The following is a 217,237-nucleotide window of genomic DNA, read 5'->3' as shown; positions in this document are numbered from 1 at the left end:
GGCCAGGTCGCAGTTGCAAATGAGAGCTTGTTCTCAACTAGCCCACCTGGTTAAATAAAGGTGAAATAAAAAATATATATAAAAAAATACCATTAGTATTTTACCATAGTATTTATATATTCCTGTTACCAGTCACTTTTCAGCCCTGTTTACACTGCTATATATTAATATTATTATTAATCCTACTACCAGTCACTTTCTCCTTATCCCTTCCTACATGTTTTTTTAAATTTGATTTATTTAACGTTTATTTAACTAGGCAAGGTAGTTAAGAACAAATTGTTATTTGCAATGAAGGCGGCCTTCAGACTGCCTACCCTGGACAAACCCGGACGACGCTGGGCCAATTATGAGCTGTCCTATGAGACTCCCAATCAAGGCCGGATGTGACACAGCCTGGATTCGAACCAGGGACTGTAGTACAGTGCCTTAGACCGCTGTGCCGCTCCAGAGCCCATACATACATATATATATATAGATTTGAACCTTTTACATTATAATATTGAAGTATCTTACCAGACGGTTTGTCCTCTCCGTATCAAAATAAATGTCAGATGAGTGGCCCTATCACCACCTACGTTGAAAACGCTCTATGACGTCATCGTGGGAGTGTTCCATCGGGAGAAATGAACGTTCATCAACACAATCCTCTCAGCGCCCATGTAAGTTGTAATATATAAATACACAATATAGTTTGATTGGAGAACTGTAATATCAATGTCGAGTATAGAATTGCTCATTTTGTAGTTGTATATTCTCGAAAGAGGTGTATTGTTTATCAACTTCTGTTCAACCTGGTGTTAGCAAAGCTAGCTGTGTAGTAGCAGGCTGGCTAGCTAGCTCGATTTAGCTGGCTATCGCTAAACCTATCTAGCTACCTTTAGAACAGGTTGGTTGGGAGTAACGTTAGCTATCTTACTAGATAAGCGTTAGCTAGTTGTGTGGGTGCAAGTGATTTACTTTAATGTGTCGTTACTGTTTGGGCATGATCTGACTACGGTTTGTGTTGGGGTGTGTCAGCATTCATATATGATCAACCATGCCCTATCATACATTTCCAATAAACATATGCGCGCTAGCTACATTGTCATTGAATTAAATTAGCTAACGTTTGCTATTAATATTGGCTAAGTTAGTAAATAGGTGTAACTTGTTATTCAGTGTGGTGTCTGTCAGGGAGGGAGTAGCATGGACGCCACTCAGCCTGTGTAACGTCTGTGCTGCGGTGGAAATCCACGGTCACAAACCTGCTAGCTAACGTTAGCTAGCTATGTCGTTACATCCTACAAAACACCGGGTGGGTGGATGTTTTCAGGCTGTCTGTGAGATCATTAGCCATACGCAACAACAAAAGTGTGTCTGAAAACAAACCATCTTTTTCATGTTTTGTCTATTGCCGGGTTAGCATTTTAATTAGGCCTGTCCACGATAGTGGATGTAACATTAGCTAGCCTCGATTAAAAAAAAAATCCACACCTATGCTAATAGCTAGCTAAATGCTCATAGCATGCTCATATTGATGATGCTGGCGGTAGTGTTTGGCCACTGACGGTGACGTTTGCGCGGCTGTCATTTTCTATTCTGAAATGGGATGGGATAATTGTTATTTTCCACTTTATAATCTCGGTAGTTAAGGTATGTAGTCATTTGCTTAGCAATACCTTGCGGTTAGATTGAAGGGTGACTGTAATTAGCTAGGTGTTTTATCGCTAGCTAATTACGCACAGGCCGGTTTTGGGCGTGAACACCTCCACATATCTTGCAGCAAACACATTTATCAACGGCTATCTGTCTGATTACGTTTATCGGATTAATTCCGCTAACAGCTCTGCGTTTAGCTCGATAGTCAACTAGCTAATGTCTCCTATTGTAAAAACAACCCCCACACAACTATTATTTCATTGATTGGAAAATCGATCTCAGTCAGTTAGCTAAGAAATATCAAACTCACAGAAATAGGCTACTCAGTGGAGGCAAAGTTAGCTATCTAGGTAGCCGACTGGTTGTGGCAGTTGAACTAATCTCACACGATTTAGCCAGGATTGTATTAGGCCTAGCTATTCTAGTGCTTTGCGTTGACAGGTATGTCCATCACATCCCTTGAATATGTTGGCATTGGTTTGCCTATCCCAGGCCAGTGTCTGTGCACCTGTTTTGTCTTAGTGTTTATGACAGCCCACTGGACTAGACAGAAGGATATGCAGTGCAATAGCAAATTGATTCTGGAGAATGTACTGTATTACGTCCAGTGGTGTAAAGTACTTAAGTCGTTTTTTGGGGGTCATCGGCACTTTACTTTACTATTTATATTTTTGACTACTTTTACTTCACTACATTCCTTAAGAAAATATTATACTTTTCACATACACATACATATTATACTTTTCACATACATTTTCCTTGACACCCATAAGTAGTCGTTACATTTTGAATGCTTAGCAGGACAGGAAAACAGTCAAATTCACGCACTTGTCAACCGAACATCCCTGGTCATCCCTACTGCCTCTGCTCTGGCGGACTCACTAAACACACATGCTTCGTTTGTAAATGATGTCTGAATGTTGGAGTGTGCCCATGGCTTTCTGTAAATTAACAATACAAGAAAATGGTGCCATCTGGTTTGCTTTAATATAAGGAACTTTAAATCATTTATACTTTTACTTTTGATACTTAACCACAGTTATGAAATGTGTAATTGAACTCCAGGGAGTTTCTCAAAATCATTATGATCATATTTAAGTAAATTTGTAGACCATGGATGGACCATGATCTTAACCCTATCAGTCCTGAGATCCCAGCAAAAATCATATATCTGACTTTCATTTGTCTGCATGTTCAGCCCTTACATTAGCTTCACAAATACAATTTTGTTTACAACTATTTTCTTTATAGGACAACCAGGATTACAAGTAGAACACAACAATTTGTCATAAAACCGGTGCGTTCATGAGTTTTATCGACAAATGTCAATAAAATAAGGTCCACCAAAGCAAAAACATGATGAATACTGTAAGTACAGAATTAATTGTGTGGAGTTTGACAGAAACTGAGCTTATTATAGACTCTATGTCCTGGGAGTTCCAATTATCTTCTATGTAGAAGAGCTCTTTGGACTCTACGCCCTTGTCTCACAAACACCGCTCTAGCTCAGCCCCCACTAAGCACACAGACTAATGGAATCTATGGATGCAGAAGAAATATACCAATTCAATTGTACAAACCAGAAGCTCAAACACAATGTTTAAATTGGTTTAGAAGTCCAAAACGCACCAGCGATATAGTGGGACTCATTGGGTTAATGATAAAGATGTTTGAAAACCTGCCCTGACATATTTCTACCCTCTTTCATTTTCAGCATGTGACATCCCGAAACATCAGTGGAAACTGTTGACCGAAGAGGAAAGAACATCCCAGCTCTTGTACTTTGAAAGAGTGTTCAAAGGAAGTGGGTTTTGGAAATTTCCTTGGAATACTTAGGCTTTTTCTATGCAGTGAAATCCCAATAGGCCTGCTGATGACCGGAACTCCAGGTATGCTTCCCAGTAAAGCCAAACTAAAGTAGCTAGCCAAACTAAAGGGATCCTAGACTAATTGCCAATTGCACCTTTCCGAGAGCTATTTTTGTGAAAAAGAAGGCCGCTTTTGAGCTTTAAAAAATGGAGCCTGAAATAGTTGTGGCATTAATGTTACAGCCATGTTGGCTTTCATCAGAATGAAGAATAGCTTTTGGTAGATGAACAGTGGTAAAAATAGATGAAAAGATGGATGCAGGCAGACACAGCTCATTAAGACATTGTCCTCTTCCTGGACAAAGGGCCCTGCTGTAGATGCCATGTGAAAGTAGACAGTTACAGTGAATGGACACCAGTACAGATATGGTTGCAAATATCTTCTCCATGTAGGCACATGCAGTATAGACTATAGAGAGAGACACACACACATTACACACATGCTGGTGTGACCTTGGAAGGCTGCAGTGCATGAGGCGGCCGAGGGAAAGAGGGGGGTGATCTCAATTGCATACTCCTCGCGTCCTCTCCTCATCTCCTTCTCAAAACCCATTGGAGGAGAAGGTCAGAGGGAAGTGACCTCTGGCTTTATCATCCAATGGGTTTTGAGAAGGAGGGAGGATGCAATTGAGATCTTCCCAGTGATAGGAGAGTGCTGGCTGACTCACTTCAGACAGAGATAATGTAGCACCCTAACAGAGGAAAAAAGACTGGGGGTGTCATGGTGTGCTTCACTGTGTGAATGTCTGTTAGTACACTTGTCCATGTACTTGTAGATCGGGGCAGCAGGTAGCCTAGTGGTTAGAGCGTTGGGCCAGTAACCGAAAGGTTTCCAGATCGAATCCCCGAGCCGACAAGGTCAAAATCTGTCGTTCTGCCCATGAACAAGGCAATTAAACCACTGTTCCTAGGCCATCATTGTAAATAAGAATTTGTCCTTAACTGACTTGAGTAAAATGGATGTTTGAAACTGCAGCAGTGGATGTGCATTTTGGACTAAATCTGTGGCAGATTTACAGCACAGATATTACAGCATTAGGTATTGTGTTCCATACTTCTATGAAGGCTCATATTGTGGCAGAGGGTGTTTTATCCATAAGATGGTTTGGGGTGCCTGCTTGTTGACAGTGACGTACAATAGCTGTGCCGAGTCTTGGAGTCACTCCTGTCTATTTAATAATGCATTCATAATGCCATTAGACTCCCTAATCACTCTGTGGAACATGCATGTCACTGTGTGTGCTTTTGTTTCGTTTGTGTGTAGCCTACCTGCTCACTTGTTAACCACTGCGTCCCCTCAGTGAATTCAGGCCTGCAAATGGGCCTATATATAGCCAGACCTTTCAGTCTCGCTCGCAATAAGTTAAACATGGGGTGAAATGAGGAGGGGAACGGGTAAGAGCGTTAGGGGATTTCCACTGATAGATGAGGAGTATGCAGATATGCCTGTTGTTGACATCTACTTTAGCTCATTTGGTGAGGTCAAGTGTTAGTTACGGCTAAGTGTGCAGCGCTTCTGGGCGAGATTAGCCATAGTGTTACCTCAGTGTTACCTCAGTGTTGGGTTAGTGTTACAGGCTTAGTGTTCCAGCTATGAGGAAGGGACTTACTCAAATGAAACAATCTCCCAATCCTATCCATTTGGGATACTTTCACTCTGTCATTAGTAGTGTGTTTTTCTATGCTGTATTTAGGCGTTGCGCTTTGCAGGCAGTTTCTTTCTGCGTCCTCCAATCTTCTGATGTGAGATGGAAATTCTGGTGATGTATCATAATTTGCGAGTGGGTAGGGAGTTGTGTGGGAGGCATCGTGTCCTGCTGGTGCCAGTAAACTGGTGGTGACTGAATTCTTTCCCTTTTCCTCTTCCTTTAGTTATGTGCGTATTGGGCGACTGGTGTGGTTGGTGGGTTCCACTGACAGGCACTTACTCTGTCCGAAGCGGCACCCTGTCCCATGTATAGTGCACTACTTTTTGACCAGAGCCCATCAAAAGTAGTGTACTATGTAGGGGGATTTGGTTCCATTTGGGATGAAGGCTTTGACTCAAAAGCAGGTTCTTTGCTCACTGCACAAAAGGAGCTCTGCTTGTCAGTGTCTCTCAAGCTTAAAGTCAAAGCTTTGAACACTTATTTTAACTTAATATAATACATCAATAAAATCAATTTAGCCTCAAGTAAATAATGAAACATGTTCAATTTGGTTTAAATAATGCAAAAACAAAGTGTTGGAGAAGAAAGTAAAAGTGCAATATGTGCAATGTAAGAAAGCTAACGTTTCAGTTCCTTGCTCAGAATATATGAAAGCTGGTGGTTCCTTTTAACATGAGTCTTCAATATTACCAGGTAAGATGTTTTAGGTTGTAGTTATTATAGGAATTATAGGACTATTTCCCTCTATACCATTTGTATTTAATTAACCTTCGACTATTGGATGTTCTTATAGGCACTTTAGTATTTCCAGTGTAACAGTATAGTTTCGGTCCCTCTCCTCACTCCTCCCTGGGCTCGAACCAGGGACACAACGACAACAGCCACCATCGAAGCAGCGTTACCCATGCAGAGCAAGGGGAACAACTACTAAAAGGCTCAGAGCGAGTGACGTTTGAAATGCTATTAGCGCGCGCTAACTAGCTATTTCACTTCTGTTACATTTCACTTCTGTTACACCAGCCTCATCTCGGGAGTTGATAGGCTTGAAGTCATAAACAGCGCAATGCTTGACGCACAACGAAGAGCTGCTGGCAAAACGCACGAAAGTGCTGTTTGAATGAATGTTTACGCGCCTGCTTCTGCCTACCACCGCTCAGTCAGATACTTAGATACTTGTATGCTTGTATGCTCAGTCAGATTATATGCAACGCAGGACACGCTAGATAATATCTAGTAATATCATCAACCATGTGTAGTTAACTAGTGATTATGATTGTTTTTTATAAGATATGTTTAATGCTAGCTAACAACTTACCTTGGCTTACTGCATTCGCGTAACAGGCAGTCTCCTTGTGGAGTGCAACGAGAGAGAGGCAGGTCGTTATTGCGTTGGACTAGTTAACTGTAAGGTTGCAAGATTGGATCCCCCGGGCTGACAATGTGAACATTTTTCTTTCTGCCCCTGAACAAGGCAGTTAACCCACCGTTCCTAGGCCGTGAAAATAAGAATGTGTTCTTAACTGACTTGCCTAGTTACATTAAAAAATAATTAAAAAAATCGGCAAATCGGTGCTCAAAAATACAGATTTCCGATTGTGATAACTTGTAATCGGCCCTAATTAATCGGTCGACCTCTACTCCTGAGTAATCTGTATGGAGTCATCACTGTGAGGTGTTCCACACACCTTCATGTCATGGTCTCATATTTTGTGTGCACAGGGCAGTGGAGATATTTGCTGTTAAGATGAGGACTTCTCAAAATGTATTCTAGGAGGAGTCCCTGAAGCCCCTCAACGTGTGAGTGTGTACAGGTCTGGTTGATTCTGTGCAGTTTGTACACGGCTGATTTGAGCACGGGTCCGTGTGCCGCCGTTGCCAGCGTCATTTATTTGTATCTCGTCATTGGTTCCATTTTGATAGTGATTTCCCTCTGATGTTGACTTCTTCCTCCGCAGCCAACCCTGAGCTGTAAGCCGGAAGAGGAGAAGCTGGACGGAGGGTAAGATCTATCTCCCTGGCTCTTTCTTTTTTTTCCCCCTCTTTCTTGCTCTCTCCTTTTCCCTCGCGCTCTCTTCCTCCATATCTCTTCCCCCTTTCTATGCTGTGCTAAGTAAAATACAGTCTTTATATAAAGTGCTTTCCTGGAGCTCAACTCTCAGACGATGTGGATTTAGCCTTAGCCATCTCCGCTCACTGCTCCATGCTTGATCTGGTCTCTGAGGTCCAGGCTCTCTACAGGGATATCATGGCGCAACTCTGGGTGCCTCAGCCAGATAAGAAACCACCAGAAGATTCCATTATATTCATTTATATTTTGTTTCATTATTACTCATCTTTTTCATACTATTTACTTTAAACTCATTCAAAATCCTCAAAGGATGTTTTTTTGGCACCCATTTTAGTAAAGAAATAGTTTCTGAAATGCTGTGTCTTATATTAGACTACAAATGACTGTCTAAGTAAATAACATATTAAGGCAGTGTTTGTGGTTTCCTCGTCAGGCAGAGGTTAACAGTCAGATTAGGCTAGTTAACCCAGGTCCTGTGACATGCTTTCTTCCTCTAAAAGTGCGTTTGCAATATGACACACTGAAGTGCCACTATCTATGGAAACTGTACAATAAAACCCCAGCATTTCAGAAATTGTTTTTGGAAAGTATTTTGTTTAGCACGACATCCGTCATTGCTGTAGAAGACTGCTTTCTTTAGTAGAGTTGTTTTATAAGTGGGTTTGGACATCACAGACGTTGTGGTTTGGCTCATATGGATTTACCATACTGAACAAAAATATAAATGCAACAATTTCAAAGATTTTAGTTACAGTTCGTGTAAGGAAATCAGTCAATTTAAATAAATTCATTAGACCCGACTCTATGGATTTCACATGACTGGGAATACAGATGCTGGGCACCTCAGGATCTCGTCATGGTGTCTTTGTGCGTTCAAATTGTCATCGATTTAAAATGCAATTGTGTTCGTTGTCCATAGCTTATTCCTGCCCATACCATAACCCCACAGCCACCATGGGGTAGTCTTTTCACAACGTTGACATCAGCAAACCGCTCGTCCACACGAGGCCATACACGTGGTCTGTGGTTGTGAGGCTGGTTGGACCTACAACGTCATTTGAGAGAATTTGGCAGGAGGCGGATTATGGTTGAGAAATTATCATTGCATGCCAATTGCACGCTGCCTCAACTTGAGACATCTGTGGCATTGTATTGTGACAACTGCACGGTTTTGAGTGGGCTTTTATTGTCCCAGCACAAGGTGCACCGGTGTAATGATCATCCTGTTTAATCAGCTTCTTGATATGCCAAATCTGTCAGGTGGCTGGATTGTCTTGTCAAAGGAGAAATGCTCACTAACAGGGACGTAAACTAATTTGTGCACACAATTTGAGAGAAGCTTTTTTGTGCGTCTGGAACATTTCTGGGATCTTATATTTCAGCTCATGAAACATGGAACCAAAACTTTACATGCTGCGTTTTTATATTTTTGTTCAGTGTAATATTGTAATAAAAAATAATATTTGAACATACAAATATATATTGAGTCAACTAAACTCAAGCCTCAATGTCTCAAAGCTGACACGAGTTCAAACTCTGCTGCTTTTTGTAATCATTGTTTTAATTCTGGTGCTTTCTTTTGTCCCATCCACCCACTGTTGCATGTCATAATCCATTTTTATTTTCCTTTTTGTGTTAGACAAGCATGTCTTTGAGCCAATCCGCATGCACGCGCACAGGGCCCGAGTGAGTGAGCGCCATACTCCTTGCTTCCCGACTTTTGAAGCTGTCTCTCAAAGGGGGTGTGGTGTTGGGGCGTAGCTAGACCCCCGCACCCCCAGAGTTAACCCTGTGGCTGAGCATCAGCCTGGCGCCCCCTGATGGATCAGGCTAGTAGTGAGCAGAGTCCTGAGGAGCCGGATGCGGGAGGTCGGGCGGAGCAGGAGGTGGGCCGAAGGGCATCTGAGTCGGAGCACGGCCTGTCCAAAATCACCCACAATGCACTGGAGAACATGGGCGCGCTTGGCCACGGCCTGAAGCAGCTTTTCCAGCCGCAGCGCCGCCGCTCGTCCGTCTCCCCGCACGACGCCGCCGCCTCCTCAGGTGGCCCCGCCCTTGAGCCCCCTGACGGTGGGGGGCCAGAGGTTGGGGACGCCCACTCGGCACCCGGTCCGGACTCTGACCCCCACACTACTTCCTCCGCTCCCCCTGCAGCTCTGAGCCGCGTTCTGCAGCAAATCCGTGGCGCGCCCCCCATAATGAAGCGAGGGACCAGTCTGCAGAGCCGCCGCACTAAGGCGGGGGGGACCGGGGACCCCCCCCAGAAAGGCAGCCCCCAGATCCACCGGAGGAGTACCCAGGAGGTTATGCTGCTGCAGGCTGGCCGCCCGCGCTCCTCCTCCACCACGGACACGCCCACCAGCCCCGCCCTGGCCGACATGCTGCTCACTTCCGGGTACCACTCCACTGAGGAGCCTGACAGGGTGAGTTGAAACTAGGGCCCTGCAGGGGTTGGTCCCCTGTAAAACCTACCCACTGGTGCAGACTGGCCACTGCAAGCTTTTCACCTATATTTAAAACAACATGTAATTAACAAGCAGCTGCTGCTAGAGAAAACGCATATCTAAATGGAGGTGCAGTATTGGAAGGTCAGAAATTCATGATGATTTACTGTGAAATGAAATGTATCATATTGGGCTAACTGGCTCGCCTTCCTCTGGATGTTCTTGGATGAAGGAGTGAAAGGAACTGTCATTACTGGCAGGTCAGTGTGTGTGTGTCTGTGTGTGTGTGTTGGTCACTATGTGCTCTAAGCCTTTCTATATTTAGCTGTGGCTGTCTCCAAGAGTACTTCAGGTCAGCCAGCGAAGGCTTGACTTGCAGGCCAAAACAAGCTGAAAAGCGGATGGTTCCCTGACATCTCTGACACTGTCCTCCAACATTTTAGATGTAGACTGGTCCTCACTGGAATTGCTCAAATCCATAGAAATTGAGTACACTGTATTAACAATATTTTGCCAATGAATGAATACTGACTGACTTAGTAGCAGGACAGTGCATTTCTGAATCCTTTACACTGTTGGGATTGTTGAACTCCTAGACAACTAGTACAACTAGCCCATCATTGTGTCTGAGGTATACCCATCATGCACAGTGCATAACCCTAGCAGTCACCTCACAATGCTTGATGACACCACCAAGCCTTTTGAGCAGGAAGGGTATGAATCGGGCAGTAGGATAACCAACCTGAGCAGTCTGTTCCACCAACAGCAGACCTACTGTGTGAACTGTAATTGACTCGTGTTACATGAGCAGCTAACACGCTCGTGGCTAGCTACAGTAGCATCTGGATGTGTCTGTAGTTGAGCGACACAGTCTGTCGGTCTTTGAGAAAGCAAAAGTCCTGTCCACCCCCACTGGCTGTCTGTTACATAAGCTGTCTGAACTGACAGTGATGGAAGGTGGGATGGGAGTGCAACTCCACTGTAGTTAGTGGCCTTCGCCTGGCCCAACCCCCCAGAACAGGCCAGAATGAATGATTTATGGTCCGATCTCCAGCACCGACATTCTAGAATCCCACCTCTCTGTGTAGAAAATAGATTTGAGAACATAACATTTATTTTTTTCTGTTTGAGAATAAAGCTTTAGCTTTTCAGTTAAGCCACCTCATTTACTGTGAGTAGGGAAGTTACACACACACGCACACACACACACTGTGTATGGTGGCATCCCTGTCTGATGGATTACTGCTCTATATAGACATGGATTCCTCTGGAGATTATTTATGCAAGGTACGACTTGGCTGTTTTTACAAATTATTAACATGCTCCTTTGTGGTAAGTCAGTCTGAGGTAACATTATGTAGGGTGTCCAGCCACTGCCCAGAGGGGGGGGAAATGTCACTTCTGTATGTTATAATAGGCAGAATCTACCACAAACCCAAAGCTTCCTTATGTTATAAAACACATTTTGCCAAGACATCTGATTATTTGTGTTCTGAATCGTTCAGTGGGGTCTTTCTCTAATGTGTCATTAACGTTATGTCCAAAAAGGTCATGTTTTGTATCTTAATATATCCGATAATAAGCACAGAGCTCTGTTGATATAGCAGTGCAGGCATCTCATAACTTTTGAGGGTTTACAATTTTGTCGTTGTCGTCAGTTGTTTCCGCGGGTCACCAAAGGAGTATTTCACAAATGTCATTAAATGTAAAAGGCTTTGACAATAAAAAGCTTGGAACATGCTCAGTAATCCATTGCCATTTCACCGAGCAACGCTTGTTTTTATGAGAAATCTTCGAAAGAGGAATTTCGACTTAATATGAAAAGCGTATATTTCATGTCTCAATCGATATCCATCTTACCTCTATTTTATGTCCTGCGGATTCGAGAATGACGACTAGTTCAATGGGAAAGTGAGCCTGTCAGAATTAAGGCTACGGGCTTCCTTTCACTGAATCCAGCCTAGCTGACGCGATAGAGATATACCCTACAGTTTAAAAGTTCGGGGTCACGCAGAAATGTCCTTGTTATTTTAAAATGGACAAAATAAAAACATCAAATTGATCAGAAATGCAGTGTAGACATTGTTAATGTTGTAAATGACTATTGCTGGAAACTGATTTATTTAAATTTTATGGAATATCTACAGAGGTCCATTACCAGCAACCATCACTCCTGTGTTCCAATGTGTTGTGTTAGCTAATCCAAGTTTATCATTTTAAAAGGCTAATTGATCATTAGAAAACCATTTTGCCTAGAAGGTCAGCATCCCGGAGTCGCCTCTTCACTGTTGAAGTTGAGACTGGTGTTTTTGCCGGTACTATTAAATGATGCTCCCAGTTGAGGACTTGGGAGGCGGCTGTTTCTCGAACTAGGCACACTAATGTACTTGTCCTCTTGCTCAGTTGTGCACCAGGTTCTCCAACTCTTTATATTCTGGTTAGAGCCAGTTTTCGCTGTTCTGTGAAGGGAGTAGTACACAGCGTTGTATGAGATCTTCAGTTTCTTGGCAATTTCTTGCATGGAATAGCTTTCATTTCTCAGAACAAGAATAGACTGATGAGTTTCGGAAGAAAGTTCTTTGTTTCTGGCAATTTTGAGCTTGTAATCAAACTCACAAATGCTTACGCTCCAGATACTCATCTAGTCTGAAGAAGGCCAGTTGTATTGCTTATTTAAGCAGAACAACAGTTTTCAGCTGTGCTAACATAATTGAATAAGGGTTTTCTAATGATTAAATAGCCTTTTAAAATTATAAACTTGGATTAGCTAACACAACGTGCTATTGGAACACAGGAATGATGGTTGCAGATAATGGGCCTCTGTACACCTATTGAGATATTCCATTAAAAATCCGCTGTTTCCAGCTACAATTGTCATTCACAACATTAACAATGTCTACACTGTATTTCTGATCAATTTGATGTTATTTAGATTTTGAATTTTTTCTTTCGAAAACGAGGACATTTCTAAGTGACCCCAAACCTTTTGAACGGTTGTGTGTGTGATATAAAAAATGGGTTGTCATTTAGTCACCCTAAGTCTGACCATCCTACAAGGGTAAAAACTTAACTTTTGAAGGGATTATGATAGAGACATGAGGTTTGGACCACTGGGTTTTCTTGGGTGATTATCTACACAATTAACATTATTTTACACATTGGTCAAAATGTGTTTTTGATTGGAGACCCTGTATTATGATGATATGGTGTTGGCTGATTTGATCATGTTTGCCTTATAGTTACTTTCCACTCCATTTAGGCTACTTTTAATGCTCTTCCTCAATCTTACACGACAGTCTCTGATCTATCCTTCTCTCCTCCTATCTTCTCTTCCTCCTCGTTACTCTGTCTTACCTGAGTCAGCTGGATTGTCTGGACGGTTCCGGCCCAGCCGTATCGCCCAACGCCCTCTCCTGCGGAGCTGACGGTTACGGGCTGGACTCGGTCGACACCACACCCGACCCCCAGCGCACAAAACAGGCCATTGCCCAGCTACAGCAGAAGATCCTCAAGCTCACAGAGCAGATCAAGATTGAGCAGACGGCCAGAGACGACAACGTGGCCGAGTACCTGAAGCTGGCCAACAACGCGGACAAGCAGCAGAGTGCCCGCATCAAACAGGTGTTTGAGAAGAAGAACCAGAAGTCGGCCCAGACCATCCAGCAGCTGCAGAGGAAGCTGGAGCACTACCACCGCAAACTGAGAGAGGTGGAGCACAACGGTATCCCCCGTCAGCCCAAAGACGTGCTCCGAGACATGCACCAAGGCCTCAAGGGCGTGGGCGCTAAGGTTAGCGTTATGAACATTTTAACATCACATGTACTTTCCTTATGAGGTCATCATTATTTTTCACCAGTGTTATTTCTACCACTAGTGTGCCACTGCAACTGTTAATGTGAGTACTACCACCGCCACCATTAAAATCTAGTTTGTCTGGTTTTAGCCACCTGTCCTTTTCAGAGTAATTAGCAGCACACAGTTTCGAACAGAATTCAATAGATTGTGTGTAGAATATGTATGTCTCAGACCTGGGTTCCTAAATACTATTAGAAATAATTTCATACTTTAGCTGGGCTTGACTGGTGCATTAACTTATAGAAGAGTCGCAAACCGTACCCATCAGTCACTCCAGGCAGACTAAATCAAACGCTAAAAGTATTTGAAAGATTAAGTGGTATTTGAACTAGGGTTGTGAAACGTTTTAAACTAAATCGGGATCCTAACGTTAAGAATAATCCCAAATGGAAAAAGTATTTCCTCCCCCACACACAATATGAAAATCAAAGTGCAGGGGGCTCGCCTGCTCTTTCTCTTCGCTAATGATGCATGTGTGTGTTCAGTCTTTGGTCTGTTGCATGTAGAATTTCCTAGCCTGTTCATTGGTTTACTGAAGTTGAGAGACATTATAAGTTAAGAAATTGCGAAGTACATTGCGTGGTACAGCTTCTGATTGCCGACAGATAGGCCTAGTGCACAGTTCTGCCTGGTGGCCGACCTGCCTATACTCTGCCCCTCCCCTCTCTCGCTGTCGCTCGCTAAGAAAGATGCAAGTGTTTGCGAAGCACGGCAACTAATCGGTCTCCTCCGTTTTTTTACTTAAAAAAATAATAATCTTACCAGTCGATTCCTATCGAATAAATTTTCTTTCTACTAAATGTTTTGTTAAGGTATTTAACCAATTTTAGACCTAAAGTTGCACGCAGTCAGTTCTTGATTATTTGAGTGACACTTCTGGTAGTTAGTACCGCTTCAGGGGTATTCCTTTCCAGACAAGTAAAATGCCTGTTCAGTCGCGCTTCGAAACTATCTCCAAGGTTTTTGTGTCGACATTTTCAAAAGCTTAAACGTACCCTTACAGACAAACATGCCGTGGCTGAGGCGCCTTTAAGGGTATATGACTGCAGAAGTATTAATTTCATTGCCCGGCCCAGCGGTCATGCATTAGGACCATTATTATGCATTGTGAATTGATGTGGAATTTTCTGATTTATTCTGAAAAATTGTCCATTTGTCACATCCCTAAGTTGAACCCAGGTCTGGTATCTCTGTCCCATGTGTTTTCACTACCACCGTAGTCCCCCCTCCCTCCCTAGTTAGTAACTGACCCATCTCCCCCAACAGGTCACCGGTGGCCTCTCTAGCTTCTCCCACGCCACTCACTCGGCGGCCGGGGCCGTGGTGTCCAAGCCTCGAGAGATCGCCTCCCTCATCCGCAACAAGTTTGGCAGCGCAGACAACATCTCTGCCCTGAAGGACTCCCTGGACGAGCCCCAGGAAGATGGTCACGTTCTGGGGACTGGTGGGTCCAGGACCCTGGGGGGGGCTTCTAGCCCCAAGTACGGCAGCGAGGACGACTGCTCCAGTGCCACCTCCGGCTCGGCTGGGGCCAACAGCATCACAGGGGCCCCCGGGGGCCCGCCCAGCTCTAAGGGCCTGAACACACTGGAGCACGGCCAGAGCTTGGGCTTGGACACGCTGCTCCACGAGGTCCAGGAGCTCCGGGACAGCCAAGGTCGGCTGGATGAGTCGTTTGACAGCCTGAAAAGCCATTACCAGAGAGACTACACCATGATCATGCAGGCCTTGCAGGAGGAGAGATACAGGTAGCCACTGCATGCCACACACAAACGACAACGCAACCGGTATTAAATAGACTAGACCAGTGGTTACCAACAGGTCGATCGACTGGGCGACCTTCAAGGCATTTTTAGTTGATCAAACATTTCTGTAGAAAAGGCTACCTGGGTGGCAGGTAGCCTAGCGGTTAAAAGGGTAAGGCCAGTAACTGAAAGGTCACGGGTTCGCATCCCAGAGCCGACTTGTTGAAACATCTGTCGATGTGCCCTTGAGCAAGACATTTAATCCTAATTGCTGCTTTTAGTCGCTCTGTAAAATAATGTCTGCTAAATGACTCAAATGTAAAAATGATAAAGCCTTGTGCTTATATATATATATATATATATATCTGCTCAAAAAAATAAAGGGAACACTTAAGCAACACAATGTAACTGCAAGTCAATCACACTTCTGTGAAATCAAACTGTCCACATAGGAAGCAACACTGATTGACAATAAGTTTAACATGCTGTTGTGCAAATGGAATAGACAACAGGTGGAAATTATAGGCAATTAGCAAGAAACCCTCAATAAAGGAGTGGTTCTGCAGGTGGTGACCACAGACCACTTCTCAGGAGACAGGCCAGTACATCAGGAGATGTGGAGGAGGCCGTAGGAGGGCAACAACCCAGCAGCAGGACCGCTACTTCCGCCTTTGTTCAAGGAGGAGCACTGCCAGAGCCCTGCAAAATGACCTCCAGCAGGCCACAAATGTGCATGTATCTGCTCAAACGGTCAGAAACAGACTCCATGAGGGTGGTATGAGGGCCCGACGTCCACAGGTGGGGGTTGTGCTTACAGCCCAACACCGTGCAGGACGTTTGGCATTTGCCAGAGAACACAAGATTGGCAAATTTGCCACTGGCTCCCTGTGCTCTTCACAGATGAAAGCAGGTTCACATTGAGCACGTGACAGACGTGACAGAGTCTGGAGACGCCGTGGAGAACGTTCTGTTGCCTGCAACATCCTCCAGCATGATCGGTTTGGCGGTGGGTCAGTCATGGTGTGGGGTGGCATTTCTTTGGGGGGCCGCACAGCCCTCCATGTGCTCGCCAGAGGTTAGTTCAAATCACCATGCCTACAGCTTCCACGACCCCCACAGCAAAGTTTGATACTAGACTACTTGAGACTTCAACTTTGAAAACTATGACTAAAGAGAGACTGTCAAAGAATACAGCAAAGAGCTGCTTTTTTTTATAACGGAGTTCATGTTTAAGTTTTTATTAAGCATTGTCAACACAAAACAAAAACACATCTCCCTACTTCCACCAGTGCTACAACCAGCACTGCAGCTGCAATGAATGAATGTATGAATTGAGTAGCCAAATGTATCGATAGGCCTGCGTTTTTATTATTAGCAGCTCGTCGTATCTATTTTAATATAGAGGAATATTTAACCTTCTCTAGTTATAGGAACAACATGAATTTGTGCATGAGGCAGAAATAATGTGGTGCGACTCGAGGTTCGCCATCAGGTTTAAGACTGTGTCCTCTCTTTCTGGTCAGTCTCACCGGAGAAAAGGAGCGAGCAGGGACCGTGGGAGGTGGACTCTCTGCTTCTCTCTCCCTCTGCTGAGACTGACCGTCAGATGCAGGGAGCATCAGTTTCCCCAGTGGGAGAAACTCCCCAAATACAGGTGTGCCAAGCTTGTAGTGTACCCAAGAAGAGTCAATGCTGTAATTGCTGCCAAAGGGGCTTCAACAAAGTACTGAGTAAAGGGTCTGAATACTTATGGAAATCTATTTCAGTTTTATTTATTTTGTATAAATTAGCAAAAATGTCTAATCCTGTTTTCGCTTTGTCATTATGGGGTATTGTGTGTAGTTTGGGGGGGGGGGGGGGGGGGTGTGACTATTTAATTAATTTTAGAATAAGGCTCTAACAAAGTCAAGGAGTCTGAATACTTTCCGTAGCCACTGTGCCTTCAAAGTATTCCCACCTCTTGACTTTTTCCACATTTTGTTACATTACAGCCTTATTCTAAAATACTAACCTAGTCTAATTGACAGTGAAAATAAACCCTTAACAGAATTAAAATATTCTAAATACCCCATAATGTCAAAGTGGAATTGTGTGTTTTGACATTTTTTACAAATTAATTAAAAATGCTGAAATGTTGTGTCTAAGTATTCAACCGCTTTTGTTATGGCAAGCCTAAATTAGTTGAGTAAAAATTTGCTTTAAGAAGTCAGAAGTTGCATGGCCAATACAAAGACACAGGCGTCCTTCTCCACTCAGTTGCCAGAGAGGAAGGAAACCGCTCAGGGATTTCACAATGTGGCCAATGGTGACTTTTAAAACAGAGTTTAATAGTTGTGATAGGAAAAACATTGTAGTTACTCAAAAAGTACTAACCTAGCTTAATTGACGGAGTGAAAAGGAAGCCTGTACAGAATTAAAATATTCCAAAACATTTTACAACTTGTTGTCCTGAAATTTGAACTGTTATGTTTGGTGCAAATCCAATACAACACATTAGATTAGACTTCTTATCTCCATATTTTAATGCAGTTGGTGGCTGAATTGTTATGGGTGTTCATGTAATCATTAAGGACTGGGGAGTTTTTCAGGATAAAAAATAAACCGAATGGAGCTAAGCACATGTAAAATCCTAGCGGAAAACCTGGTTCAGTCCGCTTTCCACCAGACACTGGGAGATGAATTCACCTTTCAGCAGGATAATAACCTAAAACATAAGGCCACATATACACTGGAGTTGCTTACCAAGAAGACAGTGAATGGTCTTTACAGTTTGGATTTAAATCTGCTTGAAAATCTATGGCAAAACCTGAAAATGGTTGTCTAGCAATGATCAACAACCAATTTGACAGAGCTTGAAGAATGTTGAAAAGAATAATGGGGAAAAATGGTACAATCCAAGTGTGCAAAGCTCTTAGACTTCTCCAGAAAGACTCGCAGCTGTAATTGCGGGCAAAGGTGCTTCTAACATGTATTGACTTCTGGGTGTGAATACGTATGTAAATTGAGATATTTAATTTTCAATATATTTGCAAAAAACTAAACATGTTTTCACTTTGCCATTATGGGTTATTGTGTATAGATAGATGCATGAGAACGATCTATTTAATACATTTTGAATTTAGGCTCTAACACAAAATGTGGAACAAGTCAAGGGGTATGAATACTTTCTGAAGGCAGAGTACATACTCACTGAACTCGGCAGTTACTCAAGTTGCTAAGAGATGCAAAATCCCCTTGTTACTAAATTTAGAATACCGGTATACTTTCTCAGTTCAAAAGAACTCTTATCACTCAGCACCAGCAAACATTTCCACTAACACTTCCTTTCATGACACATTTTATAATAAATTAAAATAATACATGTATATGTAGCAAAATCTGTAAAAAAATATTCAAATATATTTTTTGTCCTCAGAGGGTGGGGAGGGGTTAATGAAAGGAAATGTTTGATTGGTACCGTGTGTGTGTGTTCAGGTGTGAGCGTTTGGAGGAGCAGCTGAATGACTTAACAGAGCTGCACCAGAATGAGATCCTGAACCTGAAGCAGGAGCTGGCCAGCATGGAGGAGAAGATTGCCTATCAGTCTTACGAGAGAGCTAGAGACATTCAGGTGGGTTTTTGTCAACAATTTAAATATGGATTATTTTTTACCTCATAATTTTTAGCTCCTGTGAACTCCATTTGTTCTTCCTCCCCCCTTGATATGTTTTACGATAGGGTCTCGCTGTGTTTGTGGTGAAGCGAGTTGGTGACATTCCAACCTGTTTAACCATGCCCCCCCCCCCCCCCCATATGTAGGAGGCTCTGGAGGTGTGCCAGACGCGTATCTCCAAGATGGAGCTGCAGCAACAACAGCAGCAGGTGGTCCAGCTAGAGGGCCTAGAGAACGCCACGGCCCGGACCTTGCTGGGCAAGCTCATCAACGTACTGCTAGCCGTCATGGCCGTGCTCCTGGTATTCGTCTCCACCGTGGCCAACTGCGTGGTGCCCCTGATGAAGACGCGCAGCCGCACCTTCTCCACGCTGCTCTTTGTCGTCCTCCTCGCCTTCCTGTGGAGGAACTGGGAGGTCATCTCGCAGTACCTGGATCGCTTCCTGCTGTCCCCTAGTTGACCTACAGGGGTGGGGCTCTCTTAATGAGTGACGAAGGGAGGCGACGGTGGGGCGGGGCTCCCTGAACAATGAGGGACAGGCCTGGTGGGGGGTGACTAACTAACAAACCCGTACTCTGCCTCTGATGCATGTGGTGGAACCAGGCCAGCACAAAGGGCAGGTTTAGCGGAAAGGAGGATGAGGAGCCAGGAGATCTGCACACTTACTTCTCTCGCTCTCTCCAAGCAGTGAAATTGTTTACACGTGGAAGATGTTTTCTTGCTTTTAGAATTGATTCAAGTGGTATTGAATTTTTCTTCTTGTTATTGCAGTCATTCATGCAGATGCTTGAGGGCTTTCTCTTGTGGCAGGATTGGGAAGGTAAACAGCTGGCATGTTGATGATCCACATGGCTAGTGACTTTACCCTTTTTCCGTTCTCCTTTTCTCTACATCCAAAATCTCTCTTCCTTTTCTCTCTTTAACCCTAAAATCTCTCCTTTCTCCATTTTCTTACTCCCAATATGTTCTCTTCCGTGTTTGTCTTCCTCTGCCCGTCTTCTCAATCACCCCAGTCTTTGCCCATTTCACCAAATCGCTCTTCTTTTTGGGAGGTTTGATGTGACTAGCTACAGTGCACTGCTGTGGACAATATCAAATTTATCACTGGATCAAGCAAGTGATGGGTTCTTGACTTGTTTCTATTGGACGAGCTAAACGCGACGTTGGGCCTGATTGGATCAGGACTGAGTCAGAATATGCTCAGCTTGAAGCCCCGCACTCTTGGCCTGGCCTGTTGGATCTGCCCCTGCTGAGACTATAAACAAATCTATAAACTGAATGAACATACTTGAAGAGCTGTGAAGCTTCTCAGTCTTTCAGTGCTTCCGTACTGTTTCTATTAGTGACAATGAAATGTAAACTTTTTATTTTTTAAAACAAATAAACATGCGGTTTTAAAAATAAAGGTTTGAGTCAACACATCCCTTTCAACCTCAAGTTTTTGACGTGTTGCAAATGTTGCCTATATTGACAAGCTAGTCGAGCTCTAACAATGTCCTCAAAGATGGAAGGCAGGCTAGACCTTTCAAGCCAATGAGGGCAGATAAGTGTGACTGAGCCATAGGCCACATCTGTGACAGCTTCAATGGCGTTGTTTATACACTCCATTTTAAAGTATTCAATTTCCTTCAATGGCAGATGTCTCCTGACTCTTAAGAATTCCCACCCAGTTGACTATGTTAAAATAGTGTAAGCCCTCCATGGCCATGTCTATGCTAAAATGGGTTATCCTTAAGTATCACAACAGGCACAATTCCAATATAAAGTAGTTTTTTCAGTTGCAGAAATGCCACATGCGTCCACAACCTAAAAATTATGAAACTTGGATTCGATCAAATGACCCCCACGTGGATAATTGGCAAATATTTGTCGACCAAATTCAACTCCTTGAACTCCATACGAATTGCTCAAGTCGTGGACAGATTCTGGGCAGAGTAAAAACTTGCTTTGCTTCTTCCCGTGTATCCTTTTTCAAATCCAGGCCTTGAGGTCCACAGCATTAATGATTTATTCTTCTCCTTAGGGGTGGTTGAGTAAAAGCTGGTTAAACTTCCAGGGAATAAAGAACCAGGAGCACCAGCGGACAGCAATGCTTCGGGTACCTTTTGAATATCAAACTGAAGACCCAATTAGTTCTGGCTCCCCCTTGTGGACAAACTGAAGTGGTACAACATGTTGCATTGCACCATTGTGGGCACGGACCCATAACAGACTGGTTTTTAATAATTTCCCATAGCTTCATAGTTATGGGAAATGTTTGTTTTGAGATGGTTAGTTCTAACTGTATAGAAAGACTGCTACCACAAACCAGCAGCATCAAAATTCCATGGTGGAGAGAACAGTGAAAGACCAGTATCAGGGTCGTCCCTCAGGAGACTGGTACCAAGATATCATGTCCAGTGTGCCGAAGTGTTCCAGGCTCAGATTGGTCTCAACCATCTTCACACTCACTGCCATGGTCATCAACCTATGATGGACTAACAAAGTCCTGACTGTATAGAAAACACCTTAGCCATCAATATTTTCCAGGAACCGGGACGTCACTGTACTAGTGATACAATTAATCTGGCAGAAGAGGGTACTGATTTAAGCAGGTGTAAGAAACACAACTTAACAGCTTTTTATTTATATATTTAAAAATATATATATATATTTATAAACTTGCATCAGTGAATCATTAAACATCTTTACAAACCCTAGCTACCACCAACACTTATCTACAGGAAAAGTGGAGATTACATTTTACAGCAGCTAGGTCTACACTTAAATGCCACAAACAAGAACTACAAAAAAACTGCTTTATTTAAAAACATACAAAGTGGATAAAAGGAGTGCAGTCACTCTGCTGCTGCCCTCTTGCCTCGTTTCCCTGTGGTTTTAACTTCAGGAGCAGCAGTGTCCCCTTCATCACCCTCTGCAGGCTTCTGGAAAGCGTTGGCCTTTGCACCCTTCTTGGCTGCCCCTTACCCCTTGGTAGTCTTCTGTGCTTTGGGTTGATCCTCAGCTGTCCCCTCTGCCCCTTTGTCCTCTTTGATTTGGGCTTCTTAGCAGTGGCCACCTTGGAAGCAGATGCTTTTGCGGCCTTCCTGAGTTTTCATCCTGAAAGATGAAAATTACAGGTTTACAATACAATCACCATTTAAAATGAGAGATTCAATTTAACAATGACCAAATCAAATGTATTTCTATAGCCCTTCGTACATCAGCTGATATCTCAAAGTGCTGTACAGAAACTCAGCCTAAAACCCCAAACAGCAAGCAATGCAGGTGTAGAAGCACGGTGGCTAGGAAAAACTCCCTAGAAAGGCCAAAACCAAGGAAGAAACCTAGAGGAACCAGGCTATGAGGGGTGGCCAGTCCTCTTCTGGCTGTGTCAGGTGGAGATTATAACAGAGCATGGCCAAGATGTTCAAATGTTCATAAATGACCAGCATGGTCAAATAATAATAATCACAGGCAGAACAGTTGAAACTGGAGCAGCAGCAGCACGGCCAGGTGGACTGGGGACAGCAAGGAGTCATCATGCCAGGTAGTATCGAGGCATGGTCCTAGGGCTCAGGTCCTCCGAGAGAGAGAAAGAGAGAATTAGAGAGAGCATACTTAAATTCACACAGGACACCGGATAGGACAGGAGAAGTACTCCAGATATAACAAACTGACCCTAGCCACAAACTACTGCAGCATAAATACTGGAGGCTGAGACAGGAGGGGTCAGGAGACACTGTGGCCCCATCCGATGATACCCCCGGACAGGGCCACACAGGAAGGATATAACCCCACCCACTTTGCCAAAGCACAGTCCCCACACCACTAGAGGGATATCTTCAACCACCAACTTACCATCCTGAGACAAGGCCGAGTATAGCCCACAAAGATCTCCGCCACGGCACAACCCAAGGGGGGGTGCCAACCTAGACAGGAAGATCACATCAGTGACTCAACCCACTCAAGTGACGCACCCCTCCTAGGGACGGCATGAAAGACCTCCAGTAAGCCAGTGACTCAGCCCCCGTAATAGGGTTAGAGGCAGAGAATCCCAGTGGAAAGAGGGGAACCGGCCGGGCAGAGACAGCAAGGGCAGTTCGTTGCTCCAGTGCCTTTCCTTTCACCTTCACACTCCTGGGCCAGACTACACTCAATCATATGACCCACTGAAGAGATGAGTCTTCAGTAAAGACTTAAAGGTTGAGACCGAGTTTGCGTCTCTCACATGGGTAGGCAGACCATTCCAGCTTTGCGCCAGTATCAAAAAGGAATTTCGGATCATTCTTACTTTCCTCAATTAAGTTGGAAAAATAGGATGATCGAGCAGCAGTAAGGGCTCTTCGATACTGCACGGTACTGTCTTTCCAAGCTAGTCGGAAGACTTCCAGTTTGGTGTGGCGCCATTTCCGTTCCAATTTTCTGGAAGCTTTCTTCAAAGCTCGGGTATTTTCTGTGTACCAGGGAGCTAGTTTCTTATGAGAAATGGTTTTAGTTTTTAGGGGTGCAACTGCATCTAGGGTATTGCGCAAGGTTAAATTGAGTTCCTCCGTTAGGTGGTTAACTGATTTTTGTCCTCTAACGTCCTTGGGTAGACAGAGGGAGTCTGGAAGGACATCAAGGAATCTTTGTGTTGTTTATGAATTTATAGCACGACTTTTGATGTTCCTTGGTTGGGGTCTGAGCAGATTATTTGTTGCAATTGCAAACGTAATAAAATGGTGGTCCGATAGTCCAGGATAAGATCCACAACATTTATTCCATGGGACAAAACTAGGTCCAGAGTATGACTGTGAGAGTGAGTAGGTCCAGAGACATGTTGGACAAAACCCACTGAGTCGATGATGGCTCCGAAAGCCTTTTGGAGTGGGTCTGTGGACTTTTCCATGTGAATATTAAAGTCACCAAAGATTAGAATATTATCTGCTATGACTGCAAGGTCCGATAGGAATTCAGGGAACTCAATGAGGAACGCTGTATATGGCCCAGGAGGCCTGTAAACAGTAGCTATAATATATATTTTTTTGTAAATTGAAATTTGCTATCGTAAATGTTAGCAACACCTCCGCCTTTGCGGGATGCAAAGGTCACTAGTGTAGCCAGGAGGTGAGGCCTCATTTAACACAGTAAATTGCCTTTGAAGTAAGGGATTTAACATTAAGTAGCCCTATTTTGAGATGTGAGGTATCATGATCTCTTTCAATAATGACAGGAATGGAGGAGGTCTTTATCCTAGTGAAATTGCTAAGGCAAACACCGCCATGTTTAGTTTTGCCCAACCTAGGTCGAGGCACAGACACGGTCTCAATGGGGATAGCTGAGCTGACTACACTGACTGTGCTAGTGGCAGACTCCACTAAGGTGGCAGGCTGGCTAACAGCCTGCTGCCTGGCCTGCAACCAGTTTCTGGTTGCCTACACTCAGGAAGGCTGCAATTTGGGCAGCATGCATGCCAAATGTACAGCTTGTTGTGTTGTGGCCATAGACATAATACATTGATTTTTTTGGAACCTCTTACCCTGGCATTTTGAGTGGAAACTCATGGGTACACTAGCAATGGCTGCCAGTTCTGATCTGAACTGGAACTGCCATCCATGGATGATATGTTGTTGGTTGCAGCTGTCTGTTTGCACATTTCAAAATACAAATCGTGAGAAAAACATAGTTTGGAAAGCAAATGTCTACTGCTGAAAATAGAAGACAGTCTGTAGAACCAATATCATTCTCAACTCCCATTTTTTTGTGACTAGCAGCACTATTTTTTTCAAAGTAGCTCATCCTGAGATGGGCTATTGCCAAGAGGAGCGCATTGGCCATCACCGTGAGTAGTAGCATATGGTGGCCTCATCATTACGTGAGTCAGTGTGCCACTGGAAATTGTATTTAATTGCCCAATGTAGTAATATATGAATAAAAAACACTATTCAAACAGGAAAGCTGTTTTAACCTCTTGAATCTAGGGGTCACTATTTTCATTTTTGTAAAAATAACGTACCCAAAGTAAATGGGCTATTTTGTCAGGACAAGATGCTAGAATATTCATATAATTGACAGCTGTGAGTATAACAGAACTGATATTGCAGGCGAAAGCCTGAGAAAAATCCAATCAGGAAGTGACTCTTATTTAGAAACCTCTGCGTTCCTATGCGTCCTTATTGAGCAGTGAATGAGATATCAACCAGATTCCTTTTTCTATGGCTTCCCAAATGTGTCTAGTGTCACAATACATAGGTTCAGGCTTTTATTTTGAAAAATTAGCCTGAACCATTGCGTCAGTGGTCAGCTGGAGTCTCTCAGAGTGTTTTGTGCGTGAGGGACAAATGCGGCCATTGTTTCTCTCTTTCCTACTAAGAAGCCATCTGTCCCAGTTGCTATATTATCGAATAGATATTTGAAAAACACCTTCGATATTATGGAGCTAATTTGGAATATTTTTCAGCTTTGTCGTGACCGCGATTTCCGGTCGAATTCTCAGCCAAAGTGAAAAACTAACAGAGTTATTTCGGCTACAAAAATAATATTTTTGGAAAAAAGGAACATTTGATATCTAACTGGGAGTCTTGTGAGTGAAAACATCCGAAGCTCATCAAAGGTAAACGATTGAATTTGATTGCTTTCCTGATTTTCGTGACCAGGTTGCTTGCTGCTAGCTAGGCATAATGTTGTTAGGCTATCGATAAACTTACACAAATGCTTGTCTTGCTTTGGCTGTAAAGCATATTTTCAAAATCTGAGATGACAGGGTGATTAACAAAAGGCTAAGCTGGGTTTCAATATATTTCACTTGTGATTTCATGAATATGAATATTTTCTAGTAATATTTATGTCCGTTGCGTTATGCTAATTAGTGTCAGTTGATGATTACGCTCCCAGATCCGGGATGGGTATTTACAACATTAACATACTCAATTACAATTTTTGGGAAGGAAAACCATTTCACTCATATTGTAAATTATAGGTCATATTTCATAGAAATCTGGAAACATTGGGCATTTACTTTAAGAAGATTTAGTCGTTTGCTATCGAGTTGATGTCCTCACCAACACCCCGCCCTCGATTCCTTTTTTCAGGGTCTTGCGTGTCATGTACTTCAACCTCACCAGGTCCACGGATTATTATTTCTCTGTTATGTAGCCGCGAATGGCCTGTGATGAGACGATTCGAGAGTCCAACTCCTTCAGCGCTTCATTAACCAACACCATCGTGGGTGGATGAAGAGGAGTTTTTCGTGCCACAGCAGGTGCTCTGCTGGTTTCTAACAATGAAATTGACAAATGTATCAACCGTAATCTAACCAAATAGCCTAAAATTAGGCTACTCAAATTGGCCTAAACCGCACATGGTTTTACAAACCCAATTTTAGCTTTTCCTGACACTTTTTCATATTTTTTGGGCACGTCAGAAAGTGAAGTTACTTCTTCGGAGGCTGCTGCTTTTTCTTTAGGTGGCATGATCAAACGGTTCATCTCAAAGTTAGGCTACATAAAAAAGTTAGTTTAAAAACAGCAACTGCATTCTCAGCCTACACACGTTCAATGTTATGCACCGCAGCAAAGCACACGGTTTACCTGAACAGGCGCTGACATTTAGGTACCAGTCAGAGCATTAAAGGTCAACTGATCAGTCCGAGTAGTGTGAACTCGCTTCTCTCCTCCGTTCCTTCCTTCCATCCTTTCCTTTCATATACTGCGCTTATCAGTTTACCTTCACTGCTCTGGCATGTTATTAAACGTGACTCACCAAACATAAATGAAATATGAAAACCCTTCTACATTTTAGAGATCATCAAACTCTCAACCACAAATGCAGGGTTTTTGTAGTTAAACATTGTGCAGCTGTTAAAAACTTAAAACAAAAGGTTGAAGATAAATATTTTAGTTTGTTGGTTTAAAAAATCAAATTATCGGCAATAATGATACAAAATAACATCTGTTAAAGACAGGTAGCTTTAGAACCTAAAAATAATTACAGATAAATTATTCTGAATGTTCAGCCTCCTTGTCCTCTGCAACATGACATTAGCCCATAGTTGTCATATGAGACATCTGTGGTTTTCCTGTGAACAAGCTCCACATCTGCATTTCTATTGAGACAACAGTTAATCTTTGTCCCAGTCACTACCACCATCTTCTGTGAAGTCAGACTAACAGTATGTATGTAGCTGTCTAGAAAATGACATTGTTCATCCCTGATATGGCTGGTCGGCTGTTTTTGCTCATCCTCCTTTTCGGTGAGTTATTTTTCCTTCCATCTGTTTGTGCTTCAGGATATTCCATTCTTCTTTCCCCTCTTTTAGTCTTTTACTTTAGGAACTCTTAATATTTCAACATGTTATGGTTATAATAAATGTGTCTTATTCCATTGATCATCCTATTGATTTATTATTTAATTTCTCTGTCATTATTTTACATGTCGTACAGATAAGAATGACCACTGCTTGATAACATGGTTGTGAATGCATTACAGACTGTTCTGCTTCGCCTGTTCTGCTTCGCCAGCTTGTGTAAAGTGATCCCATCTCATGTTTTCTTATTTTTCATAATGGCAAAAAGAGCATGATAATGACCCATTTTGTTATGTCTAGATACCTTCCAGTTCCTCAAAGCCAAAGGTCAGTATCATTATTATGGATTTAAAGCTGCAATATGTAACTTTTTTGGGCTACCAGACAAAACAACGGGTTACCAAAATATTCAAATAATGATTGACATATTTTCAATAATAACGTTATTTTGATTAATTTATTCATACGATTTCATCCTTCCACGAGATGCTGTATACACTGGCTATACAAAACATTAACATGACATAGACTGACCAGGAGAATCCAGGTGAAAGTAATGATCCTTATTAATGTCACTTGTTAAAGCCACTTAAATCAGTAAATAGATTAAGGGGAGGAGACAGGTTAAAGACATGGATTGTGTATGTGTCCTATTCAGAGGGGGAAAGGACAAGACACAATATTTAAGTGCCTTTGAACGAGGTATGGTAGAAGGTGCCAGAACTGCATCAGTGCTGGGTTTTTCACGCTCAACAGTTTTCTGTGTGTATCAAGAATGGTCCACCACCCTAAGGACATCCTGCCAACTCGACACATTGTTAAATCCATGGTCCGACTGTTTGGTATATTCAGTGTAATCCTGACACAAATCTAGGGTTGGTACCCAAGCCAGCTGGTCGATCCATGATGGCTGTCAACGTTCTTATTCCTTGCTTGCTAGCTAGGCAACTTCGTTTAAAACTGTCACGTCAAACAGTGCAGCCAGAATAACAGCAAAGAAGCTGTATTTGCATTTGTTTAAGCTGTTTTCTATATATTTTGGGGGATACATCCATAACAATGAGCTAATGACTCGATGTGAGATTTCGCCTGGCATAGAACATGTGCTCTCTCTCCAGGACATTATTCAGTGGAGCTATCCCGCTACAGTACACAGTTTACATAATCACTTCAAACTGAAGCTGGAATGACAGTAAACTAGCTGAATTTTGTGTTTTTCTATTGGCATTTATTTGAATATATCCATAGAAATGATACTGATTCATGACTTTGACTGGCTAAGAAAAGCTGCCAGACTCTCTCATCTTGACACATTCGTTCATTACTATGTGACAGCTGGAGATGATCAAAATTCAAGATTGAAAGAATGTTGCAAATGTCGGAGACAGACAGCAAGGTGAATAGAAATCTACACTGTTGAAAAACAAATGTCAGTCTAAAATAAATGGGATAAAATATCTAAATGCTTTTTACAGTAGAGATCAAGTTTATAAATTGCCTGGCTGGGCTGATGAGATAGTAGATTGAGCAGTCAAATGGAATAGTGAATAGACTATTTTTTTTTTGTGTTCGCAAAGACAAAAAATTGTCTATTCACTATTCCATTTGACTGCTCAATCCACTATGGTGACAGAACATGGGGGAGTTTTTCTAGAATTCCTACAAAAAAAGCCTCTATTTACATGTTGCATAAGAGTGCATCTCACACTACTTTTGGATTAAAATTGGAGTTTAAGGCTCGTATGAATGACCTGCTTAATATAATGTTTGTGTCATCATCGCAAATCAACTGCATTATACTTAAAAATAACATACTTCAACCAGTAAAATGTCTCTTTGGCTACGTCCTATGGCCATGTCAGTGAGTGTTTAGCATTCTAGCTAACAACTTGCTGCATCCAAAATAGTTATTTTACAAAGATCACAACAGAATATAATCTTAGTGACTGTTCAAGCAAGAATCAAAACATCATTGTCAGCGTAGGAAAGCCCCCCAAAAGTTATTTTGTTTAGAAGTAATAAAAACTAAATCTAGGCTATGTTGAATGGGCGCAGATGGAGTGGCTTTCTTACTGCAGCCAAGAGTCACGCGCATCTGTACGTGACATCAGTGTGTCGTTCACTGGAAAGTATGGAACACCATCTGGGTCTTTGCATTTCAAAAAAGATACACGTGAAATAACACTGTTTGATGCATCAAATAACAATATTTGAAGGGTCAAATCAGCTTGTTGACCAATCAGGACCTGGATATGACTGTACGTCACATAATCATTTAACACGTTTGTTACTTCTTTACGTAGTTATTACAGATTGATTACACTATCACTTGTATTTCATATGTCACAGTGATTCACCGATATGTGTGATGCTGGTAATGTTTTGTCTTGTGCACCTGCCGCTGCAGCACAAGCGCAGACACACCTCCCCAAGCTCTGGGACAGTTCTGGTCAGATAGAAATCCATCACTTCTGTTGTTTGGCTGTGCCCATTTAGCAACGTTCCAAAATGAGCATATGTCCTGGTGGAAGGATGAAAATAAAACACATTTACTCAGAACAATAATACGTCTTGAATGAAAGACAGGTCCTTAATCTTTTGTTTAAATGTTGGCAACCGTTTTACAAAAGCCAAATGGCCATCAAGGCCGAGGATTATTGTGTGATAACTCCCTCCTAAGGACTGTTCCTGGCACAGGCTCTCATTGTTTATTTATTACAATGTCTGAATTGTTTTTCTCTTTCAAACTCATGTAATATTATGTGGTACATTATCTGTATGAGTCGTTAAACATTGAAAATGAATTTATAATTCAATTTAAAAAGACACCCCATCATCTCTCTGATCTCACAGATCTTCCTCAGCCCAGTCTAACAGTGATTCCTGCAGTCATCAAAGAGAGAGACTCAGTTCAGCTGAACTGTCAGACTCCTCCATTTGTCTCTGAGTGTTACTTCAAAATGGCTGGGCAAGTGGAATTCACCCTTCCATCACCCTGTCAACAGACACTCACAGGAACACTACTGGTGAGGTGGACAGGTCAGAGTTCACCAGCTGAGGTCAAAATACAATGTCAGTACAGTGCTACAGGTTCACAGTTTAGATCCATATACAGTGAGCCTTCAACAGTCACAATTACGGGTAAGAAGATTATTTGAATGATTGTAAACAATGTACTGTTGTGCCATCATTACCATGTTCCTCTTGTGATATGTTATCATATTGTGTGTTGTCATAAACTGTTACATGAAGCAATCAGGCAATATATTATATCTCCTTAATTTCCCATACTGTCGCTGCATAAAGTAATTGACTCAAGATCATTAAGTCTGAAATAACAAGGAGGGATTAGACTCAGTAAATTTCTCAAAACCACTAAATGCTAAATGCTTAATTCCCCAATTCTCACAGACATTCCTCAGCTGACAGTGAGTTCTACAGTCATCAGAGAAACAGAATCAGTTCAGCTGAGTTGTGAGACTCCTCCATCTCTCCCTGTGTCTCACTGTTACTTCAACATAGAGGGGAAGAATCTTCCAGACTCATTGTGTACGCAGACAATAACAGGAACTGAGCTGCTCAAGAGGTCTGGTCCAACATTTCCAGCTGTGGTCAAAGTGACGTGTTACTATGCTGTAGGGAGGTCTCACACATCTCCTTTTAGTGACCCTGTCTCAGTCACTGTTCAGGGTAAGTAGGTGGTTTAAACAATGAGACACTTCACTGTTATACCGTATTAATTATGCTCTTTGTGAAAATGAGATCTTCTGTCGTATTTCCTAAACGTCTTCATTTCACATAATGATAGGATTTACTGTACTTTGTTTAAACATAAATGCTGACATAGTTGAACATTTTATTAATGGATTTTCCATACTGTTAGTATGTATGGATTATCTGTAATGTTTTTTTAAAAGCAACGTTCAAAGAGACCCACCTCCTCCCAGGCTGACAGTCAGTTCTACAGTCATCAGAGAGAGACTCAGTTCGGCTGAGCTGTCAGACTCCTCCATCTGGTTCTGTGTCTCAGTGTTACCTAAACCCTCACCCTGTACGAGGTCACTCACGGGGACTGAGTAGCTCTTGTGGGCAGGTCAAAGTTTATCTGTTGAGATCAATCTGAGATGTTTTTACACAGTAGAAACTCACTATACATCGACGCACAGTAGTTCTATCTCTCTTACTATTCTTGGTAAGAAATTATTATTCAGATTGTCTTAAATGATTCTGTTTAAATCACAATCTCATCCAATGTCATTTCAAAATGTTTGTTGTGAAGACAATAAATCCATAGAATATTTGAAATGTATGTGTCAAAAGTAGAGTTCTTAGATCCCACGCAAACAACCACAGAGAGGCCAAAGTACAATCTAAGGTTCTTTATAAACTCTGTTTACACCGTAATACACAGTATCACTACAGTCCTATTAGAAAAGTATAAATAGGCTGGGATTTAGGGCTGTAGGCTAACTAGAAGCAACGGGACAAACTAACACAGCGGTTGACTCCCGATTGGTGGCCAATGTTCATTCTGGTCCATCCGAGCAGGGTTTGTTCCTTCGGTTTTCCCCGAGCAGAATTAGTTCGGCTCTACCCGAACAGGGTTCGGCTCTTCCTCCTGAGCAGGGATCGTTAGTCGATGGCTGGTCTGGTAGTCAATTGCTGGTTTGGTGTTCAGTGGTAGGTCGCCTTCTGTCCCTCACTCTGCACCGGCCTGGCTGTGTATTAGAGTTGGGTGTAGCCTCTCAGCGGCGTCAAGCGTGTCCCCCGTGTCTGTAGTTGTGGGGGACAGAAAACATACAATTAGAGCATCACACTCACGTTCGAAACAAGCGCTTTCCTTTAGTAGTGTTTATAAAGAGCTTTGTGATTTGTGTCTTTCCCACTTCAGGCGACCAGCGGAAACGAGAAGCAAGTCGGTCGAGATGTCCCTGGTTCAGTTCCTTTTTAACTCTAGTTCTGGGGCGTGTTTAGCTATTTGTTTAGGGAGGGAGAAGGGGATAGAGAATCATCTCAATGTCAGTTTAGTCTGTGTTAATTTTTGGAATCACAGCACACCATACAAGCAAGCAAAATAGTCCATGCGATTCAATTTGATTCACACGTGAGAATGTAAGAAATTAAGTGAAAGGCAATTGTTGTAAATACACAGCACACACGATTGAATGGCACTCATAAATAGGCATGATATCAAATAAGACATGATGTTAGTTAATATAAAGAGAATGGCAGGGTCTAGTTTAGTAAGAGTGTCACTTGTGACATATACATTACATTCAAATAGAGTGATGCAAAACGGAATCTCTGTCCTTTCCTAACAGATCCAAAACCAGACATTACAATCAAATTTGATGAGGACTTCAAGATCATCTGTTTGATTCCTGGATCCGTCAGTCCTGACACCACCTGTAACCTGTATGTTGGAGAGGAGAGTCAGCCATCCTTCACAGCACCGATCAAGAAGAGAAAAGCCACCTCAGCATCCGGACAGCAGTTCTGTCAATTCACTCCAAAACATAGTGATCTGATCAGTCGTCTACAGTCAGTGAGGCGTAAGGAGGTGAGCTGTGACTACAGATTGAGCTCAGGACCAAACTCTCTCTCTCCACGCAGTGATGGGTACAGCTTTACAGGTGAGTCATAATCTAAACAAATCTATCAGTGCTGCAGGTCTTCATGATCTGACTGACTTTTATTTCAGCATCTTCTTAGTATGACTATGTTAATTCTGACCAACAAACTAAATACCACATTTCATTCCCAAATGATTTTAGATCTGGTGGGAGTTCACATCAGTGATCCAACAACTATACAGACACCTTCTATAGCAGGTAGACTACACATTTGTGCTTTTATAGTGGCACTGCTTTTATTTTTATAGCAAAGCAAGTTTCAGCAATAAGAATAGTTGTGTTAATGTGTAAATGAAGCTGTTCTGTTCGATAATGAAGCTGTTCTATAGATATGACACCAGCCTCAACACCAACGCCTGGGATCATCAGCACAAGTATAATGTCTGTGTTCATCTAGTCGAGTGTTTAGATCGTATCTATACTCTGTTAGGCTTCTGCTGTTAGATAACATGGTGACCTTATTCTAGGAAGCTGTCAACAACAATCAACACCTTATCTGTCCTGAAAGACTTGATCACCTTATGAATTGGTCTTATCATCTCTATAATGAGGAGAAATCTAATCTACCAGGGCAGGAAGCAATCTGTCCGTAGTGATTTTATAGTCCTACTTTTCCCACTTTGAAAAGATGGTATTTCAAAAGGCCAACAACACCATGATGATCATTAATACGATCATTCATAAAATGCTAATTTCATTAAATGTGTTTTCTCAGTGAGTTTGACTCCAGGTCCTAGATCTACTTTGCCGCCCAGCACGACAGTGAGTCCTACAGAAGGTGTGTTGGGCCTCTAAATGACCATCTCTGCAAATAGTAATTATACAGTCAAGAGTTTAGATTACGGGCCTGTAAAATTAAGTGACCCAAATGTGAATGTAAAACCTTATTCTTGTGTAATCATATTGCTTCCCACTATTTTCAACTGTTACTTGTACTTTTACCCCAGACACCACAGTGACAACAACCAGTAAGTAGATCCACCAATTTTAACTTAGTTTGCAAATACAATATCTTTGTTTACATTCATTCACTAAAGCTCTGACTGGTTAACTAATAGATGTATTCATAGCTGCTTGTAATTTCAGTCCAGATTTTGAACCACTTTTAGTCCATCTGATTTGTAGGTAATGTGTAGTGTACTTCTCTTCATGCATTTGAAAGACCTTAGATATTACATTCACTTTCATTTGTTCTTGTGTAATATGAGTAATATCTTCTCACCAGGTTTGACCTCCCCTTTGACCCCTAGCAGGGCAGTGAATCCTTCATCAGTTCTCCTAATCATCTTTATCTAGTTAGCAAACATAAGTAAAACAAATAGAGTAGCTTTATCTTCTCCATGTTTTGTTTTTCCACATCACAAATTTGCCTCATTACAAAAAGAGGTTGATATTTGATTGATTAAAATCAACCCATTTAGATGTATTTTTTATAATCAGATCCAATGATTTGCTTTGCATCAGGGTCGACTGTTTGCTGTACTTTGACCACTGACACCCCAGCGAGTCCAACTGAAAGTAAGTTTAGCCAATAGGTTTAATTTAGTTTGCTAAATATTTTTGTAAATTTAAGCATAAACCAATTTTTCAAATATAGCCAAATGTAAATTCAGTCAATGTAGTAGGATTAATCAAACAATTTGTCTCTTCTTAGAAATATTTACATAGCTTTGTTATTAAGTTGTCCTTCTCTCTTGCATGTGACCAGGAGGTCAAAGCTCCACAGAAAGTGAAGTGGAATCAAACAGTCAAGAAAGCATTCTGTGTAAGTATCCTTTTCTAGCTGTCTTTTCTCACATGAAAACAGAGCTGTGCACATTTTCTTAGAAGAACAAGAGCTAATGACCTCTCCTTATGTCATCATGTCACCAAATAGTGGGGCAATTATGGCAGGCAGTATTGGGTGTGGCTTCTGGAGTGGGCGTGTTCCTGGTAGGATTGACAGCTGTCTGTCTCTGCAGGAGGACCAGTGAGTACATTTGATTCTGCAAAACAAATCATTTGAAAATTTACCGTGCTAACATTAATGTAAGTGCCTTTGGCATGGGTTCATTTATCAACTCATTTTATCATATTGTATAGGTTAGACTATATTCAATGTAATTAATTTAGCCTCATTTGTTTTTCAGAGAAAACATGTTTTATGTTGTACAGACCTACAGCCAGACAGGATGATCACAGACAATGTATGTTCCAAACAAAATACATCAAACATACACACACATACGACATACAGAACTATATACACGCATGTACAAACACTGTAATCCCATTGTCATTGTGTTTCTGTTGTAGATGATTTGGTGTCTATGGGAGCGGTGAGCAGCGGAGTCATGGTGATTATTCTACATTACAGTGGAATCTGTACACATGTACCCTCTGACAGAGGAGGCTGGTGGGCTGAGTTATAGGAGGACAGGCTCATTGTAATGGCTGGAATGGAATTAATGGGACAGAGTCAAACACATTGAAACTACATGTTTGACTCCATTCCATTAATTCCATTTCAACAATTACAATGAGCCTGTCCTCCTATAACTCCTCTCACCAGCATCCTCTGCCCTCTGACTGTCGGATCTGAGGATCAAGACCTTAATGTTACATTAGTAGTGCTTCAACATATGAATGTTCAAAGTATCAAACTAACAGCTGTATTTATATGGTAATATTTATAATTACCATATTAAGATGGATTTATTATTTATATTTGTATTTTTATTTATTACCAAATAAGATGTTCTTCACCAGAAATAATTTCTTGATACATTAATTCATGTTAAACCTTGTAAATGTGTTTCTCTCATCTTCTCCCTCTTTCTCCACTACAGGTGGATTCAGGAGATGCTGGAATCGATTCTCAGATCACATCTGTACTGTCCACGTTCATGCCCTCAGGTTTGTCCCTCAGAACTCAGAACCATCTGCACGTGCACAGCTGCTGTACATGCTTAAACTTTGGGCCTAACCATATCAACCTTATCAAAACGCATATATAACATTTAAAACAGAAATGAATGTGTCAGAGCATCAGCAGTGTGAGAATAGAGCTGTAGATCTGCAGGGGGGTTTGAGACATGAGGAGAAGTGTGAAATGACATCAAGCCTTGTTACTTGCACTTCTTCTGTTTGGCTGTTAGTAACGCAAGAGGGCAAACTCGACTAAATAACACACATGCAATGTAGACATATAATATACACATGATCCCCCTCACACATACATACACAACCTCTTACTCATGGAATTGTCTCTCTGTGATGTGCAGGTCCCGTTGATGTGGATACACAGGCATTTGCAAATGAACATGTAAGTACAGCACAAATGTCCTATTCATTGTATTATATTATATTGTTATATTATTATAATTGTATATAGCATTGTTTTCACAGACAGGCTCACTCGAGGATAAAAGTATCTCTCTTTCTCTCACTGTGTTTTGACTTTCAGTTTAAGATTGGTCTTACATCCCCATAAAATACCCCTTATGAATTACAATTACTGTACTGTAGATTCAAAGCCCTAAACTGAATCTGTTTCTTTTCTCTAGTCTGATACGTACCATGTATACAGCTCAATCCCCGACAGACCAGCATCCTCAGCCCAGCCTGATGGGTTGTACAGCCTTCTGCAGACACACTGAAACTTCACCTCTGGCTTTCTGTATCTATGTCTCACACATTCTTTCTCTTTCTCACACGACATCTTTTATTATCACTCATCCAGTTACTGTAAATAAGTTGATTAACAGGTTATATTTCTACTGTATTACACATGGACAACTGATTTCTGTTACATGTCTATCCATAATACCTCTTACTGTGTTAATATTTATATTTTGAAGGGGTACGGGGCATACTCCCCTTTGAGCATTTTTCTTATTTCTTCTCCCTAGTAAATGCTAAATCTACTGTATTTAAGTATATTATGTTGACTGTTTGATACCTTCTTCCATAACAGTTGGATACAATTAATTTCCTATTGGGCAAAACATAATCCAAAACACAACCAAAACAAACTGCAAATGCATACAAACTCAAGTTTGTTGAGTCACAAGCTTAATGCATTTATTGGGTGCGAAAAATTTAGGACCAAAATACATAATGCTTGACTACTTTAATACACTATAAATGAATTTGTCCAAATACTTATGACTTCTTGAATTGGGGGGACTATTTACATAAAGTGCTTTTATATCTAAATGGTAAAACATACAATACCTTCAGAAAGTATTCACACCGCTTGACTTTTTCCAAATTTTGTTATGTTACAGCCTGAATTTAAAATGTATGAAATTGAGATTTTTTTTTATGTCCCTGGCCTACACACAATACAATGTAAAAAAAATGTCAATAAGTATTCAATTACTTTGTTATGGAAATCCCAAATAAATTGAATAATACATTGCATGGACTCACTCTGTGTGCAATAATAGTGTTTAACATGATTTTTATTGACTACCTCATCTCTGTGCCCCACACATACAATTATCTGTAAAGTCGGTCAGTCGCGTAGTGAATTTCAAGAGATTTAACCAAAAACAACAGGGTGGTTGTCTAATGCCTCACAAAGATGGAAACTATTGGTTAAAAAAACAGACATTGAATATCCCTTTGAGCAAGGTGAAGTTATTAATTACACATTGGATGGTGTATCAATATACCCACTCACAACAATAATACTGCCATCATTCATAACTTAGTTGCCGGAGAGGAAAAAACCCACTCAGAGATTTCACCATGATGCCCATGGTGACTTTAAAACAGTTACAGAGTTTAATGACTGTGATAGGAGAAAAGTGAGGATGGATCAACAACATTGTAGTTACTCTACCAAACTAACCTAAATGACGGAGTGAAAAGAAGGAAGCTTGTACCTGTTTGCAGCAAGGCACTAAAGTAATACTGCAAAAACTGTGGCAAAGCAATTAACTTTTTGTCCTGAATACAAAAAGTTATGTTTGGGGCAAATAGGATACAACACATTACTGAGTACCATTCTCCATATTTTCATGCACAGTGGTGGCTGCGTCTTGTTATGGGTATATTGTAATCATTAAGGGACTGGGGAGATTTTCAGGATAGAAAATAAATGTAATGGAGCTAAACACAGGCAAAGTGCTAAAAGAAAACCTGGTCGAGTCTGCTTTCCACCAGACACTAGGAGATGAATTCACCTTTCAGCAGGATAATAACCTAAAACACAAGGCTAAATATACACTGGAGTTGCTTACCAAGCATACAGTGAATGTTCCTGAGTGGCAGAGTTACAGTTTTGACTTGAATCTACTTCAAAATCTATGGCAAGACCTGAAAATGGTTGTCTAGCAATGATCAACAACCAATTGGACAGAGCTTTTTTCAGAAATTTTAAAAGAATAATGGGCAAATGTTGCACAATCCAGGTGTGGAAAGCTCTTAGAGACTTAGAGACGCAGAAAGACTCACAGCTGTAATCGCTGCCAAAGGTGCTAATACAAAGTATTGACTCAGTGATGTAAAGACTTATCTAAATGAAATATTTCTGTATTTCATTTTCAAAAATGTAGCAAAAAATTACAAAAAACATGTTTTCACTTTGTCATAATGGGGTATTGTGTGTAGATTGGTGAGATTGTTAATTTATTTAGTACATTTTGAATTCAGGCTGTAACACAACATAATGTGTGATAAGTCAAGGGGTTTGAGTACTTTATGAAAATACCCTCAAATAAAGGGGAAATTCTGTACTGTCGCCTTATATAAAACAATCTTAAATGTAAAATACTGGAGTATAGAGCCATATATAATTTTTGGGCTTCACTGTCCAAAGGCATATGGAGGGGAGTGTATGACCGATAAATGATTCTGGTTGTTCAGATACCCTTACTTCTGCAACATTAGCTCACACTTGTTGTATGAGACTGTTGTTTAGGTTTCTGCTCTCTGTGGTTTTGCTGTGCACAAGCTCCACATGTACGTCTCTATTCAAACAATCCTCTGACACAGTCATACCTTACTGTGAAGTCAGACTAACAGTATGTAGCTGTCTGACAAATGGCATTGTTCATCCCTGATATGGCTGGTCATCTGTTCTTGGTCATCCTCCTTTTTGGTGAGTTATTTCTACATTTCTACAGTTTCATCATCTGTTTGTTCTACAGGATATTCCTCTTCTTCTCTCCCCTCTTTTAGTCTTTTACTTTTTACTCTTTTACTTTAGGAACTCTTGATATTTATGAATCTCATGGCTATGATGAGTATCTTATTCCATTAATCATCTTATTTATTTCTCTCTATCATTATTTTACAATTTGTTCAGATAAGAATGACCACTGCTTGATCCCCATTAATGCATTACAGTAGATTACGCTACTTTACCAACTTGTGTGAAGTGTTCAGGTGTCTCCTGTTAAAATATACTTTTTGAATGGCAGACGATGATAATCTACTTTATAATTTCTAGATACGTTCCAATCCATCAAAGCCCAAGGTCAGTATCATTATTATGAGTTTTTAGTTACCCAGTAAAAATATTATAATAATCATGGTATGAGATGTTTTTTCACAGTAGAGACTCACTATCCATCGATGCACAGTCATCCTGCGCCTATCACTATTCTTGGTAAAATAGTATTATTATTATGAATACACGGATCTGATTGGCTCACTGTAATCAGATTGGAATATGTAATGTCATGCTAACATATACATACTATTTAGTTCTTACTCTTTTCGTTATCTGGTACAGAAAGAGGTGTGTATTCTCATTAACCTACAGTATGGACAGTTATTGATGTGTTCTCCTCACAGGTAAACTGCAGAAACCAGACATTAGTGTCAATGACGAATCTTCTCATGACATCACTATTGCCTGTGTACTTCCTGAGTCTGCCAGTGATGGTCATAGCTGTAACCTGTACACTGGAGACCAGCCTCAGGCCTACAAAGAGGCTTGGGTGAGGAGATTTAACGCAGCATCATCCAAACTATTCTGTACCTTCAGTGTTACTAAGAATGATCTGTTCAGGCATCTGCAGTTGGAGAGAGATGTGAGCTGTGACTATAGAGTGAACACAGGATCACACTCTCTGTCTCCCCGCAGTGATAAATACATAATTACAGGTAAGATACTTACATAAACAAATACAGAAATATGTATTATATGTACATTTTTTAAGTGTAGAATGGTATGGGCAAAAACAGGTTGAATAAACGTTGTAGTAGTAAATAGTTTTCCCTTCTGATGACACTAAATCAACGTGAAAAATGTATTGGATTTGCCAAAATCATTTTGGGAATGTTGGTCTTTTTTTCACCCAACTCGAACCTAAATCCATTGACATGGGTGAAATGTTGTTGATTTCACTTTGAATTCACATTAGTTGACAACTCAATCAAATGTAAATCAAAACTAGGTGTGGAACTGATGACTGTGCTCATTGGGCAAATGCTTAATTTATTGCTAACTTATTTTGAACAAATCAATTCATTTTAATTCATGTTTTTAAATCATAGTCCAAGGTAATTCAAAGTAGTTATACAAATCATAAGTCCATGTCATGTTTATCACCATCATGATTTGACTTTGCATAGTGAAAGACTGCAGGCTCTACAGTATATTGTTATGTGCAGAATAGTGTGCCTTGTACTTCATGAAGTCGTTGTTCTCTCCCAACAGGTCAGAAACCAAATATTACAATGAGAACTTCATCATCACCTGTTTAATTCCTGGCTCTGTCAGTAATGACACCACCTGTAACCTGTATGATGGAGAGAAGAGTAAGTGTCTCATAAGAGCACACATCAGGAAGAAGAAACACAGATTCCAAATGCTGGTTCTGTCAATTCTCTGTGGATGAGAAGGATCTGATCAGAAGTCTACAGTCAGTGAGGCATAAGGAGGTGAGCTGTGACTACAGACTGAGCTCAGGACCAAACTCTCTCTCACCACGTAGTAATGGGTACAGCTTTACATGTGAGTCATTATCTATACAATAATAATCTATCAGTGCTGCAGGTCTTCATGATCTGACTACGCTTTGATTAGTTTAATATGACTATATTAATTCTGACCCTCCCTCCCCCCTAACTCAGTCACTTGCTAATTTTTGCTCGCTCCTTGGAGCATAGCACTTTGACATATGGATCTCCACACTGTCTTAATCTGGGCCAGATCCCAGGCTGATCTGGTGTTGAGTCCCAGGATGAGAAGTTTAATTTCTTTGTTGAACTGGTTCAGCGTTTAGATTGTATCTATGCGCTGTTGTGCTTCTCCTGTTAGATTCATGGTGACCTTATTCTAGGAAGCTGATAACAACAACCAACACCTTATCTGTCCTGAAAGACTTGATCACCTTATGAACTGGTCTTATCATCTCTATAATGAGGAGAAATATAATCTACCAGGGCAGGAAGCAATCTGTCCATAGTGAATTTATAGTCCTACTTTTCCCACTTTGAAAAGACAAGTCATGAAGGTATTTCAAAAGGACAACAACACCTTGGTGATCATTAATAAGATCATGAATAAAATACTAATTTAATTAATATGTGTTTTCTCAATGGGTTTGACTCCAGGTCCTAGATCTACTTTGCCTCCCAGCACGACAGTGAGTCCTACAGAAGGTGTGTTGGGCCTCTAAATGACCATCTCTGCAAATAGTAATTATACAGTCAATGGTTTAGATTACAGGCCTGTAAAATGAAGTGAACAACATTTTAATGTAACACCTTATTCTTGTGTAATCATATTGCTTCCCTCTAGTTTCGACTGTTACTTCTACTTCGACCCGAGACACCACAGTGAGACCAACTACCAGTAAGTAGATCCACTCATTTGAACTTACATGTATATTTTTGATTACAATAATTCATTAAAGCTCCATCCGATTTATGAATTGACCCATGCTTGTAATTTTAGTCCAGATTTGTGTACTTTTAGTCCATCTGATTTGTAGAAAATGACCTTAGATACTAAAATAATTTACATTTGTTTTTGTGTAATCTCCTCTCACCAGGTTTGACCTCTCCTTTGACCCCCAGCACGGCAGTGAATCCTACATCAGGTGTGTTGGTCATCTTTATCATGAAGAAGGCATGACAATGCCTATCCCCTCTCAGGAGACCGAAAAGATTTGGCATGGGTCCTCAGATCCTCAAAAAGTTATACAGCTGCACCATAGAGAGCAAGGCTTAGTTTGGCAACTTCTCGGCATCCGACCGCAGAGGTTAGTGTGTACGGCCCAGTACATCTCTTGGGACAAGATTCCTGACATCCAGGACATCTATATCAGGCGGGGTCAGAGGAAGGCCCTTTAAAATTGTCAAAGACTCCAGCCACCCAAGTCATGAACTGTTCTCTCTGCTACTGCATGGCAAGTGGTATTGGATTGCCAAGTCCAGGTCCAAAAGGCTCCTTAACAGCTTCTACCCCCAAGCTATAAGACTGCTGAAGAGTTAATGAAATGGCTAACCAGACTATTTGCATTGACCCCCTTTTTTATTCTGCTGCTACTCTTTGTTTATTACCTATAAATAGTCACTTTACACCTTCCTACATATACATATTACCTGAATTTCCTCCTTTATATTGCCTCGCTATTGTTATTTTATTTTATTGTGTTGTTTTTATTTTTAATTATTTCAGTATTTAAAAAATTAAACAAAGGTAGCAAATATTTTCTTACATAAAAAAATGCATTGTTGATAGTAAGTGTTTCATGGTAAGGTTGTATTGTAACACCTGTTGTATTCGGCGCATGTGCATAACGATGGTCATTATGGCCAAACAGTTCAATTTTTCATTTATCAGACCAGGGGATATTTCTCCAAAAAGTACGATCTTTGTCCCCATGTGCAGTTGCAAACCATAGTCTGGCTTTTTTATGGTGTTATTGGCGCAATGGCTTCTTCCTTGCTGAGCGGCCTTTCAGGTTATGTTGATATAGAACTCATTTTACTGTGGATAAATATACTTTTGTACCTGTTTTCTCCAGCATCTTCACAAGGTCCTTTGCTGTTGTTCTGGGATTGATTTGCACTTTTCTCACCAAAGTACATTCATCTCCAGGAGACCGAATGTGTCTCCTTCCTGAGCGGTATGACGGCTGTGTGGTCACATGGTGTTTATACTTGCGTACTATTATTTGTACAGATGAACGTGGTACCTTCAGGGGTTTGGAAATTGCTCCCAAGGATGAACCAGACTTGTGAAGGTCTACACATTCTTGGGGGGTCTTGGCTGATTTCGTTTGATTTTCCCATGATGTCAAGCAAATAGGCACTGAGTTCGAAGGTAGGCCTTGTAATACATCCACAGGTACACCTCCAATTGACCCAGATGATGTCAATTAGCTTATCAGAAGCTTCTAAAGACATTGGCATCATTTTCTGGAATTGTCCAAGCTGTTTAAAGGCACAGTCAACTTAGTGTATGTAAACTTCTGACCCACTTGAAATGTGATACAGTTAATTATAAGTGAAATAATCTGTCTGTGAACAATTGTTGGAAAAATTACTTGTGTCATGCACAAAGTAGATGCCCTTACCGACTTGCCAAAACTATAGTTTGTTAACAAGACATTTGTGGAGTGGTTGAAAAACGAGTTTTAATGACTCCAACATACAGTTGAAGTCAGAAGTATGTAAACAGAAGTATGTAAACTTCTGACTCCAACTGTATGCATAGTCACATTACACCTTCCTACATACACATTTTACCTGAGTTACCTCCAGTATATAGCCTCGCTATTGTTATTTTATTGTTACTTATTTAAATGTTTTTTTATGTGATTTATTTAGAGTTTTTTAGCAAATATTTTCTTACTTTCAGCAATGCAGTGTTTTGAAGGTAAGTGTTTCATGGTAAGGTTGTATTGTAACACCTGTTGTATTTGGAGCATGTGACAAAAAACATTTCATTTTATTTGATATGAAACAAATGTACATTTCTCTTCTCATCTCTTCTCAACAGGTTTGACCTCTCCTTTGGCCCCCAGCACAGCAGTGAATCCTACATCAGGTGTGTTGGTCATCTTTAGTTAGTAAAACTGAAAATAATTTAATGATTTTATCTTACCCAGGTCTTTGTATACATTTTTTGAATCACAAATGTGCCTAATTACTAGAAATGAGGTTGATATTGAATTGATTAAATCATCCCATTAAGATACCTTATTGTATAACCAGATCCAATGATTTTGCTTTGCACCAGATTTGACTGTTAGTCCTACTTTGACAACTGACACACCAAAGAGTCCAACTGAAAGTGAATATGGCCACACGATTTTTGTTTATTGGTGTTGACTAAGTTGTGATGTGTGTTAACTGTTAACAAACTGTCTCTATCTTGCATGCGCACAGGAGGTCAAAGCTCCACAGACAGCATTGTGAATTCAAACAGTCAAAAAAGAGTTTGGGGTAAGTGTCCTTATTTAGTAATTCCACAGCAAAAATGCACTTGTCTTTTTCTGCTAGCTCTGACTTTGCTGATAACTACTTTGTTGAGGGAAAATGTACTTGTTGTGATTGTGATATGTTGTTGCCTCACCAAGCTATCTTAAAATGAATGCACGTAAGTCGCTCTGGATAAGAGCCTCTGCTAAATTACTTGTCACAGAAATTATCATCAGGGACACCTGAACTCAATATTAAATTAATAATTATTTATTATCAACAAGCTGGAGAGGTTCCAACAAACTTAATGTACCATAGTACATGTTGGTCAGGAGCTCCACCGGGGAAGTCCCATTAGTTGTCTTATATACTGCTGAAACAGACAAGTTATATTTGCAAGATTTAGTTTATTCACAATTCATAATTAATTCATCATTAACGTTTGGTTCATGCCTGTGACCAACCAATACCTCACGAGGCTTCTTCTCTTCAAGCCGAGACCGTGAAACTGAGACACCCCTTTCGGTTTTCAAAACAATGTTCTTGGCGCACTGCCAAATTGCTTATACTGATAGTGAGGATTCCTCCCAGTCACGATCAATCAGTCAGTTGCATGGACCCAGTCCAATTGGTTATTAGAAAAGCACAAACATAACATTTTCCTTCACAGACTCAAATGTAAAACGCTTAGCTGACTAGCTGTCTTTTCTCACATGTATGAAAACGGAAACGTTTACCAAGACTAATAATAAAGTGGTATTCTAACACCTGTCTACCATTGAAGTATTTACATTTGGATTAAGAGCTAATGACGTCTCCTGATGTCGTCATGTCACCAAACAGCGATGCAACTATGGCAGACAGCAGTTTGTATGGCTTCTGGAGTGGGCGTGTTCTTGATGGGATTGACAGCTGTCTATCTCTGCAGGAGGACCAGTGAGTACTTCTGATTCTGCATAACAAATAATTTGCAAACATTTTCCTTCTCATATTAATGTAAGTGCCTTTGACATGGGTTAATCTTTCAACTCCTTTTGGTGATATTGTGTAGTGTAGGCTATATTCAATATCATTCATTTAGCCTCATTTGTTTTTCAGAGAAAACCAATTCTCAGAGGTAAGAATTCTCTTGTGAATATGATGCAGATTGTATCAACCTTTAGTTCTGTATTGTCCATGATGAGATTTTCTTACCACAACCTTCTTATACTTTTATGTTGTACAGACCTACAGCCAGACAGGATGATCACAGCCAATGTATGTTCCAAACAAAATACATCAAACACTGCACATACTACTAACACAACTACACACATGCATGTCCAAACACGTATCCTAATTTCAGTTTCATTTTGTTTCCGTTATAGGTGATTTGGTGATGGGAGCTATGAGCAGTGCAGGCATATTGGATTCAAGGGATGCTGGGATCTATTCTCTCATCACCTTTGTACCGTCCACGTTTTTGCACTCAGGTGAGTTTGTAACAGAATGTCTTCTGTCCCTGTCTTCCTGACCTGGGACGTGAATTTGGGACCCTCAGCACAATAACACTTAATCACTCAATGCCTACCATACAAACATACATTTTTAGAGCATCTTGAAAGCGTGAGAATAGAGCTGTAAGTCTCCAGGGTGGTTTGAGTCAGGAGGAGAAGTGTGAAGTGACATCAAGCCCTGTTATTTTCTCTTCTTCTGACCCCCCCCCCCCCCCCCCCCCCACAACCTCTTACTTGTGGCTTTGTCTCTCTCTGTGAGATGCAGGTCCTGTGCAGCAATCTGCAAATTAAGATGTAAGTACAGCAAAAATAATAGCCTTGGATATAGATACAAACTTGTATCAGACAGTCTGACAGACAGTCTGAGGGATAATAAGGATCTTTCTCTCTTCTCTCTCTTTCGTCCAGGCTGATTCAGAGAATGCAGGGGTCTACAGCCTGATCACTTCTGTACCATCCACATCTGTACCATTAGGTTTGTCTGTTTAACTCTGTCCCAATGTTTCATAACATGTAGGGCTTTTATAGGACTCAAAGTTGTTTAGGCTTGTTTGTTGGTCTGAGGTCGTCATATCAGTAAGCATGTATGTGTATAAGTTATACATAAGATAATGTGTTAGAGCATGAGAATAGAGCTGTACGTCTACAGGATGGTTTGAGTCAGGAGGAGAAGTGTGAAAGGACATTAAGTATAGCAAAGTGACATGCAACCACACATTCACTCATTCAGGCTCCCTCTGTGTTGTACAGGTCCTTTTGAAGAAAATGGAAAGTCATCTGAAAACGACAATGTAAGTTCAGAATCACCCACTGTGTTTGGTGATTGTGATCGACTCTCAGTTTCAGATTGATTTGACATCCTTTTAAATTACATTACATTTACAGTACTGTATAATTAAAGGACTGATGCTAAACTGTCTGTTTCTTTTCTCTAGTCTGATACGTACCACGTATACAGCTCAATCCCCGACAGACCAGCAACCTCAGCCCAGCCTGATGGGTTTTACAGTCTTCTACAGACACACTGAAACTACACCACTGGCTCTCTGTATGTCTCACAGAAATATTGTTTCTTTCAGGATGTCCTTTATTTATCACACATCATGTTACTGTAAATAAGTATCTAAAACATCTACTGCAGTGCCGTTTCTATTTATAAGTAACATTCAGTAAGCAGCCGCTAGAGGCCCCTCCCCCCCCCAAAAACAACCGTAGGATAGTAGAATACACAACGTGCAGTTTCGAAATGTGTTTCTACATCAGAAGTTTTTCTCTTGTTATTTCAGTCACTGACAGTCACTCAATTATCCCATGTCAGCTAAGATTTTATAGATTGCTAGGCAAGTAATCTAGCCAGCTATCTAAGTAATTGTAGTAATGGTCCAATTACTGCCCAGGAGCCCTGACTTCCACGGGGCCCCCAATAATTTTGTTAGTCACTCTCACTCAGATATCAAATGAACATGGCATAAGTCATGGCAAAATGTTTAGAATTGCAGGAAATTAGCTTTAAACTGAATTTTATTATTTCAACGACAATGGCACAACGTGTTGAATTTCAGGAAATGTGCTTAATAACTGCAAAGTTCTCTCCGCCCCGTGGCAAAACGAGTAGAATTGCAGGACAAAAACTTTAAAGCTCCAAATGTTTCTCTCCGCCACTAAAATGTTTTGTCGGTGAGGTGGGCAAATCTCGCTTAGGGCCCTCAAAATGCTTGGAACTGCCGTAATTTCCTGTATCACACATTGACACCAGGCCTAGATTTTGGAGGGGTCCGGGACATACTCCCCTTTAAATATTTTTAAGTAAATGCCCAAGTAAATATATACTGTATTTATATATATTCTGTCATCTGTGTGATGTCTCCTTCCATAACGGTTTGATACAGTTTACTAAATAAAATATATTTGTGATCAAAATCGATAGATACAGACAATTTAAAATAAATAAATAAATATATAACATATTCACACAATGCAAAAAAACAGGTAAATAGGAAATTATTTTTTTTTAAGTCATTATGATCCAAAGTGGTATTGCTAAGACATTTTTCTTGGTGAAGTTCATCTTGTGTTGAAATATGCTTATAATATAAACCAGATGCACCCAAAAAATCTGGGGGAAAAGTCTCATGTTATTTGAACAATTTTTGCGGCAAAGGTTATCAAACCCCAAAAGCCTGATCTTATAGCATAAGTATTGATATTGATATTGCCCACATATGTTGTTACAAGCTACAAAATATAACATTTCGGTTTTAAAAATGTTTACATTGTTGGCAACATCAGATCATCAAAACTGAACAATATAGATTTCCAAATGCTATTCAAATCTCCAAATTTCTCCATGTTCACATGTTAACTTGTTGTTTTCCAAATTCCCAGTTGAATTTCAACTTACTCAGCACCTCAGTCCCTCCTTCAATGTGCAGTATTGTCGACACAATCTAGACTTGAAGTCCAATGACTGCGGAGTGGTTTAGATGTAAATGGTGTGAGAACACAACTTCATTACATTTTTTTTCAGTTAATATGAGCTTACATTCTGTTTCGATGCACACTTGAGCCCAGCGGTCAGGGTGGTCGATTATGCTATGGGGGATGGCTTTGTTTGTTGAAAAGGGGTGGCTCCCCGCTCACCTCCCATATACACTGTACACACTGTACATAGATCTTTCTATTCTGTTATTGACTGTACGTTTGTTGATATGTAACTCTGTGTTGTAGTTTTTGTCGCACTGCTTTGCTTTATCTTGGCCAGGTCGCAGTTGTAAATGAGAACTTGTTCTGAACTGGCCTACCTGGTTAAATGAATGTGAAATAAAATAAAATAAAAAATAAATCCCTCTTCTATACAGTTGGGAGAACAAGTATTTGACAAACTGCCGATTTTGCAGGTTTTCCTACTTACAAAGCATGTAGAAGTCTGTAATTTTTTATCATAGGTACACTTCAACTGTGAGAGACGGAATCTAAAACAAAAATCCAGAAAATCACATTGTATGATATTTACAGTGCCTTGCGAAAGTATTCGACCCCCTTGAACTTTGCGACCTTTTGCCACATTTCAGGCTTCAAACATAAAGATATAAAACTGTATTTTTTTGTGAAGAATCAACAACAAGTGGGACACAATCATTAAGTGGAACGACATTTATTGGATATTTCAAACTTTTTTAACAAATCAAAAACTGAAAAATTGGGCGTGCAAAATTATTCAGCCCCCTTAAGTTAATACTTTGTAGCGCCACCTTTTGCTGCGATTACAGCTGTAAGTCGCTTGGGGTATGTCTCTATCAGTTTTGCACATCGAGAGACTGAATTTTTTTCCCATTCCTCCTTGCAAAACAGCTCGAGCTCAGTGAGGTTGGATGGAGAGCATTTGTGAACAGCAGTTTTCAGTTCTTTCCACAGATTCTCGATTGGATTCAGGTCTGGACTTTGACTTGGCCATTCTAACACCTGGATATGTTTATTTTTGAACCATTCCATTGTAGATTTTGCTTTATGTTTTGGATCATTGTCTTGTTGGAAGACAAATCTCCGTCCCAGTCTCAGGTCTTTTGCAGACTCCATCAGGTTTTCTTCCAGAATGGTCCTGTATTTGGCTCCATCCATCTTCCAATCAATTTTAACCATCTTCCCTGTCCCTGCTGAAGAAAAGCAAGCCCAAACCATGATGCTGCCACCACCATGTTTGACAGTGGGGATGGTGTGTTCAGGGTGATGCGCTGTGTTGCTTTTACGCCAAACATAACGTTTTGTATTGTTGCCAAAAAGTTAAATTTTGGTTTCATCTGACCAGAGCACCTTCTTCCACATGTGTGTCTCCCAGGTGGCTTGTGGCAAACTTTAAACGACACTTTTTAGGGATATCTTTAAGAAATGGCTTTCTTCTTGCCACTCTTCCATAAAGGCCAGATTTGTGCAATATACGACTGATTGTTGTCCTATGGACAGAGTCTCCCACCTCAGCTGTAGATCTCTGCAGTTCATCCAGAGTGATCATGGGCCTCTTGGCTGCATCTCTGATCAGTCTTCTCCTTGTATGAGCTGAAAGTTTAGGGGGACGGCCAGGTCTTGGTAGATTTGCAGTGGTCTGATACTCCTTCCATTTCAATATTATCGCTTGCACAGTGCTCCTTGGGATGTTTAAAGCTTGGGAAATCTTTTTGTATCCAAATCCGGCTTTAAACTTCTTCACAACAGTATCTCGGACCTGCCTGGTGTGTTCCTTGTTCTTCATGATGCTCTCTGCGCTTTTAACGGACCTCTGAGACTATCACAGTGCAGGTGCATTTATACGGAGACTTGATTACACACAGGTGGATTGTATTTATCATTATTAGTCATTTAGGTCAACATTGGATCATTCAGAGATCCTCACTGAACTTCTGGAGAGAGTTTACTGCACTGAAAGTAAAGGGGCTGAATAATTTTGCACGCCCAATTTTTCAGTTTTTGATTTGTTAAAAAAGTTTGAAATATCCAATAAATGTTGTTCCACTTCATGATTGTGTCCCACTTGTTGTTGATTCTTCACAAAAAATACAGTTTTATATCTTTATGTTTGAAGCCTGAAATGTGGCAAAAGGTCGCAAAGTTCAAGGGGGCTGAATACTTTCGCAAAGCACTGTATATATATATATATATATATATATATATATTATATATAAACTTGCATCTGTGAATCATTAAACATCTTTACAAAGCCTTAGCTACCACCAACACTTCTCTACAGGAAAAGTGGAGATTACATTTTACAGCAGCTAGGTCTACACTTAAATGCCACAAACAAGTAGTACAAAAAAACTGCTTTATTTAAAAACATACAAAGTGGATAAAAGGAGTGCAGTCACTCTGCTGCTGCCCTCTTGCCTCTTGCCTCTTGCCTGCGCTCTTGCCTCATTTCCCTGTGGTTTTAACTTCATCACCCTCTGCAGGCTTCTGGAAAGCTTTTGCATTTTTCACCCTTCTTGGCTGCCCCTTCACCCTTGCTAGTCTTCTGTGCTTTGGGTTGATCCTCAGCTGTCCCCTATGCCCCTTTGTCCTCTTTGACTTGAGCTTCTTAGCAGGGGCCACCTTGGAAGCAGATGCTTTTGCGGACTTCCTGAGTTTTCATCCTGAACGATGAAAATGACAGGTTTGCAATGCTTCTGGTTTGTGGTAGCATTTAAAATTGAGATTCAATTTGAGATTCAATTCAACCATGGTAAAGCCCAAATAGGGAACAGTACCCATGACAAAAGTGTAAAAAAAGTCCCTATAACCCAAAACCACTTGAACAATGCCAATAGTCATAACATAACTGAAACCACACTTGCCTCTGAAGGTTTCTCCTTCTGCTTTTTGGCTGTAACCTTTTTCTTCTCAGCCTCTAGAGACAAGTTAGTGATGTGTGTGTATGCATGTGTAACGGATGTGAAACGCTAGCTTAGTTAGCGGTGGTGCGCGCTAAATAGTGTTTCAATCGGTGACGTCACTTGCTCTGAGACCTTGAAGTAGTAGTTCCCCCGCTGCTTTTGTGGAGCGATGGGTAACGATGCTTCGTGGGTGACTGTTGATGATGTGTGCAGAGGTTCCCTGGATCGCGCCCGGGTATGGGCGAGGGGACGGTCTAAAGTTATACTGTTACACATGCAATCATAGACCCAATGAGGAGATGTTAAATGTCCTCCATTGCAATGGGTGTAGCTCAATAACAATGATCCCATACAATTGGGAAGATTATAGGGTGATGTCTAAATCCTAGGAGTGATGAGCACAATCAATTCAGTGGATTCAGTTTACCGGCTTCCTTGTCCTTAGTCTTCTTGGCTCCAACCTTGGCAGCCTTTGGAGACTTCTCCACATTGGGATCAGTGTCGTCAGTGGCCTTTGGCTTGGGCTACTTGACCCTACCCCTGACTGCCAGCTGGCAAGGGAGAGTGATCACACGTTGAGCTACATTATATTAAACAGCAAGCCCATGTTCAATATGTTTGTCATATAATGTTGACTTATCTAATAAACACACCACTTTATATTCAAAACTGGTACCATGAAGTTTGGCTCATTTGGCAGGTAAGCTACTATCACATTCAGAAAATAAAGTCCATTCACCTTGGATCACATTATTCTTGATTTAATTACTTGGGTTAACAAAGCCTAGTTGCCACAAGGAGCCTATTGAAGTAACTGTCCAGTGGAGATCTCACTTTAAAAAAAATGTATATTCTGTTAATTTGTACCCAAATAATGTTGTGGACTCATCCGGTATAGTGATGTTATGTTTGATGCCTGAGCTCTGAGGTATGCGTTGAAATCGCAGTGTGCCGATGCCCATATCACCTTATCACAAGCATGTGATCAATGACGTCAAAAGCTTTGTTTCGTCGAACAACCACCTGATTGGTAAAAGACAAAAAGGCTACACTGCACACACACTATGGGGTGTGGGACATAATCTATAATAATTTGGCTGCTCTAAATTCGATGACCAACAGGTGGCACTAGTGTGCACTCGATCAAAGCCTTGAGTAATTAACCTATTTCAGACAATTAGCTGGAAAATCTCAACGCTCCAGGAAGCTTTGTTTCCCCATCAGGATTAATGAAGCCCCTGGGCCCAGAAGGCAGAAAAAACGTCACCAATTTATACATACATTTTACAGTACATATTAGATATGTAGTATATATTTTTTTTACTGCAACCGCAAACCACAGAAGGATTCAGGAGCCTGCTCTCAATCAGTGTAGACAGCTTCCTACTGCCAATCAGATGGGGGAGGAGAGGTTTGGGTAAATGGGAGGCCCTGCCTTGATTGGGTAACTGAAAAAATAAACTGCATAATAACTAAATGTGACTGGTCAACTATGTGAGTCAGGGGCTGGGCCCAAGAGGCAAAAAAACAAATGAATTATTTTTTAACCAACCATGTTCTCAATGTTCAAAATACACCAGAGAACATATTTAGCCACAGAGGATCAATAGCTTCTCAAAAATAACTGGATTAAATTTTATCACAAGAGCATGCAGGTAACTGCCAAAATAAAGAAAACGCCAACAAAGTGTGTTAAAAAGGGTGTTTGGCCTCCATCAGCTGCAAGAACAGCTTCAATACGCCTTGGCATAAATTCTAGAAATTGATCTAAACCATGGCAGGAAAACGCATCCCACACACTATAAACTTTGTCCATCAGTTATTCAAATGTTTCCTTTATTTTGGTAGTTACTGGTTGCCTACAGTCTGGAAGACTGCAATTTGGGCAGCATGCATGCCAAATGTACAGCTTGTTGTGTTGTGGCCATAGACATAATACATCGATTTTTGGATCCTCTTATCCTGGCATTTTGAGTGGAAACTCATGGGTACACTAGCAATGGCTGCCAGTTCTGATTTGAACTGGAACTGGCATCCATGGATGATATGTAGTTGGTTGCAGCTGTCTGTTTGCTGTCTGTGCGCCGTTTGCTATCGAGTTGATGTCCTCACCAATACTCCGCCCTCGATTCCTATTTTCAGGGTCTTGCGTGTCATGTACTTCAACCTCATCAGGTCCACAGATGGATATTTCTCTGTTATGAAGCCGAAAATGGCCTGCGATGAGACGATTCGAGAGTCCAACTCCTTCAGCGCTTCATTAACCAACACCATCGTGGGTGGATGAAGAGGGGGTTTTCGTGCAAGAGCACCAGCTTTGCTGGTTTCTAACAATGAAATTGACAAATCTATCAACCGTAATCTGACCAAATAGCCGTTACTTCTTCCGCGGTTGCTGCTTTTTTTTAGGTGGCATGATCAAACGGTTAATATCAAAGTTAGGCTATATGAAAACGTTAGTTTAAAAATAGCAACTGCATTCTCAGCCTACACAGGTTCAATGTTATGCACTTCAAGCAAAGCACGCGGTTTATCTGAACGGGCGTGGAAATGTAGGTACCAGTCAGAGCATTAAAGGTAAACTGATCAGTCCGAGTAGTGTGAACTCGTTTTTTCTTCTCTCCTCCGTTCCTTCCTTCCTTCCATCCTTTCCTTTACTGCGCTTATCAGTTTACTTTTACTGCTCTGGCATGTTATTAAACGTGACTCACCAAACATAAATTAAATATGAAAACCCTTCTACATTTTAGAGATTCTAAAACTTTCAACCACAAATGCAGGGTTTTTGTAGTTAAACATTGTGCAGCTGTTAAAAACTTAAAACAAAAGGTCTAAGATAAATATTTTTCTCAGAAAGACAAGTTAGCTTGTTGGTTTTAGAAATTGAATTGCCTGCAATAATGATACAAAATACAATTTGTTGAAGACAGGTAGCTTTAGAACCTAAAAATAATTACAGATGAATGATTCTGAATGTTCAGCCTCCTCCTCTGCAACATGACATTAGCCCACAGTTGCCATATGAGACATCTGTGGTTTTCCTGTGAACAAGCTCCACATCTGCTTTTCTATTGAAACATTTAATCTTTGTCCCAGTCACTGCCACCATCTTCTGTGAAGTCAGACTAACAGTATGTATGTAGCTGTCTAAAAAATGACATTGTTCATCCCTGATATGGCTGGTCGTCTGTTTTTGCTCATCCTCCTTTTCGGTGAGTTATTTTTCCTTCCATCTGTTTGTGCTTCAGGATATTCCTTTCTTCTTTCCCCTCTTTTAGTCTTTTACTTTAGGAACTCTTAATATTTCAACATGTTATGGTTATAATAAATGTGTCTTATTCCATTGATCATCCTATTGATTTATATTTCTCTGTCATTATTTTGCATTTTGTACAGATAAGAATGACCACTGCTTGATAACATGGCTGTGAATGCATTACAGACTGTTCTGCTTCGCCAGCTTGTGTAAAGTGTTCCCATCTCATGTTTTCTTATTTTTCATAATGTCAAAAAGACCATGATAATGACCCATTTTGTTATGTCTAGATACCTTCCAGTTCCTCAAAGCCAAAGGTCAGTATCATTATTATGAATTTAAAGCTGCAATATGTAACTTTTTGGGCTACCAGACTAAACAACGGGTTACCAAAATATTCAAATGATTGACATATTTTCAATAATAACGTTATTTTGATTAATTTATTCACATGATTTCATCCTTCCACGAGATGCTGTATACACTGGCTATACAAAACATTAACATGACATAGACTGATCAGGAGAATCCAGGTGAAAGTAATGATCCTTATTAATGTCACTTGTTAAAGCCACTTAAATCAGTAAATAGATGAAGGGGAAGAGACAGGTTAAAGACATGGATTGTGTATGTGTGCCATTCAGAGGGGGAAAGGGCAAGACACAATATTTAAGTGCCTTTGACCGGGTATGGTAGAAGGTGCCAGAACTGCATCAGTGCTGGGTTTTTCACGCTCAACAGTTTCCTGTGTGTATCAAGAATGGTCCACCACCCTAAGGACATCCTGCCAACTTGACACAACTGTGGGAAGGTTTGAAGTCACAATTGGTCATCACCCCTGTGGAATGCTTTCTACACATTGTTAAATCCATGCCCCGACTGTTTGGTATATTCAGTGTATTCCTGACACAAATCTAGGGTTGGTACCCAAGCCAGCTGGTCGATCCATGATGCCTGTCAACGTTCTTATTCCTTGCTTGCTAGCTAACACTGTTAACACTGTCACGTCAAACAGTGCAACCAGAATAACAGCAAAGAAGCTCTATTTGCATTTCTTTAAGCTGTTTTCTATATATTTTGGGGGGGGGGGGATACATCCATAACAATGAGCTAATGACTCGATGTGAGATTTCGCCTGGCATAGAAAATGTGCTCTCTCTCCAGGACATTATTCAGTGGAGCTAGCCCACTACAGTACACAGTTAACATAATCACTTCAAACTGAAGCTGGAATGACAGTAAACTAGCTGCATTTCGTATTTTTCTATTGGCATTTCTTTGAATATATCCATAGAAATGATACTGATTCATGATTTTGACTGGCATTATACTTCAAAATAACAAACTTCAACCAGTAAAATGTCTCTTTTGCTACATCCTATTGCCATGTCAGTGAGTGTTTAGCATTCTAGCTAACAACTTGCTGCATCCAAAATAGTTATTTTACAAAGATCACAACCAAAATATAATCTTAGTGACTGTTCAAGCAAGAATCAAAACATCATTGTCAGGGTAGGAGAGCCCCCCAAAAGTTATTTTGTTTAGAAGTAATAAAAACTAAATCTAGGCTATGTTGAATGGGCGCAGATGGAGTGGCTTTCTTACTGCAGCCAAGAGTCACGCGCATCTGTACGTGACATCAGTGTGTCGTTCACTGGAAAGTATGGAACACCATCTGGGTCTTTGCATTTCAAAAAAGATACACGTGAAATAACACTGTTCGATGCATCAAATAACAATATTTGAAGGGTCAAATCAGCTTGTTGACCAATCAGGACCTGGATATGACTGTACGTCACATAATCATTTAACACGTTTGTTACTATTTTACGTAGTTATTACAGATTGATTACACTATCACTTGTATTTCATATGTCACAGGGATTCACCGATATGTGTGATGCTGGTAAAGTTTTGTCTTGTGCACCTGCCGCTGCAGCACAAGCGCAGACACACCTCCCCAAGCTCTGGGACAGTTCTGGTCAGATAGAAATCCATCACTTCCGTTGTTTGGCTGTGCCCATTTAGCAACGTTCCAAAATGAGCATATGTCCTGGTGGAAGGATGTAAATAAAACACATTTACTCAGAACAATAATACGTCTTGAATGAAAGACATTTCGTTAATCTTTAGTTTAAATGTTGGCAACCGTTTTACAAAAGCCAAATGGCCATCAAAGCCGAGGATTATTGTGTGATAACTCCCTCCTAAGGGCTGTTCCTGGCACAGGCTCTCATTGTTTATTTATTACAATGTCTGAATTGTTTTTCTCTTTCAAACTCATATAATATTACGTGGTACATTATCTGTATGAGTCATTAAACATTGAAAATGAATTTATAATTCAATTTAAAAAGACACTCCATCATCCCTCTGATCTCACAGATCCTCCTCAGCCCAGTCTAACAGTGATTCCTGCAGTCATCAAAGAGAGAGACTCAGTTCAGCTGAACTGTCTGACTCCTCCATCTGTCTCTGAGTGTTACTTCAAAATAGAGGGGAAAGTAGAATTCACCCTTCCATCACCCTGTCAACACACACTCACAGGAACACTACTGGTGAGGTGGACAGGTCAGAGTTCACCAGCTGAGGTCAAAATACAATGTCAGTACAATGCTAAAAGTTCACAGTTTAGATCCATATACAGTGAGTCTTCAACAGTCACAATTCAGGGTAAGAAGACTATTTGAATGGTTGTAAACAATGTACTGTTGTGCCATCATTACCATGTTCCTCTTGTGATATGTTATCATACTGTGTGTTGTCATAATCTATTACATGAAGCAATCAAGCAATATATTATATCTCCTTAATTTCCCATACTGTCGCTGCATAAAGTAATTGACTCAAGATCCTTAAGTCTGAAATAACAAGGAGGGATTAGACTATCAATACATTTCTCAAAACCACTAAATGCTAAATGCTTAATTCCCCAATTCTCACAGACCTTCCCCAGCTGACAGTGAGTTCTACAGTCATGAGAGAGACAGAATCAGTTCAGCTGAGTTGTGAGACTCCTCCATCTCTCCCTGTGTCTCACTGTTACTTCAACATAGAGGGGAAGAATCTTCCAGACTCATTGTGTACGCAGACAATAACAGGAACTGAGCTGCTCAAGAGGTCTGGTCCAACATTTCCAGCTGTGGTCAAAGTGACGTGTTACTATGCTGTAGGGAGGTCTCACACATCTCCTTTTAGTGACCCTGTCTCAGTCACTGTTCAGGGTAAGTAGGTGGTTTAAACAATGATACACTTCACTGTTATACCGTATTAATTATGCTCGTTCTGAAAATGAGATCTTCTGTCGTATTTCTTAAACGTCTTCATTTCACATAATGATAGGAATTACTGTACTTTGTACAAGCATAAATTCTGACATAGTTGAACATTTTATTCATGGATTTCCATACTGTTAGTATGTATGGATTACCTGTAATGTTTTTTAATATTAACTTTCAAAGAGACCCACCTGCTGAAATCAAACTGAGATGTTTTTACACAGTAGAAACTCACTATCCATCGATGCAAAGTGGTTCTGTCTCTCTTACTATACTTGGTAAGAAATGCTAAATTCAGATTGTCTTAAATGATTCTGTTTAAATCACAATCTCATCCAATGTCATTTCAAAATAGTTGTTTTGACAAATCTTTGAAAGGTATATATCAAAAGTAGAGTTCTAAGATGACATGGCAAACAACCACCGAGAGGCCAAAGTACAATCAAAGGTTCTTTATAAACTCAGTTTACACAGTAGTACACAGTATCACTACGACCCTATTAGAAACTTATAAATAGGCTGGGATTGAGGGCAATATGTTAACTAGAAGCAATGAGCCAAAATAACACTGCAGTTGATTCCCGATCGGTGGCCAATGTTCATTCTGGTCTCTCCGAGCCGGGTTTGTTCGTATGGTTCTACCCGAACAGGGTTCTTCCTCCAGAGCAGGGATCGTTCGTCTATGGCTGGTCTGGTAGTCGATTGCTGGTTTGGTGTTCAATGGTAGGTCGCCTTCTTTCCCTCTCTCCTCACCGGCATGGTTGAGTGGTAAAGTTCGGTGTAGCCTTTCAGATGCGTCAGGCGTGTCCCCCGTGTCTGTAGTCGTGGGAGACAGAAAACATACAATTAGAGCATGTACTGGCCAACATTTGGGGTCACACTCACACATTCGAAACAAGCACTTTCCTTAAGTAGTGCTGTAGAGAGCTTTGTGATTTGTGTCTTTCCTACAGCAGGGATCCAGGGAGAGGAGCAGCGAGTCGGTTGAAAGGTCCCTGGCTCAGCTCCTTTTAACTCTAGTTCTGGGGCGTGTTTAGCAATGAGTTTGGGGAGGGAGGCGCTGATAGAGAATTGGCAACAGCTGTCTCAATGTCACTTTAGTCCATGATAATCTGTGGAATCACAGCACACCATACAAGCAAGCAAAATAGTCCATGCGATTCAATTTGATTTCACACGTGAGAATGTAAGGAATTAAGTGAAAGGTAATCGTTGTAAACACACAGCACACATTATTAAATGGCACTCATAAATAGGAATGATATCAAATAAGACATGCTGATACGTAATATAAAGAGAATGGCAGGCTCTCGTGAGTAAGAGTCAGTGTCAATTGTGACATATAAACTCAGCAAAAAAAAAATGTCCCTTATTCAGGACCATGTCTTTCAAAGATAATTCGTAAAATTCCAAATAACTTGCAGATCTTCATTGTAAAGGGTTTAAACACTGTTTCCCATGCTTGTTCAATGAACCATACACAATTAATGAACATGCACCTGTGGAACGGTCGTTAAGACACTAACAGCTTACAGACGTTAGGCAATTAAGGTCACAGTTATGAAAACTTAGGACACTAAAGAGGCCTTTCTACTGACTCGGAAAAACACCAAAAGAAACATGCCCAATGTCCCTGCTCATCTGCGTGAACGTGCCTTAGTCATGCTGCAAGGAGGCATGAGGACTGCAGATGTGGCCAGTGCAAAAAATTGCAATGTCCGTTCTGTTAGACGCCTAAGTCAGCGCTACAGGGAGACAGGACGGACAGCTGATCATCCTTGCAGTGGTTGTTACACGTGGTCAGAACATCCAAACATCACACCTGCGGGACAGGTACAGGATGGCAACAACAACTACCTGAGTAACACCAGGAACGCGCAATCCCTCCACCAGTGCTCAGACTGTCCGTAATGGGCTGAGAGAGGCCAGACTGAGGGCTTGTAGGCCTGTTGTAAGGTAGGTCCTCACCAGACATCACTGGCAACAATGTTACCTATGGACACAAACCCACCGTCGCTGGACCAGACAGGACTGGCAAAAAGTGCTCTTCACTGACGAGTCGCTGTTTTGTCTTTATCGTGAAGGAACGAGCGTAACACAGAGGCCTGTACTCTGGAGCAGGAACATTTTGGTGGTGGGGGGTCCGTCATGGTCTGGGGCGGTGTGTCACAGCATCATCGGACTGAGCTTGTTGTCATTGCAGGCAATTGCAACGCTGTGCCTTACAGGGAAGTTACAGGGAGTCTTCCTCAACACAATCTGGAATATTTTTATGTATGTTGTAATAATTCATTACTTAAAACAATATATACTTCACATACTATCATTAAATGAAGGAATGGACCTTATTATCAAAATCCTTTAGTGTAAATAACATGAAGATAAATGTTTTTAGGCATTAAATGTTGATAGATTTACTTGATTTTATAATAGACATATTTAAATCCAATTGAATGGTTGTTAGTACATTTCTCAAAACAAACAAACATTTGAAATACTCCTCTCTTCTGATCTTACAGGCCCTCCTCTTCCCAGGTTGACGGTGAGCCCTGCAGTCATCAGAGAGAGAGACTCAGTTCAGCTGAGCTGTGAGACTCCTCCATCCGTCTCCGTGTCTCAGTGTTATCTCTTCACTGAGAAGGGACACCATAAACCATCCTGTCGTCAGACACTCACAGGGACTGAGCTCCTCTCGTGGTCAGATCAACGTTCACCTGCTGTGGTCAACGTGAGATGTTACTACTACGCTATTGGTAGTTCTTCCCCATCCTCTCACAGTGACCCTGGCTCAGTAACTGTCCAAGGTAAGCAGGTTATTTACATCATTGTGAACGTGACCCTCCTATTACATATTACCATATTCTGAGATTCAATCAGCAACAATACACTAACCTGCAACAATATCATTCTGATTTCAAAGACAATGTTTCACAAAATGATTTACTGTCTTTTTACAATCTAGAAGTCATTTGTGTGATGAGTCATGTTCTTGAAATGCTCACGTCTGTTACACATGAAGATTTTATGTACATAGTAATCTGTTGAATATGAGATTGACATACTATTTCCCTCTGAACTCACAGTCCCTCCTCAGCTGACAGTGAGTCCTGAAGTCATCAGGGATACGGACACAGTTCAGCTGAGATGTCACACTTCTCAATCTACCTCTGAGTCTCAGTGTTACTTCTACATAGAGGAAAGACAACATCTCCAACATACCACATCCTGTCAGCAGTCACTCACAGGGACCAAGCTGCTTGAATGGGCAGGTCATGGTCCAAACACCAAGGTCAACATGATATGTATCTACTATGCTGTAGAGATGTCTATCTACTCTCCTTACAGTGACCCTGTCTCAGTCACTCTCCTGGGTAAGCAGGGTAGTTTATGTATTATTATACCCCAGTGTTTTTCTATTCTGGTCCAAGATTAACACACCAGATTATTTTATATTATTTATATAATATACATTTTAAATCCTGGCTGAAGTAATAAGAGATGATTTTTAGATTTTAGGGTTTATTATAATTTATTTTTATTTTTGAATTTTACCCCTTTTTCTCCCCAATTTCGTGGTATCCAATTGTTGTAGTAGCTACTATCTTGTCTCATCGCTACAACTCCCGTACGGGCTCGGGAGAGACGAAGGTTGAAAGTCATGCGTCCTCCGATACACAACCCAACCAAGCCGCACTGCTTCTTAACACAGCGCACATCCAACCCGGAAGCCAGCCGCACCAATGTGTCGGAGGAAACACAGTGCACCTGGCCACCTTGGTTAGCGCACACTGCGCCCAGCCCGCCACAGGAGTCGCTGGTGCGCGACCCCTACCGACCAAGCCCTCCCTAACCCGGGCGACGCTAGGCCAGGGACTCTGATGGCACAGCTGGCGCTGCAGTACAGCGCCCTTAACCACTGCGCCACCCGGGGACTCTGATGGCACAGCTGGCGCTGCAGTACAGCGCCCTTAACCACTGCGCCACCCGGGAGGCCCCTAGGGTTTATTATTTCATCCGATGTATTTTAGCAAACTGTTGAGTGGTTTACTTCCTGATTCTGATACAGACCTCCCTCAGCCCAGGCTGACAGTGAGTTCTACAGTCAACAGAGAGAGAGACTCAGTTCAGCTGAGCTGTGACTCTCCTCCATCTGGCACAGCTGGCGCTGCAGTACAGCGCCCTTAACCACTGCGCCACCCAGGGACTCTGATGGCACAGCTGGCGCTGCAGTACAGCGCCCTTAACCACTGCGCCACATGGGAGGCCCCTAGGGTTTATTATTTCATCCGATGTATTTTAGCAAACTGTTGAGTGGTTTACTTCCTGATTCTGATACAGACCTCCCTCAGCCCAGGCTGACAGTGAGTTCTACAGTCAACAGAGAGAGAGACTCAGTTCAGCTGAGCTGTGACTCTCCTCCATCTGGCTCTGTGTCTCAGTGTTTCTTCTACACAGAGGTGAAAAATCCTAAACCCTCACCCTGTATGAGGTCACTCACGGGGGCTGAGCTGCTCTCGTGGGCAGGTGAACGTTTACCTGCTGAGGTCAAACTGAGATGTTTTTACACAGTAGAGACTCACTATCCATCGATGCACAGTCATCCTGTGCCTATCACTATTCTTGGTAAAAATAGTATTATTATTATGAATACACTGATCTGATTGGCTCACTGTAATCAGATTGGAATATGTCATGTCATGCTAACATATACAGACTTTTAGTTCTTACTATTTTCGTTATCTGGTAAAGAAAGAGGTGTGTATTCTCATTAACCTACAGTATGGACAGTTATTGATGTGTTCTCCTCACAGGTAAACTGCAGAAACCAGACATTAGTGTCAATGACGAATCTTCTCATGACATCACTATTGCCTGTGTACTTCCTGAGTCTGTCAGTGATGGTCATAGCTGTAACCTGTACACTGGAGACCAGCCTCAGGCCTACAAAGAGGCTTGGGTGAGGAGATTTAACGCAGCATCATCCAAACTATTCTGTACCTTCAGTGTTACTAAGAATGATCTGTTCAGGCATCTGCAGTTGGAGAGAGATGTGAGCTGTGACTATAGAGTGAACACAGGATCACACTCTCTGTCTCCCCGCAGTGATAAATACATAATTACAGGTAAGATACTTACATAAACAAATGCAGAAATATGTATTATATGTACATTTTTTAAGTTTAGAATGGTATGGGCAAAAACTGGTTGAATCAATGTTGTTTACATGCCATTTCAACAAAAAAATACTATGTTTTTCCTTCTGACGACATTAAATCAACGTGGAAAATGTATTGGATTTGCTGAAATAATTTGGGGGAAATTTGTCTTTTTTTCACCCAACTTAAAAAATAAAGTAAAAATTGTATTATTTTTACCCCCCTTTTTCTCCCCAATTTCGTGGTATCCAATTGTTAATCGTGACTGTCTTGTCTCATCGCTACAACTCCCGCACGGACTAGGGAGAGGCGAAGGTCGAGAGCCATGCGTCCTCCACACACAACCCAACCAAGCCGCACTGCCTCTTAACACAGCTCGCATCCAACCCGGAAGCCAGCCGCACCAATGTGTCGGAGGAACCACCGTGCACCTACCAACCTGGTCAGCGTGCTCTGCGCTCGGCCCACCACAGGATTCACTAGTGCGTGATGAGACAAGGATATCCCTTCCGGTCAAACCCTCCCTAACCCGAACGACGCTAGGCCAATTGTGCGCCGCCCCATGGGCCTCCCGGTCGCGGCCGGCTGCGACAGAGCCTGGGCTCAATTTTTCACCCAACTTGAACCTAAATCCCATGACATGGCTGAAATGTTGACAACTCAATTAAATGTAAATCAAAACTAGGTGTGGAACTGACGTCTGTGCACGTTGGGCAAATGCTATTTTTATCTTATTTTGAACAAATCAATTCTTTTTAATTCATGTTTTTAAATCACAGTCCAAGGAAATTCAAAATAGTTACCCAAATCATAAGTCCATGTCATGTTTATCACCATCATGATTTGACTTTGCATAGTGAAAGACTGCGGGCTCTACAGTATATTGTTATGTGCAGAATAGTGTGCCTTGTACTTCATTAAGTCGTTGTCCTCTCCCAACAGGTCAGAAACCAAATATTACAGTCAGTCTGAAAGGGAACCTCATCATCACCTGTTTAATTCCTGGCTCTGTCAGTAATGACACCACCTGTAACCTGTATGTTGGAGAGAAGAGTAAGTGTCTTTTTAGAGCACAAATCAGGAAGAAGAAACACAAAGATTCCGAATGCTGGTTCTGTCAATTCTCTGCGGCTGAGAGTGATCTGATCAGTTGTCTACAGTCAGTGAGGCGTAAGGAGGTGAGCTGTGACTACAGAGTGAGCTCAGGACCAAACTCTCTCTCTCCACGCAGTGATTGGAACAGCTTTACATGTGAGTCATTATCTATCCAATAATAATCTATCAGTGCAGCAGGTCTTCATGATCTGACTCCCCTTACATTTTTTAGTATGACTATATTCATTCTGACCCTCCGTCCCTCCATCCTCACTCACTCACTCACTCACTCACTCACTCACTCACTCACTCACTCTTCGCTAGCTCCTTGGAGCACAGCACCTTGACATATGGATCTCCACACTGTCTTATTCTGGGCCAGGTCCCAGGCTGATCTGGTGTTGAGTCCCAGATTGTGTAGGTTGTCCCCCAACTGGCCGGACCACCTGGCTCTCGGTCTTCCTCTTGGGTGTGACCAGTTGGGGGAATGCTCCTTGAGGATGAGGGCAGGCAGGGAGCTACTGCCACCAAATAACATTCTGACCCACAAACTAAAGACCCCATTCCAACCCCAAAGTGGTTGTAATTCTAGTGGGAGTTCACATCAGTTATCCAACAACTACACAGACAACCTCTACAGCAGGGAGACAAAAGGGGGTTAGCTTTGGTAATGTGTAAGTGTAGCTGTTGGAATGTCTTTCTCTGTAGTTCATTGTGTTGAAGATGGAGGATGTTGTTAAGAACACTTTACAGTATAAACTTTATGTAATTTGTTCATAGATATGAAACCAGTCTCATCACCAACCCCTGGAATCATTTCCACAAGAATTACAAATTCATTTTTGAACTGGTTCAGTGTTTAGATCATGTCTGTACACTGTTAAGCTTCAGCTGTTAGATACATGGGGACCTTATTCTAGGAAGCTGATAACAACAATCACATGTCATGTATTGTCATATTATGTCTTGTTCCTTGTTCCTGTTCTTTCTCTTCACTCCGTCTCCCTCTGATGGTCGTATTAGGTTACCTTCTCTTCCCCTCCTTCCCCCAGCTGTTCCTCATCTTCTCTAACTACCTCGTTCACCCTTTTCCCACCTGTTCCCTTTTTTCCCTCTGATTAGGTCTCTATTTTTCTCTCTGTTCCTGCTTCTGTCTTTGTCAGATTCTCGTTTGAGTTTCTCATGCCAGAACCAGACTATCGTCTCGTTTGCTTCAACCTTGTCCTGTCCTGTCGGAATCTGCCTGTTCATCTGAGGCTACGTGTGATCAGGTACCTCTGTCCTCTACAACCCAGCTAATCTCCTCTGCTGCTAGAAGGGGACTCTAACCCAGCTATTCTCCTCTGCTGCTAGAAGGGGAACTCTTCTGTGATATTCAGAAGGACTTTATGTTTCATTTGTCGCCCTCTCTGCGGGTTGTTTATTTTGCCATCATATACATTTGAAGAGGATCTATGTCTTACCTGTGTTTTGACATTAAAGGACTCTGTTTTTGTTAAACCGCTTTTAGGTCCTCACTCACGTGCATAACATCACAACCTTATCTGTCCTGAAAGACTTGATCACCTTATGAATTGGTCTCATCATCTCTATAATGAGGATAAATATAATCTACCAGGGCAGGAAGCAATCTGTCCGTAGTGATTTTATAGTCCTTCTTTTCCCACTTTGAAAAGACAAGTCATGAAGGTATTTCAAAGGCCAACAACACCATGATGATCATTAATACAATCATCAATAAAATGCTAATTTCATTAATGTGTTTTCTCAGTTAGTTTGACTCCAGGTCCTAGATCTACTTTGCCTCCCAGCACGACAGCGAGTCCTACAGAAGGTGTGTTGGGCCTCTAAATGATCATCTCTGCAAATACCAATTGTAGTCAAGGGTTTAGATTAATGCTTTATCTTATTCTTGTGTCATCATATTGCTTCCCACTAGTTTTGACCTTCTCTCTTTCTGCTTATTGAATGACCTAATAATTAAATTAATTTACATTTGTTCTTGTGTAATCTCCTTTCACCAGGTTTGACCTCTCATTTGACCCCCAGCATAGCAGTGAATCCTTCATCAGGTGAGTTGGTCATCTTTCTATAGTTAGCAGATAGGACCTAAACAAATAGACTAGCTAATTTCCCCTGATTAAAAAAAGATGTTGATATTTCATTAATTAAACCCTTTTGTGACTAGGGGGCAGTATTTTCATTTTTGGAAAAATAACGTTCCCGTAGTAAACGGGATATTTTGTCAGGACAAGATGCTAGACTATGCATATAATTGACAACTTAGGATAGAAAACACTAACGTTTCCAAAACTGTACAAATATTGTCTGTGAGTATAACAGAACTGATGTTGCAGGCGAAAGCCTGAGAAAAATCCAATCCGGAAGTGCCTCATGTTTTGAAAGCGCTGCGTTCCAATGCGTCCCTATTGAGCAGTGAATTGGCTATCAACCAGATTACTTTTTCTCTGTATTCCCCAAGGTGTCTACAGCATTGTTACGTAGTTTTACGCATTTATGTTGAAGAATACCCGTAAGCGGCTACATTGCGCAACTGGTCACCTGATGCCCCAGAGAGATTCTCGCGTAAAATACAGAGGTAGCCATTATTCCAATCGGTCCTACTGAAAAACTAATTGTCCCGGTGGATATATTATCGAATAGATATTTGAAAAACACCTTGAGGATTGATTGTAAACAACGTTTGCCATGTTTCTGTCGATATTATGGAGCAAATTTTGAATATTTTTCGCCGTTTTCGTGACTGCAATTTCCGGGCGATTTCTCAGCCAAACGTGAAGAACAAACGGATCTATTTTGCCTACAAAAATAATATTTTTGAAAAAAAGGAACATTGGCTATCTAACTGGGAGTCTCGTGAGTGAAAACATCCGAAGCTCATCAAAGGTAAACAATTTAATTTGATTGCTTTTCTGATTTCCGTGACCAAGTTACCTGCTGCTAGCTGGACAAAATGCTATGCTAGGCTATCGATAAACTTACACAAATGCTTGTCTAGCTTTGGCTGTAAAGCATATTTTGAAAATCTGAGATGACAGGGTTATTAACAAAAGGCTAAGCTGTGTCTCAATATATCCCTTATGATTTTCATGAATAGGAATTTTCTAGGAATATTTATGTCCGTTGCGTTATGCTAATTAGTGTCAGTCGATGATTACGTTCTCTCATGCGGGATGGGGAGTCACTAGAGGTTAAAATCAACCCATTTAGATACATTTATTTTTGTATAATCAGATCCAATGACTTTGCTTTGCACCAGGTTCGACTAGTAGTTCTACTCTGACAACTGACACCCCTAAGGGTCCACACGATTTTAGTTTATTGGCTTATCAAGTTGTGTTGTGTGTTAACTGTTATTAAACAGTCTCTCTCTTGCATGTGCCCAGGAGGTCATAGCTCCACAGAAAGCATTCTGGGTAAGCATCCAGTTCTAGCTGACTATCTGTCTTTTCTCAGACAAATTAGACATTTACAGGAAGGAAGTGGAGTTTACAATAAAAAAATATTCTATATTATTCTCAGAAAATAAAATGTTGTCCCCCAACTCCCTTACCATGTAGGTTCATTGCTTATTCAAGAGGTGCTGATATCTGATAGTTTTGGTTAATACATCCCATACCTCAATTGTATTTACCCGAGCTTTGTTTATCATGGCCGCTGATCGCTCTATACGAACAATATCTTGAAAATATGATAACCATGTTTGAGGAAAGAGGATTGTAGGGGTAATCCACTAAGGATAACCTTTTTTTGTTGCTGTTAACGCCACATAAAGGTTGTGCCTTTTTGCGGCGTTAACGCCCAGTTCAGGTTCAAATCAAATTTGATTTGTCACATACACATGGTTAGCAGATGTTAATGCGAGTGTAGCTAAATGCTTGTGCTTCTAGTTCAGACAATGCAGTAATAACCAACAAGTTTCTAGCTAACAATTCCAAAACTACTACCTTATAGACACAAGTGTAAGGGGATAAAGAATATGTACATAAAGATATATGAATGAGTGATGGTACAGAGCGGCATAGGCAAGACATAGTAGATGGTATTGAGTACAGTATATACATGTGAGATGAGTATGTAAACAAAGTGGCATAGTTAAAGTGGCTAGTGATACATGTATTATATAAAGATGCAGTAGATGATATAGAGTACAGTATATACGTATACATATGAGATGAATAATGTAGAGTATGTAAACATTATATTAGGTAGCATTGTTTAAAGTGGCTAGTGATATATTTTACATCATTTCCCACCAATTCCCATTATTAAAGTGGCTGGAGTTGAGTCAGTGTGTTGGCAGCAGCCACTCAATGTTAGTGGTGGCTGTTTAACAGTCTGATGGCCTTGAGATAGAAGCTGTTTTTCAGTCTCTCGGTCCCAGCTTTGATGCACTGTACTGACCTCGCCTTCTGGATGATAGCGGGGTGAACAGGCAGTGGCTCGGGTGGTTGTTGGCCTTGATGATCTTTATGGCCTTCCTGTGACATCGGGTGGTGTAGGTGTCCTGGAGGGCAGGTAGTTTGCCCCCGGTGATGCGTTGTGCAGACCTCACTACCCTCTGGAGAGCCTTACGGTTGTGGGCGGAGCAGTTGCCGTACCAGGCGGTGACACAGCCCGAAAGGATGCTCTCGATTGTGCATCTGTAGTTTGTGAGTGCTTTTGATGACAAGCCGAATTTCTTCAGCCTCCTGAGGTTGAAGAGGCACTGCTACGCCTTCTTCACGATGCTGTCTGTGTGGGTGGACCAATTCAGTTTGTCCGTGATGTGTACGCAGAGGAACTTAACTTACTACCCTCTTCACTACTGTTCCATCGATGTGGATAGGGGGGTGTTCCCTCTGCTGTTTCCTGAAGTCCACAAACCTTAGTTTTGTTGACGTTGAGTGTGAGGTTATTTTCCTGACACCACACTCCGACGGCCCTCACCTCGTCCCTGTAGGCCGTCTCGTCGTTGTTGGTAATCAAGCCTACCACTGTGTCGTCCGCAAACTTGATGATTGAGTTGGAGGCGTGCGTGGCTGAACAGGGAGTACAGGAGAGGGCTCAGAACGCACCCTTGTGGGGCCCCAGTGTTGAGGATCAGCGTGGTGGAGATGTTGTTGCCAACCCTCACCACCTGAGGGCGGCCCGTCAGGAAGTCCAGTACCCAGTTGCACAGGGCGGGGTCGAGACCCAGGGTCTCGAGCTTGATGACGAGCTTGGAGGGCACTATGGTGTTAAATGCCAAGCTGTAGTCGATGAACAGCATTCTCACATAGGTATTCCTCTTGTCCAGATGGGTTAGGGCAGTGTGCAGTGTGGTTGAGATTGCATCGTCTGTGGACCTATTTGGGCGGTAAGCAAATTGTAGTGGGTCTAGGGTGTCAGGTAGGGTGGAGGTGATATGGTCCTTGACTAGTCTCTCAAAGCACTTCATGATGACGGAAGTAAGTGCTACGGGGCGGTAGTCATTTAGTTCAGTTAACTTAGCTTTCTTGGGAACAGGAACAATGGTGGCCCTCTTGAAGCATGTGAGAACAACAGACTGGGATAGGGATTGATTGAATATGTCCGTAAACACACCAGCCAGCTGGTCTGCGCATGCTCTGAGGGCGCGGCTGGGGATGCCGTCTGGGCCTGCAGCCTTGCGAGGGTTAACACGTTTAAATGTTTTCCTCACGTCGGCTGCAGTGAAGGAGAGTCCGCATGTTTTGGTTGCGGGCCGTGTCAGTGGCACTGTATTGTCCTCAAAGCGGGCAAAAAAGTGATTTAGTCTGCCTGGGAGCAAGACATCCTGGTCCGTGACGGGGCTGGTTTTCTTTTTGTAATCCGTGATTGACTGTAGACCCTGCCACATACCTCTTGTGTCTGAGCCGTTGAATTGAGATTCTACTTTGTCTCTATACTGACGCTTAGCTTGTTTGATTGCCTTGCGGAGGGAATAGCTACACTGTTTGTATTCGGTCATGTTTCCGGTCACCTTGCCCTGATTAAAAGCAGTGGTTCGCGCTTTCAGTTTCACACGAATGCTGCCATCAATCCACGGTTTCTGGTTTGGGAATGTTTTAATTGTTGCTATGGGAACGACATATTCAACACATGTTCTAATGAACTCGCTCACCGAATCAGCGTATTCGTCAAGGTTGTTGTTTGATGCAATACGAAACATATCCCAGTTCACGTGATGGAAGCAGTCTTGGAGCGTGGAATCAGATTGGTCGGACCAGCGTTGAACAGACCTCAGCGCGGGAGCTTCTTGTTTTAGTTTCTGTCTGTAGGCAGGGATCAACAAAATGGAGTCGTGGTCAGCTTTTCTGAAAGGAGAGCGGGGCAGGGCCTTATATGCGTCACGGAAGTTAGAATAGCAATGATCCAAGGTTTTTCCAGCCCTGGTTGCGCAATCGATATGCTGATACAATTTAGGGAGTCTTGTTTTCAGATTAGCCTTGTTAAAATCCCCAGCTACAATGAATGCAGCCTCATGATATATGGATTCCAGTTTGCAAAGAGTCAAATAAAGTTTGTTCAGAGCCATCGATGTGTCTGCTTGGGGGGGAATATATATGGCTGTGATTATAATTGAAGAGAATTCCCTTGGTAGATAATGCGGTCGACATTTGATTATGAGGAATTCTAAATCAGGTGAACAGAAGGACTTGAGTTCCTGTATGTTGTTGTGACCACACCACGTCTCGTTAACCATGAAGCATACGCCCGCCCCTCTTCTTACCAGAAAGATGTTTGTTTCTGTCGGCGCAATGCGTGGGGAAACCAGCTGGCTGCACCGACTCCGATAGCGTCTCTCCAGTGAGCCATGTTTCCGTGAAGCAAAGAACTTTACAGTCTCTGATGTCCCTCTGGAATGCTACCCTTGCTTGGATTTCATCAACCTTGTTGTCAAGAGACTGGACATTGGCGAGAAGTATGCTAGGGAGTGGTGCACGATGTGCCCGTCTCCGGAGTCTGACCAGAAGACCGCTTCGTTTCCCCCTTTAACAAAGTCATTTTTTTGGGTCGCCGGCTGGGATCCATTCCGTTGTCCTGGGTGAAAGGCAGAACACAGGATCCGCTTCGCGAAAGTCATATTCTTGGTCGTACTGATGGTGAGTTGACGCTGCTCTTATATTCTGTAGTTCTTCTTGACTGTATGTAATGAAACCTAAGATGACCTGGGGTACCAATGTAAGAAATAACACGTAAAAAAACAAAAAACTGCATAGTTTCCTAGGAACGCGAAGCGAGGCGGCCATCTCTGTCGGCGCCGGAAGTTGTGCCCCAATCTCTGCATTTCACAGTTCCATACTAGAGTGACACCCAATGTAGAGCATTTAACAGACAGCAGGCAATCAGAAGTGGCAGAGACCATTCTAGATGTTAATGAAGGGAATATCATGTAAGCATTATTTGGGATGTTAACGGGGCATCCCATGGTACACCATAAACTTTTAAGGTTCTGGGTTTTAACAATAATATGCCAGGTTATGAAATTGTGAATCTTTCTACTGACTGAGTTGTGTTGTTCTCTAACAGAAATAACGAATACCTTTCTATTTGTGTAATCAGATACAGAATTCACTTGTATTATTCTCCAGCAGTTTCGACTGTTACTTCTACTTTGACCCCTGACATCACAGTGAGACCAACTAGTAAGTATCCCTTACTTTGCAATTACATTTTTAGTTCACTCTAATTCACTAAAGCTCCAACAGGTTTACTCATAGACTTATTCATAGCTGCTTGTACGTGTAACAGTATAACTTTAGACCGTCCCCTCACCCATACCTGGGCGCGAACCAGGGACCCTCTGCACACATCAACAACAGTCACCCACGAAGCATCGTTACCCATTGCTCCACAAAAGTCGCGGACCTTGCAGAGCAACGGGAACCACTACTTCAAGGTCTCAGAGCAAGTGATTTCACCGATTGAAACGCTATTTAGCGTGCACCACTGCATTTAGCGTGCACCACTAGCTAACCGTTTCACATCCGTAACATACGTTCACTCTAATTTGTTGTACTTTTCTTAGATATGAATGGCGCCGGAGGGGATGGCTGCCGTTTTACGGGTTCCTAACCAATTGTGCTATTCTGGGTGTTTTTTTTTGTGTTTGTTGTGACTTGTTTTGTACATAATGTTTCTGCCACTGTCTCTTATGACCGAAAAGAGCTTTTGAACATCAGAACAGCGATTACTCGCAGGTCGAAGATTTTTTCTTAATGAATTGAAGGAGAAAGATTTACGTCATGTCACAGACCAGGCCCAAAGCCCTGTCATTCGCATGAAGAGTAGACGACCGATACAGGGGCCGCAGATCCTGATGCTTGGTGAGAATTAGTCTGCAAGTGGATAATCCTGCTTTTCCATCTGTATCTTATGTTTCACCGAGTCATGGCTGAACGAGGACATGGATCATATACAGTTGGCAGGGTTTCCCGTGTATCGGCAAGACCGAACAATAAACCTCCAGTAAGATGAGGGGTGGTGGTCCGTGTCTATTTGTCAATAACTGTTGCGCAATCTCTAATATTAAGGAAGTCTAGAGGTTTTGCTCGCCTGAGGTAGATTATCTCATGACAAGCTGTAGACCACACTATTTACCAAGAGAGTTCATCTATATTTTTCGTAGCTGTCTATTTACCACCACAAACCGATGCAGGCATTAAGACAGCACTCAACGAGCTGTATAAGGCCATAAGCAAACAAGAGAATGCTCATCCAGAAGCGGTGTTCCTAGTGGCTGGGGACTTTAATGCAGGAAAGCTTAAATCCATTTTACCTAATTTCTACCAGCATGTCAAATGTGCAACCAGAGGAAAAAAATCTCTAGACCACCTTTACTCCACACACAGAGATGTGTACAAATCACTCCCTCGCCCTCCATTTGGCAAATCTTACAAATATTCTATCCTCCTGATTCCTGCTAACAAGCAAAACAAAAACTAAATCAGGACTTACCAGTGACTCGCTCAATACTGAAGTGGTCAGATGACACGCATGCTAAGCTACAGGACTGTTTTTCTAGCACAGACTGGAATATGTTTTGGGATTCATCCAATGGCAATGTGGAGTATACCACATCAATCACCGACTTCATCTGAACGTACATATGCCACCCAGAAGCCATGGATTACAGGCAACATCCGCACTGAGCAAAAAGCTAGAGCTGCCTCTTTCAAGGAGCAGGACACTAATCCGGATGCTTATAAAAAATCCTGCTATGCCCTCCGACGAACCACCAAACAGGCAAAGCATTAATACAGGGCTAAGATTGAATCCAACTACACTGGCTCTGATGCTCGTCGGATAAAGCAGGCTTGCAAACAATTCTTCTACGGATTACAAAGGGAAATCCAACTGTGACCTGCCCAGTGACGAAAGCCTACCAAATGAGCTAAATCCCTTCTATGCTTGCTTCAAGGCAAGCAACACTGAACCATGCATGAGATTGCCAGCTGTTTCGGACGACTGTGAGATCACGCTCTCCGTAGCTGATGTGAGTAAGACCTTTAAACAGGTCAACATTCACAAGGCTGCAGGGCCACACGGATTTCCAGGACGCATATTGAGAACATGCACTGACCAACTGGCAAGTGTCTTCACTAACATTTTCAACCTCTCATTGACCGAGTCTGTAATAACGACATGTTCAAGCAGACCACCATAGTCCCTGTGCCCAAGAATGCCAAGGTAATCTGCTTAATCAAATCAAATCAAATGTATTTATATAGCCCTTTGTACATCAGCTGATATCTCAAAGTGCTGTACAGAAATAACTACTGGCCAGTAGCACTCACATCGGTAGCCATGACGCGCTTCCTTATACTTGCGTACTATTATTTGTACAGATGAACGTGGTACCTTCAGGGGTTTGGAAATTGCTCCCAAGGATGAACCAGACTTGTGAAGGTCTCCAATTTTATTTGAGTTCTTGGCTGATTTCTTTTGATTTTCCCATGATGTCAAGCAAAGAGGCACTGAGTTCGAAGGTAGCCCATGTAATACATCCACAGGTACACCTCCAATTGACCCAGATGATGTCAATTAGCTTATCAGAAGCTTCTAAAGCCATGGCATCATTTTCTGGAATTTTCCAAGCTGTTTAAAGGCACAGTCAACTTAGTCTATGTAAACTTCTGACCCACTTGAAATGTGATACAGTTAATTATAAGTGAAATAATCTGTCTGTGAACAATTGTTGGAAAAATTACTTGTGTCATGCACAAAGTAGATGCCCTTACCGACTTGCCAAAACTATAGTTTGTTAACAAGAAATTTGTGGAGTGGTTGAAAACGAGTTTTAATGACTCCAACATACAGTTGAAGTCAGAAGTATGTAAACAGAAGTATGTAAACTTCTGACTCCAACTGTATGCATAGTCACATTACACCTTCCTACATACACATTTTACCTGAGTTACCTCCAGTATATAGCCTCGCTATTGTTATTTTATTGTTACTTATTTAAATGTTTTTTTATGTGATTTATTTAGAGTTTTTTTAGCAAATATTTTCTTACTTTCAGCAATGCAGTGTTTTGAAGGTAAGTGTTTCATGGTAAGGTTGTATTGTAACACCTGTTGTATTCAGCGCATGTGACAAAAAAACTTTTTATTTTATTTGATATGAAACAAATGTACATTTCTCATCTCTTCTCACCAGGTTTGACCTCTCCTTTGGCCCCCAGCACAGCAGTGAATCCTACATCAGGTGTGTTGGTCATCTTTAGTTAGTAAAACTGAAAATAATTTAATGATTTTATCTTTGTATACATTTTTTGAATCACAAAATGTGCCTAATTACTAGAAATTAGGTTGATATTGGATTCATTAAATCATCCCATTAAGATACCTTATTGTATAACCAGATCCAATGACTTTGCTTTGCACCAGATTTGACTGTTAGTCCTACTTTGACAACTGACACACCAAAGAGTCCAACTGAAAGTGAGTATGGCCACACGATTTTTGTTTATTGGTGTTGACTAAGTTGTGATGTGTGTTAACTGTTAACAAACTGTCTCTATCTTTTATGCGCACAGGAGGTCAAAGCTCCACAGACAGCATTGTGAATTCAAACAGTCAAAAAAGAGTTTGGGGTAAGTGTCCTTATTTAGTAATTCCACAGCAAAAATGCACTTGTCTTTTTCTGCTAGCTCTGACTTTGCTGATAACTACTTTGTTGAGGGAAAATGTACTTGTTGTGATTGTGATATGTTGTTGCCTCACCAAGCTATCTTCAAATGAATGCACGTAAGTCGCTCTGGATAAGAGCCTCTGCTAAATTACTTGTCGCGGAAATTACCATCAGGGACACCTGAAGTCAATATTAAATTAATAATTATTTATTATCAACAAGCTGGAGAGGTTCCAACAAACTTAATGTACCATAGTACACGTTGGTCAGGAGCTCCACCGGGGAAGTCCCATTAGTTGTCTTATATACTGCTGAAACAGACAAGTTGTATTTGCAGACAAGATTTAGCTTATTCATAATTCATAATTAATTCATCATTAACATTTCGTTCATGCATGTGACCAACCAATACCTCACGAGGCTTCTTCTCTTCAAGCTGAGACCTTGAAACTGAGACACCCCTTTTGGTTTTCAAAACAATGTTCTTGGCGCACTGATAGTGAGGATTCCTCCCAGTCACGATCAATCAGTCAGTTGCATGGACCCAGTCCAATTGATTATTAGAAAAGCACAAACATAACATTTTCCTTCACAGACTCAAATGTAAAACGCTTAGCTGACTAGCTGTCTTTTCTCACATATATGAAAACGGAAACGTTTACCAAGACTAATAATAAAGTGGTATTCTAACACCTGTCTACCATTGAAGTATTTACATTTGGATTAAGAGCTAATGACGTCTCCTGATGTCATCATGTCACCAAACAGCGGTGCTATTATGGCAGACAGCAGTGTGTATGGCTTCTGGAGTGGGCGTGTTCTTGATGGGATTGACAGCTGTCTATCTCTGCAGGAGGACCAGTGAGTACTTCTGATTCTGCATAACAAATAACTTGCAAACATTTTCCTTCTCATATTAATGTAAGTGCCTTTGACATGGTTTCATCTTTCAACTCCTTTTGGTGATATTGTGTAGTGTAGGCTATATTCAATATCATTCATTTAGCCTCATTTGTTTTTCAGAGAGAACCAATTCTCTGAGGTAAGAATTCCCTTGTGAATATGATGCAGATTGTATCAACCTTTAGTTCTGTATTGTCCATGATGAGATGTTCTTACCACAACCTTCTTATATACTTTTATGTTGTACAGACCTACAGCCAGACAGGATGATCACAGCCAATGTATGTTCCAAACAAAATACATCAAACACTGCACACACTACAAACACAACTACACACATGCATTTCCAAACACGTATCCTAATTTAATTTTTCATTTTGTTTCCGTTGTAGGTGATTTGGTGATGGGAGCTATGAGTAGTGCAGGCATGTTGGATTCAAGGGATGCTGGGATCTATTCTCTCATCACCTCTGTACCGTCCACGTTTTTGCACTCAGGTGAGTTTGTAACAGAATGTCTTCTGTCCCTGTCTTCCACACCTGGGACTTGAATTTGGGACCCTCAGCACAATAACACTTAATCACTCAATGCCAACCTTACAAACTTACATTTTTAGAGCATCTTGAAAGCGTGAGAACAGAGCTGTAAATCTCCAGGGTGGTTTGAGTCAGGAGGAGAAGTGTGAAGTGACATCAAGCCCTGTTATTTTCTCTTCTTCTGACCCCCCCCCCCCACCCACAACCTCTACTTGTGGCTTTGTCTCTCTCTGTGAGATGCAGGTCCTGTGCAGCAATCTGCAAATGAAGATGTAAGTACAGCAAAAATAATAGCCTTGGATATAGATACAAACTTGTATCAAACAGTCTGACAGACAGTCTGAGGGATAATAAGGATCTTTCTCTCTCTCTTTCGTCCAGGCTGATTCAGAGAATGCAGGGGTCTACAGCCTGATCACTTCTGTACCATCCACATCTGTACCATTAGGATTGTCTATTTAACTCTGTCCCAATGTTTCATAACATGTAGGGCTTTTATAGGACTCAAAGTTGTTTAGGCTTGTTTGTTGGTCTGAGGTCGTCATATCAGTAAGCATGTATGTGTATAAGTTATACATAAGATAATGTGTTAGAGCATGAGAGTAGAGCTGTACGTCTACAGGATGGTTTGAGTCAGGAGGAGAAGTGTGAAAGGACATTAAGTATAGCAAAGTGACATGCAACCACACACTCACTCACACAGGCTCCCTCTGTGTTGTACAGGTCCTTTTGAAGAAAATGGAAAGTCATCTGAAAACGACAATGTAAGTTCAGAATCACCCACTGTTTTTGGTGATTGTGATCGACTCTCAGTTTCAGATTGATTTGACATCCTTTTAAATTACATTACATTTACAGTACTGTAGAATTAAAGGACTGATGCTAAACTGTCTGTTTCTTTTCTCTAGTCTGATACGTACCACGTATACAGCTCAATCCCCGACAGACCAGCAACCTCAGCCCAGCCTGATGGGTTTTACAGTCTTCTACAGTGAAACTACACCACTGGCTCTCTGTATGTCTCACAGAAATATTGTTTCTTTCAGGATGTCCTTTATTTATCACACATCATGTTACTGTAAATAAGTATCTAAAACATCTACTGCAGTGCCGTTTCTATTTATAAGTAACATTCAGTAAGCAGCCGCTAGAGCCCCCCCCCCCCCCCTCCAAAAACAACCGTAGGATAGTAGAATACACAACGTGCAGTTTTGAAATATGGTTCTACATCAGACGTTTTTCTCTTGTTATTTCAGTCACTGACAGTCACTCAATTATCCCATGTCAGCTAAGATTTTATAGATTGCTAGGCAAGTAATCTAGCCAGCTATCTAAGTCTTGTAGTAATGGTCCAATTACTGCCCAGGGGCCCTGACTTCCACGGGGCCCCCAATAATTTTGTTAGTCACTCTCACTCAGATGTCAAATGAACATGGCATAAGTCATGGCAAAATGTGGAGAATTGCAGGAAATGAGCTTTAAACTGAATTTTATTATTTCAACGACAATGGCACAACGTGTTGAATTTCAGGAAATGTGCTTAATAACTGCAAAGTTCTCTCCGCCCCATGGCAAAATGAGTATAATTGCAGGACAAATACTTTAAAGCTCCAAATGTTTCTCTCCGCCGCCATGAGCGGGGCCACTAAAATGTTTTATCGGTGAGGTGGGCAAATCTCGCTTAGGGTCCCCAAAATGCTTGGAACTGCCGTAATTTCCTGTATCACACATTGACACCTGGCCTGGATTTTGGAGGGGTCCGGGACATACTCCCCTTTAAATATTTTTAAGTAAATGCCCAAGTAAATATATACTGTATTTATACATATTCTGTCATCTGTGTGATGTCTCCTTCCATAACGGTTTGATACAGTTTACTAAATAAAATATATTTGTGATCAAAATCGATAGATACAGACAATTTAAAATAAATAAATACATAACATATTCACACAATGCAAAAAAACAGGTAAATAGGAAATACAAATAATATAAGTCATTAAGATCCAAAGTGGTATTGCTAAGACATTTTTCTTGGTGAAATTCATCTTGTGTTGAAATATGCTTATAATATAAACCAGATGCACCCAAAAAATCTGGGGGAAAAGTCTAATGTTATTTGAACAATTTTTGCGGCAAAGTTTAGCAAACCCCAAAAGCCTGATCTTATATTATAAGTATTGATATTGATATTGCCTACATACGTTGTTACAAGCTACAAAATATAACATTTCGGTTTTAAAAATGTTTACATTGTTGGCAACATCAGATCATCAAAACTGAAAAAAATAGATTTCCAAATGCTTTTCAAATTTCCAAATTTCTCCATGTTCACATGTTAACTTGTTGTTTTCCAAATTCCCAGTTGAATTTCAACTTACTCAGCACCTCAGTCGCTCCTTCAATGTGCAGTGTTGTAGACACATTCTAGCCAATGACTGCGGAGTGGTTTAGATGTAAATGGTGTGAGAACACAACTTCATTACATTTTTTTTCAGTTAATATGAGCTTACATTCTGTTTCGATGCACACTTGAGCCCAGCGGTCAGGATGGTCGATTATGCTATGGGGGATGGCTTTGTTTGTTGAAAAGGGGTGGCTCCCCGCTCACCTCCCATATACACTGTACACACTGTACATAGATCTTTCTATTGTGTTATTGACTGTACGTTTGTTGATGTGTAACTCTGTGTTGTAGTTTTTGTCGCACTGCTTTGCTTTATCTTGGCCAGGTCGCAGGTGTAAATGAGAACTTGTTCTCAACTGGCCTACCTGGTTAAATAAATGTGAAATAAAATTTAAAAAAATAATAAATCCCTCTTCTATACAGTTGGGAGAACAAGTATTTGACACACTGCCGATTTTGCAGGTTTTCCTACTTACAAAGCATGTAGAGGTCTGTAATTTCTATCATAGATACACTTCAACTGTGAGAGACGGAATCTAAAACAAAAATCCAGAAAATCACATTGTATGATAGTTAAGTAATTAATTTGCATTTTATTGCATGACATAAGTATTTGATACATCAAAGCAGAACTTAATATTTGGTACAGAAACCTTTGTTTGCAATTACAGAGATCATATGTTTCCTGTAGTTCTTGACCAGGTTTGGACACACTGCAGCAGCGATTTTGGCCCACTCCTCCATACAGACCTTCTCCAGATCCTTCAGGTTTCGGGGCTGTCGCTGGGCAATACGGACTTTCAGCTCCCTCCAAAGATTTTCTATTGGGTTCAAGTTTGGAGACTGGCTAGGCTACTCCAGGACCTTGAGATGCTTCTTACGGAGCCACTCCTTAGTTGCCTTGGCTGTGTGTTTCGGGTCGTTGTCATGCTGGAAGACCCAGCCACGACCCATCTTCAATGTTCTTACTGAGGGAAGGAGGTTGTTGGCCAAGATCTCGAGATACATGGCCCCATCCATCCTCCCCTCAATACGGTGCAGTCGTCCTGTCCCCTTTGCATAAAAGCATCCCCAAAGAATGATGTTTCCACCGCCATGCTTCACGGTTGGGATGGTGTTTTGGGGTTGTACTCATCCTTCTTCCTCCAAACACGGCGAGTGGAGTTTAGACCAAAAAGCTCTATTTTTGTCTCATCAGACCACATGACCTTCTCCCATTCCTCCTCTGGATCATCCAGATGGTCATTGGAAAACTTCAGACGGGCCTGGACATGCGCTGGCTTGAGCAGGGGGACCTTGCGTGCGCTGCAGGATTTTAATCCATGACGGCGTAGTGTGTTACTAATGGTTTTCTTTGAGACTGTGGTCCCAGCTCTCTTCAGGTCATTGACCAGGTCCTGCCGTGTAGTTCTGGGCTGATCCCTCACCTTTCTCATGATCATTGATGCCCCACGAGGTGAGATCTTGCATGGAGCCCCAGACCGAGGGTGATTGACCGTCATCTTGAACCTCTTCCATTTTCTAATAATTGCACCAATAGTTGTTGCCTTCTCACCAAGCTGCTTGCCTATTGTCCTGTAGCCCTTCCCAGCCTTGTGCAGGTCTACAATTTTATCCCTGATGTCCTTACACAGCTCTCTGGTCTTGGCCATTGTGGAGAGGTTGGAGTCTTTTTGATTGAGTGTGTGGACAGGTGTCTTTTATACAGGTAACGAGTTCAAACAGGTGCAGTTAATACAGGTAATGAGTGGAGAACAGGAGGACTTCTTAAAGAAAAACTGGTCTGTGAGAGCCGGAATTCTTACTTGTTGGTAGGTGATCAAATACTTATGTCATGCAATAAAATGCTAATGAATTACTTACAAATCATACAATGTGATTTTCTGGATTTTTGTTTTAGATTCTGTCTCTCATAGTTGAAGTGTACCTATGATAACATTTACAGACCTCTACATGCTTTGTAAGTAGGAAAACCTGCAAAATCAGCAGTGTATCAAATACTTGTTCTCCCCACTGTAAGACCTTTAAGATACAGCAAATACAAATCCTATGTTTTTTTTCTCCGTTTGAAATGCTCTCTTCTGTAAAACAAAAAATTATGCAGAATAAATTGACCATTCCCTCATCTTTGTTAGTATTTTACATTATTTGATCTTGATTATTCAAGATAATGCAAATAATATGTACAGTTGTCTCCGTCACCTTTTTCTGGCCATTGGTGAAGATCAAGGTGCTATTTTCCTTAAATGTTTCTTTCAGTCCATATACAGCGCATTCAGAAAGTATTCAGACACCTTGACTTTTTCCACATTTTGTTACGTTAAAGCCTCTCTAAAATGGATGAAATAGTCCCCCCCCCATTAATCTACACACAATGCCCCATAATGACAAAGCAAAAACAGATTTTTAGACAGGTTTTTAGACATCAACACTGAAAATGATATTTAAATACGTATTCAGACTCAATACTCGGTACTTTGCTGAAGCACCTTTGGCAGCAATTACAGCCTCAAGTCTTCTTGGGTATGATGCTACAAGCTTGGCGCAACTGTATTTGGGGAGTTTCTCCCATTCTTCTCTGCAAAACCTCTCAAGCTCTGTCAGGTTGGAGGTGGAACGTTGCTGCACAGCTATTTTCAGGTCTCTCCAGAGATGTTTGATCGGGTTCAAGTCCGGGTTCTGGAAGGGCCACATAAAGAACTTTCCAAGAGTTGTCTGAAAGCCACTCTTGCGTTGTCTTCGCTGTGTGCTTAGGGTCATTATTCTATTGGAAGGTAAACCTTTGCCCCAGTCTGAGGTCCTGAGTGCTCTGAAGCTGGTTTTCATCAAGGATCTCTGTACTTAGCTCTGTTCATCATTCACTCAATCCTGACATGTCTCTCAGTCCCTGCTGCTGAAAACATCCCCACAGCATGATGTTGCCACCACCATGCTTCACCATAGGGATTGTGCAAGGTTTCCTCCAGACGTGATGCTTGGCATTCAGGCCAAAGACTTCAATCTTGGTTTCATCAGACCAGAGAATATTGTTTCTCATGGTCTGAGAGTCGTTAAGGTGCCGTTTGTCAAACTCTAAGCGGGCTGTCATGTGCCTTTCACTGAGGTGGGGCTTCCATCTGGCCACTCTACCATAAAAGCCTGATTGGTGGAGTACTGCAGAGATGGTTGTCCTTCTGGACGGTTCTCTCATTTCCACAGAGGAACTCTGGTGCTCTGTCAGAGTGACCATCGGGTTCTTAGTCACCTCCCGGGACCAAGGCCCTTTTCCCCTGATTTTCCCAGAGACAGATAATGCTTAGTCCTGGACTAAAAATATTATTCAAAGGACAATTTATAGATTATCTGCATTGTGGTTAGTTTTACTGTGAGGGAAGCAAAGATGCCTACATTCTCCTTCAGCAGTCACACAGTCTACAGATCACATACCAACCAGTACATGTATGCTGCCACGTATCCACACCTGCAAACAGGTGCACGAGTGCACACATGCACACGCACCCACACACACATACACCACAGTCGGGTGGAAAGTTAGACGAGACTCTTGCCGCATCCTGTCTTTCTGAAACTTCAGCTTATCATATTTCAGAGACTAGTTGTGTTGAGGAGATTGACAGAAGTACTGTTGAACCAAACCTCAGATACATCTAACTGAAACTATTCAACCACTTTACCTGACAATTTTAGCAAGATATAAAAAAAACTCAACTAAATTCATACTCCAAAATCACCATTATGAGAAATGTATTCATGCTTCTGAACATTACAACAAGCACCGCTTGTCATGTTATATTTCCATGGAAATATTCAGTGTTGTTGTTTACTGCTTATGTATCTGCACCTCTATCTTATTAAGCTAATAACTACAGTAGATAGGAAAAATATTGCCTCTAATGCATAATGTGGAGAGTCATATAGACACGGCAAGACTGTTTCTTGTTTCTTACTTTTGGATGTTGGCAATATATACTGCTGTTGTACATGAAACCTGATTTTTATTGTGCAGTGTAGTTAAAAAGAAAGCCTGAATAAAATATAGTTATTTACTCTGACAGATAAGCAAATGGTTTTGGCTCATGTTAGGAGCAGGAGACATTTACCTCTAATCACACCAGTTGGACTTTCTTTGTGGTTTCCTGTGAGTAGGCTCCTCGTCTTCCTCTCAATTACAATCATTCTCTCAGTCACAGACACAGTACTTATTATGTAGTTTGTGATAGTCTGTTTCTCTGAAACATTGCATCATTCACCCCTGATCTGGCTCGTTATCTGTTTTTGATCATCCTCCTTTGCTGTGAGTTATTCCTCTGATCCAACTTTTGCACTAGTATATATACACTGTGTACAGATATATCATTGGTATTGAGTGTCTAATTTGATCAATTTGATCATATTTCATGTTAATATTGTACACTGAGTATACAAAACATTAAGAACACATGGTCTTTCACCAATTTCATTGGATTTAGGTGAAAAGTTGGGAGAAAAAATATCAAATATTTTTCCACATTGATTCAATGTAGTCACATAGAATTTTTTGGTTGAAAGGATGTGGAAACAAACTTGATTCAACCAGTTTTTACACAGTGGGTAGTTACTAACATGATGTTACTTGTGCACTTTGACTGATGGCAATCGATACAAATGTTAAACGTTTGTTCTCAAGAATAATATCCCCACCGTGTTTTTCATTTCCTTTTCTTAGTCTCGAGTTCGGTATTGAGTGTCTCGGTCTCAGATCGATTCTCACTTGGTCTTTACTTGGTCTTGGACAATGATGACTGAATTTCTTCCTTAAACCAGCCGAGTCTTTGGAGGTGGCAATTTTTTTTCTTTTGCAGTGACATTTGCTGTTTTGGACCTGTAAACAGATTGTTTGCATTCAATAATGTTTGCATTTACTTTTTGCCTAAATATGCTGGACTGCCTTTTGAAACATTGCCTACTCAGACAAAAATAATGGAAACTACAGTAGGCCTACTTGCAGTGGCAGTCTACACACTTCAATGCAAAATATCAACTGTCTGTTCAATTGACAAACTCCACTGTAGATCTGTGTTATCAACCACGCTCCTTTTCGGATGCATAGAGCAAAAACAAATGTAATATCCTGTAATAGTTCTAATAGGCCCAGTGAAATGAGACGTGCATGGTAATTTGTCATATGGTTACTTCGTGAATATGAACTCTTCATGGCCAGAAAAGGTGAGAAATTGATTATGCAATGGTTATGATATATTTATATATTATGCTTATAAATTAACATTCGGCCCTACCAAAGGCAACAAAAAGGCAGAAACTATTCACAGCGTGGAACTGAGAAAAATGGCTTCCAACTTTAAATGTCCAGCCAATTGAACTATGAGAGAGTAATTTGAGATGTGGTGATCTGTTGCCTTACTATTAGTTCATATTTTATTCATGTTGACCCTGACCTCTGACATGACCTTTGACCCTTAAACAGCGTTACTGCCTTCTTCCTTGGCATGATATGTTGCAAATGGCAGGGTAATACCAAAGCAAAGAGCAGTGTCTGCCATTTTCATTTGTCATTTTACTATTCTTCTCATGTATGTTATTAATAAAAGAGCAGTGTAATTCCTGACAGTGAAGCAGAGTTCAAACTGCATTCTTCGTGTGTCTTCCACTAAGATACCAGTTGCATTTATATGGAGATGTAGGTTCTGCGTCAGTCACGCGACATAATGTGTTTTACAACTAGCCCATGTCTTGTTATAAGAATACATGTGAAAAGCAGCACTGCAATTGTTGGAATTACATTAAATGATTACCTATCTTGTAATATATAATGATGCAATGGAACATGGTGGAAGAATGCCATAGGGTAATACTAATTATAACAAATTACTATGAGATTGCAAAGTAAATGATTTGTATACACTACCGGTGTAGTGTAACACCTACTCATTTAAGGATTTCATTTAAGGACATCAAAACTATGAAATAGCACATATGGAATCATGTAGTAACCAAGAAAGTGTTAAACAAATCAAAATATATTTTATATTTGAGATTCTTCAAATAGCCACCCTTTGCCTTGATGACAGCTTTGCACACTCTTGGCATTATTTCAACCAGCTTCACCTGGAATGCTTTTCTAACAGTCTTGAAGGAGTTCCCACATTGAAGGAGTTCGCCCCACCGGGGCGGCAGGGTAGCCTAGTGGTTAGTGCGTTGGACTAGTAACCGAAAGGTTGCAAGTTCATATCCCCAAGCTGACAAGGTACAAATCTGTCGTTCTGCCCCTGAACAGGCAGTTAACCCACTGTTCCTAGGCCGTCATTGAAAATAAGAATTTGTTCTTAACTGACTTGCCTAGTTAAATAAAGGTAAAATAAAATGTAAAAAAATATGCTGAGCACTTGTTGGCTGCTTTTCCTTCACTCTGTGGTCCGACTCATCATTGGTTAGAGCGTTGGGCCAGTAATTGAAAGGTTGCTAGATCAAATCCCCGAGCTGACAAGGTAAAAATCTGTCGTTCTGCCCCTGAACAAGGCAGTTAACCCACTGTTCCTAGGCTGTCATTGTAAATAAGAAATTGTTATTAACTGACTTGTCTAGTTAAATAAAGGTAAAATAAAACATTAAAATAAATAATGTCAAAGTGGAATAATGTCAACAACAAAAAAAGTGTGAATGAGTATTCAACACCTTTGTTATGGAAATCCAAAATAAGTTCAGAAGTAAAATTTTGCTAAACAAGTCGCATAATACTTTGCATGGACTCATTCTGTGTGCAATAATAGTGTTTAGCATGATTTTTAATGACTATCTGATCTCTGTACCCCACACATGCAATTATCTGTAAAGTCGGTCAGTCGCGTTGTGAATTTCAAACACATATTCAAACAACAATACCAGGGAGGTTGTCTAATGCCTCACAAAGAAGGACACTTATTGGTAAAATTACACAATTACACTTTGGATGGGGTATCAATATAAACAGTCACAACAAATATACTGGAATCATTCCTAACTTAGTTGCTGGAGAGAAAGAAACCCGCTCAGAGATTTTACCATGAGGCCAATGGTGACTTTAAAACAGAGTTTAATGACGCGCAGCCACACCTTCTCCATGCTGCTCTTCGTCGTCCTCCTCGCCTTCCTGTGGAGGAACTGGGAGGTCATCTCGCAGTAACTGGATCGCTTCCTGATTTCCCCGAGTTGACCTACAGGGGTGGGGCTCTCTCAATGAGTGACGAAGGGAGGCGACAGCGGGGCGGGGCTCCCTGAACAATGAGGGACAGAGGCGGGGCCTGGTGTGAGGGGCGGGGGACGACTGACTAACAAACCCGTACTCTGCCTCTGATGCATGTGGTGGAGCCAGACCAACACAGGGCGGGCTTAGCGGAAAGGAGGAGGATGATGAGGAGCCAGTGAAATTGTTTACACATGGAAGACATTTCCTTGCAAAAACATCCTGTGGCGGACTGCAATAGCATCGAATAGTCCCCGCGATATGCAACTGTTCAGGGAAGTCAGGAACCAATGCACACAGTCAGTCAGGAAAGCAAAGGCTAGCTTTTTCAAACAGAATTTTGCATCCTGTATCTCTAACTCCCAAAAGTTTTGAGACACTGTGAAGTCCATGGAGAACAAGAGCACCTCTTCCCAGCTGTCCACTGCACTGAGGCTAGGCGACAAGGTCACCACTGATAAATCCATGATAATCTAATTAATCAATAAAATGTCAATAAGCATTTCTCTACGGCTGGCCATGCTATCCTCCTGGCTACCCCAACCCCGGCCAACAGCTCCACACCCCTCGCAACTACTTGCCCGATCCTCCCCAGCTTCTCCTTCACCCAAATCTAGATCGCAGATGTTCTGAAAGAGCTGCAAAACCTGGACCCGTACAAATCAGCTGGGCTAGACAATCAGGACCCTCTTTTTCTAAAACTATCCACCGCCATTGTTGCAACCCCTATTACCAGACTGTTCAACCTCTCTTTCGTTTCGTCCGAGATCCCTAAAGATTGGTAAGCTGTCGCAGTCATCCCCCTCTTCAAAGGCGATGACACTCTAGACCCAAACTGTTACAGACCTATATCCATCCGGCCCTGCCTTTCTAACGTCTTTGAAATCCAAGTTAATAAACAGATTACTGACCATTTCGAATTCCACCGTACCTTCTCCGCTATGCAATCCGGTTTCCGAGCTGGTCACGGGTGCACCTCAGCCACGCTCAAGGTACTAAACAATATCATAACCGCCATCGATAAAAGACAGTACCGTGCAGCCGTCTTCATCGACCTGGCCAAGGCTTTCGACTCTGTCAATCACTGTATTCTTATTGGTAGACTCAATAGCCTTGGTTTCTCAAATGACTGCCTCGCCTGGTTCACCAACTACTTTGCAGATAGAGTTCAGTGTGTAAAATGTTGTCCGGACCTCTGGCAGTGTCCATGGGGGTACCAAAGGGTTCAATTCTCGGGCCGACTCTTTTCTCTGTATATATCAACGATGTCTCTTGCTGCGGGTGATTCCCTGATCCACCTCTACGCAGACGACACCATTCTGTATACATCTGGCCCTTCTTTGGACACTGTGTTAACTAACCTCCAAATGAGCTTCAATGTCATACAACACCCCTTACGGGGCCTACAACTGCTCTTAAACGCTAGCAAAACCAAATGCATGCTTTTCAACCATTCGCTGCCTGCACTCGCCCGCCCGACTAGCATCACTACTCTGGACGGTTTTGACCTAGAATACGTGGACAACTACAAACACCTAGGTGTCTGGCTAGACTGTAAACTCTCCTTCCAGGCTCTTATCAAACATCTCCCAATCCAAAATCAAATCTAGAATTGCCTTTCTATTTCGCAAAAAAAGCCTCCTTCACTCACGCCGCCAAACCTACCCTAGTAAAACTGACTATCCTACCAATCCTCGACTTATGCTGTATGCTCTAGTTGGCTGGCCCTCACTACATATTCGTCGCCAGACCCACTGGCTCCAGGTCATCTACAAGTCTATGCTAGGTAAAGCTCTGCCTTATCTCAGCTCACTGGTCACGATAACAACACCCACGTGCCCACGTGCTCCAGCAGGTACATCTCATTGGTAATCCCCAAAGCCAACACCTCCTTTGGCCGCCTTTCCTTCCAGTTCTCTGCTGCCAGTGACTGGAACGAATTGCAAAAATGGCTGAATCTGGAGACTTACATTTCCCTCACTAACTTTAAACATCAGCTATCTGAGCAGCTAACTGTTCGCTGCAGCTGTAAATAGCCCACCCAATCTACCTACCTTATCCCCATATTGTTTTTATTTTACTTTATGCTCTTTTGCACACCAATATCATTACTTACACACCATCATCTGCTCATCTATCACTCCAGTGTTAATCTGCTAAATTGTTATTACACTGCTACTATGGCCTATTTATTGCCATACCTCCTCATGCCATTTGCACACACTGTAAATATACTTTATTTTTTTATATTGTGTTATTGACTGTACACTTGTTTATTCCATGTGTAACTCTGTGTTGTTGTTTCTGTTGCACTGCTTTGCTTTATCTTGGCCAGGTCGCAGTTGTAAATGAGAACTTGTTCTCAACTACCGTACCTGGTTAAATAAAGGTGAAATAAAAAAATAAAAGATAAAAGATAGGCCCCATGTGACAGCTTCAATGGCGTTGCCTATGCTCTCTTCCCGTGTATCCTTTTTCAAATCCAGGCCTTGAGGTCCACAGCATTAATGATTTATTCTTCTCCTTAGGGGTGGTTGAGTAAAAGCTGGTTAGACTTCCAGGGAATAAAGAACAAGGAGCACCAGCGGACAGCAATGCTCTGGGTTGGGTACCTTTGAATACCAAACTGAAGACCCAATTAGTTATTGCACCCCCTTGTGGACAAACTGAAGTGGTACAACATGTTGCATTGCACAATTGTGGGCACTGACCCATAACAGAAAAGTTTTGAATAACTTCCCATAGCTTCATAGTTATGGGAAATGTTTGTTTTGAGATGGTTAGTTCTAACTGTATAGAAAGACTGCTACCACAAACCAGCAGCATCAAAAATTCCATGGTGGAGAGAACAGTGAAAGACCATTATCAGGGTCGTCCCTCAGGAGACTGGTACCACGATATCATGTCCAGTGTGTTCCAGGCTCAGATGGATCTCAACCATCGGCACACTCACTGTATCAGATTTCCCCAACGAATCGTGCCATGGTCATCAACCTATGATGGATGAACAACAAAGTCCTGACTGTGTAGAAAACAACCATCAACCATCAATATTTTCCAGGAACCGTGAAGTCACTGTACTAGTGATACAATTAATCTGGCAGAAGAGGGTACTGATTAAGCAGGTGCAAGAAACAAGAACTTAACAGCTTTATATATATATATATATATATATATATATATATATACATACATACATACTGTGTATATATATATATATTTTTTGTATATATAAACTTGCATCAGTGAATCATTAAACATCTTTACAAACCCCTAGCAACCACCAACACTTATCTACAGGAAAAGTGGAGATTACATTTTACAGCAGCTAGGTCTACACTTAAATGCCACAAACAAGTAGTACAAAAAACTGCTTTATTTAAAAACATACAAAGTGGATAAAAGGAGTGCAGTCACTCCGCTGCTGCCCTCTTGCCTCGTTTCCCTGTGGTTTTAGCTTCAGGAGCAGCAGTGTCCCCTTCATCACCCTCTACAGGCTTCTGGAAAGCTTGGGCCTTTGCACCCTTCTTGGCTGCCCCTTCACCCTTGGTAGTCTTCTGTGCTTTGGGTTGATCCTCAGCTGTCCTCTCTGCCCCTTTGTCCTCTTTGACTTGAGCTTCTTAGCAGGGGCCACCTTGGAAGCAGATGCTTTTGCGGGCTTCCTGAGTTTTCATCCTGAAAGATGAAAATGACAGGTTTGCAATGCTGCTAGTTTGTGGCAGCATTTAAAACATGAGATTCAATATGAGATTCAATTCAACCATGGTAAAGCCCAAATAGGGAACAGTACCCATGACAAAAGTGTAAAAAAAAGTCTCTATAACCCAAAACCACTTGAACAATGCCAATAGTCAGAACATAACTGAAACCACACTTGCCTCTGAAGGTTTCTCCTGCTGCTTTTTGGCTGTAACCTTTTTCTTCTCAGCTTCTAGAGACAAGAGTTAGTGATGTGTGTGTATGCATGTGTAACGGATGTGAAACGCTAGCTTAGTTAGCGGTGGTGCGCGCTAAATAGTGCATACAATCATGGACACAATAAGGAGAAGAGAGATTGGCAAGGGAGAGTGATCACACGTTGAGCTACATTATATTAAACAGCAAGCCCATGATCAATATGTTTGTCATATAATGTTGACTTATCTAATAAACACACCACTTTTTATTCAAAACTGGTACCATGAAGTTTGGCTCATTTGGCAGGTAAGCTACTATCACATTCAGAAAATAAAGTCCATTCACCTTGGATCACATTATTCTTGATTTAATTACTTGGGTTAACAAAGCCTAGTTGCCACAAGGAGCCTATTGAAGTAACTGTCCAGTGGAGATCTCACTTTAAAAAAAATGTATATTCTGTTAATTTGTACCCAAATAATGTTGTGGACTCATCCGGTATAGTGATGTTATGTTTGATGCCTGAGCTCTGAGGTAAGCGTTGAAATCGTAGTGTGTCGATGCCCATATCACCTTATCACAAGCACGTGATAAATGACATCAAAAGCTTTGTTTCGTCGAACAACCACCTGATTGGTAGAAGACAAAAAGGCTACACTGCACACACACTCTTTGGGGTGTGGGACATAATCTATAATAATTTGGCTGCTCTAAATTCGATGACCAGCAGGTGGCACTAGTGTGCACTCAATCAAAGCCTTGAGTAATTAACCTATTTCAGACAATTAGCTGGAAAATCTCAACGCGTTTCCCCATCAGGATTAACAAAGGTGCTTCTCTTGGCTGAAGCCCCTGGGCACAGAAAGCAGAAAAAAGGTCACAAATGTATACATACATTTTACAGTACATATTAGATATGTAGTATTATTTTTTACTGCAACCGCAAACCACAGAAGGATTCAGGAGCCTGCTCTCAATGAGTGTAGACAGCTTCCTACTGCCACTCTGCTAATCATCAGATGGAGGGAGGAGAGGTTTGGGTAACTGAAAAAATAAACTGCATAATAACTAAATGTGACTGGTCAATGATGTGAGTCAGGTGCTGGGTCCAAGAGGCAAACAAACAAATGAATTATTTTTTAACCAACCAAGGGAACCTGTTCTCAATGTTCAAAATACACCAGAGAACATATTTAGCCACAGAGGATCAATAGCTTCTCAAAAATAACTGGATTCAATTTTATCACAAGAGCATGCAGGTAACTGCCAAAATAAAGAAAACACCAACAAAGTGTCTTAAAAAGGGTGTTTGGCCTCCACCAGCTGCAAGAACAGCTTCAATGCGCCTTGGCATAAATTCTACAAATTGATCTTAAACCATGACAGGAAAACGCACCATAACACCATAAACATTGTCCATCATTTATTCAAATGTTTCCTTTATTTTGGTAGTTACTGGTTGCCTACAGTCTGGAAGGCTGCAATTTGGGCAGCATGCATGCCAAAATGTACAGCTTGTTGTGTTGTGGCCATAGACATAATACATCGATTTTTGGATCCTCTTACCCTGCCATTTTGAGTGGAAACTCATGGGTACACTAGCAATGGCTGCCAGTTCTGATTTGAACTGAACTGCCATCCATGGATGATATGTAGTTGGTAGCAGCTGTCTGTTTGCACATTTCAATATAAAAATTACATAGTTTGAAAAACATAGTTTGGAAATCAAATGTCTACTGCTAAAAATAGAAGACTGTCTCTAGAACCAATATAATTCTCAACTTCCAATTTTTAGTGACCAGCAGCACTGTTTTTCAAAGTAGCTCATCTTGAGATAGGCTATTGCCAAGAGGAGCGCATTGGCCATCACCGTGAGTAGTAGCCTATGGTGGCTTCATCATTACGTGAGTCAGTGTGCCACTGGAAATTGTATTTAATTGCCCAATGTAGTAATATATGAATAAAAAACACTATTCAAACAGGAATGCTGCTTTAACATACTCAATTACAATTTTTGGGAAGGAAAACCATTTCACTCATGTTGTAAATTATAGGTCATATTTCATAGAAATCTGGAAACACTGGGCATTTACTTTGAATACGATTTAGACATGAATGGGTCACTTACCCGAAACCTCCCCTGTGCGCCGTTTGCTATCGAGTTGATGTCCTCACCAACACCCCGCCCTTGATTCCTATTTTCAGGGTCTTGCGTGTCATGTACTTCAACCTCATCAGGTCCACAGATGGATATTTCTCTGTTATGTAGCCGCGAATGGTCTGTGATGAGACGATTTGAGAGTCCAACTCCTTCAGCGCTTCATTAACCAACACCATCGTGGGTGGATGAAGAGGAGTTTTTCGTGCCACATCAGGCGCTTTGCTGGATTCTAACAATGAAATTGACAAACAAATCTAACCAAATATCCGTTACTTCTTCAGCGGCTGCTGCTTTTTTTTTTTAGGTAGCATGATCAAACGGTTAATATCAAAGTTAGGCTATATAAAAACGTTAGTTTAAAAACAGCAACTGCATTCTCAGCCTACACAGGTTCAATGTTATGCACTTCAAGCAAAGCACGCGGTTTATCTGAACGAGCGCTGAAATGTAGGTACCAGACAGCAGAGCATTAAAGGTTCACTGATTAGTCCGAGTAGTGTGAACTCGCTTTTTCTTCTCTCCTCCGTTCCTTCCTTCCATCCATCCTTTCCTTTACTGCGTTTATCAGTTTACCTTCACTGCTCTGGCATATTATTAAACGTGACTCACCAAACATAAATTAAATATGAAAACCCTTCTACATTTTAAAGATTCTAAAACTCTCAACCACAAATGCAGGGTTTTTGTAGCTAAACATTGTGCAGCTGTTAAAAACTTAAAACAAGTCGAATATAAATATTTTTCTCCGAAAGACAAGTTAGTTTGTTGGTTTTAAAAATGGAATTGCCTGCAATAATGATACAAAATGCAATTTGTTAAAGACAGGGAGCTGTAGAAACTAAAAATAATTAACGATAAATGATTCTCAATGTTCAGCCTCCTTGTCTTCTGTAACATGACATTAGCCCACAGTTGTCATATGAGACATCTGTGGTTTTCCTGTGAACAAGCTCCACATCTGCTTTTCTATTGAAACAACAGTTAATCTTTGTCCCAGTCACTACCACCATCTTCTGTGAAGTCAGACTAACAGTATGTATGTAGCTGTCTAAAGAATGACATTGTTCATCCCTGATATGGCTGGTCATCTGTTTTTGCTCATCCTCCTTTTCGGTGAGTTATTTTTCCTTCCATCTGTTTGTGCTTCAGGATATTTCATTCTTCTTTCCCCTCTTTTAGTCTTTTACTTTAGGAACTCTTAATATTTCAACATGTTATGGTTATAATAAGTGTGTCTTATTCCATTGATCATCCTATTGATTTATATTTCTCTGTCATTATTTTACATTTTGTACAGATAAGAATGACCACTGCTTGATAACATGGCTGTGAATACATTACAGACTGTTCTGCTTCGCCAGCTTGTGTAAAGTGTTCCCATCTCATGTTTTCTTATTTTTCATAGTGGTAAAAAGAGCATGATAATGACCCATGTTGTTATGTCTAGATACCTTCCAGTTCCTCAAAGCCAAAGGTCAGTATCATTATTATGAATTTTAAGCTGCAATATGTAACTTTTTGGCTACCAGACAAAACAACGGATTACCAAAATATTCAAATAATGATTGACATATTTTCAATAATAACGTTATTTTGATGAATTCATCCATACGATTTCATCCTTCCATGAGATGCTGTATATACTGGGTATACAAAACATTAACATGACATAGACTGATCAGGCAAATCCAGGTGAAAGTAATGATCCCTTATTAATGTCACTTATTAAAGCCACTTAAATCAGTAAATAGATTAAGGGGAGGAGACAGGTTAAAGACATGGATTGTGTATGTGTGCCATTCAGAGGGGGAAAGGGCAAGACACAATATTTAAGTGCCTCTGACCGGGGTATGCTACTAGGTGCCAGAACTGTAACAGTGCTGGGTTTTTCACGCTCAACAGTTTCCTGTGTGTATCAAGAATGGTCCACCACCCTAAGGACATCCTGCCAACTTGACACAACTGTGGGAAGGATTGGAGTCAACATGGGTCAGCATCCCCGTGGAATGAGACAGACAGCAAGATTAATACAAATCTCTGCGGTTGAAAACCAAATGCTAGTCTAAAATAAATGGGATATAATATCTAAATGCTTTTTACAGTGGCGATCAAGATAATAAATTGCCTGGCTGGGCTGATGAGATAGTAGATTGAGCAGTCAAATGGTATAGTGAATAGACCCTTTTTTGTGTTTGCAAACGTTGCGCGCATTGCCCTCGTGCGGCAACGTATACAAACACAAAAAAATGGTCTATTCACCATTCCATTTGACTGCTCAATCCACTATGGTGACAGAATGCCAACAAAACAAGTCTCTATTTACATGTTGCATATGAGTGCATTTCACACTACTTTTGGATTATAATTGGAGTTTAAGGCTCAATGAATGACCTGCTTAATATAATGTTTGTGTCATCATCGCAAATCAACTGCATTATACTTCAAAATAACAAACTTCAACCAGTAAAATGTCTCTTTGGCTACATCCTATGGCCATGTCAGTGAGTGTTTAGCATTCTAGCTAACAACTTGATGCATCCAAAATAGTTATTTTACAAAGATCAACACCAAATTATATTCTTAGTGACTGTTCAAGCAAGAATCAACACATCATTGTAAGTGTAGGAGAGCCCCCCAAATGTTTAAAAAAAATGTAAATCTAGGCTATGTTGAATGGAAGCAGATGGCGTGGCTTTCTTACTGCAGCCAAGAGTCACACACATCTGTATGTGATGTCAGTGTGTCGTGCACTGGAAAGTATCAAATCAAATCAAATTGTATTTGTCACATACACATGGTTAGCAGATGTTAATGCGAGTCTAGCGAAATGCTTGTGCTTCTAGTTCCGACACTGCAGTAATAACCAACGAGTAATCTAACCTAACAATTCCACAACAACTTCCTTATACACACAAGTGTAAAGGGATAAAGAATATGTACATAAAGATATATGAATGAGTGATGGTACAGAACGGCATAGGCAAGATGCAGTAGATGGTATAGAGTACAGTATAGACATATGAGATGAGTAATGTAGGGTATGTAAACATTATATAAAGTGGCATTGTTTAAAGTGGCTAGTGATACATTTTTTACATACATTTTCCATTATTAAATTGTCTGGAGTTGAGTCAGTATGTTGGCAGCAGCCACTCAATGTTAGTGGTGGCTGTTTAACAGTCTGATGGCCTTGAGATAGAAGCTGTTTTCAGTCTCTCGGTCCCTGCTTTGATGCCCCTGTACTGACCTCGCCTTCTGGATGATAGCGGGGTGAACAGGCAGTGGCTCGGGTGGTTGTTGTCCTTGATGATCTTTATGGCCTTCCTGTGACATCGGGTGGTGTAGGTGTCCTGGAAGGCAGGTAGTTTGCCCCCAGTGATGCGTTGTGCAGACCTCACTACGCTCTAGAGAACCTTACGGTTGGGGGCAGAGCAGTTGCCGTACAGCCCGACAGGATGCTCTCGATTGTGCATCTGTAAAAGTATGGAACGCCATTTGGGTCTTTGCTTTTCAAAAAAGATACACGTGAAATAACACTGTTTGATGCGTCAAATAAGCTTGTCGACCAATCAGGACCTAGATATGACTGTACGTCACATAATAAATTAACACGTTTGTTACTTTTTTACGTAGTTATTACAGATTGATTACACTATCACTTGTATTTCATATGTCACAGTGATTCACTGATATGTGTGATGCTGGTAAAGTTTGGTCTTGTATACCTGCCGCTGCAGCAGAAGCGCAGACACACCTCCCCAAGCTCTGGAACAGTTCTGGTCAGAAAGAAATCCATCACTTCCATTGTTTGGCTGTGCCCATTTAGCAACGTTCCAAAATGAGCATATGTCTTGGTGGAAGGATGAAAATAAAACACATTTATTCAGAACAATAATACGTCTTGAATGAAAGACATGTCCTTCATCTTTTGTTTAAATGTTGGCAACCGTTTTACAAAAGCAAAATGTCCATATAAGCCGAGGATTATTGTGTGATAACTCCCTCCTAAGGGCTGTTCCTGGCATGGGTTCTCATTGTTTATTGCTTAAATAGACAACAGTGTCTGAATTGTTTTCTCTGTCAAACTCATATAATATTAAGTTGTACATTATCTGTATGAGTAGTTAAACATTGAAAATGAATTCATAATTCAATTAAAAAAGACACTCCATCATCCCACTGATCTCACAGATCTTCCTCAGCCCAGTCTAACAGTGATTCATGCAGTCATCAAAGAGCAGTTCAGCTGAACTGTCAGACTCCTACATCTGTCTCTGAGTGTTACTTCAAAATGGAAGGGCAAGTGGAATTCACCCTTCCATCACCCTGTCAACAGACACTCACAGGAACACTACTGGTGAGGTGGACAGGTCAGAGTTCACCAGCTGAGGTCAAAATACAATGTCAGTACAATGCTACAGGTTCACAGTTTAGATCCATATACAGTGAGCCTTCAACAGTCACAATTCAGGGTAAGAAGACTATTTGAATGATTGTAAACAATGTACTGTTGTGCCATCATTACCATGTTCCTCTTGTGATATGTTATCATACTGTGTGTTGTCATAATCTATTACATGAAACAATCAAGCAATATATTATATCTCCTTAATTTCCCATACTGTCGCTGCATAAAGATATTGACTCAAGATCCTTAATTCTGAAATAACAAGGAGGGATTAGGCTATCAGTACATTTCTCAAAACCACTAAATGCTAAATGCTTAATTCCCCAATTCTCACAGACCTTCCCCAGCTGACAGTGAGTTCTACAGTCATCAGAGAGACAGAATCAGTTCAGCTGAGTTGTGAGACTCCTCCATCTCTCCGTGTGTCTCACTGTTACTTCTACATAGAGGGGAGGAAGAATCTTCCAGACTCATCCTGTACTCAGACACTCAAGCTGCTCAAGAGGGCAGATCAAACGTTTCCAGATGTGGTCAAAGTGAAGTGTTACTATGCTTTAGGGAGGTCTCACATATCTCCTTTAGGTAACCCTGTCTCCGTCACTGTTCAGGGTAAGTAGGTGGTTCATAAAATTATACACGTCACTGTTATACCGTATTAATTATGCTCGTTCTGAAAATGAGATCTTGTGTAGTATTTCCTAAATGTCTTCATTGCACATAATGATAGGAATTACTGTACTTTGTACAAACATAAATGCTGACATAGTTGAACATTTGATTAATGGATTTTCCATACTGTTAGTATGGATTACCTGTGATGTTTTTGAAATACAACTTTCAAGGTGACACTATTCCCCTGATCTCACAGACCCACCTCCTCCCAGGCTGACAGTCAGTTCTACAGTCATCAGAGAGAGAGACTCAGTTCGGCTGAGCTGTCAGACTCCCCCATCTGTTTCTGTGTCTCAGTGTTACTTCTACACAGAGGGGAGAGATCCTAAACCCTCAACCTGTACGCGATCACTCACGGGGACTGAGCTGCTCTCGTGGGCAGGTCAAAGTTCATCAGCTGAGATCAAACTGAGATGTTTTTACACTGTAGAATCTCACTATCCATCGATGCACAGTGGTTCAGTCTCTGTTACTATTCTTGGTAAGAAATGATATATTCAGATTGTCTTGGATGATTCTGTTTAAATCACAATCTCATCCAATGTCATTTCAAAATAGTTGTTGTGAAGACATTAAATATTTGAAATGTAAATGTCAAAAGTAGAGTTCTAAGATCCCACGGCAAACAACCACAGAGAGGCCAAAGTACAATCAAAGGTTCTTTATAAACTCAGCGTTACACAGTAATACACAGTATCACTACGGTCCTATTAGAAAAGTATAAATAGGCTGGGATTTAGGGCTGTAGGCTAACTAGAAGCAACGGGCCAAACTAACACAGCAGGTGATTCCCGGGTCCTTCCGAGCAGGATTTGTTCATTCATTTCTACCCGAGCAGGATTAGTTCGGCTCTACCCGAACTGGGTTCGGCTCTTCCTCCCGAGCAGGGAGAGGAGGATCTGTGGAATCACTACACACCATACAAGCAAGCAAAATTGTCTGTGCGATTCAATTTCATTCAATTTAATTTCACACGTGAGAATGTAAGGAATTAAGTGAAAGGCAATCGTTGTAAACACACAGCACACATGATTATTTGGCACTCATAGATATGCATGATATCAAATAAGACATGCTGATACGTCATATAAAGAGAATGGCAGGGTCTAGTTTAGTAAGCGTCAGTGTCACTTGTGACATATACATTACGTTCAAATACAGTGATGCAAAAAGGAGTCTCTGTCCTTTCCTAACAGATCCAAAACCAGACATTACAGTCAATATTTATGAGGACTTCAACATCATCTGTTTGATTCCTGGATCCGTCAGTCCTGACACCACCTGTAACCTGTATGTTGGAGAGGAGAGTCAGCCATCCTTCACAGCAAAGATCATGAAGAGAAAAGCCATCTCAGCATACGGACAGCAGTTCTGTCAATTCACTCCAAAACATAGTGATCTGATCAGTCGTCTACAGTCAGTGAGGCGTAAGGAGGTGAGCTGTGACTACAGAGTGAGCTCAGGACCAAACTCTCTCTCTCCACGCAGTGATGGGCACAGCTTTACAGGTGAGTCATAATCTAAACAAATCTATCAGTGCTGCAGGTCTTCATGATCTGACTCACTTTTATTTCAGCATCTTCTTAGTATGACTATGTTAATTCTGACCAACAAACTAAATACCACATTTCATTCCCAAATGATTTTAGATCTGGTGGGAGTTCACATCAGTGATCCAACAACTATACAGACACCTTCTATAGCAGGTAGACTACACATTTGTGCTTTTATAGTGACACTGCTGTTATTTTAAAGCAAAGCAAGTTTTAGCAATAAGAACAGTTGTGTTAATGTGTAAATGAAGCTGTTCTGTTAGATAATGAAGCTGTTCTATATATATGACACCAGCCTCAACACCAACGGCTGGGATCATCAGCACAAGTATTATAATGTCTGTGTTCATCTAGTAGAGTGTTTAAATCGTATCTATGCTCTGTTAGGTTTCTGCTGTTAGATAACATGGTGACTTTATTCTAGGAAGCTGTCAACAACAATCAACACCTTATCTGTCCTGAAAGACTTGATCACCTTATGAATTGGTCTTATCATCTCTATAATGAGGAGAAATATAATCTACCAGGGAAGGAAGCAATCTGTCCGTAGTGATTTTATAGTCCTACTTTTCCCACTTTGAATAGACAAGTCATGAAGGTATTTCAAAAGGACAACAACACCATGATGATCATTAATAAGATAATGAATAAAAATACTAATTTCATTAATATGTGTTTTCTCAGTGGGTTTGACTCCAGGTCCTGGGTCTTCTTTGCCTCCCAGCACAACAATGAGTCCTACAGAAGGTGTGTTGGGCCTCTAAATGACCATCTCAGCAAATACCAATTGTACAGTCAATGGTTTAGATTACAGGCCTGTAAAATTAGGTGAACAAAATGTTAATGTAAAACCTAATTCTTGTGTAATCATATTGCTTCCAACTAGTTTTGACTGTTACTTCTACTTCGACCCGAGACACCACAGTGACACCAACTACCAGTAAGTAGATCCACTAATTTTAACTTACATGTATATTTTTGTTCACATTAATTCACTAAAGCTCCTTCCGATTTATGAATTGACCCATGCTTGTAATTTCTGTCCAGATTTGTATACTTTTAGTCCATCTGATTTGTAGGTAATGTGTAGTGTACTTCTCTCTTTCTGCTTATTGAATGACCTTAGATATTAAATGAATTTACATTTGTTCTTGTGTAATCTCTTTTCACTAGGTTTGTCCTCTCCTTTGACCCCCAGCACGGCAGTGAATCCTACATCAGGTGTGTTGGTCATCTTTCTCTAGTTAGCAGATAGGACCTAAACAAATAGACTAGCTTTATTTTAGCCAGGTTTTTACTCACAAATATCCCCTGATAAAAAAAAGGTTGGGATAAAAAAAGAGGTTGATATTCCATTAATTAAATCAACCCATTTAGATACCTTTTATTGTTGTATAATCAGATCCAATGACTTTGCTTTGCACCGGGTTCAACTACTAGTTCTACTTTGACAACTGACACCCCCAAGAGTCCACATGATTTTAGTTTAGTAGCGTAATAAGTTGTGTTGTGTGTTAACTGTTATTAAACAGTCTCTCTCTTGCATGTGCCCAGGAGGTCAAAGCTCCACAGAAAGCGTTCTGGGTAAGCATCCATCTCTAGCTGACTATTCGTCTTTTCAGACAAATGAGAAATTTACAGGAAGGAAGTGGAGTTTACAATAAAAAATATTCTATATTATTCTCAGAAAATAAAATGTTGTCCCCCAACTCCGTTACCATGTAGGTCCATTGCTTATTCAAGAGGTGCTGATATCTGATAGAGTTTTGGTTAATACATCCCATGCCTCAATTGTATTTGCCCGAGCTTTGTTTATCATGCCCGCTGATCGCTCTAAACGAACAATATCTTGATTATATGATAACCATGTTTGAGGCAAGGGGATTGTAGGGGTAATCCACTAAGGATAACCTTTTTTGCTGCTGTTAATGCCGCATAAATTATTATTTTCTGAACCAGTTGCAGTACAAATGAAGAGTTATCATTCAACGAAAATAAAGGTGGATCTTCACAGGGAAACACATGTTTGTAAGGAAATCCGAAACATGTGACCAGAACTGGGACACCACAGGACATTCCCAAAACATTTGTGTTACAACAGCATTCATACGCCGTCTCTCACATTTTGGAGTAGGAATCAGCTTAATCTAAAAATGTCTAAATGTGGTTGCATAACTTCTATGTATGAGCTTATTATGTATAAACTGGTGTGCTGGGTTTTTAGAGGTAACAAATACATTTTCCTAAATGGTATCCCAGTTCAGGTCAGGCCCCAATCCCTGCATTTCACGGTTCCATACTAGAGTGACACCCAATGTAGAGCATTTAACAGACAGCAGGCAATCATAAGTAGCAGAGACCATTCTAGAAGTTAATGAAGGGAATATCCATGTAAGCATTATGTGGGATGTTATGGCTGAGATCCGACTAACGGGATCGATATTACAACAGCCAGTGAAAGTGCAGGGCGCCAAATTCAAACAGAAATCTCATAATTAAAATTCCTCAAACATACAAGTATGTCACACCATTTTAAAGATATACTTCTTGTTAATCCCACCACAGTGTTCGATTTCAAATAGGCTTTTCGTGCAAAAGCACCACAAAGGATTATGTTAGGTCAGAGCCAAGTCACAGAAAAACAAAACCATTTTTCCAGCCAGAGAGGAGTCACAAAAATCAGAAATAGAGAGAGAATGAATCACTAACCTTTGATCTTCATCTGATTACACTCAATTTTGTTCGATAAAGTTCATATTTATATAAAGAAATCTCAGCATAAATTGGCGCGTTATGTTCAGTAACGTAAACTCACTCACTTTTGTACATCGCCTTGATCCGTACAATTGACCTTATTTTTGAGCCCAAAAAACGTAATACTTCCAGATCAACTGTAATATCAATACCAATGTAAAGCACAATTTCTCCCCTTTCTAACTAAATTAATGACGAGACCTTCATGATGCCCATCTCTGCATAATTCATCAAGGCAATGAGCTCCGTCTGGTCTTTTTAAAAATGGCGGGTGGGGAGCGAAGGCTACGAAGTGATCTTGAAAGGGGGTAATATGTTGTGTGAAGAAAACAGTTTTTTTCACCCGATTTGTCCAACTAATTAACCTTAAAATGTAAATAAAACATAAAGAGTTTATGTAATGTCTCATCACATACCTGTTTGAAGGTTTGTGTCGAATTTGAAGAGGGGTTTAGGGCTGCGCTAACGTTAGCCTCACAAGTGAACTGCAGCTGTTCCGGCTTTTGAGTGTCATGATGGCTCGCAGAAATGACCTGCAAAAAAATGCAAATGGCACCCTAGTTATGAAATATTAGTTTAATATTAGCAATAATTATATTAATTTAGACAAAAATAATGAAGTTTTCTTACAAGTGTATATGGTTGAGCATGATTTTAATCTGCGAGAGAAGGGCTACCCCTGGTGGAAAGAGGCTGTACGGCACAAAATGAGTCGCAAATGCGCACTGTAGTGACACGTCACGATGTAACGTACAGCACCAGAGGGGTTAGTTTTTTCATCTTTTCTCCAATACTGTTAGCTCATTACCATGTCAATCAATGCTGAATCGAAATGTAGTTTCACACCTCGGATTTTGATGCCAACACAGTCACTACAGTCTCATTCGTTTTCATTGCAGCCTCGTTTGAATGCCGTGGTTACCCACATTTGTACGGAATTGGGTGAGTTTACGTTAGTTCCAAAAACATCTGGTGATTTTGCAGAGAGCCACGTCAATTTACAGAAATACTCATTATAAATGTTGATGAAAATACAAGTGTTATACATGGAACTTTAGATACACTACACCTTAATGCAACCGCTGTGTCAGATTTCAAAAAAGCTTTACGGAAAAAGCAAACCATGCAATAATCTGAGTACGGCGCTCAGAGCCCAAACAAGACAAAAAGATATCCGCCGTATTGTGCAGTCAACAGAAGTCAGAAATAACATTATAAACATTAATTTACCTTTGATGATCTTCATCAGAATGCACTCCCAGGAATCCCAGTTCCACAATAAATGTTTGTTTTGTTCGATAATATCCATCATTTATGTCCAAATAACTCAGTTTTGATCGCACGTTCAGTACACAATCTAAACTCACGACTGGCAGGTCCAGGCAAAAGTTCAGACGAAAAGTCATATTACAGTCTGTAGAAACATGTCAAACTAAGTATAGAATCAATCTTTAGGATATTTTTAACATAAATCTTCAATACTGATCCAACCGGAGAATTCCTTTGTCTTCAGAAATGCGATGGAACCGAGCTCGATCTCACGTCAACGCGCATGGTCAGCGCATGTTCAGCTCATGGCAGACCTTACTCAATCCCCTCTCATTCAGCCCCACTTCACAGTAGAAGCATCAAACAAGGTTCTAAAGATTGTTGACATCTAGTGGAAGCCTTAGGAAGTGCAACATGACCAATATCCCACTGTTTCTTCAATAGGGAATGAGTTGAGAAACGACCAACCTCAGATTTCCCACTTCCTGGATGGATTTTTTCTCAGGTTTTTGCCTGCCATATGAGTTATGTTATACTCACAGACATCATTCAAACTGTTTTGGAAACGTCAGAGTGTTTTCTATCCAAATATACTAATAATATGCATATACTAGCAACTGGGACTGAGTAGCAGGCAGTTTACTCTGGGAACCTTATTCATCCAAGCTGCTCAATACTGCCCCCAGCCATAAGAAGTTAACGGGGCATCCCATGGTACACCATAAGCTTTTAAGGATCTGGGTTTTAACAATAATATTCAAAATTCTGAAATTGTGAATCTTTCTACTGACTGAGTTGTGTTGTTTTCTAACAGAAATAATGCATACCTTTCTTCTTGTGTAATCAGATCCAAAATTAACTTTTAATACTTTCCAGCAGTTTCGACTGTTACTTCTACTTTGACCCCTGACATCACAATGAGACCAACTAGTAAGTATCCCTTACTTTGCAATTACATTTTTAGTTCACTCTAATTCACTGAAGCTCCAACAGGTTTACTCATAGACTTATTCATGGCTGCTTGTACGTTCACTCTAAATTGTACTTTTCTTAGATATGAATAGCGCCGGAGGGGATGGCTGCCATTTTACGGGTTCCTAACCAATTGTGCTATTCTGGGTGTTTTTTTTGCGTTGTTTGTAACTTGTTTTGCACATAATGTTTCTGCCACTGTCTCTTATGACTGAAAAGAGCTTCTGGACATCAGAACAGTGATTACTCACTGGGCGAAGATTTTTTCTTTAATGAATTGAAGGAGAAAGATTTACTTATTTTCACGGACCAGGCCCAAAGCCCCGTCATTCGCATGAAGAGGAGACGACCGATACAGGGGCCGCAGATCCTGATGCTTGGTGAGAATTCATCTGCAAGTGGATAATCCTGCTTTACCATCCGTATCTTATGTTTCACCGAGTCATGGCTGAACGAGGACATGGATCATATACAGTTGGCTGGATTTACCGTGTATCGGCAAGACAGAACAATAAGTAAGACGAGGGCTGGTGGTCTGTCTATTTGTCAATAACAGCTGTTGTGCAAATATTAAGGAAGTCTAGAGGTTTTGCTCGCCTGAGGTAGAGTATCTTATGATAAGCTGTAGTCCACACAATATACCAAAAGAGTTTATCTTTATTTTTTGTAGCTGTCTATTTACCACCACAAACCGATGCAGGCACTAAGACCGCACTCAACGAGCTGTATAAGGCCATAAGCAGACAAGAGAATGCTCATCCAGAAGTGGTGCTCTTAGTGCTGGAGACTTTAATGCAGGAAAGCTTTAATCCATGTTACCTCATTTCTACCAGCATGTCAAATGTGCAATCAGAGAAAAAGAAAATCTAGACCACCTTTACTCCACACACAGAGATGTGTACAAATCTCTCCCTCACCCTCCATTTGGAAAATCTGACCATAATTATATCCTCCTGATTCCTGCTAACCTGCAAAAACTTAAGCAAGACTTACCAGTGACTCGCTCATTACAGAAGTGGTCAGATGACACGCATGCTATGCTACATGACTGTTTTGCTAGCACAGACTGAAATATGTTTTGGGATTCATCCGATGGCATTGAGGAGTACACTACATTACCGACTTCATCTGTACGTACATATGCCAACCAGAAGCCATGGATTACAGGCAACATCCGCGCTGAGCAAAAATCTAAAGCTGCTGCTTTCAAGGAGTGAGACACTAATCCGGATACTTATAAGAAATCCTGCTATGCCCTCAGATGAACCATCAAACAGGCAAAGCATTAATACAGGTTTAAGATTGAATCCTACTACACTGGCTCTGACGCTCGTTGGATGTGCCAAGGCTTGCAAACTATTACGGATTACAAAGGGATACCCAACCATGAGCTGCCCAGTGGCGAAAGCCTACCAAATGAGCTAAATGCCTTCTATGCTTGCTTCAAGGCAAGCAACACTGAACCTTGCATGAAATCACCAGCTGTTTCGGACGAATGTGAGATCACGCTCTCCGTTGCCGATGTGAGTAAGACCTTTAAACAGGTCAACATTCACTTGGCTGCAGGACCAGATGGATTACCAGGACGCATACTGAGAACATGCACTGACCAACTGGCAAGAGTCTTCACTGACATTTTCAACCTCTCCCTGACCGAGTCTGTAATACACAAACTGACATGGTCCAAACACACTAAGACAGTCGTAAAGAAGGCATGACAATGCCTATGCCCTCTCAGGAGACCGAAAAGATTTGGCATGGGTCCTCAGATCCTCAAAAAGTTATACAGCTGCACCATCGAGAGCATCCTGACTGATTGCATCAATGCTTGGTATGGCAACTGCTCAGCATCTGACCGTAGAGGTTAGTGCGTACGGCCCAGTACATCACTGGGGACAAGCTTCCTGCCATCCAGGACATCTATACCAGGCGGGGTCAGAGAAAGGACCTACAAATTGTCAAGACTCCAGCCACGCAAGTCAAAAACTGTTCTCTCTGCTACCGCATGGCAAGTGGTACCGGATCGCCAAGTCTAAGTCCAAAAGGCTCAAATGGCTAACCAGACTATTTGCATTGATCTCCCTTTTTACGCTGCTGCTACTCTTTGTTTATTACCTATGCGTAGTCACTTTACACCTTCCTACATATACATATTACCTGAATTACCTATAGCCTTGTTATTGTTTTAATTTTATAAATTACATTTTATTTCTTTAGAATTTTTTTAGCAAATATTTTCTTACTTAAAAAAAATGCATTGTTGAAAGTAAGTGTTTCATGGTAAGGTTGTATTGTAACACCTGTTGTATTCGGAGCATGTGACAAAAAAACTTTTTATTTTATTTGATATGAAACAAATGCACATTTCTCATCTCTTCTCACCAGGTTTGACCTCTCCTTTGGCCCCCAGCACAGCAGTGAATCCTACATCAGGTGTGCTGGTCATCTTTAGTTAGTTAAAATAAGTCAATTGTTTTCAGTTTATCTTACCCAGGTCTTTGTATTCTTTCCTCATCACAAATGTGCCTAATTACTAGAAAAGAGGTTAATATTGAATTGATTAAATCATCCCATTAAGATACTTTATTGTATAACCAGATCTAATGACTTTGCTTTGCACCAGATTTGACTGTTAATCCTACTTTGACAACTGACACACCAAAGAGTCCAACTGAAAGTTTCTATGGCCACACGATGTTTGTTTATTGGTGTTTACTAGTTGTGATGTGTGTTAACTGTTAACAAACTGTCTCTATCTTGCATGTCTCTATCTTGCTCCGCCGGGGAAGTCCCATTAGTTCTCTTATTTAGTGCTTAAACAGACAAGTTATATTTGCAAGATTTAGCTTATTCAAAATTCATCATTAATTCATCATTAACGTTTGTTTCATGCATGTGACCAACCAATACCTCACAAGGCTTCTTCTCTCCAAGCTGAGACCTTGAAACTGAGACACCCCTTTCGGTTTTCAAAACAATGTTCTTGGCGCACTGCCAAATTGCTTATACTGATAGTGAGGATTCCTCCCAGTCACGATCAATCAGTCAGTTACATGGACCCAGTCCAATTGGTTATTAGAAAAGCACAAACATAAAATTTTCCTTCACAGACTCAACTGTAAAATGTTTAGCTAACTGGCTGTCTTTTCTCACATATATGAAAACGGAAACATTTACCAAGACTAATAATAAAGTGGTATTCTAACACCTGTCTACCATTGAAGTATTTACATTTGGATTAAGAGCTAATGACGTCTCCTGATGTCATCATGTCACCAAACAGCGGTGCTATTATGGCAGACAGCAGTGGGTATGGCTTCTGGAGTGGGCGTATTCTTGATGGGATTGACAGCTGTCTATCTCTGCAGGAGGACCAGTGAGTACTTCTGATTCTGCATAACAAATAACTTGCAAACATTTTCCTTCTCATATTAATGTAAGTGCCTTTGACATGGTTTCATCTTTCAACTCCTTTTGGTGATATTGTGTAGTGTAGGCTATATTCAATATCATTCATTTAGCCTCATTTGTTTTTCAGAGAAAACCAATTCTCAGAGGTAAGAATTCCCTTGTGAATATGATGCAGATTGCATATTCCTTCAGTTCTGTATTGTCCATGATGAGATGTTCTTACCACAACCTTCTGATACTTTTATGTTGTACAGACCTACAGCCAGACAGGATGATCACAGACAATGTATGTTCCAAACAAAATACATCAAACACTGCACACACTACTAAGACAACTGCACACATGCATGTCCAAACACGTATCCTAATTTAATTTTCATTTTGTTTCTGTTCTAGATGATTTGGTTATGGGAGCTATGAGTAGTGCAGGCATGTTGGATTCAAGGGATGCTGGGATCTATTCTCTCATCACCTTTGTACCGTCCACGTTTTTGCACTCAGGTGAGTTTGTAACAGAATGTCTTCTGTCCCTGTCTTCCTGACCTTGGACCTGGGACGTGAATTTGGGACACTCAGCACAATAACGCTTAATCACTAAATGCCTACCATACAAACTTACATTTTGTAATCAGAGCATCTTGAAAGCGTGGGAACAGAGCTGTAAGTCTCCAGGGTGGTTTGAGTCAGGAGGAGAAGTGTGAAATGACATCAAGCCCTGTTATTTTCACTTCTTCTGCCCCCCCCACAAACCCACACACACAGACACACAGCCTCTTACTTGTGGCTTTGTCTCTCTCTTTGAGATGCAGGTCCTGTGCAGGTATCTTCAAATAAAGATGTAAGTACAGCAAAAATAATAGCCTTGGATATAGATACATACTTGTTTTCGTACAAAAAGACAGACAGTCTGAAGGATAATAAGGATCTTTCTTCTCTCTCTTTCCTCCAGGCTGATTCAGAGAATGCAGGGATCTACAGCCTGATCACTTCTGTATCATCCACATCTGTACCACCAGGTTTGTCTATTTAACTCTGTCCCAATGTTTCATAACATGTAGGGCTTTTTATAGGACTCAAAGTTGTTTAGGCTTGTTTGTTTGTCTGAGGTAGTCATATCAGTAAGCATGTATGTGTATAAGTTATACATAAGATAATGTGTTAGAGCATGAGAATAGAGCTGTATGTCTACAGGATGGTTTGAGTCAGGAGGAGAAGTGACTTGTGTGTGTGTGTGTGTGCGCACATACTGACTCACTCACTCACTCACTCACTCAGGCTCCTTCTGTGTTGTACAGGTCCTTTTGAAGAAAATGGAAAGTCATCTGAAAACGACAATGTAAGTTCAGAATCACCCACTGTGTTTGGTGAATGTGAACGACTCTCAGTTTCAGATTGATGTTACATCCTTTTAAATTACATTACATTTACAGTACTGTAGAATTAAAGGACTGAAGTTAAACTGTCTGTTTCTTTTCTCTAGTCTGATACGTACCACGTATACAGCTCAATCCCCGACAGACCAGCAACGTCAGCCCAGCCGGATGGGTTTTACAGTCTTCTGCAGACACACTGAAACTACACCACTGGCTCTCTGTATGTCTCACAGAAATATTGTTTCTTTCAGGATGTCCTTTATTTATCACACATCATGTTACTGTAAATAAGTATCTAAAACATCTACTACAGTACCGTTTCTATTTATAAGCGACATACAGTAAGCAGTCGCTAGAGGCCCCTCCCCCCTCCAAAAACAACCGTAGGACAGTAGAATACACAACGCGCAGTTTCAAAATGTGGTTCTACATCAGAAGTTTTTCTCTTGTTATTTCAGCCACTGACAGTCACTCAATTATCCCATGTCAGCTAAGATTTTATAGATTGCTAGGCAAGTTAGTCTAGCCAGCTATCTAAGTCTTGTCGTAATGGCCAAATTACTGCCCAGGGGCCCTGACTTCCAGGGGGCCCCCAATGATTTTGTTAGTCACTCTCACTCAGATATCAAATGAACATGGCATAAGTCATGGCAAAATGTGGAGAATTGCAGGAAATTAGCTTTAAACTGAATGTTATTATTTCAACGACAATGGCACAACGTGTTGAATTTCAGGGTATTTGCTTAATAACATCAAAGTTCACTCCGCCCCATGGCAGAATGAGTAGAATTGTAGGACATAAACTTTAACCGTTCGGACAAGAAAGAAAAAAATCTGTCATTCTTGTCTGAAGGACAAGTTTCAGAAAAAGTTCATGTCAAGCCCTGCAGATAATTCCACCATGGGTAACTGGCTATAAGAACTGAGCCGATGGACAAGGGGCAATGAAATGTGGTATGTAAACCTTATGTATGTCCTTAGAAGCTGTGTGAATATAAAGTCACTGCAACCTTAGATGGCTGCACCAGACCAAATGGTGGCACTATAGATCTCATCGTCACCAGTGCCACAATATTATATTAGAGCAATAACTATTGATCATGTGGACTTTGTCTCATGCAATAAATTATGTCAAATATTGTGGTTAGTATATCTGTACAATCACATATCGTTGCCCGTGTTATGATGTCTGAATGTAGGGAAAAGTGGATATTTTATTCTGTAAAATCCTGTCTTGCCGCTTGCACAGTCAGCGTATTACAGCTGTGAGAGTGTATTGAAGTATTTTGGAACGCTAATGTGGAGTGAACCAACTGAGATTTAAATCAACATGGTAATGCTTTCACTGACTGCACATAAAGGAAGATAGTTCCTACATCCCAGAGGGCTGGCTTTGTTATCCAACTGATCTTATGTCCTTTCTGACATCCTGTGAAACCCGTTCATTGCTGCTCTCAGGTATATTTTTTCTGTCTAATGTCCATATTGTTTCCCCCTTTGAATATTGTTCTGTTTGTCTTGAACAATGTCTAATTTGTTATTTCTCTGCTGGTCAAGGAGATTGATTTACAATTGGTCCATCTCTCTGTTGATAATAAGTAACTCAGTTAGTTGAGCAAGTTCTTCTTGTTGGCGAGGCTCCCTGTGCGTTGTCAGCATTTGATGGTGCGCCAGTCTATCAATCTCTCCAGTGTTAGGTCCAGTGTTGGGTCCTGCTAATGGTCACCTGCTAATGAGAGTGGCCAGTAGGGGGAGCAGTGCTGTTGTAAGGGGGGCAGAGAGGCCTGCTGTTCCTCCACACTCCATGTCATTATCCTGCATCAGACACAGGGGACATCACAGGAGTTTCAGACCATATAAATTAATTAATACATACATACAATACATACAATACTTTCATGTTATTAAACACTCATAAACAGGCATTCATGTACTTTCCGTGTATTCACAGAATTGTGACGCAGACAGATATCTACACACTGCATACCTTGGGGTGAAAAGGATGACACGTTTCTGGCCGCTTTCTGTCTTTCTGAAACTTCAGCCTATCACATTTCAAAGACTCATTGTGTGCAGAGGGGTTAAGGATAGAAATACTGACGATGAAGCACACCTCAGATACCTCCGATACATTTAACTGATAGCGTGGTGACTGTTTCTGCAACATCATTCTAGCATGATGAGAAAACCAAACCGTAATGCACGCTTCATAAATAGCTACATGTATGAGAAATGTATTAATACCTCTGACAATGAAGAAGCTATGCACATTCTCAGAAAACTAAAGTCTAAGTTCAGAGTTCACTTACAGTTAACTTACAAAACATTCATACTAAAAAACACTCAAAGGCTTTGTTATAACAATACACTCAAAGACCTCAAACTTATTGAGGGTTAGTAAAGGATATATATAATCTTGATGGGATCCATGGAAACCAGCGGGGCAGAGCTGCAGTCACACTTGTTGTCCACATCGACCATGAAGAGATTACTGCTGGGAATCTGCTGAACTACAAAAGATCTGAGGAGTGAGATAGAGAAAGAGAGTTGAGTAGATGCTTTTAACCTGTTATGGCTGCATCCCTTTGTTCTCAATTTCCACCTGAAGACATACCCTAATCTAACTGCCTGTAGCTCAGCCCCAGAGGCAAGGATATGCATATTCTTGGTATCATTTGAATGGAAACATTCTGAAGTTTGTGGAAAATGAGAAGAAAAAAAATCCAGAAAATCACATTGTAGGATTCTTTATGAATTTATTTGCAAATTATGGTGGAAAATAAGTATTTGGTCACCTACAAACAAGCAAGATTTCTGGCTCTCACAGACCTGTAACTTCTTCTTTAAGAGGCTCCTCTGTCCTCCACCTGTTACCTGTATTAATGGCACCTGTTTGACCTTGTTATCAGTATAAAAGACAACTGTCCACAACCTCAAACAGTCACACTCCGAACTCCACTTTGGCCAAGACCAAAGAGCTGTCAAAGGACACCAGAAACAAAATTGTAGACCTGCACCAGGCTGGGAAGACTGAATCTGCAATAGGTAAGCAGATTGGTTTGAATAAATCAACTGTGGGAGCAATTATTAGGAAATGGAAGACATACAAGACCACTGATAATCTCCCTCGATCTGGGGCTCCACGCAAGATCTCACCTCGTGGGGTCAAAATGATCACAAGAACGGTGAGCAAAAATCCCAGAACCACACGGGGGGACCTAGTGAATGACCCGCAGAGAGCTGGGACCAAAGTAACAAAGCCTACCATCAATAACACACTACGCCGCCAGGGACTCAAATCCTGCAGTGCCAGATGTGTCCCCCTGCTTAAGCCGTACATGTCCAGGCCCGTCTGAAGTTTGCTAGAGAGCATTTGGATGATCCAGAAGAAGATTGGGAGAATGTCATATGGTCAGATGAAACCAAAATATAACTTTTTGGTAAAAACTCAACTGAATTCCGTCTCATTCCATTTTCGACGACACATTCGAGGTAAATACACACACAAAACGTGACTTTTCCAGTCATGTTTGGTTTCATTGCAATCAACTGGTTTGTTTGTAATACAACCAAACGTGATGGGTCATTTCGCGGGACGTATTGACTGAAAGAAAACGATTTGAAGACAACAAGTAATGACATCATTGTGCACCAATGATAAGACCGCTGTTTCGTTGATTGACTGTATTTTAACCCAATGACCACCGATCGTCTTGAAATCTAGCTGGGTAGATAGCCCATGAGCTGAGGTAAATGGCAATATGTAATGTTTATGTGTTGGAAGACCAACCCATGTAGTAAACTCAGGCGTAAAGAGGGTCATTCGCCATTGACGATTCATACCGGAAGGAGCCACGCATGTTGCGCACAGCATTGTTTTGGTAAAGCGCATATTCAGCTGTTTATATATCAATCAGTATGGCGACTAAGTCAGGGAAAACTAAATCTAAGTCTAGATATACAGATGTACACACAATTTTAGAAGAAATTGATCGAGGACGATTCATTTAGCGATTCCCAAATGGAGGAATATTTTTTTGAACGGAGAGGACATCGTTTTGGACTGGTAAGTTCTTCTCATGCTAATGCCGTTGTTTGAAATTAATAGGGGAGGGCAGGCCCACAACAATGGCCAAAGTGAAATGGAGACAGTAGATACAGCTGGTCTGTTGTAATATAATAGAGACAGTAGATCTAGCTGAAATGTCATAATATAATAGAGACAGTAGATCTAGCTGAAATGTCATAATATAAATGAGACAGTAGATCTAGCAGGTCTATAATAATATATTCAACCTTATGTTCACTGTACTCTATATATATCTGTTTGTTATACCTGTTGATACAGGGCTCATATGTGAAACTATTCTAACTGAACATTTTCTTTCACAGTGACACTGACTCCGAATGGGAGCCCCCAGTGCCAAGGTGTCCATCCCCCACTGAAGCTGGTTCATCCAGCTCCTGCCACAAGTGGTGTTCATCTGCCCAAATGTATTTCTGCAGGCATGGATGTGCCTCAGGGCCAAAAGGGCACAGCATGGAGGCGTCGCTGTATTCTTTGCAAAATGAAGTCCCCCATCACCTGCACCACATGCTTGGTGACCCTCTGCTTTAGAGCAGAAAGAGACTGCTATGGCACCTGACATCAGCAGCACAATATTGTATAGAGGACAAAGGGTCTTCGAAATATTGAAAGTGTTATTTTGTAAATGTCTTTTTTTTCATGTTTTTTCTCCATTTTTTGGGGGGGTGTGTTAGAATACCATTTTGGTATTTTGTATATAGTTATTCCATTCAAAATGTATAACTTCACCAATTTGGCCACTTGGGTACATTTGGGCTACTTGTGTGGGACACCTGGGTGACTTCATGATAAATGTCATGTAGCACACTCATTTTGGAAGTTATCATTCTGTAACTTTGCACAAGTACTGCTCCCCTCTTATATTTTTCACTGAAATTGTCCCCATCATCCATGTTTGTTTTGTCTTGTTCATTTTAAAGATAATACAACAATAAAAATGAAAAAACATGTTTTTTTCATTGTATTATCTAAACTAGATCTACTGTGTTATATTCTCCTACATTCAATTCACATTTACAAACTTCAGAGTGTTTTCTTTCAAATTAAATCAAGAATATGCATATCCTTGGATCTGAGCCTGAGCTACAGGCAGTTAGATTTGGGTATGTCTTAAGGCGGAAATTGGAAAAAGTAAGGTGGTAGTTCTAAGAGGTTAACCTTTAATAACAGAGCAGAAATGGCATACATTTTCAATGTGTGGTTTACTTCGTCATGACCACCATTGTGACTGACGAAAAACATTGTTCCAAAGTCCCTTTAGTTCATGTTTAATGTTCTGAAGCTTGTTATCTATAGTGACAGGACAAAGGAATTTGTCTGTGGCCTGAGATTTACCAGGGCTGTGAGGGGCCATAAAACCCCCCCGCATCATCAGAACCCTAGATCTCTCCTCCTCTGTTGGGGTTGAGAGATAATCTGTAGGGTTGTGGTCTCCTGTAACCTGACCTGATCAAGACAGTCATGACACCTGTTTAATTCCTGGCTCTGTCAGTAATGACACCACCTGTAACCTGTATGTTGGAGAGCAGAGTAAGTGTCTCAGAAGAGCACACATCAGGGAGAAGAAACACACCAATTCCAAATGCTGGTTCTGTCAATTTTCTGTGGCTGAGAGTGATCTGAACAGACTTCAGACAGTGAGGCATAAGGAGGTGAGCTGTGACTACAGACTGAGCTCAGGACCAAACTCTCTCTCTCTCCACGCAGTGATGGGTACAGCTTTACAGGTGAGTCATTATCTATACAATAATAATCTATCAGTTCAACAGGTCTTCATGATCTGACTACCCTTTAATTAGTTTAATATGACTATATTCATTCTGACCCTCCCTCCCTCCCCCACTCACTCGCTATTTGCTCGCTCCTTGGAGCACAGCACCTTGATATATGGATCTCCACACTGTCTTATTCTGGGCCAGGTCCCAGGCTGCTTTGGTGTTGAGTCCCAGATTGTGTAGGTTGTCCCCCAAATGGTCAGACCACCTGGATGTCTGTCTTCCTCTTGGGCGTGGCCTGTTGGAGGATGGCTCCTTGAGGATGATGGCAGACAGGCAGCTGATGCCAGCTGATAGCGTTCTGAACCACAAACTAAAGACCACATTCCAATCCCAAAATGGTTGTAAAACTAGTGGGGGTTCACATCAGTGATCCAACAACTATACAGACAACCTCTACAGCAGGGAGACAAAGGGGGTTAGGTTTGGTAATGTGTAAGTGTAGCTGTTGGAATGTCTTTCTCTGTAGTTCATTGTGTTGATGATGGAGGATGTTGTTAAGAACACTTTACATTAGAAACTTTATGTAATTTTGTTCATAGACATGAAACCAGTCTCAACACCAACGCCTGGAACCATTACCAGAAGTAACAGAAATTATTTTTTGAAGTGTTTCAGTGTTTAGATCGTATCTATACGCTGTTAGGCTTCTGCTGTTAGATAACATGGCGACTTTATTCTAGGACGCTGTCAACAACAATCAACACCTCATCTGTCCTGAAAGACAGGCAATCAGTTAAGAACATATTCTTATTTTCAATGACGGCCTCGGAACAGTGGGTTAACTGTTTTTTTACCTTGTCAGCTCGGGGATTCGTCCAACGCTCTAAGCACAAGGCTACCTGTCACCCCATTATCATCGCTATAATGAGGATAAATATAATCTACCAGGGCAGGAAGCAATCTGTCCGTAGTGATTTTATAGTACAAGTCATGAAGGTATTTCAAAAGGCCAACAACACAATGTTAATCCATCTGATTTGTAGGTAATGTGTGATTTACTTCTCTATTTCTGCTAATTGAAAGACCTTAGGTATTACACTAATTGAAATTTGTTATTGTGTAATATGAGTCCTTTATTAGGTCTCTTAGTCATCTTTATCTAGTTAGCGGATAGAAGTTAAACAAACAGAGTAGCTTTATCTTCTCCATGTTTACCCTCCCCCCCCCCCCCCATGACAAATTTGCCTCATTACAAAGAGGTTGATTTTTGATTGATTAAAATCAACCCATTTAGATGTATTTTTGTAGAATCAGATCCAATGATTTGCTTTGCATCAGGATCAAATGTTTGCTGTACTTTGACCACTGACACCCCATCGAATCCACCTGAAAGTAAGTAGAGCAAATAGGTTTAATTTAGCTTGCTACATTTTTTTGTCTACTAAAGCATAAACTAGTTTTGCAATTATAGCCAAATGTAAATTCAGTCAAGGTGTTACTGTCACGCTCCTTAGTATAGACGGACCAGTGCGCAGCGTACGTAGAGTTCCACATTATTAATTAGAGCGAAACTTAGAAAGAAAAAAAAAACAATAAAGAATAAATGAACCATGACGACAATGCAGTGCTAACAGGCAACTAAACAAACAATATCCCATAACCCACTGGTGGAAAAATGCAACTTAAGTATGATCTCCAATTAGAGACAACGATTACCAGCTGCCTCTAATTGGGAATCATACACAAACCCCAACATAGAAAATAAACCTAGAACCCCACATATAAATAATAAACTAGACTAAAACCCCTAGTCACGCCCTGACCTACTCTACCATGGAAAATACAGGCTTTCTATGGTCAGGACGTGACAATTAATCAAACAATTTGTCTCATTATAGAAATATGTACATAACTCTGCTATTAAACTGTCTTTCTCTTGCATGTGCCCAGGAGGTCAAAGCTCCACAGAAAGTGATGTGGAATCAAACAGTCAAGAAAGCATTCTGTGTAAGTATCTAGCTGTCTTTTCTCACACATGAAAACAGAGCTGTGTACATTTTCCCAGAAAAACAATAATGTTGTCTCCAAGAGCTAATGATCTCTCCCTATGTCATCATGTCACCAAATAGTGGTGCAATTATGGCAGGCAGTAGTGAGGGTGGCTTCTGGAGTGGGCGTGTTCCTGGTATGATTGACAGATGTCTGTCTCTGCAGGAGGATCAGTGAGTATATTAGAATCTGCATAACAAATAATTTGGAAATGTACCTTACTGATATTAATGTAAGTGCCTTTGGCAACTCCTTTTGATAATATTGTATAGGTTAGACAATATTCAATATAATTAATTTAGCTTCATTTCATTTTCAGAGAAAACCAATTCTCAGAGGTAAGAATTCTCCTTGTGAATATGATGCATATTGTATCAACCTTTAGCTCTGTATTGTCCATGATGAGATGTTCTTACCACAACCTTCTTATATACTTTTATGTTGTGCAGACCTACAGCCAGACAGGATGTTCACAGACAATGTACGTTCCAAAACAAAATACATCATACATACACACACATATACACCAACATGTCTCTGGACCTACTCACTGTCACAGTCATACTCTGGACCTAGTTTTGTCCAATGGAATAAATGTTGTGGATCTTAATGTTTTTCCTCATAATCCTGGACTATCGGACCACCAATTTATTACGTTTGCAATTGCAACAAATAATCTGCTCAGACCCCAACCAAGGAACACCAAAAGTCATGCTATAAATTCACAGACAAGACAAAGATTCCTTGATGTCCTTCCAGATTCCCTCTGTCTACCCAAGGACGCCAGAGGACAAAAATCAGTTAACCACCTAACTGAGGAACTCAATTTAACCTTGCGCAATACCCTAGATGCAGTTGCACCCCTAAAAACTAAAAACATTTATCATAAGAAACTAGCTCCCTGGTACACAGAAAATACCCGAGCTCTGAAGCAAGCTTCCAGAAAATTGGAACGGAAATGACTCCTTGCTGTCCCCAGTCCACCTGGCTGTGCTGCTGCTCCAGTTTCAACTGTTCTGCCTTATTATTATTCGACCATGCTGGTCATTTATGAACATTTGAACATCTTGGCCATGTTCTGTTATAATCTCCAACTTGCACAGCCAGAAGAGGACTGGCCACCCCACATAGCCTGGTTCCTCTCTAGGTTTCTTCCTAGGTTTTGGCCTTTCTAGGGAGTTTTTCCTAGCCACCGTGCTTCTACACCTGCATTGCTTGCTGTTTGGGGTTTTATGCTGGGTTTCTGTACAGCACTTTGAGATATCAGCTGATGTACGAAGGGCTATATTAAGAAATGTTGATTTGATTTGACATACAATTTACAGAACTATATACACGCATGTACAAACACTGTAATCCCATTTTCATTGTGTTTCTGTTGTAGATGATTTGGTGTCTATGGGAGCGGTGAGCAGCGGAGTCATGGTGATTATTCTACATTACAGAGGAATCTGTACACATGTACCCCTCTGACAGAGGAGGCTGGTGGGATGAGTTATTGGAGGACAGGCTCATTGTAATGGCTGGAATGAAATTAACGGAAGAGAGTCAAACACATCACACACATCAAAACTACGTGTTTGACTCCATTCTCTTCATTCCATTTCAACAATTACAATGAGCCTGTCCTCCTATAACTCCTCTCACCAGTATCCTCTGACTGTCTGATCTGAGGATCAAGACCTTAATGTTACATTAGTAGTGCTTCAACATATGAATGTTCAAAGTATCAAATCAACAGCTATATTTATTTACAGATTTATATGGCAATTTATATTTATTATCAAATAAGATGTTTTTCCCCAGAAATAATTTCTTAATACATTAATTCATGTTAAACCTTGTAAATGTGTTCCTAAGTAGGTACAGAGTTCAGTCTTATAAACTATTTTTGATCAAATAACCTACATCTTGCATTGGACATGTGTAGACCTCAGAATGACGTGTAGACCTCAGAATAACACAAAACCCACAAACACTTCCTGTGATACAAAGGAGGGTGCCGTTCATGTCTCGAGTTAGAGAATAGAATAGACAGACAGTTTGTTACGACTGGAGGATAAAAAGTCTCTCTCTTCTCCCTCTCTCTCCACTACAGGTGGATTCAGGAGATGCTGGAATCGATTCTCAGATCACTTCTGTACTGTCTACGTTCATGCCCTCAAGTTTGTCCCTCAGAACTCAGAACCATCTGCACGTGCACAGCTACTTTACATGCTTAACCTTTGGGCCTAACCATATCAACCTTATCAAAACGCATATATGACACTTAAAATTAAAACACTTAATTAGAAAATGAATGTGTCAGAGCATCTGGGGAACGTGAGAATAGAGCTGTAGATCTGCAGGGGGTTTGAGCCATGAGGAGAAGTGTGAAATAACATCAAGCCTTGCTACTTGCACTTCTTCTGTTTGGTTGTTACTAACTTACTTTACTCGACTAAATAACACACATGCAATGTAGAGGATTACAGTATCTCTCTCTCTCTCTCTCTCTCTCTCTCTCTCTCTCTCTCTCTCTCTCTCTTTTTTTAAGTCTCTCTCACTGTTTTTTATGACTCTCAGTTTAAGATTGGTGTTACATCCTCATAAAATTTCCCTTATGAATTACATTTACTGTAATGTAGATTCGAAGCCCTAAAGTGAATCTGTTTCTTTCCTCTAGTCTGATATGTACCATGTATACAGCTCAATCCCCGACAGACCAGCAACCTCAGCCCAGCCGGATGGGTTGTACAGTCTTCTGCAGACACACTGACACTACACCTCTGGCTTTCTGTATCTGTCTCACACATCTCACACAAATGCATTCTTTCTCACACGACATCCTTTGTTTCACACTTCCAGTTACTGTAAATAAGTTGATTAACAGGTAATATTTCTACTGTATTACACTTGGACAAGTGGCTTCTGTGACATGTGAATCCATAATATCAGTTACTTTTAAAATATTTTTTATTCGGAGGGGTCCGGGGCATATTCCCCTTTGAGCATTTTACTTATTTCTTCCCCCTAGTAAATGTTAAATCTACTGTAATTATGTATATTATGTTGACTGTGAGATACCTCCTTCCATAGCGGTTGGATATAATTAATTTCCTATTGGGCAAAACATAATCTAAAGCACAACCAAAACAAACTTGAGTCACAAGCTTGATGTATTTATTGGGTGCAAAGAATATAGGACCAAAATAGAAAATGTTTGACTACCTTAATATACCATAAATTAGTTTGTCCAAATACTTGTGACTTCTTCTTCAAATTTTGTACAATTTATTTTACCTTTATTTAACTAGGCAAGTCAGTTAAGAACAAATTCTTATTTTCAATGACGGCCTAGGAACAATGGGTTAACTGCCTGTTCAGGGGCAGAACAACAGATTTGTACCTTGTCAGCTCGGGGATTTGAACTTGCAACCTTCCGGTTACTCGTCCAACGCTCTAACCACTAGGCTACCCTGCCAAATGTGGGGTCTATATAGATAAAGTGCTTTTAATATCTAAATGGTAAAACATACAATGCCTTCAGAAGGTCTTCACACCCCTTGACGTTTTCCACATTTTGTTGTGTTACAGCCTGAATTTAAAATGTATGAAATTGAGATTTTTTTTGTCACTGGCCTACACACAATAACCCATATCAGGGTGGCAGGTAATCCAGTGGTTAGAGCTTTGGACTAGTAATCGAAAGGTTGCAAGATGGAATTCCCGAGCTGACAAGGTAAAAATCGGTTGTTCTGCCCCTGAACAAGGCAGTTAACCCACTGTTCCTAGACAGTCGTTGAAAATAAGAATTTGTTCTTAACTGACTTGTCTTTTTAAATAAAGTTAAAATTAAAATAAATGGTGGAATTACGTAAAAAAACAACAAGTGTGAATGAGTATTCAACACCTTTGTTATGGAAATCCAAAATAAGTTCAGAAGTAAAATGTTGCTTAACATGGCGCATAATATGTTGCATGGACTCACTCTGTGTGCAATAATAGTGTTTAACATGATTCTTTAATAACCTCATCTCTGTACCCCACACATACAATTATCTGTAGTCATGCAGGTAACTAACAAAATTTAAAAAAACGCCAACAAAGTGTGTTAAAAGGGGTGTTTGGCCTCCACCAGTTGCAAGAACAGCTTCAATGCGCCTTCGCATAAATTCTAGAAATTGATCTAAACCATGACAGGAAAACGCACCCCACACACACTATAAACTTTGTCCCAAATGTATTCAAATGTTTCCTTTATTTTGGTAGTTACAGGTTGCCTACAGTCTGGAAGGCTGCAATTTGGCAGCCAAATATACAGCTTGTTGTGTTGTGGCCATAGACATAATACATCGATTTTTGGATCCTCTTACCCTGGCATTTTGAGTGGAAACTCATGGGTACACTAGCAATGGCTGCCAGTCCTGATCTGAACTGGAACTGCCATCCATGGATGATATGTAGTTGGTTGCAGCTGTTTGCACGTTTCAATATAAAAATTGCGGGAAAAACATAGTTTGGAAGGCAAATGTCTACTGCTGAAAATAGAAGACTGTCTCTAGAACCAATATAATTCTGAACTCCCAAATTTTAGTGACCAGCAGCACTGTTTTTCAAAGTAGCTCATCTTGAGATAGGCTATTGCTCCTCTAGCCAGAAGAGCGCATTGACCATCACCGTGAGTAGTAGCATATGGTGGCTTCATCATTACGTGAGTCAGTGTGCCACTGGAAATTGTATTTAATTGCCCAATGTAGTAATATATAAATAAAAAACCCTATTCAAACAGGAATGCTGCTTTAACATACTCAATTAAAATTTTTGGGAAGGAAAACCATTTCACTCATGTTGTAAATTATAGGTCATATTTAATAGAAATCTGGAAACACTGGGCATTTACTTGAATAAGATGTAGGATGCATGGGTCCCTTAACCGAAACCTCACCTGTGCGCCGTTTGCTATCGAGTTGATGTCCTCACCAACACTCCGCCCTCGATTCCTATTTTCAGGAACTTTCGTGTCATGTACTTCAACCTCATCAGGTCCACAGATGGATATTTCTCTGTTATGTAGCCGCGAATGGCCTGCGATGAGACGATTCGAGAGTCCAACTCCTTCAGCGCTTCATTAACCAACACCATCGTGGGTGGATGAAGAGGAGTTTTTCGTGCCACAGCAGGCGCTTTGCTGGATTCTAACAATGAAATTGACAAATGTATCAACCGTAATCTAACCAAAACTGATGCTTTTTTTTAGGTAGCATGATCAAACGGTTAATCTCAAAGTTAGGCTATATAAAAACGTTCGTTTAAAAACAGCAACTGCATTCTCAGCCTACACACGTTCAATGTTATGCACTTCAAGCAAAGCACGCGGTTTATCTGAACGGGCGCTGAAATGTAGGTACCAGTCAAAGCATTAAAGGTAAACTGATCAGTCCGAGTAGTGTGAACTCGCTTTTTCTTCTCTCCTCCTTTCCTTCCTTCCATCCATTCTTTCCTTTACTGCGCTTATCAGTTTACCGTCACTGCTCTGGCATATTATTAAACGTGACTCACCAAACATAAATTAAATATGAAAACCCTTGCAGGGTTTTTATAGTTAAACATTGTGCAGCTGTTAAAAACTTAAAACAAAAAGTCGAAGATAAATATTTTTCTCCGAAAGACAAGTTACTTTGTTGGTTTTAGAAATTGAATTGCCTGCAATAATGATACAAAATACATTTTGTTGAAGACAGGTAGCTTTAGAGCCTAAAAATAATTACAGATAAATGATTCTGAATATTCAGCCTCCTTGTCCTCTGCAACATGACATTAGCCCACAGTTGTCATATGAGACATCTGTGGTTTTCCTGTGAACAAGCTCCACATCTGCATTTCTATTGAGACAACAGTTAATCTTTGTCCCAGTCACTACCACCATCTTCTGTGAAGTCAGACTAACAGTATGTATGTAGCTGTCTAAAAAATGACATTGTTCATCCCTGATATGGCTGGTCGTCTGTTTTTGCTCATCCTCCTTTTCGGTGAGTTATTTTTCCTTCCATCTGTTTGTGCTTCAGGATATTCCATTCTTCTTTCCCCTCTTTTAGTCTTTTACTTTAGGAACTCTTAATATTTCAACATGTTATGGTTATAATAAATGTGTCTTATTCCATTGATCATCTTATTTATTTTTAATTTCTCTGTCATTATTTTGCATTTTGTATAGATAAGAATGACCACAGCTTGATAACATGGCTGTGAATGCATTACAGACTGTTCTGCTTCGCCAGCTTGTGTAAAGTGATCCCATCTCATGTTTTCTTATTTTTCATAACGGCAAAAAGAGCATGATAATGACCCATTTTGTTATGTCTAGATACCTTCCAGTACCTCAAAGCCAAAGGTCAGTATCATTATTATGGATTTAAAGCTGCAATATGTAACTTTTTTGGGCTACCAGACAAAACAACGGATTACCAAAATATTAAAATAATGATTGACATATTTTCAATAAAAACGCTATTTTGATGAATTCATCCATACAATTTCATCCTTCCATGAGCTGCTGTATACACTGGCTATACAAAACATTAACATGACATAGACTGATCAGGCAAATCCAGGTGAAAGCTATGATCCCTTATTTATGTCACTTGTTAAAGCCACTTAAATCAGTAAATAGACTAAGGGGAGGAGACAGGTTAAAGACATGGATTGTGTATGTGTGCCATTCAGAGGGGGAAAGGGCAAGACACAATATTTAAGTGCCTTTGAACGGGGTATGCTACTAGGTGCCAGAACTGTAACAGTGCTGGGTTTTTCACGCTCAACAGTTTCCTGTGTGTATCAAGAATGGTCCACCACCCTAAGGACATCCTGCCAACTTGACACAACTGTGGGAAGGATTGGAGTCAACATTGGTCAGCATCCCCGTGGAATGAGACAGACAGCAAGATTAATACAAATCTCCACTGTTGAAAACCAAATGATAGTCTAAAATAAATGGGATATAATATCTAAATGCTTTCTACAGTGGAGATCAAGGTAATAAATTGCCTGGCTGGGCTGATGAGATAGTAGATTGAGCAGTCAAATGGTATAGTGAATAGACCCTTTTTTGTGTTTGCAAACGTTGCGCGCATCGCCCTCGTGCGGCAACGTTTACAAACACAAAAAAATGGTCTATTCACTATTCCATTTGACTGCTCAATCCACTATGGTGAACGGAAAGCCAACAAAATTAAGCCTCTATTTACATGTTGCATATGGGTGCATTTCACACTACTTTTGGATTATAATTGGAGTTTAAGGGTCTTACGAAAGTCCTGCTTAATATAACGTTTGTGTCATCATTGTAAATCAAATGCATTATACTTAAAAATAACTTCAACTTCAACCAGTAAAATGGCTCTTTGGCTATCTTTTGCTGCAACCTATGGCCATGTCAGTGAGTGTTTAGCATTCTAGCTAACAACTTGATGCATCCAAAATAGTTATTTTACAAAGGTCAACACCAAATTATATTCTTAGTGACTGTTCAAGCAAGACTCAACACATTATTGTAAGTGTTAGGAGAGCCCCCCAAAAGTTATTTTGTTTAGAACTAATAAAAACGTAAATCTAGGCTATGTTGAATGTGAGCAGATGGCGAGGCTTTCTTACTGCAGCCAAGAGTCACGCGCACCTGTACATGATGTCAGTGTGTCGTTCACTGGAAAGTATCAATTTGTATTTGTCACATACACATGGTTAGCAAATGGTAATGCGAGTGTAGCGAAATGCTTGTGCTTCTAGTTCCGACACTGCAGTAATAACCAACGAGTAATCTAACCTAACAATTCCACAACAACTACCTTATACACACAAGTGTAAAGGGATAAAGAATATGTACATAAAGATATATGAATGAGTGATGGTACAGAACGGCATAGGCAAGATGCAGTAGATGGTATCGAGTACAGTATATGCATATGAGATGAGTAATGTTAGGTATGTAAACATAAAAGTGGCATTGTTTAAAGTGGCTAGTGATACATGTATTACATCAAGATGGCAAGATGCAGTAGATTGTATAGAGTACAGTATATACATATGAGATGAGTAATGTAGGGTATGTAAACATTATATTAAGTGGCATTGTTTAAAGTTTCTAGTGATACAATATTCCATTATTAAATTGGCTGGAGTTGAGTCAGTATGTTGGCAGCAGCCACTCAATGTTAGTGGTGGCTGTTTAACAGTCTGATGGCCTTGCGATAGAAGCTGTTTTCATTCTCTCGGTCCCTGCTTTGACGCACCTGTACTGACCTCGCCTTCTGGATGATAGTGGGTGAACAGGCAGTGGCTCGAGTGGTTGTTGTCCTTGATGATCTTTATGGCCTTCCTGTGACATCGGGTGGTGTAGGTGTCCTGGAAGGCAGGTAGTTTGCCCCCAGTGATGCGTTGTGCAGACCTCACTACCCTCTGGAGAACCTTACGGTTGGGGGCAGAGCAGTTGCCGTACAGCCCGACAGGATGCTCTCGATTGTGCATCTGTAAAAGTATGGAACGCCATTTGGGTCTTTGCTTTTCAAAAAAGATACACGTGAAATAACACTGTTTGATGCGTCAAATAAGCTTGTCGACCAATCAGGACCTAGATATGACTGTACGTCACATAATAAATTAACACGTTTGTTACTTTTTTACGTAGTTATTACAGATTGATTACACTATCACTTGTATTTCATATGTCACAGTGATTCACCGATATGTGTGATGCTGGTAAAGTTTGGTCTTGTATACCTGCCGCTGCAGCACAAGCGCAGACACACCTCCCCAAGCTCTGGGACAGTTCTGGTCAGATAGAAATCCATCACTTCTGTTGTTTGGCTGTGCCCATTTAGCAACGTTCCAAAATGAGCATATGTCCTGGTGGAAGGATGAAAATAAAACACATTTACTATGAACAATAATACGTCTTTAATGAAAGACATGTTCTTCATCTTTAATTTAAATGTTGGCAACCGTTTTACAAAAGCAAAATGTCCATCGAGGCCGAGGATTATTGTGTGATAACTCCCTCCTAAGGGCTGTTCCTGGCACGGGTTCTCATTGTTTATTGCTTAAATAGACAACAGTGTCTGAATTGTTTTCTCTGTCAAACTCATACAATATTAAGTTGTACATTATCTGTATGAGTAGTTAAACATTGAAAATGAATTCATAATTCAATTTAAAAAGACACTCCATCATCCCACTGATCTCACAGATCCTCCTCAACCCAGTCTAACAGTGATTCCTGCAGTCATCAAAGAGAGAGACTCAGTTCAGCTGAACTGTCAGACTTCTCCATCTGTCTCTGAGTGTTACTTCAAAATGGCTGGGCAAGTGGAATTCACCATTCCATCACCCTGTCAACAGACACTCACAGGAACACTACTGGTGAGGTGGACAGGTCAGAGTTCACCAGCTGAGGTCAAAATACAATGTCAGTACAGTGCTACAGGTTCACAGTTTAGATCCATATACAGTGAGCCTTCAACAGTCACAATTCAGGGTAAGAAGACTATTTGAATGGTTGTAAACAATGTACTGTTGTGCCATCATTACCATGTTCCTCTTGGGATATGTTATCATACTGTGTGTTGTCATAAACTATTACATGAAGCAATCAGGCAATATATTATATCTCCTTAATTTCCCATACTGTCGCTGCATAAAGATATTGACTCAAGATTCTTAATTCTGAAATAACAAGGAGGGATTAGACTATCAGTATATTTCTCAAAACCACAAAATGCTAAATGCTTAATTCCCCAATTCTCACAGACCTTCCCCAGCTGACAGTGAGTTCTACAGTCATGAGAGAGACAGAATCAGTTCAGCTGAGTTGTGAGACTCCTCCATCTCTCCGTGTGTCTCACTGTTACTTCTACATAGAGGGGAGGAAGAATCTTCCAGACTCATCCTGTACTCAGACACTCACAGGAACAGAGCTGCTCAAGAGGGCAGATCAAATGTTTCCAGATGTGGTCAAAGTGAAGTGTTACTATGCTGTAGGGATGTCTCACATATCTCCTTCAAGTAACCCTGTCTCAGTCACTGTTCAGGGTAAGTAGGTGGTTCATAAAATTATACACGTCACTGTTATACCGTATTAATTATGCTCGTTCTGAAAATGAGATCTTGTGTCTTCATTGCACATAATGATAGGAATTACTGTACTTTGTACAAACATAAATGCTGACATAGTTGAACATTTGATTAATGGAGTTTCCATACTGTTAGTATGTATGGATTACCTGTGATGTTTTTGAAATACAACTTTCAAAGTGACACTATTCTCCTGATCTCACAGACCCACCTCCTCCCAGGCTGACAGTCAGTTCTACAGTCATCAGAGAGAAAGACTCAGTTCGGCTGAGCTGTCAGACTCCCCCATCTGTCTCTGTGTCTCAGTGTTACTTCTACATAGAGGGGAGAGATCCTAAACCCTCAACCTGTACGCGATCACTCACGGGGACTGAGCTGCTCTCGTGGGCAGGTCAAAGTTCATCAGCTGAGATCAAACTGAGATGTTTTTACACTGTAGAATCTCACTATCCATCGATGCACAGTGGTTCAGTCTCTGTTACTATTCTTGGTAAGAAATGATATATTCAGATTGTCTTGGATGATTCTGTTTAAATCACAATCTCATCCAATGTCATTTCAAATAGTTGTTGTGAAGACATTAAATATTTGAAATGTAAATGTTAAAAGTAGAGTTCTAAGATCCCACAGCAAACAACCACAGAGAGGCCAAAGTACAACCAAAGGTTCTTTATAAACTCAGTTTACACCGTAATACACAGTATCACTACGGTCCTATTAGAAAAGTATAAATAGGCTGGGATTTAGGGCTGTAGGCTAACTAGAAGCAACGGGCCAAACTAACACAGCAGGTGATTCCCGGGTCCTTCCGAGCAAGATTTGTTCATTCATTTCTACCCGAGCACGATTAGTTTGGCTCTACCCGAACTGGGTTCGGCTCTTCCTCCCGAGCAGGGAGAGGAAGATCTGTGGAATCACTACACACTATACAAGCAAGCAAAATTGTCTGTGCGATTCAATTTCATTCAATTTAATTTCACACGTGAGAATGTAAGGAATTAAGTGAAAGGCAATCGTTGTAAACACACAGCACACATGATTATTTGGCACTCATAGATATGCATGATATCAAATAAGACATGCTGATACGTAATATAAAGAGAATGGCAGGGTCTAGTTTAGTAAGAGTCAGTGTCACTTGTGACATATACATTATGTTCAAATACAGTGATGCATAAAGGAGTCTCTGTCCTTTCCTAACAGATCCAAAACCAGACATTACAGTCAATATTGATGAGGACTTCACCATCATCTGTTTGATTTGTGGATCCGTCAGTCCTGACACCACCTGTAACCTGTATGTTGGAGAGGAGAGTCAGCCATCCTTCACAGCAAAGATCATGAAGAGAAAAGCCTCCTCAGCATCCGGACAGCAGTTCTGTCAATTCACTCCAAAACATAGTGATCTGATCAGTCGTCTACAGTCAGTGAGGCGTAAGGAGGTGAGCTGTGACTACAGATTGAGCTCAGGACCAAACTCTCTCTCTCCACGCAGTGATGGGCACAGCTTTACAGGTGAGTCATAATCTAAACATATCTATCAGTGCTGCAGGTCTTCATGATCTGACTCACTTTTATTTCAGCATCTTCTTAGTATGACTATGTTAATTCTGACCAACAAACTAAATACCACATTTCATTCCCAAATGATTTTAGATCTGGTGGGAGTTCACATCAGTGATCCAACAACTATACAGACACCTTCTATAGCAGGTAGTCCACACATTTGTGCTTTTTATAGTGACACTGCTGTTATTTTAAAGCAAAGCAAGTTTCAGCAATAAGAATAGTTGTGTTAATGTGTAAATGAAGCTGTTCTGTTAGATAATTAAGCTGTTCTATAGATATGACACCAGCCTCAACACCAACACCTGGGATCATCAGCACAAGTATTATAATGTCTGTGTTCATCTAGTCGAGTGTTTAGATCGTATCTATACTCTGTTATGCTTCTGCTATTAGATACCATGGTGACCTTATTCTAGAAAGCTGTCAACAACAATCAACACCTTATCTGTCCTGAAAGACTTGATCACCTTATGAACTGGTCTTATCATCTCTATAATGAGGAGAAATATAATCTACCAGGGCAGGAAGCAATCTGTCCATAGTGATTTTATAGTCCTACTTTTCCCACTTTGAATAGACAAGTCATGAAGGTATTTCAAAAGGACAACAACACCATGATGATCATTAATACGATCATGAATAAAATACGAATTTCATTAATATGTGTTTTCTCAGTGGGTTTGACTCCAGGTCCTGGGTCTACTTTGCCGCCCAGCACAACAATGAGTCCTACAGAAGGTGTGTTGGGCCTCTAAATGACCATCTCAGCAAATACCAATTGTACAGTCAATGGTTTAGATTACAGGCCTGTAAAATTAGGTGAACAAAATGTTAATGTAAAACCTAATTATTGTGTAATCATATTGCTTCCAACTAGTTTTGACTGTTACTTCTACTTCGACCCGAGACACCACAGTGACACCAACTACCAGTAAGTAGATCCATTAATTTTAACTTACATGTATATTTTTGATTACAATAATTCATTAAAGCTCCATCTGATTTATGAATTGACCCATGCTTGTAATTTCTGTCCAGATTTGTATACTTTTAGGCCATCTGATTTGTAGGTAATGTGTAGTGTACTTCTCTCTTTCTGCTTATTGAATGACCTAGATATTAAATGAATTTACATTTGTTCTTGTGTAATCTCTTTTCACCAGGTTTGACCTCTCCTTTGACCCCCAGCACGGCAGTGAATCCTACATCAGGTGTGTTGGTCATCTTTCTCTAGTTAGCAGATAGGACCTAAACAAATAGACTAGCTTTATTTTAGCCAGGTTTTTACTCACAAATATCCCCTGATAAAAAAAAAGAGGTTGATATTTCATTAATTAAATCAACCCATTTAGATACCTTTTATTATTGTATAATCAGATCCAATGACTTTGCTTGGCACCGGGTTTGACTTCTAGTTCTACTTTGACGACTGACACCCCTAAGAGTCCACATGATTTTAGTTTAGTGGCGTAATAAGTTGTGTTGTGTGTTAACTGTTATTAAACAGTCTCTCTCTTGCATGTGCCCAGGAGGTCAAAGCTCCACAGAAAGCGTTCTGGGTAAGCATCCATCTCTAGCTGACTACCTGTCTTTTCTCAGACAAATTAGACATTTACAGGAAGGAAGTGGAGTTTACAATAAAAAATATTCTATATTATTCTCAGAAATAAAATGTCGTCCCCCAACTCCCTTACCATGTAGGTCCATTGCTTATTCAAGAGGTGCTGATATCTGATAGATATTTTGGTTAATACATCCCATACCTCAATTGTATTTGCCCGAGCTTTGTTTATCATGCCCGCTGATTGCTCTAAAAGAACAATATCTTGATTATATGATAACCATGTTTGAGGCAAGGGGATTGTAGGGGTAATCCACTAAGGATAACCTTTTTTGCTGCTGTTAATGCCGCATAAATTATTATTTTCTGAACCAGTTGCAGTACAAATGAAGAGTTATCATTCAACGAAAATAAAGGTGGATCTTCACATGGAAACACATGTTTGTAAGGAAATCCGAAACATGTGACCAGAACTGGGACACCACAGGACATTCCCAAAACATTTGTGTTACAACAGCATTCATACGCCGTCTCTCACATTTTGGAGTAGGAATCAGCTTCATCTTAAAATGTCTAAATGTGGTTGCATAACTTCTATGTATGAGCTTATAATGTATAAGCTGGTGTGCTGGGTTTTTAGAGGTAACAAATACATTTTCCTAAATGGTATCCCAGTTCAGGTCAGGCCCCAATCCCTGCATTTCACGGTTCCATACTAGAGTGACACCCAATGTAGAGCATTTAACAGACAGCAGGCAATCATAAGTAGCAGAGACCATTCTAGAAGTTAATGAAGGGAATATCCATGTAAGCATTATGTTATGTTGTGTTATGGCTGAGATCCCACTAACGGGATCGATATTACAACAGCCAGTGAAAGTGCAGGGCGCCAAATTCAAACAGAAATCTCATAATTAAAATTCCTCAAACATACAAGTATGTCACACCATTTTAAAGATATACTTCTTGTTAATCCCACCACGGTGTTCGATTTCAAATAGGCTTTTCGGCAAAAGCACCACAAATGATTATGTTAGGTCAGAGCCAAGTCACAGAAAAACAAAACCATTTTTCCAGCCAGAGAGGAGTCACATAAATCAGAAATAGAGAGAGAATTAATCACTAACCTTTGATCTTCATCTGATTATACTCATAGGATTTCATGTTACACAATACATGTATATTTTGTTCGATAAAGTTCATATTTATATAAAGAAATCTCAGCATAAATTGGCGCGTTATGTTCAGTAACGTAAACTCACTCACTTTTGTACATCGCCTTGATCCGTACAATTGACCTTATTTTTGAGCCCAGAAAACGTAATACTTCCAGATCAACTGTAATATCAATACCAATGTAAAGCACAATTTCTCCCCTTTCCAACTAAATTAATGACGAGACCTTCATGATGCCCATCTCTGCATAATTCATCAAGGCAATGAGCTCCGTCTGGTCTTTTTAAAAATGGCGGGTGGGGAGTGAAGGCTACGAAGTGATCTTGAAAGGGGGTAATATGTTGCGTGAAGAAAACAGTTTTTTTCACCCGATTTGTCCAACTAATTAACCTTAAAATGTAAATAAAACATAAAGAGTTTATGTAATGTCTCATCACATACCTGTTTGAAGGTTTGCGTCGAATTTGAAGAGGGGTTTAGGGCTGCGCTAACGTTAGCCTCACAAGTGAACTGCAGCTGTTCCGGCTTTTGAGTGTCATGATGGCTCGCAGAAATGACCTGCAAAAAACTGCAAATGGCACCCTAGTCATGAAATATTAGTTTAATATTAGCAATAATTATATTAATTTAGACAAAAATAATGAAGTTTTCTTACAAGTGTATATGGTTGAGCATGATTTTAATCTGCGAGAGAAGGGCTACCCCTGGTGGAAAGAGGCTGTACGGCACAAAATGAGTCGCAAATGCGCACTGGACGTTACGTAGTGACACGTCACGATGTAACGTACAGCACCAGAGGGGTTAGTTTTTTCATCTTTTCTCCAATACTGTTAGCTCATTACCATGTCAATCAATGCTGAATCGAAATGTAGTTTCACACCTCGGATTTTGATGCCAACACAGTCACTACAGTCTCATTCGTTTTCATTGCAGCCTCGTTTGAATGCCGTGGTTACCCACATTTGTACGGAATTGGGTGAGTTTACGTTAGTTCCAAAAACATCTGGTGATTTTGCAGAGAGCCACATCAATTTACAGAAATATTCATTATAAATGTTGATGAAAATACAAGTGTTATACATGGAACTTTAGATACACTACTCCTTAATGCAACCGCTGTGTCAGATTTCAAAAAAGCTTTACGGAAAAAGCAAACCATGCAATAATCTGAGTACGGCGCTCAGAGCCCAAACAAGACAAAAAGATATCCGCCGTATTGTGCAGTCAACAGAAGTCAAAAATAACATTATAAACATTCATTTACCTTTGATGATCTTCATCAGAATGCACTCCCAGGAATCCCAGTTCCACAATAAATGTTTGTTTTGTTCGATAATATCCATCATTTATGTCCAAATAACTCAGTTTTGATCGCGCGTTCAGTACACAATCTAAACTCACGACTGGCAGGTCCAGGCAAAAGTTCAGACGAAAAGTCATATTACAGTCAGTAGAAACATGTCAAACTAAGTATAGAATCAAACCTTAGGATATTTTTAACATAAATCTTCAATACTGATCCAACCGGAGAATTCCTTTGTCTTCAGAAATGCGATGGAACCGAGCTCGATCTCACGTCAACGCGCATGGTCAGCGCTTTTTCAGCTCATGGCAGACCTTACTCAATCCCCTCTCATTCAGCCCCACTTCACAGTAGAAGCATCAAACAAGGTTCTAAAGACTGTTGACATCTAGTGGAAGCCTTAGGAAGTGCAACATGACCAATATCCCACTGTTTCTTCAATAGGGAATGAGTTGAGAAACGACCAACCTCAGATTTCCCACTTCCTGGATGGATTTTTTCTCAGGTTTTTGCCTGCCATAAGAGTTATGTTATACTCACAGACATCATTCAAACAGTTTTGGAAACGTCAGAGTGTTTTCTATCCAAATATACTAATAATATGCATATACTAGCAACTGGGACTGAGTAGCAGGCAGTTTACTCTGGGAACCTTATTCATCCAAGCTGCTCAATGCTTCCCCCATCCATAAGAAGTTAACGGGGCATCCCATGGTACACCATAAGCTTTTAAGGCTCTGGGTTTTAACAATAATATTCAAAATTCTGAAATTGTGAATCTTTCTACTGACTGAGTTGTGTTGTTTTCTAACAGAAATAATGCATACCTTTCTTCTTGTGTAATCAGATCCAGAATTAACTTTTAATACTTTCCAGCAGTTTCGACTGTTACTTCTACTTTGACCCCTGACATCACAATGAGACCAACTAGTAAGTATCCCTTACTTTGCAATTACATTTTTAGTTCACTCTAATTCACTGAAGCTCTAACAGGTTTACTCATAGACTTATTCATGGCTGCTTGTACGTTCACTCTAAATTGTACTTTTCTTAGATATGAATAGCGCCGGAGGGGATGGCTGCCATTTTACGGGTTCCTAACCAATTGTGCTATTCTGGGTGGGGTTTTTTGCGTTGTTTGTAACTTGTTTTGCACATAATGTTTCTGCCACTGTCTCTTATGACTGAAAAGAGCTTCTGGACATCAGAACAGTGATTACTCACTGGGCTAAGATTTTTTCTTTAATGAATTGAAGGAGAAAGATTTACTTATTTTCACGGACCAGGCCCAAAGCCCCGTCATTCGCATGAAGAGGAGACGACCGATACAGGGGCCGCAGATCCTGATGCTTGGTGAGAATTCATCTGCAAGTGGATAATCCTGCTTTACCATCCGTATCTTATGTTTCACCGAGTCATGGCTGAACGAGGACATGGATCATATACAGTTGGCTGGGTTTACCATGTATCGGCAAGACAGAACAATAAACCTCCTGTAAGACGAGGGCTGGTGGTCTGTCTATTTGTCAATAACAGCTGGTGTGCAAATATTAAGGAAGTCTAGAGGTTTTGATCGCCTGAGGTAGAGTATCTCATGATAAGCTGTAGTCCACACAATATACCAAGAGAGTTTATCTATATTTTTTTTAGCTGTCTATTTACCACCACAAACCGATGCAGGCACTAATACCGCACTCAACGAGCTGTATAAGGCCATAAGCAAACAAGAGAATGCTCATCCAGAACTGGTGCTCTTAGTGCTGGAGACTTTCATGCAGGAAAACTTTAATCCATGTTACCTAATTTCTACCAGCATGTCAAATGTGCAACCAGAGAAAAATAAAATCTAGACCACCTTTACTCCACACACAGAGATGTGTACAAATCTCTCCCTCACCCTCCATTTGGAAAATCTGAAAATCTGAAAATCCCTCCTGATTCCTGCTAACCTGCAAAAACTTAAGCAAGACTTACCAGTGACTCGCTCATTACGGAAGTGGTCAGATGACACGCATGCTATGCTACATGACTGTTTTGCTAGCACAGACTGAAATATGTTTTGGGATTCATCCGATGGCATTGAGGAGTACACTACATTACCGACCTCATCTGTACGTACATATGCCAACCAGAAGCCATGGATTACAGGCAACATCCGCGCTGAGCAAAAATCTAAAGCTGCTGATTTCAAGGAGCGAGACACTAATCCAGATGCTTATAAGAAATCCTGCTATGCCCTCAGATGAACCATCAAACAGGCAAAGCATTAATACAGGTTTAAGATTGAATCCTACTACACTGGCTCTGACGCTCATTGGATGTGGCAAGGCATGCAAACTATTACGGATTACAAAGGGAAACCCAACCATGAGCTGCCCAGTGGCGAAAGCCTACCAAACGAGCTAAATGCCTTCTATGCTTGCTTCAAGGCAAGCTACACTTAACCTTGCATGAAATCACCAGCTGTTTCGGACGAATGTGAGATCACGCTCTCCGTTGCCGATGTGAGTAAGACCTTTAAACAGGTCAACATTCACTTGGCTGCAGGGCCAGACGGATTACCAGGACGCATACTGAGAACATGCACTGACCAACTGGCAAGTGTCTTCACTGACATTTTCAACCTCTCCCTGACCGAGTCTGTAATACACAAACTGAAATGGTCCAAACACACCAAGACAGTCGTGAAGAATGCATGACAATGCCTATGCCCTCTCAGGAGACCGAAAAGATTTGGCATGGGTCCTCAGATCCTCAAAAAGTTATACAGCTGCACCATCGAGAGCATCCTGACTGATTGTATCACCGCTTGGTATGGCAACTGCTCGGCATCTGACCGTAGAGGTTAGTGCGTACGGCCCAGTACATCACTGGGGACAAGCTTCCTGCCATCCAGGACATCTATACCAGGCGGGGTCAGAGAAAGGACCTAAAAATTGTCAAGACTCCAGCCACGCAAGTCAAAAACTGTTCTCTCTGCTACCGCATGGCAAGTGGTACCGGATCGCCAAGTCTAAGTCCAAAAGGCTCAAATGGCTAACCAGACTATTTGCATTGATCTCCCTTTTTACGCTGCTGCTACTCGCTGTTTATTACCTATGCGTAGTCACTTTACACCTTCCTACATATACATATTACCTGAATTACCTATAGCCTCGTTATTGTTTTAATTTGATAAATTACATTTTATTTCTTTAGAATTTTTTTAGCAAATATTTTCTTACTTAAAAAAATGCATTGTTGAAAGTAAGTGTTTCATGGTAAGGTTGTATTGTAACACCTGTTGTGTTCAGCGCATGTGACAAAAAACATTTTATTTTATTTGATATGAAACAAATGCACATTTCTCATCTCTTCTCACCAGGTTTGACCTCTCCTTTGGCCCCCAGCACAGCAGTAAATCCTACATCAGGTGTGCTGGTCATCTTTAGTTAGTTAAAATAAGTCAATTGTTTTCAGTTTATCTTACCCAGGTTTTTGTATTCTTTCCTCATCACAAATGTGCCTAATTACTAGAAAAGAGGTTGATCTTGGATTGATTAAATTATCCCATTTAGATACTTTATTGTATAACCAGATCCAATGACTTTGCTTTGCACCAGATTTGACTGTTAGTCCTACTTTGACAACTGACACACCAAAGAGTCCAACTGAAAGTGAGTATGGCCACACGATGTTTGTTTATTGGTGTTTACTAGTTGTGATGTGTGTTAACTGTTAACAAACTGTCTCTATCTTGCATGTCTCTATCTTGCTCCGCCGGGGAAGTCCCAATAGTTATCTTATTTAGTGCTTAAACAGACAGTTATATTTGCAAGATTTAGCTTATTCAAAATTCATCATTAATTTATCATTAACGTTTTTTTCATGCATGTGACCAACCAATACCTCACAAGGCTTCTTCTCTCCAAGCTGAGACCTTGAAACTGAGACACCCCTTTCGGTTTTCAAAACAATGTTCTTGGCGCACTGCCAAATTGCTTATACTGATAGTGAGGATTCCTCCCAGTCACGATCAATCAGTCAGTTGCATGGACCCAGTCCAATTGGTTATTAGAAAAGCACAAACATAACATTTTCCTTCACAGACTCAAATGTAAAACGCTTAGCTGACTAGCTGTCTTTTCTCACATATATGAAAACGGAAACATTTACCAAGACTAATAATAAAGTGGTATTCTAACACCTGTCTACCATTGAAGTATTTACATTTGGATTAAGAGCTAATGACCTCTTCTGATGTCATCATGTCACCAAACAGAGGTGCAATTATGGCAGACAGCAGTGTGTATGGCTTCTGGAGTGGGCGTGTTCTTGATGGGATTGACAGCTGTCTATCTCTGCAGGAGGACCAGTGAGTACTTCTGATTCTGCATAACAAATAACTTGCAAACATTTTCCTTCTCATATTAATGTAAGTGCCTTTGACATGGGTTAATCTTTCAACTCCTTTTGGTGATATTGTGTAGTGTAGGCTATATTCAACATCAATCATTTAGTCTAATTTGTTTTTCAGAGAAAACCAATTCTCAGAGGTAAGAATTCCCTTGTGAATACGATGCAGATTGTATCAACCTTTAGTTCTGTATTGTCCATGATGAGAATTTTCTTACCACAACCTTCTTATATACTTTTATGTTGTACAGACCTACAGACAGACAGGATGATCACAGCCAATGTATGTTCCAAACAAAATACATCAAACACTGCACACACTACTAACACAACTACACACATGCATGTACAAACACGTATCCTAATTTAAGTTTTATTTATTTTCTGTTGTAGGTGATTTGGTGATGGGAGCTATGAGCAGTGCAGGCATGTTGGATTCAAGGGATGCTGGGATCTATTCTCTCATCACCTCTGTACCGTCCACGTTTTTGCCCTCGGGTGAGTTTGTAACATAATGTCTTCTGTCCCCACCCCCCCCACACACACACAGACACACAGACACACAACCTCTTACTTTGTCTCTCTCTGTGAGATGCAGGTCCTGTGCAGGTATCTGCAAATGAAGATGTAAGTACAGCAAAAATAATAGCCTTGGATACATACTTGTTTTCGTAGGAACAGACAGACAGTCGGAGGGATAATAAGGATCTTTCTCTCTCTCTTTCCTCCAGGCTGATTCAGAGAATGCAGGGGTCTACAGCCTGATCACTTCTGTACCATCCACAACTTTACCATTAGGTTTGTCTATTTAACTCTGTCCCAATGTTTCATAACATGTAGGGCTTTTATTGGACTCAAAGTTGTTTAGGCTTGGATGTTGGTCTGAGGTCGTCATATCAGTAAGCATGTATGTGTATAAGTTATACATAAGATAATGTGTTAGAGCATGAGAATAGAGCTGTACGTCTACAGGATGGTTTGAGTCAGGAGGAGAAGTGACGTGTGTGTGTGTGTGTGTGTGTGTGCGCACACATACTGACTCACTCACTCACTCACTCACTCACTCACTCACTCAGGCTCCCTCTGTGTTGTACAGGTCCTTTTGAAGAAAATGGAAAGTCATCTGAAAACGACAATGTAAGTTCAGAATCACCCACTGTGTTTGGTGATTGTGATCGACTCTCAGTTTCAGATTGATGTTACATCCTTTTAAATTACATTACATTTACAGTACTGTAGAATTAAAGGACTGAAGTTAAACTGTCTGTTTCTTTTCTCTAGTCTGGTACGTACCACATATACAGCTCAATCCCCGACAGACCAGCAACCTCAGCCCAGCCGGATGGGTTTTACAGTCTTCTGCAGACACACTGAAACTACACCACTGGCTCTCTGTATGTCTCACAGAAATATTGTTTTTTTCAGGATGTCCTTTATTTATCACACATCATGTTACTGTAAATAAGTATCTAAAACATCTACTGCAGTGCCGTTTCTATTTATAAGTAACATTCAGTAAGCAGCCGCTAGAGGCCCCCCTCCCCTCCAAAAACAACCGTAGGATAGTAGAATACACAACGTGCAGTTTCGAAATGTGGTTCTACATCAGAAGTTTTTCTCTTGTTATTTCAGTCACTGACAGTCACTCAATTATCCCATGTCAGCTAAGATTTTATAGATTGCTAGGCAAGTAATCTAGCCAGCTATCTAAGTCTTGTAGTAATGGTCCAATTACTGCCCAGGGGCCCTGACTTCCATGGGGCCCCCAATCATTTTGTTAGTCACTCTCACTCAGATGTCAAATGAACATGGCATAAGTCATGGCAAAATGTGTGGAATTGCAGGAAATGAGCTTTAAACTGAATTTTATTATTTCAACGACAATGGCACAACGTGTTGAAAATTTGGAAATTTGCTTAATAACTGCAAAGTTCTCTCCGCCCCATGGCAAAATTAGTAGAATTGCAGGACAAATACTTTAAAGCTCCAAATGTTTCTCTCCGCCACTAAAATGTTTTATCGGTGAGGTGGGCAAATCTCGCTTAGGGTCCCCAAAATGCTTGGAACTGCCGTAATTTCCTGTATCACACATTGACACCTGGCCTGGATTTTGGAGGGGTCCGGGACATACTCCCCTTTAAATATTTTTAAGTAAATGCCCAAGTAAATATATACTGTATTTATATATATTCTGTCATCTGTGTGATGTCTCCTTCCATAATGGTTTGATACAGTTTACTAAATAAAATATTTTTGTGATCAAAATCGATAGATACAGACAATTAAAAATAAATAAATAAATATATAACATATTCACACAATGCAAAAAAACAGGTAAATAGGAAATTAAAATAATATAAGTCATTAAGATCCAAAGTGGTATTGCTAAGAAATTTTTCCTGGTGAAATTCATCTTGTGTTGAAATATGCTTATAATATAAACCAGATGCACCCCAAAAATCTGGGGGAAAAGACTAATGTTATTTGAACAATTTTTGCGGCAAAGGTTATCAAACCCCAAAAAGCCTGATCTTATAGCAAAATTATTGATATTGATATTGCCCACATACGTTGTTACAAGCTACAAAATATAACATTTCGGTTTTAAAAATGTTTACATTGTTGGCAACATCAGATCATCAAAACTGAAAAAAATAGATTTTCAAATGCTATTCAAATCTCCAAATTTCTCCATGTTCACATGTTAACTTGTTGTTTTCCAAATTCCCAGTTGAATTTCAACTTACTCAGCACCTCAGTCGCTCCTTCAATGTGCAGTGTTGTAGACACATTCTAGCCTTGAAGTCCAATGACTGCGGAGTGGTTTAGATGTAAATGGTGTGAGAACACAACTTCATTACATTTTTTCCCAGTTAATATGAGCTTACATTCTGTTTCGATGCACACTTGAGCCCAGCGGTCAGGGTGGTCGATTATGCTATGGGGGATGGCTTTGTTTGTTGGAAAGGGGTGGCTCCCCGCTCACCTCCCATATACACTGTACACACTGTACATAGATCTTTCTATTGTGTTATTGACTGTACGTTTGTTTATGTGTAACTCTGTGTTGTAGTTTTTGTCGCAATGCTTTGCTTTATCTTGGCCAGGTCTCAGTTGTAAATGAGAACTTGTTCTCAAACGGCCTACCTGGTTAAATAAAGGTGAAATAAAATAAAATAAAAAATAAATCCCTCTTCTATACAGTGGGGAGAACAAGTATTTGACACACTGCCGATTTTGCAGGTTTTCCTACTTACAAAGCATGTAGAAGTCTGTCATTTTTTATCATAGGTACACTTCAACTGTGAGAGACGGAATCTAAAACAAAAATCCAGAAAATCACATTGTGTGATATTTAAGTAATTAATTAGCATTTTATTGCATGACATAAGTATTTGATACATCAGAAAAGCAGAACTTAATATTTGGTACAGAAACCTTTGTTTGCAATTACAGAGATCATATGTTTCCTGTAGTTCTTGACCTGGTTTGCACACACTGCAGCAGAGATTTTGGCCCACTCCTCCATACAGACCTTCTCCAGATCCTTCAGGTTTCGGGGCTGTCCCTGGGCAATACGGACTTTCAGCTCCCTCCAAAGATTTTCTATCGGGTTCAAGTTTGGAGACTGGCTAGGCCACTCCAGGAACTTGAGATGCTTCTTACGGAGCCACTCCTTAGTTGCCTTGGCTGTGTGTTTCGGGTCGTTGTCATGCTGGAAGACCCAGCCACGACCCATCTTCAATGCTCTTACTGAGGGAAGGAGGTTGTTGGCCAAGATCTCGAGATACATGGCCCCATCCATCCTCCCCTCAATACGGTGCAGTCGTCCTGTCCCCTTTGCAGAAAAGCATCCCCAAAGAATGATGTTTCCACCTCCATGCTTCACGGTTGGGATGGTGTTTTGGGGTTGTACTCATCCTTCTTCTTCCTCCAAACACGGCGAGTGGAGTTTAGACCAAAAAGCTCAATTTTTTGTCTCATCAGACCACATGACCTTCTCCCATTCCTCCTCTGTATCATCCAGATGGTCATTGGCAAACTTCAGATGGGCCTGGACATGCGCTGGCTTGAGCAGGGGGACCTTGCGTGCGCTGCAGGATTTTAATCCATGACGGCGTAGTGTGTTACTAATGGTTTTCTTTGAGACTGTGGTCCCAGCTCTCTTCAGGTCATTGACCAGGTCCTGCCGTGTAGTTCTGGGCTGATCCCTCACCTCTTTCATGATCATTGATGCCCCACGAGGTGAGATCTTGCATGGAGCCCCAGACCGAGGGTGATTGACCGTCATCTTGAACTTCTTCCATTTTCTAATAATTGCACCAATAGTTGTTGCCTTCTCACCAAGCTGCTTGCCTATTGTCCTGTAGCCCATCCCAGCCTTGTGCAGGTCTACAATTGTATCCCTGATGTCCTTACACAGCTCTCTGATCTTGGCCATTGTGGAGAGGTTGGAGTCTGTTTGATTGAGTGTGTGGACAGGTGTCTTTTATACAGGTAACAAGTTCAAACAGGTGCAGTTAATACAGGTAATGAGTGGAGAACAGGAGGGCTTCTTAAAGAAAAACTAACAGGTCTGTGAGAGCTGGGATTCTTACTGGTTGGTAGGTGATCAAATACTTATGTCATGCAATAAAATGCTAATTAATTACTTACAAATCATACAATGTGATTTTCTGTATTTTTGTTTTAGATTCTGTCTCTCACAGTTGAAGTGTACCTATGCTAAAAATGACAGACCTCTACATGCTTGGTAAGTAGGAAAACCTGCAAAATCAGCAGTGTATCTAATACTTGTTCTCCCCACTGTAAGACCTTTAAGATACAGCAAATACAAATCCTATGTTTTTTTTCTCCGTTTGAAATGCTCTCTTCTGTAAAACAAAAAAGTATGCAGAATAAATTGACTTTGACCATTCCCTCATCTTTGATAGTATTTTACATGATTTGATCTTGATTATTCAAGATAATGCTATGATAATACTGTGTACAGTTGTCTCTGTCATCTTTTTCTGGCCATTGGTGAAGATCAAGGTGCTATTTTCCTTAAATGTTTCTTTCAGTCCATATACAGCGCATTCAGAAAGTATTCAGACACCTTGACTTTTTCCACATTTTGTTACGTTAAAGCCTCTCTAAAATTGATGAAATAGTCCCCCCCCCATTAATCTACACACAATGCCCCATAATGACAAAGCAAAAACAGAATTTTAGACAGGTTTTTAGACATCAACACTGAAAATGATATTTAAATACGTATTCAGACCCATTACTCTGTACTTTGCTGAAGCACCCTTGGCAGCAATTACAGCCTCAAGTCTTCTTGGGTATGATGCTACAAGCTTGGCGCAACTGTATTTGGGGAGTTTCTCCCATTCTTCTCTGCAAAACCTCTCAAGCTCTGTCAGGTTGGAGGTGGAACGTTGCTGCACAGCTATTTTCAGGTCTCTCCAGAGATGTTTGATCGGGTTCAAGTCCGGGTTCTGGAAGGGCCACATAAATAACTTTCAAAGAGTTGTCTGAAAGCCACTCTTGCGTTGTCTTCGCTGTGTGCTTAAGGTCATTATCCTAGTGGAAGGTAAACCTTTGCCCCAGTCTGAGATCCTGAGTGCTCTGAAGCAGGTTTTCATCAAGGATCTCTGTACTTTGCTCTGTTCATCATTCACTCGATCCTGACTTGTCTCCCAGTCCCTGCTGCTGAAAACATCCCCAGAGCATGATGTTGCCACCACCATGCTTCACCATAGGGATGGTGCAAGGTTTCCTCCAGACGTGATGCTTGGCATTCAGGCCAAAGACTTCAATCTTGGTTTCATCAGACCAGAGAATATTGTTTCTCATGGTCTGAGAGTCGTTAAGGTGCCGTTTGTCAAACTCCAAGCGGGCTGTCATGTGCCTTTCAATGAGGTGGGGCTTCCATCTGGCCACTCTACCATAAAAGCCTGATTGGTGGAGTACTGCAGAGATGGTTTTCCTTCTGGACGGTTCTCCCATTTCCACAGAGGAACTCTGGTGCTCTGTCAGATCGGGTTCTTGGTCACCTCCCGGGACCAAGTCCCTTCTCCCCTGATTTTCCCAGAGACAGATAATGCTTAGTCCTGGACTTTAAATATTATTCAAAGGACAATTTACAGATGCACAATATGGAGAGTCATATGGAGACACAGCAAGACTGTTTCTTACTTTTGGATGTTGGCAATATATACTGCTGTTGTACATGAAACCTGCTTTTTATTGTGCAGTGTAGTTAAAAAGAAAGCCTGAATAAAATATAGTTATTTACTCTGACAGATAAGCAAATGGTTTTGGCTCATGTTAGGAGCAGGAGACATTTACCTCTAATAATACCAGTTGATGGACTTTCTTTGTGGTTTCCTGTGAGTAGGCTCCTCGTCTTCCTCTCTATTAAAAGCATTCTCTCAGTCACAGACACAGTACTTATTATGTAGTTTGTGATAGTCTGTTTCTCTGAAACATTGCGTTATTCACCCCTGATCTGGCTCGTTATCTGTTTTTGATCATCCTCCTTTGCTGTGAGTTATTCCTCTGATCCAACTCTTGCACTAGTATATATACACTGTGTACAGATATATTGTTGGTATTGAGTCAAATTAATTCTGGGGAGATCATTTGAGATGTGGTGATCTGTTGCCTTACTATTGGTTAATATTATATTAATGTTGACCCTGACCTCTGACATGACCGTTGACCCTTAAACAGCAGTTACTGCCTTCTTCCTTGGCATGATATGTTGCAAATGGTAGGGTAATACCAAAGCAAAGAGCAGTGTCTGCCATTTTCATTTGTTAGTTTACTATTCTTCTCATGTATATTATTAATTAAAGAGCAGTGTAATTCCTGACAGTGAAGCAGAGTTCAAACTGCATTCTTCGTGTGTCTTCCACTAAGATACCAGTTGCATTTACATGGAGATGTAGGTTCTGCGTCAGTCACACGACATACTGTGTTTTACAACTAGCCCATGTCTTGTTATAAGAATACATGTGAAAAGCAGCACTGCAATTGTTTGAATTACATTAAATGATTACCTATCTTGTGATATATAATGATGCATTGGAACATGGTAGAAGAATGCCATAGGGTAATACTAATTATAACAAATTACCATGAGATTACAAAGTAAATGATTTGTATACACTACCGGTGTAGTGTAACACCTACTATTTAAAGATTTAAGGATTTCATTTAAGGACATCAAAACTATGAAATAACACATATGGAATCATGTAGTAACCAAGAAAGTGTTAAACAAATAAAAATATATTTTATATTTGAGATTCTTCAAATAGCCACCCTTTGCCTTGATGACAGCTTTGCACACTTTTGGCATTCTTTCAACCAGCTTCACCTGGAATGCTTTTCTAACAGTCTTGAAGGAGTTCCCACATATGCTGAGCACTTGTTGGCTGCTTTTCCTTCACTCTGTGGTCCGACTCATCATTGGTTAGAGCGTTGGGCCAGTAATCGAAAGGTTGCTAGATCAAATCCCCGAGATGACAAGGTAAAAATCTGTCGCTCTGCCCCTGAACAAGGCAGTTAACCCACTGTTCCTAGGCTGTCATTGTAAATAAGAAATTGTTATTAACTGACTTGCCTAGTTAAATAAAGGTCAAATAAAACATTAAAATAAATAATGTCAAAGTGGAATAATGTCAACAACAAAAAAAGTGTGAATGAGTATTCAACACCTTTGTTATGGAAATCCAAAATAAGTTCAGAAGTAAAATTTTGCTAAACAAGTCGCATAATACTTTGCATGGACTCACTCTGTGAGCAATAATAGTGGTTAACACGATTTTTTAATGACTATCTGATCTCTGTACCCCACACATGCAATTATCTGTAAAGTCGGTCAGTCGCGTTGTGCATTTCAAACACATATTCAAACAACAATACCAGGGAGGTTGTCTAATGCCTTACAAAGAAGGACACTTATTGGTAAAATTACACAATTACACTTTGGATGGGGTATCAATATAAACAGTCACAACAAATATACTGGAATCATTCCTAACTTAGTTGCTGGAGAGAAAGAAACCCGCTCAGAGATTTTACCATGATGCCAATGGTGACTTTAAAACAGAGTTTAATGTCGCGCAGCCACACCTTCTCCATGCTGCTCTTCGTCGTACTCCTCGCCTTCCTGTGGAGGAACTGGGGGGTCATCTCGCAGTAACTGGATCGCTTCCTGATGTCCCCGAGTTGACCTACAGGGGTGGGGCTCTCTCAATGAGTGACGAAGGGAGGCGACAGCGGGGCGGGGCTCCCTGAACAATGAGGGACAGAGGCGGGGCCTGGTGTGAGGGGCGGGGGACGACTGACTAACAAACCCGTACTCTGCCTCTGATGCTTGTGGTGGAGCCAGGCCAACACAGGGCAGTCTTAGCGGAAAGGAGGAGGATGATGAGGAGCCAGTGAAATTGTTTACACATGGAAGACATTTTCTTGCAAAAACATCCTGTGGCGGACTGCAATAGCATCGAATAGTCCCCGCGATATGCAACTGTTCAGGGAAGTCAGGAACCAATACACAGTCAGTCAGGAAAGCAAAGGCTAGCTTTTTCAAACAGAATTTTGCATCCTGTAGCTCTAACTCCCAAAAGTTTTGAGACACTGTGAATTCCATGGAGAACAAGAGCACCGATAAATCCATGATAATCTAATTAATCAATAAAATTTCAATAAGCATTTCTTTACGGCTGGCCATGCTCTCCTCCTGGCTACCCCAACCCCGGCCAACAGCTCCACACCCCTCGCAACTACTTGCCCGATCCTCCCCAGCTTCTCCTTCACCCAAATCCAGATCGCAGATGTTCTGAAAGAGCTGCAAAACCTGGACCCGTACAAATCAGCTGGGCTAGACAATCTGCACCCTCTCTATCTAAAACTATCCACCGCCATTGTTGCAACCCCTATTACCAGTCTGTTTAACCTCTCTTTTGTTTCGTCCGAGATCCCTAAAGATTGGTAAGCTGTCGCGGTCATCCCCCTCTTCAAAGGCGATGACACTCTAGACCCAAACTGTTACAGACCTATATCCATCCTGCCCTGCCTTTCTAAAGTCTTTGAAAGCCAAGTTAACAAACAGATTACTGACCATTTCGAATTCCACCCTACCTTCTCCGCTGTGCAATCCGGTTTCCGAGATGGTCATGGGTGCACCTCAGCCACGCTCGAGGTACTAAACAATATCATAACCGCCATCGATAAAAGACAGTACCGTGCAGCCGTCTTCATCGACCTGGCCAAGGCTTTCGACTCTGTCAATCACTGTATTCTTATTGGTAGACTCAATAGCCTTGGTTTCTCAAATGACTGCCTCGCCTGGTTCACCAACTACTTTGCAGATAGAGTTCAGTGTGTAAAATGTTGTCCGGACCTCTGGCAGTGTCCATGGGGGTACCAAAGGGTTCAATTCTCGGGCCAACTCTTTTCTCTGTATATATCAACGATGTCTCTTGCTGCGGGTGATTCCCTGATCCACCTCTACGCAGACGACACCATTCAGTATACATCTGGCCCTTCTTTGGACACTGTGTTAACTAACCTCCGAATGAGCTTCAATGCCATACAACACCCCTTCCGGGGCCTACAACTGCTCTTAAACGCTAGCAAAACCAAATGCATGCTTTTCAACCATTCGCTGCCCGCACTCGCCCGCCCGACTAGCATCACTACTCTGGACGGTTTTGACCTAGAATACGTGGACAACTACAAATACCTAGGTGTCTGGCTAGACTGTAAACTCTCCTTCCAGGCTCATATCAAACATCTCCCAATCCAAAATCAAATCTAGAATTGCCTTTCTATTTCGCAACAAAGCCTCCTTCACTCACGCCGCCAAACTTACCCTAGTAAAACAGACTACCCTACCAATCCTCGACTTTGGCGATGTCATCTACAAAATAGCTTCCAATACTCTACTCAGCAAATTGGATGCAGTCTATCACAGTGCCATCAGTTTTGTTACCAACTCACCTTATACCACCCACCACTGCGAACTGTATGCTCTAGTTGGCTGGCCCTCACTACATATTCGTCGCCAGACCCACTCTCTCCAGGTCATCTACAAGTCTATGCTAGGTAAAGCTCTGCCTTATCTCAGTTCACTGGTCACGATAACAACACCCACCCGTAACACGTGCTCCAGCAGGTACATCTCATTGGTAATCCCCAAAACCAACACCTCCTTTGGCCGCCTTTCCTTCCAGTTCTCTGCTGCCAGTGACTGGAACAAATTGCAAAAATGGCTGAATCTGGAGACTTACATTTCCCTCACTAACTTTAAACATCAGCTATCTGAGCAGCTAACTGTTCGCTGCAGCTGTAAATAGCCCACCCAATCTACCTACCTCATCCCCATATTGTTTTTATTTTACTTTATGCTCTTTTGCACACCAATATCATTACTTACACACCATCATCTGCTCATCTATCACCCCAGTGTTAATCTGCTAAATTGTTATTACACTGCTACTATGGCCTATTTATTGCCATACCTCCTCATGCCATTTGCACACACTGTAAATATACTTTATTGTGTTATTGACTGTATGCTTGTTTATTCCATGTGTAACTCTGTGTTGTTGTTCCTGTTGCACTGCTTTTCTTTATCTTGGCCAGGTCGCAGTTGTAAATGAGAACTTGTTCTCAACTACCGTACCTGGTTAAATAAAGGTGAAATAAGAAAATAAAAGATAAAAGATAGGCCCCATGTGACAGCTTCAATGGCGTTGCCTATGCTCTCTTCCCGTGTATCCTTTTTCAAATCCAGGCCTTGAGGTCCACAGCATTAATGATTTATTCTTCTTCTTAGGGGTGGTTGAGTAAAAGCTGGTTAGACTTCCAGGGAATAAAGAACAAGGAGCACCAGCGGACAGCAATGCTCTGGGTTGGGTACCTTTGAATACCAAACTGAAGACCCAATTAGTTATTGCACCCCCTTGTGGACAAACTGAAGTGGTACAACATGTTGCATTGCACAATTGTGGGCACTGACCCATAACAGAAAAGTTTTGAATAACTTCCCATAGCTTCATAGTTATGGGAAATGTTTGTTTTGAGATGGTTAGTTCTAACTGTATAGAAAGACTGCTACCACAAACCAGCAGCATCAAAAATGCCATGGTGGAGAGAACAGTGAAAGACCAGTATCAGGGTCGTCCCTCAGGAGACTGGTACCAATATATCATGTCCAGTGTGTTCCAGGCTCAGATGGATCTCAACCATCTGCACACTCACTGTACCAGATTTTCCCAACGAATCGTGCCATGGTCATCAACCTATGATGGATGAACAACAAAGTCCTGACTGTGTAGAAAACAACCATCAACCATCAATATTTTCCAGGAACCGGGAAGTCACTGTACTAGTGATACAATTATTCTGGCAGAAGAGGGTACTGATTAAGCAGGTGCAAGAAATAAGAACTTAACAGCATTATATATATATATATATATATATATATATATATATATATATACATACATACTGTGTATACAGTGCCTTGCGAAAGTATTCGGCCCCCTTGAACTTTGCGACCTTTTGCCACATTTCAGGCTTCAAACATAAAGATATAAAACTGTATTTTTTTGTGAAGAATAAACAACAAGTGGGACACAATCATGAAGTGGAACGACATTTATTGGATATTTCAAACTTTTTTAACAAATCAAAAACTGAAAAATTGGGTGTGCAAAATTGTTCAGCCCCCTTAAGTTAATACTTTGTAGCGCCACCTTTTGCTGCGATTACAGCTGTAAGTCGCTTGGGGTATGTCTCTATCAGTTTTGCACATCGAGAGACTGAAATTCTTTCCCATTCCTCCTTGCAAAACAGCTCGAGCTCAGTGAGGTTGGATGGAGAGCATTTGTGAACAGCAGTTTTCAGTTCTTTCCACAGATTCTCGATTGGATTCAGGTCTGGACTTTGACTTGGCCATTCTAACACCTGGATATGTTTATTTTTGAACCATTCCATTGTAGATTTTGCTTTATGTTTTGGATCATTGTCTTGTTGGAAGACAAATCTCCGTCCCAGTCTCAGGTCTTTTGCAGACTCCTGTATTTGGCTCCATCCATCTTCCCATCAATTTTAACCATCTTCCCTGTCCCTGCTGAAGAAAAGCAGGCCCAAACCATGATGCTGCCACCACCATGTTTGACAGTGGGGATGGTGTGTTCAGGGTGATGAGCTGTGTTGCTTTTACGCCAAACATAACGTTTTGCATTGTTGCCAAAAAGTTCAATTTTGGTTTCATCTGACCAGAGCACCTTCTTCCACATGTTTGGTGTGTCTCCCAGGTGGCTTGTGGCAAACTTTAAACTACACTTTTTATGGATATCTTTAAGAAATGGCTTTCTTCTTGCCACTCTTCCATAAAGGCCAGATTTGTGCAATATACGACTGATTGTTGTCCTATGGACAGAGTCTCCCACCTCAGCTGTAGATCTCTGCAGTTCATCCAGAGTGATCATGGGCCTCTTGGCTGCATCTCTGATCAGTCTTCTCCTTGTATGAGCTGAAAGTTTAGAGGGACGGCCAGGTCTTGGTAGATTTGCAGTGGTCTGATACTCCTTCCATTTCAATATCCAATAAATGTCGTTCCACTTCATGATTGTGTCCCACTTGTTGTTGATTCTTCACAAAAAAATACAGTTTTATATCTTTATGTTTGAAGCCTGAAATGTGGCAAAAGGTCGCAAAGTTCAAGGGGGCCGAATACTTTCGCAAAGCACTGTATATATATATACATATATATATTATATATAAACTTGCATCTGTGAATCATTAAACATCTTTACAAAGCCTTAGCTACCACCAACACTTCTCTACAGGAAAAGTGGAGATTATATTTTACAGCAGCTAGGTCTACACTTAAATGCCACAAACAAGTAGTACAAAAAAACTGCTTTATTTAAAAACATACAAAGTGGATAAAAGGAGTGCAGTCACTCTGCTGCTGCCCTCTTGCCTCTTGCCTCTTGCCTGCGCTCTTGCCTCATTTCCCTGTGGTTTTAACTTCATCACCCTCTGCAGGCTTCTGGAAAGCTTTGGCATTTTTCACCCTTCTTGGCTGCCCCTTCACCCTTGCTAGTCTTCTCTGCTTTGGGTTGATCCTCAGCTGTCCCCTCTGCCCCTTTGTCCTCTTTGACTTGAGCTTCTTAGCAGGGGCCACCTTGGAAGCAGATGCTTTTGCGGACTTCCTGAGTTTTCATCCTGAACGATGAAAATGACAGGTTTGCAATGCTTCTGGTTTGTGGTAGCATTTAAAATTGAGATTCAATTTGAGATTCAATTCAACCATGGTAAAGCCCAAATAGGGAACAGTACCCATGACAAAAGTGTAAAAAAAGTCCCTATAACCCAAAACCACTTGAACAATGCCAATAGTCAGAACATAACTGAAACCACACTTGCCTCTGAAGGTTTCTCCTTCTGCTTTTTGGCTGTAACCTTTTTCTTCTCAGCTTCTAGAGACAAGAGTTAGTGATGTGTGTGTATGCATGTGTAACGGATGTGAAACGCTAGCTTAGTTAGCGGTGGTGTTCGCTAAATAGTGTTTCAATCGGTGACGTCACTTGCTCTGAGACCTTGAAGTAGTAGTTCCCCCGCTGCTTTTGTGGAGCGATGGGTAACGATGCTTCGTGGGTGACTGTTGATGATGTGTGCAGAGGGTCCCTGGATCGCGCCCGGGTATGGACGAGGGGACGGTCTAAAGTTATACTGTTACACATGCAATCATAGACCCAATGAGGAGATGTTAAATGTCCTCCATTGCAATGGGTGTAGCTCAATAACAATGATCCCATACAATTGGGAAGATTATAGGGTGATGTCTAAATCCTAGGAGTGATGAGCACAATCAATTCAGTGGATTCAGTTTACCGACTTCCTTGTCCTTAGTCTTCTTGGCTCCAACCTTGGCAGCCTTTGGAGACTTCTCCACATTGGGATCAGTGTCGTCAGTGGCCTTTGGCTTGGGCTACTTGACCCTACCCCTGACTGCCAGCAGGCAAGGGAGAGTGATCACACGTTGAGCTACATTATATTAAACAGCAAGCCCATGTTCAATATGTTTGTCATATAATGTTGACTTATCTAATAAACACACCACTTTATATTCAAAACTGGTACCATGAAGTTTGGCTCATTTGGCAGGTAAGCTACTATCACATTCAGAAAATAAAGTCCATTCACCTTGGATCACATTATTCTTGATTTAATTACTTGGGTTAACAAAGCCTAGTTGCCACAAGGAGCCTATTGAAGTAACTGTCCAGTGGAGATCTCACTTTAAAAAAAATGTATATTCTGTTAATTTGTACCCAAATAATGTTGTGGACTCATCCGGTATAGTGATGTTATGTTTGATGCCTGAGCTCTGAGGTATGCGTTCAATGACGTAAAAAGCTTTGTTTCGTCGAACAACCACCTGATTGGTAAAAGACAAAAAGGCTACACTGCACACACTCTATGGGGTGTGGGACATAATCTATAATAATTTGGCTGCTCTAAATTCGATGACCAGCAGGTGGCACTAGTGTGCACTCGATCAAAGCCTTGAGTAACTAACCTATTTCAGACAATTAGCTGGAAAATCTCAACGCTCCAGGAAGCTTTGTTTCCCCATCAGGATTAATGAAGCCCCTGGGCCCAAAAGGCAGAAAAAAGGTCAGAAATTTATACATACATTTTACAGTACATATTAGATATGTAGTATATATTTTTTTACTGCAACCGCAAACCACAGAAGGATTCAGGAGCCTGCTCTCAATGAGTGTAGACAGCTTCCTACTGCCAATCAGATGGGGGAGGAGAGGTTTGGGTAAATGGGAGGCCCTGCCTTGATTGGGTAACTGAAAAAATAAACTGCATAATAACTAAATGTGACTGGTCAACTATGTGAGTCAGGGGCTGGGCCCAAGAGGCAAAAAAACAAATGAATTATTTTTTAACCAACCATGGGAACCTGTTCTCAATGTTCAAAATACACCAGAGAACATATTTAGCCACAGAGGATCAATAGCTTCTCAAAAATAACTGGATTAAATTTTATCACAAGAGCATGCAGGTAACTGCCAAAATAAAGAAAACGCCAACAAAGTGTGTTAAAAAGGGTGTTTGGCCTCCACCAGCTGCAAGAACAGCTTCAATACGCCTTGGCATAAATTCTAGAAATTGATCTAAACCATGGCAGGAAAACGCATCCCACACACTATAAACTTTGTCCATCAGTTATTCAAATGTTTCCTTTATTTTGGTAGTTACTGGTTGCCTTCAGTCTGGAAGACTGCAATTTGGGCAGCATGCATGCCAAATGTACAGCTTGTTGTGTTGTGGCCATAGACATAATACATCGATTCTTGGATCCTCTTATCCTGGCATTTTGAGTGGAAACTCATGGTTACACTAGCAATGGCTGCCAGTTCTGATTTGAACTGGAACTGCCATCCATGGATGATATGTAGTTGGTTGCAGCTGTCTGTTTGCACATTTCAATATAAAAATTGCGGGAAAAACATAGTTTGGAAAGCAAATGTCTACTGCTAAAAATAGAAGACTGTCTCTAGAACCAATATAATTCTCAACTCCCAATTTTTAGTGACCAGCAGCACCGTTTTTCAAAGTAGCTCATCTTGAGGTAGGCTATTGCCAAGAGGAGCGCATTGGCCATCACCGTGAGTAGTAGCATTTGGTGGCCTCATCACTGAGTCAGTGTGCCACTGGAAATTGTATTTAATTGACCAATGTAGTAATATATAAATAAAAAACACTATTCAAACAGGAATGCTGCTTTAACATACTCAATTAAAATTTTTGGGAAGGAAAACCATTTCACTCATGTTGTAAATGAAAGGTCATATTTCATAGAAATCTGGAAACACTGGGCATTTACTTTAATAAGATTTAGACGTGCATGGGTCACTTACCCGAAACCTCCCCTGTGCGCCGTTTGCTATCGAGTTGATGTCCTCACCAATACTCCGCCCTCGATTCCTATTTTCAGGGTCTTGCGTGTCATGTACTTCAAATCAAATCAAATCAAATTGTATTTGTCACATACACATGGTTAGCAGATGTTAATGCGAGTGTAGCAAAATGCTTGTGCTTCTAGTTCCGACAATGCAGTAATAACCAACAAGTAATCTAACTAACAATTCCAAAACTACTGTCTTGTACACAGTGTAAGGGGATAAAGAATATGCACATAAGGATATATGAATGAGTGATGGTACAGAGCAGCATAGGCAAGATACAGTAGATGGTATTGAGTACAGTATATACATATGAGATGAGTATGTAAACAAAGTGGCATAGTTAAAGTGGCTAGTGATACATGTATTACATAAGGATACAGTCGATGATATAGAGTACAGTATATACGTATGCATATGAGATGAATAATGTAGGGTAAGTAACATTATATAAGGTAGCATTGTTTAAAGTGGCTAGTGATATATTTACATCATTTCCCATCAATTCCCATTATTAAAGTGGCTGGAGTTGAGTCAGTGTCAGTGTGTTGGCAGCAGCCACTCAATGTTAGTGGTGGCTGTTTAACAGTCTTATGGCCTTGAGATAGAAGCTGTTTTTCAGTCTCTCGGTCCCAGCTTTGATGCACCTGTACTGACCTCGCCTTCTGGATGATAGCGGGGTGAACAGGCAGTGGCTCGGGTGGTTGATGTCCTTGATGATCTTTATGGCCTTCCTGTGACATCGGGTGGTGTAGGTGTCCTGGAGGGCAGGTAGTTTGCCCCCGGTGATGCGTTGTGCAGACCTCACTACCCTCTGGAGAGCCTTACGGTTGAGGGCGGAGCAGTTGTCGTACCAGTGCATCTGTAGAAGTTTGTGAGTGCTTTTGGTGACAAGCCGAATTTCTTCAGCCTCCTGAGGTTGAAGAGGCGCTGCTGCGCCTTCTTCACAATGCTGTCTGTGTGAGTGGACCAATTCAGTTTGTCTGTGATGTGTATGCCGAGGAACTTAAAACTTGCTACCCTCTCCACTACTGTTCCATCGATGTGGATAGGGGGGTGTTCCCTCTGCTGTTTCCTGAAGTCCACAATCATCTCCTTAGTTTTGTTGACGTTGAGTGTGAGGTTATTTTCCTGACACCACACTCCGAGGGCCCTCACCTCCTCCCTGTAGGCCGTCTCGTCGTTGTTGGTAATCAAGCCTACTACTGTTGTGTCGTCCGCAAACTTGATGATTGAGTTGGAGGCGTGCGTGGCCACGCAGTCGTGGGTGAACAGGGAGTACAGGAGAGGGCTCAGAACGCACCCTTGTGGGGCCCCAGTGTTGAGGATCAGCGGGGAGGAGATGTTGTTGCCTACCCTCACCACCTGGGGGCGGCCCGTCAGGAAGTCCAGTACCCAGTTGCACAGGGCGGGGTCGAGACCCAGGGTCTCGAGCTTGATGACGAGCTTGGAGGGTACTATGGTGTTGAATGCCGAGCTGTAGTCAATGAACAGCATTCTCACATAGGTATTCCTCTTGTCCAGATGGGTTAGGGCGGTGTGCAGTGTGGTTGAGATTGCATCGTCTGTGGACCTATTTGGGCGGTAAGCAAATTGGAGTGGGTCTAGGGTGTCAGGTAGGGTGGAGGTGATATGGTCCTTGACTAGTCTCTCAAAGCACTTCATGATGACGGAAGTGAGTGCTACGGGGCGGTAGTCGTTTAGGTCAGTTACCTTAGCTTTCTTGGGAACAGGAACAATGGTGGCCCTCTTGAAGCATGTGGGAACAGCAGACTGGTATAGGGATTGATTGAATATGTCCGTAAACACACCGGCCAGCTGGTCTGCGCATGCTCTGAGGGCGCGGCTGGGGATGCCGTCTGGGCCTGCAGCCTTGCGAGGGTTAACACGTTTAAATGTCTTACTCACCTCGGCTGCAGTGAAGGAGAGACCGCATGTTTTCGTTGCAGGTCGTGTCAGTGGCACTGTATTGTCCTCAAAGCGGGCAAAAAAGTTATTTAGTCTGCCTGGGAGCAGGACATCCTGGTCCGTGACTGGGCTGGATTTCTTCCTGTAGTCCGTGATTGACTGTAGACCCTGCCACATGCCTCTTGTGTCTGAGCCGTTGAATTGAGATTCTACTTTGTCTCTGTACTGACGCTTAGCTTGTTTGATAGCCTTGCGGAGGGAATAGCTGCACTGTTTGTATTCGGTCATGTTACCAGACACCTTGCCCTGATTAAAAGCAGTGGTTCGCGCTTTCAGTTTCACGCGAATGCTGCCATCAATCCACGGTTTCTGGTTAGGGAATGTTTTAATCGTTGCTATGGGAACGACATCTTCAACGCACGTTCTAATGAACTCGCACACCAAATCAGCGTATTCATCAATGTTGTTGTCTGACGCAATACGAAACATGTCCCAGTCCACGTGGTGGAAGCAGTCTTGGAGTGTGGAGTCAGCTTGGTCGGACCAGCGTTGGACAGACCTCAGCGTGGGAGCCTCTTGTTTTAGTTTCTGTCTGTAGGCAGGGATCAACAAAATGGAGTCGTGGTCAGCTTTTCCGAAAGGGGGGCGGGGCAGGGCCTTATATGCGTCGCGGAAGTTAGAGTAACAATGATCCAAGGTCTTTCCACCCCTGGTTGCGCAATCGATATGCTGATAAAATTTAGGGAGTCTTGTTTTCAGATTAGCCTTGTTAAAATCCCCAGCTACAATGAATGCAGCCTCCGGATAAATGGTTTCCAGTTTGCAAAGAGTCAAATAAAGTTAATTCAGAGCCATCGATGTGTCTGCTTGGGGGGGGGATATATACGGCTGTGATTATAATCGAAGAGAATTCTCTTGGTAGATAATGCGGTCTACATTTGATTGTGAGGAATTCTAAATCAGGTGAACAGAAGGATTTGAGTTCCTGTATGTTTCTTTCATCACACCATGTCACGTCAGTCATAAGGCATACGCCCCCGCCCCTCTTCTTACCAGAAAGATGTTTGTTTCTGTCTGCGCGATGCGTGGAGAAACCCGTTGGCTGCGTCCTGTTTGTAAGGCAGAACACAGGATCCGCGTCGCGAAAAACATATTCTTGGTCGTACTGATGGTGAGTTGATGCTGATCTTATATTCAGTAGTTCTTCTCGACTGTATGTAATGAAACCTAAGATGACCTGGGGTACTAATGTAAGAAATAACACGTAAAAAAACAAAAAACTGCATAGTTTCCTAGGAACGCGAAGCGAGGCGGCCATCTCTGTCGGCGCCGGAAGTCTCTGTCGGCGGCGGAAGTCTGTGGACCTCATCAGGTCCACAGATGGATATTTCTCTGTTATGAAGCCGCGAATGGCCTGCGATGAGACGATTCGAGAGTCCAACTCCTTCAGCGCTTCATTAACCAACACCATCGTGGGTGGATGAAGAGGAGTTGTTCGTGCCACAGCAGGCGCTTTGCTGGTTTCTAACAATGAAATTGACAAATCTATCAACCGTAATCTGACCAAATAGCCGTTACTTCTTCAGCGGTTGCTGCTTTTTTTTTAGGTGGCATGATCAAACGGTTAATATCAAAGTTAGGCTATATGAAAATGTTAGTTTAAAAATAGCAACTGCATTCTCAGTGTTATGCACTTCAAGTAAAGCACGCGGTTTATCTGAACGGGCGTGGAAATGTAGGTACCAGTCAGAGCATTAAAGGTAAACTGATCAGTCTGAGTAGTGTGAACTCGCTTTTTCTTCTCTCCTCCGTTCCTTCCTTCCTTCCATCCTTTCCTTTACTGCGCTTATCAGTTTACCTTCACTGCTCTGGCATGTTATTAAACGTGACTCACCAAACATAAATGAAATATGAAAACCCTTCTACATTTTAGAGATTCTAAAACTCTCAACCACAAATGCAGGTTTTTTTTGTAGTTAAACATTGTGCAGCTGTTAAAAACTTAAAACAAAAAGTCGAAGATAAATATTTTTCTCAGAAAGACAAGTTAGTTTGTTGGTTTTAGAAATTGAATTGCCGGCAATAATGATACAAAATAAAATTAGTTGAAGACAGGTAGCTTTAGAACCTAAAAATAATTACCGATGAATGATTCTGAATGTTCAGCCTCCTTGTCCTCTGCAACATGACATTAGCCCACAGTTGCCATATGAGACATCTGTGGTTTTCCTGTGAAAAAGCTCCACATCTGCTTTTCTATTGAAACATTTAATCTTTGTCCCAGTCACTGCCACCATCTTCTGTGAAGTCAGACTAACAGTATGTATGTAGCTGTCTAAAAAATGACATTGTTCATCCCTGATATGGCTGGTCGGCTGTTTTTGCTCATCTTCCTTTTCGGTGAGTTATTTTTCCTTCCATCTGTTTGTGCTTCAGGATATTTCATTCTTCTTTCCCCTCTTTTAGTCTTTTACTTTAGGAACTCTTAATATTTCAACATGTTATGGTTATAAGAAGTGTGTCTTATTCCATTGATCATCCTATTGATTTATATTTCTCTGTCATTATTTTACATGTTGTTCAGATAAGAATAACCACTGCTTGATAACATGGCTGTGAATGCATTACAGACTGTTCTGCTTCGCCAGCTTGTGTACAGTGATTCCATCTCATGTTTTCTTATTTTTCATAATGGCAAAAAGACCATGATAATGACCCCATTTTGTTATGTCTAGATACCTTCCAGCACCTCAAAGCCAAAGGTCAGTATCATTATTATGGATTTAAAGCTGCAATATGTAACTTTTTGGGCTACCAGACTAAACAACGGGTTACCAAAATATTCAAATGATTGACATATTTTCAATAATAACGTTATTTTGATTAATTTATTCATACGATTTCATCCTTCCATGAGATGCTGTATAGACTGGGTATACAAAAGATTTACATGACATAGACTGACCAGGAGAATCCAGGTGAAAGTTATGATCCCTTATTAATGTCACTTGTTAAAGCCACTTAAATCAGTAAATAGATGAAGGGGAGGAGACAGGTTAAAGACATGGATTGTGTATGTGTGCTATTCAGAGGGGGAAAGGGCAAGACACAATATTTAAGTGTCTTTGAACCGGGTATGGTAGAAGGTGCCAGAACTGCATCAGTGCTGGGTTTTTCACGCTCAACAGTTTCCTGTGTGTATCAAGAATGGTCCACCACCCTAAGGACATCCTGCCAACTTGACACAACTGTGGGAAGGTTTGAAGTCACATTTGGTCATCACCCCTGTGGAATGCTTTTGACACATTGTTAAATCCATGGTCCGACTGTTTGGTATATTCAGTGTATTCCTGACACAAATCTAGGGTTGGTACCCAAGCCAGCTGGTCGATCCATGATGGCTGTCAACGTTCTTATTCCTTGCTTGCTAGCTGACACTGTTAACACTGTCACGTCAAACAGTGCAACCAGAATAACAGCAAAGAAGCTGTATTTGCATTTCTTTAAGCTGTTTTCTATATATTTTTTTTGGGGGGGGGATACATCCATAACAATGAGCTAATGACTCGATGTGAGATTTCGCCTGGCATAGAACATGTGCTCTCTCTCCAGGACATTATTCAGTGGAGCTATCCCGCTACAGTACACAGTTTACATAATCACTTCAAACTGAAGCTGGATTGATAGTAAACTAGCTGAATTTTGTGTTTTTCTATTGGCATTTCTTTGAATATATCCATAGAAATGATACTGATTCATGACTTTGACTGGCTAAGAAAAGCTGCCAGACTCTCTCATCTCGACACATTCGTTCATTACTATGTGACAGCTGGAGATGATCAAAATTCAATATTGAAACAATGTTGCAAATGTCGGAGACAGACAGCAAGGTGAATACAAATCTACACTGTTGAAAAACAAATGCCAGTCTAAAATAAATGGGATATAATATCTAAATACTTTTTACAGTAGAGATCAAGTTTATAAATTGCCTGGTGATGTCTGGTTGTCTGATGGAATAGTGAATAGACTATTTTTTTGTGTTTGCAAACGTTGTACGCATCGCTCTCGTGCGGCAACGTTTGCAAAGACAAAAAATTGTCTATTCACTGATATGTGTGATGCTGGTAAAGTTTGGTCTTGTGCACCTGCCGCTGCAGCACAAGCGCAGACACACCTCCCCAAGCTCTGGGACAGTTCTGGTCAGAAAGAAATCCATCACTTCCGTTGTTTGGCTGTGCCCGTTTAGCAACGTTCCAAAATGAGCATATGTCCTGGTGGAAGGATGAAAATAAAATAAATTTACTCAGAACAATAATACGTCTTTAATGAAAGACATTCCTTAATCTTTAGTTTAAATGTTGGCAACCGTTTTACAAAAGCCAAATGGCCATCGAAGCCGAGGATTATTGTGTGATAACTCCCTCCTAAGGGCTGTTCCTGGCACGGGTTCTCATTGTTTATTTATTACAGTGTCTGAATTGTTTTTCTCTTTCAAACTCATATAATATTACGTGGTACATTATCTGTATGAGTCATTAAACATTGAAAATGAATTTATAATTCAATTTAAAAAGACACTCCATCATCCCTCTGATCTCACAGATCTTCCTCAGCCCAGTCTAACAGTGATTCCTGCAGTCATCAAAGAGAGAGACTCAGTTCAGCTGAACTGTCAGACTCCTCCATCAGTCTCTGAGTGTTACTTCAAAATAGAGGGGAAAGTAGAATTCACCCTTCCATCACCCTGTCAACAGACACTCACAGGAACACTACTGGTGAGGTGGACAGGTCAGAGTTTACCAGCTGAGGTCAAAATACAATGTCAGTACAATGCAAAAGGTTCACAGTTTAGATCCAGATATAGTGAACATTCAACAGTCACAATTCAGGGTAAGAAGACTATTTGAATGGTTGTAAACAATGTACTGTTGTGCCATCATTACCATGTTCCTCTTGTGATATGTTATCATATTGTGTGTTGTCATAAACTGTTACATGAAGCAATCAGGCAATATATTATATCTCCTTAATTTCCCATACTGTCGCTGCATAAAGTAATTGACTCAAGATCATTAAGTCTGAAATAACAAGGAGGGATTAGACTATCAGTAAATTTCTCAAAACCACTAAATGCTAAATGTGTAATCCCCCTATTCTCACAGACATTCCTCAGCTGACAGTGAGTTCTACAGTCATCAGAGAAACAGAATCAGTTCAGCTGAGTTGTGAGACTCCTCCATCTCTCCCTGTGTCTCACTGTTACTTCTACATAGAGGGGGGGAAGAATCTTCCAGACTCATTGTGTACGCAGACAATAACAGGAACTGAGCTGCTCAAGAGGTCTGGTCCAACATTTCCAGCTGTGGTCAAAGTGACGTGTTACTACACTGTATGGAAGTCTCACACATCTCCTTTTAGTGACCCTGTCTCAGTCACTGTTCAGGGTAAGTAGGTGGTTTAAACAATGATACACTTCACTGTTATACCGTATCAATTATGCTCGTTCTGAAAATGAGACTTTCTGTCGTATTTCTTTAACGTCTTCATTTCACATAATGATATTATTTACTGTACTTTGTACAAACATAAATGCTGACATAGTTGACATTTTTTTTAATGGATTTTCCATACTGTTAGTATGGATGGATTACCTGTGATGTTTTTTAATTGTAACTTTCAAAGAGACCCACCTCCTCCCAGGCTGACAGTCAGGCTGACAGTCAGTTCTACAGTCATCAAAGAGAGACTCAGTTCAGCAGCTGGACTGAGCTGCTCTCGTTGGCAGGTCAAAGTTCATCTGCTGAGTTCAAACTGAGATGTTTTTACACAGTAGAAACTTACTATCCATCGATGCACAGTGGTTCTGTCTCTCTTACTATTCTTGGTATGAAATGTTATATTCAGATTGTCTTGAATGATTCTGTTTAAATTACAATCTCATTCAATGTCATTTAAAAAATAGTTGTTGTGAACACAATACATTTTTTAAATGTATATGTCGAAATTAGAGTTCTAAGATCCCACGGCAAACAACCACAGAGAGGCCAATGTACAACCAAAGGTTCTTTATAAACTCCTATTAGAAACGTATAAACAGGCTGGGATTTAGGGCTGTAGGCTAACTTGAAGCAACGGGCCAAACTAACACAGCAGTTGATCAGTGGCCAGTGGGTCCTTCCGAGCAGGGTTTGTTCATTCGTTTCTACCTGAGCAGGATTAGTTTGGCTCTACCCGAACAGGGTTCGGCTCTTCCTCCTGAGCAGGGAGAGGAAGATCTGTGGAATCACTGCTCTGTCCTTTCCTAACAGATCCAAAACCAGACATTACAGTCAATTTAGATGAGGACTTCACCATCATCTGTTTGATTCCTGGATCCATCAGTCCTGACACCACCTGTAACCTGTATGTTGGAGAGGAGAGTCAGCCATCCTTCACAGCACCGATCAAGAAGAGAAAAGCCACCTCATTATCCGGACAGCAGTTCTGTCAATTCACTCCAAAACATAGTGATCTGATCAGTCGTCTCCTGTCAGTGAGGCGTAAGGAGGTGAGCTGTGACTACAGATTGAGCCCAGGACCAAACTCTCTCTCTCCACGCAGTGATGGGTACAGCTTTACAGGTGAGTCATTATCTAAACAAATCTATCAGTGCTGCAGGTTTTCATGATCTGACTCACTTTGATTTTTGCATCTTCTTAGTATGTCTATACTCATTCTGACCAACAAACTAAATACCACATTTCAATCTCAAATTATTTTAGATCTGGTGGGAGTTCACATCAGTGATCCAACAACTATACAGACACCTTCTATAGCAGGTAGACTGGCAGGAAGCAATCAGTCCGTAGTGATTTTATAGTCCTACTTTCCCACTTTGAGTAGACAAGTCATGAAGTTATTTCAAAAGGCCAACAACACCATGATGATCATTAATACAATCATGAATAATATGCTAATTTCATTATTATGTGTTTTCTCAGTGGGTTTGACTCCAGGTTCTCGATCTACTTTGCCGCCCAGCACGACAGTGAGTCCTACAGAAGGTGTGTTGGGCCTCTAAATGACCATCTCTGCAAATAGTAATTATACAGTCAAGAGTTTAGATTACGGGCCTGTAAAATTAAGTGACCCAAATGTGAATGTAAAACCTTATTCTTGTGTAATCATATTGCTTCCCACTAGTTTCAACTGTTACTTGTACTTTTACCCCAGACACCACAGTGACAACAAATACCAGTAAGTAGATCCACCAATTTTAACTTAGTTTGCAAATACAATATCTTTGTTCACATTCATTCACTAAAGCTCTGACCGGTTAACTAATAGATGTATTCATAGCTGCTTGTATTTTCCGTCCAGATTTTTAACCACTTTTAGTCCATCTGATTAGTAGGTAATGTGTAGTGTACTTCTCTCTTCATGCTTATTGAAAGACCTTAGATATTACATTAACTTTCATTTGTTCTTGTGTAATATGAGTAATATCTTCTCACCAGGTTTGACCTCCCCTTTGACCCCTAGCAGGGCAGTGAATCCTTCATCAGGTCTCTTAGTCATCTTTATCTAGTTAGCAAATATAAGTAAAACAAATAGAGTAGCTTTATCTTCTCCATGTTTTGTTTTTCCACATCACAAATTTGCCTCATTACAAAAAGAGGTTGATATTTGATTGATTAAAATCAACCCATTTAGATGTATTTTTATAATCAGATCCAATGATTTGCTTCGCATCAGGGTAGACTGTTTGCTGTACTTTGACCACTGACACCCCATCGAATCCAACTGAAAGTAAGTTTAGCCAATAGCTTTATTTTAGTTTGCTAAATATTTTTGTATATTAAAGCTAAAACCAATTTTGCAAATATAGCCAAATGTAAATTCAGTCAAGGCTTTAGGATTAATCAAACAATTTGTCTCTTCTCAGAAATATTTACCTAACTCTGTTATTAAGTTGTCCTTCTCTCTTGCATGTGACCAGGAGGTCAAAGCTCCACAGAAAGTGAAGTGGAATCAAACAGTCAAGAAAGCATTCTGGGTAAGTATCCTTTTCTAGCTGTCTTTTCTCACATGAAAACAGAGCTGTGCACATTTTCTTAGAAGAACAAGAGCTAATGACCTCTCCCGATGTCATCATGTCACCAAATAGTGGGGCAATTATGGCAGGCAGCATTGGGTGTGGCTTCTGGAGTGGGCGTGTTCCTGGTAGGATTGACAGCTGTCTGTCTCTGCAGGAGGACCAGTGAGTACATTTGATTCTGCGTAACAAATCATTTTTTCAAATTTACCCTGCGGACATTAATGTAAGTGCCTTTGGCAACTCCTTGTGATGATATTGTATAGGTGAGACTATATTCAATATCATTAATTTAGCCTCATTTCATTTTCAGAGAAAACCAATTCTCAGAGGTAAGAATTCCCTTGTGAATATGATGCAGATTGTATCAACCTTTAGTTCTGTATTGTCCATGATGAGATGTTCTTACCACAACCTTCTTATACTTTTATGTTGTACAGACTTACAGCCAGACAGGATGATCACAGACAATGTACGTTCCAAACAAAATACATCAAACATACACACACATACGACATACAGAACTATATAATCGCATGTATAAACACTGTAATTCAATTTTTAATGTGTTTCTGTTGTAGATGATTTGGTGTCTATGGGAGCGGTGAGCAGCGGAGTCATGGTGATTATTCTACATTACAGTGGAATCTGAACACATGTACCCCTCTGACAGAGGAGGCTGGTGGGATGAGTTATAGGAGGACAGGCTCATTGTAATGGCTGGAATGAAATTAACGGAACAGAGTGAAACACATCACACACATCAAAACTACGTGTTTGACTCCATTCTCTTCATTCCATTTCAACAATTACAATGAGCCTGTCCTCCTATAACTCCTCTCACCAGCATCCTCTGACTGTCTGATCTGAGGATCAAGACCTTAATGTTACATTAGTAGTGCTTCAACATATGAATGTTCAAAGTATCAAATCAACAGCTATATTTATTTACAGATTTATATGGCAATTTATATTTATTATCAAATAAGATGTTTTTCCCCAGAAATAATTTCTTAATACATTAATTCATGTTAAACCTTGTAAATGTGTTCCTAAGTAGGTACAGAGTTCAGTCTTATAAACTATTTTTGATCAAATAACCTACATCTTGCATTGGACATGTGTAGACCTCAGAATAACACAAAACCCACAAACACTTCCTGTGATACAAAGGAGGGTGCAGTTCATGTCTCGAGTTAGAGAATAGAACAGACAGACAGTTTGTTACGACTGGAGGATAAAAAGTCTCTCTCTTCTCCCTCTCTCTCCACTACAGGTGGATTCAGGAGATGCTGGAATCGATTCTCAGATGACTTATGTACTGTACACATTCATGCCCTCAGGTTTGTCCCTCAGAACTCAGAACCATCTGCACGTGCACAGCTACTGTACATGCTTAAACTTTGGGCCTAACCATATCAACCTTATCAAAACGCATATATGACACTTAAAATTAAAACACTTAATTAAAAAATGAATGTGTCAGAGCATCTGTGGAGCGTGAGAATAGAGCTGTAGATCTGCAGGGGAGTTTGAGACATGAGGAGAAGTGTGAAATGACATCAAGCCTTGTTACTTGCACTTCTTCTGTTTGGTTGTTACTAACGCAATAGGGCAATGTTATGGTGAGTGAATGAGGACCCAAAAGCGAACTAACTTAAACAGAGCTTCTTTAATAACCAAACATAGGTAGGCTCAGATAGACCGGCAGATTCCGACAGGACAGGACAAGGTTACAGCAAACATGACGATAGTCTGGCTCAGGCATGAAACACAACAAACAAGAATCCGACAAGGACAGGAACAGAAACAGAGAGAGATATAGGGACCTAATCAGAGGGAAAAAGGGAACAGGTGGGAAACGGGGTGAATGGGTAGTTAGAGGAGACAAGGAACAGCTGGGGGAAAGCGGGGGAGAAAAGGTAACCTAACAACGACCAGCAGAGGGAGACAGGGTGAAGGGAAAGGACAGAGACAAGACACAACATGACAGTACATGACAGTACCCCCCCACTCACCGAGCGCCTCCTGGCGCACTCGAGGAGGAAACCTGGCGGCAACGGAGGAAATCCTCGATCAGCGCACGGTCCAGCACGTCCCGAGAGGGAACCCAACTCCTCTCCTCAGGACCGTACCCCTCCCAATCTACGAGGTACTGGTGACCACGGCCCCGAGGACGCATGTCCAAAATTCTACGGACCCTGTAGATGGGTGCGCCCTCGACAAGGATGGGGGGGGGGGGGGAAGACGAGCGGGGGCGCGAAGGACGGGCTTGATGCAGGAGACATGAAAGACCGGGTGGACGCGACGAAGGTATCGCGGAAGAAGAAGTCGAACTGCGACAGGATTAATGACCCGAGAAATACGGAACGGACCAATGAACCGCGGGGTCAACTTGCGAGAAGCCGTCTTAAGGGGAAGGTTCTGAGTGGAGAGCCAAACTCTCTGACCGCGACAATATCTAGGACTCTTAGTTCTACGCTTATTAGCAGCCCTCACAGTCTGCGTCCTATAACGGCAAAGTGCAGACCTGACCCTCTTCCAGGTGCGCTCGCAACGTTGGACAAAAGCCTGAGCGGAGGGGACGCTGGACTCGGCGAACTGAGATGAGAACAGCGGAGGCTGGTACCCGAGGCTACTCTGAAAAGGAGATAGCCCGGTCGCAGACGAAGGAAGCGAGTTGTGGGCGTATTCTGCCCAGGGGAGCTGTTCTGACCAAGACGCAGGGTTACGAAAAGAAAGACTGCGTAAGATGCGACCAATAGTCTGATTGGCCCGTTCTGCTTGATCGTTAGACTGGGGGTGAAAGCCGGAAGAGAGACTGACGGAAGCCCCAATCAAACGGCAAAACTCCCTCCAAAATTGAGACGTGAATTGCGGACCTCTGTCCGAAACGACGTCTGACGGAAGGCCATGAATTCTGAAAACATTCTCGATGATGATTTGTGCCGTCTCTTTAGCAGAAGGAAGCTTAGCAAGGGGAATGAAATGAGCCGCCTTAGAGAACCTATCGACAACCGTAAGAATAACAGTCTTCCCCGCTGACGAAGGCAGTCCGGTGACAAAATCTAAGGCGATGTGAGACCACGGTCGAGAGGGAATAGGAAGCGGCCTGAGACGGCCGGCAGGAGGAGAGTTACCGGACTTAGTCTGCGCGCAGACCGAACAAGCAGCCACGAAACGACGCGTGTCATGCTCCCGGGTGGGCCACCAAAAACGCTGGCGAATGGAAGCAAGCGTACCCCGAACGCCAGGGTGGCCGGCTAACTTGGCAGAGTGAGCCCACTGAAGAACGGCCAGACGAGTAGGAACGGGGACGAAAAGAAGGTTCCTAGGACAAGCGCGCGGCGACGGAGTGTGAGTGAGCGCTTGTTTTACCTGCCTCTCAATTCCCCAGACAGTCAACCCGACAACACGCCCCTCAGGGAGAATCCCCTCGGGGTCAGTGGAGGCTACTGAAGAACTGAAGAGACGAGACAAAGCATCAGGCTTGGTGTTCTTAGAGCCCGGACGATAAGAAATCACGAACTCGAAACGAGCGAAAAACAGCGCCCAACGCGCCTGACGCGCATTAAGTCGTTTGGCAGAACGGATGTACTCAAGGTTCCTATGGTCAGTCCAAACGACAAAAGGAACGGTCGCCCCCTCCAACCACTGTCGCCATTCGCCTAGGGCTAACCGGATGGCGAGCAGTTCGCGGTTACCCACATCATAGTTACGTTCCGACGGCGACAGGCGATGAGAAAAATACGCGCATGGGTGGACCTTGTCGTCAGAGAGGGAGCGCTGAGAAAGGATGGCTCCCACGCCCACCTCTGACGCGTCAACCTCGACAACGAACTGTCTAGAGACGTCAGGTGTAACAAGGATAGGAGCGGATGTAAAACGATTCTTGAGGAGATCAAAAGCTCCCTGGGCGGAAACGGACCACTTAAAGCACGTCTTGACAGAAGTAAGGGCTGTGAGAGGAGCTGCCACCTGACCGAAATTACGGATGAAACGACGATAGAAGTTCGCGAAGCCGAGAAAGCGCTGCAGCTCGACGCGTGACTTAGGGACTGGCCAATCAATGACAGCTTGGACCTTAGCGGGATCCATCTTAATGCCTTCAGCGGAAATAACAGAACCGAGAAATGTGACGGAGGAGGCATGAAAAGTGCACTTCTCAGCCTTCACAAAAAGACAATTCTCTAAAAGGCGCTGGAGGACACGTCGAACGTGCTGAACATGAATCTGGAGTGACGGTGAAAAAATCAGGATATCGTCAAGGTAAACGAAAACAAAGATGTTCAGCATGTCTCTCAGGACATCATTGACTAATGCCTGAAAGACAGCTGGAGCGTTAGCGAGGCCGAAAGGAAGAACCCGGTATTCAAAGTGCCCTAACGGAGTGTTAAACGCCGTCTTCCACTCGTCCCCCTCCCTGATGCGCACGAGATGGTAAGCGTTACGAAGGTCCAACTTAGTGAAAAACCTGGCTCCCTGCAGGATCTCGAAGGCTGAAGACATAAGAGGAAGCGGATAACGATTCTTCACTGTTATGTCATTCAGCCCTCGATAATCTATGCAGGGGCGCAGAGACCCGTCCTTCTTCTTGACAAAAAAAAACCCCGCTCCGGCGGGAGAGGAGGAGGGGACTATGGTACCGGCGTCAAGAGCTACAGACAAATAATCTTCGAGAGCCTTACGTTCGGGAGCCGACAGAGAGTATAGTCTACCCCGGGGGGGGGGTGGTTCCCGGAAGGAGATCAATACTACAATCATACGACCGGTGTGGAGGAAGAGAGGTGGCCCTGGACCGACTGAACACCGTGCGCAGATCGTGATATTCCTCCGGCACCCCTGTCAAATCACCAGGCTCCTCCTGTGAAGAAGAGACAGAGGAAACAGGAGGGATAGCAGACATTAAACATTTCACATGACAAGAGACGTTCCAGGAGAGGATAGAATTACTAGACCAATTAATGGAAGGATTATGACAAACTAGCCAGGGATGGCCCAAAACAACAGGTGTAAAAGGTGAACGAAAAATTAAAAAATAAATGGTTTCACTATGATTACCAGAAACAGTGAGGGTTAAAGGTAGCGTCTCACGCTGAATCCTGGGGAGAGGACTACCATCCAGAGCGAACAAGGCCGTGGGCTCCTTTAACTGTCTGAGAGGAATGTCATGTTCCCGAGCCCAGGTCTCGTCCATAAAACAGCCCTCCGCCCCAGAGTCTATTAAGGCACTGCAGGAAGCTGACGAACCGGTCCAGCGTAGATGGACCGACAAGGTAGTGCAGGATCTTGAAGGAGAGACAGGAGTAGTAGCGCTCACCAGTAGCCCTCCGCTTACTGACGAGCTCTGGCCTTTTACTGGACATGAAGTGACAAAATGACCAGCGGAACCGCAATAGAGACAGAGGCGGTTGGTGATTCTCCGTTCCCTCTCCTTAGTCGAGATGCGGATACCTCCCAGCTGCATGGGCTCAGCACCCGAGCCGGCAGAGGAAGATGGTAGTGATGCGGAGAGGGAGGCGACGGAGAGCGCGAGCTCCTTTCCACGAGCTCGGTGACGAAGATCAACCCGTCGCTCAATGCGAATAGCGAGTTCAACCAAGGAATCCACGCTGGAAGGAACCTCCCGGGAGAGAATCTCATCCTTTACCTCTGCGCGGAAACCCTCCAGAAGACGAGCGAGCAAGGCCGGCTCGTTCCAGCCACTGGAGACAGCAAGAGTGCGAAACTCAATAGAGTAGTCTGTTATGGATCGATTGCCTTGACATAGGGAAGACAGGGCCCTGGAAGCCTCCTCCCCAAAAACAGATCGATCAAAAACCCGTATCATCTCCTCCTTAAAGTCTTGATACTGGTTAGTACACTCAGCCCTTGCCTCCCAGATTGCCGTGCCCCACTCACGAGCCCGTCCAATAAGGAGAGATATGACGTAGGCGACACGAGCAGTGCTCCTGGAGTAAGTGTTGGGCTGGAGAGAAAACACAATATCACACTGGGTGAGGAACGAGCGGCATTCAGTGGGCTCCCCAGAGTAACACGGCGGGTTATTGATTCTGGGCTCCGGAGATTCGAAAGCCCTGGAAGTGGCCGGTGGATCGAGGCGGAGATGGTGAACCTGTTCTGTGAGGTTGGAGACTTGGGTGGCCAGGGTCTCAACGGCATGTCGAGCAGCAGACACTTCCTGCTCGTGTCTGCCTAGCATCGCTCCCTGGATCCCGACGGCTGAGTGGAGAGGGTCCGAAGTCGCTGGGTCCATTCTTGGTCGGATTCTTCTGTTATGGTGAGTGAATGAGGACCCAAAAGCGAACTAACTTAAACAGAGCTTCTTTAATAACCAAACATAGGTAGGCTCAGATAGACCGGCAGATTCCGACAGGACAGGACAAGGTTACAGCAAACATGACGATAGTCTGGCTCAGGCATGAAACACAACAAACAAGAATCCGACAAGGACAGGAACAGAAACAGAGAGAGATATAGGGACCTAATCAGAGGGAAAAAGGGAACAGGTGGGAAACGGGGTGAATGGGTAGTTAGAGGAGACAAGGAACAGCTGGGGGAAAGCGGGGGAGAAAAGGTAACCTAACAACGACCAGCAGAGGGAGACAGGGTGAAGGGAAAGGACAGAGACAAGACACAACATGACAGTACATGACAGGCAAACTCGACTAAATAACACACATGCAATGTAGACATGTGAAATACACATGATCCCACCTCAAACACACACTCATACATACATCGTTGTACAATTCATTGTATTATATTGTTATATTATGATATGTAGCATTGTTTTCACAGACAGACTGACTAGAGGATTACAGTATCTCTCTCTCTCTCTCTCTCTCTCTCTCTCTCTCTCTCTCTCTCTCTCTCTCTCTCTCTCTCTCTCTCTCTCTCTCTCTCTCTCTCTCTCTCTCTCTCTCTCTCTCTCTCTCTCTCTCTCTCTCTCTTCTGACAACACGTTAGTGGCTCCCGAGTGTCACTGCATCTCAGTGCTAGAGGCGTCACAACAGACACCCTGGTTCAAATCCAGGCTGTTTCACACCAGGCCGTGGTTGTGAGTCCCATAGGGCGGCATACAATTGTCCGGGTTTGGCCGGTGTAGGCAGTCATTGTAAATAAGAATTTGTCTCTCTCTGTCACGTTCTGACCTTTATTTCCTTTGTTTTGTATTTATTTAGTATGGTCAGGGCGTGAGTTGGGTGGGCAGTCTATGTTTGATTTTCTATGATTTGGGATTTCTATGTTTCGGCCTAGTATGGTTCTCAATCAGAGGCAGGTGTCATTAGTTGTCTCTGATTGAGAATCATACTTAGGTAGCCTGGGTTGCACTGTTTGTTTGTGGGTGATTGTCTATGTTGATGGCTTGATTCAGCGCAGCTCGCATTAGCTTCACGGTTGTTATTTTGTTTCCTGTTTTTGTATAGTGTTTCAGTGTTCAGTGTTTTCTTTATTAAAATTCATGATGAACACATATCACGCCGCATTTTGGTCCTCCGATCCTTCTCGCCTCTCCTCTTCAGATGAAGAGGAGGACGACCGTGACACTCACTGGTTTTTATGACTTTCAGTTTAAGATTGGTGTTACATCATAAAATGTCCCTTATAAATTACATTTACTGTACTGTAGATTCGAAGCCCTAAAGTGAATCTGTTTCTTTCCTCTAGTCTGATATGTACCATGTATACAGCTCAATCCCCGACAGACCAGCAACCTCAGCCCAGCCTGATGGGTTGTACAGTCTTCTGCAGACACACTGACACTACACCTCTGGCTTTCTGTATCTGTCTCACACATCTCACACAAATGCATTCTTTCTCACACGACATCCTTTGTTTCACACTTCCAGTTACTGTAAATAAGTTGGTTAACAGGTAATATTTCTACTGTATTACACATGGACAAGTGACTTCTGTGACATGTGAATCCATAATATCAGTTACTTTTTAAATATTTTTTATTCGGAGGGGTCCGGGGCATATTCCCCTTTGAGCATTTTACTTATTTCTTCCCCTAGTAAATGTTAAATCTACTGTAATTATGTATATTATGTTGACTGTGAGATACCTCCTTCCATAGCGGTTGGATATAATTAATTTCCCATTGGGCAAAACATAATCTAAAACACAACCAAAACAAACTGCAAATTCATCCAACAAGTTTGTTGAGTCACAAGCTTGATGTATTTATTGGGTGCAAAGAATATAGGACCAAAATAGAAAATGTTTGACTACCTTAATACACCATAAATGAGTTTGTCCAAATACTTGTGACTTCTTCTTCTTCAAATTTTGTAAAATTTATTTTACCTTTATTTAACTAGGCAAGTCAGTTAAGAACAAATTCTTATTTTCAATGACGGCCTAGGAACAGTGGGTTAACTGCCTGTTCAGGGGCAGAACAACAGATTTGTACCTTGTCAGCTCGGGGATTTGAACTTGCAACCTTCCGGTTACTGGTCCAACGTTGGGTCTATATAGATAAAGTGCTTTTATATCTAAATGGTAAAACATACAATGCCTTCAGAAGGTCTTCATACCCTTCAGACATTTTCCACATCTTGTTGTGTTACAGCCTGAATTTAAAATGTATGAAATTTAGATTTTTTTGTCACTGGCCTACACACAATACCCCATATTGGGGTGGCAGGTAATCCAGTGGTTAGAGCTTTGGATTAGTAATCGAAAGGTTGCAAGATGGAATTCCCGAGCTGACAAGGTAAAAATGGGTTGTTCTGGCCCTGAACAAGGCAGTTAACCCACTGTTCCTAGACAGTCGTTGAAAATAAGAATTTGTTCTTAACTGACTTGCCTAGTTAAATAAAGTTAAAATTAAAATTTAAATAAATGTCAAAGTGGAATTACGTAAAAAACAAAACAAGTGTGAATGAGTATTCAACACCTTTGTTATGGAAATCCAAAATAAGTTCAGAAGTAAAATGTTGCTTAACAAGGCGCATGATATGTTGCATGGACTCACTCTGTGTGCAATAATAGTGTTTAACATGATTTTCTAATAACCTCATCTCTGTACCCCACACATACAATTTCAGTTTACCGTCACTGCTCTGGCTGCTCTGGCATTTTATGAAATGTGACTCACCAAACATAAATGAAATATGAAAACCCTGGCAGGGTTTTTGTAGTTAAACATTGTGCAGCTGTTAAAAACTTAAACCAAAAAGTCGAAGATAAATATTTTTCTCAGAAAGACAAGTTAGTTTGTTGGTTTTAGAAATTGAATTGCCTGCAATAATGATACAAAATACATTTTGTTGAAGACAGGTAGCTTTTGAACCTAAAAATAATTACCGATAAATGATTCTCAATGTTCAGCCTCCTTGTCTTCTGTAACATGACATTAGCCCACAGTTGTCATATGAGACATCTGTGGTTTTCCTGTGAACAAGCTCCACATCTGCTGTTCTATTGAAACATTTAATCTTTGTCCCAGTCACTACCACCATCTTCTGTGAAGTCAGACTAACAGTATGTATGTAGCTGTCTAAAAAATGACATTGTTCATCCCTGATATGGCTGGTCGTCTGTTTTTGCTCATCCTCCTTTTCGGTGAGTTATTTTTCCTTCCATCTGTTTGTGCTTCAGGATATTCCATTCTTCTTTTCCCTCTTTTAGTCTTTTACTTTAGGAACTCTTAATATTTCAACATGTTATGGTTATAATAAATGTGTCTTATTCCATTGATCATCCTATTTATTTTTAATTTCTCTGTCATTATTTTACATTTTGTACAGATAAGAATGACCACTGCTTGATAACATGGTTGTAAATGCATTACAGACTGTTCTGCTTCGCCAGCTTGTGTAAAGTGTTCCCATCTCATGTTTTCTTATTTTTCATAATGGCAAAAAGAGCATGATAATGACCCATTTTGTTATGTCTAGATACCTTCCAGTACCTCAAAGCCAAAGGTCAGTATCATTATTATGGATTTAAAGCTGCAATATGTAACTTTTTGGGCTACCAGACAAAACAACGGATTACCAAAATATTCAAATAATGATTGACATATTTTCAATAAAAACTTTATTTTGATGAATTCATCCATACGATTTCATCCTTCCATGAGCTGCTGTATACACAGGCTATACAAAACATTAACATGACATAGACTGATCAGGCAAATCCAGGTGAAAGCTATGATCCCTTATTTATGTCACTTGTTAAAGCCACTTCAATCAGTAAATAGAATAAGGGGAGGAGACAGGTTAAAGACATGGATTGTGTATGTGTGCCATTCAGAGGGGGAAAGGGCAAGACACAATATTTAAGTGTCTTTGAACGGGGTATGCTACTAGGAGCCAGAACTGTAACAGTGCTGTGTTTTTCACGCTCAACAGTTTCCTCTGTGTATCAAGAATGGTCCACCACCCTAAGGACATCCTGCCAACTTGACACAACTGTGGGAAGGATTGGAGTCAACATAGGTCAGCATCCCCGTGGAATGAGACAGACAGCAAGATTAATACAAATCTCCACTGTTGAAAACCAAATGATAGTCTAAAATAAATGGGATATAATATCTAAATGCTTTTTACAGTGGAGATCAAGGTAATAAATTGCCTGGCTGGGCTGATGAGATAGTAGATTGAGCAGTCAAATGGTATAGTGAATAGACCCTTTTTTGTGTTTGCAAACTTTGCGCGCATCGCCCTCGTGCGGCAACGTTTACAAACACAAAAAAATTGTCTATTCACCATTTCATTTGACTGCACTATGGTGACAGAACGGAAAGCCAACAAAAAAAAAGACTCTATTTACATGTTGCGTATGAGTGCATTTCACATTACTTTTGGATTATAATTGGAGTTTATTAAGGCTCGTACGAAAGTCCTGCTTAATATAATGTTTGTGTCATCATTGTAAATCAAATGCATTTTACTTAAAAATAACTTCAACTTCAACCAGTAAAATGGCTCTTTGGCTACATCCTATGGCCATGTCAGTGAGTGTTTAGCATTCTAGCTAACAACTTGATGCATCCAAAATAGTTCATTTACAAAGATCACAACCAAATATAATCTTAGTGACTGTTCAAGCAAGAATCAACACATCAAGACATCAAGCGTTAGGAGAGCCCCCCAAAAGTTATTTTGTTTAGAAGTAATAAAAACGTAAATCTAGGCTATGTTGAATGTGAGCAGATGGAGTGGCTTTCTTACTGCAGCCAAGAGTCACGTGCATCTGTACTTGATGTCAGTGTGTTGTGCACTGGAAAGGATCAAATCAAATCAAATTGTATTTGTCACATACACATGGTAGAGGTTAATGCGAGTGTAGTGAAATGCTTTTGCTTCTAGTTCCGACAATGCAGTAATAACCAACGAGTAATCTAACCTAACAATTCCACAACAACTACCTTATACACACAAGTGTAATGGTATAAAGAATATGTACATAAAGATATATGAATGAGTGATGGTACAGAACGGCATAGGCAAGATGCAGTAGATGGTATCGAGTACAGTATATACATATGAGTTGAGTAATGTAGGGTATGTCAACATTATATTAAGTGGCATTGTTTAAAGTGTCTAGTGATACAATTTTCCATTATTAAAGTGGCTGGAGTTGAGTCAGTATGTTGGCAGCAGCCACTCAATGTTAATGGTGGCTGTTAAACAGTCTGATGGCCTTGAGATAGAAGCTGTTTTCAGTCTCTCGGTCCCTGCTTTGATGCACCTGTACTGACCTCGCCTTCTGGATGATAGTGGGTGAACAGGCAGTGGCTCGGGTGGTTGTTGTCCTTGATGATCTTTATGGCCTTCCTGTGACATCGGGTGGTGTAGGTGTCCTGGAGGGCAGGTAGTTTGCCCCCGGTGATGCGTTGTGTACACCTCACTACGCTCTGGAGAACCTTACGGTTGTGGGCAGAGCAGTTGCCGTACAGCCCGACAGGATGCTCTCGATTGTGCATCTGTAAAAGTATGGAACTCCATTTGGGTCTTTACTTTTCAAAAAAGATACACGTGAAATAACACTTTGATGCGTCAAAGAAGCTTGTTGACCAATCAGGACCTGGATATGACTGTACATCACATAATAATTTAACACGTTTGTTACTTTTTTACGTAGTTATTACAGATTGATTGCACTATCACTTGTATTTCATATGTCACAGTGATTAACCGATATGTGTGATGCTGGTAAGGTTTTGTCTTGTGCACCTGCCACCATTTACTCAGAACAATAATACGTCTTGAATGAAAGACATGTCCTTAATCTTTAGTTTAGTTTAAATGTTGGCAACCGTTTTACAAAAGCCAAATGGCCATCAAAGCCGAGGATTATTGTGTGATAACTCCCTCCTAAGGGCTGTTCCTGGCATGGGCTCTCATTGTTTATTACTTAAATAGACAACAGTGTCTGAATTGTTTTCTCTGTCAAACTCATATAATATTAAGTTGTACATTATCTGTATGAGTAGTTAAACATTGAAAATGTATTTATAATTCAATTAAAAAAGACACTCCATCATCCCACTGATCTCACAGATCTTCCTCAGCCCAGTCTAACAGTGATTCATGCAGTCATCAAAGAGAGAGACTCAGTTCAGCTGAACTGTCAGACTCCTCCACCTGTCTCTGATTGTTACTTCAAAATGTCTGAGCAAGTGGAATTCACCCTACCATCACCCTCTAAACAGACACTCACAGGAACACTACTGGTGAGGTGGACAGGTCAGAGTTCACCAGCTGAGGTCAAAATACAATGTCAGTACAGTGCTACAGGTTCACAGTTTAGATCCCTATAGAGTGAGTCTTCAACAGTCACAATTCAGGGTAAAAATACTATTTGAATGGTTGTAAACAATGAACTGTTGTGCCATCATTACCATGTACCTCTTGGGATATGTTATCATACTGTGTGTTGTCATAAACTGTTACATGAAGCAATCAGGCAATATATTATATCTCCTTAATTTCCCATACTGTCGCTGCATAAAGTAATTGACTCAAGATCCTTAAGTCTGAAATAACAAGGAGGGATTAGTCTGTCAGTAAATTTCTCAAAACCACAAAATGCTCACAGACATTCCTCAGCTGACAGTGAGTTCTACAGTCATCAGAGAGACAGAATCAGTTCAGCTGAGTTGTGAGACTCCTCCATCTCTCCGTGTGTCTCACTGTTACTTCTACATAGAGGGTAGGAAGAATCTTCCAGACTCATCCTGTACTCAGACAATAACAGGAACAGAGCTGCTCAAGAGGGCAGATCAAACGTTTCCAGATGTGGTCAAAGTGACGTGTTACTACACTGTATGGAAGTCTCACACATTTCCTTTAAGTAACCCTGTCTCAGTCACTGTTCAGGGTAAGTAGGTGGTTCATAAAATTATACACGTCACTGTTATACCGTATTAATTATGCTCGTTCTGAAAATGAGATCTTCTGTCGTATTTCTTAAACGTTTTCATTGCACATAATGATAGGATTTACTGTACTTTGTACAAACATAAATGCTGACATAGTTGACATTTTAGTAATGTATTTTCCATACTGTTAGTATGGATGGATTATCTGTAATGTTTTTTAATTGCAACGTTCAAAGAGACCCACCTGCTCCCAGGCTGACAGTTACTTCTACAGTCATCAGAGAGAGAGACTCAGTTCAGCTGAGCTGTCAGACTCCTCCATCTGGTTCTGTGTCTCAGTGTTACTTCTACACAGTACCCTGTACGCAATCACTCACGGGGACTGAGTTGCTCACGTGGGCAGGTCAAAGTTCATCTGCTGAGATCAAACTGAGATGTTTTTACACAGTAGAAACTTACTATCCATTGATGCACAGTGGTTCTGTCTCTGTTACTATTCTTGGTAAGAAATGTTATATTCAGATTGTCTTGGATGATTCTGTTTAAGTCACAATCTCAAAATAGTTGTTGTGAAGACAATAAATATTTGAAATGTAAATGTTAAAAGTAGAGTTCTAAGATCCCACGCAAACAACCACAGAGACGCAAAAGTACAATCAAAGTTTATTTATAAACTCAGTAATACACAGCATCACTACGGTCCTATTAGAAATGTATAAATAGGCTGGGATTTAGGGCTGTAGGCTAACTTGAAGCAACGGGCCAAACTAACACAGCAGTTGATTCCCGATCGGTGGCCAATGTTCATTAGGGTCCTTCAGAGCAGGGTTTGTTCATTCGTTTCTACCCGAGCTGGATTAGTTCGGCTCTACCCGAACAGGGTTCGGCTCTTCCTCCCGAGCAGGGAGAGGGAGATCTGTGGAATGACTGCACACCATACAAGCAAGCAAAATTGTCCGTGCGATTCAATTTGATTCAATTTGATTCAATTTGATTTCACATGTGAGAAGGTTAAGGAATTAAGAGAAAGGCAATCGTTGTAAACACACAGCACACAGCACCACTGAAGGGGCGGCAGGGTAGCCTTGTGGTTAGAGTGTTGGACTAGTAACCGAAAGGTTGCAAATTCAAATCCCCCAGCTGACAAGGTACAAATCTGTCTGTCTGCCCCTGAACAGGCAGTTAACCCACTGTTCCTAGGCCGTCATTGAAAATAAGAATTTGTCGTTAACTGACTTGCCTAGTTAAATAAAGATAAATTAAAATGGCACTCATAAATAGGAATGATATCAAATAAGACATGCTGATACGTAATATAAAGAGAATGGCAGGGTCTAGTTTAGTAAGAGTGTCACTTGTGACATATACATTACATTCAAATAGAGTGATGCAAAAAGGAGTCTGTCCTTTCCTAACAGATCCAAAACCAGACATTACAATCAAATTTGATGAGGACTTCAACATCATCTGTTTGATTCATGGATCCTTAAGTCCTGACACCACCTGTAACCTGTATGTTGGAGAGGAGAGTCAGCCATCCTTCACAGCAAAGATCAAGAAGAGAAAAGCCTCCTCAGCATACGGACAGCAGTTCTGTCAATTCACTCCAAAACATAGTGATCTGATCAGTCGTCTACAGTCAGTGAGGCGTAAGGAGGTGAGCTGTGACTACAGATTGAGCTCAGGACCAAACTCTCTCTCTCCACGCAGTGATGGGCACAGCTTTACAGGTGAGTCATAATCTAAACATATCTATCAGTGCTGCAGGTCTTCATGATCTGACTCACTTTTATTTCAGCATCTTCTTAGTATGACTATGTTAATTCTGACCAACAAACTAAATACCACATTTCATTCCCAAATGATTTTAGATCTGGTGGGAGTTCACATCAGTGATCCAACAACTATACAGACACCTTCTATAGCAGGTAGTCCACACATTTGTGCTTTTTATAGTGACACTGCTGTTATTTTAAAGCAAAGCAAGTTTCAGCAATAAGAATAGTTGTGTTAATGTGTAAATGAAGCTGTTCTGTTAGATAATTAAGCTGTTCTATAGATATGACACCAGCCTCAACACCAACGCCTGGGATCATCAGCACAAGTATTATAATGTCTGTGTTCATCTAGTCGAGTGTTTAGATCGTATCTATACTCTGTTAGGCTTCTGCTGTTAGATAACATGGTGACCTTATTCTAGGAAGCTGTCAACAACAATCAACACCTTATCTGTCCTGAAAGACTTGATCACCTTATGAACTGGTCTTATCATCTCTATAATGAGGAGAAATATAATCTACCAGGGCAGGAAGCAATCTGTCCGTAGTGAATTTATAGTCCTACTTTTCCCACTTTGAATAGACAAGTCATGAAGGTATTTCAAAAGGACAACAACACCATGATGATAATTAATACAATCATGAATAATATGCTAATTTCATAAAATGTGTTTTCTCAGTGGGTTTAACTCCAGGTCTTAGATCTACTTTGCCTCCCAGCACGACAGTGAGTCATACAGAAGGTGTGTTGGGCCTCTAAATGACCATCTCTGCAAATAGTAATTATACAGTCAAGAGTTTAGATTACGGGCCTGTAAAATGAAGTGACCCAAATGTGAATGTAAAACCTTATTCTTGTGTAATCATATTGCTTCCCACTAGTTTCAACTGTTACTTGTACTTTTACCCCAGACACCACAGTGACAACAAATACCAGTAAGTAGATCCACCAATTTTAACTTAGTTTGCAAATACAATATCTTTGTTTACATTCATTCACTAAAGCTCTGACTGGTTAACTAATAGATGTATTCATAGCTGCTTGTAATTTCAGTCCAGATTTTTAACCACTTTTAGTCCATCTGATTTGTAGGTAATGTGTAGTGTACTTCTCTGTTTATGCTTATTGAAAAACCTTAGATATTACATTAACTTTCATTTGTTCTTGTGTAATATGAGTAATATCTTCTCACCAGGTTTGACTTCCCCTTTGACCCCTAGCAGGGCAGTGGATCCTTCATCAGTTCTCCTAATCATCTTTATCTAGTTAGCAAATATAAGTAAAACAAATAGAGTAGCTTTATCTTCTCCATGTTTTGTTTTTCCACATCACAAATTTGCCTCATTACAAAAAGAGGTTGATATTTGATTGATTAAAATCAACACATTTAGATGTATTTTTATAATCAGATCCAATGATTTGCTTTGCATCAGGGTCGACTGTTTGCTGTACTTTGACCACTGACACCCCGGCAAGTCCAACTGAAAGTAAGTATAGCCAATAGGTTTAATTGAATTTGCTAAATATTTGTGTCTAATAAAGCATAGACCAATTTTGCAAATATAGCCAAATGTAAATTCAGTCAAAGCTTTAGAATTAATCAAACCATTTGTCTCTTCTTAGAAATATTTACATAACTTGTTAACTGTCCTTCTCTTTGTTAACTGTCCTTCTATCTTGCATGTGACCAGGAGGTCAAAGCTCCACAGAAAGTGAAGTGGAATCAAACAGTCAAGAAAGCATTCTGGGTAAGAATCCTTTTCTAGCTGTCTTTTCTCACACATGAAAACAGAGCTGTGCACATTTTCTTAGAAGAACAAGAGCTGATGACCTCTGCTGATGTCATCATGTCACCAAATAGTGGGTCAATTGTGGCAGGCATCAGTGGGTGTGGCTTCTGGAGTGGGCGTGTTCCTGGTAGGATTGACAGCTGTCTGTTTCTGCAGGAGGACCAGTGAGTACATTTGATTCTGCAAAACAAATCATTTCAACATTTACTAATTTTATCATATTGTATAGGTTAGACTATATTCAATTTAATTAATTTAACCGCATTTGTTTTTCAGAGAAAACCAATTCTCAGAGGTAAGAATTCCCTTGTGAATATGATGCAGATTGTATCAACCTTTAGTTCTGTATTGTCCCTGATGAGATGTTCTTACCACAACCTTCTTATATACTTTTATGTTGTACAGACCTACAGCCAGACAGGATGATCACAGACAATGTACGTTCCAAAACAAAATACATCAAACATACACACACATACGACATACAGAACTATATACACGCATGTACAAACACTGTAATCAATCCCATTTTCATTGTGTTTCTGTTGTAGATGATTTGGTGTCTATGGGAGCGGTGAGCAGCGGAGTCATGGTGATTATTCTACATTACAGTGGAATCTGTACACATGTACCCCCCTGACAGAGGAGGCTGGTGGGATGAGTTATAGGAGGACAGGCTCATTGTAAAGGCTGGAATGAAATTAACGGAACAGAGTCAAACACATCACACACATCAAAACTACATGTTTGACTCCATTCCATTAATTCCATTTCAACAATTACAATGAGCCTGTCCTCCTATAACTCCTCTCACCAGCATCCTCTGCCCTCTGACTGTCTGATCTGAGGATCAAGACCTTAATGTTACATTAGTAGTGCTTCAACATATGAATGTTCAAAGTATCAAACTAACAGCTGTATTTATATGTCAATATTTCTAATTACCATATAAAGATGGATTTATTATTTATATTTGTATTTTTATTTATTACCAAATAAGATGTTCTTCACCAGAAATAATTTCTTGATACATTAATTCATGTTAAACCTTGTAAATGTGTTCCTAAATAGGTACAGAGTTTAGTCATATAAACTATTTTTGATTGCATTGGACATGTAGACCTCAGAATGACACAAATCCGACAAACACTTCCTGTGATACAAAGGAGGGTGCCGTTCATGTCACGAGTTAGAGAGTAGAATAGACAGACAGTTTGTTACGACTGGAGGATAAAAAGTCTCTATTTTCTCTCTCATCTTCTCCCTCTCTCTCTACTACAGGTGGATTCAGGAGATGCTGGAATCGATTCTCAGATCACTTCTGTACTGTCCACGTTCATGCCCTCAGGTTTGTCCCTCAGATCTCGGGACCATCTGCAAGTGCACAGCTACTGTACATGCTTAAACTTTGGGCCTAACCTTATCAACCTTATCAAAACGCATATATAACACTTAAAACAGAAATTAATGTGTCAGAGCATCAGCAGCGTGAGAATAGAGCTGTAGATCTGCAGGGGGGTTTGAGACATGAGGAGAAGTGTGAAATGACATCAAGCCTTGTTACTTGCACTTCTGTTTGGCTGTTACTAATGGAATAGGGCAAACTCGACTAAGTAACACACATGCAATGTAGACATGTAATATACACATGATCCCCCTCAAACACACACTCATACAAACATACACAACCTCTTACTCATGGAATTGTCTCTCTCTGTGATGTGCAGGTCCCGTTGATGTGGATTCACAGGCATTTGCAAATAAACATAAACACAACAAGTACAACACAAATGTCCTATTCATTGTATTATATTATATTGTTATATTATTATAATTATACATAGCATTGTTTTCACAGGCAGACTGACTCGAGGATAAAAGTATCTCTCTTTCTCTCACTGTGTTTTGACTTTCAGTCACATCCTCATAAAATACCCCTTATTTATTAAATTTACTGTACTGTAGATTCAAAGCCCTAAACTGAATCTGTTTCTTTTTTCTAGTCTGATACGTACCACGTATACAGCTCAATCCCCGACAGACCAGCAACCTCAGCCCAGCCGGATGGGTTGTACAGTCTGCAGACACACTGAAACTACACCTCTGGCTTTCTGTATCTATGTCTCACACATGTCACATGTCACATTCTCACACGACATCCTTTATTATCACTCATCCAGTTACTGTAAATAAGTTGATTAACAGGTAATATTTATACTGTATTACACATGGACAACTGGTTTCTGTTACATGTCTATCCATAATATCTGTTACTGTGTTAATATTTACATTTTGGGGATTTTGGAGGGGTCCGGGGCATACTCCCCTTTGAGCATTTTTCTTATTTCTTCTCCCTAGTAAATGCTAAATCTACTGTATTTAAGTATATTATGTTGACTGTTTGATACCTTCTTCCATAACAGTTGGATACAATTAATTTCCTATTGGGCAAAACATAATCCAAAACACAACCAAAACAAACTGCAAATGCATACAAACTCAAGTTTGTTCAGTCACAAGCTTGATGCATTTATTGGTTGCAAAGAATATAGGACCAAAATACATCATGCTTGACTACTTTAATACACTATAAATGAATTTGTCCAAATACTTGTGACTTCTTGAATTGGGGGGACTATATACATAAAGTGCTTTTTTATCTAAATGGTAAAACATACAATACCTTTAGAAAGTATTCACACCCCTTTACTTTTTCCAAATGTTGTTATGTTACAGCCTGAATTTAAATGTATGAAATGTAGATTTTTTTATGTCACTGGCCTACACACAATACCACAAAATGTCAAAGTGGAATTATATAAAAAAAAAAAAAAAGTGTCAATAAGTATTCAATTACTTTGTTATGGAAATCCAAAATAAGTTGAATAATACATTGCATGGACTCACTTTGTGTGCAATAACAGTGTTTAACACGATTTTTCATCTCTGTACATACAATTATCTGTAAAGTCGGTCAGTCACGTAGTGAATTTCAAGGACAGATTCAACCCCCCAAAAACAGGGAGGTTGTCTAATGCCTCACAAAGAAGGAAGCAGACGTTGAAAAAAGCAGACATTGAATATCCCTTTGAGCAAGGTGAAGTTATTAATTACACATTGGATGGTGTATCAATATACCCACTCACAACAAAGATACTGCCATCATTCATAACTTAGTTGCCGGAGAGGAAAAAACCCACTCAGAGATTTCACCATGAGGCCAATGAACAGTTACAGAGTTTAATGGCTGTGATAGGAGAAAAGTGAGGATGGATCAACAACATTGTAGTTAATCTACCAAACTAACCTAAATGACAGAGTGAAAAGAAGGAAGCTTGTACCTGTTTGCAGCAAGGCACTAAAGTAATACTGAAAAAACTGTGGCAAAGCAATTCACTTTTTGTCCTGAATACAAAATGTTATGTTTGGGGCAAATAGGATACAACACATTACTGAGTACCATTCTCCATATTTTCATGCACAGTGGTGGCTGCATCTTGTCATGGGTATACTTGTAATCATTAAGGGACTGGGGAGATTTTCAGGATGTAATGGAGCTAAACACAGGCAAAGTCCTAGAGGAAAACCTGGTCGAGTCTGCTTTCCACCAGACACTGGGAGATGAATTCACCTTTCAGCAGGATAATAACCTATAACACAAGGCTAAATATACACTGGAGTTGCTTACCAAGAACACAGTGAATGTTCCTGAGTGGCAGAGTTACAGTTTTGACTTGAATCTACTTGAAAATCTATGGCAAGACCTGAAAATGGTTGTCTAGCAACGATCAACAACCAATTGGACTAAGCTTGAAGAAATTTGAAAAGAATAATGGGCAAATGTTGCACAATCCAGGTGTTGAAAGCTCTTAGAGACGCAGAGACGCAGAAAGACTCACAGCTGTAATCGCTGCCAAAGGTGCTAATACAAAGTATTGACTCAGTGATGTAAAGACTTATCTAAATGAAATATTTCTGGATTTCATTTTCAAAAATGTAGCAAAAAATTACAAAAAACATGTTTTCACTTTGTCATAATGGGGTATTGTGTGTATGTTTTTTTTTAAATACATTTTGAATTCAGGCTGTAACACAATAGTAATAATAATAATAAGTCAAGGGGAATAAAAACTTTTTGAAAATACCCTAAAATAAAGGGGAAATTCTGTACTGTCGCCTTATATGAAACATTTTATCTCAAATGTAAAATACTGGAGTATAGAGCCAAATATATATTTTTAGCTTCACTGTCCAAATGCATATGGAGGGGAGTGTATGACCGATAAATGCTCCACATGTACGTCTCTATTTAAACAATCCTCTGACTCAGTCATACCTTACTGTGAAGTCAGACTAACAGTATGTAGCTGTCTGACAAATGGCATTGTTCATCCCTGATATGGCTGGTCATCTGTTCTTGGTCATCCTCCTTTTTGGTGAGTTATTTCTACATTTCTACAGTTTCATCATCTGTTTGTTCTACAGGATATTCCTCTTCTTCTCTCCCCTCTTTTAGTCTTTTACTTTTTACTCTTTTACTTTAGGAACTCTTGATATTTATGAATCTCATGGCTACGATGAGTATCTTATTCCATTAATCATCTTATTTATTTCTCTCTATCATTATTTTACAATTTGTTCAGTTAAGAATGACCACTGCTTGATCCCCATTAATGCATTACAGTAGAATACGCTACTTTACCAACTTGTGTGAAGTGTTCAGGTGTCTCCTGTTAAAACATAATTTTTGAATGGCAGACGATGATAATCTATTTGATCATTTCTAGATACGTTCCAATCCATCAAAGCCCAAGGTCAGTATCATTATTATGAGTTTTTAGTTACCCAGTAAAAATATTATAATAATCATGGTATGAGATGTTTTTTCACAGTAGAGACTCACTATCCATCGATGCACAGTCATCCTGCGCCTATCACTATTCTTGGTAAAATAGTATTATTATTATGAATACACTGATCTGATTGGCTCACTGTAATCAGATTGGAATATGTAATGTCATGCTAACATATACAGACGATTTAGTTCTTACTATTTTCGTTATCTGGTAAAGAAAGAGGTGTGTATTCTCATTAACATACAGTATGGACAGTTATTGATGTGTTCTCCTCACAGGGAAACTGCAGAAACCAAACATTAGTGTCAATGACGAATCATCTCATGACATCACTATTGCCTGTGTACTTCCTGAGTCTGCCAGTGATGGTCATAGCTGTAACCTGTACACTGGAGACCAGCCTCAGGCCTACAAAGAGGCTTGGGTGAGGAGATTTAACGCAGCATCATCCAAACTATTCTGTACCTTCAGTGTTACTAAGAATGATCTGTTCAGGCATCTGCAGTTGGAGAGAGATGTGAGCTGTGACTATAGAGTGAACACAGGATCACACTCTCTGTCTCCCCGCAGTGATAAATACATAATTACAGGTAAGATACTTACATAAACAAATACAGAAATATGTATAATATGTAAAAAATTTAAGTGCAGACTTATTAGTACGGGCAAAAACTGGTTGAATAAACGTTGTTTATACGTCTTTTCAACAAAAAATAGTTTTCCCTTCTGATGACATTAAGTCAACGTGGAAAATGTATTGGAATTGCCAAAATTATTTAGGGAATGTTGTTTTTTTTTCACCCAACTTGAACCTAAATCCATTAACATGGCTGAAATGTTGATTTCACTTTGAATTCACATTAGTCGACAACTCAATCAAATGTAAATCAAAACTAGGTGTGGAACTGATGTCTGTGTTCATTGGGCAAATGCTTAATTTATTGCTAACTTATTTTGAACAAATCAATTAGTTTTAATTCATATTTTTAAATCACAGTCCAAGTTAATTCAAAGTAGTTATGCAAATCATCAGTCCATGTCATGTTTATGACCATCATGATTTGACTTTGCATTGTTAAATACTATAGGCTCTTTGGTATATTTGTATATGTTGAATAGTGTGCCTTGTACTTCATTAAGTTGTTGTCCTCTCAAATCAAATCAAATGTATTTATATAGCCCTTCGTACATCAGCTGATATCTCAAAGTGCTGTACAGAAACCCAGCCTAAAACCCCAAACAGCAAGCAATGCAGGTGTAGAAGCACGGTGGCTAGGAAAAACTCCCTAGAAAGGCCAAAACCTAGGAAGAAACCTAGAGAGGAACCAGGCTATGTGTGGTGGCCAGTCCTCTTCTGGCTGTGCCGGGTGGAGATTATAACAGAACATGGCCAAGATGTTCAAATGTTCATAGATGACCAGCATGGTCGAATAATAATAGGGCAGAACAGTTGAAACTGGAGCAGCAGCACGTCTTTTTTTATAATCAGATCCAATGATTTGCTTCGCATCAGGGTCGACTGTTTGCTGTACTTTGACCACTGACACCCCAGCGAGTCCAACTGAAAGTAAGTTTAGCCAATAGGTTTCATTTAGTTTGCTAAATATTTTTGTCTATTAAAGCATAAACCAATTTTGCAAATATAGCCAAATGTAAATTCAGTCAAAGCTTTAGAATTAATCAAACAATTTGTCTCTTCTTTACACAACTTTGTTATTAAGTTGTCCTTCTCTCTTGCATGTGCCCAGGAGGTCAAAGCTCCACAGAAAGTGAAGTGGAATCAAACAGTCAAGAAAGCATTCTGTGTAAGAATCCTTTTCTAGTTGTCTTTTCTCACACATATGAAAACAGAGCTGTGCACGTTTTCTTAGAAGAACAAGAGCTAATGACCTCTCCTGATGTCATCATCTCACCAAATAGTGGGGCAATTATGGCAGGCAGCAGTGGGTGTGGCTTCTGGAGTGGGCGTGCTCCTGGTAGGATTGACAGCTGTCTGTCTCTGCAGGAGGACCAGTGAGTACATTTGATTTTGCAAAACAAATCATTTGAAAATTTACCGTGCTAACATTAATGTAAGTGCCTTTGGCATGGGTTCATTTATCAACTCATTTTGATCATATTGTATAGGTTAGACTATATTCAATGTAATTAATTTAGCCTCATTTGTTTTTCAGAGAAAACCAATTCTCAGAGGTAAGAATTCCCTTGTGAATATGATGCAGATTGTATCAACATTTAGTTCTGTATTGTCCATGATGAGATGTTCTTACCACAACCTTCTTATATACTTTTATGTTGTACAGACCTACAGCCAGACAGGATGATCACAGACAATGTATGTTCCAAACAAAATACATCAAACATACACACACATACGACATACAGAACTGTATACACGCATGTACAAACACTGTAATCCCATTTTCATTGTGTTTCTGTTGTAGATGATTTGGTGTCTATGGGAGCGGTGAGCAGCGGAGTCATGGTGATTATTCTACATTACAGTGGAATCTGTACACATGCACCCCTCTGACAGAGGAGGCTGGTGGGATGAATTATAGGAGGACAGACTCATTGTAATGGCTGGAATGAAATTAACGGAACAGAGTCAAACACATCACACACATCAAAACTACATGTTTGACTCCATTCCATTAATTCCATTTCAACAATTACAATGAGCCTGTCCTCCTATAACTCCTCTCACCAGCATCCTCTGCTCTCTGACTGTCTGATCTGAGGATCAAGACCTTAATGTTACATTAGTAGTGCTTCAACATATGAATGTTCAAAGTATCAAATCAACAGCTATATTTATTTACAGATTTATATGGCAATTTATATTTATTATCAAATAAGATGTTTTTCCCCAGAAATAATTTCTTAATACATTAATTCATGTTAAACCTTGTAAATGTGTTCCTAAGTAGGTACAGAGTTTAGTCTTATAAACTATTTTTGATCAAATAACCTACATCTTGCATTGGACATGTGTAGACCTCAGAATAACACAAAACCCACAAACACTTCCTGTGATACAAAGGAAGGTGCAGTTCATGTCTCGAGTTAGAGAATAGAATAGACAGACAGTTTGTTACGACTGGAGGATAAAACGTCTCTCTCTTCTCCCTTTCTCTCCACTACAGGTGGATTCAGGAGATACTGGAATCGATTCTCAGATCACTTCTGTACTGTACACATTCATGCCCTCAGGTTTGTCCCTCAGAACTCAGAACCATCTGCACGTGCACAGCTACTGTACATGCTTAAACTTTGGGCCTAACCATATCAACCTTAACAAAACGCATATATGACACTTAAAACAGAAATGAATGTATCAGAGCATCAGCAGCGTGAGAATAGAGCTGTAGATCTGTTTGAGACATGAGGAGACGTGTGAAATGACATCAAGACTTGTTACTTGCACTTCTTCTGTTTGGCTGTTAGTAATGGAATAGGGCAATCTCGACTAAGTAACACACATGCAATGTAGACATGTGAAATACACATGACCCCCCTCAAACACACAATCATACATACACAACCTCTTACTCATGGAATTGTCTCTCTCTGTGATGTGCAGGTCCCGTTGATGTGGATACACAGGCATTTGCAAATGAACTTGTAAGTACTGCACAAATAATTGCATGGAGTATAGATATATCGTTATACAATTCATTGTATTATATTGTTATATTATGATATGTAGCATTGTTTTCACAGACAGACTGACTAGAAGATTAAAGTCTCTCTCTCTCTCTCTCGCTCTCTCTCTCAATTCAATTCAATTCAATTCAATTCAAGGGCTTTATTGGCATGGGAAACATGTGTTAACATTGCCAAAGCAAGTGAGGTAGACAACATACAAAGTGAATATATAAAGTGAAAAACAAAAAAAATTAACAGTAGACATTACACATACAGAGGTTTGAAAACAGTAAAGACATTACAAATGTCATATTATATATATATATATACAGTGTTTTAACAATATACAAATGGTTAAAGGACACAAGATAAAATAAATACGCATAAATATGGGTTGTATTTACAATGGTGTGTGTTCTTCACTGGTTGCCCTTTTCTCGTGGCAACAGGTCACAAATCTTGCTGCTGTGATGGCACACTGTGGAATTTCACCCAGTAGATATGGGAGTTTTTCAAATTTGGATTTGTTTTCGAATTCTTTGTGGATCTGTGTAATCTGAGGGAAATATGTATCTCTAATATGGTCATACATTGGGCAGGAGGTTAGGAAGTGCAGCTCAGTTTCCACCTCATTTTGTGGGCAGTGAGCACATAGCCTGTCTTCTCTTGAGAGCCATGTCTGCCTACGGCGGCCTTTCTCAATAGCAAGGCTATGCTCACTGAGTCTGTACATAGTCAAAGCTTTCCTTAATTTTGGGTCAGTCACAGTGGTCAGGTATTCTGCCGCTGTGTACTCTCTGTTTAGGGCCAAATAGCATTCTAGTTTGCTCTGTTTTTTTGTTAATTCTTTCCAATGTGTCAAGTAATTATCTTTTTGTTTTCTCATGATTTGGTTGGGTCTAATTGTGCTGTTGTCCTGGGGCTCTGTAGGGTGTGTTTGTGTTTGTGAACAGAGCCCCAGGACCAGCTTGCTTAGGGGACTCTTCTCCAGGTTCATCTCTCTGTAGGTGATGGCTTTGTTATTGAAGGTTTGTGAATCACTTCCTTTTAGGTGGTTGTAGAATTTGACGGCTCTTTTCTGGATTTTGATAATTAGTGGGTATCGGCCTAATTCTGCTCTGCATGCTTTATTTGGTGTTCTACGTTGTACACGGAGGATATTTTTGCAGAATTCTGCGTGCAGAGTCTCAATTTGGTGTTTGTCCCATTTTGTGAAGTCTTGGTTGGTGAGCGGACCCCAGACCTCACAACCATAAAGGGCAATGGGCTCTATGACTGATTCAAGTATTTTTTGCCAAATCCTAATTGGTATGTTGAAATTTATGTTTCTTTTGATGGCATAGAATGCCCTTCTTGCCTTGTCTCTCAGATCGTTCACAGCTTTGTGGAAGTTACCTGTGGCGCTGATGTTTAGGCCAAGGTATGTATAGTTTTTTGTGTGCTCTAGGGCAACAGTGTCTAGATGGAATTTGTATTTGTGGTCCTGGTGACTGGACCTTTTTTGGAACACCATTATTTTGGTCTTACTGAGATTTACTGTCAGGGCCCAGGTCTGACAGAATCTGTGCATAAGATCTAGGTGCTGCTGTAGGCCCTCCTTGGTTGGTGACAGAAGCACCAGATCATCGGCAAACAGCAGACATTTGACTTCGGATTCTAGCAGGGGGAGGCCGGGTGCTGCAGACTTTTCTAGTGCCCGCGCCAATTCGTTGATATATATGTTGAAGAGGGTGGGGCTTAAGCTGCATCCCTGTCTAACCCCACGACCCTGTGTGAAGAAATGTGTGTGTTTTTTGCCAATTTTAACCGCACACTTGTTGTTTGTGTACATGGATTTTATAATGTTGTATGTTTTACCCCCAACACCACTTTCCATCAGTTTGTATAGCAGACCCTCATGCCAGATTGAGTCGAAGGCTTTTTTGAAATCAACAAAGCATGAGAAGACTTTGCCTTTGTTTTGGTTTGTTTGGTTGTCAATTAGGGTGTGCAGGGTGAATACATGGTCTGTTGTACGGTAATTTGGTAAAAAGCCAATTTGACATTTGCTCAGTACATTGTTTTCATTGAGGAAATGTACGAGTCTGCTGTTAATAATAATGCAGAGGATTTTCCCAAGGTTACTGTTGACACATATTCCACGGTAGTTGTTGGGGTCAAATTTGTCTCCACTTTTGTGGATTGGGGTGATCAGTCCTTGGTTCCAAATATTGGGGAAGATGCCAGAGCTAAGTATGATGTTAAAGAGTTTTAGTATAGCCAATTGGAATTTGTTGTCTGTATATTTGATCATTTCATTGAGGATACCATCAACACCACAGGCCTTTTTGGGTTGGAGGGTTTTTATTTTGTCCTGTAACTCATTCAATGTAATTGGAGAATCCAGTGGGTTCTGGTAGTCTTTAATAGTTGATTCTAAGATCTGTATTTGATCATGTATATGTTTTTGCTCTTTATTCTTTGTTATAGAGCCAAAAAGATTGGAGAAGTGGTTTACCCATACATCTCCATTTTGGATAGATAATTCTTCTTGTTGTTGTTTGTTTAGTGTTTTCCAATTTTCCCAGAAGTGGTTAGAGTCTATGGATTCTTCAATTGCATTGAGCTGATTTCTGACATGCTGTTCCTTCTTTTTCCGTAGTGTATTTCTGTATTGTTTTAGTGATTCACCATAGTGAAGGTGTAGACTCAGGTTTTCCGGGTCTCTATGTTTTTGGTTGGACAGGTTTCTCAATTTCTTTCTTAGATTTTTGCATTCTTCATCAAACCATTTGTCATTATTGTTAATTTTTTTCGGTTTTCTATTTGAGATTTTTAGATTTGATAGGGAAGCTGAGAGGTCAAATATACTGTTAAGATTTTCTACTGCCAAGTTTACACCTTCACTATTACAGCGGAACGTTTTACCCAGGAAATTGTCTAAAAGGGATTGAATTTGTTGTTGCCTAATTGTTTTTTGGTAGGTTTCCAAACTGCATTCCTTCCATCTATAGCATTTCTTAATGTTGCTCAGTTCCTTTGGCTTTGATGCCTCATGAATGATTATTGCTCTGTTTAAGTAGACTGTGATTTTGCTGTGGTCTGATAGGGGTGTCAGTGGGCTGACTGTGAACGCTCTGAGAGACTCTGGGTTGAGGTCAGTGATAAAGTAGTCTACAGTACTACTGCCAAGAGATGAGCTATAGGTGTACCTACCATAGGAGTCCCCTCGAAGCCTACCGTTGACTATGTACATACCCAGCGTGCGACAGAGCTGCAGGAGTTGTGACCCGTTTTTGTTGGTTATGTTGTCATAGTTGTGCCTAGGGGGGCATATGTGGGAGGGAATGCTGTCACCTCCAGGCAGGTGTTTGTCCCCCTGTGTGCTGAGGGTGTCAGGTTCTTGTCCGGTTCTGGCATTTAGGTCGCCACAGACTAGTACATGTCCCTGGGCCTGGAAATGATTAATTTCCCCCTCCAGGATGGAGAAGCTGTCTTCATTAAAATATGGGGATTCTAGTGGGGGGATATAGGTAGCACACAGGAGGACATTTTTCTCTGTTAGGATAATTTCCTTTTGAATTTCTAGCCAAATGTAAAATGTTCCTGTTTTGATTAATTTAATGGAGTGAGTTAGGTCTGCTCTATACCAAATTAGCATACCCCCTGAGTCCCTTCCCTGTTTCACACCTGGTAGTTTGGTGGATGGGACTACCAGCTCTCTGTAACCTAGAGGGCAACCAGTGGGTCCATCTCCTCTATACCAGGTTTCTTGCAGGATGACAATGTCTGTATTACCGATTTCTTTGGTGAAGTCCGGGTTTCTGCTCTTTAGGCCAAAGGCAGATGACCTCAGGCCTTGGATATTCCAGGATAATATAGTGAAGGCTTTTTGTTCCATAGAGTGTCCAATGTTGTTGGTCGTGGTTTCTCTCTCTCTCTCACCTCTGACAACTCTATAGTGGCTCCCGAGTGTCACTGCATCTCAGTGCTAGAGGCGTCACAACAGACACCCTGGTTCAAATCCAGGCTGTTTCACACCAGGCCGTGATTAGGAGTCCCACAGGGCGGCATACAATTGTCCGGGTTTGGCCAGTGTAGGCAGTCATTGTAAATAAGAATTTGTTCTTAACTGACTTGCCTCGTAAAATAAAGGTTAAAAAAAAATGTAAAGTCTCTCTTACTGAGTTTTATGACTTTCAGTTTAAGATTGGTGTTACATCCTCATAAAATTTCCCTTGTGAATTTCATTTACTGTACTGTAGATTCGAAGCCCTAAAGTGAATCTGTTTCTTTTCTCTAGTCTGATATGTACCATGTATACAGCTCAATCCCCGACAGACCAGCAACCTCAGCCCAGCCGGATGGGTTTTACAGTCTTCTGCAGACACACTGAAACTACACCACTGGCTCTCTGTATGTCTCACATAAATATTGTTTCTTTCAGGATGTCCTTTATTTATCACACATCATGTTACTTTAAATTAGTAGCTAAAACATCTACCACAGTGCCGTTTCTGTTTATAAGCGACATACAGTAAGCAGCCGCTAGAGGCCCCTCCGCCCTCCAAAAACAACCGTAGGATAGTAGAATACACTGACAGTCACTCAATAAATCTCATGACAGCTAAGATTTTATAGATTGCTAGGCCCAGTTAGTCTCGCCAGCTATCTAAGCCTTGTGGTAATGGCCAAATTACTGCCCAGGGGCCCTGACCTCCAGGGGGCCCCCAATAATTTTGTTAGTCACTCTCACTCAGATATCAAATGAACATGGCATAAGTCATGGCAAATGTTTAGAATTGCAGTAAATTAGCTTTAAAACCGAATGTTATTATTTCAACGACACGGGCATACTGTGTTGAATTGTAGGACATTAAGTTATCTCCGCCCCATGGCAAAATGAGTAGAACTGCAGGACATTAACTTTAAAGCTCCAAATGTTTCTCTTCGCCTCCATGAGTGGGGCCACTAAAATGTTTTGTCGGTGAGGTGGGCAAATCTCGCATAGGGCCCTCAAAATGCTTGGAACTGCCGTAATTTACTGTATCACACATGGAAACCTGGATTGTGTTACATGCCTATCCATAATATCTGTTAATATGTTAGTATTTTTATTTGGGGATTTTGGAGGTGTCCGTGGCATACTCCCCTTTAAATATTTTTAAGTAAATGCCCAAATAAATATACACTGTATTTATATATATTCTGTCATCTGTGTGATACCTCCTTCTATAACGGTTTGATAAAATTGACTAAATAAAATATATTTGTGATCAAAATCGATAGATACAGACAATTAAAAATCAATAAATATATAACATATTCACACAATGCAAAAAACAGGTAAATAGGAAATTAAGATAAATTAATTGAAATTAAGTCATTAGATCCAAAGTGGTATTGATAAGACATTTTTCTTGGTGAAATTCATCTTGTGTTTAAATATGCTTATAATATAAGCCCCCCCCCCCCCAAAAAAAAAAAAACTGGGGGAAAAGTCTAATGTTAATTTAACAATTTTTGCGCCAAAAGTTATCAACCCCAAAAGCCCAATCTTATAGCAAAAGTATTGATATTGATATTGCCCACATACTTTGTTACAAGCTACAAAATATAACATTTTGGTTTTAAAAATGTTTACATTGTTGGCAAAACCGAAAAATATAGATTACCTAAATGCTATTCAAATCTCCAAATGTCTCCATGTTTACTTGCTATTTTCCAAGTTCCCAGTTTAATTTATACTTACTCAGCACATCAGTCGCTCCTACAATGTGTAGTGTTGTAGACACATTCTAGCCGTTAAGTCCAATGACTGCGGAGTGGTTAAGATGTAAATGGTGTGAGAACACAACTTCATTACATTGTTTTCCAGTTACCATGAGCTTACATTCTGTTTCGATGCACACTTGAGCCCAGCGGTCAGGGATTATGGTGATGACTTTGTTTGTTGAAAAGGGGTGGCTCCCCCCTCACCTCATATACACTGTACACACTGTGCATAGATCTTTCTATTGTGTTATTGACTGTACGTTTGTTTCTGTGTAACTGTGTGTTGTTTTTGTTGCACTGCTTTGCTTCATCTTGGCCAGGTCGCAGTTGTAAATGAGAACTTGTTCTCAACTGGCCTACCTGGTTAAATAAAGGTAAAATAAAATAAAATACAAAATAAATCCCTCTTCAATGAGACCTTTAAGTTACAGTAAATACAAATCCTATGTTTTTTGCTCAACCATTCCCTCATCTTTTTTAGTATTTTACATGATTTGATTTTGATGTTGATTATTCAAGATAATGCAAAAAATATGTACTGTTGTAAACGTCACATTTTCTGGCCAGTGGTAAAGATCAAGGTGCTATTTTTCTTTCAGTCCATATACAGTGTATTTGGAAAGTATTCAGACCCCTTGACTTTTTCCACATTTTGTTACGTTATAGCCTTATTATAAAATTGATTAATTAGTCCCCCCCGCCCAATTAATCTACACATAATGACAAAGCAAAAACAGATTTTTAGACAAAGGCTTTTAGACAAACTGAACATTAGATTTAAAAAAGTATTCAGACCCATTACTCAGTACTTTTCTGAAGCACCTTGGGCAGCAATTACAGCCTCAAGTCTTCTTGGGTATGATGCTACAAGCTTGGCACACCTGTATTTGGGGAGTTTCTCCCATTCTTTCCAGAACGTCTCAAGCTCTGTTAGGCTGGATGGGGAGCGTCGCTGCACAGCTATTATCAGATCTCTCCAGGGATGTTTGATCGGGTTCAAGTCCGGGTTCTGGCTGGGCCGCTCAAGGACATTCAGAGACTTGTCCCAAAGCCACACCTGCCCTGTCTTGGCTGTGTGCTTAAGGTCCTTATCCTCGTGGAAGGTAAACCTTCGACCCAGTCTGAGGTCCTGAGTACTCTGGAGGAGGTTTTCGTCAATAATCTCTCTGTACTTTGCTCTGTTCATCTTTTCCTCGATCCTGACAAGTGTCCCAGTCCCTGCTGCTGAAAAACATCCCTACGGCATGATGTTGCCACCACCATGCTTCACCATAGGTATTGTGCAAGGTTTCCTCCAGACATGATGCTTGGCATTCATGCCAAAGACTTCAATCTTGGTTTCATCAGACCAGAGAATCTTGTTTCTCATGGTCTGAGAGTCCTTAAGGTGCTGTTTGGCAAACTCTAAGCTGGCTGTCATGTGCCGTTTGCTGAGCAGTGGCTTCTGTCTGGCTACTCTACCATAAAGGCCTTATTGGTGGAGTGCTGCAAAGATGGTTTTCTGTTTGGATGGTTCTCCCATCTCCACAGAGGAACTCTGGTGCTCTGTCAGAGTGACCATCAGGTTCTTGGTCACCTCCCGGACCAAGGCCCTTTTCCCCTGATTTTCCCAGAGACAGATAATGCTTAGTCCTGGACTAAAAATATTATTCAAAGGACAATTTATAGATGATCTGTACTGTGGTTTCACACAGTCTACAGATCACATACCAACCAGTAAGTGTATGTTGTCACGTATCCACACCTGCAAACAGGTGCACGAGTGCACACATGCACACGCACCCACACACACACACAACACAGTACGGTGAAAAGTTAGACAAGACTCTTGCCGCATCCTGTCCTTCTGAAACTTCAGCCTATCATATTTCAGAGACTAGTTGTGTTGAGGAGATTGACAGAGGTACTGTTGAACCAAACCTCAGATACATCTAACTGAAACTATTCAACCACTTTACCTGACAATTGTAGCAAGATTTAAAAAAAAACTAAACTAAATTCACCCTCCAAAATCACCATTATGAGAAATGTATTCATGCTTCTGAACATTACAACAAGCACCACTTGTCATGTTATATTTCCATGGAAATGTTCAGTGTTGTAGTTTACTGCTTATGTATCTGCACCTCTACCTTATTAAGCTAATAACTACAGTAGATAGGAAAAATATTGCCTCTAATGCACAATATGGAGAGTCATATGGAGACACAGCAAGACTGTTTCTTACTTTTGGATGTTGGCAATATATACTGCTGTTGTACATGAAACCTGCTTTTATTGTGCAGTGTAGTTAAAAAGAAAGCCTGAATAAAATATAGTTATTTCCTCTGACAGATAAGCAAATGGTTTTGGCTCATGTTAGGAGCAGGAGACATTTACCTCTAATCATACCAGTTGATGGACTTTCTTTGTGGTTTCCTGTGAGTAGGCTCCTCGTCTTCCTCTCTATTAATAGAATTATCTCAGTCACAGACACAGTACTTATTATGTAGTTTGTGATAGTCTGTTTCTCTGAAACATTGCGTTATTCACCCCTGATCTGGCTCGTTATCTGTTTTTGATCATCCTCCTTTGCTGTGAGTTATTCCTCTGATCCAACTCTTGCACTAGTATATATACACTGTGTACAGCTATATCGTTGGTATTGAGTCCAATGAATTCTGGGGAGATCATTTGAGATGTGGTGATCTGTTGCCTTACTATTGGATAATATTATATTAATGTTGACCCTGACCTCTGACATGACCTTTGACCCTTAAACAGCAGTTACTGCCTTCTTCCTTGGCATGATATGTTGCAATGGCAGGGTAATACCAAAGCAAAGAGCAGTGTCTGCCATTTTCATTTGTTAGTTTACTATTCTTCTCATGTATATTATTAATTAAAGAGCAGTGTAATTCCTGACAGTGAAGCAGAGTTCAAACTGCATTCTTCGTGTGTCTTCCACTAAGATACCAGTTGCATTTACATGGAGATGTAGGTTCTGCGTCAGTCACAATACATACTGTGTTTTACAACTAGCCCATGTCTTGTTATAAGAATACTTGTGAAAAGCAACACTGCAATTGTTTGAATTACATTAAATGATTACCTATCTTGTAATATATAATGATGCATTGGAACATGGTAGAAGAATGCCATAGGGTAATACTAATTATAACAAATTACCATGAGATTGCAAAGTAAATGATTTGTATACACTACCGGTGTAGTGTAACAACTACTCATTTAAGGATTTTTCTTTATTTTTACTATTTTACCTAATAGTGAAGACATCAAAACTATGAAATAACACATATGGAATCATGTAGTAACCAAGAAAGTGTTAAACAAATCAAAATATATTTTATATTTGAGATTCTTCAAATAGCCACCCTTTGCCTTGATGACAGCTTTGCACACTCTTGGCATTCTTTCAACCAGCTTCACATGGAATGCTTTTCTAACAGTCTTGAAGGAGTTCCCACATATGCTGAGCACTTGTTGGCTGCTTTTCCTTCACTCTGTGGTCCGACTCATCATTGGTTAGAGCGTTGGGCCAGTAATTGAAAGGTTGCTAGATCAAATCCCCGAGCTGACAAGGTAAAAATCTGTCGCTCTGCCCCTGAACAAGGCAGTTAACCCACTGTTCCTAGGCTGTCATTGTAAATAAGAAATTGTTATTAACTGACTTGCCTAGTTAAATAAAGGTCGAATAAAACATTAAAATAAATCATGTCAAAGTGGAATAATGTCAACAACAAAAAAAGTGTGAATGAGTATTCAACACCTTTGTTATGGAAATCCAAAATAAGTTCAGAAGTAAAATTTTGCTAAACAAGTCGCATAATACTTTGCATGGACTCACTCTGTGTGCAATAATAGTGTTTAACATGATTTTTTAATGACTATCGGATCTTTGTACCCCACACATGCAATTATCTGTAAAGTCGGTCAGTCGCGTTGTGAATTTCAAACACATATTCAAACAACAATACCAGGGAGGTTGTCTAATGCCTTACAAAGAAGGACACTTACTGGTAAAATTACACAATTACACTTTGGATGGGGTATCAATATAAACAGTCACAACAAATATACTGGAATCATTCCTAACTTAGTTGCTGGAGAGAAAGAAACCCGCTAAGAGATTTTTACCATGAGGCCAATGGTGACTTTAAAACAGAGTTTAATGACGCGCAGCCACACCTTCTCCATGCTGCTCTTCGTCGTTCTCCTCGCCTTCCTGTGGAGGAACTGGGAGGTCATCTCGCAGTAACTGGATCGCTTCCTGATGTCCCCGAGTTGACCTACAGGGGTGGGGCTCTCTCAATGAGTGACGAAGGGAGGCGACAGCGGGGCAGAGCTCCCTGAACAATGAGGGACAGAGGCGGGGCCTGGTGTGAGGGGCGGGGTACGACTGACTAACAAACCCGTACTCTGCCTCTGATGCATGTGGTGGAGCCAGGCCAACACAGGGCGGGCTTAGCGGAAAGGAGGAGGATGATGAGGAGCCAGTGAAATTGTTTACACGTGGAAGACATTTTCTTGCAAAAACATCCTGTGGAGGACTGCAATAGCATCGAATAGTCCCCGCGATATGCAACTGTTCAAGGAAGTCAGGAACCAACACACAGTCAGTCAGGAAAGCAAAGGCTAGCTTTTTCAAACAGAATTTTGCATCCTGTAGCTCTAACTCCCAAAAGTTTTGAGACACTGTGAAGTCCATGGAGAACAAGAGCACCTCCTCCCAGCTGTCCACTGCACTGAGGCTAGGCGAAAAGGTCACCACTGATACAGTGCCTTGCGAAAGTATTCGGCCCCCTTGAACTTTGCGACCTTTTGCCACATTTCAGGCTTCAAACATAAAGATATAAAACTGTATTTTTTGTGAAGAATCAACAACAAGTGGGACACAATCATGAAGTGGAACGACATTTATTGGATATTTCAAACTTTTTTAACAAATCAAAAACTGAAAAATTGGGCGTGCAAAATTATTCAGCCCCCTTAAGTTAATACTTTGTAGCGCCACCTTTTGCTGCGATTACAGCTGTAAGTCGCTTGGGGTATGTCTCTATCAGTTTTGCACATCGAGAGACTGAATTTTTTTCCCATTCCTCCTTGCAAAACAGCTCGAGCTCAGTGAGGTTGGATGGAGAGCATTTGTGAACAGCAGTTTTCAGTTCTTTCCACAGATTCTCGATTGGATTCAGGTCTGGACTTTGACTTGGCCATTCTAACACCTGGATATGTTTATTTTTGAACCATTCCATTGTAGATTTTGCTTTATGTTTTGGATCATTGTCTTTTGGAAGACAAATCTTCGTCCCAGTCTCAGGTCTTTTGCAGACTCCATCAGGTTTTCTTCCAGAATGGTCCTGTATTTGGCTCCATCCATCTTCCCATCAATTTTAACCATCTTCCCTGTCCCTGCTGAAGAAAAGCAGGACCAAAACCATGATGCTGCCACCACTATGTTTGACAGTGGGGATGGTGTGTTCAGCTGTGTTGCTTTTACGCCAAACATAACGTTTTGCATTGTTGCCAAAAAGTTACATTTTGGTTTCATCTGACCAGAGCACCTTCTTCCACATGTTTGGTGTGTCTCCCAGGTGGCTTGTGTCAAACTTTAAACAACACTTTTTATGGATATCTTTAAGAAATGGCTTTCTTCTTGCCACTCTTCCATAAAGGCCAGATTTGTGCAATATATGACTGATTGTTGTCCTATGGACAGAGTCTCCCACCTCAGCTGTAGATCTCTGCAGTTCATCCAGAGTGATCATGGGCCTCTTGGCTGCCTCTCTGATCAGTCTTCTCCTTGTATGAGCTGAAAGTTTAGAGGGACGGCCAGGTCTTGGTAGATTTGCAGTGGTCTGATACTCCTTCCATTTCAATATTATCGCTTGCACAGTGCTCCTTGGGATGTTTAAAGCTTGGGAAATCTTTTTGTATCCAAATCCGGCTTTAAACTTCTTCACAACAGTATCTCGGACCTGCCTGGTGTGTTCCTTGTTCTTCATGATGCTCTCTGCGCTTTTAACGGACCTCTGAGACTATCACAGTGCAGGTGCATTTATACGGAGACTTGATTACACACAGGTGGATTGTATTTATCATCATTAGTCATTTAGGTCAACATTGGATCATTCAGAGATCCTCACTGAACTTCTGGAGAGAGTTTGCTGCACTGAAAGTAAAGGGGCTGAATAATTTTGCACGCCCAATTTTTCAGTTTTTGATTTGTTAAAAAAGTTTGAAATATCCAATAAATGTCGTTCCACTTCATGATTGTGTCCCACTTGTTGTTGATTCTTCACAAAAAAATACAGTTTTATATCTTTATGTTTGAAGCCTGAAATGTGGCAAAAGGTCACAAAGTTCAAGGGGGCCGAATACTTTCGCAAGGCACTGTATCTTGGCCAGGTCGCAGTTGTAAATGAGAACTTGTTCTCAACTATCTTACCTGGTTAAATAAAGGTGAAAGTAAAAAATAAAAGATAGACCCCATATATGACTGCTTCAATGGCATTGCCTATGCTCTCTTCCTGTGTATCCTTTTTCAAATCCAGGCCTTGAGGTCCACAGCATTAATGATTTATTCTTCTCCTTAGGGGTGGTTGAGTAAAAGCTGGTTAGACTTCCAGGGAATAAAGAACAAGGAGCACCAGCGGACAGCAATGCTCTGGGTTGGGTACCTTTGAATACCAAACTGAAGACCCAATTAGTTATTGCACCCCCTTGTGGACAAACTGAAGTGGTACGACATGTTGCATTGCACCATTGTGGGCACTGACCCATAACAGAAAAGTTTTGAATAACTTCCCATAGCTTCATAGTTATGGGAAATGTTTGTTTTGAGATGGTTAGTTCTAACTGTATAGAAAGACTGCTACCACAAACCAGCAGCATCAAAAATTCCATGGTGGAGAGAACAGTGAAAGACCAGTATCAGGGTCGTCCCTCAGGAGACTGGTACCACGATATCATGTCCAGTGTGTTCCAGGCTCAGATGGATCTCAACCATCTGCACACTCACTGTATCAGATTTCCCCAACGAATCGTGCCATGGTCATCAACCTATGATGGATGAACAACAAAGTCCTGACTGTGTAGAAAACAACCATCAACCATCAATATTTTCAAGGAACCGGGAAGTCACTGTACTAGTGAAACAATTAATCTGGCAGAAGAGGGTACTGATTAAGCAGGTGCAAGAAACAAGAACTTAACATACTGTGTGTGTGTGTGTATATATATATATATATATATATATATATATATATATATATATATATATATATATATATATATATATTTATTATTAAGTATAGGTCATATTTCATAGAAATCTGGAAACACTGGGCATTTACTTTAATAAGATTTAGACATGCATGGGTCACTTACCCGAAACCTCCCCTGTGCACCGTTTGCTATCGAGTTGATGTCCTCACCAATACACTGCCCTTGATTCCTATGTTCAGGGTCTTGCGTGTCATGTTCTTCAACCTCATCAGGTCCACAGATGGATATTTCTCTGTTATGTAGCCGCGAATGGCCTGCGATGAGACGATTCAAGAGTCCATCTCCTTCAGCGCTTCATTAACCAACACCAACGTGGGTGGACGAAGAGGGGGTTTTCGTGCCACAGCAGGCGCTTTGCTCGATTCTAACAATGAAATTGACAAATAAATCTAACCAAATATCCGTTACTTCTTCAGCGGCTGCTGCTTTTTTTTTAGGTGGCATGATCAAACGGTTAATATCAAAGTTAGGCTATATAAAAACGTTAGTTTAAAAACAGCAACTGCATTCTCAGCCTACACAGGTTCAATGTTATGCACTTCAAGCAAAGCACGCGGTTTATCTGAACGGGCGCTGAAATGTAGGTACCAGTCAGAGCATTAAAGGTAAACTGATCAGTCCGAGTAGTGTGAACTCACATTTTCTTCTCTCCTCCGTTCCTTCCTTCCTTCCACCCATCCTTTCCTTTACTGCGCTTATCAGTTTACCTGCTCTGGCATATTATTAAACGCAACACACCAAACATAAATGAAATATGAAAACTATTACAAAAACACTTCTACATTTTAGAGATTCTACAACTCTCAACCACAAATGCAGTGTTTTTGTAGTTAAACATTGTGCAGCTGTTAAAAACTTAAAACAAAAGGTCGAATATAAATATTTTTCTCAGAAAGACAAGTTAGTTTGTTGGTTTTAGAAATTGAATTGCCTGCAATAGCTTTAGAACCTAAAAATAATTACAGATAAATGATTCTGAATGTTCAGCCTCCTTGTCCTCTGCAACATGACATTAGCCCACAGTTGTCATATGAGACATCTGTGGTTTTCCTGTGAACAAGCTCCACATCTGCTTTTCTATTGAAACATTTAATCTTTGTCCCAGTCACTGCCACCATCTTCTGTGAAGTCAGACTAACAGTATGTATGTAGCTGTCTAAAAAATGACATTGTTCATCCCTGATATGGCTGGTCGGCTGTTTTTGCTCATCCTCCTTTTCGGTGAGTTATTTTTCCGTTCCATCATCTGTTTGTGCGACAGGATTTTCCATTCTTCATTCCCCTCTTTTAGTCTTTTACTTTAGGAACTCTTAATATTTCAACATTGATCATCCTATTGATTTATATTTCTCTGTCATTATTTTACATGTTGTACAGATAAGAATGACCACTGCTTGATAACATGGCTGTGAATGCATTACAGACTGTTCTGCTTCGCCAGCTTGTGTAAAGTGTTCCCATCTCATGTTTTCTTATTTTTCATAATGGCAAAAAGAGCATGATAATGACCCATTTTGTTATGTCTAGATACCTTCCAGTACCTCAAAGCCAAAGGTCAGTATCATTATTTTGAATTTAAAGCTGCAATATGTCAATTTTTGGGCTACCAGACGAAACAACGGATTACAAAATATTCAAATAATGATTGACATATTTTCAATAAAAACATTATTTGGATGAATTCATCCATACGATTTCATCCTTCCATGAGCTGCTGTATACACTGGCTATACAAAACATTAACATGACATAGACTGATCAGGCAAATCCAGGTGAACGCTATGATCCCTTATTGATGTCACTTGTTAAAGCCACTTAAATCAGTAAATAGATTAAGGGGAGGAGACAGGTTAAAGAAATGGATTGTGTATGTGTGCCATTCAGAGGGGGAAAGGGCAAGACACAATATTTAAGTGCCTTTGAACGGGGTATGGTAGAAAGTGCCAGAACTGCATCAGTGCTGGGTTTTTCACGCTCAACAGTTTCCTGTGTGTATCAAGAATGGTCCACTACCCTAAGGACATCCTACCAACTTGACACAACTGTTGGAAGGATTGGAGTCAACATGGGTCAGCATCCCTGTGGAATGAGACAGACAGCAGGATTAATACAAATCTCCGCTGTTGAAAACCAAATGCCAGTCTAAAATATATGGGATATATCTAAATATCTAAATGCTTTTTACAGTGGCGATCAAGATAATACATTGCCTGGCTGGGCTATTGAGATAGTAGATTGAGCAGTCAAATGGAATAGTGAATAGACCATTTTTTTGTGTTTGCAAACGTTGCGCCCATCGCCCTTGTGCGACAACGTTTACAAACACAAAAAAATGGTCTATTCACTATTCCATTTGACTGCTCAATCTACTATGGTGAGAGAACAGAACGCCAACAAAAATAGCCTCTATTTACATGTTGCATATGAGAGAATTCCACAGTACTTTTGGATTATAATTGGAGTTTAAGGCTCGTACGAATGTCCTGCTTAATATAATGTTTGTGTCATCATTGTAAATCAAATGCATTATACTTAAAAATAACTTCAACTTCAACCAGTAAAATGTCTCTTTGGCTACATCCTATTGCCATGTCAGTGAGTGTTTAGCATTCTAGCTAACAACTTGCTGCATCCAAAATAGTTATTTTACAAAGATCACAACCAAAATATAATCTTAGTGACTGTTCAAGCAAGAATCAAAACATCATTGTCAGCGTAGGAAAGCCCCCCAAAAGTTATTTTGTTTAGAACTAATAAAAACTTAAATCTAGGCTATGTTGAATGGGCGCAGATGGCGTGGCTTTCTTACTGCAGCCAAGAGTCACGTGCATCTGTATGTGATGTCAGTGTGTCGTTCACTGGAAAGTATCAATTTGTATTTGTCACATACACATGGTTAGCAAATGTTAATGCGAGTGTAGCGAAATGCTTGTACTTCTTGTTCCGACAATTCAGTAATAACCAACGAGTAATCTAACATACCAATTCCACAACCACTACCTTATACACACAAACGTAAAGGGATAAAGAATATGTACATAAAGATATATGAATGAGTGATGGTACAGAACGGTATAGGCAAGATGCAGTAGATGGTATCGAGTACAGTCTATACATATGATATGAGTAATGTTAGGTATGTAAATATAAAAGTGGCATTGTTTAAAGTGGCTAGTGATACATGTATTACATAAAGATGGCAAGATGCAGTAGATGTTACAGAGTACAGTATATACATATGAGATGAGTAATGTAGGGTTATAGAGTACAGCATATACAAATGAGATGAGTAATGTAGGGTATGTAAACATTATATTAAGTGGCATTGTTTAAAGTGGCTAGTGATACATTTTTTACATCAATTTTCCATTATTAAAGTGGCTGGAGTTGAGTCAGTATGTTGGCAGCAGCCGCTCAATGTTAGTGGTGGCTGTTTAACAGTCTGATGGCCTTGAGATAGAAGCTGTTTTCAGTCTCTCGGTCCCTGCTTTGATGCACCTGTACTGACCTCGCCTTCTGGATGATAGCGGGGTGAACAGGCAGTGGCTCGGGTGGTTGTTGTCCTTGATGATCTTTATGGCCTTCCTGTGACATCGGGTGGTGTAGGTGTCCTGGAAGGCAGGTAGTTTGCCCCCAGTGATGCGTTGTGTACACCTCACTACCCTCTGGAGAACCTTACAGTTGGGGGCAGAGCAGTTGCCGTACCAGGTGGTGATACAGACCGACAGGATGCTCTCGATTGTGCATCTGTAAAAGTATGGAACGCCATTTGGGTCGTTGCATTTCCAAAAAGATACACGTGAAATAACACTGTTTGTTGCGTCAAATCAGCTTGTTGACCAATCAGGACCTAGATATGACTGTACGTCACATAATAATTTAACACGTTTGTTACTTTTTTACATAGTTATTACAGATTGATTACACTATCACTTGTATTTCATATGTCACAGTGATTCACCGATATGTGTGATGCTGGTAATGTTTTGTCTTGTGCACCGGCCGCTGCAGCACAAGCGCAGACACACCTCCCCAAGTTCTGGGACAGTTCTGGTCAGAATGAAATCCATCACTTCCGTTGTTTGGCTGTGCCCATTTAGCAACATTCCAAAATGAGCATATGTCCTGGTGGAAGGATGAAAATAAAACACATTTACTCAGAACAATAATACATCTTGAATGAAAGACAGGTCCTTAATCTTTAGTTTAGTTTAAATGTTGGCAACCGTTTTACAAAAGCAAAATGTCCATCGAGGCCGAGGATTATTGTGTGATAACTCTCTCCTAAGGGCTGTTCCAGGCACGGGTTCTTTTTGTTTATTGCTTAAATAGACAACAGTGTCTGAATTGTTTTCTCTTTCAAACTCATATAATATTAAGTTGTACATTATCTGTATGAGTAGTTAAACATTGAAAATGAATTTATAATTAAATTAAAAAAGACACTCCATCATCCCACTGATCTGGGGCGGCAGGGTAGCCTAGTGGTTAGAGTGTTGGACTAGTAACCGGAAGGTTGCGAGTTCAAATCCCTGAGCTGACAAGGTACAAATCTGTCGTTCTGCCCCTGAACAGGCAGTTAACCCACTGTTCCCAGGCCGTCATTGAAAATAAGAATTTGTTCTTAACTGACTTGCCTGGTTAAATAAAGGTAAAATTTAAAAAAAAAAAAAAAAAAAAAAAATCTCACAGATCCTCCTCAGCCCAGTCTAACAGTGATTCCTGCAGTCATCAAAGAGAGAGACTCAGTTCAGCTGAACTGTCAGACTCCTCCATCTGTCTCTGAGTGTTACTTCAAAATGGCTGGGCAAGTGGAATTCACCCTTCCATCACCCTGTCAACAGACACTCACAGGAACACTACTGGTGAGGTGGACAGGTCAGAGTTCACCAGCTGAGGTCAAAATACAATGTCAGTACAGTGCTACAGGTTCACAGTTTAGATCCATATACAGTGAGCCTTCAACAGTCACAATTCAGGGTAAGAAGACTATTTAAATGGCTGTAAACAATGTACAGTTGTGCCATCATTACCACGTCCCTCTTGTGATATGTTATCATATTGTGTGTTGTCATAATCTATTACATGAAGCAATCAAGCAATATATTATATCTCCTTAATTTCCCATACTGTCGCTGCATAAAGATATTGACTCAAGATCCTTAAGTCTGAAATAACAAGGAGGGATTAGACTATCAGTACATTTCTCAAAACCACAAAATGCTAAATGCTTAATTCCCCAATTCTCACAGACCTTCCCCAGCTGACAGTGAGTTCTACAGTCATCAGAGAGACAGAATCAGTTCAGCTGAGTTGTGAGACTCGTCCATCTCTCCCTGTGTCTGTTACTTCTACATAGAGGGGAGGAAGAATCTTCCAGACTCATCCTGTACTCAGACACTCACAGGAACAGAGCTGCTCAAGAGGGCAGATCAAACGTTTCCAGATGTGGTCAAAGTGATGTGTTACTATGCTGTAGGGAGGTCTCACACATCTCCTTTAAGTGACCCTGTCTCAGTCACTGTTCAGGGTAAGTAGGTGGTTTAAACAATGATACACGTCACTGTTATACCGTATTAATTATGCTCGTTCTGAAAATGAGATATTCTGTCGTATTTCCTAAAAGTCAAAATTTCTCATAATGAAAGGAATTACTGTACTTTGTACAAACATAAATGCTGACATAGTTGAACATTTGATTAATGGAGTTTCCATACTGTTAGTATGTATGGATTACCTGTGATGTTTTTGAAATACAACTTTCAAGGTGACACTATTCTCCTGATCTCACAGACCCACCTCCTCCCAGGCTGACAGTGAGTTCTACAGTCATCAGAGAGATAGACTCAGTTCGGCTGAGCTGTCAGACTCCCCCATCTGGCTCTGTGTCTCAGTGTTACTTCTACACAGAGGGGATAGATCCTAAACCCTCACCCTGTACGCGATCACTCACGGGGACTGAGCTGCTCTCATGGGCAGGTCAAAGTTCATCAGCTGAGATCATACTGAGATGTTTTTACACTGTAGAATCTCACTATCCATCGATGCACAGTGGTTCAGTCTCTGTTACTATTCTTGGTAAGAAATGATATATTCAGATTGTCTTGGATGATTCTGTTTAAATCACAATCTCATCCAATGTCATTTCAAAATAGTTGTTGTGAAGACAATAAATATTTGAAATGTAAATGTCAAAAGTAGAGTTCTAAGATCCCACAGCAAACAACCACAGAGAGGCCAAAGTACAATCAAAGGTTCTTTATAAACTCAGTTTACACCGTAATACACAGTATCCCTACAGTCCTATTAGAAAAGTATAAATAGGCTGGGATTTAGGGCTGTAGGCTAACTAGAAGCAACGGGCCAAACTAACACAGCAGGTGATACCTGGGTCCCTCCGAGCAGGGTTTGTTCATTCATTTCTACCCGAGCAGGATTAGTTTGGCTCTACCCGAACAGGGTTCGGCTCTTCCTCCCGAGCAGGGAGAGGAAGATCTGTGGAATGACTACACACCATACAAGCAAGCAAAATAGTCCATGCGATTCAATTTGATTCACACGTGAGAATGTAAGGAATTAAGTGAAAGGTAATCATTGTAAACACACAGCACACATATTAAATGGCACTCATAAATAGGAATGATATCAAATAAAACATGCTGATACGTATTATAAAGAGAATAGCAGGCTCTCGGTGAGTAAGAGTCAGTGTCACTTGTGACATATACATTACGTTCAAATACAGTGATGCAAAAAGGAGTCTCTGTCCTTTCCTAACAGATCCAAAACCAGACATTACAGTCAATATTGATGAGGACTTCACCATCATCTGTTTGATTCGTGGATCCGTCAGTCCTGACACCACCTGTAACCTGTATGTTGGAGAGGAGAGTCAGCCATCCTTCACAGCAAAGATCATGAAGAGAAAAGCCATCTCAGCATCCGGACAGCAGTTCTGTCAATTCACTCCAAAACATAGTGATCTGATCAGTCGTTTACAGTCAGTGAGGCGTAAGGAGGTGAGCTGTGACTACAGATTGAGCTCAGGACCAAACTCTCTCTCTCCACGCAGTGATGGGCACAGCTTTACAGGTGAGTCATAATCTAAACAAATCTATCAGTGCTGCAGGTCTTCATGATCTGACTCACTTTTATTTCAGCATCTTCTTAGTATGACTATATTCATTCTGAGCAACAAACTAAATACCACATTTCATTCCCAAATGATTTTAGATCTGGTGGGAGTTCACATCAGTGATCCAACAACTATACAGACACCTTCTATAGCAGGTAGACTACACATTTGTGCTTTTATAGTGACACTGCTGTTATTTTAAAGCAAAGCAAGTTTTAGCAATAAGAACAGTTGTGTTAATGTGTAAATGAAGCTGTTCTGTTAGATAATGAAGCTGTTCTATATATATGACACCAGCCTCAACACCAACGGCTGGGATCATCAGCACAAGTATTATAATGTCTGTGTTCATCTAGTAGAGTGTTTAAATCGTATCTATGCTCTGTTAGGTTTCTGCTGTTAGATAACATGGTGACTTTATTCTAGGAAGCTGTCAACAACAATCAACACCTTATCTGTCCTGAAAGACTTGATCACCTTATGAATTCGTCTTATCATCTCTATAATGAGGAGAAATATAATCTACCAGGGAAGGAAGCAATCTGTCCGTAGTGATTTTATAGTCCTACTTTTCCCACTTTGAATAGACAAGTCATGAAGGTATTTCAAAAGGACAACAACACCATGATGATCATTAATACGATCATGAATAAAAATACTAATTTCATTAATATGTGTTTTCTCAGTGGGTTTGACTCCAGGTCCTAGGTCTACTTTGCCTCCCAGCACAACAATGAGTCCTACAGAAGGTGTGTTGGGCCTCTAAATGACCATCTCAGCAAATACCAATTGTACAGTCAATGGTTTAGATTACAGGCCTGTAAAATTAGGTGAACAAAATGTTAATGTAAAACCTAATTCTTGTGTAATCATATTGCTTCCAACTAGTTTTGACTGTTACTTCTACTTCGACCCGAGACACCACAGTGACACCAACTACCAGTAAGTAGATCCACTAATTTTAACTTACATGTATATTTTTGTTCACATTAATTCACTAAAGCTCCTTCCGATTTATGAATTGACCCATGCTTGTAATTTCTGTCCAGATTTGTATACTTTTAGTCCATCTGATTTGTAGGTAATGTGTAGTGTACTTCTCTCTTTCTGCTTATTGAATGACCTTAGATATTAAATGAATTTACATTTGTTCTTGTGTAATCTCTTTTCACTAGGTTTGTCCTCTCCTTTGACCCCCAGCACGGCAGTGATTCCTACATCAGGTGTGTTGGTCATCTTTCTCTAGTTAGCAGATAGGACCTAAACAAATAGACTAGCTTTATTTTAGCCAGGTTTTTACTCACAAATATCCCCTGATTAAAAAAAAGAGGTTGATATTCCATTAATTAAATCAACCCATTTAGATACCTTTTTATTGTTGTATAATCAGATCCAATGACTTTGCTTTGCACCGGGTTCGACTTCTAGTTCTACTTTGACAACTGACACCCCTAAGAGTCCACATGATTTTAGTTTAGTAGCGTAATAAGTTGTGTTGTGTGTTAACTGTTATTAAACAGTCTCTCTCTTGCATGTGCCCAGGAGGTCAAAGCTCCACAGAAAGCGTTCTGGGTAAGCATCCATCTCTAGCTGACTACCTGTCTTTTCTCAGACAAATGAGACATTTACAGGAAGGAAATGGAGTTTACAAAAAAAAATATTCTATATTATTCTCAGAAAATAAGATGTTGTCCCCCAACATTATTATTATTATTTTCTGAACCAGTTGCATTACAAATGAAGAGTTATCATTCAACGAAAATAAAGGTGGATCTTCACAGGGAAACACATGTTTGTAAGGAAATCCGAAACATGTGACCAGAACTGGGACACCACAGGACATTCCCAAAACATTTGTGTTACAACAGCATTCATACGCCGTCTCTCACATTTTGGAGTAGGAATCAGCTTCATCTTAAAATGTCTGAATGTGGTTGCATAACTTCTATGTATGAGCTTATAATGTATAAGCTGGTGTGCTGGGTTTTTAGAGGTAACAAATACATTTTCCTAAATGGTATCCCAGTTCAGGTCAGTCGCCAATCCCTGCATTTCACGGTTCCATATTAGAGTGACACCCAATGTAGAACATTTAACAGACAGCAGGCAATCGTAAGTAGCAGAGACCATTCTAGAAGTTAATGAAGGGAATATCCATGTAAGAATTATGTGGGATGTTATGGCTGAGATCCCACTAACGGGATTGATATTATAACAGCCAGTGAAAGTGCAGGGCGCCAAATTCAAACAGAAATCTCATAATTAAAATTCCTCAAGCATACAAGTATGTCACACCATTTTAAAGATACACTTCTTGTTAATCCCACCACAGGGTTCGATTTCAAATAGGCTTTTCGGCAAAAGCACCACAAATGATTATGTTAGGTCAGAGCCAAGTCACAGAAAAACAAAACCATTTTTCCAGCCAGAGAGGAGTCACATAAATCAGAAATAGAGAGAGAATTAATCACTAACCTTAGATCTTCATCTGATTACACTCATAGGATTTCATGTTACACAATACATGTATATTTTGTTCGATAAAGTTCATATTTATATAAAGAAATCTCAGCATAAATTGGCGCGTTATGTTCAGTAACGTAAACTCACTCACTTTTGTACATTGCCTTGATCTGTACAATTGACCTTATTTTTGAGCCCAGAAAACATAATACTTCCAGATCAACTGTAATATCAATACCAATGTAAAGCACAATTTCTCCCCTTTCCAACTAAATTAATGACGAGACCTTCATGATGCCTATCTCTGCATAATTCATCAAGGCAATGAGCTCCGTTTGGTCTTTTTAAAAATGGCGGGTTGGGAGCGAAGGCTACGAAGTGATCTGGAAATATGTTGTGTGAAGAAAACAGTTTTTTTCACCCGATTTGTCCAACTAATCAACCTTAAAATGTAAATAAAACATAAAGAGTTTATGTAATGTCTCATCACATACCTGTTTGAAGGTTTGTGTCGAATTTGAAGAGGGGTTTAGGGCTGCGCTAACGTTAGCCTCACAAGTGAACTGCAGCTGTTCCGGCTTTTGAGTGTCATGATGGCTCGCAGAAATGACCTGCAAAAAACTGCAAATGGCACCCTAGTCATGAAATATTAGTTTAATATTAGCAATAATTATGTTAATTTAGACAAAAATAATGAAGTTTTCTTACAAGTGTATATGGTTGAGCATGATTTTAATCTGCGAGAGAAGGGCTACCCCTGGTAGAAAGAGGCTGTACGGCACAAAATGAGTCGCAAATGCGCACTGGACGTTACGTGGTGACACGTCACGATGTAACGTACAGCACCAGAGGGGTTCGTTTTTTCATCTTTTCTCCAATACTGTTAGCTCATTACCATGTCAATCAATGCTGAATCGAAATGTAGTTTCACACCTCGGATTTTGATGCCAACACAGTCACTACAGTCTCATTAGTTTTCATTGCAGCCTCGTTTGAATGCCGTGGTTACCCACATTTGTACGGAATTGGGTGAGTTTACGTTAGTTCCAAAAACATCTGGTGATTTTGCAGAGAGCCACATCAATTTACAGAAATACTCATTATAAATGTTGATGAAAATACAAGTGTTATACATGGAACTTTAGATACACTACTCCTTAATGCAACTGCTGTGTCAGATTTCAAAAAAGCTTTACGGAAAAAGCAAACCATGCAATAATCTGAGTACGGCGCTCAGAGCCCAAACAAGACAAAAAGATATCCGCCGTATTGTGCAGTCAACAGAAGTCAAAAATAACATTATAAACATTCATTTACCTTTGATGATCTTCATCAGAATGCACTCCCAGGAATCCCAGTTCCACAATAAATGTTTGTTTTGTTCGATAATATCCATCATTTATGTCCAAATAACTCAGTTTTGATCGCGCGTTCAGTACACAATCTAAACTCACGACTGGCAGGTCCAGGCAAAAGTTCAGATGAAAAGTCATATTACAGTCAGTAGAAACATGTCAAACTAAGTATAGAATCAATCTTTAGGATATTTTTAACATAAATCTTCAATACTGATCCAACCGGAGAATTCCTTTGTCTTCAGAAATGCGATGGAACCGAGCTCGATCTCACGTCAACGCGCATGGTCAGCGCATGTTCAGCTCATGGCAGACCTTACTCAATCCCCTCTCATTCAGCCCCACTTCACAGTAGAAGCATCAAACAAGGTTCTAAAGACTGTTGACATCTAGTGGAAGCCTTAGGAAGTGCAACATGACCAATATCCCACTGTTTCTTCAATATGAAATGAGTTGAGAAACGACCAACCTCAGATTTCCCACTTCCTGGATGGATTTTTTCTCAGGTTTTTGCCTGCCATATGAGTTCTGTTATACTCACAGACATCATTCAAACAGTTTTGGAAACGTCAGAGTGTTTTCTATCCAAATATACTAATAATATGCATATATTAGCAACTGGGACTGAGTAGCAGGCAGTTTACTCTGGGAACCTTATTCATCCAAGCTGCTCAATACTGCCCCCAGCCATAAGAAGTTAACAGGGCATCCCATGGTACACCATAAGCTTTTAAGGTTTTAACAATAATATTCAAAATTCTGAAATTGTGAATCTTTCTACTGACTGAGTTGTGTTGTTTTCTAACAGAAATAATGAATACCTTTCTTCTTGTGTAATCAGATCCAGAATTAACTTTTAATACTTTCCAGCAGTTTCGACTGTTACTTCTACTTTGACCCCTGACATCACAGTGAGACCAACTAGTAAGTATCCCTTACTTTGCAATTACATTTTTAGTTCACTCTAATTCACTGAAGCTCCAACAGGTTTACTCATAGACTTATTCATGGCTGCTTGTACGTTCACTCTAAATTGTACTTTTCTTAGATATGAATAGCGCCGGAGGGGATGGCTGCCATTTTACGGGTTCCTAACCAATTGTGCTATTCTGGGTGTTTTTTTTGCGTTGTTTGTAACTTGTTTTGCACATAATGTTTCTGCCACTGTCTCTTATGACTGAAAAGAGCTTCTGGACATCAGAACAGTGATTACTCACTGGCCGAAGATTTTTTTCTTTAATGAATTGAAGGAGAAAGATTTACTTATTTTCACGGACCAGGCCCAAAGCCCCGTCATTCGCATGAAGAGGAGACGACCGATACAGGGGCCGCAGATCCTGATGCTTGGTGAGAATTCATCTGCAAGTGGATAATCCTGCTTCACCATCCGTATCTTATGTTTCACCGAGTCATGGCTGAACGAGGACATGGATCATATACAGTTGGCTGGATTTACCGTGTATCGGCAAGACAGAACAATAAGTAAGACGAGGGCTGGTGGTCTGTCTATTTGTCAATAACAGCTGTTGTGCAAATATTAAGGAAGTCTAGAGGTTTTGCTCGCCTGAGGTAGAGTATCTTATGATAAGCTGTAGTCCACACAATATACCAAAAGAGTTTATCTTTATTTTTTGTAGCTGTCTATTTACCACCACAAACCGATGCAGGCACTAAGACCGCACTCAACGAGCTGTATAAGGCCATAAGCAGACAAGAGAATGCTCATCCAGAAGTGGTGCTCTTAGTGCTGGAGACTTTAATGCAGGAAAGCTTTAATCCATGTTACCTCATTTCTACCAGCATGTCAAATGTGCAATCAGAGAAAAATAAAATCTAGACCACCTTTACTCCACACACAGAGATGTGTACAAATCTCTCCCTCACCCTCCATTTGGAAAATCTGACCATAATTATATCCTCCTGATTCCTGCTAACCTGCAAAAACTTAAGCAAGACTTACCAGTGACTCGCTCATTACAGAAGTGGTCAGATGACACGCATGCTATGCTACATGACTGTTTTGCTAGCACAGACTGAAATATGTTTTGGGATTCATCCGATAGCATTGAGGAGTACACTACATTACCGACTTCATCTGTACGTACATATGCCAACCAGAAGCCATGGATTACAGGCAACATCCGCGCTGAGCAAAAATCTAAAGCTGCTGCTTTCAAGGAGCGAGACACTAATCCGGATACTTATAAGAAATCCTGCTATGCCCTCAGATGAACCATCAAACAGGCAAAGCATTAATACAGGTTTAAGATTGAATCCTACTACACTGGCTCTGACGCTCGTTGCCAAGGCTTGCAAACTATTACGGATTACAAAGGGATACCCAACCATGAGCTGCCCAGTGGCGAAAGCCTACCAAACGAGCTAAATGCCTTCTATGCTTGCTTCAAGGCAAGCAACACTGAACCTTGCATGAAATCACCAGCTGTTTCGGACGAATGTGAGATCACGCTCTCCGTTGCCGATGTGAGTAAGACCTTTAAACAGGTCAACATTCACTTGGCTGCAGGGCCAGATGGATTACCAGGACGCATACTGAGAACATGCACTGACCAACTGGCAAGAGTATTCCCTGACCGAGTCTGTAATACACAAACTGACATGGTCCAAACACACTAAGACAGTCGTAAAGAAGGCATGACAATGCCTATGCCCTCTCAGGAGACCGAAAAGATTTGGCATGGGTCCTCAGATCCTCAAAAAGTTATACAGCTGCACCATCGAGAGCATCCTGACTGATTGCATCAATGCTTGGTATGGCAACTGCTCAGCATCTGACCGTAGAGGTTAGTGCGTACGGCCCAGTACATCACTGGGGACAAGCTTCCTGCCATCCAGGACATCTATACCAGGCGGGGTCAGAGAAAGGACCTACAAATTGTCAAGACTCCAGCCACGCAAGTCAAAAACTGTTCTCTCTGCTACCGCATGGCAAGTGGTACCGGATCGCCAAGTCTAAGTCCAAAAGGCTCAAATGGCTAACCAGACTATTTGCATTGATCTCCCTTTTTACGCTGCTGCTACTCTTTGTTTATTACCTATGCGTAGTCACTTTACACCTTCCTACATATACATATTACCTGAATTACCTATAGCCTCGTTATTGTTTTAATTTTATAAATTACATTTTATTTCTTTAGAATTTTTTTAGCAAATATGTTCTTACTTAAAAAAATGCATTGTTGAAAGTAAGTGTTGCATGGTAAGGTTGTATTGTAACACCTGTTGTATTCAGCGCATGTGACAAAAAACATTTTATTTTATTTGATATGAAACAAATGCACATTTCTCATCTCTTCTCACCAGGTTTGACCTCTCCTTTGGCCCCCAGCACAGCAGTGAATCCTACATCAGGTGTGCTGGTCATCTTTAGTTAGTTAAAATAAGTCAATTGTTTTCAGTTTATCTTACCCAGGTTTTTGTATTCTTTCCTCATCACAAATGTGCCTAATTACTAGAAAAGAGGTTGATCTTGGATTGATTAAATCATCCCATTTAGATACTTTATTGTATAACCAGATCCAATGACTTTGCTTTGCACCAGATTTGACTGTTAGTCCTACTTTGACAACTGACACACCAAAGAGTCCAACTGAAAGTGAGTATGGCCACACGATGTTTGTTTATTGGTGTTTACTAGTTGTGATGTGTGTTAACTGTTAACAAACTGTCTCTATCTTGCATGTCTCTATCTTGCTCCGCCGGGGAAGTCCCAATAGTTATCTTATTTAGTGCTTAAACAGACAGTTATATTTGCAAGATTTAGCTTATTCAAAATTCATCATTAATTTATCATTAACGTTTGTTTCATGCATGTGACCAACCAATACCTCACAAGGCTTCTTCTCTCCAAGCTGAGACCTTGAAACTGAGACACCCCTTTCGGTTTTCAAAACAATGTTCTTGGCGCACTGCCAAATTGCTTATACTGATAGTGAGGATTCCTCCCAGTCACGATCAATCAGTCAGTTGCATGGACCCAGTCCAATTGGTTATTAGAAAAGCACAAACATAACATTTTCCTTCACAGACTCAAATGTAAAACGCTTAGCTGACTAGCTGTCTTTTCTCACATATATGAAAACGGAAACATTTACCAAGACTAATAATAAAGTGGTATTCTAACACCTGTCTACCATTGAAGTATTTACATTTGGATTAAGAGCTAATGACCTCTCCTGATGTCATCATGTCACCAAACAGAGGTGCAATTATGGCAGACAGCAGTGTGTATGGCTTCTGGAGTGGGCGTGTTCTTGATGGGATTGACAGCTGTCTATCTCTGCAGGAGGACCAGTGAGTACTTCTGATTCTGCATAACAAATAACTTGCAAACAATTTCCTTCTCATATTAATGTAAGTGCCTTTGACATGGGTTAATCTTTCAACTCCTTTTGGTGATATTGTGTAGTGTAGGCTATATTCAACATCAATCATTTAGTCTAATTTGTTTTTCAGAGAAAACCAATTCTCTGAGGTAAGAATTCCCTTGTGAATACGATGCAGATTGTATCAACCTTTAGTTCTGTATTGTCCATGATGAGGATTTTCTTACCACAACCTTCTTATATACTTTTATGTTGTACAGACCTACAGACAGACAGGATGATCACAGCCAATGTATGTTCCAAACAAAATACATCAAACACTGCACACACTACTAACACAACTACACACATGCATGTACAAACACGTATCCTAATTTAAGTTTTATTTATTTTCTGTTGTAGGTGATTTGGTGATGGGAGCTATGAGCAGTGCAGGCATGTTGGATTCAAGGGATGCTGGGATCTATTCTCTCATCACCTCTGTACCGTCCACGTTTTTGCCCTCGGGTGAGTTTGTAACATAATGTCTTCTGTCCCCACCCCCCCCACACACACACAGACACACAGACACACAACCTCTTACTTTGTCTCTCTCTGTGAGATGCAGGTCCTGTGCAGGTATCTGCAAATGAAGATGTAAGTACAGCAAAAATAATAGCCTTGGATATAGATACATACTTGTTTTTGTGGGAACAGACAGACAGTCGGAGGGATAATAAGGATCTTTCTCTCTCTCTTTCCTCCAGGCTGATTCAGAGAATGCAGGGGTCTACAGCCTGATCACTTCTGTACCATCCACAACTTTACCATTAGGTTTGTCTATTTAACTCTGTCCCAATGTTTCATAACATGTAGGGCTTTTATTGGACTCAAAGTTGTTTAGGCTTGGATGTTGGTCTGAGGTCGTCATATCAGTAAGCATGTATGTGTATAAGTTATACATAAGATAATGTGTTAGAGCATGAGAATAGAGCTGTACGTCTACAGGATGGTTTGAGTCAGGAGGAGAAGTGACTTGTGTGTGTGTGTG

At 40.8% G+C, this 217,237-nt stretch overlaps 10 protein-coding genes, 7 long non-coding RNA genes and 1 pseudogene across 25 annotated transcripts; 17 read left to right on the top strand and 1 right to left on the bottom strand.

Annotated features, from left to right (window-relative positions):
- Positions 1–569: 569 nt before the first annotated feature.
- Positions 570–20,328, top strand: tmcc1b (transmembrane and coiled-coil domain family 1b). 4 transcript variants are annotated; one of them, XM_036948198.2, is made up of 8 exons: positions 570–662; positions 3,356–3,530; positions 7,114–7,157; positions 9,381–9,649; positions 13,034–13,459; positions 14,792–15,273; positions 18,745–18,880; positions 19,069–20,328. In XM_036948198.2, exons 4-8 carry the CDS (start codon positions 9,425–9,427, stop codon positions 19,381–19,383), a joined length of 1,584 nt encoding a protein of 527 aa, XP_036804093.1. In that variant the 5' UTR covers positions 570–662; positions 3,356–3,530; positions 7,114–7,157; positions 9,381–9,424; the 3' UTR covers positions 19,384–20,328. The 4 variants fall into 4 exon arrangements, with proteins under 4 accessions (XP_036804093.1, XP_036804089.2, XP_090061403.1 ...); XM_036948194.2 differs by having other exon boundaries at positions 8,866–9,649; XM_090205277.1 differs by lacking the exon at positions 570–662 and adding an exon at positions 1,519–1,635.
- A 2,907-nt stretch (positions 20,329–23,235) lies between these two features.
- On the bottom strand, positions 23,236–26,356 carry LOC149975920 (protein B4-like; annotated as a pseudogene). The gene is made up of 2 exons (XR_016487889.1): positions 26,245–26,356; positions 23,236–26,160 (listed from the first exon to the last, which is right to left on the bottom strand). The product of XR_016487889.1 is annotated as a protein B4-like (transcript).
- Positions 26,357–26,958: 602 nt separating this feature from the next.
- On the top strand, positions 26,959–37,224 carry LOC110494965 (uncharacterized). Its single transcript, XM_090205282.1, has 16 exons — positions 26,959–27,135; positions 27,490–27,516; positions 30,043–30,330; positions 30,601–30,879; positions 32,511–32,822; positions 32,964–33,020; positions 33,538–33,600; positions 33,770–33,790; positions 34,287–34,340; positions 34,531–34,587; positions 34,699–34,791; positions 34,952–35,008; positions 35,118–35,158; positions 35,651–35,717; positions 36,086–36,126; positions 36,368–37,224. Exons 1-16 carry the CDS (start codon positions 27,078–27,080, stop codon positions 36,458–36,460), a joined length of 1,608 nt encoding a protein of 535 aa, XP_090061408.1. The 5' UTR covers positions 26,959–27,077; the 3' UTR covers positions 36,461–37,224.
- A 3,252-nt stretch (positions 37,225–40,476) lies between these two features.
- LOC110494995 (uncharacterized) lies at positions 40,477–42,493 on the top strand. Its single transcript, XR_002469369.3, has 4 exons — positions 40,477–40,700; positions 41,376–41,423; positions 41,563–41,616; positions 41,816–42,493. It is a non-coding gene; the product is annotated as an uncharacterized LOC110494995 (long non-coding RNA).
- Positions 42,494–45,035: 2,542 nt separating this feature from the next.
- Positions 45,036–45,682, top strand: LOC149975919 (uncharacterized). The gene is made up of 4 exons (XR_016487892.1): positions 45,036–45,128; positions 45,291–45,309; positions 45,418–45,449; positions 45,560–45,682. It is a non-coding gene; the product is annotated as an uncharacterized LOC149975919 (long non-coding RNA).
- Positions 45,683–46,096: 414 nt separating this feature from the next.
- LOC149975918 (uncharacterized) lies at positions 46,097–47,059 on the top strand. Its single transcript, XR_016487891.1, has 3 exons — positions 46,097–46,163; positions 46,439–46,479; positions 46,624–47,059. It is a non-coding gene; the product is annotated as an uncharacterized LOC149975918 (long non-coding RNA).
- Positions 47,060–54,074: 7,015 nt separating this feature from the next.
- Positions 54,075–80,946, top strand: LOC118936468 (uncharacterized). 4 transcript variants are annotated; one of them, XR_016487887.1, is made up of 21 exons: positions 54,075–54,263; positions 54,598–54,624; positions 56,693–56,980; positions 57,253–57,531; positions 60,105–60,389; positions 60,669–60,956; positions 62,397–62,708; positions 63,684–63,992; positions 65,608–65,670; positions 65,861–65,908; positions 71,435–71,485; positions 74,502–74,549; positions 74,732–74,785; positions 74,881–74,937; positions 75,744–75,836; positions 75,999–76,017; positions 76,128–76,159; positions 76,271–76,375; positions 76,658–76,686; positions 76,796–77,178; positions 77,323–80,946. XR_016487887.1 is itself a non-coding variant. In XM_090205274.1 (20 exons), the coding sequence occupies exons 1-20, from the start codon at positions 54,206–54,208 to the stop codon at positions 77,407–77,409; spliced, it is 2,544 nt and encodes an 847-aa protein (XP_090061400.1). In that variant the 5' UTR covers positions 54,075–54,205; the 3' UTR covers positions 77,410–80,946. The 4 variants fall into 4 exon arrangements, 2 of the variants coding, with proteins under 2 accessions (XP_090061400.1, XP_036804111.2); XR_016487886.1 differs by having other exon boundaries at positions 71,432–71,485; XM_090205274.1 differs by lacking the exon at positions 76,658–76,686 and having other exon boundaries at positions 77,138–77,178.
- Positions 80,947–96,687: 15,741 nt separating this feature from the next.
- LOC118940148 (uncharacterized) lies at positions 96,688–137,961 on the top strand. Its single transcript, XM_090204185.1, has 18 exons — positions 96,688–97,115; positions 98,375–98,686; positions 98,828–98,884; positions 125,585–125,872; positions 126,145–126,426; positions 126,674–126,958; positions 127,672–127,983; positions 128,125–128,181; positions 128,713–128,775; positions 128,915–128,968; positions 129,201–129,248; positions 129,567–129,596; positions 136,339–136,431; positions 136,594–136,612; positions 136,724–136,755; positions 136,866–136,970; positions 137,569–137,609; positions 137,754–137,961. The coding sequence occupies exons 1-18, from the start codon at positions 96,818–96,820 to the stop codon at positions 137,844–137,846; spliced, it is 2,469 nt and encodes an 822-aa protein (XP_090060311.1). The 5' UTR covers positions 96,688–96,817; the 3' UTR covers positions 137,847–137,961.
- Positions 99,413–101,290, top strand: LOC110489546 (uncharacterized). Its single transcript, XR_016487890.1, has 4 exons — positions 99,413–99,478; positions 99,618–99,671; positions 99,905–99,952; positions 100,286–101,290. It is a non-coding gene; the product is annotated as an uncharacterized LOC110489546 (long non-coding RNA).
- LOC149975917 (uncharacterized) lies at positions 106,869–109,674 on the top strand. The gene is made up of 6 exons (XM_090205297.1): positions 106,869–107,102; positions 107,265–107,283; positions 107,392–107,423; positions 107,534–107,638; positions 108,433–108,473; positions 108,618–109,674. Exons 1-6 carry the CDS (start codon positions 106,988–106,990, stop codon positions 108,708–108,710), a joined length of 405 nt encoding a protein of 134 aa, XP_090061423.1. The 5' UTR covers positions 106,869–106,987; the 3' UTR covers positions 108,711–109,674.
- Positions 137,962–159,449: 21,488 nt separating the features above from the next.
- On the top strand, positions 159,450–161,441 carry LOC118940150 (uncharacterized). Its single transcript, XM_090205303.1, has 4 exons — positions 159,450–159,825; positions 160,690–161,001; positions 161,143–161,199; positions 161,362–161,441. The coding sequence occupies exons 1-4, from the start codon at positions 159,519–159,521 to the stop codon at positions 161,439–161,441; spliced, it is 756 nt and encodes a 251-aa protein (XP_090061429.1). The 5' UTR covers positions 159,450–159,518.
- Positions 161,442–161,855: 414 nt separating this feature from the next.
- On the top strand, positions 161,856–163,107 carry LOC149975916 (uncharacterized). The gene is made up of 6 exons (XR_016487616.1): positions 161,856–161,877; positions 162,360–162,416; positions 162,528–162,620; positions 162,769–162,787; positions 162,896–162,927; positions 163,037–163,107. It is a non-coding gene; the product is annotated as an uncharacterized LOC149975916 (long non-coding RNA).
- Positions 163,108–171,891: 8,784 nt separating this feature from the next.
- LOC149975915 (uncharacterized) lies at positions 171,892–177,576 on the top strand. Its single transcript, XM_090204184.1, has 7 exons — positions 171,892–172,028; positions 172,364–172,390; positions 174,974–175,192; positions 175,512–175,793; positions 176,033–176,296; positions 177,213–177,451; positions 177,562–177,576. The coding sequence occupies exons 1-7, from the start codon at positions 171,971–171,973 to the stop codon at positions 177,574–177,576; spliced, it is 1,104 nt and encodes a 367-aa protein (XP_090060310.1). The 5' UTR covers positions 171,892–171,970.
- A 1,012-nt stretch (positions 177,577–178,588) lies between these two features.
- On the top strand, positions 178,589–192,242 carry LOC149975914 (uncharacterized). The gene is made up of 11 exons (XM_090205301.1): positions 178,589–178,815; position 179,007; positions 185,733–185,786; positions 185,968–186,024; positions 186,140–186,232; positions 186,394–186,412; positions 186,523–186,554; positions 186,664–186,704; positions 187,366–187,432; positions 187,803–187,843; positions 192,150–192,242. The coding sequence occupies exons 1-11, from the start codon at positions 178,669–178,671 to the stop codon at positions 192,240–192,242; spliced, it is 645 nt and encodes a 214-aa protein (XP_090061427.1). The 5' UTR covers positions 178,589–178,668.
- Positions 179,332–183,380, top strand: LOC110494969 (uncharacterized). 2 transcript variants are annotated; one of them, XM_090205299.1, is made up of 6 exons: positions 179,332–179,527; positions 179,640–179,658; positions 179,769–179,800; positions 179,915–179,955; positions 180,645–180,711; positions 181,367–182,198. In XM_090205299.1, exons 1-6 carry the CDS (start codon positions 179,413–179,415, stop codon positions 181,369–181,371), a joined length of 279 nt encoding a protein of 92 aa, XP_090061425.1. In that variant the 5' UTR covers positions 179,332–179,412; the 3' UTR covers positions 181,372–182,198. The 2 variants fall into 2 exon arrangements, with proteins under 2 accessions (XP_090061425.1, XP_090061424.1); XM_090205298.1 differs by having other exon boundaries at positions 180,645–183,380.
- Positions 192,243–206,160: 13,918 nt separating the features above from the next.
- On the top strand, positions 206,161–209,289 carry LOC118940147 (uncharacterized). Its single transcript, XM_036948411.2, has 7 exons — positions 206,161–206,438; positions 206,702–206,986; positions 207,689–208,000; positions 208,142–208,198; positions 208,730–208,792; positions 208,932–208,985; positions 209,219–209,289. The coding sequence occupies exons 1-7, from the start codon at positions 206,369–206,371 to the stop codon at positions 209,287–209,289; spliced, it is 912 nt and encodes a 303-aa protein (XP_036804306.2). The 5' UTR covers positions 206,161–206,368.
- A 3,413-nt stretch (positions 209,290–212,702) lies between these two features.
- LOC110494993 (uncharacterized) lies at positions 212,703–215,496 on the top strand. Its single transcript, XR_005036675.2, has 3 exons — positions 212,703–212,785; positions 215,186–215,233; positions 215,424–215,496. It is a non-coding gene; the product is annotated as an uncharacterized LOC110494993 (long non-coding RNA).
- Positions 215,497–216,082: 586 nt separating this feature from the next.
- LOC110494994 (uncharacterized) lies at positions 216,083–216,732 on the top strand. The gene is made up of 4 exons (XR_002469368.3): positions 216,083–216,175; positions 216,338–216,356; positions 216,468–216,499; positions 216,610–216,732. It is a non-coding gene; the product is annotated as an uncharacterized LOC110494994 (long non-coding RNA).
- The last annotated feature ends 505 nt before the right edge of the window (positions 216,733–217,237 follow it).

This window comes from Oncorhynchus mykiss, chromosome 17, assembly GCF_057628025.1.
Source record: "Oncorhynchus mykiss isolate SJ-2025 chromosome 17, ASM5762802v1, whole genome shotgun sequence".
In the NCBI taxonomy this organism is placed as follows: Eukaryota; Metazoa; Chordata; class Actinopteri; order Salmoniformes; family Salmonidae; genus Oncorhynchus; species Oncorhynchus mykiss.
The sequence above is the reverse complement of the archived record's forward strand: the minus strand, read 5'-3'. Positions and strand labels throughout refer to the sequence as shown.

Coding starts and splice junctions, on each gene's coding strand:
- LOC149975917 (XM_090205297.1), top strand. CDS start 106,988: ATGTCATCATGTCACCAAACAGCGGTGCTATTATGGCAGACAGCAGTG. Junction 107,424..107,533: donor ACAGGATGATCACAGACAAT/GTATGTTCCAAA, acceptor TTTCTGTTCTAG/ATGATTTGGTTATGGGAGCT. Junction 107,639..108,432: donor GTCCACGTTTTTGCACTCAG/GTGAGTTTGTAA, acceptor TGTGTTGTACAG/GTCCTTTTGAAGAAAATGGA.
- LOC110494965 (XM_090205282.1), top strand. CDS start 27,078: ATGACATTGTTCATCCCTGATATGGCTGGTCGGCTGTTTTTGCTCATC. Junction 30,331..30,600: donor TTCAACAGTCACAATTACGG/GTAAGAAGATTA, acceptor CAATTCTCACAG/ACATTCCTCAGCTGACAGTG. Junction 34,588..34,698: donor CAGTCAAGAAAGCATTCTGT/GTAAGTATCCTT, acceptor GTCACCAAATAG/TGGGGCAATTATGGCAGGCA.
- LOC118940150 (XM_090205303.1), top strand. CDS start 159,519: ATGTGTAATCCCCCTATTCTCACAGACATTCCTCAGCTGACAGTGAGT. Junction 161,002..161,142: donor TGATGGGTACAGCTTTACAG/GTGAGTCATTAT, acceptor AAATTATTTTAG/ATCTGGTGGGAGTTCACATC. Junction 161,200..161,361: donor ACAGACACCTTCTATAGCAG/GTAGACTGGCAG, acceptor GTGTTTTCTCAG/TGGGTTTGACTCCAGGTTCT.
- LOC118940147 (XM_036948411.2), top strand. CDS start 206,369: ATGTGTTACTATGCTGTAGGGAGGTCTCACACATCTCCTTTAAGTGAC. Junction 206,439..206,701: donor TGTCTCAGTCACTGTTCAGG/GTAAGTAGGTGG, acceptor CTGATCTCACAG/ACCCACCTCCTCCCAGGCTG. Junction 208,199..208,729: donor ACAGACACCTTCTATAGCAG/GTAGACTACACA, acceptor GTGTTTTCTCAG/TGGGTTTGACTCCAGGTCCT.
- LOC118936468 (XM_036948216.2), top strand. CDS start 54,206: ATGACATTGTTCATCCCTGATATGGCTGGTCGTCTGTTTTTGCTCATC. Junction 74,550..74,731: donor AGCAGTGAATCCTACATCAG/GTGTGTTGGTCA, acceptor GCTTTGCACCAG/ATTTGACTGTTAGTCCTACT. Junction 74,786..74,880: donor ACCAAAGAGTCCAACTGAAA/GTGAGTATGGCC, acceptor TTATGCGCACAG/GAGGTCAAAGCTCCACAGAC.
- LOC118940148 (XM_090204185.1), top strand. CDS start 96,818: ATGCTTAATTCCCCAATTCTCACAGACCTTCCCCAGCTGACAGTGAGT. Junction 98,885..125,584: donor ACAGACACCTTCTATAGCAG/GTAGACTACACA, acceptor CTGATCTCACAG/ATCCTCCTCAACCCAGTCTA. Junction 129,597..136,338: donor CTCCACAGAAAGCGTTCTGG/GTAAGCATCCAT, acceptor GTCACCAAACAG/AGGTGCAATTATGGCAGACA.
- LOC149975915 (XM_090204184.1), top strand. CDS start 171,971: ATGACATTGTTCATCCCTGATATGGCTGGTCGTCTGTTTTTGCTCATC. Junction 172,029..172,363: donor TTTGCTCATCCTCCTTTTCG/GTGAGTTATTTT, acceptor TGTTATGTCTAG/ATACCTTCCAGTACCTCAAA. Junction 175,193..175,511: donor AGCTGAGGTCAAAATACAAT/GTCAGTACAGTG, acceptor AAATGCTCACAG/ACATTCCTCAGCTGACAGTG.
- LOC149975914 (XM_090205301.1), top strand. CDS start 178,669: ATGTGTAGTGTACTTCTCTGTTTATGCTTATTGAAAAACCTTAGATAT. Junction 185,787..185,967: donor CCCAGCGAGTCCAACTGAAA/GTAAGTTTAGCC, acceptor GCATGTGCCCAG/GAGGTCAAAGCTCCACAGAA. Junction 186,025..186,139: donor CAGTCAAGAAAGCATTCTGT/GTAAGAATCCTT, acceptor CTCACCAAATAG/TGGGGCAATTATGGCAGGCA.
- tmcc1b (XM_036948194.2), top strand. CDS start 9,047: ATGGATCAGGCTAGTAGTGAGCAGAGTCCTGAGGAGCCGGATGCGGGA. Junction 9,650..13,033: donor CCACTGAGGAGCCTGACAGG/GTGAGTTGAAAC, acceptor TACCTGAGTCAG/CTGGATTGTCTGGACGGTTC. Junction 18,881..19,068: donor AGAGAGCTAGAGACATTCAG/GTGGGTTTTTGT, acceptor CCCCATATGTAG/GAGGCTCTGGAGGTGTGCCA.
- LOC110494969 (XM_090205298.1), top strand. CDS start 179,413: ATGTCATCATGTCACCAAATAGTGGGTCAATTGTGGCAGGCATCAGTG. Junction 179,801..179,914: donor ACAGGATGATCACAGACAAT/GTACGTTCCAAA, acceptor TTTCTGTTGTAG/ATGATTTGGTGTCTATGGGA. Junction 179,956..180,644: donor CGGTGAGCAGCGGAGTCATG/GTGATTATTCTA, acceptor TCTCTACTACAG/GTGGATTCAGGAGATGCTGG.